This window comes from Lepidochelys kempii, chromosome 8 (assembly GCF_965140265.1).
Source record: "Lepidochelys kempii isolate rLepKem1 chromosome 8, rLepKem1.hap2, whole genome shotgun sequence".
Lineage (NCBI taxonomy): Eukaryota > Metazoa > Chordata > Testudines > Cheloniidae > Lepidochelys > Lepidochelys kempii.
In genome coordinates this window covers 56,048,235-56,336,592 of record NC_133263.1, presented here as the reverse complement: position 1 = coordinate 56,336,592, position 288,358 = coordinate 56,048,235, and the positions used below count along the sequence as shown (strand labels likewise).

Below are 288,358 nucleotides of genomic sequence, written 5' to 3'. Positions count from 1 at the left end.
CACATTTGTGTGTTGTGTGCTTATGAATGTGTTTGTGCTGATATTCTCTGTACTTACCACTTCCTATTTCTCTTGATGTATTTGATCTGCTAAGGGCCCTAAGCATACAGCTAAAAACCAAATACTAGCCAAGCTGTGAATAATCCTGAGAATTCACTACTCTCGAACACATTTGATATGATACTTGCAGGACACACCACAGGTCTGTGCTGATAGGCTGTAAATTTTAGTTCTCAGTGGTATTAGGTGTATTTAATACAAGTCAGACATTGGACCAGAACAACTGTATTGATCTAATACAAATGTTAATGTTTAATTGGAGATGGTGACAGGCTTGGATTTTTCACTAAAGGCAATAGAAAGCCATCCTAATTCACTCCTTTATTACTAGATTTCTATTTTTTTTAAAGGAACTGTTGGTATGGTATGTTAACCTGGAGACACCTTCAAAGCCATGAGTATGGTTCCTATCCCTTGAAGACAACCCATAAAAATCTGCCTATTAACACTATAATATTCCACATGCTATCACAATCACTTGTACTATGACTCAAGACAACATCTTCTATCAACCTGTCTCCCACAGTTAACAGGATTTCAAGGCGGCAGGGCTGGTCCACCTGGATAAGGGTCTAATTTTCTCTTATTCAATTTTTAATTGAATATAACTCCTAAAGTATATATTTGGTAGTTGTATGGTTACAATTTCTTATTCAAGTTAAATCCAGATGTATTCTATATTATGCAAAGCTACAGGCAATCAAATATCATTGCATATGTTTGAGATTCATAATCCTGGCAGTAAACTATTTTTATCACTGTACTTCACAGCATGTTGGCTTACACTGTTACATCTGTTTAGTTTTTCTGCTGCATTCACAAGCACTGGTTAAAGTAGTTCAAATAGGAGGGGCAGTCCAACCTACTACAGCTTATATGTAGTCATGAGTGTTGAAGTGGTAAAGTTGCATCATTGGCTGATAAGACATGGCATAGTGAAGAGAACAGGGACAAGGGAATACATTTATCTGAAAGGAGTCCACATCCCCAGAGGCAGCCAAACTTCTCTCTGATTACTTATGCCTGCAAAGGGAATGGAACATTCCTTGTTCTGCTAGCCACCACTCTGTTTAGACACTGTGCTAGGAGGAGTGAGGGACTTTGCAAGGGCTATTCTATTTTCCCCTGGATTCTGGCTAGTAAAGAAAAAGTGAAGTGCAGGGTCTCTTTGTGTAGTGGTTGGGAGGGAGAGCTGAAGACAACAGCCTTTATCACACTCCCCTCCCTTTGGGAGGAAGGGAAGCCAGCATGAGGACAGAACTTGCTGCAGAGAAAAGGAGGTAGATAGATATTTCAGTGGTGGTGAGGATTGCCCCCTTCTTCCTCCTGACAGGTACTGGTGGTCTTCCACTAACTAGCAGGAACAAGTTTCAGAGTAACAGCCGTGTTAGTCTGTATTCGCAAAAAGAAAAGGAGTACTTGTGGCACCTAGAGACTAACCAATTTATTTGAGCATAAGCTTTCGTGAGCTACAGCTCACTTCATTGGATGCATACTGTGGAAAATACAGAAGATGTTTTTATACACACAAACCATGAAGAAATGGGTGTTTATCACTACAAAAGGTTTTCTCTCCCCCCCACCTCACTCTCCTGCTGGTAATAGCTTATCTAAAGCGATCACTCTCCTTACAATGTGTATGATAATCAAGGTGGGCCATTTCCAGCACAAATCCAGGTTTTCTCCCCACCCTCCCCAACAAACCCACTCTCCTGTTGGTAATAGCTTATCTAGAGTGATCACATTATAAGGAGAGTGATCACTCTTTTGTTGAGTTCTAATTAGGAAAGACTCTTGAAGAGGGTTTTCAGTTTCTTTGACTAAGGCTTCACTGACTTGCAGAGTACTGGAACCAGGGCCTGGCCACAAAGGCAACTGTGCTGTTGGATATACTTCCATTCATCCTAAAGTAATTCTCTGAGCACTTCTTCAACTTCCAATTTAGCTTAATGATGATGACTTGCTTCACTTCTTCTGTTCCGATGAAAAAACTAGTTTGGAAAAGATCCTAAACATCAACCTTCTTCTCAGACTGAATCTAAATGTTGAAGTATTCAGTCAGTTCAAATAAAAACTTTTATTAGGGGGTCAGGAGAGGATTTGTTGGTCAGATAAAGGGAGAAGCTTTCACTTCTGATCCTCAGTCTCTCTCTCAAATGCCTGACCCTTCCCTGCAGAGCCTACCATGTCTCCTTTTAAGAACATGTTCCTCACAAGTTCTGCAGATCTCTCAACCTCTTTCCTGGTTTGGTTATTCTATTTCAGTCTCAGAAGCTTCAGAGATCTCCCTGTGGTTGGATATGCACAGCATACTCCAGAACATCTACGCCCAGGCATACCCCAAAATGTGAAGATCTCAACAAAGCAGCTAGCTGGGCTTAGAGATTGCACACCCAAGAGTCCCTGATAGGAATATTATCATAGTTAAGGAAGTCTGTTGTAGATTGGAGAAAAGTGCTCACAGAAGAATAGGGAAACTAGGGCACTGTTGGACTAGTCATAGAATGGAAAAGGAGTTTGTGAATGACAGGTATCCACAGTCTTTCTAGCAGCACTGGTTAGTCATTAACTTTGGTGCATATAAAGTCATACAAAAATGTATTAGCAAGCAGAAATCAGAGACGCTTGTTAGGGTATGAATACTTACCCTTCCTATCTGAGAAATCACAGCATTTGGGGTAATTAGGAAAAGTGAATTATGTATTTGCCTAATGTATTGAATTACCCTCTTTTTTTAATGTGTATCTAAATATTCCCAGCTCTACCATTGCTTTGTTGTTGGGTAAATTGATAAGCTCCTCGCAGTAAAATTGAGATAACTTTCTAGCCCACCTTAGTGTAGAACTTGGAAGTCCTCTGACAAGAAATTCTATGTAAACCCAAAAGCATAATTGTTCTGAGTCTAGTTACCCAGAAGAGACTCAAATAGGAGATTGCACAAACAGCCTAGCAACATACTGTGTAGTTAACCATGCTAGACTTCAGAATGTATCTCCTACGTGACTATAGCACAAAAGAAAAAACAAGAGCTACTGGTTTCAAAAGAAACATGTTGTTTTTTTTAATTTCACTTCGTGCTTCAGTTTCCTTTTTCCTGAGAAGCCTTGGGTTGCAACACACATTGCACTTTAAAGAGGTCATAGAATCAAAATGCTTTTCCTGAGCATACTTTGAGTTTTCTTGGATGCTCAGTAGAATAGTTGACAAAGCAGAATGTTATGTCTCCTTAATGGATGAATGGGCTGAAATGGCCTACATTTCATGGCCTCCTCTTCTCCCAGAATGCTACTACAGTATTGTCACTCTATATAACCAGTCACCGTACTATAAATCAGTAAGCTACTTCCCCTCACTAGGAAAACAATAGCACTAAGATGATCTCTCCACACTGTATCTAAATGATTTTTATTAGAAATATAGCAACTACTCCACTTTGTTTGTTTTTAAACTATCTGGTTATGAAAACCAAGATAAAATTAGAAATACATAAGATTTTTTCATGTGTCCCAACTTAAATATAAGTTTCTTAAATTGATATTACTATCTAAAGACTGATTTAATCATATTAATTCATTTTAGTTGAATCAGTGAATTGGACGATTGAAATTGTCTATAGTACCACAACACTAATATTAATTATATTTTTGTAGAAGAGTGACTCCCGAGTTGATGTATCATCTCATACCTGGGGCACAGCATTGAAAGACCTTCACCCCAGTCACCTCCTTCTGACAGCTGTTCAGGTGCTGTTATGATCTGACTCCTCTAGTGACTCAGACCTCCAGCCAGGTCATCGTAGTCTCACCCCTTCCCTTCTGAGATATTAATGTGTCAAACAATACTGATCACTACCACATCTTCCATGCCTCCTGGGCTCCTCTTCAATCTCACTCTTACTTCAGAGCAGCAGGTTCCCAGGTTCCTCCAAGGTTTCCCCCAGCAGAACTCCCCTTCCCCCTAAAAAAAACCCCAAACGAAAAACAACTTAAGCCACTTCTGTCCATTCCAGACTTGAATTTATAGTCCCTCTGGGTTCCCCCCAGTGTTCCTCTTCCAGAACACTGACCTACAAGGCTACCTGCTTGGGGCCTAGACCCTACCTCAGGGCCCACATGGGGATAGTTCTACTCCTCTGGTGTCCTTATTATTATTTTCCCAGACAGCAGGAACTCTAGACCTCTTTTCTGCTGGGTCTCTTTTCCTCTCCAGCTGAGTCTGATAAGGAATTGAGTCTGACAGCTCTCAAGGTGCACAAAGTTAATTATGCACATTGAACTAATTGAGCTCTAGGGCTCCTGTTAACTATTTGTCCTGTGGGATTTACATATCCTATTATCAGTCATTTGAACTATGCAGTCCCCTGTGGGCTTCCTTATGTGTTTGCTTCATACTTTACTTCTTTCTTTTATAGACATATGTTTCACATGTTTATTCACTGGTGTAACTTGCTAACTTTCTCTCTCTCAAACACACACACACACCTCAAATCAAATCTTCATGCATTTGAGTAAGTGCTCAGTAAGCTCACAGGCGGAAAAGGATATCATTCTGGTGGCATTATACCACACCTTCAATGGAAAAGTTCTAAGGTGTGGTAACAAGTACTACATATTGTACTTAGAGGGATTCTGTTACTCTGAAACCTGTCATTAGAGGGATAGATAACTCTGTAAATGCCATTACATAGTGCACCCTGTCAGATTTACATTTGTCTAGTAATACATCATAGGTCTTAACATTATTTTGTTGAATAATTTTATTTTCCCCTGAAAAAGTTAAATTAAGAAGTACGTACTCTGAATGTGGGAATCTTGCTTTTAAAACTATCAGAAAAGTTTCAGAGTAGCAGCCGTGTTAGACTGTATTCGCAAAAAGAAAAGGAGTACTTGTGGCACCTTAGAGACTAACCAATTTATTTGAGCATAAGCTTTCGTTAGCTACAGCTCACTTCATCGGATGCATTCCTCTCATCTCAGGTTATATTGTTAAGTAGTATATATTGGCCAAGATACCCTGGGCTGGCTGAGCTACACTCAGCATAGGACTGGAGCACAAGCAATGGTAGCTTTAGTCAAAGCAACCAAAGCAGACCCAAGAATTGAGGTCCATTGTGTCTCTAACCTTAAAAATATTTAAGGCTATTCTTTCTTTCTAAATTTGCTATTTATTTTTTCTTCTGTTTCTTCAATATCACTGTAAAGCCTGAATCATTACATCTCACATTTGTAGACAGCTGACATCCCATATATTGAAATCAACAGAGTTGCACAGGAAGTAAAACAACACAGAATTTGGTCAACAGATGGCTGTGCTAAATTGGATCTTGAAGTTAATGAATGTCAGGGCTGATGCGGCCACAGTGGATTGAACTTTTCTTTAGCATTTGTGTACTAAGTATATAAAATTACTCTTACTTCATAAAAAGAAAAGAAGTACTTGTGGCACCTTAGAGACTAACCAATTTATTTGAGCATAAGCTTTCGTGAGCTACAGCTTACTTCATCGGATGCATACTGTGGAAAGTGTAGAAGATCTTATTATATACACACAAAGCATGAAAAAATACCTCCTCCCACCCCACTGTCCTGCTGGTAATAGCTTATCTAAAGTGATCACTCTCCTTACAATGTGTATGATAATCAAGTTGGGCCATTTCCAGCACAAATCCAGGTTTTCTCACCCCCTCCCCCACAAACTAACTCTGCACACTTTCCACAGTATGCATCCAATGAAGTGAGCTGTAGCTCACGAAAGCTTTTGCTCAAATAAATTGGTTAGTCTCTAAGGTGCCACAAGTACTCCTTTTCTTTTTGCGAATACAGACTAACACGGCTGTTACTCTGAAACCTGTCTTACTTCATATAATATTTTGCTGTTCAACTCCTACATTTTACTTCTGCTGCTCGTGTATTTTGCTATTGACTTTAATACAGTCAGTACCACCTATAAAATCAACTCTTAAAAGAATGCCCAGATTACAGAACAGTAATCTTTCCATGGAACGGAACATAGCCTGTATTTTCCAGTGGTAGTTTTCCCACTCTAAAATATTACAGACATTCATTTTAGTAATTTAACTTCAAACCACTGTGATCTCTGGTTGTTTTAAGAAGGGTACCTTAAAACATGTCACAGATGCTGAACTAGAGCCATCCAGGGAAGTGCAAGATGTTCCCTTCCCTGAAAACATGTTGGTGGAATAAAAATGAACAACAGGCCTTGCAACGTGATCTGCATTCTTCAATACAACTTGCAACTTCACTGTCCGCATATAAGGAAGGGGGGTAGAGGGATCAGTTTTTAAATCTCTTTTTGTAGCCAGAGTTTTCTTGTTAGACCATATATCTAAATTAATCTAATCCCTTCATTATTCAGCCAGATATTCTTACCGTTTTATTCTTTTTTACTTTATCTTCGATGGCATGCTTGCGTACGCTCCTGCCAAACCACAGTAGTGGGTGTTATGATTTATATTGATACATATAATTTGTGTCTTTTCAAGTTCCTAAAATACCTCCTACAATATATTTTCCACATCTTAATTATTCTTAAACCCTTTTCCAGTTTCTCTTGTGTTTTTATTTTTTAGAGTTTGTGTTTCTTAATGGTATCAGATTAATAGCCCTGTACACTGAAATACTCTCTTTATCCACAAAAGAGAGAGAGCACAGGCAGCAACCAAGGAAGCTTCCCAACACAAACCTGTCAGTTTGCCTCAACGTTGAAGAGAAAGGCCCTCTATTAAGGGGGAAGAGTTCAGTCTTCAAACCCATTCGGTCCTTGACCTCTTTGCTGAGACTGTCAACATGGTGCCAGTTACACTATTGCTATGGTCATCTACCCATCAGGTACTCGACTTAAACCAGTGGTTCTCAAAGCCGGACCGCCACTTGTTCAGGGAAAGCCCCTGGTGGGCCGGACCGGTTTGTTTACCTGCCGCATCCGCAAGTGCAGCCGATCGCAGCTCCCACTGGCTGCGGTTTGCCGCTCCAGGCCAATGGGGGCTGCGGGAAGCGGTGCAGGCCAAGGGACCACCAGTTCACTTCATGCAGGCCACCAAACAGCCTTCAGATTGTAACAGTTTCTAGCAATTGCAAACCTGAGTCAGATATGAACTGGTGACCTGTGGAGAAAATAATGGGCAAAAATAATCTATAATCACCGCTATTTGATTTTATTGTTGAATAAATCCATAGTATTGCTTTTTGCAAATGCATGCCCACAGACATCTCAGGTTAAAAATATTTATACTGGTATCTGACTTCAAGGCAGAAATCCCATCTTTGATAATTAAACACTGCTTTGCAGGTCAAAGTAATAGAAGTCTTCCATAAACTTTCCTTTTACATTTCTATATGTCTTTTGTATGCATCAGCACTGTTCATTCTGATTTGCTGTATTTTATGTGACGGCCTCCATATCTGCTGGGTTTTTTTCTTTCCTCTTTCTTTAGAAATAGTATGGCCCTTCATCCATAAAACCAGTCTGCTTAATCTATCTTGTTTTTTAATGCACCTTTCTGTGTCCCATGATGATGTAAATTCCAGACCATATTATCCTAGTTTAACCAAGTTTGGGTTATCCCAATTACATCTTGTTTCCCTATAAACCCAAATAGTCATGCAAAATTGTTTTGTGATACTGGTTGCAACTGCATAGACAAAACTCTGGAAAAACCTTTTCCAATTTGGCTTATTTTAATTTTCTGATAATAAAATTCTCTTTAGTTTTGATCATGACTATACAAAATAGAATCATTGTTGGCTAATCAGATTTCTAAATTGTCAAATTACCTTGATTTCATGTTGTAATTGTGATAACTCTGACTTTGTTAAACCAGGATAACATGGCTTGGCATTTTTAGTATCAGAATACAGAAGTACCTCCAAAAAGTGGCCCTGGTGAGAAGGCAAGAATTATAGGTTCATGGATGAAAGGGGACACATTATTTCTGAGTAAACAAAACACTTAATTGGAATTAACCATGTAGAATATAGTAACACAGACGGAACAAATATATACCTACAGAAATGCATATAGAGTATATTTATCAGGGGGTAAAAGTCTTCCCCACACACCAAAATCCACCAGATAAAAAGATTACATCTACAGTCATTTAGTATACATGGAATGAAGCCATCTTCATAAAACACTATCACAGGATCAATGTCTGAAAGTAAATCGCTACGCTTTACTTCAGGACTTATGTATCCTGTGACTATATACTATTTACCAACATTTCTCTCTTTTAAACCTTTTTCTGGATTGCTTTTGCTCTGCTTTATCATCTACTTCATTTCTTAAACATTTGAGAAAGTTATGTTTCTAGACAATGACTCATTGCTCCTTTCCACGTTAAAATGTTTCTCTTATTTAAGGTATACTACCATACATAGTAAGCCCATATCTGCAAAAAAAATTGACTCATTGTCTAGTTATTATGTGTATCAAAAGGCCCCAGGAGTGAAAATTCCTAAGTGCGAGGATATAGAACACAGTGTTATCTGACCTCTTTGTTTAAAATCTGAACCTTTATGTTGCATAAATGAATTATTTTTTGCATCAAATATATACTGCACATCTTGCCTTGTTATTTTTTCCTTTAAAAATATAGCACAGGATCCTTGGCTTTGTTCAAGGAGTATTCTGTGCAGCTCAGTACAGGGATGGAAATGGGAGGCAAAGGTTGATTTAAGCTACCTTTATTTCCCTGCTGTCCTGGGACCATCCAGATCCTAGTCCAGTCCTTGCTGTAAAAGTAGAGCAGCATCAGGTTTGCTCCACAATGCCAGCAGCCTCAAGTTGCCATTTTGGCCAGCTGGGGAGTAGAGCCTTTATGGTCATGTTCCCTAAATTGGAGGGATGAGATAGGTCAATCAGGCTGTAGCAAGGCAGGGAGGATATTTTGCTACCTGGATCCCCCAGGTGCACACTGGTCTACCAGTGTAAAGCAGCTTCAGCATGGCTAAAATACTGGGCCTTAACCTCTGTAATCTCCACTCTGGGTTAGAATCCAATATCCACTCTGGCATCTGGCCCTTTCAGGTCTTCCTCCATTTGTTTTTTAAGTGGAGTGCACTAAATATTTTAGAACCCTTTATTATTCTGTATTAATGAACATGAAATTTCATGGGCTACCTGTCAGCCTACCTACTGTGAAGATCCAAATGCTGCTCTCTCTCTAAGTCGGTTATTTCACTTTATATCCCAGTAAATCTCTGCCACAAGAAAATATATCTATAGATGAAAAGCAGGTCTGGTCTACAACGAGTACAGACCATGCTGTGAGATCTCATTCTATAATTTAGATTGAAGGGCTGCCCTCTAGTAAGACGGTGAGATCCTCAGCTAGTCTACGTCTCTTCATTGATGTCAACAAAGCTCATGCACTAAACTCCTGAGGTCCCCAGTTCGATCCTGCCCATCAGTGACCGAGGTCTGTCAGTGTTACATAAGCACGACCTTGTGTGGGCCAAACAGATTTAGCCACCTGCACTGATTTATATTTTAAGTTCCGTTTGTTTCGTATGTATTTAGATAGACAATACTGTACATAGAAACAATCTATTTACATGTGTAAACTAAAATGATGTAAACATGATGACAAAACACTAATGAATTGGACTGAAGTCATAGAATATTAGGGTTGAAAGAGACCTCAGGAGGTCAACTAGTCCAATCCTCTGCTCAAAGCAGGACAAAGTAAGTGGAGTTGCATAAGTTTTACAACAACGTAAGTGTTCTCAGAATCAGGCCTGAGATTTTTATTTAAGTGATACATACACATGATGGACATTACCTAATTCAGGTAATGTGTTAGCTCTTTTGTTTTGTGTGCTTTTCTTGGACAACAGGGATTTTATTGCATTTGTAAACAACTTCCTGAGTTTAGTTTAGTATTTCTCATGTTCTTCCTTCTTATTTGCATTTTTTAAATCTTTTATATCAGTTGTGCCACTCCTTTAACTTTGTTTTCTTAGCACCTTCTTTACCTATGAACCTGATACATTCTTTGCATAAGGATGTTCCTGGTGGAACTCTTTAAGCTACTGTGCAAATGAGTGAGAGCATATTTTTAACCTTGTCCAATGCATCATCATCAATCACTAACATATGAAGATGGCCTGTTTTTCTTTAATGGAAGTGCTATAGACTTGAAGGTCTATAAACACTATGGCATCTAGAAATACAGAGTTCCCTGAGAAACTTCCACAGAACTTCCACAGAGATCCTTAAGCCTTTTTTTTTTGTGTGGTCTGGACACAATGCATTGGAGAAGAGAGCAGTGCCTGCTTCCCACTCCCACTGGTTCTCTGGAGCCTCCAGGGAGGAGTCCAGTGCATCAGCTGAGAATCTTGGACCATTCTATCTGCCATCATGTGACTGGATACTTCAGGCTAACAGTAATGAGCTATGAAATCATCCAGGCTGCCAGTCTATGTACAGTGCAGGCCAGAGTGAAGTTGTTACATTTGATGCACATGAAATGAGTATTATCTCACTCCAGTTCCCCATCCCAAAAACCACCGCCAGAACTGGCATTCTTGTCTCAAATTCCTATGTCAATTCCTTGTCAAAGGTATTAACCCAGTAAAGGAGACACAGTTAGGCGATGGTGCCCGCTGCACATGGGACAACTACACTGTAACCATGTTCACTTACTCAATTATGCCTTTACTGTAGGCTATGGCTTAAAATGTGACTAATAATCATGAACAGTGAAGTCTGTTAAAGCTTAAAGTACTCTCATATGCACACATAAAAGAGCAGTCCATTTACTCAGAAATCTGGACTTTTGGGGAAATCATGTTTAAAAACAGGAACATCTGAGTGTTAGCTAACAGGAAAGAAAATGAAGTTGCCAAATCCACAGTTGGGTTATAAGGCTTACTGTAAGTTTTATTGGTGACTAAATTTGATCTGCCTCTGCAAGTGGAAAAAGTGTATTGGCCACCCACTGCCCTGCAGAGCAATTCCTCAGGACTATTAACTAAAAGAGAAAGAAAAGAAAGAAACATTACCTTGTGACTTGAGTTACACTAAGTAAACATATTTGTTCTAACTTTTCCTTTAAATCTTAATACAAAATATCGCGACACACTTGATACCTGGGTCAACACAGATGCAATCTGCCCAACATATCTAGCATGTTGAGCAGCAGTGAAGCAGATAATAATTTTCACAGAATTTTCAGTCCCAGTAAAACTGAGTATTTATGGCCTGATCTATATAACCCAACGAAGTCAGAGTCACAGGCTTTGGTTTGAGCCCTTACGGTATAAAATGTTCCTCATTTGCAAAGCACTATACAATTATGCTCGAATGCAACCCTATTAAAAATATAATCACCCCATTTTGTACATGAGACAATTGAGAAATAGTGCTAAGGTCCTAATGATCTGCTATATCTTAGTATGCCTTGCATGTAGTGGAGAGTGGCAGCAGCAAGGAGCTAATTGTGGTTCCCTGATCTTTGGGAGCCTGGTCCCAGCAAAAGCTAGAGCAGCATGGAGTCTGCTGTGATTGGGGGGGGGGGGGGGTTGCTCCACCTATGCTACACTTCTTCCCCTTATTCTGGGATAAGGAGCATCTGGCACAAAGCCCTGGTGTGCCTCTCTGCAACAGGAACTCTCCACCAGCTAGCTCTAGCCACTTAATGCTGTTAGTTGACTGGCGAATGTGGCCCTAAATGATTTGCCAAAGGCCACAAAGGGAGACAGTGTCAGAGTTAGGATTAGACTATGAGATTTCCGATCTTCCACTCCAGGGCTCAGGCCCTCCCATTTCATAAACTTTGTTGACTGAAAATTATGTGACAGGAAGGTGATCATTGCAATTTATAAAAGTGATTGTATGCACTGTTTCTAAATCTATTCCTATGAAACTCTTTCAGACAAAAAACTGGTAACTGTCTAAACCACAACAGAGTTGGTTAAAACCCAGTACTGGCAAATAAGTGAGTTATTCCTTTCCAGAGGACACTACTCATAAGAATTAAAAAACTATGTCCCTACTTTAATGCATCATTATGTCTGTGCCACCTATTTTCACATGAAAATAAAAATTTAGTACTCAGGTATTACTGAACTAAATACCTCTTCCCCACCCACACACCTAGAGAAAAGATGTTAATGTCAAACAAAATTAACTCACCAGAGAAGAAACAATTAAATTGCTACCCCTATTGATGGACTGTAAAGAAATGAAAAACATTTGTATGGAGATGAAAGGAACATGAGCAAGGGAGTATGTTATCCTCTTGAGGAATGTACATGCAGAGCCCATTATAATACAGGAATAATGTCATTTTTACAGGTTTCAGAGTAACAGCCGTGTTAGTCTGTATTCGCAAAAAGAAAAGGAGGACTTGTGGCACCTTAGAGACTAACCAATTTATTAGAGCATTATAACTAATGCTCTAATAAACTAATTTATTAACTAATAAATTGGTTAGTCTCTAAGGTGCCACAAGTCCTCCTTGTCATTTTTACAGTGCTTTTCAGCTTCAAGCATTTCACAAACTCTATCTAGGCTATGTTGTGACTGCTCTCACATTATGTATAAGAGAAGGCTCAGAGCCCCCTCACTCCCATTGCATACTTATGCATTTGGAAGCAGAATTTAACAAGGGGAGCTTCTTCAAGTAAATTTTTTCCATATATTTGGTATGAAATTAAACAAATTCCACTTTCCGTAGCTCCACAATGGAAGTCTGGTAAATGGCCAAACCACAAAAACAACCCCACCTTGACCCACTTAAATATGTAACTGACTGTGCATATACAGTATCTTGCCGATACAATTGAGCCACTGACAACACAGTATTGTGCTTGCCAATTGTTCAGCCGTTTTGGACATCAAGAAACTCAGGCTTACAAATGGGCAAAGTTTTGAATATTTACTCTTCTAGCATATAATGTACCTAAGACCATGGTTCCTTTTGCAATTCAAAGAAACTAATTGTACATTCTTGGTTTTTAGAGTTTATTTTATTTTTTATTTTTATTATTTTTTATTTTGCAGATACATAATAAACATATCATTTTATGTTGGGGGTGTGATCTAGTGATTAGAGCAGGGGATTGAGTGTAAACATTCACAAGGTTCTCTCTTCCCAGCTCTGGAAATGACTTGCTTGCCAAGTCATTTAACATGTGTGCTGCCACTTCAACATCCATAAAATGAGACTGATAATATTTGTCTAGCTCTCAGAAGGGATGCAGGGCTCAGAAGCTCTTTTTATGGCATGTCAGGTGAAAGGCACCATAGGCTCAATCCTACAAAGTACTGAGCATTCTGACCCAATCTAGCAAAGCACCTAAGTAGGCCCATTGATTTCACTGGAATTACTTGCATAATAGTGTAATCATTCAGATTAAAGGTTATCAGAATCTAGTCCAGGAGTAGTCCCCTTGACTTCACTGGGATAGTCATGTAAAATAAGTAGGATTTGGCCCAGCCTGTACTACTAGGACACTGGTGTCTAGGACACTGGTGCCCAACTTTATTACATAGGAGCTTCTCGGTGTGGTGTTCTGTCCCATCTAGTGGCACCAAGACCACTTAGAGAGAGAGTTAAATGAGTCTGTTCTACAGCCTTAGCTAACAGCCAGTTGGCTTTTAGCTCATGCACTAAACTCCTGAGGTCCCCAGTTCGATCCTGCCCATCAGTGACCGAGGTCTGTCAGTGTTACATAAGCACGACCTTGTGTGGGCCAAACAGATTTAGCCACCTGCACTGATTTATATTTTAAGTTCAGTTTGTTTCGTATGTATTTAGATAGACAATACTGTACATAGAAACAATCTATTTACATGTGTAAACTAAAATGATGTAAACATGATGACAAAACACTAATGAATTGGCCATTAGTATATTGTGTTGAAGCAGGCTGCAGGCCTCATGAAATGCTCTGGTGGGCTGTGTATGGCCCATGGGCCATATGTTGGGCACCCCTGGTCTAGGATGAGTTGGTGGCAGAAGGAATAATAGCACAAAAGCCTATGTGATTTTTAGCCTTTGCCCTGAAGAATGTACTCTTAAGAAGGAGACTGTCTCCCTTCAACTTTTGCCTACCACACTGAGTCTGGCTGTCACAGGCAGCTGTTCTCAGTTCCTGTCAGTAATCCACTCTGCAGAGAGTATCCTGTATAGGACACTGGTGCCACTGCCAGAGAGATCCTGCCAATCTGATTTACAAAAAAAGCTTTATAAGATTTTCTGTTTCTCACCATCTGTGTATTATCAGAAAGTAGTGGTACAAGATCTTATACCTCTCTGTGTTTGTGACAAAAGAGGCGGCCTCCAGTGTCAAAATGTTAAGAGTGTGAGGTTTAAAATCCCATACTAAAAGAATACTAAACATACAAAGTGTCACTTTAATCTTAACACAAATTAAAAGATCACTTTAAGTTTACACTTTCTAAATGTTTTCAACCATCTTTTGTTTTAATGGAACGTTGGCTGCATATTTTAAAGTAATTGTTAACACGTTTTAGCCATTTTAGAGGCTCAAACATAAAATCTTTCCCTGACAGCTTTTGCTCGTCCGTTTAACAAACAGCATCCTCTGTTTTTTCTGTCACCAGTGTTGCAAGAACCAATGCAGCTGCCTTTTAGTTAGTATCTTATGGTCCCAATCCTGCAATTTTTAAATTTATATTTTTATTTACTTTTTCCCCAGAAATAAAGGGAGAAAAAATTAACAAAAAACTAAAGGACTAGAAAGGGAGGGAAAGACAGGAAGGAAGGGGGACAGAGAGGGAAAAGGAGAGTGACATCTTTGTCTCCACCCACGAGAAATTAATAAAAGATTTCTAAAAAGTCTTCTCAAATTTGTCTGAGGTCTCTTTCTACCAAAAACATTAACCACTCTAACTGCCAGGTCAGCCAAGTCCCTGTGCCAAGTCTCTCTCTCTGGAGGAACTCTGCTCTCCCATGATCTAACTAACTAATGAGCACTGCTTGCCCCAAAGTGCAGCATCAATGTGTGAGAAGGGATGGAATTTAAATTTTTTAGCCAAATTAGCCTATATTGTCTGGTAGCTAATATTGTAGAAGAAGCAGCTCTGTGTAAGCTCAAAAGCTTGTCTCTTTCACCAACAGAAGTTGGTCCAATAAAAGATATTACCTCACCCACCCTGTCCCACACAATATTAGAGAGACATTTTACAAACAAAACTGTAAGAGGCTGATGCTGGTATTCCTGCCAATGGGAGGGGATGGACCAACTCCCATTCCACCAGCGGCCAGGAAGTGGTCTGCTTTGCTATGACCTGGAGCTACCAGGTTGCCTGGCTAAACACAAAGTCTATATGATAATGCTGCTAATCGGGCCAATCTTGCATTCTGATGTATGTGAACAAACCCTCCAAAGCCTCTCCACAGGGCAGCAGGTGCAGGGGTTGCGTGCGTGTATTGGATCATGTGCTGCTGCAGCTTCACTATTCCCAGGAACTAAGCTATCTAAATTTAAAGTGAGCTCAGACAGGTGCAGCACAGGCTAGCCCTGTGAGTAATTTCCCAGGGTTCAGGGTGGACTTGTACAATCCCCACACTGAAGAACCCACTACTGTGGCTTTATTGCTCCAGGAACATCTACTCGAGCCACAAACACTCCTTGTAATTAGAAAAGGAGTACTTGTGGCACCTTAGAGACTAACCAATTTATTTGAGCATGAGCTTTCGTGAGCTACAGCTCACTTCGCCGATGAAGTACTTTTCAAAAGTATTTGGGCACCTAAAGATGCTGATAAATGCCTAGTGGGCTTTTTACAAGTGCTTACATTCCATGGGATTTAGGCACCTAACCTGCTTAGTAACCACTTTTTGAAAATCCCACTAAGCACTTACTACATCGTTAGGTGCCAAAATACCTTTGGAAATTTGGCTCTAAAGGACTTGCCCAAAGGTAAATCAATAACAGAACCCAGGAGTACTGAATCTCATGCCCTTGCTGAAATCACTGGACACACCGCCTCTCTTTGTCAAGCTTATGCAGCCAGTCTGGAAAGGTTAATGAAATTTCATTGCATGAAAATGTCTAGCAGAACATGATTACAAATGTTTGAAAGTTAGGATGTCACATTACCTATCCTATTTTTTCCCCTTGAAACGCAGTGTGGAATGCAAGGATATGTACTGTAGCCATTTTTCCTGGAATAAAATGAAAATATTTTCACTTTAACACAGTATACATCAGCTTAAAGATTTCAAATGAATTTATTTTTATCCTTTCAGGATGTCTTTTTCCATGGTGGTTTAAATCTTCCTGTGAGTCAGTGTTTACTTCCTTTATTTAAAGAGGGGGAGAGAGATTCCCATTTTAAATGCTGTGTCCTGTATTCCTGCATCCTCTCCTCCCCCAAACCCTGGATGGAAATTTTTACCATGTTGAAAAAAAGGGTGTATACTGTTGGGGTAGGAGACTTCACTTAATTTAACTCAGACCTCCTAACAGATCAAAATATTTGTTTATGATTTGCAAGGCTTCCAGTTTTACAGACAAAAAACAAAACAAAAACCATCATAAAAAAATTGCATCCGTTTCTTCTAGCATTCTCACTAGCTTTCTGTCAGACTTCAAACGCAGAAGAGAAAAGCTTTGAATTAAATTGTATAGGGAGATTTTTCATGTATGCGGGTGCGTCAGCCTTTGTGTCTTCATGTGTCTGTCACAGCTCTTTACTAAATATTGCTCACTCATTGAAGTTTATGTAAGTGTGTGAAATGCATGAATCTGTAATAGGATTTGGAGGTTTGAGTCATTAAAAGATTCAAAATTAGTTGTGCACTGATTTGCACTTGAATTTGAACATGACAATCAAAAGTATCCATACTGTTTCCACAAATCATAAAGCAGAATGAAAGCCTTTCAGACAATGAATACAAACGTGTGCTAATTTTAGTTATCCAGGTCCTGTGATTATGCAAATGTAAATTGAACTAATGGAAATACCTTTCCCAAACAATACCTAGCACTTAAAGTTTTTAATCTTCAAAGTGCTTTATAAACATTAACTAATTAATCCTCACAATGCTCTTTTGAGGTAGATTAGTAAATGTATGCCCAATTTGCATATGGGAAGCCATGCAAGGCAGTATACTGACTTTCCTGCAGCCACAGAGTTAGCTCTATGAGAAGAGGTCAGAAGTTCTTGGCTCTCAAAAGGAAGAGAAGAATAGCCTTGGAGCTGAGGCTCTGGACTGTAACTAAGGAAACGGATTAATTTCCCAGCTCTGCCACAGACTTCCTGTGTGACCATAGGCAAAAATCACAATCATGCTGAGTCTCAGCTTCCTCAAATGTAAAATGTACCACTTTAATCTATGAATCCATAAATACTTGGAGACACTCAGACAATATGGTGATGGGGCACCATAAAAGTACATAGCTAGTCATGTGCTCTGATCACTAGATCCTCCCTTTTTTTCTATGGCCGTAGGAATTTATGTAGCACATAATTGAGCCAATATTATTAGCCATCAGGGATTCTGACATGTTTAAGTGTAATTTCTGAACATTTAACTACACAAATACAAAAGGACACCATAACATTTAATATCATACCTCTGTCTGAATATCTTTCACTGTTATTGTTATAACTAACACCACAATACCTGAAAGATTAAAGAGGGGAGGGGGGAAATCTCTACAGAATTTGGGTAGCCAGCTATGTCTGCTTTGTGGCTAATTTGCACTGGTGTATAGGTGACACAATGTGGGCCAGAATCTGGGCCCAGTAGTTTCAGACCAGAGTAGAGCAAAGATAATACTGATGGTATACTGACGTATAAGTAGGGGCATAGCGAGCAGATCGAGGGACGTGATCGTCCCCCTCTATTCGACATTGGTGAGGCCTCATCTGGAGTACTGTGTCCAGTTTTGGGCCCCACACTACAAGAAGGATGTGGATACATTGGAGAGAGTCCAGCGAAGGGCAACAAAAATGATTAGGGGTCTGGAACACATGAGTTATGAGGAGAGGCTGAGGGAACTGGGATTGTTTAGTCTGCGGAAGAGAAGAATGAGGGGGGGATTTGATAGCTGCTTTCAACTACCTGAGAGGTAGAGAGGATGGTTCTAGACTATTCTCAGTGGTGGAAGAGGACAGGACAAGGAGTAATGCAGTGGGGGAGGTTTAGATTGGATATTAGGAAAAACTTTTTCACTAGGAGGGTGGTGAAACACTGGAATGTGTTGCCTAGGGAGGTGGTGGAATCTCCTTCCTTAGAAGTTTTTAAGGTCAGGCTTGACAAAGCCCTGGCTGGGATGATTTAATTGGGGATGGGTCCTGCTTTTGAGCAGGGGGTTGGACTAGATGACCTCCTGAGGTCCCTTCCAACCCTGATATTCTATGATTCTATGATTCTATAGATGGTATTCCTTCACTAACTGCACCACTTCCATCACCTTCTCAAATAGGCTCCTTAGTTCAAATTCTGTTTTCAGTTTCACAGCAGCTGTGAATTCCACTGAAGTCAACATGCAGTTCTTCTTAGGGGGCCTTTGTGCATTCCCTCTTGTGGGATAAGGTGCCCTTGGTATCAAGTTGTGGAACTGCCTTGAAAAGCACAGCTGTGTATGAGATTTCACACAAGCGTGGTATCATTGCTCTGTTCTTTATAAGCGAGAACACCCCTAACTGTCTCAGTTCCTTATCACCACTGCAGAGGTTGAACTGAAGTTTCCGCTTCCACCCTCAAGCTAGATTTTTTCCTTCTACTAACTTAGTATTTTCTTGCAAATAGTTTAGAGTGGTAAACCTTCTTTTGTTCCAGGATCCTTTGGTTCCTCACCAGGCCCTGAGCCCCAAAAGGGTTTCAAGAAGTATGCCACATGGGGCAGTCCAAGATCCATGGACAAGGCCTTCTATGTCTGGGCAAGACTCATTCAGTAGCCCAGTGTGTAGTTTGCCATGCCTTTGTTCCCCACAACAGAAAGGAGACACATGAGGTTCCAGGCTCAGCTGGCTTATCAATTCCTACACTCCGATGCTCCAGGAGGTCCATTAAGGGTATTGAGACCAGCCTCCATACCAAGGTACTGTACTCTGACACAGGATTCAAGATGCATTCTACCGTTTAAGCCTCAGTGCTGCATACCCCTGAGATTGGAATCTCTTCTACCTTATACTGGGAGTGAATTCTTTATCTGGCACCACCAGCACCAGCTAAATCAAAAGAATCTGAAAACAAACCAGCAACACCTATTAAGGCCTCAGTGATCATGGCAAAGAACAGGTTGTGCACTGCTTCCTTATCTCCCATAAGTGGAAATGTACAGAGGCCCTTGAAGAAGAAAGAAGTTACTTATCAGTAACTGTCATTCTTCAAGAGTCACTCCTGTTTGTCCACACTCCCTGCCCACCTTCCCCTCTGCCTCTGAGCATCTAGCCTAGACTTCTTTTCCTGATATTTCCCCACTGTTACTACCATTAGTTCACTTCCACCTGTGTTAGTAATGGTGAGAATGTGAAGTAAACCAGCCACGAGTATTTTAACAACTTTGTTGCCTAACTCCGCTCAGCATGTTTGTTACAATAACATCACCTGCCAGTCAGAATTAATCCTTCCACCATTGCTAGCACCCATAGGAGGTGCACCAGTGGAATATTGTAATGGGAAAAACAAGTCTAGACAAGGCCAGTGAGTCGAATGCAGCCCTAGTGTAACTCTATTGAAGTCAATGATGTTACACCACCATTAATTTAAACTAGCCGTCTTTAACTTACCTCCAGAATGGTAGAAATCCTAACTAGTGCTATCAAGAATAAATTACAGCTCACCATGCAGGCTTGACAATGAGTCACCTTTAATGCCTCCATCTAGCCAACCCGAATATTTTTTCTTTGTTCAGCAATCAAAGTGTAGGTTTTGGAGTTTAAAACAATTTGACATACCCTTCTTAGTCTGGAAAATTCAACTCGGCCAATTGCAGTTTCCTGGGCAAACCTTCTATTTCTGTTTTTCTCTCACTAGTGTTTAACAGGAAAAATACTTTAACTTTCCACTTGCTCTTTTAAAATATATATTTTAAAGAGAGAGAACTTGTGTGCTTGACTCATGATCTGGAAAAAGCTGTAATCTTTGTGATGACAACGGGCCATATTTATTCCTGATAAAACTCCATCGAAGTCAATGCAGTTACTTCAGGGATGGATTTGGTCCAAGATGTTAATTCTTCAGGAAAGCAATGCAAGCCACGCCATCTAAAATTTTAAAAATATAATAATTCAGCCTGTCTCCAAATAACTTGCTTTGTCATTTGGAAAGAGAACAATAAAGTGAGATGTGGATGGGATGGAGCTGGTTCCTTAGTAATTGGATATGGTGCCTTCCATGACTAGTTAGGTTCTAAGTTAGTCCTAACAGTCACTTCATGATTGCTATTAGTGAACTATGTGAAATGAGTAGGTCCCCTCAGTAGAGCAGTTTCCATATCACAAGCCTCCACCATGGCAAATTGTTGGTATCTTCATTTGAGAGGTAAAGGACTAAATAGCATTAGAGAGAGAATGTACCTCTTCCACTCCTAATAGTGGTCCCTCAGTTAGAGTTGAGGCCCACTGATGAGGCAGTATGACAAAACTTGCACTGCAGTTACCTATCTTGTGGATTTCAGTCTCCAAAGTTCTTGGTATAATGCCTCTCAGAAGCACCAGTAATTTCTGCTCTTTTAAAGAGCTAGAAAAATCAATATATTATAGTCTTTTCCAGGAAACAAAGTCCAGTTTATACCTATGGTGCTTCGGATTGTGAAACAGGTGCTTTTCTGAAATTGCAGGGGGAATTGAGAGGCCAGAATGTAAATACCTGAAATAGAATTTAGGCAGGAGACTCTTGGAAAAGAGTGTCACGGAATCCTTAATGACAAGCAGAGGTGCCGGTCATTAAAAGCTAATGTGTCTTAGACCCACCAATATTACCACAGAAATCACCTACGTTGTAGACAGTGTGTTCTGTGCCTGATAAACTACAAAGTTCAGTACAACCTACCATCATCAGAGGACTTCTAGGGAACTGAAGTTGCTCCAGGCCCTGGAATCTGGAGTATACCTGGCTACCACTGGAGTCTCTTGACCCTGCTGCTCTTCCAGTGGGGATCATGGTGGGCATAGAAGGAAAGAAGGTGCCATCTGTTCCAGAAAGCCTTTTTAAAAAGCGAAAGGCTTTTGCTGATATAATGGCCAAGTGTCTGAAGAAGCTAGTGGTTCAAAAGACGCTTCATAAAGTGCAAAGAAAACTCATCTATGCAAGAGCTCAGGCCTATCATAAGGAGTACTGGCAAATGTATAGACGTGAGATTCGTATGGCCCGAATGGCATGCAAAGCTGGCAATTACTATGTACCTGCTGAACCAAAACTGGCCTTTGTGATCAAGATCAGAGGTATCAATGGAGTTAACCCGAAGGTCCGTAAGGTATTGCTGCTCCTTCGCCTGCGTCAGATTTTCAATGGCACATTTGTAAAACTCAACAAGGCTTCAATTAACATGCTGCGGATTGTTGAACCCTACGTTGCATGGGGCTACCCCAATCTGAAATCTGTGCATGATGATCTACAAGTGTTGTTACGCCAAGATCAACAGGCAGCGCATTGCTCTGACTGACAATTCTCTGATTCAGCGGTGTCTTGAGAAATAAGGTATCATCTGCATGGAAGATGTGGTCCATGAGATCTATACTGTTGGCAAGAACTTCAAAGTGGTAAACAACTTTCTGTGGCCCTTCAAGTTATCTTCTCCTCGAGGTGGAATGAAAAAGAAAACTATCCACTTTGTGCAAGGTAGAGATGCTGGCAACAGGAAAGATCAAATTAACAGGCTCATAAGGAGAATGAATTAATGGTGCCCAGCAGTGGACTTTCCTACTCTGATCTGTTCATAAAAAAAAAAAATTGTGCAAAAATAAATAGACTACAGGAGGCAGCAAACTCAGGGGAGACAGAGAGCTAAGAATACAGGCTTCTGCAGCTGGGTTTCCAACCGGTCAAGCCATTTCCTCCCTCCCCCCTACACCTGACCTCCTCAAATCCAACTTTCAGATCTTACTTGTTATCATTCATAAGTAGAAAGGATATTACACAGGATTACCAGAAATGTTCAGGCATTAACAACTGTGGGTTACTATCTTCACTATCAAAGAAGCCAGCAGTTTATTGGCTTGTCAACAGACATAAAAGCAGTCTGTGAGAATTACCATAGGGGAGGCATTTTAGAAAACAGCCTATAAATGAGCAAAAATATTCCCATGAGCATGGAATAAATTAAGGGGAATCTGCGGGGGGGCAGAGGGCACAGTGTGGTTCCCTGCCTACTTACATGGGGTGGATCTCAGTCCCAAGAAGCACCCTCTACAGGGCCTCATGAAAAGAAAAAGAGTGCTGCACAGACTGCTAATCTCTGTCTGTGCAGGGCAGAGGGGTCCCATGGGTCAGAGATCCCACCCATCCACAGCTCTCCGGGCATGATCTGGCCCTCTGAGATTTGGATAGTAAACCAGGGTTAACAGCAGTACACATGCAAAAGTCTCAAGCGGTCTTTAATGACCGGGGGCTAGCAGAGTCTCTATTTTATTGTAGAAAGAATGGATTTGTGGCTAAGATGCTCTGGGAATCAGGAGACTTCGGTTCTACCAGTATTGCCAGCTCTTCCACCGACTGCTTGTGTGAGCTTGTGCAAGTCACTTAACCTTTGTACATCTGGGCTACTCATTTGTAAAACAAACAAAATAGGGATAATACACAGTGCCCTCTCATGTAGGCTGGATCTTTGGTTCAAAACTGATTTTTCTTCTTCTTCATTAACACCACTAGCACTCAACCCTCCCAAACTCCAGACTGATTATAGCACCCATCAGTACTCTGGGGGAGGGGAGAGCTATACTACAGAAAATTACTTTCCAAAACTTCAAATAATTATACCCTTTTAAAAGACCCTTTGTGAGAAATCCTGCCATCATTGAAGTCAACGGGAGTATCAAAGTTATTTTTCTTAAACATTGTGATGTGTTATAGTAGGATTCACAGCAATAACATTGTTATAATAAATCTGTGTATGGTGTGTCATACAGAAAGAATACATTAAGAGCTTTTTAAGATTTATTAGTTGCCACTGATCAAGAAACAATATATCCTGCATGTTTTAGATTTATTTCTACAAAGTGGCATGAATTTTATTTGTCACTGTGCTATAACAGTAGAAGTGGGTTGTTTTTACGATCTACAGTCTGGGGAAAGGTTGCTACCCTACCACCTCTGGACACTTTCATCTAACTCATCCCTGTGCATATCTGAAAAAAGCTTGCTAAGCAGCTTTCATATGAAACCTCTAGTTTCCAGAAAGGCTGGAAATATGATGTGAATAGCTTTTCCTCAGAAGATAGAAAGGATCTTCTAATGGATAAGGTACTAGACAGGGAATCAGGAGATCTGGAAGCAATTCTTATCTCAGCCACAAACTTTCTGTGTGACTTTATGCTAAATCTTCCCTTTGCTTCCATTCCCTATCTATAAAATGGCGATGATACTTCCTTACCTCACAAGGGTGTTGCAAGGATAAAATGCATTAATGACTGTGAGGTGTTGAGATACCACAGTGATGAGGGCCATCTATGTTCCTAGATACATTTGGCACTTCTGAAACCAGGAGCTGTGCAAAAATGAAGAATAAGTTAACTAAATAATTTTGAACCCTTGCAAAAAAGGTTAATTCAGTTCTTACTTCATCCACACCTGTTTGCCTGTCCCTTGCTATAAACTTCAGAAATTTAGGCTATGTCTGCAAGAGGGTTTCTTGGCAAAATTCTCTGTGTAGCTAAAGGCTTATCTACATTGGATTAATTTTCCTGAATGCCCCTAATTAACTAGAGTGAATTCCAAAGTGAATGAAACTAATCCAAAGTAAAACCACTTTAATTCAGATTAACAGCATCCACACAGAAATGTAATGAGGTTTAACCACTCCGCTTCAAATTCACATCTTCAGTTAATTTGGATTTAATTTCCTGGATGTCCCTGTGTAGACAAGCCTTCACACATGTACAGGGTCCACTGGTGGTAGTAATGATAGGAGTCCTAGTGGAATAAAAATGTTGGCAAACAGGGAATCAATCGCGTAGTCTAACTGTGCTCAGAGAATCATGTAGCGTAATGGGTCCACTCACTGCTAGGGGGCCCTCCTCTTGGCTGCTCTTTCCAGGTCTAATAACCCCTCTGCTACCCATTTGCACACCCTGCTGCCTCTCTCTCTCTCTGCAACTCAGGGTGCTCTCTCTTCATGGCTTGGCCTTCCAGTTAGGTCACTATAGTCCTCCCCTTCCAGGGTACCAAAGTCCTACTGTCCAACTGTACTAGGCAGTTTTCTGCTCCACTGCCTGGTTTATGCCACTTCCCCAGTGGCTAGTAGGGGAACCCAGGTTCATCCCCTACCTAGTCCAAGTTCCAATACAAGGATGCTACTACCAGCAGCCAAGGTCTGCACTGTCCCAAATCTAGTTGTTGTTACTCTGGGCTGCTCCTACTTTGCCTCTATCAGACTCTTTCTCAACTCTCCTCTGGGTACACTCTTCCCTCAGGGCCAGGATCCAGGCTTTCTATTCTCCCCCTGGTTTTCTCCTTTCCTTCTTTAAGGACTCATCTAAACTTAAAATGCTGCAGCAGTGCAGCTGTAACATTTCAGTGAAGGCACTACCTACACTGACGGGAGGGGTTCTCCTATCCATCCTGGTAATTCACCTCACTTGGAGGCAGTAGCTAGGTTGATGGGAGAATTATCTGGTCAACATAGCACCACCTGCGCTGAGGGTTAGGTCAATTTAATTGCATTGCTCAGGGACAGGGTGGATAAAAATCAAAGATTTTTTTTTAAAAATCAGATTTTTTGATAAAATGCTTTTTGAGGAAAAAACATTTTATCTAAAGATAAAGATACATTATAGCTCAAAGATATCTCATCATGGAATAGGGATTATAAATTCTAATTCTAAAGTATGAGACAATATATTCATGTAATGTTTAAGAAAAGTTTTGTAAATTGAGTTCCAATAGTTCATGGATTAGGGACCCAATCTTACGGGGTTCCACAGGTTTCTGTATAGATTTAGGTTAATCCTTCTATCTACCCAATAGGGCTCAGTGCTCAGTCGAGAAGATACCATCAGAGATGCTTAGTTTTGCAGTTCTCAAACTGTGGGATTTGTGTCTCCAGAGGTAAAATGCTCGTTAACAGCAAAAAATGTTTTAAAATAAAATAAATAAATAAATAAATAAATAAATAAATAGATGTGAGACATAACAGACCTCAACTCTATTGTCCCTCTGCAAATTTGTGTACACACAGTCAATCCTTTACCTCTCTCTAAAAGTGCAAAGTTTCAAAAGTTCAATGAACAGAAGATTGTTGGGGGCGGAATAATCTGGACAAGGAGAAGAAGTCTGAAGATAAATGTGAGAAGCAAGGGACATATGCTTGTTTTGTTAAAACGTTATATGTTTGCTGTTGAAAAAAATCCAGAATACTTAATGTTGTTGTTTTAGTTAAATAAAACAATTTAAATGTCTGTCTGGTGATGTTCTCCTCCTAACACAGCATGACAAGAAAATCTTCCAAATATTAATGATTAACGTGTTGAACTGGAGATCATTCACCTCCCAATGATTTCATAAATGTCTGCTTCAATTACCTTTGGTAAATGAAATAACCAAACAATCATTAATTTTCTGATATAGCTGTAAAACTAATCTGAAAAGTTTTCAAAATAAATCACTGTTTAAAAATGTATAGTGTGTAAAGAGCCCCGGTAGTTAAACAACAAAGTAAAAGAAGCAGTGAGAGGCAAAAAGGCATCCTTTAAAAAGTGGAAGATAAATCCTAATGAGGAAAATAGAAAAGAGCATAAACTCTAGCAAATTAAGTGTAAAAATATAATTAGAAAGACCAAAAAAGAATTTGAAGAACAGCTAGCCAAAGACTCCAAAAGTAATAGCAAATTTTTTTTTAAATACATCAGAAGCAGAAAGCCTGCTAAACAACCCGTGGGGCCATTGGACGACCGAGATGCTAAAGGAGCACTCAAAGATGATAAGGCCATTGGAGGAAAACTAAATGACTTCTTTGCATTGGTCTTCACTGTTGAGGATGTGAGGGAGATTCCCAAGCCTGAGCCATTCTTTCTGGGTGACAGATCTGAGGAACTGTCCCAAATTGAGGTGTCATTAGAGGAGGTTTTAGAACAAATTGATAAACTAAACAGTAATAAGACTCCAGGACCTGATGGTATTCACCCAAGAGTTCTGAAGGAACTCAAATGTGAAACTGCAGGACTACTAACTGTCATCTGTAACCTATCATTTAAATCAGCTTCCGTACCAAAGACTGGAGGATAGCTAATGTGATGCCAATTTTTAAAAGGGCTCCAAAGGTGACCCTGGCAACTACAGGCCAGTAAGCCTCACTTCAGTACTGGGCAAATTGGTGGAAACTATCATAAAGAACAAAATTGTCAGACATATAGATGAACATAATTTGTTGAGAAATAGTCAACATGGTTTTTGTAAAGGGAAATCATGCCTCATCAATCTACTAGAATTCTTTGAGGAGGTCAACAAGCATGTGGACAAAGGAGATCCAGTGGATACATAGTGTATTTAGATTTTCAGAAAGCTTCTGACAAGGTCCCTCACCAAAGGCTCTTAAGCAAAATAAGCAGTCATGGGATAAGAGGGAAGGTTCTCTCATGGATAGGTAACTGGTTAAAAGATAGGAAACAAAGGGTAGGAATAAATGGTCAGTTTTCAGAATGGAGAAAGGTGAATAGTGGTGTCCCCCAGGGATCTGTACTGGGCCCAGTCCTATTGAACATATTCATAAATGATCTGGAAAATAGGGGTAAGCAGTGAGGTGGCAACATTTGCAGATGATACAAAACTACTCAAGATAGTTGAGTCCCAGGCAGACTGCAAAGAGCTACAAAAAAATCTCACAAAACTGTGTGACTGGGCAACAAAATGGCAGATGAAATTTAATGTTGATAAATGCAAAGTAATGCACATTGGAAAACATAATCCTAACTATACATATACAATGATGGGGTCTAAATTAGCTGTTACCACTCAAGAAAGAGATCTTGGAGTCACTGTGGATAGTTCTCTGAAATCATCCACTCAATGTGCAGTGGCAGTCAAAAAAGCAAACAGAATGTTGGGAATCATCAAGAAAGGGATAGATAATAAGACAGAAAATATCATATTGCCGCTATATAAATCCATGGTACGCCCACACCTTGAATACTGCGTGCAGATGTGGTCGCCCCATTTCAAAAAAGATATATTGGAATTGGAAAAGGTTCAGAAAAGGGAAACAAAAATTATTAGGGATATGGAATGGCTTCCGTATGAGGAGAGATTAATAACACTGGGACTTTTCAGCTTGGAAAAGAGGTAACTAAGGGGGGATATGATAGAGGTCTATAAAATCATTACTGGTGTGGAAAAAGTAAATAAGTTAGTGTTATTTACTTCTTCTCATAATACAAGAACAAGGGGCCACCAAATGAAATTAATAGGTAGCAGGTTTAAAACAAACACAAGGAAGTATTTTTTCACGCAACGCACTGTCAACCTCTGGAACTCCTTGCCAGAGGGTGTTGTGAAGGCCAATACTATAATGGGGTTGAAAAGGGAGCTAGATAGATTCATGGAAGAGAGGTCCATCAATGGCTATTAGTCAGGATGGGCAGGAATGGTGTCCCTATCCTCTGTTTGCCAGAAGCAGGGATTGGGTGACAGGGCATGGATCACTTGATGATAACCTGTCTGTTCATTCCCTTTGGGGCACCTGCCATTGGCCACTGTCAGAGGACAGGATACTGGACTTGATGAACCTTTGGTCTGACCCAATATGGCTGTTCTTATGTTCAGTCCAATAACAATCCAGCAGCCTTGTGCCAGGTCTCTAGCCCAACTAGGCCTTATGACTCTGGCCTTTCATTCCCAGGCGCCAACTTTTCTCAGCACCAGTTGGTGCTGGAGCCCCCCGCCCGGCCCCACCCTGACTCCACTCCTGCCCTGCCCCATCCCAACCCCTTCCCCAAAGTCCCCACCCCAACTCCGCCCCCTCCCTGCCCCTATTGGACCCTCCCCAAATCACCGCCCTGGCCCTGCATCTTCCCCGTGCACACTGTGTACCCCCTCCTCCCTCCCAGCCCTTGCCGTGCAAAACAGTTGCTTTGTGGCGCAGGCGCTGGGAGCCAGGGGGAAAAGCGGAGATGCGGTGTGCTCAGGGGAGGAGGCGAAGCGGAGGCAAGCTGAAGCGGGGGGGCGGGGAGCTGCCGGTGGATGCAGAGCACCCACCAATTTTTCCCCGTGGGTGCTCCAGTCCTGGAGCACGCATGGAGTCGGCGCCTATGCTTTCATTGGTGGCCTATAGGGGAACCAAGTCCCTCCTACTACCCTGGTTCCAGCCCAGGGCCACTGCAGGAAGCAATTACGGTCTGCTTCTTCAAACCTCTTGCTTCCTCCACAGCTCTCAAAGGAAAATCATAACACAAAAATAGTCCAAACAGTCCCTGGCCTCTCTCCCTTCAGGCAATAGCTGATAAGCCTTAGCCCAGCTCAATTTCTTCAGAGCTATCATATGATGTTCAGAGGAACCCCCTGCCAGATTCATCCTCCATCATGCTACTTTTTAGGAGCTAGTGAAGAGAAGTGTATTTATTTCCTAGCACTAGACCCTTTTGAACTAAGCCGTTTCCTTTTAAGGCTCCTCCTCTAAGACTGACATGGCATGCAGGTATGGCAGCGCAGCACTGCCTGAGCCCAGTGCTGCTCTTTAGCCCTTTCTTGTCCAGTTTGATGCTTCCTGAAGAGTACTCAGGGTTCTAAGGCATCTTGCTACCACCATAGCTTGAGGAAGCCTTTTTTGTGCCTGACAGGGGTCAGGTCTCCAACTCCAGCGGCTACAGGCAATACAAGCACTCCCCTCTAGGCCTTGCAGAGCCCACTGTCAGTGTACAAGCTAGCGATAGACACATTCCAACCCTCGAGCCCAACCGAGCAATCTCTGGAGTGTCCAGCCCCAATGCACTGCACGCTTGCAGTATTCACACATTCACTGCTTCCAAAGAAACAGCACAACCCAGTTTACCAGTTCCACTCAGATCACTGCTCCTCTTAACACACAGCACTGAGATATATTTACAGAGAAATCAAGTATAAGTTTATTTAACAAACTATAGAGATTCATAGATTTCAAGGCTAGTTGGGACCATTGTGATCATCTAGTTTCATCTCCTGTATACCCATAGAACTTTCCCAAAATAATTCCTAGAGCAGATCTTTTAGAAAATAACCAATCTTGATTTAAAAATTGACAGTGATGGAGGCTCCAAATCAGCAATTGTTCCAATAGTTAATTACATTCACCATTAAAAATTGACATCTTATTTCCAGTCTGAATTTGTCTAGCTTTAAATTCCACTCATTGGATCATGCTATACCTTTTCTCTGCTGATTGAAGAACCTTTTATTAAATATTTGTTCTCCAGATGGGTACTTAGAGACTGTAATCAAGTCTCACCTTAACCTTCTCTTCAATAAGGTGGAAGACCATAGAAAGCTCCCTTGCTCCACTAATGAGTGTCTGTATGTGGGGCTTGTCTGTCCAATCTAAAGACACCTGCAGTTGAAGGAGGTCATAGCGGAGGAAGAGCATTGGTGTGCTGAAACTGAAAGGAATTGCCTCAGAGTTTATGGAAAACAATCCAGCACAGATCAGTACCTCCAATATAGCTCCTATACCCTAGCCACATCATTGCTAAGGAGCCTGGAGCCTAAGCCCTGGTCTACACTAGGACTTTAGGTCGAATTTAGCGGCGTTAAATCGATGTAAACCTGCACCCGTCCACACAATGAAGCCCTTTATTTCGACTTAAAGGGCTCTTAAAATCGATTTCCTTACTCCACCCCTGACAAGTGGATTAGCGCTTAAATCGACGTTGCCGGCTCGAATTTGGGGTACTGTGGACACAATTCGATGGTATTGGCCTCCGGGAGCTATCCCAGAGTGCTCCATTATGACCGCTCTGGACAGCACTCTCAACTCAGATGCACTGGCCAGGTAGACAGGAAAAGAACCGCGAACTTTTGAATCTCATTTCCTGTTTGGCCAGCGTGGCAAGCTGCAGGTGACCATGCAGAGCTCATCAGCACAGGTGACCATGATGGAGTCCTAGAATCGCAAAAGAGCTCCAGCATGGACCGAACGGGAGGTACGGGATCTGATCGCTGTTTGGGGAGAGGAATCCGTGCTATCAGAACTCCGTTCCAGTTTTCGAAATGCCAAAACCTTTGTCAAAATCTCCCAGGGCATGAAGGACAGAGGCCATAACAGGGACCCGAAGCAGTGCCGCGTGAAACTGAAGGAGCTGAGGCAAGCCTACCAGAAAACCAGAGAGGCGAACAGCCGCTCTGGGTCAGAGCCCCAAACATGCCGCTTCTATGATGAGCTGCATGCCATTTTAGGGGGTTCAGCCACCACTACCCCAGCCGTGTTGTTTGACTCCTTCAATGGAGATGGAGGCAATACGGAAGCAGGTTTTGGGGACGAAGAAGATGATGATGAGGAGGAGGAGGTTGTAGATAGCTCACAGCAAGCAAGCGGAGAAACCGGTTTTCCCGACAGCCAGGAACTGTTTCTCACCCTAGACCTGGAGCTAGTACCCCCCGAACCCACCCAAGGCTGCCTCCTGGACCCAGCAGGCGGAGAAGGGACCTCTGGTGAGTGTACCTTTTAAAATACTATACATGGTTTAAAAGCAAGCATGTGAAAGGATTACTTTGCCCTGGCATTTGCGGTTCTCCTAGATGTAGTCCTAAAGCCTTTGCAAAAGGTTTCTGGGGAGGGCAGCCTTATTGCGTCCTTCATGGTAGGACACTTTACCACTCCAGGCCAGTAACACGTACTCGGGAATCATTGTAGAACAAAGCATTGCAGTGTATGTTTGCTGGCATTCAAACAACATCCGTTCTTTATCTCTCTGTGTTATCCTCAGGAGAGTGAGATATAATTCATGGTCACCTGGTTGAAATAGAGTGCTTTTCTTCAGGGGACACTCAGAGGAGCCCATTCCTGCTGGGCTGTTTGCCTATGGCTAAACAGAAATGTTCCCCGCTGTTAGCCACAGGGAGGGGGAAGGTTGAGGGGGTAGTCACGCGGTGGGAGGAGGCAAAATGCGACCTTGTAACGAAAGCACATGTGCTATGTATGTAATGTTAACAGCAAGGTTTACCCTGAAAGAGTGTAGCCACTGTTTTATAAAATGTGTCTTTTTAAATACCCCTGTCCCTTTTTTTTTCTCCACCAGCTGCATGTGTTTCAATGATCACAGGATCTTCTCCTTCCCAGAGGCTAGTGAAGCTTAGAAAGAAAAAAAAACGCACTCGCGATGAAATGTTCTCCGAGCTCATGCTGTCCTCCCACACTGACAGAGCACAGACGAATGCGTGGAGGCAAATAATGTCAGAGTGCAAGAAAGCACAAAATGACCGGGAGGAGAGGTGGCGGGCTGAAGAGAGTAAGTGATGGGCTGAAGAGAGTAAGTGGCGGGCTGAAGAGAGGGCTGAAGCTCAAATGTGGCGGCAGCGTGATGAGAGGAGGCAGGATTCAATGCTGAGGCTGCTGCAGGACCAAACCAGTATGCTCCAGTGTATGGTTGAGCTGCAGCAAAGGCAGCTGGAGCACAGACTGCCACTGCAGCCCCTCTGTAACCAGCCGCCCTCCTCCCCAAGTTCCATAGCCTCCACACCCAGACGCCCAAGAACGCGGTGGGGGGGCCTCCGGCCAACCAGCCACTCCACCACAGAGGATTGCCCAAAAAAAAGAAGGCTGTCATTCAATAAATTTTAAAGTTGTAAACTTTTAAAGTGCTGTGCTTAAAGTGCTGTGTGGCATTTTCCTTCCCTCCTCCACCACCCCTCCTGGGCTACCTTGGTAGTCATCCCCCTATTTGTGTGATGAATGAATAAAGAATGCATGAATGTGAAGCAACAATGACTTTATTGCCTCTGCAAGCGGTGATTGAAGGGAGTAGGGGTGGGTGGTTAGCTTACAGGGAAGCAGAGTGAACCAAGGGGCTGGGGGGTTTCATCAAGGAGAAACAAACAGAACTTTCACACCATAGCCTGGCCAGTCATGAAACTGGTTTTCAAAGCTTCTCTGATGCGTACCGCGCCCTCCTGTGCTCTTCTAACCGCCCTGGTGTCTGGCTGCGCGTAACCAGCAGCCAGGCGATTTGCCTCAACCTCCCACCCCGCCATAAACGTCTCCCCCTTACTCTCACAGATATTGTGGAGCACACAGCAAGCAGTAATAACAGTGGGAATATTGGTTTCGCTGAGGTCTAAGCGAATCAGTAAACTGCGCCAGCGCGCCTTTAAACGTCCAAATGCACATTCTACCACCATTCTGCACTTGCTCAGCCTGTAGTTGAACAGCTCCTGACTACTGTCCAGGCTGCCTGTGTATGGCTTCATGAGCCATGGCATTAAGGGGTAGGCTGGGTCCCCAAGGATACATATAGGCATTTCAACATCCCCAACAGTTATTTTCTGGTCTGGGAATAAAGTCCCTTCCTGCAGCTTTTGAAACAGACCAGAGGTCCTGAAGATGCGAGCATCATGCACCTTTCCCGGCCATCCCACGTTGATGTTGGTGAAACGTCCCTTGTGATCCACCAGAGCTTGCAGCACTATCGAAAAGTACCCCTTGCGGTTTATGTACTCGGCGGCTTGGTGCTCCGGTGCCAAGATAGGGATATGTGTTCCGTCTATAGCCCCACCACAGTTAGGGAATCCCATTGCAGCAAAGCCATCCACTATGACCTGCACATTTCCCAGGGTCACTACCCTTGATATCAGCAGATCTTTGATTGCGTGGGCTACTTGCATCACAGCAGCCCCCACAGTAGATTTGCCCACTCCAAATTGATTCCCAACTGACCGGTAGCTGTCTGGCGTTGCAAGCTTCCACAGGGCTATCGCCACTCGCTTCTCAACTGTGAGGGCTGCTCTCATCTTGGTATTCATGCGCCTCAGGGCAGGGGAAAGCAAGTCACAAAGTTCCATGAAAGTGCCCTTACGCATGCGAAAGTTTCGCAGCCACTGGGAATCGTCCCAGACCTGCAACACTATGCAGTCCCACCAGTCTGTGCTTGTTTCCCGAGCCCAGAATCGGCATTCCACAGCATGAACCTGCCCCATTAGCACCATGATGCATGCATTGGCAGGGCCCGTGCTTTCAGAGAAATCTGTGTCCATGTCCTGATCACTCACGTGACCGCGCTGACGTCGCCTCCTCGCCCGGTATCGCTTTGCCAGGTTCTGGTGCTGCATATACTGCTGGACAATGCGTGTGGTGTTTAATGTGCTCCTAATTGCCAAAGTGAGCTGAGCGGCCTCCATGCTTGCCTTGATATGGCGTCCGCACAGAAAAAAGGCGCGGAACGATTGTCTGCCGTTGCTCTGACGGAGGGAGGGGCGACTGACGACACGGCTTACAGGGTTGGCTTCAGGGAGCTAAAATCAACAAAGGGGGTGCCTGTACATCAAGGAGTACTTCAGGCAGGACTGCACGGAGGGTTCCAATAAGAAATGGTGCACCTAAGTTATCGTTCTTATTGGAACAAGGAGGTTAGCCTGGCCTCTGATTGATACATGGCTAGATTTACCTCGCTGCACCTTCTCTGTGAGTGACTGCAGTGTGATCTAGAGGAATGAGTCCCCTAGACAGGGGAGGAGGCAAATGAGTACAAAACAAATCTGGTCTATTTCTTGTTCTGACCCACTCCATCTATCTTTTACATCTTTGGCTGGCAGCAGACGGTGCAGAAGGACTGCATGCCATCCACATCTCATGGCTGCTCGGCAGAAGATGGTACAGTACGACTGCTAGCCATCTTCATCTCTTGCCTGCCTGGCAGAAGATGGTACAGTACGACTGCTAGCAGCCCGTATCGCCTGCCCGCTCACCATAAGACGGTTCAATAGGACTGACTGCAGGACTAAAGAGAATGACCTGGTCAAGTCACTCCAAATTTAGTCCCTGCGCCCATGTCTGCCCAGGCGCTCCCAGCCGACATGGCCAGGAGCACCTCAGACACGACAAGGACGACTACCAGTCGTATTGCACCGTCTGCTGCCAGAAGGCAATGGGTTGCTGCTACTGTGCAGCAAAGCCGTACTGCGTCTGCCAGCACCCAGGAGACATAGGGTGACGGTTACCTGAGCGGGCTCCATGCTTGCAGTGGTATGGCGTCTGCACAGGTAACTCAGGAAAAAAAGCGCGAAATGATTGTCTGCCCTTGCTTTCACGGAGGGAGGGAGGGAACGGGGGCATGACGATATGTACCCAGAACCACCCGCGACAATGTTTTAGCCCCATCAGGCATTGGGATCTCAACCCAGAATTCCAATGGGCAGCGGAGACTGCGGGAACTGTGGGATAGCTACCCACAGTGCAACGCTCCGGAAGTCGACTCTAGCCTCGGTACTGTGGAAGCGCTCCGCCAAGTTAATGCACTTAATGCACTTAGAGCATTTTCTGTGGGGACACACACACTCGAATATATAAAACCGATTTCTAAAAAAATGACTTCTATAAATTCGACCTTATTCCGTAGTGTAGACATACCCTAAGATAACAAAAAAAAGTGTTCCAGAGAAAAATTTCTGCAACTAACCAAATGTCCAAAGTAACAACTCTAAAATGCAACCAAGAAAAGCTGTGGAACCAAGCAGCTGTCTCAAACAGGGGTCAGTGGACATAGCAGTGATGGGGGAACCTGGTAGTATTTTGAGTTACATGAAAATTATGTAACTGTTTTTGAATTGGGTTTCCTTAAACTTCTTCTAGTTTCATAATATGTTTCTTCATTAATATATCCATTGTGGTTTTTTTAAGGGTAATTTAGTTTAAAAACCTTAGGCCAGACAGTCAGCTGGTGATGTCACAAATTGATTTGTCAATTTACACTAACTGAGGATAGCCCAATGTATTTCTAATTAAATTTAAGCCTCTGCCATATAACCCATAAAGTTGCCTACTTGAAACAGGTTCTTGCTCTTGCTTCTGAGACCACCCAGAGAATAACGTTTTTTTTAAATGCAGCAGTCCAGAATGCATATTTTGCTCCAGCCAAATGGAACCTGAACAATTTTCGAGTGGGTTTTAAATTTAGTAAGATTAATTTTTCCACTCCCGTTAAGTAGCAATCTGCCTGTAAAGGGGCTAGGCCAGGGCTCGACCCTCTCCGGGGCAGTGGAGAGCCACACCGGCTCGCTACACACAGTTGACTGTGGGGGAATTTGTCCGGCCACCATAGTCTCCCTCGGCAGCCCTTGCAGTAAGTGGAACGAGCACCGTAGGCCTGGACCCTGAGTCAGGGTGGGGCACCAAATAGTCAGTAGCTCAGGCCCTCAGGCAGGGACTGAGCAACACAGCATGTGTGAATTAGCCCAGGCCTCCAAGGACCTGGAAGAGGGGGAGACTGCCACCCACGATTTGGGTGGCAGGGGGGACGCAGGCCCACCCACTCCACTACGTCCCAGCCTGGGGCCCTAGCAGCGGCAAACAACCCGCTGCTGGGTCAGTGGGGATCCTGACCGCAACACACTGACATGGGTTCTGGCAGAGTTACAGCCAGACTAGGGTCGGTTGTCCCCAGGCTACTTCCTAACTCCCCTCCTTCTGGTACCTGGATCACCGCGGTGTTCTCCGGGGGGTCCAGCACCATGGGTTCCTCGGGGCAGTGGACAAGCTGCAGGCCTGATAACTCCTCTGGATAGCTGGCACAGGGCAGATCCAGCCAGTCTTGGCTTGGACCTGAGGCTGCACGGTTTTTCCCAGTCGTGGGCTAGGCTGGCTATGTCTGGCCTCCCCGGCAGCTGGTTCTCTAGTGAGCTCTGAGGGCCTGCCTTTTTACTTCCGGGTTGCCACCTGTCCCTCTGAGGGGTGGGCTCAGAGCTTCCTGGCTCCACCCACTCTGGTGTCTGGAAGGGCTCGACCCTCTCCGGGGCAGCAGGGAGCCATACCACCTCACTACACTGCCTGACAAAGCCTTAGAGAAAGCAGCATTTGTGTCATGCATTGTGACATAAGGTGCAACATCAGGCTGCTGTGATGCCCCATATTTGTAAAATCAACCTCTGTTTAAGGACTAGAAAGGGATTGATTAGGACATCACAGAAGCAGACTAGGATCAAGGGAACAAACTTGTAACTACACACATTATCACTACTGGCCACATAATCGTCTCAGAAGCTGACAAACCCAAAGTCAGTGTAAACAGACATTAGAAAAACAAGTAAACGAGTCCCTGATCCCACCCAATGGATCATAGCAGTGAGAACATCTGTTCACAATGGTAAAAAAATCACAAAGAAAAAGTGACAGAGACGAGTTTTCCAGATGTATAGGCAATAGGGAGAATGAAGTTGTCATAAATATAAAGGGAAGGGTAAACCCCTTTAAAATCCCTCCTGGCCAGAGGAAAAATCCTCTCACCTGTAAACGGTTAAGAAGCTAAAGGTAACCTCGCTGGCACCTGACCAAAATGACCAATGAGGAGACAAGATACTTTCAAAAGCTGGGAGGAGGGAGAAAAACAAAGGGTCTGTGTCTGTCTGTGTGATGCTTTTGCCGGGGACAGAACAGGAATGGAGTCTTAGAACTTAGTAAGTAATCTACCTAGGTATGTGTTAGATTATGATTTCTTTAAATGGATGAGAAAATAGCTGTGCTGAATAGAATGAATATTCCTGTCTGTGTGTCTTTTTTGTAACTTAAGGTTTTGCCTAGAGGGATTCTCTATGTTTTGAATCTAATTACCCTGTAAGGTATTTACCATCCTGATTTTACAGAGGTGATTCTTTTTTACTTCGTTTAAAAGTCTTTTTGTAATGCCTTTTCATTGTTCTAAGATCCAAGGGTTTGGGTCTGTGGTCCCCTATGCAAATTGGTGAGGATTTTTACCAAACCTTCACCAAGAAGTGGGGTGCAAGGGTTGGGAGGATTTTGGGGGGAAAGACGTTTCCAAACAACGGTTTCTCAGGAACCCAGATAAAGTTCGGTGGTGGCAGTGGAAGTCCAAGGGAATAGGATAAAATAGTTTGTACCTTGGGGAAGTTTAACCTAAGCTAGTAAAAGTAAACTTAGGAGGTTTTCATGCGGGTCCCCACAGCTGTACCCTAGAGTTCAGAGTGGGGAAGGAACCCTGACAGAAGGTCACAACAGAATGCTGCATAGAAGTGAGAGCTCACAACTACCTAATCATAACCCATTCTCCTCTGCAGCTCAGCAAAGGACATAAGAACAGCTTCTATTAACAATCCTTTCTCATCTACCAGCACAGCCAATGACCTCAGTCTATTTTCCTTTCCCCCGCAAAGGGAAACACAGTGTAACACATAAACTGCTCCTCTAAAATTAAAACATGCAGTGAAAGAGTCAAAAATGGAGGTTGCATATATATACTGTAGCTCACACCAAGTATTGTTGCACTTGCTATTTGTTAAATAACAAAATACAAGGAAACATGGGGTCACATTATGATGTTATTTACACTAATTGTATGCAGTGTTGTAGCCAGATTGGTCGCAGAATATTAGAGAGACAAGATGGGGGAGGTAATATCTTTTATTGGACCAACTTCTGTTGATGAGAGAGACAAGCTAGTGGACAACATAGTGGACAAGATATAAAGAATTACTAGGCAAAATGGTTAATCAAATTTAAGATTATCATAATCCAGGCCTTCAATTAAACATCATGCCAGCCTTCATTTTATTAATTTTAAATGACTGGATCTGGTTCTAACTATTTTGTTTTTGTAAATGTTGCAGTAATACAGAGATGTCAGGCAACAGGTATGTGGAACATCCAGAAACTTCACAACTAGGTTTAAATTTTATGTATTTATTTTACTGAAAATGGAAGGCTGTGTGGAATATAGTAGAACCTTAGAATTACGAACACCAGAATTACAAATTGACTAATCAACCACACACCTCATTTGGAACCAGAAGTACACAATAACGCAGCAACAGAGACACCCCCCAACTACCCAAAAGGCAAATACAGTACAGTACTGTGTTAAATGTAAACTATTGAAAAAATAAAGGGAAAGCATCATTTTTTTCTGCATAGTAAAGTTTAAAAGCTGTATTAAGTCAATACTGAGTTGTAAACTTTTGAAAGAACAACCATAACGTTTTGTTCAGAGTTATGAACATTTCAGAGTTATGAACAACCTCCGTTCTTGAGGTGTTTGTAACTCTGAGGTTCTCCTGTAGCTGTCGTTGTCTAAGGATGAGGGAGTGGCTGAAGAGACCACAGATCACTCTCCATATTCGAAGACAGGCTTCTCGATTGTAGGGGGAGAACTGGCTGGCTGTGTCTGACTGAACCTTATGGGAGGGTCTAATTGCTGTGCTATGTAATATTTAAATTAAAATAATTTACTTGTAAAATAAGCACTCTGTGCCTTATTAAGAACACCACCACAATCAGTACGACATACAATATAAGTAAAATACATATTCTATAAGAAATTACTTATCTATAATGGGGAAAAGTTAAACAAAGTGTTATTCTCTCTCTGTGTCTCTGAAGAGATCTTAGGCATGGAGAAAAGTGCAAGATATAAATTCTCTGTATATTGAGTAGGTACAGGATGAGGAGATGGGTTTCTTTTAGTGACCCTTCTATGGACTTCCTGTGTGATCTTGTGAAATCATTTAATCTCCATACCTCAGTTTCATTATTTGTAAAATATTATTATTATTACTCTTTAATATGAGTGATGTAAAGCTAAAATCAGGTTCCTCGTAGCTGCTTTTTCAAAGTTCCCAAAAAAAAGTTTAAGTGAGAGTTTGAACATTAATCCTTGCTTACATTTTGAGAAAAGGACTAGGAAATGGTGCTGGTGCCCAGGGAATAATGGGAGTTTGAACTATTCTCCTACAATCCCCATCTCTGTGAAGGTTTCCAGAAGGCCATTAAAAATGACCCAGATGCCATAGCTTCAGAGAGCTGTGCTAGGACCTGTGGGATAGGTACCCAGAGGGGAGTGCAACTGCAATGGCGTAGCACACACACAGTGAAAGAAAACATTCTGGATAAAACTGTAACCAAAACAGCATAGCTTCTATAAACACACTGCTCCATTGGTGATTATTCTGGTGCTTTAGATTTCAGCTGAGAATGCTATCTTTGAGCTAGAAGAACAGAACTACATAAAAGCATTAGAACAAAACAGTACATTTCTGCAGCAATAAAATGTTTCCAAAACTTACAAAAGTGATAGAAATTGTGTTATAATGAATGACCCTGAGGATATCACTACATAAACAGTGCAATTTCTATGGTTTATACTCCATTAATTCTTTCGGTATATTGTTTCTTAATCTTTTTCATGTATCAGAAGACCTCCCTGAAGAGTTGCTGTTACAACACTTTGTCATCTATCTGCTCTGGACTGCCAATGCTAGCAACTGTTGGTTTGATTGTTCAGTTAATCATATCATGTAACATTTTTTCCCAAGTGTCTCATTTAGAAGATTGATAGAATGCTCTCCCGTGGAAAATTACCTTGCAAGAGATTCTGCAGGCTAGGACTAACTGGGCTGAATTTGATTGAAGGGGCAGGTTAAGCAAAAATGTCCTCAGTATGTGTAACTTTAATTCTTACAAGTGCTCAGTTTAGTACAAAAGAACAAAACAATTAAGAAGTGAGAAAATCAGAACTCATCTTCGTAGAGATTTCCTGTTTTTTCTAGAACAAAGGTGGCATCTGGGAAGAGTGAGCTCATTTCCTACTCACTGTTGTTGTTTGTCAGAGTAGTAACAACTATGTTACATTTATCATATCTTTCATCCTGAAGGATCCTAAAATGCTTGGCAAATTTAAACAAACTGATTTGCAATGATAAGAATCACTTCACCCTCACAAAAACGCAGCCACTTCTCTGGTAAAACAGGGCAGCTGTTCAAAGGTGCAAAACAACAGTAGGGGGCATGAAGTGAAAAAGAATCCTTTATCCAATTGAAACTACAGGGGCCATTTAAGTACAGTAACTCCTCGCTTAACGTTGTAGTTATGTTCCTGAAAAATTCTACCTGAAGCAACAATGTTAAGTGAATCCAATTTCTGCATAAGAATTCATTTAAATGGGGGGGGAGGGGTGTCGGTTCCAGGGAAATTTTTTTCACCAGACAAAAGACTATATTTTATATATATTGTGACGGGGCAAGGCCACATGGCTATAGAAAAATAGTGGGAGATAGATCTATTAGCTCCAGGCTAAACAAATCCCTGGTACCAGGATAAGTGAAATGGCAGCTGCTCCAGGTCAATTAAGACACCTGGGGCCAATTAAGAACTTTCCAGAAGGCAGGAAGAAGGCTAGGTTGATTGGGATACCTGAAGCCAATCAGGGGCTGGCTGAAACTAGTTAAAAGCCTCCCAGTTAGTCAGGTGGGTGTGCATGTCAGGAGCTGTGGGAGGAAGTTGTGCTGTTGGAGAGACTGAGTAGTACACACCGTATCAGGCACAAGGAAGGAGGCCGTGAGGTAAGGGTGAAGTAGAGCTTGAGGAAGTGAGGGCTGCTGTGGGGGAAGTAGGCCAGGGAATTGTACATGTCATATTTCTAAAAGGTCAGCTACCATAGCGGATACTATTAGGGTCCCTGGGCTGGAGCCTGGAGCAGAGGGTGGGCCCGGGCTCCCCCACACCTTTGCCCCCTGATTAATCACTGAGACTGGGAGACAACAGAGACTGTGCAAGGAAGGATAACTTCTCCTCACCTCCCTTGCTACCTTATGATGAAAATGGCTCAGTAGACTGTGACCCTTGTTTGCAAAGCAAGTAAATGTTCCGTTTACAACTGGGAAGTACTAGAAGAGAACTCAGAAAGCCCAACTCTGGAGCAGCCTTTAAAGTTTGTGCTGTAAGGAGGATGCTGTAGTTGCTCTTTGACATCAACAGTAGCAGCTAGAAATGAAAATGAGCAGTGAACAGACTGCCAGAAAACAACCCAAAAACTTGGTGATGCCTACAGACAATTTCTTTGCCAACTAATGCAATGGTGGAACAAGGTTTGCACAATGCAGAGTTCTCTTTAATCAAGAAACATCCTCAGAAGTGTGTTAACTGACAGCAATGCTCTTCTCTTCACCTCGTCTCCTCTTTTCCCCAACCTTACCTATTCTTTTGTTTGCCTTGGAGACATTTTATTGTTCAAGGACAGTCTTCAGTCAAAAGGAAAGCAAACAGTAGGTGGTTGATGTGTGACGTTGCACTCCACATGTTTCTGGAAATATGCTTATGAGTGTAAATATAATGTAACTTGAATATGCTTTATGCAAAAGGTCTCTTGTAAGGTATCATTACAAAGCTTATAATCTCCTGAGTGTGTTACATTCATGCATATAGGATGATCATTGTATCTGAAGCTAGAAATATGAAGTATTACTCTGAAGTCCTATTGTAACTAACTATGCAAAGTGTGGGCCATTAATGGTGGCTTGGAATCTTGATGGCTCCCATTAAGTAGGACAATTGGTGGTAAATGGCTGTTTACTTGTAAGCCTTCCTGTATACCTGTGTGTCAGCCAGTGGGTAATGAAGTCTCACAGGACATGTGAACATAAGAATGGCCATACTAGGTCAGACCAAAGGTCCATCCAGCCTAGTACCTTGTCTACCGACAGTGGCCAATGCCAGGTGTCCCATAGGGAGTGAACCTAACAGGTAATGATCAAGTGATCTCTCTCCTGCCATCCATCTCCACCCTCTGACAAACAGAGGCTAGGGACACCATTCCTTACCCATCCTGGCTAATAGCCATTAATGGACTTAACCTCCATGAATTTATCCAGTTCTTTTAAACCTTGTTATAGTCCTAGGCTTCACAACCTCCTCAGCCAAGGAGTTCCACAGGTTGACTGTGCGCTGTGTGAAGAAGAACTTCCTATATTTATTTTAAACCTGCTGCCCATGAATTTCATTTGGTGGCCTTATATTATGGGAACAAATAAATAACTTTTCCTTATTCACTTTCTCCACACCACTCATGATTTTATATACCTCTAGCATATCCTCCCTTAATCTCTTTTCCAAGCTGAAAAGTCCTAGCCTCTTTAATCTCTCCTCATATGGGACCCGTTCCAAACCCCTAATCATTTTAGTTGACCTTTTCTGAACCTTTTCTAATGCTAATATTTTTTTTTTTTAGATGAGGAGACTACATCTGTACTCAGTATTCAAGATGTGGGTGCACCATGGATTTATATAAGGGCAATAAGATATTCTCCGTCTTATTCTCTATCCCTTTTTTAGTGATTCCTAACATCCCGTTTGCTTTTTTGACTGATGCTGCACACTGTGTGGACGTCTTCAGAGAACTATCCATGATGACTCCAAGATCTTTCTCCTGATTAGTTGTAGCTAAATTAGCCCCCATCATATTGCATGTATAATTGGGGTTATTTTTTCCAGTGTGCATTACTTTACATTTATCCACATTAAATTTCATTAGCCATTTTGTTGCCCAATCACTTAGTTTTGGGAGATCTTTTTGGAGCTCCTCACAGTCTGCTTTGGTCTTAACTATCTTGAGCAGTGTAGTATCATCAGCAAACTTTGCCACCTCACTGTTTACCTCTTTCTCCAGATCATTTATGAATAAGTTGAATAAGATTGGTTCTGGGGAACACCGCTAGTTACCCCTCTCCATTCTGAAAATTTACCATTTATTCCTACCCTTTGTTCCCTGTCTTTTAACCAGTTCTCAATCCATGAAGAGATCTTCCCTCTTATCCCATGACAACTTAATTTACATAAGAGCCTTTGGTGAGGGACCTTGTGAAAGGCTTTCTGGAAATCTAAATACACTATGTCCACTGGATACCCCTTGTCCACATGTTTGTTGACCCCTTCAAAGAACTCTAACAGATTAGGAAGACCTGATTTCCCTTTACAGAAACCATGTTGACTTTTGCCCAACAATTTATGTTCTTCGTGTCTGACCATTTTATTCTTTACTATTGTTTCAACTAATTTGCCTGGTACTGACGTTAGACTTGCCAGGATCACCTCTAGAGCCCTTTCTAAAAATTGGCGTTACATTAGCTATCTTCCAGTCATTGGGTACAAAAGCTGATTTAAAGGACAGGTTACAAACCATAGTTAATAGTTCTGCAATTTCACATTTGAGTTCTTTCAGAACTCTTGGGTGAATGCCATCTGGTCCCGGTGACTTGTTACTGTTAAGTTTCTCAATTAATTCCAAAACCTCCTCTAGTGACCTCAGATTTGTCACCTACAAAAGACGGCTCAGGTTGGGGAATCTCCCTAACATCCTCAGCCATGAAGACTGAAGCAAAGAATTCATTTAGTCTCTCTGCAATGACTTCATCGTCTTTAAGTGCTGTGACAAAGTTCCAGCTCTACCTTGGGTCTTGCACTTATTGGCAGATTTGCTCGCTTTGGAGCTTCACAGTAGCCCTCAGCTTGGCCGTTTTTCTGAACCCACAGTCCTGGTCGACTCCTCCTGTGTCTGACCAGGAGTTGAGAGGATTTGGGGGGGGAACCCGGGCCCCCCCTCTACTCCGGGTTCCAGCCCAGGGCCCTGTGGAATGCAGCTTTCTAGAGCGCCTCCCAGAACAGCTGTGAGACAGCTACAACTCCCTGGGCTACTTCCCCATGGCCTCCTCCCAACACCTTCTTTATCTTCACCATAGGACCTTCCTCCTGGTGTCTGATAATGTTTGTACACCTCAGTCCTCCAACAGTCTGCATTCTCACTCTCCACTCCTAGTGCTTCTTGCTCCCAGCTCCTCACATGCACACCACAAACTGAAGTGAGCTCCTTTTTAAACCCAGGTGCCCTGATTAGCCTGCCTTAATTGATTCTAGCAGCTTCTTGATTGGCTTCAGGTGTTCTAATCAGCCTGTCTTAATTGTCTCCAGATGGCTCCTGATTGTTCTGGAACCTTCCCTGTTGGAAAACGGAACATCCTTTGCTTGCTCCTCAGCTATCTGCTTTCTATTCTTTCCTAAAGCCCCCTGGCCTGGATTTTTCTTTCTTTTTGAACCTGCCTTAGTCCCCCCCCCCGACCGGGCCAGACACTTTTTTTGCTTTCTTTTGATTTTTTTGGTTTTTTTTCGTCTATGTGCTGGTCGGCACAATCTGGGGAAGCTACAAATCATCGTGAAGGGGGCCGTAAGACTGAGTAATTTTCTGAATTATACTCTCGTGGGGGGGAGTTTGACTGTGGTTACTCGCGTTTGTGGCAGCACAGGGGGTGTGGCGCGGAGCCCTCCCTGATCCATCGGTGCCCACCCCCCCACCATTACTACAAGTGTCACGGCCCCCCCGCCATCTGTCCCTGCTGGCAACCTGCCATCTCCCTTCGGATCCAGCTGTTCGCTTTGAACTTTGCCTTTCGGACCGGACATAACAGCCGACCAACCGAGACTCTTTGGACAAACGTGTGTGGGTCTGCACCCCCCCCCCGGACTGCTTATCCTACAACTTGCCCCTTTTATTGGACCCCGATTTTGTTCCCCCCTTCCTCCCAGCCCCCCTCCCTCGGCATTTTTTTTTCCTTCCCGTCCGCAGCCAGCGGAGGGAGGGGCTATTCTGCCTTCTCCCCTCCCCCTTTCTCCTTCCGGTGTCTCCCTGTCTCTCCCTGCTCACAATGGCGGGGAACGAGAGGGGCGAGACTGCTTTATTAGAATTAGTTGTCCCTTCCCCACCACCACCCCTGCCCAACCCCCAAGGTCCCCCCCCTACTACTATTGTTAAGGTATTTGCCACCCCCCCTGCTGAGGCACCGGTAGCAGGAGGCACCGGGGTGATTGCTGCTGCTGCTGCTGCACCCACCACCCCCCCAGATTCTAGGAAACACCCCCCGGTTCGCAAGAAGGGCCAGGGCGGGTGGAAGGGAAAGGGCCCCGCTAAAACCACTGAGCCCTCCATGACGGGAGCTGCCCCCACCGCTGCGGCCTCGTCATCAACCGTGGCGCCCCTCCCAGCGTTTCCCTCCACCAGCTCTGCGATTGTCCCTCCCCCGGCCCCCAGGACGTATGCCCGGGCGGCAGCGGGCTCCCCGCTGCCTGCCACCTCGTCATCTCGCCCCCCCCCGCCTCCGCCACCATCACCAGCGGCCGAGGCCCTTTCCCCGCCTTGACCAGGAAGCACGGCGTCCGTTGCCTCCTGGTGCCCGCCTCGCCCCACGTGGAGACATACGTGCATGCGTTGGCGAAGGTGGTGGGACCCACGGCTATTGTGGCGGCCTCCAAGATGTATGGGAAGGTCGTTTTCTTCTTAGCCTCGGAGGATGCCACCCAGGAGGCGGTGGAGAGGGGCCTGACGGTAGGGGAGGTGTTTGTCCCCCTAGAACCGTTAGAAGACCTGGGCGTTCGCCTCGTCCTTACCTCCGTTCCTCCCTTCTTACCCAATGCTGCCCTGTTACCCGCTCTTTCCACCCTGGGGAAACTTGTTTCTGTCATCAGCCCTCTCCCGTTGGGCTGCAAGGACCCCACCCTCCGTCACATTTTTTCGTTCCGCCGGCAAGTGCAGCTTCTACCACCGGCAGGGGCGCGTGACGGAGAGGCGCTTGAGGGGTCCTTTGTAGTCCCCTACGAGGGAGCCCGCTATCGGGTCTTTTATTCTACCGGAGAGGCCCGGTGCTACCTCTGCCGCTCAGCGGGGCACGTCCGCAGAGACTGCCCTTTGGCTCGGGGGGGAGGGGCACCCGAAACCCCTGAGACCCGGCAGGACATTGGCCCCGTCGCTGCCGACGCCCCTGGCTGCCCAGTACCAGAAACCAACCCTCCTCCTACTCGACCCATCGCTGCTCCCGTCCGGGCCCAAGAGATACCTTCCCTACAATGCCCGGGCGAGCAAGGGGTTTCCACCCTTGCTAGTACCACCCCAATAGAGCCCATGGAGGAGGGTGTGGCAAGGATATTATCGGGTATAAGAGAGGGCCCTCCCCAAGGAGAAGCCCCCGCCCCTCATGTTGCCCCACCGCTACCTCCCCGAACCCCTAAACCATCGCCTCCGCCCCCCGACACGACCCCTGCTAACCAGCCCCCAGATGATGCTATGGAGGGATGGACCCTAGTCCAGGGGAAGCGAGGCAAGCGGAAGGCTCGAGCTTCGCTGCATCCACCCGACGCGGAAGCCCCCCGGAAGACCAGGAAAGGAGGCACTGCTATCGAGCCTCCCGCCACGGCCGCGAGCGAGATCCATCCGCCGGTGTCGGGAGGGGAAGACGGATTGGCATTGGAGGGCAGAATCCCCCCTCCACGGGAAACCCTCCCCTCCGAGACTCCTGAGGACACCCCTTCTGCCTGGATGCTACCCAAACCCCCCGCGGACCCCGAGGCGGCCGTTGAGGCTGGCCCTAGAGGAGAGGCCCCCGGGGTGGCAGGAGTTGGCCTCTCCTCCGTGTATGCGGAGATTGAGGCCCTAGATTTGACCCCGGTCACCCAGGGAGGGGATGATTTGCTGCCGGCCGGCCTCGAGCTGGGCAGCCTTACCCCAGCCTCCCTTTCCCCATGCTCCCTCCCCCTTTTTGCCTTCCCGGGTGAGCATCCTGCAGAAGGCGGTCCACCACCTGATGCTGTGACCGCTAAAATCACCATGGAGCCAGCACCTAGCATTATTGGGAGCCCCTCCCCTTCCCCCTTAACCCTTGATTCTGCTCAGGAGGCACTTTCCTTTAGTTGCTCGCCTCCTGCACCCCAGAGCCTTACCCCTGCCCCTGCCCCCACCCCTGCCCCTGCCCAAGGTCCCTCCTCCTGCAATGTTAATGCCGCCCCTGGGGTTATTTCCTTTCCGCCTTTTGCAGACTCCCCCCAGGGAGCAGTCTTTGCACTTTCTAGTCGCGACCCGTTAGGAGTGGCAATTTTTCCCCTGCCATCCCCCTCCACCCCAAGGCGTGAAATGAATTTAATAACCCCAGCCTGTCAGACGCCCCGTCGGTGGTCCGCACCCTGTCTACCTGCCTTAGCGGACCACGAGGCTGTATTAAGAGGCCCATTAGGGAATACCTCGGGAATTGTAACCCCACCCCCCCATGAGCTGCGGCATGCGCTACGGAAGTTCCTAGAGCACTCCCGTGGCGCCCGCAATAGGGCACAGCTGGCTCTTCGGCTATGGGGGGACTTTGATCAACTCCTCCAGGCCACAAAGGCCCTTATGAAGGAGGGCAGGGGGCAAGGAAAGCGCGGTGCTGCGGCCTACGAGCGAGCCCGCAGCTTCCGAAGCGATCTACTCACCCACGGGATGGGTCATGGGTTGCTGCGCAACCCGCCGGGGGCCCTGAAACCCCCCGCCAATACAAGACCCCCACCCCCCCAGCCCTCCGTATGATGCCTCTTATTATTGCGACCCTGAATACCAGGGGCTGTAGGATGGCTCTCCGCAGGTCCCAGGTGCTCTCTTACCTTTGGGAGGGGAGGTACTCTGTAGTTTTCCTGCAGGAGACCCATACAGACCCGGCCGCCGAGGACAGGTGGCGGCTGGAGTGGGGGGACGGGGTATACTTTAGCCACTTTGCGACCTGGCAGGCTGGAGTGGCAACCCTATTCTCCCCCAACCTACGGCCTGAGGTGCTAGGGGTCAATGAGGCCGTGCCGGGCCACGTGCTGCACCTTCGAGTCCGTATGGAGGGGCTCGTGGTTAATTTTGTTAACATCTATGCCCCGCAAATGAGCTCCAGGCGGCCACAATTTTATCAGCAGGTGTCCGACTTTCTCGGCACCCTGGATTCACACGAGTGCCTGGTCCTGGGAGGGGACTTTAACACCACCCTCGAGGAACGGGACCGCTCAGGGGCCGAACCGAGTCCGGCCGCTGCGAATATTCTCCAAGGGATAGTTGACCATCATTCCCTAGTGGACGTCTGGCGTGACCATCACCCAGATGACACCTCCACGTTTACCTTTGTCCGGGTGGAGGCCCATCGGTCACACCACTCTCGGTTGGACCGTATTTACTTATCCCGTTTCCACCTTTCACAGGCCCACTCCTCCGCCATTCGGCCGGCCCCATTCTCCGATCATCATTTAGTCGCTGTAACGGTTTCCCTCCGTGCAGAGAGACCGGGGCCGGCCTATTGGCACTTTAATAACAGCCTGTTGGAGGACGAGAGCTTTGTGATGTCCTTCCGGGAGTTTTGGTTGGCCTGGCGAGAGCAGTGGCGTGCCTTTCCCTCGGTGCGGCGATGGTGGGATCTCGGGAAGGTGCGCGCCAAGCTCTTCTGCCGTGACTACACTCGGGGCACCAGCCAACGGCGAAATGCGGCAATAGAGCAGCTGGAACGGGAGGTCTTAGAGATGGAGAGGCGCCTGGCCGCCGATCCCGAGGACCCGTCCCTCTGCGGAGCGTGCCGGGAGAAGCGGGAGGAGCTCCGGGCCCTTGAGGACCACCGGGCCCGAGGTGCCTTCGTTCGATCCCGCATCCGCCTCCTTCGGGAGATGGACCGCGGCTCCCGCTTCTTCTATGCCCTGGAGAAAACGAGGGGGGCCAAGAAACACGTCACCTGCCTTCTTGCGGAAGACGGCACCCCCCTCACGGGTCCGGAGGAGATGTGTGGGAGGGCCCGTGACTTCTACACAAGCCTTTTCTCCCCGGACCCGACCGATCCTGACGCTTGCGAGGTGCTCTGGGAGGAACTCCCCATGGTCAGCGTGGGCGACCGAGACCGACTAGAGCTGCCTCTCACCCTGGCCGAGTTCTCGGAAGCCCTCCGTCGCATGCCCACCAATAAATCTCCGGGCATGGACGGGCTGACCGTGGAGTTTTACCGCGCGTTCTGGGACATTCTCGGCCCAGACCTAGTCACCGTCTGGGCTGAGTCCCTGCAAAGCGGGGTCCTCCCTCTGTCATGCAGGCGAGCGGTGCTCGCTTTGCTGCCGAAGAGGGGGGACCTCCGCGATCTACGAAACTGGCGTCCCGTCTCACTCCTTAGCACGGATTACAAAATCGTAGCGAAAGCAATCTCGCTGCGGCTGGGGTCCGTGATGGCGGACGTGGTCCACCCAGACCAGACCTATACTGTCCCGGGTCGCAGCATTTTCGACAACCTCTTTCTCGTCCGAGACCTTTTGGAACTCGGGCGGAGAGATGGTCTATCTTTCGCCCTCCTGTCTCTTGATCAGGAGAAGGCGTTTGATAGAGTAGACCATGGGTACCTCCTGAGCACTCTGCAGGCGTTTGGATTTGGACCTCAGTTTGTGCGTTTTCTCCGGGTGCTGTATGCCTCCGCGGAGGGTTTGGTTAGGCTCAACTGGACCCTGACTGAACCGGTCAGCTTCGGGCGAGGAGTGCGGCAAGGGTGCCCCCTCTCGGGCCAGTTGTATGCTCTGGCGATCGAGCCTTTCCTCTGTCTCCTCCGTAGGAGGATGACAGGGTTGGTGCTGCGGGAGCCGGAGCTGCGGCTGGTCCTGTCGGCGTACGCCGATGACGTACTTCTCGTGGTCCAGGACCCGGGCGACTTGGCGCGAGTCGAGGCATGCCAAGCCATCTATTCGGCAGCCTCCTCCGCCCGAGTCAACTGGGTCAAGAGCTCTGGCTTGGCGGTGGGGGACTGGCGGCAGGTGAGCTCCCTCCCACCCGCACTTCAGACCATCCCGTGGAGTGCGGGTCCACTGCTCTATCTCGGCGTTTACCTTTCCGCCACGCATCCTTCCCCGCCGGAGAACTGGCAAAATTTAGAGGGCGGGGTGATAGAGCGGATCCGGAGATGGACGAGGCTTCTTCGATGTCTCTCCCTCTGAGGGAGAGCACTGGTGCTTAACCAACTAGTCCTGTCCACGCTCTGGTACCGGCTCAACACCCTAGCCCCGGCCCCGGGTTTCCTGACCCATCTCCGGAGATTGATTCTAGAGTTCTTTTGGTCAGGAATGCACTGGGCCCCTGTTGGAGTTCTTCATCTACCCCTGAAGGAAGGAGGGCAGGGCCTGAAGTGTCTGTACACTCAGGTCCGCGTCTTCCGCCTCCAGGCCCTGCAGAGGCTCTTTTATAGTGCAAGTAGTTCGGCGTGGAGCATACTGGCGCACGCCTTCCTGCGCCGTTTCCAAGGGTTTCGATATGACCGGCAGCTCTTTTATCTTTCTCCGAGGGGTTTTCCGCGAGACCTCTCCGGGCTGCCGGTCTTCTACCAGGACCTCCTCCGGACCTGGAAATTGTTTCTAACAACCAGGTCCGTGGCGGCCACCGTGGGGGCAGATCTCCTCACGGAGCCCCTGCTACACAACCCCCAGCTCCGTGTGCAGGTGGCGGAGTCCCGCTCGGTGCGCCAGAGGTTGGTCCTGGCGGAAGTTACGAGGGTCGGAGACCTCCTGGACTACGACCGGAGAGACTGGCTGGATCCCCTGATGCTCGCTCGGCGCATGGGGCTCTCCAGCCTCCGTACCCCCCGGCGCGTACTTCAGGAGGTGAAGGCCGCCTTGACCCCCGCTGCTCGGGCTTATGTTAGCCGAGCCTTGTGCGAGGGCACACCCCGCCCATCCCTTACCCCAGGCCCGCCGGACCTTTCCATCGGGCCCCCACCCCATAGATCCCAACACACCCCTCACCCTTTCACTGCAAGCCGGCTGCACGAACTGCAGCCGGTTAGCTTTCAAATTGCTTCACGGAAATATTTATATACACTTACGCTTCACACCCTTCACGCCCACACCCTGGTGTCCCGCCCCGATACAAAGTGGCGGGATCTCCTGCCACCTTTGGAGGGTGAGCAACCTCGGTGGGCCAGCCTGTATTCCACCCTGGTCCCAAGGCCCGTCGGGGACATCAGTTGGCGGCTCCTTCACGGAGCTGTGAGCACGGGCGTGTTTTTGACACGGTTTACCCCCATTCCGGACACTTGTCCTTTTTGTAATGTGAGGGAAACCCTGGTGCACGTGTATTTAGAGTGCGCCAGATTGCAGCCCCTTTTCCGGCTCCTCACAAATATTTTATTACGCTTCTGGCTTCATTTTTCCCCCCACCTTTTTATCTATACACTTCCCATTCGTGGCCCCACAAAGTCGCGGGATCTTCTGGTCAACCTCCTCCTAGCTTTGGCTAAAACAGCCATTTACAAAACCAGAGAGAGGAGGTTGGCCCATGAAACGTCCTGCGATTGTGGGGCCGTTTTCCGATCCTCAGTACACTCACGTATCCGAGCGGAGTTCCTCTGGGCGGCGTCCACCGACTCCCTTGAAGCCTTCGAGGAGCGGTGGGCGCTGTCTGGGGTTCTCTGCTCGGTGACCCCGTCCGGTTCCCTCCGTCTGACCCTTTGATTGAGGGGAAGAGCGAGAGACGCCAGCCCCAGCCATTGCCGCTGTGGATACCATCATTCCTGTCATCTAGGAGGGGTCCTATAATACATGGGTGTCTACCCCCCCCTCCCTAAACCGCCCACCCCGCAGCCGTGCCCATCTTACCGGGCACTCTCAGGAGAGGGAGGATCGGTGACACTGGGCGCGGCACTGGGTAACTCGAGGGGGTGGAAGACCACGAGTGTCGAGGAAGCCCCCCCGCTCTAGGCCACCAGGTAACTCAGGAGGGTGGAAGACCACGAGTGTCGAGGAAGCCCCCCCGCTCTGGGCCCAGGCTAGCCTGAACACTTCTCCCTCCTGAAAGCTGCTGTGTTATACCTTCTGATTGCGTTGTTTTGTTGCATAGTTGTTTTGTTTCCTTTGGTAATTCTGTAAGCGTTACCAATAAACTTTTCTTTTGTTTTAAAAAAAAAAAAAAACCTTCCCTGTTGGAAAACGGAACATCCTTTGCTTGCTCCTCAGCTATCTGCTTTCTATTCTTTCCTAAAGCCCCCTGGCCTGGATTTTTCTTTCTTTTTGAACCTGCCTTAGTCCCCCCCCCCCGACCGGGCCAGACACTTTTTTTGCTTTCTTTTGATTTTTTTGTTTTTTTTTCGTCTATGTGCTGGTCGGCACAATCTGGGGAAGCTACAAATCATCGTGAAGGGGGCCGTAAGACTGAGTAATTTTCTGAATTATACTCTCGTGGGGGGGAGTTTGACTGTGGTTACTCGCGTTTGTGGCAGCACAGGGGGTGTGGCGCGGAGCCCTCCCTGATCCATCGGTGCCCACCCCCCCACCATTACTACAAGTGTCACGGCCCCCCCGCCATCTGTCCCTGCTGGCAACCTGCCATCTCCCTTCGGATCCAGCTGTTCGCTTTGAACTTTGCCTTTCGGACCGGACATAACAGCCGACCAACCGAGATGCTTTGAACAAACGTGTGTGGGTCTGCACCCCACCCCGGATTGCTTATTCCACAGCTTGCCCCTATTACTGGACCCCGATTTTGTTTTCCCCCCCCCAGTCCAACCCCCTTGGCATTTCCCCCCCCCCCCCCCGCCTGCAGCCCAGCGGGGAGGAGTGGTTACTTTGCTTCCCCCTCCTCTCCTACTCCTTCCGGTGTCTCCCCGTCTCTCCCTGCTCACAATGGCGGGGAATGAGAGGGGCGAGGCCCCTTCAACAAAATCAGTTGTCCCTCCCCCACCACCACCCCTGCTTGACCCCCAAGGTCCCCCCCCACCACTATTGTTAAGATACTTGCCACCCCCCCCCCGCTGGGGCACCGGCAGCAGGAGGCACCGGGGTGATCACTGCTGCTGCTGCGCCCACCGCCCCCCCAGATTCTAGGAACCCCCCCCCCAGCTGGCCGGAAGGGCCAGGGCGGGATGAAAGGAAAGGGCCCTGCTAAAACCACTAAGCCCTCCATGGCAGGGGCTGCCCCCACCGCTGTGACCTTGTCATCAGCTATGGCGCCCCTCCCTGCATTTCCCTCCACCAGCTCTGCGATTGTCCCTCCCCCGGCCCCCAGGACGTATGCCCGGGTGGTGACGGGCTCCCCCCTGCCTGCCGCCTCGTCATCTCGCCCTCCCCCCGCCTCCGCCACCATCACCAGCGATCGGGGCCCTTTCCCCGCCTTGACCAGGAGGCATGGTGTCCGTTACCTCCTGGTTCCCGCCTCGCCCCACGTGGAGACATACGTGCAGGCGTTGGAGAAGGTGGTAGGACCCACGGCTATTGTGGCGGCCTCCAAGATGTATGGGAAGGTTGTTTTTTTTCTTAGCTTCGGAGGCTGCCGCCCAGGAGGCGGTGGAGAGGGGCCTGGCGGTGGGGGGGGGTGTTTGTCCCCCTGCAGCCGCTAGAAGACCTGGGTGTTCGCCTCGTCCTCACCTCCATTCCTCCCTTCTTACCCAATGCTGCCCTGTTACCCGCTCTTTCCACCCTGGGGAAACTTGTCTCTGTCATCAGCCCTCTCCCGTTGGGCTGCAAGGACCCCACCCTCCGTCACGTCCTTTCGTTCCGCCGGCAAGTGCAGCTTCTACCGCTGGCAGGGGCGCGTGATGGAGAGGTGCTCGAGGGGTCTTTCCTAGTCCCCTACCAGGGAGCCCGCTATCGGGTCTTTTACTCCACCGGAGAGGCCTGGTGCTACCTCTGCCACTCAGCGGGGCATGTCCGCAGAGACTGCCCTTTGGCCCGGGGGGGAGGGGCACCCGAAACCCCCGAGACCCGGCAGGCCATCGGCCCCACCGCTGCCAACGCCCCTGGCTGCCCGGCACCTGAAACCAACCCATCTTGCTGGGCACTCTCAGGAGAGGGATAATCGGTGACACTGGGCGCGGCACTAGGTAACTCGAGGGGGTGGAAGACCACGAGTGTCGAGGAAGCCCCCCCGCTCTAGGCCACCAGGTAACTCAGGAGGGTGGAAGACCACAAGTGTCGAGGAAGCCCCCCTGCTCTGGGCCCAGGCTAGCCTGAACACTTCTCCCTCCTGAAAGCTGCTGTGTTACACCTTCTGTTTGCATTGTTTTGTTTGTTTGGTAACTCTTTGCAAGTGTTACATAATATTCTTTTCTGTTTCAAAAACAAAAAACCTTCCCTGTTACCTTACCCAGGGAAAAGGGACCTACTTAGCCTGGGGCTATTACTCTCCTATAGCCTTCTATTACTCTCCTATAGCCATCTGGCCTAACCCTGTCACAGTGCTCCTTTTTGTATCTCGATCGTCTAGGGGCCCCACTGGTTGTTTAGCAGGCTTCCTGCTTCTGATGTACTTAAAAAACATTTTGTTATTATCTTTTGAGTTTTTGGCTAGCTGTTCTTCAAACTCCTTTTTGGCTTTTCTTATTACATTTTACATGTCACATGATACTGGAATCCATCTTAAACCTGGTGCTTTTCCATTTAGAAGGAAGGGTGGGAACTCAGAGAGAGACAAAGGATTCCCACCTTGTGCCAAAGATATAAGAGGGGGTGGAACAGAACAAAGATGGCTGCCAGTCATCAGAAATCACCTAGTTACCACCTGAGCTGGAACTAACAAGAACTGTACCAGGGGAAAGGATTGTGCCGAGACTAGAAAGGAGTCTAGTCTGTGAAAGAAGCTTACTGAAACATCTCTGAGGGTGAGATTTACCTGTATTCAGTTTCTTAATGTATTAGGCTTAGACTTGCATGTTTTATTTTATTTTGCATGGTACCTTACTTTGTTCTGTCTGTTATTACTTGGAACCACTTAAGTCTTACTTTTTATACTTAATAAAATCACTTTTGTTTATTAATTAACCCAAAGTAAGTAATTAATACCTGGGGGAGCAAACAGCTGTGCACATCTCTCTATCAGTGTTATAGAGGGCAGACAATTTATGAGTTTACTCTGTATAAGCTTTATACAGAGTAAAACGGATTTATTTGAGGTTTGGATCCCATTGGGAGCAGGGTGTCTGGGTGCTGGAGATAAGTGACTTGCTGAACAGTTATTGGTTAAAGTCTACAACTTTGGGGGCATTGACCAGACCCGAGTCTGTGTTGCAGAAGACTAGCATATCTGGCTCAGCGAGGCAGAGTTTTGGAGTCCCAAGCTGGCAATGGAAAACGGGCTCAGAGGTAATTCCAGCACATCAGGTGACATCCTCAAGGGGGTCTCTGTGATCGAACCTGTCACACTTACCTATTCTTTTGTTTGCCCTGGAGACATTTGATTAATATGCTCAATGAGAGTCTTCAGTCAAAAGGAAAGCAAAGAGTAGGTGGCTGACAGAGGAAAGGGAAGTGAAATAGAGGGATCAAGGAAGCTAGCAATTTAAAAGCTAAGAAGAGCAAGGCGTGGAGTTGAGGCACCCATGTTTGCTGTAGGCATAATGATGCAATGTTCTGAAGAAGGGAGCAATCACAGAGCAGGGGTTTGGTTGCTGTACAATTATGGAGAAACAGAAGAAGAGTACAGGCTGGACACTGAGAAATAAGCATATAACTATGGGTTAGTAACTCTACTGCACTCCGATTAACCAAGACAATTTTTTCAGTATAATAAATCACCAATTTAATAAAACATTGTTCTTGTGTGGCCTGATCATGTGTTGCTGGTTACTTTGCAGTATAGAACCACATGATGCTTTTCTTCCGGAAATCTCAAAGCATTTTAGACAGATAGGTATTTATTAACCCCATTGTACAGACTGAACAATTGAAGCATGCACCTGAGTCTACCCTAGTCTTTTGTCCCTAAAATTTCCCACAATTGCTATCACCAGTGGAATTGTACCAGTTATAGCAAAAGTGAAAAGCATAGGGAAACATATAGCGTAGACAATGGTAGGATGCATTCAGTGAGTTACTGGCAAAATTCAGGAAAAGAAACAAGGAGTCTTGATTCTGTCTCCTAATATTATTTTTTTTTATTTCTTTTTTGAGTAGTGGTGGCACCTAGGAGCCCCAGTCCTGGATGAGGAACACACTGTACAAACAAGGAACAAAAAGATGGAATGTCAGGAGCAGGGGTGTCAGAACAGTGAGAGCCAAGGGGCCATGGCTCCCCCGCACCAGCCATAGGCGAGTGACAGGTGGGTAGGGAATGGAGAGGAGCAAGCAGGGGCCAGGATCTTTGGGGGGAAGAGGTGGCACAGGAGTGAGGCCTTGGGGGAAGCAGTAGTGTGAGGGCTTGGTGAGAAGGGATGGTGTGGGGGCGGGGCCTCAGAGAAAGAAGTGGCGTGAGGGCCAGCCCTCAGGGGAAGGGACGGAGGAAAGGGACCACGGTTCGGGCACTGATGGGGGAGGAGGGCCCCCCTCACACTTTTAGGGACCTTCTGCTGCTCAGGAGTCCCTCAGAATCAGCAGTGGCATTTTACAAATATCTTATTTCTACTCAGAATTGGGATTTATGCAGAAGGATGGGGAAGTTTCTTATTCAGCGTGATAAGCTGACTTTACTAGATCAGTTCACAGATTTTAAGGTCAAAGACGGGACCATCATGACCATAGTCTGACCTCCTGCACAATGCAGGCCATACATTTGTGCCAGTAAGTCCTGCATCAAGCCCAATAATTTTTGGCTGAACCGAAGCATATCTTTTAGAAAGACGTCCAATCTTGATTTAAAGACTTGAGTGACGCATGGGAACCAACATTTAGGGAAAAATTTAGCTAGTGTTTTACTGGTTTTGAAAATAATAATAATAATAATAAACTAAAGTAATTTGTGTTTGTGGTTCAGGGACTGGTCAAGAACAAATAATAGCAAAGTTATGGGGCAGTTCTTTATTTTAAACAGATAAGAACAAAACAAAAAATATCCTAAGGGCCTAACAAGACATGTACTTATCATCATCCTGACATCTTTGCTTTATGTTGTATCTCTTTATCCCTCTCTTCATTCTTTTTAGATGGATGTTCCAGGATGGGATTGTCTTCCTCTGTGTTTGAATAGTTCCTAACATATTTTGAGCACTGCTGCAATCAAAATAAAATAACAGATGGGACCACTAACAAGGGGAGCTAATTTTTAGAGTTTACATGTTTGACAACGTCTTTAAGTTCAAATACCAAACTTTATGTCCTGATTCTGAAAACTGACCCATGTAGGGTGACCCTTGCTCCCACATGAAGCCCCACTGAATTTAAATATTCAGATTGTGAAACAGTATCTAATAATGCACGGCTTCCCGAACACTTTGTGTCAGAAGCATAACTGTGTCATGCATCATTAAGCGGACAGCCTGGCTTATAATTTATGAGGAATCTAAAAAGATGACATAAAATACGTTTGTCATTATATTTTTATACATAGCTAAAGACCAATTCTCAGAAATTCTACTGATATACATACATTTTTTTCCTTTTCCTGGCCAATCTTTAAGCATAGGTTGGAGAATTAGGGAGCCAATTGTACAGACTGCAGAGCATTGTAGGGTTTTATGATAGACACTACTGTGTAAATACAGCAAAGAGTCCTGGGACACCTTATAGACTAACAGACGTATTGGAGCATGAGCTTTCGTGGGTGAATACCCACTTCGTCGGATGCATGTAGCGGAAATTTTCAGAGGCAGGTATAAATATGCAAGCAAGAATCAGAGCTAGAGATAATGAGGTTAGTTCAATCAGCGAGGATGAAGCCTTCTTCTAGCAGTTGAGGTGTGTGTAAATACAGGTTATTAAAATCTGCCCTGATACTACAATCAGATCTGTGCAGATAAACCCCTTGTGTCTCTGTCCACAGAACCCCACTGAAGCTAATAGGGCTGTGTTTACATCCATCTGGATAGAACCGATTGCAGGATCCAGGCCTTGGACAGTAAACTCTTCAGAATTCGGACAATGCTTTATTTTTTTATTTGGGAATAAACTGCCATACACTTTTATAGTAATATAGAGAAAAACTTAATGTTTTAGTATAATTATTATTATTTTTCACTCTAGATACCTCTTTTCCCTTCAACACACTATTGTTGTAAGTGCCAGTTGTCCACCTGGCTACCATCCTCCACCTCAGAGGATCAGTAAGCAGGTATTTAGTTGGTGAATCGCTCTGATAACCCTCAAGCTCATAGATGTGAGATTTTCCTAATCCTAGCCCTAGTACTGACTTTCTGGTTTGCTTTCCAGGACATAAGGATTGAACTCCAATAAGAAAGGCCTCGTATACAGCAGAGAGGTGACATACAGTGTACACTTTACTGGTGTATCAACAGGAGAAGCTAAGATGCGAGAGGGGAGGAAGAGGGGCTAAATCACAACGTCTCCCTACTAATAATCCTCAACGTTTAGCTAGCAATCAACCAGGGGTGCTGCTGGAATAATTTTTACAGTGGGGGTGCTCAGAGTCTTTGAACCAAACTGTAAAACCTGTATATGATGGAAACCACTTTAGCATCGGTTCCAGCACCTATGCACGCTACACAATGGGGCATAGTCGTGGTGGCTCTAGGCCCAGTGGGCTTCTTTCTGCAATGCAGCAGGAAGGTTATTGCCATTACCTTTGGGACGTTTGCGAACGCTTATACTTGGCTCTGTAGTTCTAAAGCACGGTGTCCCGTTGCAGCACAACGGCGGCGGCGCAACAAGTATGGGCAGCAAATGCAGCCCAGCCGCCCGCAGCAGGAGGAAACCAGTTCTGGGCGGCGACAGTAGCAGCGCGCGGTAGCTTCCCTTCCCCTCAGCTCAATCACCTTCCGCTGCCCTACTTTGCAACACGAGGGAGGGGGAGATCTTAACGCTGAGCTGTCAGACGGGACTCGTTTCTCGGCGGAATGATTCCAAACCCTACTCGGCTTCCGGGGGCGGAGTGTCTCTGTGAACATCGGCGGCGCCGCGCGCGGACGGGGGCAGTCGCAGGCTCTGGAGCTGGCTGGTGGCGGCAGTTTGGCGCCTTCCCCGCCTGTGCGCGCGCTCACTCCGGTCTGAGTCGCCTCCCGTCCCGATCCCTCTCGCCGCCGCGGACACCCCCGCCGCCGCCTCCGTACTGGGCTGGGTCTGCGTCTCCGAACCGACTTCGTCCACAGCCTGGAAGCTCTCAATATGAACGGTGTCGTCTGCGCTGAAAGACACCAGGTACCTGGCTCCAGGGCTGGGGGCGAGGGAGGAGGCCCGGGGGGCAATGAGGCTGGGCTGGCGGATTCTTCCTCTCGGGCCGCGTAAGGCTGTGTGAGTCTGATGGCCGGGCCGCGCGCGGCGCCATGTTGGAGCACCGCGTGTCGTAGCGCGGGCTGCCCAGCTTCGCCCAGGCTGGCGCCCTTCTTCACCTGTAGCGTGGCGCGCGCGCGCGAATGGCGGATCCCGCCGCCTGGAGCAGGGGCCTGGCGCGCGAGCCTCGTCCGCCGTCCTCCCGCCTGGGGGAGTCCCGGGTCACTGCCGCTCTCGGGGAGACGGGCACATGGTTTTCGCGTGCTAGGGGGTCAGTTTCTGGGGGAGGAAAGAAGGATAGTGACTGTGAGGCTGGGCGATGCCTTCCTCACCATCCTCAGACCCATTCCCCCAGTTCTCCTTGACAAAGGAAACAATGCGGCTAAAGCCACACTAGCTGTGGGGGTTGCAGGGAACGTCGTGTCGCTCCCTCTCTGCAGTGTGGCAGAGGGACGTGGATAGTCTCCCTCCCCGATGTTTCTTTTGTTCCTGTCTCCACGTTGCGGGCTCCTGTTGCCAAGCCCAAGGGATTGAACGGCGGCTGTTCCGAAGGGAGTGGACGTTTTAGCCAATCCAGAGCTGGATGCATAATGCATGTTGAACAAGGAGACGGCTGCAGTTCTTTTGTCGGGTGGAGGTGGGGGCTAGTGATTTAGGTGCCGTGGGCTGTCTTCTGGTTTCGGATAAAAAGATTCACACACCTAAAATTCAGCCGTTTAAAATGTGATGCCTTGTTGCAACTCTTTCATCCCTGTGTCCCATTTCTGAAGGGCTTGCTGGAAGAAGTAGAAGCTGAGTACCATTAGTTCTCTAGAATCTTAGGTTTTGCATTTGAAAAAACAACTTAAGGTTGCAATGATATTAAAAATATGAACAGTGCTGTCTTCATGAAATCTTGTCTAAACTAGGCTTGTGTCTGAAATTTCCCAGAGTTCAGTTCTACTGGTGGTAGCATGGCTAGAGGGCTAATGTGAACCAGTGTGTCAGCTGGTGGGTAGTGACTTACTGGAGGGTGGCATGGCCAGAGAGGCTCATAAGACATTGAAGATCTTATTACAATGTAAAGCAAAGGAAAGCTTGCTCCCCTACTCCCTGCACATACTTTCCCTTCACGGTAAAGTAGTTTGTCAACCTCTGCAAACACACATACCCAAATTTATTATATAGGCTTGATACTTTGACTTGTTTGATGTAAAAATGAGGGAGGTGTTTAAATATTTTTTGACTTCCTATAAGGGGTTGCCAAGCTGGTGGAGAGGATGCATTGCTGTATCTTAATCTCCATGTCCTCCGTAGGTGCTCTGAGAAGTGGTAGATGATGCAGATAAAACAACAGTGGCTAGTCTGCATTCCTGCTTTCTGCAGTTGCTACCATCAGCAGAGTTGCCTCATTAGTAGGAATAGAATGAAATTTTAGAGAAAAGACAAGCATATTCACCTATTGTCTGCAAAGTTCCAGTGTCTCAATTGCCTCTCATAATTTTCCCAAAGTGCAGTAAAGTGAAAACTGACCAGTTTTGTCAGTTTCACTTAGCAGCAATACAAACTTAAAAGAAACAGGGCAATTGTAACTTGATGCTGTGTGGAAAAGCTGAGTGGTAGCAGAGGCAAACACTGGAGTTATTCACTCGGATGGAAGACCCTGAATATAGGCTGTGGAATGGTAGATATATGGAAACACACCATCACCTCAATAATTGCAGTAGCCAGGGGGCTTGTGGATGGGGGAGATAGTGTGGTGTGAGAAAACTGTTCTTTCCAGCAGCTACTAGTGGGGGTGGGCTTCAGATGTCAGACACCTGCTAGCTGGGAGCTACAAAAGATGAAGCCACCAGACACACAGTACTGTGTTGATTATATTAGCTGTCATAAGTTTACATTTTGAAGCACAATATGCATCCTCGATGGAAAATTATGGCATTGGTGAGCTGCTGCAAGCAAGACAAATTTGACTGCTTCTTTTCCCAATAGCTTGAGGGGGGTGTGTGACTTGGCTTTTTATCTGGCCAGTGTTCAGCTTCTTAGTGTTCTGGGAAATTTTACATGTGAAAAAAGGGAGTGAGTATGAATGAGGGAGTAGGTGTATGGTAAGTCAAGGGAGAGTGATTATTGGAATAGAGAGAGAGAAGTGTGAGAGAAGTAGGAGAGGCAGAAAATACAGAAGAGGTTTAGAGGACATGGTATCTAATGTGTACTCCTGAGGGCATTCTGTGCCAAAAACTAAAAATTCTGCACAGAGTATTTTAAAATTCTGCAAATTTTATTTGTCAAATAAATGTGGAGGCTCCAGCCTGGCATTGGAGAGCACAGGCCACTGGCTGCACAGAGGTGGGAGATCACTGTGCAGCTCCATCTCTTCTCCCTCCCAACCCAACCCCGGGGGACACAGACCCGTGGTGAGGCTGCACCCAACCCTGACACAGTGCAAGGACCAGGCCTGCCCCAGAAACACTCCAGGACCCTGCCTCTTCTTGCTAGGTGCACTGGGTATTGGTAGGCAGGCTCAGCAAGGCAGGATCCAAGTGTGGAGGGGCTTAGTGTGGGGAGATCCTGGAGTGAGTTGAAAGAGTTCTGTGTGGGGCAATCTGGGTGTGGGCGGGTCGGTGGGGGATTCAGCTGTGGGGAGGATCTGGATGCATAGGAGCTTGTTGAGGGATTCTGGGTGTAAAGGTAATGGGACTCTGCAGGGGGGTCCAGGTGAAGGTAGTTGGGGCTCAGCAGGGGGTGGGGTGGGGAGGATAGAGCTTGGCGGGGGGGTCCAGATGCTGGGGGAGTGGGGCTCAGTGGAGTGGGGATCCAGGTGCAGCTGGTGGGATCTTGGTAGGATGGGGATACGGTAGGTAGCTTGTTGGGGTGCTTCAGGTGCAGGGGGAGTGGGGCTCGTTGGGGGGGTTCTGGGTGTGCGGGGGTGAGGCTTGGCGGGAGGCTCTGGGTATGAAGGGGTCTGGGTGTGTGCATGGGAAGAGAAAATCCTGTCCTCCCCAGCTCAGCCGGGACTAGCAGCTGAGCCTGGCGCAGGGTAGGAGCCACCATCCAGGTCTTCCCCAGTCCCACACCTTCCGCACAGTGATTTACCTTTCTGCAGGCTGCCCTGGGCTCCCAAAACATACTGCTGGGGAGGGTCGTATGACCACTCTTGTAACTTTCCTTTGCCTCTCCTTTAGAAAGTCATTTTTCTGTGGGGAAGTAAAGAAATCGGTGCGGGACATAAGTTCTGCACATGTGTAGTGGCGCAAAATTCCCCCAGGAGTAAATGTGGAGGGTGGAAAGAGGAAAAAAGAAGCATGCTGAAAGCAAGTGCATCAAGAAGGCGGACATAATGACCTAATCTGGGAAAGAATTAAAACTTTCAGGAAAGAAAAGGTGACACAAAATTTAAAACATATTAAATAGAAATTTGAGATATATTTTCAGCTAACAAATATGTTATAGTAAATTCACTGACCCATTTTTCATTTGGTACTACAACTAAAGATTATGTGGTTATGTCACCACCTTGTTACATTTTGTTGAAGACATTGTAGTCCTTAATGACCATTCCAAGATCTCTCTCTTTAGTAAGTTGCGCTGCATACATAGGACTATACTCTCTGGTCTAGAGTGTGTTGATATATCTTAAATACATTTAGTCCCTTTTTTAAACTATCTTTACCTCAAATACAAATCCAGACATACAAAGGTGGCATTTATTGATCATTATAAAAAAATGTGAGAGAGTTCAGGATAACTCAGGAAGGAAACCTATTCATGAAGACTTCGGGTTTTATATTCTGGTTTCTAAATAATGAATGGACTACAAGTAGACATAAGTGTGACCTAAATATCTTGCAAAATAGAACATGAAAAGCAAGAAAGCCTGCTGCAACTAAAAAGGTTTATTGGGTTAATTAAGTTCCTTTTTATTTGATCATAAAATCAAATTTTTGCTACAGGATTTTATCAAATTTTAAAATTTAGAGTCTTAATCCTACAAACACAAGTATGTGGGCCTGGCACAAAAAAACAATGTTCTTTTGCTTTCCCCACAATATTAAGGGAATGTAGTGTTCAGGGAAAGAGCTGATTGACAGCAGTGAAGATTGGAAGAGTTTATTCCAGAAATAAAATAAAATTAAAAAAAACCCAACAGGCAAATGCAGTCCAGGTTTATTCATATTACCGTGTTGGTGTATCTCATTACTTTTCTACAGGACAAAATAAGTAATGTCTCTTCACCCATTCAGTCTATGGCACCTCTACAACTAATGTCATTTATGATGGTGGTTTATATGCAGTGAACTCCTTTTCAGTAGAAACTGCATTAAGACTCAAATTTGTTTCACATAAGTCACTAGTTACTATAGAATTTGGCAAGATTTGAACCACAGACCTAGAAGCATAACACTATATTTTATTACTGAAGATTACTTATCTATCTCGCAGGAGTGGGGGGGGGTGAGATTCTGTGGCCTGCCTTGTGCAGGAGGTCAGACTAGATGATCATAATGGTCCCTTCTGACCTTAATATCTATGAATCTATTAAGACATCTAGTTCTCCAAATTCCTTTCTATGCCCAACAAATATAATTATTTAAACTGTTTTAAGAACAGTATCAAAATAATTTCAGTATAATATTTTTAAAGCAGTCGAGTGTTTCTTTAAGTCTGATTTTAAATATTAAATTAAAATGAACATTTTGGTTGTGGAAATTCAAAAGTCTATCCTTCTAAATGATACAATGTATATGAGAAATGTTGACTTGCAAATTTAGACATTTACTCTTGTATTTGTATTTAAATTTCAGTTTCATTGTTAAAGGATTCTAAATAAAGAGTTGAGTTTTTTTTATTTAACTATATAGCTTAAAGGGACATTTTGTAGTTGATTATTCAGCATTTCTGTCACTGTCAGAAAGTGGAATGAAGTTCTGGAACAGTCTTCTAATAGGAATCTTGGCGCAAACAACTGAATTAGTTTTGAGAGAGAGCTGGACAAATTTGAGTGTAATTGTATGATGGGGTTGCTTGTGATGGTAACGGCTAGGGCTCAACAGCTGGGGCTCACTTCAGGTTTACATTTTATGTTTCTAAAAGCTCATGCTTCAAGGTTTAGCTAGCTGCCTGCAGGGGTCAGGAAGGTATTTCCCCTTCCCCAAGTGGAGGAGGAGGAGTTGTTGTTTTTAAATCTTCCTCTGAAGCATTGGGGATGGCCACAGCTGAAGATGGGACATTAGATAGGGAGGGCCAGGGCTCTGAGTTAGCACCAAGCATTCCTCCTCTGATGCTTGGCTGACTGGTTTTCTTGCATGATCAAAGGGTCACTGATCGCTATCATGGTGTAGGGAGGGAATTTTCCCCCAGATCAGAAAACAGTGACCTTGGGGGTGGGGAATTGGGGGTGTTTCTTCCTCTGCAGCATGTGTGTATGGTCACTTGCCAGCATTATCTTGTGGGTATATCTCACTTAATCATTTCCCTTCCATTGTGGGCACTTTGGACGTTGGTGAACCTGGGTCCATCCTGTTCTCTTCCTGTGGCACATAATTGTATGCAGTGTAGTTGTAGCTGTGTCAGTCCCAGGATATTAGAGACACGAAGCTCGAAACATGTATCTCTCCAACAGAAGTTGGTCCAATAGAAGATATTACCTCATTCATCTTGTGGCACATAATTGTTACTCTCCTGTGGGCTGTAATGCTGTGGTCTAATTTTGGTTGTTGGAATTAGTGTGTGGGTGCTCCGTGTGGTGGCCAGGAGGTCAGACGAAATGCTCTAGTGGTCCCTTTTGACCTTAAACTTTATGACCATTACTTTTTGCCAGCTGAGAATGTATTGAGTTCGCCATTAAAAAATGTGAGAGAGTACTTGGAACAAAATTTGTGAGGATAGATTATATAGAGAGAAGTTAACTGTACAGTTAAACATTCTAGCCCTGGATTTGAAAGGGATATTAATTGCTTAATCTGAAACATAAAATACTGAAATTATTTTGTTTTATATTTAATTATTAACTTTTGTTTGGTTGTTGCAGATTATGATGCATGATTATCACAGAAGAAATTCATGTCTATAGCTCTTAAGGACTTGATTACATCATTTGCAAGCCTGCTAGTTTTGGAATAGTCATTGCAGCTCACAGGACACAACCCGTCTGCCTGCACTTCAGCAAATTGTCTTCATATAAGAAGATATTAAAGTGACGTGCTCTGATTTAACACGCCATTACTATTGGATTATTTAAGGTTTCCCAGTTATAAATTTACAGCATTATATTTAGCAGGTGAGTTAATGCTGTTAATTAAATGTGTATAAGATAAAACATATATTTGTAGTTAGCAAATTTTTGTTCTGTTACTGTAATAGGCAGACATAACATAGTATTTGACTATAAATGAAAGTGCATGCAAAGGAAGAAGCTTGTAATTAAGTGAAACTTATCATTAGTATGTTTATTTGTGGTAATTTACTCTAGTAAACGACTGAAGTAATTGGATTTACATCTGTGATTTACAGAGTTTTTTTTAATAAGGTTTATCTTCCTTAGTACTAATCTTTACTCTAGTTTCCAGTCTGACCTTAAAATATTTAAAAAAATTAAATCTTATGCTAATTACATGCCTTTAATTGCAAACTAAAAATGCAAATTGTTCTGTAATAATAAATTAGAAATAGCATACTTCATGTTCTTTTCTGAAAAGTTGTTTGGCTAACTTTATAGTATGGGATTTTCAAACGCATGTCTAACATCTTCATTAGGCACTTCTGAAGTTACATCCTCATTTTCCTTGTCAATCCTACAGGCTTCTTTAAATCTGAAGTCTAGTCAAACTCATCAAATAAGTTGTCACTTCAAGTACTATTCTGCCTCTGAGTTTCCCTGTCCTTTTTTGAAATTCTTGCAATCACACTTTTCTGTTTCACCTATATAACTATGTGAATGACCCACACAAACAGAAGTGACTGATTTGACTGAGTCCAGGGAAACTGACAACTCATAAATTGCTGTCAAATGCACAAAGTAAACTTTGAAAAAATAATTTCTCCTGTTATAATAATTTTAGGGTTTCGCTACATGATGCTACAGTGCAAACTACAAGAGTATGAACTGTAGAGCATTATTAACTGCCTGTGTAGACCCTGCTGCCTCAAACTAAAAGTTACCTGACTAGATTAATGTGCACTAGGTGCCTTTTCATTTATATCAGAAGAGTCCACACAGGGCAGTTAGACAGCTCTACAAATTAAATCACTCTCCTCTAGTTTGCACTGTGGTGCTATGTAGATCAGACCATAGGCATTATTTATAAATAGGTAAAACTGCAGGTAGAAAAGACTTCTAACTTGATAGTGATCCTTTAAATATATGTTTGCTAATTGTTCAGGATGTTTCATTCTAATGTTATTACATAAAGCTAAACTTTTTAAAGATTTTTTTTGTACAGTTGAAAACTGTATATAAAGTAGGCCTTAAGAGTAGTTTAAACAGAAGGTTGAAGTCCTGGCACTTTTCAACTATGAATTTGCTTTCTTTGACCTCTGAAATGGTTATATTGTGCAGACCTAATGAACCATGCATGGCATGGAGTCCAGAGAACCAGGGGAAATTAGTTCAGAGGAACATACAGCACGAATCTTAGAATCATAGAAATTAGAGATGGAAAAGAGCTGTTATCCTCCCCCTGCCAGTGCATTTTGTCCAGTCTAGTTTTAAATGGGTCACTGCTCTTTATTTTATTGACATCAAACAAAGCGTCTATATATTTTGAAAGAAGGAGCTGGTAATAAGGAAATAATTTATACACTTTGGTGCTGTGTATGTAAACTTTACAAATTGAAAGAAGCTTACTTTTTTTTTTTTTTTTGGACAGCCAAATCAACAGCAAAATGATTCCTAATGGGTATTTGATGTTTGAAGATGAAAACTTCATAGAGTCATCTGTTGCCAAATTAAATGCCTTGCGTAAAAGTGGTCAGTTCTGTGATGTTCGGCTTCAGGTAGGTTACAAAGTGTCATCTGGGTGCAACATTTAAACAGTGCTCTTTGTTGTCTGTATACATTGATTCTGTGACTCTTAAGACTTTAGAATCTGATTTTCCATGGGATATAAATTCAGAGAAATATAGTTAAAAACCATATATTGATAGTTGAAAATGTAGCCGTTTAATTCATCTGGTGCAAATTGAAAAAAAAGTATATTGATAAAATAATTTTTCTAATATATAGTTATGAACAAGACTGCATAATACTTTGCATTTTTGTAATGTACATTCTTAATTTTTTACTGTCCTCTCATGTATGTTTTTAAAATAAAGGTATGTGGACATGAGATGTTGGCACATAGAGCAGTCCTAGCTTGCTGCAGTCCCTACCTGTTTGAAATCTTCAACAGTGATAGTGATTCTCATGGAGTTTCTCATGTTAAATTTGATGATCTCAATCCACAAGCCGTTGAAGTCTTATTAAATTATGCCTACACCGCTCAGTGAGTATTACTTTGCTAATAAGTAATAAGAGATAAATATTAATATTATTTATTTTAGAATAACACCTAAATTTCTTTAATAGGTTGAAAGCTGATAAAGAGCTAGTAAAAGATGTATACTCTGCAGCAAAGAAGCTGAAGATGGAGAGAGTCAAGCAGGTATAATTTGCAGCTACTACAGCAGTCCCATTATTAACCTTTGAGTGGCAGAGAAAACACTATATTTAAAGTGAACTGGACACTCAAGTGAGATTATACTGTGGAAAAGTGATTAAAATGACTACTTGTCGCTCAGGCAGTCTGTTCTTTGTGTACTCAAAATCATATGTACTGATTTTTAGTGACAGAAAGGTGCTTACGACTTCCACACCTGTTAACGCTGTCGAACCAAGATAACAGGAACGGATTCTGTACTGGTGTTTTATCACTAGAACTGTTGACTTAATTCCAGTCAGTTACATCCGTGCAAGCCCACTGAAGGCACTGAGCTCGCAGAGAAGGCATAGTTTGGCCTGAAAAACTGTAACTCATATATGAATATGAATAATCCCCATTGACTCTCAAATTCCTGGTTGTTGGCAGTCTGTTTGTAAACAACACATTCGATAGGGGAGACAGGCTACAAATTCATTTAAGAATAAACAATATGAACCTTGATAGGTGCTTAGATAATATAATGTGGAGGCCATAAGTACTCAGGTAGATTTTATTTAACAAAACCACTAGAGATTGAAATGTTGCCTTTCTGAAAGAGTTGACCAGAAAATCTGTATCATAACTCTACTGTGCTCCCTTTCTATGGTATCTTTCATATTAAGTGTTTGCCATATGTTGAAAAAGAAATGTATGTATAAAAGTGTAATATGCTACTAGTAAATTTGGGATATTACTCAATTTTTTTTTAAAGGTTTGTGGTGATTACTTGCTCTCTAAGATGGACGTTCAGAGCTGCATCTCTTACCGGAACTTTGCAAGTTGTATGGGAGACTCACGTTTGTTGAACAAGATTGATGGTTACATTCAGGAACATTTGTTGCAGATTTCAGAACAGGAGGAATTTCTCAAGCTTCCACGGTTAAAGGTTAGTAGCAATTTAAAGCTGTTTCTTTAATCTTGTAACGAAATAAACCTAGGTAGTTAAGGTAGGAGGGATAGAACATAAGAACGGCCATACTGGGTCAGACCAAAGGTCCATCTAGCCCAGTATCCTGTCTTTTGATAGTGGCCAATGCCAGATGCCCCAGATGGAATGAACAGAACAGGTGATCATCAAGTGATCCATTCACTGTTCCCACTTCTGGGAAACAGGCTAGGGACACTGCCACTGCACATACTGGCTAATAGCCATAGTAAGGTAAACAGTAAAAATCGCTGGTTCCTTTTTCAATGGTGGAAACATTTCACACATGCTTCAGAGTAACAGCCGTGTGAAACACATCGGATGAAGTGAGCTGTAGCTCACGAAAGCTCATGCTCAAATAAATTAGTTAGTCTCTAAGGTGCCACAAGTACTCCTTTTCTTTTCACACATGCTGAGTTTGCAGAGTAGTTTTCAAATTGTTTAACACCGTATGCTAGCATTTTATATAACATTTTTCTGTTAGAAGTCTTCATTAGATTACGTTCATTGGTGCCATGACACTTGGTTGTGCATGATACATGCGGTCTTCTATTCTGAGAAGACTTTAGATATTAAGTCAAAATTAAAGGATGCAAAATTATCATTTCTGTTGCCAGGGTGTAGGAAAACAGCCAGGGGCTGACCATTGGTGGAATGGTAAAGAGTAGTATATGCATTCATTTTCAGTATGCAGAGCTAGAAAATTCTGTCGTGTTTTAATTTCTTTAGGAATAATTAACTTCAGTAAAATACTGACATGCTGTAAACTTATAACTTGTATGCAGTAGTGTAAGATGGACACTAACTATTCTTATTTTTAACTCAAGCTTGAAGTAATGCTTGAAGACAATGTTGGCTTGCCTAGCAATGGCAAATTATACACAAAGGTAATCAACTGGGTGCAGCGCAGCATCTGGGAAAATGGAGACAGTCTGGAAGATCTAATGGAAGAGGTTAGTCTTTAAGTAAATGGGATTAAATAGTTTTAAAAAAATTAAACTTCTGTGACATGAAAGATGATCCCTTTTTTCTTTTATTTTTTTAACCATGACCCTAAAGAATTTAAATTTTACTATAGGTACCCATAAGCTGAGAAACGGGGGGGGTGTCCAGGTGAGCTGAATGAACTGTTCAGTCTGGTCTTCTGCTTTCCTTTTTTGTTTTTGTTTTCTCACTGTGTGCTGTTTAACAACTTCAAAGTGCATTTAACTTTGCTTTGGAAATGGGGAGGTGGTACTGAAACTTGCTGTAGATTCTTAAATGTTTTCTTCCACAGGTTTTTTTGCTTGTTAGTGAGAAGTAGGTAAAAGCTTCTAATGGTTGTTCCTCCCCATTGATTTATCTCCCCATAGGTTTATTAACAAAACTAGGATACCAAGGCTGAAGAACCAAGAAGAAACCTCAAGTGTATTGACACGTAATGAAGCAGCAGTCCTGCCCCAGTTCTCCTAAGAAAATCCGCTGTGGGCAGAGAACGATGATGATGATTTAATGGTGTTTACTTACTCCTTTACAGGATATCTTATTTTTAATGTTTTGTGTGTTGTTTAATGGCTTTACTCATGAATACCGCTAGAACAGTTACACTGTGGGCAATTTTTTTAATATCTGCATTTTTTGAATTCTAAATTTTTAACTTGCTTGGAAAAATGAAGTTTCACAAAACCTGTTGCTCATCATAAAATCTTTCCAGTTTGTTATTCCAGGCAAGGTAGATAATCAGAATACTTTTGTATAGGCAAAAGTACATGTTTATACTGTCAAATATATTCTCACATGTATGTTTCCCCTTTCAATAGTTATTTTTTAAAATGCTCTGATTTTCCCATTTGCAACTCAGGTGTCCTTGATTAATGTATTGCATTTGGTAACAAATCATGGGCAACATTTTCTCCAGAACTTACATTTTTGATCCCCTCTTCCAATTCCTTACTTTCCTTTTTAGAATCCAATCTTTGGCTTCACATGCCCCCTCCCCCTCCCCTTTTTTTGTGGGGGCCACAGAAAGCATTGTGTTTGCAATTCAGAAAACTTGTTTGCAGGGAATAACGAGTGCTTGCATGAGATTGTGGATTTGTATAATTTATTCTGAAAGATAATGTACATTGTACTTGTGATATATATTAGTTACTGTACTGGTAAATAATAGAAGTCCTTGAAAAATGAAGATTTCTTTCAAGCTGATAAATCAAGGATCGTTCAGCCGATATTTGAAGACTTTCACCATGACGTCTGCTTCCTTTTAATTTTGCCATTCTACTAGATTAAGATGAGACGACATGACAAGCTGTGCTGCAGAGGACCTTCTGGAGTTTGTGTAAATCTGCCTGTTGTTAAGTAGCTATGGAGACAGCAGCCACATGGGTATTCTGTTCCTGTTTTGCAGGTTCAAACGTTGTACTACTCAGCTGATCACAAGCTGCTTGATGGAAATCTACTAGATGGACAGGCTGAGGTGTATGGCAGTGATGATGACCACATTCAGTTTGTGCAGGTACAAAGTGCACATGGTCTGAGGTTTCATCAGGTACAAATTTGGTTAGAGCAATTTATAGCACACCTAAAATCTTGTGTACTATAGTAAAGGGAAGAAGCAGTATCTCGATGATTAATGCAGATAGGAAAACATTTTGCAGAAACAGCTTCTGTGTTGGTATTGGCGGTTCACTTGCTTCATCTTGTTGTTAACCGTACTAATTTCAGTGCTAAATGTGTGTTTTTAAAAACAAAACCCAGATTATCAAAGAACTGAAAAGATACAGAAGAGGGAGGCAAGTACAAGAGATGCTATAATAGAAATATTAGAAAAATCAAATTTAATATTAATAGCTTGAGAAGGGTGTGGGAGTGTCTAATTTACACAGTTCATATGGATTAGAAGATGTGGATGCCATGACTGAAAAAGTTAATTGGATAAAAACAAGAGGGTGCAGACTGAATGCAAGAGGAGCCAGGCATTAAAGGAATTCTAGAGAAATTTCTCTGCGCAAAATCTAACTATGTGTAAGCATGGACTTGCAAAGGAGGCAGTAAATTCTTTTGATTGTAGAGCCAGAAGAGTGATGTAATAGCTATTCAACTTTCATCTGTGTTTAAATTCAGGCATAAGTCACAAGTTAAATTGAATTTGGTGATTTAATCTTAGTTCTTATTTGTTCACATCCTTGAAAAAATAGACAACTTTGCACAATTATTAGTTTGAGCAAGAAGCAGAAGTATGGAATAGTTAGAGAGGTTGAAAGCCAGAGCAGAGGTATATTGGAAGAGTTGCGCAGGAAAGCATGTTCATTTGTCTTCAGCTATTGTGGTTAGTCCTTGATTTTATAAATGCCAAGTTCATGAATCTTCCCACTTCTATCTTCTCACCCGCCAAACTTTTTAACTAGTTCAAGAAAGGAACTTAAAAAGAAATGGATGGGCTGATAGACCCAAATAAGAGTTACTGTGTCCAAATTTGAACTGCCTCTAGTTCTCATATATTGAGTTTAAATGCAATTTTACTTTGATTTCTGAAGTCATAGGAATGAGAATTGCAGACAGAAGCAATCTGGTTTTGGTAAAGTTTTTTTTTAGTAAACTTTAAAAATACATTTATGGTTGCATAGAGCATGGATTTTAAAAATGAAAATCTGTAAAGAGAAGAGTTGAGTAAATAAACCCCGTTTACCTCAGTGGTATTTAATGATTCTATTGGATTAATTTTGTTCCGACTCAGTAGATCAAATATCTATTGGCAGTTCTCATACTTGGAAGCCAAGGACCAAAGTAAACTTAACTCTGATTTTTTTTTTTTCATATTTGCAGAAACTAGGGCAAATATGTTTAAATTGTGTACAGCAATAATTTTTAGATACACTATCATGGAGGATTTAATTCAATCTTTAAATATCCTTTTTTCAAATAATTTAAGGGACATCCATGTATGTATACAAAAAGCTGTAAAAAATGCCTTGGTGGGATTTAATACTTGAAACTGAAATAGTTTCACCATAATGGGGAGGTGGGAAAGAAGACCAGACCCGTTTTAGTTGAGATACAAAAACAAATACATTGTTTGGTCTCCTCAGAAACATATAACTTGTTGGGTAGTTGGTCTGTTATAACGTAAAGTAAAAGAATGTTGGCAGATGACAGAGCCTTGCCATGTGATATATATATGGTTCAGTGCAGAGTATGGGAAATTCTTGGTGGAAAAGCTTATGGATAATCTTAGATTGGGAGCTAGTATTTTACAAATCTGGCTACCTTTTCTTAATATGAAAAACCATACAGTTCAAGGGTCTGCACAGGTGTAAATTTCACCTGTGGGGTTTTAGAACATTGTTACACTGAATTAATAGAATTGATAAATGTTGGACTTTTGCTCTTTACCTGGCTTCTACTTCAAACATTGTCAGTGATGTGATCTGAAATAAGTTTTTTTCCTCCATATCTGTTAAGTCTGAAAAATAAATAGCTTATAAAGTGAAATACTGAATAAACTATACTCGGGATGAGACTCAAGAAAATAACCCTTCCTTGCAAAGTATTAGCATAAGAAAAGTAAGATCAGAGAAATCACTAAACAGGATCATAAAGACAACTGGAAGCCAAATCACAAACACTTAATTTTAGATGAAAACACAAGAATAGCCATATTGGGTCAGACCAGTGGTCCACCTGGTCCAGTATCCTGTCTTCCAACAGTGGCCAATGCCAGATGCTTCAGAAGGAATGAACAGAACAAGCCAGTTATTGAGTGATCCATCCCTGTCGTCCAGTCCCAGCATCTAGCAGCCGGTGCCTTAAGGCCATCCAGAGCATAGGCCTGTGTCCCTGACCATCTTGGCTAATAACCATTGATGAACCTGTCCTCCATTATCTTATCTAATTCTTTTTTGAACCCCATTATAGTTTTGGTCATCGCAACATCCCCAGGCAATGGGTTCCACAGGTTGACTGTGCTGTGTGAAAGGGCCTCTAATCTGAGGAATAGGAATCTATTAAAAACCAATCAGAAATGGGCATTGTAGGCTTAGCCCAAATTCTGAGAGTGTTTGAAAATGCATACTTCCATTTTATTAAGCCTGGCAAAGAATGTGGGTTTGTTTGGGGGTTTTTTGTTTTTTAATCTGGAAGATACAGGAAGTGTGAGAACGCTTTGTCTAGTGAAAGTGCATGCTTGACTTCTAAAAAGGAGTTCAGAGGCATATGATTTATAAGGCTGAGTCTGTGATAGAGGCTCAGGTAGTGGTATGAGATGAAATAAATACTAAGGTGGGAGTAAATCAACTTAGGTGTTTTAATTATGTAAGCAATTCTATTTAAAATTTAGGTGTGCTATAAATGATGCTTTGCAGAGGTGGAAACGATCAAGCATTTTCCTCAGTTGTGTGGATTAGTTTAGAGAAGTAAAGGTAGATCAAGGTGTGGTCTCTGGCTAGGGTTCTGTAGCTGCCTTTTGATTTTGCAGAAAAAGCAACCACGTGAGAACGATCACAAGCAGATAAGTAGCAGTTCCTCTGGAAGCTTTTCTTCTCCAAATGCTACTGTACAGAGTCCTAAACATGAATGGAAAATTGTTGCCTCCGAAAAGACTTCAAGTAAGTGTCTACATTTTTTTTGTTTAGGGTTTTCCCTGTTGCACATAATCATAGCATCTGAGCACCTTCCATACATTAATGAATTTCCTTCAATACCCCTATGGGATAGGGAAGTATTGTCCCCATTTTACAGGTAGAGAAGCAGATAAAGTGAATTGCCCACAGTCACTCAGGTCTGTAGCACAGCTGAGATCAAAGCCCAGATATTTTGAGGCCAAGGATGGAACATTTTGGTGAATTGTGAGGAAGGTGGACAAGTGCATTATTTACGAGTGAACCATGAACAGAAGTTATTTTGTGCTTGGGGGGGGGGGGGAGGGGGAGAGACTTCCGCCTAAAATGTTTTCAGATTGATTTATGGGTTTTTTTAGGTAGAATCTTAATTGAGTTGTCTGATACAGTGCGTCTGTATAACTGGAGTGAATTTGGAGTCTGTAAATCTCAACTGTATTAATATTTTAGAATCTCCAGACTTGTTAGGGTTAAGTATAGGCTTATATTTGGAAGCCACTAGTTATTTTAAATATATAGAAAAGTTTTTAAAAATTGTTTTTCAGGTAATACCTACCTGTGTCTTGCTGTTTTGGATGGTGTGTTCTGTGTGATTTTTCTTCATGGGCGTAACAGCCCTCAGAGCTCTCCAACTAGTACTCCACGACTGCTGAAGAGCATGAGTTTTGAGATTCAACCAGATGACCTTATAGAAAAGCCCCTGTCTCCAATGCAGTATGCTCGATCTGGGTTGGGAACAGCGGAACTTAATGGCAAGCTAATAGCTGCAGGTAAAAATACCATTAAAATAATTAAAGCCCAAACTTGTATGGATTGAACCATGTCTAATATACAGTACCTTCCATAACACAGTGATCTGAACAAGGTTCATAGATTCTATGCTAACTTTAATGAAGCTAGTAAACAATGTTTAAGACTTACTTTGATTCCCAATAAACTCCTTGCATGTGATTTCTTGTGGCTTACTGTTAGGTGGTTATAACAGAGAGGAATGTCTGCGCACGGTAGAGTGCTATGATCCACGAAAGGACCGTTGGACTTTTATCGCACCTATGAGAACACCAAGAGCCCGATTCCAGATGGCAGTTCTAATGGTATGTGCAGATTAAAAAAAAAGCATTTTCTTGTGATGTATAAATGCCCATGTAGATTATTTGGATTTTGTGAGAGAAAGTAAGGATGGGATAAACAGATTTAGATCTAAAATGTCCACAAATCCACTCAAAGGTATTCAGAATTTCTAGGATAGTGTTTCAAAAAGAAATATTGCAGCTATGCAGAGGATATTATGATTTCATGCCCCATCTGCCAAGTGGGACAGTTAGTGTTTCAGTATTCAAAAGCAGCCAATTCTATAGGTTTGGCCAGGAGGGATTTTATTTGCTTGTATGGGAATTAGTGAAGAAAACACTTTCTCGGTTTAACTAATAATTAAATAGAGGGGTTTAAACTGTGTCCATTAGAACATGCTGTGCTGAGGAGAGCTGACCCTAGAGACTTCTGGAAATAGTTCTGTCAAGCATTCACATTTTTCTTCATTTGCAGTGTCCTCCTTGGTAGCTCCAGCCTTTGAGGAGGTTGTTCAGCAATGATAAAGATATTGTTCAATTACAGATGCAGAGATCCCTGACAATGCAGAAAGACCGTTTTTCTTAAAATGTAACTTAAGTTTCAGTAATAAATGCTGATACACTAGTCTTGTTTGGTATCTGGTTACATCTCTGGGGTTGTATCTTGAAAAGCTGGATTTGTCAATCCTTAAAAGAAACATACAGGTTCGTGGTAAACTACGTCATATTTAACTGATAACTTAATTGTTCTTGTACATCGGGACTTCCCCTTGCAATTTCTGTTGCTAGCAGTTGAGTAATTGTAATTAATACCAATTAATTGCTATGGAACAGAATTAATTTCAATTCACATGTGAAATAGTGGTTGTTTTTTCTTCCAATTAGGGACAGCTGTATGTTGTAGGGGGATCAAATGGCCACTCTGATGACTTGAGTTGTGGGGAAATGTATGATCCAGAAATAGATGACTGGACTCCTGTTCCAGAACTGAGAACCAGTCGTTGCAATGCAGGTAATGGCTGTTTTGTTGACTGTGGCTGTTTAGTTCCTTACTAATTTATTAGATGATAATCACTTTTATTTATATACAAACAGGAGTATGTGCTTTGAATGGTAAGCTGTACGTTGTTGGTGGCTCAGATCCTTATGGGCGGAAGGGACTGAAAAATTGTGATGTGTTTGATCCTATAACAAAATCTTGGACAAGCTGTGCTCCACTTAACATTCGTAAGTTTGTTGCGCTATTTTTAAAGGAGAATTTTAATGTTGCTGCCTATGTGCATATTTTATTTCTAATAAAAAAGGTAGCTGCCATGCACTAGCAAGTCTGTGTTGCTAAAGTCTTAGGAGTGATGGGTTTGTGGTTTTTTGGGGTCTGGATATAACTGATGGCTTCTGATTTGTAGGTAGACATCAGTCTGCAGTATGTGAGCTAAATGGATATTTATATATAATTGGAGGAGCAGAGTCCTGGAATTGTCTGAACAGTGTAGAGCGTTACAATTCAGAGAATGACACCTGGACTCTGATTGCACCTATGAATGTGGCTAGGCGTGGAGCTGGAGTGGCTGTTCATGATGGTAAGTTTTGAATCTTTCAGCCAGTTAAGCAAAGGATTGGCGGGCGGGGGGGACACGACGACATTCCACATGCTTCCTGGGCTTGATTTTTATAAAGGACTTCAGACAATGGAAGTTGTATCTAGTGAAATCATCAGCATCCGTTATCTAGATAAACAACATTCGAACACTAATGGGAAACTGTTATGGAAGTAATTCTGAAATAAGTACAGAAAACCGGTGTTGGTAACCAAGAGAGCACAAGTAGTTTGGTGGTATTGGGAGTACACAAAACCCCTTTTCCTAGATTTCAACCTCCCTTCATGTTGACTTAATTTAATAATTTATTTTTCACAAATGTACACAAGTAGAGGCTCATGAAGTAGAGGCTTATGGAACATAAGAGGTTAAACTTTTATCATTCCCTTTTAAATAGGAAAACTCTTTGTTGGTGGAGGCTTTGATGGTTCTCGTGCTGTCAGTTGTGTGGAGATGTATGACCCTGCTAAAAATGAATGGAAGATGATGGGAAACATGACTACTCCAAGAAGCAATGCTGGTATTGCAGCTGTGGCAAACACCATTTATGCAGTTGGAGGATTTGATGGCAATGAATTCCTGAATACAGTTGAAATCTACAACCCAGAGTCAAATGAATGGAGCCCATATACAAAAACTTACAAATTTTAACCACTTTAAGTGCCCCTGGCAAACTAACAGGCTTAGTGATGTAATTGTGTTTTAGTAGAGGTACATGTCAGTAGGGGAGGGGAGGGGAGGGGAGGGTATAGAAGTTGCCAACAGCAACACAAAGCTTTTGCATATTGCATACTATTAATGTGCTGTATATACTTTTTTTGGAAAGATGAAGGGTGTTGTGTATTTTTGGATTTTGTTACTTAAATTTTGGAAACTGATAATATTGCAAGAGAAACTAAGAACTGATTGGGCATATCATTTCAAGAGCTTCCCCCACCCAGTGTTTGTTTTGCCAATTTGCACATTTTTTCCCTTAGAATGTGTGTTTGGGGCAGGAAGAATAGGGTTTTTGGTTATAGACAGTTGGTTTTTCAGGCTCCCCCACACCCCAGTAACTGGAACAGTCTGTAACAAGCAGCCTTATTTAACATATACAATGCTTTTTTTATTAAAGTTGACATGCCTGCCACTACTTAACCTTTTATGATTGTCTTTTTATAACTTTTTATATACTCAGCAGAATATTACCTGTTGAAGTGAAAGTGGCAGATAGTTATTGAGGCAGAGAGACAATCTTGGCGTTCATAGAGATGGAGTGGGATATTTAATTTACCACTGTACATGAGCATCTAAGCTTTTGCCTCTGCTACAGTATTGTACTTTAGTATGCAACACTGATCATTAAATTTGAATGGTGTTTCTGAACATAACTGAATTTTTATTTAAAAATCATTTTAGCTCCCAATATTTTGACACCTGTTGAAGGTGCTTTCTGTACAGCAGTTTTATTACAAGGGTTGAGCTAATATTTATAAAGCCTGAAGTGTTCATGGTTTTAGAATATTACTAGTGGGTGATAAACACTTCTTAAAATGGTATTTATTTTTCTAGTAGTGCAAGCTGACAAATGTGCTATAATATGAATAGTACTTAATTTGTTTCATAAGCACTCAGTATTATGGTTTGATTCATTTTCTCTATTCATATGTAAAAGTGTTGGTTGGGATGACTTGGTGTCTGTCTAATGTGTAGTGCTGCACATCTAACTTTCTTGGTGCCAAACTTAGCACTTAATGCTTGCTGCTGATGGAAACACATTAAAAGGTACCTTTCAGGAAATCCTTGCACCACAGAATTACTATCAATGTTGTAGTTGTGGCTTTGTTCACAGGTCACTAACAAGCTCTTTATTTAAAAGATAAATCATCATGCAACACAAATGGAAGTGAACCTACCCACTAAAAGCAAAAGTTTAGGATTTGCTAGAGCAGTGATATTCAGGCCTCAGCAGCCAAATTAGCCGTCAGCAGTACCCAGAAGTGCCACAGTAGTGAGTTCATTGTTTCATTTATATATTTTTCTCACAGCAAAATGACTGACCAGGTTTTCTACAATTGGTTAATACTGAACTTAATGTGGCTCATTCAGCATTATTCTAAAGCATAGCACTTCCAAATTTAAGTAAAATGTAGTCAGAAAAACTTCAGTTAAAGTTCTGATCCATACAACTAAATTAGCCTAGGCTTAGGTCTAATGTTCCACAGTGAGCACCCCCCAGCTTTTGTCAATCTTACTCCTTTCCAAGTCTGTACAGCAATGATACTCCACACACTAGAACTAACTATGGTGGGATATTTGAGAGGCGGACCCAAATGTCATAATGCCCATGAACTGAACATTGCTTAGGTATTGTTGGCTAATGACAGACCTTCATCCATATTAAATCAGTTTTAGTAACTGGTCAGAAAATTACTGAGAGCTCTCTAACTTTTAGCAGGCCTGGGGAAAAAAAGTATGTATATGTAAAATACATGCTGTGATGCATTCCTGACACACTACTGCTGCTTTGAAGAATGAAATGGTCAGTGTTTGAGGACAACATCATTGACAGTATGTCATGAACAATCCTGAATTTTTTACCCCAAGCATATTGGGTACACATTACAACAATCAGAATAGGGCAGCAAGGTATTTTTAAAAACAATTATTTTTCTGCAACTCAGAGCCTGTACTGTAACAGCTTCTGAGACATTTGTGAATTCAGTGCATAGAATAGTATAAGAATATGAACAAAAGAAACCTTTCCCCCCTAAGGTGGTAGAATTTGCTTGCCAGATTTTATCAAGACCCAAATAAAATCTCATCCTGCTCTTTTCTATAAGTGATTGGACCCATTTGCATCTACATAAAGTGAAGATTGTGCTATTTTGAACAGCCCTATTTATTAAGGAGTTATACTTCCAATAAAGCTGTTAAAAAAATCAGTGAAACAGTTTTACAGATATCTCTGGTCTCTGTACAAGCAAATAGGTAGTGTTAAAGGGCAGAAGTATTGTAACTAGCTGTAGAGAAACTGAATAGCTGTGAACTGTTTCAGGAAACAGTCTGGTTATAATTACATTCCAACAGCAATGTGTGCAACTTGAACAGCAGCAAGGGAAATCATTTGAAGGTGCCCAGCAGTAGAAAAGTTCCCTTATAGATAAAGGTAGGTTGAAAAGGTGTGTGTGTGTGTAAGCAGTTTACTTGTTAGTACCTGTTTAACTCGTACACCTAATAAGAAACACTAAGATCTTACCTACACCTTCTTTGCTTAAGGACAGGAAATTCTCAGCCCTTTGCTGTATGTACTGGTCTGAGTGTTACTAAGTTGATCACTGAACTATCTTTCTAAAGTGGTGAAATCTTTTTTCCTCCATTTTGCCTGTCATGTTTTAGGCAGACCAAAAAAATTTTTCCCTCAGGCTTGTACTTAAAGGTGTTTGAGCACAATAGCTTTTGTAGATTTGGTCTTGAACCTCTGTTTCACACCACACCGTTTTCTTGCTTTGTTTGTGATAGAAGGGAGGTGTTTATAGGGCGGTCTTCTATACTATACAAAAACACGCTTTATTTTTTGCACTTTTAAATTAGTGGTCTAAATAGTTGATGCATGCTAAGTGTTCTTCTCTGGAAGATGAGATTTAACACGAATGCCAACAATTAATGCTGCTGGTGGACTCCTGTTACTAGCTGAGTCGGGGGGGGGGGAACATTTAATTCAGGAAATAGATTCAAGTGTAAATTAAACAGCACAGAGAAAAAAAAGACTAGATTTTGGTTGTTCTAACAGCTTCCATTTTATTTTTAAAAAAGAGTACAATTTAAGGAAGGGGAAGTTCAAGGGGGGAGAGAACACTAACTCAAAACCTGAATTTGATTGTAGTATCATAACCAGCCCCTATTTTTGGCCTCCGTGTGGACAGATGCATTGCATTGTGTAATAGTGTATTCCAGCTGTGCCAGTTGGCAACATCCAACTGTTAACCTCTCTCTAGAAGGAAAAGAAAAGATGTATATTAAACCAACCTGTCAGCAGTCAGTAACTTATAAAATGTCTATTTTGAGAGCAAAGCTGCATATTGTTATTCAAAGTGTTTTAATTTTTAGAAGTAACATGGTATTTTCAGAGAGGCTGTGCACGCAATCTTGACATCTGCTAAAAGTGCCATCCTTTATCTATATATTGTTTTAATCTTTCAAGTAGTAATATTAGTTTCAAAATAAGCTAAATATTCCCATCCCCAGCTGCATGCTGCAAGAACAGAAATCACTATCACCATATTTATGGAATTAACATTTACCTGGACAGTCATGTACATGGAATAAAGTTGCCCAATGTATGCAATTGAAACTACAGATTTGATTTTAAAAGCTCTTTTCCACTGAAGCTGTTTTTGAATTAAAACAATTTATGTAAATTCCACAAGTCACCTTTTCCTTTACTTTTGATTTTGTCTTCAGTTTTTCCTAAGATTGCCTCATAACAGACATTTCCACAAGGAATTTAAAATTAAGGTCTTAAGTATGTGAGCAGTCTCAGACTTCAGTGAGACTACTTGTACGCATGAAGTTAGGCACAGTACCTTGATGAATTAAAGCCTATTTGCTGTGTTTTCTGTTTTCCTACAGTAAACATCTCAGTTTTTATGGTAACCTCATCTGAGATCATTGGAAGGTTTATAAAGGTTGATCATTGTATGGCCCTGATGCTCAACTGCAGCAAAAGAGCATACAGTGGAACTTAGCTACCTAGCCATTAGATATGGGGTTCTCAAACTTCATTGCACCGTGACCCCTCACCCCCTTCTGACAACAAAAATTACTTCACAACCCCAGGAGGGGGGAACTGAAGCCTGAGCCTGATCAAGGCCCACTGCCCTGGGGGTTGGGGTGGCAAAATCTGATCCTCTCCGCTCTGGGGAGCCAAAGCTGAAGCTTGGGAGTTTCAGCCCCAGGCAGGGGGCCTGTAACCTGAGCCCTGTCTTGCAGGACTGAAGCCCTTAGGATTTGGCCCTGGGCAGAAGGCTTGGGCTTCAGCCCCCCAGCAAGTCTAAGCCAGCCCTGACAACCCCATTCAAAGGGGATCATGACCCACTTTGGGGTCCCAACCCACAGTTTGAGAACCGCTGCACTAGAGCTACTGGAGCTAGAAGCTGCCCCGATGCTACAGACAAATCTGTGACCTTCTTTTGCCCTCTCCCTCAGTCTAGAAAATAATAAGTGGAGTGTGTGTATTCTCAAATTAGGCATTTAACTTTCATGGGATTCTGTTAGTACAATCATTAACGTTTAGTTTAGACATGGCTTAATACTGCTCATTCAGAGTATAGGTATTGTATGACTTATACTGTGGTTCTAGTGTTAACCAATGATCGTTCAAAATTTATTTTGTTTCACTTTTGTTTTTTGGTTTGTTTAATTGTAGCTCATGTAGATGAAAGAGGACCCTGTTACAATACCTCCTTAACACAGTACACAAGCAATACATACAATGGGGCAGATAGTCAACTGGTGAAAATTGTAGAAGTTACATTGTCAGTTTACAGCAGTTGAGGATCTGCTCTAAGGGGTATTAAACCCTAGGTACCTGCAGCAATCAGAGTAACTTCTATTGTAAACAACACACTGAGTATGCAGAGTGGCAACTGCTGAGTTAATTTAAAATGGTATCCACTGCAGACACACACACAGGCCTTTCAGACTATGAGTAGACCCCTTGTCTGAGAAAGGTAATAAGTTTTTAGAGGAGAGAATAAATAAAGCCACCTTCCAAATTGCCTGATTTCCAATTTTTGTTAAAAAAAAGTCTGAATACATATTTGGTGTGGCTGTAAAAAAAATAAAGTCAATGAGTTTCATAGTTTTTACTGAGGTAGCCTCTGCTCCCCCTCCCCTGGGGTTTCACAAAACCACACAGAGATGCTCTTTTAAACTTCATTCGAACAGCTAAACCTTTCCTAAGGCAGCTAGCTATTTTGCTAGATCTGACATCTGTATGTCTTTAAGTGTTCTTTCTAACTTGATCTTGTGTTGGATATTAAGTGGTGGATCTCACGCTATTTTAGCTTCACGTCACTAGTAAAACTGGCAAATACTGAAACAAAAAACCCACCGCATATTCAAAATGTATTTTGCTGCACTACTGGAAGAAAATTAAGACTCAAAGCAAATTAAAATATTAATCTCTTAACACGTTTACCAGCACAAATATCCACAAAAATAGCTAACAGTAACAAGCTATTACTGATTCTCACAGATTTTAAATTCATGCTAGTGAGAATATGCCCTGTGCAAGGGATGCTAAGATACTGAGCCAATTGGGAAAAGGAGCACATTATAGGTCCTCTGTATCCAGTCAAAATAGCTCATACTTGTAACAAACCACCACAATTGAGTTACATACCAAGAATTGTTTGAAGTAGTAACTCAGCAAATAATTTTGAGCAGATTGTAACTTTTCTCATCAGAATATGTGAACAGACAAATATATTTGTTGAATAACGTCCCTTATGAATTACTTGCTCCATTCTAATTGGGAATGTCAATGCTCACAGACAACTTATGGAACCAATTTTTGCAAGTCTTAAAATGCATATGGGCAGAGGAAGTTACAATTACCTAGATGGCAGATGCATAATTTAAAGACTAGGCTACAAAGAGAACTAGAGATAATCATAGAATATCAGGATTGGAAGGGACCTCAGGAGGTCATCTAGTCCAACCCCCTGCTCAAAGCAGGACCAATCCCCAACTAAATCATCCCAGCCAGGGCTTTGTCAAGCCTGACCTTAAAAACTTCTAAGGAAGGAGATTCCACCACCTCCCTAGGTAACACATTCCAGTGTTTCACCACCCTCCTAGTGAAAAAGTTTTTCCTAATATCCAACCTAAACCTCCCCCACTGCAACTTGAGACTATTACTCCTTGTTCTGTCATCAGCTACCACTGAACAGTCTAGAGCCATCCTCTTTGGAACCCCTTTCAGGTAGTTGAAAGCAGCTAACAAACCCCCCCTCATTCTTCTGCAGACTAAACAATCACAGTTCCCTCAGCCTCTCCTCATAAGTCATGTGTTCCAGTCCCCTAATCATTTTTGTTGCCCTCCGCTAGACGTTTTCCAATTTTTCCACATCCTTCTTGTAGTGTGGGGCCCAAAACTGGACACAGTACTCCAGATGAGGCCTCACCAATGTCGAATAGAGGGGGACGATCACATCCCTCGATCTGCTGGTAGTGCCCCTACTTATACATCCCAAAATGCTATTGGCCTTCTTGGCAACAAGGGCACACTGCTGACTCATATCCAGCTTCTCGTCCACTGTCACCCCTAGGTCCTTTTCTGCAGAACTGCTGACTAGCCATTAGGTCCCTAGTCTGTAGCGGTGCATGGGATTCTTCCATCCTAAGTGGAGGACTCTGCACTTGTCCTTGTTGAACCTCATCAGATTTCTTTTGGCCCAATCCTCTAATTTGTCTAGGGCCCTCTATATCCTATCCCTACCCTCCAGTGTATTTATTGATTACTATAAATCTTCTAAAATGACAGCCACATAGAAATTCTATACAAATATCTCTGTGGTAACCACCCTGCAACACAGCATACAGTCACCACCCCTACCTTCAAACAAGTCTCAGTCGCTCTGGCTGTTGTCCATGAAGCTATTTTGACTTATTACACTGGCTTTGTCATAGTGTTGAAAAAAAATCTAATAATAATTGGACAAAAGAATTTACAATAGAAGTTTTATCATGAAGTATGTTGCAGTTGGCACTGAATCTCTTAGATCTACATCCATTGCAATTATGTGCAGCATTAAAAATCTAACACCTATTGGCATTACAGTCCCAATACCACCGTCTACCCAGGCAACACTTGATATGAATTTAGTGTGCATTTTGCCCAAGTAAGGATTTCAGCAGTATGTCCTTGATGCCAAGGGGTTCTAATGCAGTTGTCTCCAAACCTTTTGGATCGCGCACCCCCAGGCCAGCTCTAGGGAAGCGCAAAAAAAAAAAAGAAAAAAGGGGAAGAAGAAGAGATGCTGCCAAAGAATCAAAGGTGCAGGAGCGCTGCAGCCGCTGTGCCAACAGCGCTCCTTGGGCAGCGCACCTCCTGCCGTGCACCCCCAGGGATGATCTTGCTCACCCTACTTTCGAGACCACTGTTCTAATGCACAGGTAATGTAATGCCTCTGAAAAGCAGAGTGGAAACAGTCTGGCAAAAAGTCAAACTGTCACAAGATCCACAAGTAATGCTGAGATGGTCCAAAACTATTGCTAGTCCTACCATTCAGTCAAGACCCCATCTGTATTTGAACGGTTAGGTTTTTATTTCCTATCAACACTTTGCTCAGCTATTGAGACTTTTTCTAGCTACAGAAATACATTCCTTTCATCTGTTTGTGAATTGATACGTTACAGCTATTTAAATAATGGTCACTTAGTGTCATGCCAGAAGTGGCTCCACTGCTGTCAGTGGATGAGGTTCTCACTGGTTTATAAATGGAGCCATCAGTTTGGTAATGATGACAGTATATACATTTCCAATATCATTAATGAAGGAAAGATAGCCTTTGGAGACAGTCTAACTAATACTTGTGTATTTCTATTTAGTCACTGCAGTACTTGAATAACTAAACATCCTGAGCATCCATTACTTTGTCACAAGAGAATCTTGGGGGTGGAGATTGTTTCTGCCCCCCCCCCTTTTTTTTAAGAATGCATTTTATTTCACTTTACTATGCAAAGGAGGCTATTGTACGGCACCTTTAACATACAAATTTATTGCATAAATAATTGTTACAAGCTGTCTGCCTAGCCAGAGGTCTAGACATGGCCAAAACTATGGAATTCCACAGCCAACATCCAACTGATTACATAGAAATCACTAAAAGCCCGGATATCACTACCCTGAAAGATTCTTGCTATAGAAATAGCACAAAATTCTAATAGCCCCAATTACTAGCCATTAAATAAATAAATAAAATTACTAGATATAAAACAGAAACAGTAAGAGTCATGCAACAATCAATCAAGTACAAAGGGCTAAAGCATGGTTTTGGTAGAAAAAGTTAATGATAGTGACATCTATGGGGTCCATATTTATATTTTGTTAATGACTCTTGTCCAGGGCAAAGAATCACATGAGTTGGCCCACTGATTTAATTGGGGCTACCTGCATGAGTAAGGATTTAAGGGATTATGGGTTTTACATTCAAGCACCCAAATCTGCTAAAGTACCAGTCAAAACAAGATTGTTCTAACTGCTTTTCAAATCCCAAATACAGTTTTCCAGTGCTGGAGAATACATTTCTACCTCATACCACATAGTTACAATAAAGATTCCAGAAGCAGTACTTGGCTGTTATGTTACCTCTGCATTATCCAAAGTAATAAAACTCAATTTTTTCAGCAGATAAGACACAGAGGAGCGGAGAAGATCAGTAGGAAAAGTTTTGTTTTGTAAACAGTCACTTTCACAATCATTCCCGCACACTTCTATAATACCCAATACATAATCACAGTACATTAAAGGCTGCATAGCAGAAATATACCTTTTTCCATTTTACATCTACACCTGACCATCGTTCTGAAAATGCCAGTGGCTCGTTGCTCTTTCCTACCTCATTGCAAGAGCAGGAAGCATTAACAGAGCATGTTGTCTTTGCCAAGTGCCAAAAATACCTGTCTGCTTGAATTAAGCATTGTGTGTGCAAGGCAGCAACGTAAAAACACTGGAGATCATTAATCTCAGCCCTTTTTAAACACAGGTTATAATTATTCGTTTCGGGACAAATGAGGCAAATGCCTATGCAAATATTACAGTAGGATTAAGTTAATGCCATGCTTGAAACAATGAATGCAGTGGGCATTTGCCTGGGTAAAGAGTAAGAGACAGACCCTCTACATCCTTTGGCTCTTTATCTGTTAAGCTTCTTCATTCACAGCAAGTTTTAAATTAATCAGTGGTATCACACCAGTTTACTTTGTCCACTTCGTAGCTCCTCTTTCTGTGTAGCTAGGAATTTCAGTTACAGCACAAGTTTCCTCCAACACAACCCATATTGTTGATGCTTGCTTGTGCTTTTTAATGAGTGATGTGTGTTGTGTTAGTTTTTGGCTAACTCTGTCGAGATCAAATAGGATCACAGATATTGAACATAGAGCCTGGTCCTATAACCCTTATTCACATGAGTAGTCACACTCACTGGAATCAGTGTGTGCCTGGAAGTAAATAGAAACAATTTGCACAAGTAATGACTACTAGTGCAAGTAAGAGTTGTAGGATCAAGCCTTTACTTTGAGCTGCAAGTTTAAACTAAATGCTTTCATGCAGCCTGAAGAAACAGCAATTGAGTTAGTTGCAGATCCAAGACTAAAATGACTAAATTACTTAAGATAAATTCAGTTATCTGCTCCAGGCAAGGGTGCATTTACACTGTATCTGCAACTATTTTGCATTTAGAGTTTTGTTAGGCAATAACAATCGGAACATTAAGGATCTAAAGCTGGTTAAATGCTATTTCAGTGATTTCCTCACCCGCCCCCCCCTTAGCCATTTTGAACATTTATTTTTTTACCAAGAAACATTTTATCATGGATCTACTAAAATATTTTATCACAGAGGACTTAGGGACATTAAACAGCCTACTCACATAAGCACACGACAGGTCTGTTCCCTTAAATAACACTTCAAACCAGGTGCTGCATAGTTTACACACACATTATTTCTCTTCAACAGGTGAATATTACATGTCAATACAGCCCATCTATGAAAGCGAAATCATTCAAATGTATGACATGACTTCTGGGAATAATTTACAGCAGTGACAGCATATGCATGAAGACATTCTAATTACCAACTATAGTTATGTTTGAACACAACTGTTAGAAACTGTCTGATTATGTCTCTTTGCCCTTCTATACACTTGTGGTGGCAGGTAGTATAAGTGTAGCTACATGCGTGCTTTCCACTGTGGCTATATCCACACTGCAATACATAGCAACATGTGGCAGTGAAGGACTTCTTCAGCAGGGAGAGGCTCTGGCAGTGGAAATCTGCAGGAAAATTTCACTGCAGCAGAGAAATGCTCCAGTAGCAGGGAGCTGCCAGACCCTTTCCCTGCTGCCTTGTCCCACCAGTGCCTTTCCCTGCTACTGGAGCCTCTCTCTGCAGCAGGGAAAGGCTCAGTGGGGAGGCAGCAGGATGCTGCACTGCTAAAAATTCCAGTGTAGATTGGGGAGGCATGGCCTGGGAATTAAAAGACACATATATATACACAAACCCTAAAGTTCTGGCATGTCTTTGTTCACCTAAGCAGTGCGTCACTGTCGTCTTTGCTATTTATACCCATGCTGGGGGGGGCATGCAGTGTACATACTTGACATGATGCTATAAGTGCAGACAGCCTTACAGACATTTTCCTCCACTTATCTAGCCAATAACACAACAACAACATACAAATGACATGGGGCAGGTCTATTTACAAAGTTAGCTAGTGAACAATACAGATACAAATTATGAACTTGGAAAGCAATTAGAATGATTTTGACAATACAGTCTAAGATATTCCTTAGAAACAAGCTCAGGAAAATATCTGCAACTCAAACACAAATATTTAATTTCCTTCCAACTTAATTAAAATCCTGCCTAAGATATTGTAGTGCCAATTGATTAGTAGACAAGATGAACATGAAAGGCAAGATTTAACATCCAGGCTCTCTTACGCTAACAAAGAAATAGTGCAATAGGATATGAGTTCCATCTGGGACTATTGATTTATAGTAGCTATATCCAATTCTCAATGGGCCAACAGGGATTGTTTCTACATCTCCTTACTGCAAGGGGGAGCCTGATAGCATTAGCATTTTTATAGCATGTTGTTTTGCCATCATCACAGCTCAGAATATGCCACTGATGTCACAAAACTCAAATACATCCCTTTTCTACTTGCGAAAAAAGGGGATAGGACAAAGGAGATGCATGGAAGATACTGAAAATAGGCTCTGGGTGTACCAGTTAAAGATCACCATTCTTGACTCAGAAGTGTCTTTGCCTCTCCTGTCATGCATGATTTTATAAATATTATTGCCAGTGGCTCCAAGATTTCTTCAGCTAATTCCTTCCATTACCTCAGGTGAATAGCATTCGGCCCCATTCAAATTGGTCAGAAAAATCTCTGAGATGTTCTTTACTTATCCCGATCTGCATCCCTTCCCCTTTGTCGTCTATGGTAACTTCTCCCACAAAACAATATGTGACCAGATAACTAGCAATCCCTATTTTGCTTCAGTCTTTGAGCAGCTCTGCCTTCCTATCATCTTCCATTACCAACTTACCTTCTCCATTGAGCAATGGACCCACACCATCCTTGATCTTTCTTTTTTGGCTGATGTATTTGAAGAACCCCTTCTTGTTGTTGTCTCTAACATTTCTACACACACACACACACACACACACACACACACACTAAACATTTCCAGTTGCTCAGATCCAAATATAAAGAAACACACTGAGAAAGATGGGAAATTAAGTAATTTGAGGCAATATCTCCATTTGGTTTAAGATCAACAATCAAGCCTCCATTATTTCTGCCTGTGATAGGTCACACCATGGCTCTATTTGTGACAGTTAGAACTATGTTCCCAATTCAGCAACGCATTTACTCATGTACTTACGTTCCACTGACATCAATTTAAAACACATGCTTAAGTCCTTTGCTGAATCAGGGCCTAAGTTCATAAATGGCTGTCAGAGCATGATTCTCAATATGGCTGTGGATAGGGTTTTGTTTTACCAAGTATTCTCCCCCAAAATAATGTGCACATTACCCTAGGTGTGTGCACAAACACTAAGCATGGTAGACTTCTTGTTCTCACCTATATTAGCAGGGTGTTGAGCTTTGTTAGCCCTGTCCACACCAGCAGGACAAAAGTCAGCAACTAGCAGGTGTAGGGGAAGAACAGTGTTTGATGTCCATGCCAAATGCAGCTCAAAATTCTAGTGTAGGTAAAGCTTTAGACACCAGTGACCCTTATCCCCATATGTTTGTACAATTCAACCTCTTTTTTCAATTTAATTTTTAAAAAACAAAACAAACAAAAGCTTCTATATTAAGTGTGTTTACTTCTAAGAACCTACTTCTTTGGACTGAGTTTATTCCAGACTTAGGGCTGGTCTACATGTGCATTAGTCGGTGCTAAAATATGTGAAATTCTAGTGTGCACTAGCATGTCATGCACTCACTGGCCTATATGAACCCTGCTGGCACACTCAAAGTCACTTAGTGTACTTTAGTGTCCAGTTTCTAGGGCCTACATTAATACGCACTAGGAGACATTTAGAGTGTACCAGTGGTGTCCATACGGGCCAGCATGTAGACAAACTCTTAAGAAAACTCAAACATTTAGTGGATCAAAAACAGTAAGTTGGAAGCAAACAGATCAGCTCCCTCAATAAATCTTAAGAACTATTTTGTATAGTAGGGGGATAATGGTTATTTTCTCTCAGAAAAATCTCTAATACCATAAAGTAAAGCTGAACAAAATATAGTGCTACAACTGTTTCAGGAAATCCAGTAGACGTAATCAATAACTGACTTACCTATACACTTCCTGTGAAACACACTCATAGAGTTCCTCAGCAGTAAATTTTATGCTGGTATTTATCTAAGATGAAAGAGGGAGAGTTACTTAGGATCACATACTAATTAAAATCACATGGCTGACATAACATACACTGGACCCAATGTTTACACACTTAACTGGAACGATCTCAAGTCTAGACAATGGGAAAAGAACTGAAGTCAGACTATATAGTACAGATCAAGTACTCCCTATTCAGAATGATAGGGCAAAACAATCTGGAGCTAACAGTGTAAGTATCATCCTGATTTTATTTAATAGCATTTTTATAGCAGCTTCCAGATAACTCTCTAGTACAGAAAGAATCATTCCCCCAGTTCCATAGCAAAAGATTTAAAGAATTCTGAGCTCTGAAATCCATAAACAAATATACTAAGCATACATGGTAGATGTGAAAATAGTAATACATCCTGTAATAAAATGCCTATATTCCACATATGGAATACATATTTTTTGAATCCCCATACTTATATGGACCCATTAGTCTTTTATTTCGAGTACAAGTGTCCAACAGTGTCCCTGATCTGTTATCAACAGAACAATATTTTCTATTTTACAGGTTTAACAGGATAGGAGAGACACTGTTGTCTGCTTTGTAACAGGATTTTTAAGGATGTTGAAGTGGCTCCTAGAGGCAGATTTTTAAAAAAATAAAATAAAAAAAAAGAGACCTATATAAACACAGTTCTGAATTTCAGGTTTCATGTAAACATTCCAAACACTGCAATGCCACATACTAGTTTTTCTGTTTGGGTCCTTAGGTTGCTGTTTTGGATCCACACTTTTAAAGGGAAAAAAATTCAAATAATGGATAGGAGTGACCTAGTTACAATAGGGACAGTTGTCGTTTAGGGGTCATCTTTCTGTAACAACTGACCCATGTGGTTGTGGTGAGGGTTATTATTTATATTCTAGTAGGTCTTAGAGGTTCCAATCAAGACTGGAACTCAACTGTGCTAAGAACTGTACAAAACACACGGGCAAGGCAGCAGCCCTGAAGAGATTACAAATATACCTATAGCACCACCCATTGTATAACCCTGGAGAACTAGCAGCAAAACTGCTAATGTACACTGATTCCTTAAACTTAGTTGCCAATTGGGTGCTGTTATGACAAGTTTAGACTTTAAAAATAACTCATTTTATCTTGAATGTTGGCTCTATTAGAGTGAGCAACACAACCAAAAGTAAGATAACTGGTGATTCCAATGCTAGAATTGAATGTTATCCCTAGAATTAAGTTGTTCAAAGTAACTACATAATTTCATTACAAATCTTACGTAAATTATTTGTACTCTGTGTGAAAATATATTTCTAAGTTTTGATATTTCCACATGTGATGTAATTCAACTTCAAAATAAGGAGTTAAAAGTTATCTAAAAATCGACAATTTAGAAAGTTAGGAACCTAGACCATAAAAAAAAAAAAGTAACACATGCAATACATTACCAGGAAAGTGACTGAAACAAACATAGAAGGTGACTATCATTTTACCGATGGGGAAAATGAGCACACATGTTGAGCCTCACTCAAGGTTACAAAGCCCATTTCTATGGAAGAGTCAGGAACAGAACCCAGATCTCCCAACTTTGCATCCTCAGCTGTAGTCACAACATCCTTTCCAATTTTATACAGACACGTTTTGCTGGATTGTCAATTTGTTCCTGAAATATTTTATTCCTTGCATAGTGTATATATTCATATATATTCTAACAAGATACAGTTTGATTTCTTAGTGTGTTGTGTAAATGCGGTTTTTAGGGATACTGTTGTTCATGTTAACTAGTGTACAAGCCATCACTCATGTGGCAGTGGCTACCCATACAGGCACTCACTTTCAAACACTTTTTAACTGAAGTCCTATAAATACAACTGGTGATCTCAGATTACCTTAATTTCTCTAAATTGAAGGCCGCAGGCCCCATATGACTGCCTAATGGATTAAGTTAGGATTATTTTTGTAAATTATTAGACTGGTGATATTTTGGTGACTGTTAATTTTAAAAACTTCCCTGTAATGAGTTTATAATAAACCAGTGTCCTAAATTTCAAGGCTGCAGCTTGAACAGGGTACCTGAATGGTTGGAGTTCCATTAGAAAGTCTAATGACATCCGATCAAAAGAAACAGTTCACATTTTTCCCCCTTAGACTTTATGACGAATAATGACCAAGAGTACCAAATTTCACAATTCTAGCTCAATTGGACCATGAATGGTAGCTCTACTGGTTAGGCAACTCACTACATTTGCCTGTAGTATGACATTTGGGGATTTTAAGAGGAGGCTGGACAAACACTTGTCAGGGACGGTCCAGATAATACTTAGTCCTGCCTTGAGTGCAGGGGACTGGACTAGATGACCTCTCGAGGTCCCTTCCAGTCCTATGATTCATCTTCATTATACATTTCCATTAAAGATTTTCAAAAAGATAAATTTCATACCTCATTACTGATTAGGAAGTTATAGAGCATCCAAATGTCTTGAAAACTACTGTTTGGGGTCAAAACTCTAAAAAGAAAAAGAAAAAAGTTTAAAAGATGTTTGGTAAAAGAGCAAAAATACCCTGGAATGATATACATCTAAATTAGTAAGATACAGAAACGCCTCACTGTGTAAAAATTCTAATGAGTTCCAGAACAAAACAAAATGAACACTCACAATCATTTCTGACAGCTGATATTTCTCCCCCCCAATTAAAAGAACTAAAAGAGTTTATTCTCTTAGTGGGAAAGTTCTATAGAAGGTTTTTCCCCAATTAAAAATTCTAATGCGGTTTTCACATCAGCCACTTCACTACATAGAAAGGGGGGAAAAGCATATAACTAAAAGCCTTTTGTTTCTCACTAGCAAAGCCTCTCTTGTGTCCAGAGGGCAACAGAAAACGGATACACAATGCAAAGCTTTCCCACACTTCAAAACAACAAACAAAAATGAAGGACTAGGTACAGTTTGAATTTTTCCTGCTTATTTCCCATTGGGTATTTTAGTTTAGGGGGTTTTGTGGGGGAGAAGAGAGGGGAAATGGGACTGGTGAACCAGACTGACATGCCAAGTTACTGATTCTTTTATTCATCCACAGAACACATACAGCACTGTCAACAACACTTCAAGTTTCCCCATAGCGCCTATGCATGTATTTTACACCACAAACAGAGGTACCACCTGTGGGAGCGAGATGGAAGTTCAGTCTATCCATACCCATTCAGTCCTTGGCCCTTCTGCCGAGATTGATAAAGTACCTTCGTTGGCAGTTTTAAGAACTGATCTACACTACACAGTTAGACAGACTTAAGGCAGCTTATGTTGACCTTATTATGTGAGTGTCTACACTACAGCCTTCCTCCCACCGATGTAAGAGCCTTACTACACCAAAATAACAACTCTGCCTCCAGGAGAGGCGCAAGGCTTATGTTGGGGTAGTTAGGGCAACATAGCATCTCTGTAGACACTGCAGTTCCTTACATTGTCTGTTGGCTGTCTTGTCAATTTAATGGCAAGAACTCTGAAGTTGACAAGAAAGCTGGAAAGTTAGAGCCCAGCTGCTCCTCACTCTCTTGGAGTATGCCTCCCCCGGCTTTCCTGGTCAGGAGCCAGGGCAAGAAGCCCGGGCAATGCTCCTCACTCCCTCCTGGGAGCCGGGCAGCTGTGTCAATTTATGACTGGCATATGAAAATGATGGAATGGATGGGACACACTGAAGAGGAGGGAGAGAAAGAAAGAAAGAAGAAAGGATGGATAGGAGCAAGGAAGGCAGGGGGAATGAAGCTAGAAGCAAAGGGACTGTAGGGGGAACATGGGAGGGGAAGTCAGAACTAAACAGCCAGAGAGCTAAGAAAACATCCATACAGTAGCTCAAACTGAAGAAAGCAGAGTCTGGGGTCCTGCTTGAAATGTGGACTAGTGTCCTGCTCTGACTGGCTGTAGGACTGACTGCAGGACTGACTGCATCAAGGAGTGCTGTTCATTCTCCCTCAGCCCATGTGGCTAAGGAAGGGGAAATCATGCTGAGCCTAACCCTGCCCCACTCTTATGCTGCTGACCAAGTTTCTACCAAATGAACGTCCTGTGTATATTACAAGAACTATACTGGGATCTGCGCTACGAGACCTGCCTATAAATCGACACTTAAGTGATGTTTTGACACATCTCTGGAAACTAACTGCTGGCTAGATAAGTGGTACAAGATAAAGGGTTTGGTTTTGTGAAACACTGGCCTTTTTTATGGAGAGAAGGGGCTATACCAGGGTTTCTCAAACTGGTATCCACGGACCTCTGGGGGTCCAAAAGGGTACTCCAGAGGATCTGCGAGTTATGTCCAGGGCCACCGACGCCGTTTATCAACTTCTCCCCCTCCTCTTACTGCCTCCTGCATGCAGCAGAATAGCTGTTTAGTAGCATGCAGGAGGCACTGGGAGAGAGGAGGAGGAGCAGGGAAGGGGCACACTCGGAGGAGGGGGTGGATTGGGGGCAGGGCCTGGGGCTGAGCTTGGGGGTCCATGAAAATTTTAAAATCAAAATGGGGGTCCTTGGGTTGCTAATGTTTGAGAATTACTGGGCTATACAATTTGGAGGAACGCCATCTCAGTAGAAGGGGAACCTATTTTCTAGGTGACAGGCTGGTTAGGCTACTTAGGGGGGCATTAAAATAACAAAAAGAAAAGGTGAAAAGGGGGAACAAATGAACACATTTAGGATAAAATCAAGACATTGACAACAAAATTAATCAAGGGATGTGAAGAGAAGTTCTTTAGTTGCTTATACATAAACGCCAGGAGCCTGGGTAATAAGAGAAATTGATCATTTATGAGCTTAAATTTCACCAAGTTGGTATTACTGAAACCTGGTAGGAAGATTGATATAATTGGAGTGCTAAAAATCAGTGGTTATAAGCTATTTAGGGGGGACGGAGTGGGCAAGAGGGGAAAGGGAGTAGCACTCTGTCAAAAATTATCTTACCTTTTTCTCCTGAGTCACTGACCACTCAGAAGCAAGTGATCTTGGGTGCTTATGGATCAATGTCTTAACAAATAAAAGCACAAAATGGGGATACTAACTAGTGTCTGCTATAGACCACCAAAAAAAAAAAAAAACCACCCCACCCCAAACCTGGATAAGATTAAGTAGGAGAAAAAAAACTGCACTATCATAGGGGACTGCAATCTGAGTGACATTCTGGAGGTCTCGTGCTGCCAGCACTAAAACATTCAGAATTCCTAACAGTTACAGATGACAATTTCCTAACTCCAATCCAATATGGGGAAAGAGAGAGAGTGTGTGTTTGTGTAATTATCTACCTCAAGTATGTACATACATACACATATACATACACCCATTTTAAAAGAGCCAATTTCACAAAGCTGAAAACAATTATGAGCCAAATCAGCTGGGAGAAAGAATTTGAAAAGGAAAATGTGAATAATAATTGGGAACTATTACGTTTTACTAAATGCACAAAAAGCCATGATATCTCAGTCAACAGAGAAGGTGACACCGCTTAAAAAACAAGTTGGCTTAAGGGGGAAGTAGCTATATATTTAAAAAAAAAACCTAAACACATGCAAAAATCAAAAAAGAGGAAATTTTTAAATCAAGATTGGATGTTTTCCAACAGAGATACTGCAGTTTAAATAGGAATTAATTTGAGGAAGTTCTATGGCCTGTGTTAAGCAGGAAGTCAGACTAGATCAGGGGTTCTCAGACTTTTGTACTAGTGACCCCTTTCACACAGAAAGCCTCTGAGCGTGACCTCCCCTTGTACATTAAAAATACTTTTTAATGTATTTAACATCATTATAAATGCTGGAGGCAAAGCAGCATTTGGGGTGGAGGCGGACAGCTTGCGACCCCACATGTAATAACCTCGTGACCCCCCTGAAGCGTCCGAACCCCCAGTTTGAGAACCCCTGGACTAGATGATCACAACGGTCCCTTCTGGCTTTAATCTAGGAATATGAATCTATAAAACAGTCAGTCTGAATAAACTGCTCAAGACAGTACAGTATTTTCAGGTTTACAACCAGTGTCTCTCTCACTGAAAAAAGATTACATGAACTTAAAAAAATGGAGAGAGAAGTTATGCTAGAGATATATTTACAACAATTTCTCCCACATGAATTCTTTAGAAGACAGTTTTCTTCCTAAATGTGCCTAATTATTGTTTCCAACTAAAATTAAAGAAAGAAAAAAAAAAAAGTCTTGGAACAGAATTCTTGCAAAAAATTCTAAATGCATTTCTAGGCTACGGCAGTCATTTTAAAGAATGGCAACTGGAAGATCATAAGCAACCATCTACTGTTTTTTTAAAATATCCCATTTCTTCCCTGCCCTGTAACCACTTTTGTTCTTTAAAACTACATTTTCTGTTTTAGTAGGAGATGTACATGAATCAAACTCCTAGAGATCCAAAAGCCGTCTGAAATCTGGAATGTTTGGATTCAGATCAATCAGAGTTAAATTATTATATCAAACTCATCACTTTGTTCGTAGCTCAGGCTCATCTCTATTTTCAGTGTAAATGTGTATTCTCCTCAGCCATGGAAAGGTATCTAAGAAGCATACTCTAACAATCCCATAAGACATTGAGTGAATGAGTTCTTCGGTTTAAAATTCTAATTGTGAACTAGAACCATTAGTTTTGCGACCAGCTGTAATAGGGATAGCTCAGTGGTTTGGCCTGCTAAACCCAGGGTTGTGAGTTCAATCCTTGAGGGGGCCATTTAGGGATCTGGGGCAAAAAAAATTGGGGATTGGTCCTGCTTTGAGCAGGGGGTTGGACTAGATGACCTCCTGAGGTCCCTTCCAATCCAGATATTCTATGATTCTATGATTAAATTACTTTATCTTTATTCCCAACCTTAGATGGCAAGCACAAAAAAAAAAAAAAGTGAAGTGTGGAAAACCATTGTGTCAACTGTATACTAAGCTATCCGGAAACATAAGGGTTACGTCAAACCAAATAATAAATGGGGACATGCTGCACAATTTAGATCCAGCTCCAAACTTCCCAAAGTTCAGACTGTTGTAGAATACAACTGCTTCATGATAGTGATCATACTCAAAAACCCCATGCATCTGGACATCCCATACCCAGACACCCCCGCCAAGCCTCACCTGTACACCCAGAACCCCATAGCACTCCATACCTGTACCCCTCTGAACGTCCACTCCTGCATCTGGAGCCTCCTGCACCCAGACCACCTCCTAGAGCTCCCTGCACTTAAAACCCCACCCTGACAAGCCACACCCTCCCACACCCCCTGAGCCCCCACATCCAGATCCCCCACACCACTGACCCCAACTAGTTGCACCTGGACCTCCGCCCCACCAAGCCCCACTCCCCCAGCACCCAGACTCCCCCTTTGAGGCCCCCACACCCTCTTCTGAGCCCCAACCACCTTCACCTGGAAACCCCTGCAGAGTCCCACTGCCCTGCACCTGGAACCTCCCCTGCCCACAAGCCTCTGTGATTCCAGATCCCCCTACACTTAGACCCCCAACTGAGCTGCCTGCACCCAGATTGTTCCACACAGAACCCTCTCACCCCACACCTGGATCCCCCCACACTGAGCCCCTTCACATGGCCTGGTTGAGCCTGCCTGCCCCACACCTGGTGTATCTGGTGCAGAGGGGCAGGGCCCCAGGGTATTTCTGGGCTAGGCCCAGGTGTTCGGCTGCATCAGGGTCAGGTGCAGCCTCACCATGGAGTCTGCTTTCCAGGGGGTGCTGCAGGGTGATCTCCCACCTTTGTGCAGTCAGTGGCCTGTGCTCCCAACTGCCATGGTGGAGCCTCTGCATTTATTTATTGACAAATAAAACTTGCCGAATTTTGAAATATTGTGCACAGAATTTTTAATTTTTTGGCACAGAACGCCCTCAGGAGTAAAGACCACTTTAAAGCAAGGAACAGACCAGGAATAATCAATGGCCGATATTAACATATATCCAGGATTCCTGTTTAAGAACTAGAAGCCATCCCAAACTGTTTCATACCAGTTACCCAAACTAAATAAGCTATATCAGCAACAGGACTTTTTGCTAGTATAAACTGTCCACACTAGGAGAGTTTGCTGGTATATCTATATTGGCAAACCCTGGAAGTGTAGACAAGCCTAATTCACTGATTCTCAGTTGAAGCTGGTTTCTAGTTCTTAATTTCTCAGTCTGGTGGAGGAAAGGTTGGATCCAATGTTCTAGTTTGGACCATTTTTAAACTTATAAACTTTTAAATAAGACTTATTCGCTACTAAATTAGGTCTATGTTAGACACCATAATCATACTTAATGACACAATGGTGTGGACTTAACTTTTAAACTTGACATGTGTCTATGCACAAGAATACACATTACATAAAATAAACACACACATACCATTTGAAAAAGAACTTTTGCAGAAGCTTACTTTCACCTCCTCCCGTGACCTCCATGTATTGAACTGACAAATTTATAAAACAAGCAAACAAGTTATATCCAGAAAGAAGCAGAATATACTAGTACTGAAGTTTGATAGCACAGCAAAGGAAACAGAGAGCAACTGTCTTCTAAAAGGTATGAAGAAACCTCGGTTGCAAGATAACTCAAGAAAGGCCATATAGTGCTAAGAACAGTGCTCTTCAAAACTGTATTTACTCTGTATCTGCTAGTGAGAAACTTTTTGTACCAGCCAACTTAGTTGTTTTTCTTCCATTAAGGCATTAAAATAAAGTTAAGAACCACTGTGTATTTTTTAAACACTATGTGCCTGATTTTCAGGTAAGTTCCCACAGGTCCAGCTGAAGTCACTGGAAATTCTAGGAGCTCAAAAGCTCTGAAAAATCAGGTGCCATGTGTTTAAGAAATGAAATTATAATCCTGGACTTCAACTTATTAAAATGTTTCCATCGCTAGATCTGCACTTTTTAGATACAATTCAAAAGCATTAAAAATAAAAATATCCCTTTTCCATTAGATGTTACTAGCATACGGAGAACTAGTTAAGAAAGTCAAGTCATTTAATGCAACCAAACATGCTCCATTATGTTCCACAAATGCACTATCTAGGATTAGAGGTTTAAAACAGGACTATGAATTTTTTTTCCCCGTTATAATGCACTATGATCAGTTAACAGATTCACTGTGAAAGCCTTGTTCGAAATGGTGAACTATTTCAAAATTGGGACAGGAACAAAAAGCCCATTTTTCTTAGAAGTGTACTGAGGGAAAAGGACATTTTAAATTAAAAAAACATGCCTTAGGGTTACTTACTGAAACAAGTTTTAATTATTTTTTTCAAAAAAATCAGTTTAAGAGCGAGAATATGGTACTGAAAACATGCAGGCACTAATAGTTTCTCACATACAAATTCTCAACGGCCCAGATTATGCATAAAAACATTTTTTTCTTTTAAAAACTAGCTCTACTTGCCAAAAGAAGCTGATGGCTTGTACAAACCCCTCTAGGAACCTTAAATGCTTCTCTGGTTTAAGCTTTTTAAAGATTGGCAGATCTATTCATTTTTAGTGCTCCCATCAGCATGGTAACTGGAAGACGAAAAGCAGCTAACAAAATAATAATTAAAAAAACTTTCATAGGATTAAGTTGGTCTGGGCCAACTATAGCTTTTATTACCATTGATATTAATATTTGGCACTTATATAGTGTCTCTCACCATAGCATCTCAAAGTGTTAATTACAACTTTGGGCTAAATTCACTGCTGATGAAGTAGATGCAACTCCAGTATATGATTTTGGACCATTAAATCTAACACTCTTAACATTTACAATTTACTCTTAAAATTCAGTTAAGTTAGGGAGAATTAGTGGTTTCCCCACGATCACGCAGCAAATCAGTGTCAGAGCTGAAAACAAAAGCCATGACTCCTGATGTCTTATTCCAGCGTTTCTCAAACTGGGGTCCCTGGACCCCTGGGGGTCCCCAAGGGTACTCCAGGGGGTCCACGGGCCCTGCTGAGAAATTGCTCCCCCTTCCTCTCAGCATGCCAGGGAACAGGCTTTCTACCTGCCCTGGCTCCGTGCTGCTCCTGGAAACAGCCAGCAAGTCCCTGCATTCCCTTGGGGGGTGGTGAGGCATGGGGTGGCTCAAAGCTGACTCCGCAACTCCCATTGGCTGCGAACTGCTGCCAATGGGAACTGCGGGGGTGGTACACAGAGATCCCCAGTCCTCACCCTCCCGCCTAGGAGCTGCTGTCAGAAGCATGTGCTGGTTGCTTTCAGGAGCCGCCCCAGGTAAAAGCTGCACCCCTCACCCCCTCCCACACCCAAACTTCCTCCCCAGAGCCCGCACCCAAACCCCCTGCCCCAGCCTAGTGAAAGTGAGTGAGGATGGGGGAAGAGTGAACAATGGAGGGAGGGGGGGATGGAGTTAGTGGAGGCAGGGCCTCAGAGAAGAGGTGGGGCAAGGCTGAGCCGGGCAGCTCAGATATCCCCAAAAAATTTTAAATCAAAAAGTGGGGTCGTCGGTTGCTAAAGTTTGAGAACTGCTGTCTTATTCTAATGCAAGACACACACTAAAATATACAAAATTTTGTTCTCTTGTGCTGGATTAAAATGTAGCCTTACTGTGTAGAGTTACTGAAAGACAAACACTTCCTAGATGTAGAAAATATCTAGAGGCAAGTGATAATGTAACTTTACTTCCAATTCAAGCATATTGTTTCTCATAAGTCCAAATCCTGCAAGGTATGCAGCATCTTATGAAATCAGATAATAGAGATGATTTATTTATTTGTTATAAAGCACAATATTTAAACTTTTCTTCTCCTGAAAATCACAAACAGCCCAATCTTACTCCAAGTGAAACCGAAGACAGGCTTTCTATGGACTTCAGTGAGGCACAATCCTGAAAACCATTTATTGTATGAATACATCCACTGACTTCAGGAGGACTATTTGAAGTCTCAGTAAAGATTTACAAGATCAGGCCCTAAGTTAATACATCAAAGTATTTGACTCCAAAATAAACCCTAATACATGCAAAACTCTAACCAACCCTGAAAATTTAACAAATATCATCTATGCAATAACCCTTTAGCATGTATTTTAAGATTACATAAAATTGGCTTTAGAATATGCTTAGGAGAGAGGCTATTAGATTTCCACAGAACAATCAGCCCTTCTCATCCTCCTCAGTCACTGGAATTTTCTCACCACCTGAACAACTGTAGAAACATTCTTGAATTTAAAATATCTTTCATAACCTTCAGCATAAGGAACAGATGAAGCACTGAATGCTGGCAAAGAACAAAGTTTAAGTACATTTGCTTGGCTTTACAATCTGGCTGAGAGTATTAATTTAAGGAGTTTAAAACCTTCTAGAAGAAACATAGTAAAATGTTTTCTTTTGTCAATTTAAAATATGGTTATAGACAGAACAATCCCTGTGGAAAAAAAGTGATTCCATTCTCATTCTTTGGCATGACCAATTTTCATGTATTTACAAATATAGAAATGGCCTTTTGCATTGGGATATATTTCACCCAGAGAATAAAATAGTTAATTTTACCAAACTGTTCTGCCTTGGAATAATCCATGCCTTTGAGTGGCACAAGTTTCCCTTAGCAACTATCTCTGCTTAATATGGAAATGGAAGCAGCACTGTTTCCAATTCATTTTCATTAAGATAGTGATTCTGTGATGTATGTGTTTAGAAATGGACAAAAATAATGACACCACACAGGCCATTGAACTACAATTAGAAAGTAATGGACTTTCATCCCTTACTAATCTGGACCACATTCAAACCCAAAAACTGCAAATGAAAGGTTTCATACCCCACAGCCAGTCAGTCCTGTGTGTGCTAAGGGACAGATTTCCAAGAGTTCAGCTACACCGAAGTAAGAGGCAAGATTTTCAGCAGTGGCAAGCACCCACAACTCCAACTGAAGTCAATGGGAGTTACAGGTGTTCAATATTTCTAAAATTCAAGCACTACAGGACAGATTTTCAAGTGCTCAGCACCAACAAATGGGCCAGCTTTTCAAGAGTGCCCGGCACCCAGCAGCTCCCATTGTGACACTCAGTATGCGGAGTTCTTTTGATAACCTGGCCATTTGTTTTTGGCACATCGGTGAGCGTTGAGCTGAAACTTCTGAAAAAAATCAAAGTTTTACATGACTAAATCCTTAAGACTGATTGTTATAATGTAGACAAACAAATCATTTACATATATGATTGGCACATCATCTTTTCCTCTTAACTGAAGTTTTTTGGAAAATCTAAAATTTTAAATCAATAATAAACTTAAATTCTTAACCAGTAGAACTTTAAACACAAGAAAAGTCATATCTCCTAACCCCATATGACAATGACTTAAAACACAAAACACACATCACAAAAAAACCACTAAGTCCCTCACTCCTCCCAGTCCTAAACTGTGTGTGTGTGTGTGCGCGCGCGCGCGCATTTTGAAATGCAGACCTGGAGGTAATACTACTTAAACAGAAGAAACATGATATACTATGCATTATATTACATAATCAAACTATCTATTCTATATTTTTAGAGTCACAATATAGCAAACATTTCTTAAGGGATATAATGCTTCCTAGCGAGAAAAGTTGCAAGTAACTATCCAAGGTATGGAGCAAGGCACTTAGAAATGTTTCCAGTATTGGTCTTAGATTTCTCTCTCATTCATATGCACACATGTGCGAGCTCACACTTTTCTTCAGAAATTCTTGCTGGGAAATTAAGAGATTTTCTCTTCATATGTATTATTACACAAGCTTTAATTACATGATCACATATATAAATTGCAAGTTCCATTTTTCCCCAAACTTTTTGTTAAGTGAACTTTGTAATTAAAGAAAAAAAAACCTATGCACATGTCACATAAGTAAACATGGTTTTAGTAATCAAGTATTTAATTAACTTTTGGATGGCTACAGTAACCCCACCTGATGTTTATCGAGAACTGAAATTACACCTTCACCCATTTCTCCATAGGAATGGGCTGCTTGATTTTTGGTCTGAAGTTTAGAAGCCAGTTGAGTTTTCAATTTAACTTACTAGTAGACACCCATGTCTTTTTCACAGGATCTAATTTGGGAAATTTCTGTTGTAAATCTCAACAAACAGGCACAGAAAGTTTATTTTACCCTGAGATAGGTTACCGCAAACATTATGAAGAATTAATTCCAGTTTTAATAACTGTCTTTCCCCAGATGTTCTCCTTCCTGTAATCATATAATTATTTTACCAACTAATCCAAAATGTAAACAAGTTTGAACCTACCTTTTAAAAAAATATAAAGGACTAAAGAAAATAATGTTAAGTTAATCTATTTTCTTTAAGTTCACACACACAGCATAACAACCACATACCAAGTGGTATGCATTTTCCCCCACCCCAAGTTCAGACTTTTTGTTTTGATGTTCAATATTGTGATCACTTGGAGTTGATGGGTAAATGGTGTTGGATATGGGGGGGGGGGAAGGAATTCAGAAGCCTCTGACAGATTTAAATACCTGTAATAAAAGGTTAAAAACAGAACAAGCCCTAAATTTACAGGGTATAATTTAATTCTGGTCTGCAACTTTCTATGTCCCTGAATTCTTTTCTCCACAATGCCCCCTACTGCAAGTTTGCAAACAATCAACACAAAGGCTAATCATTTCTAAATAGAACCTTTTATCTGATACTCTGCTTCCTGAAGCTTCTTAGAGGTATAAATATACTTATCACACAATTCTAAAAAAAACTTTCCTCTTTTACACAAGTGAAATTTATAAAGAGGTTTTTAAAAAAAGCCACTCCCTAAAGGCTATTACATACAGAAGTAACCATATGGAAAACTTCTATACATTTGAATATAAAAACAGTAACCCTTTTTTGTCATCTTTTAAAAATCTTACTATATAATTTAGTGGAGAATTTGATTGTTGCTTTAGATTTTAAAAACTTGGAAAATAATCCTGTAACACAGATTTTTACAGTAATTTCTATATAACCCTACTCAATTTCACCCCTATTCTTTTCAAAAGGGCCCTCCCATAAAGGAAAGGCTGAGACAGCTATTCTATTTAAAATGGAAAATAAAAAGCATGTCTGAAATTCAACCTAAAAACTAACCAAAACCCCCCCACAACTTTGGGCATTGTTTTAGTATGAAAATAAACTTGTCATTCTTTAAATGGTCTTATTCTTGTTAAGGATATAGTTCTCAATTAACACTAAACAGATACTACTAGCTCTCTGACAACCATGAAACTGCAAAACAGAAATAAAACCAGTACAGTGGTCTGAGAATAAAACTAATTACATTTTCTTGACTCTACTATTCTTGTATGAGTCCAAATCTCAGCTATGGTCACTAACCCCCCCACCCCCCCCAAAAAAAAACACCCAACATGTCCACATATATTACAGAAATCATCAAAAACAGGAGTTGGCCAAAATCAAACCCCCTTGATCTAAGTTTTATTTCTACATACACTATTATTTATTGACCATCTTTGGAGCAGTTTTCCTTTAAAAAATATTCTATTGTTACAGTATTGTCACATCTATTAAATTTCCTGTACAAAAACCACCACCACACCACATTACTTCGTTTGTTGCAAACATGTCTGGTCAGAGACTCTTTGTGGTGGCTGTACACAGCTTAGCACAATTGCGTCCTGATTTCTGGCCAGGGTTTACAACTACTACTACGACAACATTTTTATTGTAATAAATATTCTATTCAATTAAAATCCTTAATTAAAAATAATTAATTAAAAAAGGCAGACAATGAATATTCCTTGCCCGGCACCTTGTCCACCTCAGAGTTTAAAAGGCAGAAAGGACCAGCAGATCATCTAGTCTGACCTCCTACATATAGGACCCTACCAAATTCACCACTATGAAAAACGCGTCACGGACCATGAAATCTCATCTCCTCCCGTGAAATCTGGTCTTTTGTGTGCTTTTACCGTACACTACACAGATTTCAAGGGGGAAACCAGTGTTTCTCAAATTGGGGGTCCTGACCCAAAAGGGAATTGCTGACAATGCCATACCATGCCATGCCATCCTCACTTCTGCATTGCTGCTGGTGGAATTCAGCAATCATATGATTAGGCCCAAAAGATACCTTAGAAGATTATTTTTCTAGCTGTTTTCATAGGTGAACAATCTTTATTACCTTGTGGAAGTAAAGAGGATACTCCGACAAAGCCATAACATTTCTGAATCTGCATTTTTAGTCATTCTGTGGTCTTAAACAAAGGGCTCGATCCTGCCACCATTAATAATCCATACATAAAGTCCAACTAATTTTATTAGCATCAGGGTCAAACATAGCTGTTTTTGACACCATTATTACAGCAGCATTATAGGTTTGCTAGAGTAGCCAATTGTTATGCTAGTTGTGATGCCAATCATGCCCCAAGTGTTTCTCTAAGGCTTTGTCTGTACTGAAATCAGGGCAGATTTCTAGTAACTGATGTAGCTATATTAGTACAAACTTTAAGGACAGGCAAGCACAGCCACAATTTGTGCACCAGAGCATATCCATGTTTGAAACCAGGGCTCCACCAATGCAGATTTCAGTTTACTTTGTCTACACTTAGGGTTTACACTGGTGTGCCTATCAGTGGCTGGTCAACAATTGCTGGAAGACAAGGCCCAAAATTATAGCGGAGGGGGAAAATTGCTCCAAGAGATCCAAATGGCTAACCATTTAAATGTCTGCAACAACTTCATATTCATTTTTTTACTGACTGAGAAACACTCTTCCAAGTAAGTACAGGTATTAATCTCAGAATTAGTAAAGGAGAGAGATATCTGAGCACACAGTACATTACAGTTTAAAAAAAGTTATGCACTCCGGTCTGCTAAAATACTTACCTACGAATCCCTGCAAGAATATTATTCACAGCTGCCATCAGTTTCTGCAGGCCTAAAAAAGCTTCTTCAAATGAAGAGATCTTTGCAGTGGTGGTAGTGATTATATTGTGATCCAGCTTCTGGAAAATTTCAGTACTAAGATGAGGGCAAAAACAAGAGAAAACATTCTATCAGAAGAAGGTCACTAAAAACAGACTTTTTTTGCCTTGTATCATGGGAAACAAGAAATGCATCACAAATACTATATTTTGATTACCATAGACAAACACATGCACATTGTCTCAAAAGGTCAAATACAAATGTCAGGTACATCAGTGTTGTCCAAAACACACACAGGAGTACAAAGTTTTTATTTTGTTTGCATGCATTTATTTTAGATAAGGTGCTTAAAACAGGTAACAGAAGCCACCAATTGAATTGTTTTGTAAGTTAAAAGGGTAGATTTCTGATCACTTATTGTTACTTTAATAAACAAATGTCACATTGACATAGGATGTTCCAGCTGAGGCTTTCAAAACACTTTACAAAATAATGAAGAGCCACATTCCTGTGAGTATGGAAAAGACCCTGGAGTGGGTATGCAAACTGCTAACTGAAGTGCTAGTCCCAGTTTCTAACCAGGAAGCTATTCTCACTATTTAATTTATAATTATTAGTCAACCACTCTATGGCTGAGACCTTAAATTGTCAAGAATTAGTCTTTAGCACGTTTTGTAAAGTTGAATTATAAGAGAAACTGTAATAGCACTCTACAAAACCCTTCCATAAATAAAAAAAATTTGACAAAATGAAACAATCCTTTTTAATTTTTCTAAAAAATTTAACAGATATCTTTCCTTACAGAGTATCAAACATTTTAGCATAGAAGTAGGACCAGATTTCAGGGTTCATAACATGTTTTTAATGGCTGTGACTTTGGTAGGGCCCTCATATAAGTATAGCCTTGTATCCGTTTCTGAAACTTGGGGTCAAATTTTCACGTGGGTCTCAAAATGCAACTCCAAAATGTGCAGACACACACATTTTTGATTTGTGCAACTGGAGCAGCAACAGACGCCAGATATGGATTTTCAGATATCTTGTTTAAAAATTCAACCATTAATACACTTCTTTATAAACTGCAGAGACCAAGAACTTAGTAAGATTTAAAGAACAGTTGGTCATTTATATAGATAAATTATAATACCTAAGCCAAAAAAAAAAATTGAAAGGGAAAGCCTCATGTCTGAGTTTAAGCCAATCTTTATTAGGGATTAGGAGGAGATCTTCCTGTAGAGCAGACTACCCCACATTTGTCAGGTTCTTGCATCTTACTCTGAAGCATCTAGTGCTGGATAACGTCGAAGACAGTATACTTGGCTGATGGACCATGGCTCTGATTCAATATGGCAATTCCAATGTCATTACTAACACATTCAAAACTAGAATGTATGATTTTTTTTTCCCCCTAACCCATGTACATCACTAATAGGACAGCCTTGTAGGGAAAGGCAGACAGACAGTTTCCATAAATAAGTGTGTGTTTGTGGAAATCACACGAAACAACCAATAGCATGCAAAATCCCCCCAACCCTTTCAGCACTTTGTACCTGTACAGGTTTATTGTATTCCAAATGCTTTCAAGGACAGACCAGATTTCCTGATGTCTTTTATCTTGGGACAGCTGAGTGTTTGACAATGACTTGCCTTCCTCACAGGTTTGCAGATGCAGCCTCACATCTTCCTTTTTTGAACCTGCAGTGTTTTCTGAAAGAGCTGTCAGGGCTTCTGATGATTTTTGTCCACTGTCTGACTGAACCTCATGAAATAGACAACCATACAGTGTTGGAAAACTAAAAAACCTACAAAGGAATTTTTTTTTTTTTAAATAATCAATGTATCTAAGGTACTGGTAGTTGTATGTCCTCCATCACCATAGCATCTGAGATCCTCACAATCTTTAAATGAGAGAACTCAAAATGTCCCTGTGAGGCAGGTCAGTCTTCTTATTCCTATTTTACAAATGGAGAACTGAAGCACAGAGAGGCTAAGTGACTTACCCGAAGTCACACAGGAAGTCTGTGGTGGAGTCTCCCAAGTCCTAGGTTAATGTCCTAACCACTGAACTATCCATGTATAGTCAATCCATAGAAGACTCCAAAGCTGAATTTGCAAATTTTAACCCACACCTTCCCCCCCAAACATAGCTCATTAATGCATAACAGAAGTGTTTCATTCTGTTTAATCTTCACTTAAAGATGTAAAGCACATGATTTTCACAGTAAAAGAATTTCAACACTCATTACAAACCAAGGACATGGAATTTCTGTCACACTAATGCCAGATACTCGACAAGTTATTCTGCAAAGCGAGGATTTGAGGACATTTTACATATAAATTACTACATTAAAAACACCACAACAGGCTGTGGTGTGTACAAATATTGTCTTTGTCTGTAAAAATGGGGATACTGAGAAGAACTGAAATGATTTCAGTAAGGTCATCGTTACAGGGCTTTCCCTTCACCCTCTCCCCTGGTTCTTGTCATGCAGACAGAAAGCAGAAGACCAGAAGTCCGAAGTGCAGGCAATGCAATGTTTATTGGGGTTAGTTCCAAGCAAGCATATCCACAGCTCTACAAGCCAGCAGAGTCTGTTTCTTAGCGTCCTCCTTCCCAAGCCGCAGAGCTTTGCCTGTGTCCCCGTTCCCCATTACCACCTCCTCTTTCTTAGCAGGCCCAAATATACCTGCAAAGCATGCCCTCAGTCTCACCCCTTACAACTTATGTTCCGTTTTGGGGGGTGTCAAGGTTCCTTCCCCACTCTGAACTCTAGGGTACAGATGTGGGGACCTGCATGAAAACCTCCTAAGCTTACTTTTACCAGCTTAGGTTAAAACTTCCCCAAGGTATAAACTATTTTACCTTTTGCCCTTGGACTTTTGCTGCCACCACCGAACATCTAACCGGTATTATTGTTAGGACAGAGTCCGTTTGGAAACATCTTTCCCCCAAAAAAATCCTCCCAAATGTTACCCCGCCCTTTTTGGGGAAGGTTTGATAAAAATCCTCACCAATTTGCATAGGTGACCACAGACCCAAACCCTTGGATCTTAAGAACAATGAAAAAGCATTCCGTTTCTTAAAAGAAGAATTTTAATAGAAGAAAAAGTAAAAAAGAATCACCCCTGTAAAATCAGGATGGTAAATACCTTACAGGGTAATCAGATTCAAAACACAGAGAATCCCTCTAGGCAAAACCTTCAGTTACAAAAAAGACACAAAAAACAGGAATCTACATTCCATTCAGCACAGCTTATTTTTCTCAGCCATTTAAAGAAATCAGAATCTAACGCATATCTAGTTAGTAAGTAATCTAAGTTCTAAGACTCCATTCCTGTTCTATCCCCGGCAAAAGCATCACACAGACAGAGAGAGAGAGAAAGAGACTTTGTTTCTCCCTCCCCCCAGCTTTTGAAAGTATCGTGTCTCCTTATTGGTCATTTTGGTCAGGTACCAGCAAGGTTATCCTAGCTTCTTAACCCTTTCACCTGTAAAGGGTTTTTCCTCTTGCCAGGAGGGATTTTAAAGGTGTTTACCGTTCCCTTTATATTTATGACAAGGGGGTTGTGGTCTGGAGTCTTCATCCCACCTCTTTTGGACCCCATGGGAGGGGTAAGGAGTGAGATTGTGTTCTGGCCAAGGCCAAGCTTTTATTTGGCTGGTAGTGTTTCTTATGCCTCCTCCCATCCCCATCCTAACTGGTTGCTTGACCTTGGCTTGAGAAAGGAGCCAGGCAGCCTTTCAGTGTATGCTCATATATTACACTTCCACCATACCCTGTAACACTTTAGCACTATCCCTCATCTTTTCTCATTGTAGTAAAAGCCCCATCTGGTTGTGGGAAATGCAACACAATGTCTTTGTTAATTGTTCTTCACTCTTATATCTTATACTAATATGTGTATCAAAAAGTCAAACCCAAAATTTTATCTCAGGCTGATAAACAAACCTATATACTAACCAGTCATACTGAACCAGTGGCAAACCTAGGAATAAAAACCCTCTAGTTTTAGAGCAGGGCAATAAAAGTTAAAGATGACAAATTTAGCAGGGGAAAATAAACAAGCAAACAAAAAAACACCCAAGTGATCCATGGTATTGAGTTGTGTAATTCATGCAAGACTACCTTCAGATAACAATTTTGCAGACTGAGAAACGAAAATGAGTTGCTCTAAAAGCAAAGTAAGGTCAGAAAAAACTCTTGCATCTACTCTATTTAATGAGCTTTAAATTTCTATAATGTTAATCATGCCTAACTTGAGTCCAACGATTTATTCATATATAGAGCATACTAGATAAGGGCTCAGGAAAAACTCATTACTGAAGAGAACTTCGGTAATCAATTATGTATTTGACAGGGAAAATAAAACAACTCATGCAGATACTAAGGCACTCCCATTCTGAAGTGTAGGAGACAGCAATTGCTGTTCCAATCAATTAGATTGCCTTTCCTCATTTTATACTGAATAACTAGCAGTGTCAGGCAAAAAACCTTCAGGTAGCAGCTTGATGACTACCTCTCAATAACCCAGTAGCAAAACAGAAATAAGGATCTAAGGAAAAACAGCTCATGTTGTAAAAATATACAAAAAAACAACAGCCTCTTTTTGATCTCCTTGGGACCCTGGCTAGGCTAACTGGCTCAAAGTTACTACTTCCCTATAATAATACGGCTTTTTGTTTTGTTTAAAAAAAACACCTTTCCTCTGCCATGACCTATACATTATTTTTCATCCTTAGCACCAGAATAAGAATTACCAGAGCTTTTAATTGGGCAGTCCAACAACCACCAAGTATAATGTGTCATCTTTCTGCTTTCTTTCACCAATTTTTATACTTGAGTGGAAAGGGGAATTAGACATTCCGGATTTCTGAAGTGCACAAAAGAGAAACTCCACAACTGAATCACAAACTGAGTTGTCAGGAGGAGGAGAGGGGCACCTCAACCTACACAGACATATTCACAAACCAAGTGAATCTTACAAGATCATTGTAATTAGAGAAAAAAAAGATTGGAATTGATGATTTAATAAATCACCTTCAAATGCAGGATAACAGTTATTAATTTGATATGATGTTCAATCTTTATCAAAAAGCAGCAGTATGCACTTGCTTTTCAGTCATTCACTTCCTTTTTGAGAGTTAATAGAAGCAAAATTCTGTCAAGGATATTTTTATAAACAAAAAGCCCTCACTTTTGTTATGGGGGCAGGGTTACATTTGGGAGGCACCACTTATGACAATATCCTGTTAACCCCCACCTAGCACTGTTTACAATAATTTTTTTGTCATTATAACAAAGAACTAGAAAACCCTTAGTAAGTTTGTAGTGTCAATGATTGGTGACACTAAAATTTCAGTTAAGCCATAGTTTTAGTGTAAAAACTACATACATTGACGTGCAGCTTACCTCTGCAAGCATCTGGAGCAGTTTAGTCACATAAGCAAAAGCCTGTGGAAGTACACCATCATAGTCTGACCTTGAGCTGAAAGCATGCAATAGCTTTTTAGATTCCTGGAGCAGGATGTTTGCTGTTATGTGGTCAACTGTCTTACCTGACATAAAAACATTAAGAAGAAACATGGGAAATCAGTTTTAGAGAAGTAGGCTAGTTTGGTGTTAAAATGCACAAACAGTAAAGGAAAAAGCTAACAGTTCTAAACTGAAACCAAGTATAATCACCATCAGTTCTATCATTTCAAAAAGGTATTACAATTATTGTATGAATTAAACATTCTAGAATATCCGTACATATAAAAATAAGTGTGTGTTATTATGTAAGATTATCAAACAAAAAAGGGTCTGAAAATCCTATTGACATAAATGGTATAAGATCAGGTGCTATTGTCTTCTGAGGGTTTAATGCCTGTAGTCAAAGTCCAACAGTAAGCCTAAAAAATAGTTTCAATGTGCTAGCACATCACTAAACTTAAAGTCTTCTCTAGAACACAAACTCTGATGCACTTGACAAACTCTCCTCAATTCAAGGGGCTGAAAGATTGTAAAGTGCTCCCAAGCTCCACTAGATACAGAACTCTGGCTGGAACAGGAAGCTATGTCACACATGCTTGCAATTTTGTTTTTGTGGGTAAAATGAGAGCATGGAGGGAGAGAAGATCATCCTCATCAAATGTTGATCAGGAATAAACCTTGTGTGCCTATGTTAAAAAAAATGTAAGAATAAAAACCTAGAACACTGCTGTTTAATGAAAAACAAAACACATTTAAAGACTCATCTACGTTGTTTATTTCAGTCAGTATATGAAATATCTTGGATACAAACCATGAGCATTAAAAAACAAACAAACAGTTTCAGGAAGTAACATAACAAGCAGTGTGTAAGAATAAGACTTTTCATTTTGGATCAAATCACCCTCCATTCAGGATCTGGCATAGGCTCATTAGACATGTCATTGTGAGATAATCTGCTCATAACCTGTGCTAGCACACCTTCTTGTAGACCATATCCCAGCATAACTATGGTTACAAGTACTGAATGGAAAACTACTGCCAATTCATAAAAGCACTGACACTTTCATAACTAAATGCAAGACTCATGTCTTTGACTTAGCTTTCCATCAGTAAGTTCTTCAGAGACACAGCACACCTACACAAATGCCTATAAACTAAACTAATGAAGCTGTTTTTCTTACAAACCAGGAAGGAAGATTTCAAATAGAAATAACAAATACTTGGAGGTACTTGAGAACTCTGGTAACCAAAGCTATATAAGTTTCTTAGATTTGTTGTTCCACTTTTTGGTAGCACGCACATGAAGATGTAATATTTGAAGCGAATCCTATAAATGATTGATTTCAGTCGTGCCTGTTCAAATTTGTTAAAAACAGGAAAAGAGCAGAAGACTATCAAAATATTTAATTAAGGCTGCCAAACAGTCTCAAGAGACAGTTAGCTTTTTCGTAGCTTCTTCAATAAGTGGTAGTGAATCCTTGCCCCATTTTAAGGCCCATGTCTGGGCAGATTTGAGGGTTATGCAGATTCTTCTTTTTGTTTTACTGACAAAGTGTTGCATCATGGATCTTTGGGCTAAAGTTACAAAACACTTGCAAGCACCAAACTCCAATTTTTGCCACACATCTGGAACAACCATCACATTGTGTGAAAGACAAGAAGGAAGACTACTTCTCCAGGGTATAGTCTCCCTTGAATAATCCACGTAACTCCCATTATTCTTGAATTAAAAAGGAGAAAAAATAAACCCTTTAAATATATACTATATGTATATTTTCATAATGCACACTTAAGACTCCTGTGATTAGAGGGCTTGACCTCAGTGGAGAGAGGTTTATGTTTAGAAGTTTATTACTAAAAAGGAGTCACATAAGATTCTTACCTTTACAAAGATGTTCATGTAGGTATTCAATGGTTGCAAGTAAGCTTCTGGGCACAATATAGCCAAATACGGCCATCCAGTGTTTTTTAAAGCACTGCAGTAAGCTTGCTAGGGTCCATGGGGGCTTCAGATACAGTACCTAAAAGTGAAAAGTTTAAAACTTCACAACCATACAACTTTATCAATGTACATTTCTCAATTGTGCTACTCTTTAATACCAATTGTACATGCTGAAGAAACATCCAAAGCATTCTCAGAAACAAAAGATCAGGTGGATTTTTCCTGGTAAAGCGATTGTATATTACATGACAAATCATAGCCTTGTTCAATTTAGTTTTACTCAGGAGATGCCTCTTACACAGGTACAGACCCTTCTTAAAAGCATTCCAATTAGCATATGTGCACTGCTGTGACTAGGACTACTGAGAGTTTTATGAGGCATTTCTGTGAAGGACATTCTATTTGTACAACACTCAAGATGTACAAGCTCAAACAAGAAGTGTTTGTTCTAGTAACTTGATAGCCCTCAGAGTTCATCTTGTGCAGATGATTATAAAAGTAAAGTAATTAACCATTCCTGCTAGATGAAAATTTTAATTGGAAGACACACAGAGCTAAACAACTGTATTGATAGTCTTCTGGCTATACAGTCAGAATATTTTAGTTCTACTCCCAACTCTGTCACAGACTTCCTGTGTGAAATTTGACAAGACAGATAATCTTGGTGCCTCAGTTTCCCCACCTGAAGGTGAAGGTAGTACTATTTCCCCTTCTCTGGAGGTTTTGGAAAACTTAATGTTTGTGAAGTGCTTTGAGCTCTTGGATACTATGGAACACGGGTACAGCTTGCTCAGGAGGGACAGGCAGAGGAAAAAAGGGAGGAGGAGGTGTTGCCTTACATAATAAATGTATACACTTGGACTGAGGTTGAGATGGAAATAGGAGACAGACTTGTTGGAAGTCTCTGGGTAAGGATAAAAGGGGTAAAAAACAAGGGTGATGCCATAATAGGGATCTACTACAGACCACCTAACCAGGAAGAAGAGGTGGATGAGGCTTTTTTTAAGCAACTAAACAAAATCATCCAAAGCACTGTACTTGGTAGTGATAGGGAACTTCAGCTACCCAGACATCTGTTGGGAAAATAACACAGCAAGGCACAGATTACCCAACAAGTTCTTGGAATGTATTGACACAATTTTTTTATTTCAGAAGGTGGAGACAGCTACAAGGGTAGAGGCTGTTCTAGATTTGATTTTGACAAATAGGGAGGAACAGGTTGAGACTTTGAAAGTGAAAGACAGTATGGGTGACAGTGATCCTGAAATGATACAATTCATGATTATAAGGAATGGTAGGAGGGAGAACAGCAAAATAAAGACAATGGATTTCAAGAAGGCAGACTTTAGCAAACTCAGGGAGGAGGTAGGTAAGATCCCATGGGAAGCAAGTCTAAGGGAAAAAACAACTGAAGACACTTGGCAGTTTTTCAAAGAGACATTATTAAGGGCACAAGAGCAAACTATCCCACTGTGTAGGAAAGATAGGAAGTGGGACAAGAGACCACCTTGGCTTAACCAGGAGATTGTCAATGATCTAATAATCAAAAACATCCTACAGAAAGTGGAAAACTAGGTCAAATTACAAAGGATGAATATCAGAAATTAACACAAGCCTGCAGGGACAAAATTAGAAAGGCCACAGCACAAAACGAGATCAAACTAGCTAGAGACATAAAGGGAAACAAGAAAACAAACATTCTACAAATATATTAAAAGCCAGATGACGACCAAGGACAGGGTAGGCCTGTTATTCAATGAGGGGAGGAAAAACAACAACAGAAAACATGGAAATGGCAGCGGTGCTTAATGACTTCTTTGTTTTTGGTTTTCACCAAGAAGGTTGGTGGTGATTAGACATCTAACATAGTGAATGTCAGTGAAAATGAGGTAGAATCAGAGGCTGAAATAGGAAAAGAACAAAGTTAAAAATTACTTAGACAAGTTAGATATCTTCAAGTCAGCAGGGCCTGATAAAATGCATCCTAGAATACTCAAGGAGCTGACTGAGGCGGTATCTGAGCCATTAGCAATTATCTTTGAAACGTCATGGAAGACGGGAGAGATTCGAGAAGACTGGAAAAGGACAAATATAGTGCCCATCTATAAAAAGCGAAATAAGGACAACCTACAAAATTACAGACCAGTCAGCTTAACTTCTGTACCTGGAAAGATAATGGAGCAAATAATTAATCAATTTGCAAACATCTATATGATAATAAGGTGATAAGTGACAATCAGCATGGATTTGTCAAGAACAAATCATGTCAAACCAACCTGATACTTTCTTTGACAGGGTAACAAGCCTTGTGGGTCGGGGAAAAGCAGTAGATGTGGTATATCTTAACTTTACTGAAGCTTTTGATACGGTCTCTCATGACCATCTCATAAACAAACAAGGTAAATGCAACCCAGATGGAGCTACTATAAGGTGGGTGCAAAACTGGTTGGAAAACCATTCCCAGAGAGTAGTTATCAGTGGTTCAGAGTCATGCTGGAAGGGCATAACGAGTGGGATCCCGTAGGGATCAGTTCTGGGTCCGGTTCTGTTCAATATCTTCATCAATGATTTAGATAATGGTAGAGAGAGTACACTTACAAAGTTTGCAGACGATACCAAGCTGGGCAGGGTTGCAAGTGGTTTAGAGGATAGGATTAAAATTCAGAATGATCTGGACAAAATGGAAAAATGGTCTGAAGTAAATAGGATGACATTCAATAAGGACAAATGCAAAGTACTCTACTGAGAAAGGAACAATCAGTTCCACATACAAAATGGGAAATGACTGCCTAGGAAGGAGTACTGCGGAAAGGGCTCTGGGGGTCATAGTGGACCATAAGCTAAATATGAGCCAACAGTGTGACACTGTTGCAAAAAAAAAAACAAAAAAAAAAAAACACCACACACCACGCAAGCAGACATCATTCTGGGATGTATTAGCAGGTAGCAGGAGTGTTGTAAGCAAGACACTAGAAGTTATTCTTCCGCTCTACTCTGTGCTGATTAGGCCTCAACTGGAGTATTGTGTTCAGTTCTGGGCACCACATTTCAGGAAAGATGTGGACAAATCTGAGAAAGTCCAGAGAAGAGCAACAAAAAAGATTAAAAAGTCTAGAAAACATGACCTATGACGGAAGATTAAACAAACCCAATTTTTTTCAGTCTGGAAGAGAGAGAACTGAGAAAGGACATAACAGTTTTCAAGTACATTAAAAGGTTGTTACAAGGAGGAGGGAGAAAAACTGTTCTTCTTAAATCACGGATGACAGCACAAGAAGCAATGGGTTTAAATTGCAGCAAGGGAGGTTTAGGCTGGACATTAGGAAAAACTTCCTAACTGTCAGGGTGGCTAAGCACTGGAATGAATTGCCTAGGGAGGTTGTGGAATCTCCATCATGGGGGATTTTTAAGAGCAGGTTAGACAAACACCTGTCAGAAATGGTCTAGATAATACTTAGTCCTGCCTTGAGTGCAGGAGACTGGACTAGGTGACCTCTCTAGGTCCCTTCCAGTCCTATAATTCTAAGTTACAGAAGTCCAAAGTTACTGTTAATAAAATATGCATTTTGAAAATTCACATTGAACAACCAGACAGCACATGAATTACTATTAAATGTAATGTTGCACAAACATTACTAGTCAAACAATCATCCCAATATCAAATACATAATGAAATTTAACAATACTCTATGTGAGTGGATGGCTTACAGGATTGGAAATGGGAAGCATGAATCTTCGCTTCTAGGTCATTTGTTCAAATTCCCATCAGGTTAGTAGTGACTAAGTTATCAGATGGCCAGTGTAAAGTGAATTACTGCTCTTAGCCAAATACATATTAGAGAGGTGTCCACATCACAAGAACACCAAAAGGCAAACTCTCAAAAGAGGTGAAGTACAAAATGAGTTTGGAGACTGAATTTCCCTACATTGGACTGAGCTACACTAGCAGAGCAGTTGCAGGAGGTGGCAATGGGAGGGAGAAATGCTTCTATTGATGGTGCCTGTGATGTAACTGTCCTATAATTGTTTTTTTTAAATCAATTAAAAAAAAAAAAAGAGACTTCATCTAAAATGTTATAATGGTCACACTGGCACCTTGCAATTAAACACAGGTTCTACAATGGGTTGTAATTGACAAATGAATCAAGCCCTCGTGGTTTAACACTAGAATCCCTAACCAGAACTGTGGCCTTATTGCAACATTACTTATGAATTTATTCTGTATATTTTAAAGAATGTTTCTCATCACATCTCTTTTCCTATTGGTGCATTTTTACATGAACAGTTATCTAGATCTAGATAGATTTTAAAATCTCTCTCAAACTTTGAAACTCTCCTAAGCACAGAAGCAGGGTCACTGAAGAATCATGACAGAGGGCAGCACAATTGGTCAGTTTTGCAGTTTTCAAACAAAGTCTGTTTAAATTTTCATAAGAAGTTATAACTGAAAATGAGTTCAGGGATCAAGAACTGTAATGCAGTTTGAGACATCTTCCACATCATTGTACTATATCAGCCCTATGTGTCATTAACATTGTAATGTAAAAAGCAGACAGATTGAACTTTGAACTCCAAGACAATCTTTAACTTAACATTTGAAATATCAAGCAAATCACCACAAGTAACCACCTCCATCCACAAGTTTCCAAAAGCAATTTTCATTTCAGTTTCTAATATCGAGGATAAAGCTTCTCCTAAACTTTTCTCAAGGTCAGGAACAATGCTCAGGAGTGGAGTAGTAAGGCTGAGATCTTCCTTCTTGGTTTTCTGGGACCCAGTATCTGCCAAGTAAACAGTTACAGTAAGTGCTTTCTTTAGTGCATTATTCATAGAAATTAGTTAGAAAAACAAGTTGCTAGGTTCTGTAATCCAGTCTTTGGATTGTTGCCTACAACATATTTAATATTTTGTCCGCTAGTTGTAGGTCTCCAGCTACAGAGGATTCCATCACTTTACTTCTACTACTCCATGACCAAATATCTGAGCACCTTCCAAGTATTTTAAAATAGAATCAACAGCGTTCATATTTCTCACTCCTCCCCCTCACCCACCACCACCAGAAGGAGAGATAGCATGATTCTTCTCTAGAGTGTTTAAGTTTGTGACTTGCATGTGTGTTGTGTGAAGAGCCTACTGAACTTAAGGGCTGCCATACAAGGTCAGACCAATGGTCCATCAAGCCCAGTACCCTGTCTGACACTAACCAGTACCAGAGCTTCAGGAGGAGTGTACAGAACAGGGCAATTTGATGGATCAACCCTCATCTTCTCCTCCCAGCTTCTGGCACTCCGCAGTTCAGGGTTGCCCTGAGCATGGGCTTGCATCCCTGACCATCCTGGCTAATAGCTATTGATGGAACTATCTTTTTTTTAAATCCAGTTATACTTTTGGCCATCACAACAGCCCTTGGCAATGAGTTCCATAGGTTAGCTGTGCACTGTGTGAAAAAGTACTTCCTCTTGGTTTGCGTTAAACCTGCTTATTAATTTCATTGGGAGACTTGGGTTTTGTACTGTGGGAAAGGGTAAAAAAATATATGTATATATTTTCTATTCACTTTTTCCACTCCATTCATGATTTTACAGATCTCTATCATATACACCTCAGTCATCTTATTTCAAAGCTGAACAGCCCTAAACTTTTTAGTCTCTTCTCATACGGAAGCTCATCCACACACTTGATCATTGTTCCTCTTCCATGAATCTTTTCCAGTTTCACTATATCCTTTTTGAGATGGGGTGACTAGAACTGGGAATGGTATTCAAGGTATGGGTACAACATGGATTTACAGAGCGGCACTATGAGATTTTGTCTGATTTTCTATTCCTTTCTTAACAGTTTCTAACATTCTGTTAGCCTTTTTGATTGCTGCTGCAAATTGAGTTGAAGTTGTCAGAGAAGTATCCATGGTACCTCCAAGATCTCTTTTAATTGGCTAATTTAGACCCCATCATTTTATATGTATAGTTGGGATTATTTTTTCCAATGTGCACTACTTTTCACTTAACAGGTTGAATTTCATCTGCCATTTTGTTGTCCAATCACCCACTTTTGTGAGAAACCCCTCTCTCTTTTCACAGTCACTTTGGGATTTAACATAATTTTTGGGAAAGCGTCAGCATAGTTTTTGTAAAAGAAACATCATGTCTCGCCAATCTACTAGAATTCTTGCGGGGGGGGGGGGGGAAGGAGGGTGTCAACAAGCATGTGGACAAGGGGGATCCAGTGGCTATAGTATACTGAGATTTTCAGAATGCCTTTGACAAGGTCCTCACCAAAGGCTCTTAAGCAAAGTAAGTGATCATGGGATAAGAGGTAAGGTCCTCTCATGGACTGGTATCTGGTTAAAAGACAGGAAACAAAGGGTAGGAATAAATGGACAGTTTTCAGAGTGGAGAGAGGTAAATAGTGGTGTTCCTCAAGGGTCTGTACTGGGACCAGTACTATTCAACATATTCATAAATTATCTGGAAAAAAGGGGTAAACAGTGAGGTGGCAAAATTTGCAGATGATACAAAACTGCTCAAGACAGTTAAGTGCAAAGCAGACTGTGAAGAGCTGCAAAGGGATCTTGATAAATGCAAAGTAATGCACACTGGAAAACAATCTCAACTATACATATAAAATGATGGGGTCTAAATTAGCTGTTACCACTCAAGAAAGATCTTGGCATCATTGTGGACAGTTCTCTGAAAACACCCACTCAATGTGCAGTGGCAGTCAAAAAAGCTAACCATGTTAGTAATCATTAAGAAAGGGACAGATAATAGGACAGAAAATATATTGCCTCTATATAAATAAAGTGACAACTTAGGGGGATATGATAGAGGTCTATAAAATCGTGACTGGTGTGGAGAAAGTGTTATTTACTCCTTCTCATAACACAAGAACTAGGGGTCACCACGTGAAAATAGGAAGCAGGCTTAAAAACAAAAAAAAGGAAGTATTTCTTCACACAATGCACAGTCAACCTGTGGAACTCTTTGCCAGAGGATGTTGTGAAGGCCAAGATTATAATAGGGTTTAAAAAAGAACTAGATAAATTCATGGAGGATAGGTCCACCAATGACTATTAGTCAGGACAGGCAGGGATGGTGTCCCTAGCCTCTGTTTGCCAGAACCTGGGAATGAGCGACAGGGAATGGATCACTTGATGATTACCTATTCTGTTCATTCCCTCTGGGGCACCTGGCACTGGCCACTGTCAGAAGACAGAAAAGTAGGTTAGATGGACCTTTGGTCTGACCCAGTATGGTCATTCTTATCTTGAATAATTTTTAATCACTGTTCACCCCCTTTTCCAGATCATTAATGTATATGTTGAACAGCACTGGTCCCATCAAGATCCTTGAGAGAAAGATCAGTGAAGAACTGAATTTTGTATTAGTTCTGGAAGTATGCACATCCATCATTCTTTTCTCGTGGCAGACAGTTCTCTAGTTCAGATCCTCTGAAAGTTTAGTCTTGCACACTTCATGAATTTCCTCCTACTAGCAGAGTTTCTTTGTTCGGAACATACCAAATATGGGAAGTCACAATCACACAGCGAGAGGTGATCTCTTTGGTACCTAGAGCCAGTCCTACAGAGGGCTCTTAATATCAGGCAAAAACCTGATCTGGACTCTGTATTTAAAGGGCAGCAAATGCAAAGAGATCAGCACTAATACATGTCCACAGAAAGCTGTGTTACTAAGCACATGGGGTATTTCAGCCTTCTAGATCAGATGAAGTCACTTCCCAGCAGGATTTTCTTACGTTTTCCTCAGTACATCTTATTATGCCAATTTGTATTATGCTTTGTCTTAAGCGACAGACCACTAAGCAAGGGGACCTAATTTCTCAGAATATATTTATTCATGACTCTACTCCACATTCCTGATTTAAGTGACTGTAGAGGGGTGGTTACCCCGCTCCCAGGATAAAAGAAGTGAGCGCAGCTGAGGGAGGCTGGCGAGCTGGCTACAGGTGTGGCCAGCTCAATCAGGGCACAGCTGGCCCCAATAAGAGGGCTGTGAGTAAGGAGCTGTGTGAGTCTCACCCCAGCCCTGAAGTGAGAAGGACCTCGCTGCCTGGGAGAGACAGGGTACCTTTGACAGACCAGTGCTGGGGAAGGGGCAGGCTGAGCTGGGGAGCTCAGGCCTGGCTACCTCCCAGGCTGAGGCCTGGCAGGAAGGCCTAAGGAGATACTGGGGCTACAGGAAGACAGCTAGGGCTAGAAAGGCAGCAGGTCCAACCCCCCTTGCCAATGATAAGTGGCCATTACAGACTGCAGTTTGCCCCAGAGAAAGGGGGCTAGATGATGACTGGCAGTAGCCACTAAGGGAAGGTGGGCATGGGGGAGGGGGTTCCCCTGTGAGGGGAGACCTAGAGTGTGGGGGTGCTGCTGTGGAACAGCACCCCAAGGAAAGGGGGCCTGAAATGCCTGAAGTACAGTGGTGGAGATTGACAAGGAAGCAGGTACCGGTAGGGAGAAACCGGCCAGCAGGAGGCTCTCCGAGGCTGGAAAGAGCTAATTCCCGGACAACCAGCAGGAGGCGCCATGCTGGTGAGTCAGCGGCTTGCTACAGTAACTTAGAAATGAACTTACATTTGTGTGTCCAAGAAATACCTCTCTATAGAATACCAGGGGCCAAATACAGCCAGGATCTAAGTAGGTAAAATTCCACTGATTTCAATAGAATTATACCTGGTATATTACAAGACAACTCCATAATACTGTTTAATATCAACAGCTATCTTGAATCCTGAACAGCCCACTCAAGGCTAAGTTACACCATTATAACCCATTGCTCAGGTACAAGTATAGCTGTTCATATTAAGCAGTATTATTGAGTGAACTTAGATTGATAAGTTAGTTCAGGAATCCAACTAATAGTGGATTCATGACTTAGTATGAAACCTTTTTGAGTTAGAGTTGTGTTGGGGCTAACCTCTATTTAAAGAATAGATTTTTTAAAAGGTGGCTAGAAGTTTTGTTTTAATGCACACCTATACACAGAGCTGGGAAACATACTTAATACTTTCATCATTGGATCAACTGAAACAGTTTTATTCAAGCTCTCAAACTTCACACGCACATGCACGTAGAGACCAAAGATGGAAAATTTCAGCCCTCAAGGTGATTGTTCTAGAAGTTCCGAGTGTATGAAGACAAAGTAACAATGGAAACTTTACTGCACACTTAATTATGCTCCGCATGACTCACAGGGCCACTATAAATATGCGCACACATGCAAACTAACCTGTTTTTGATTGTTGTAGGCCAACACAGTTCTGATGGCTGTTTACATTCAGGTTCTGGAGTGCACTAACCAAATCTGCTTTGCATAGGGCCTTTACATCACTCACCAGGGCTTTGCTGCATAAATTTTTATCATCCCTATGAAAAGAGATTTACTTTTGTTTTGATCTATTAACTGCTCAACAACACTATTATATTCTAAACCATAAAGCTAACCCATTGACAAACTTGTCTTCAGTAAGCCCATATAAATCTTGAAGGGCTTCACTATAAACAACATGTTGCCTGAGAAAGAAAAAAGGTACCTATATAAGAAAGCAGATGAGATGGTTAAATCAAAAATATCTATTCTGAAAAGCAACACTCAAAATATATTTAAGAGGATGATGACAAAAACTTTATAACCACACTTTAGGCCTGACTTCACCAGAAAAGCAACTGCAAACACTGGCATCTTTTAGCTCAACAGATGAAACCATATTTGCTTACTTACTGCCAAAAAACAAAAACACGCCCTCCCCTCCCCCCTTCAAACCACCACCCTATACATGTCTTTACTCTTAGACCTGAAAAGCAGGATATATTTTTTTTTAAAAAATCAAATTGGATTTTTTAAATTAAACCGATTTTAAATTTAAAACTAAAAATACATTTGAATTTGTAACCTATTTTACTTAATCTAATCCATTAAAATTAAATAAAAATATTCAAGCAGGACATGTTTGCTACTAAAATTTTAAAGAAAGTCAAACCACTAAACTGGTAGAAGTCAGTGGCTAAAGCACCTGGAACCAGAGTAAGTTGAAGTGCTAAATCAGCTTTTGACAATAGTAGCGTCTTCTACAGGTGCAGAGATAGTATTTTAGGTCAATGACTAATTCATTCAGAAGGTGAGAAACCAATTGGGAATTTGAAGAAAAGAGAAAAAAGGCAAAGCTTGTTTTTTATTCATAGATTGGAAGAGGAGGAGGAGCTCTACTAGTTCTAAAATCTTAAAGGACTTAATGGCACTGATAGTTTCTAGTCAGTGCCTATCGATAATACCTTCTTTAATAAATCCATTTTAAATGCAAACATTTTTGATACTAATGTATCCAGCACATTTAAGAGATTTTTATTAATTAAATAAAACCAATTTTAAAATGCTGTTTGTGCATTAATTGAATTTCAATTACCATTTAAATGCAGCTTGACACAAATCACAAGTAAAAAAATTAATGCACTAGCAAATAAGAAATGCATTATTCACAATTTTCTAATATCATAAAAATGTAAACTACAAATATGAATAAATGTATATTAAACTATACAATTGCTTAAATGTGTATTGATTCAGTGTATCATCCAAAGTGGCAAAAAAGTACCAAATTTACTGTGATGGCTCTATGTAGTTGCAAATCCATGTGTTTTAAAGTTAATGATTAAGGAGACTCAGCCACTCTTAGGAAGAATAAAAAATAAATAGTTACATGTCTGTTCTGTAACTGTTGCTCAAGACGAGTTGCACATGTACACTTCACTTAGTTGTCTGTGCACCAGAGCACTTTCTCCCATAGCAGTACCCATGGGGCACTCACGCTGCTTGGAGACAGGTTTAAGGGCAGAGCCATCCCAACCTCCCCCTCAGTTCCTTCTCATACCAGAAGCCACCATACATAGTGGCTCCAGGGTAGAGGGGAGAAGAGCAGATTATGAAATGGACATGCATAACATGTTGAACAACAATTCCTGTAGCCCATGAAAGCTTATGCTCTAATAAATCTGTTAGTCTCTAAGGTGCCACAAGTACTCCTGTTCTTTTTCCAGATACAGACAAACACAGCTGCTACTCTGAATTCCTGAACAGGTATCTCTTTTTCCCTTCTTTGAGTGCTTGCACTTGTCCATTCTACTTAGGTAACTCTCAAGCAGATCCTGATGGAGGAGGGTATCACTGTCTACCTAAACAAGGACTACACCACTCTTCTCCCAAACTTAGCATTATCTCTGGAGAGGAGATGGCATAAGGGTCATCATATAAACCAAAGACCACATGACAGCCTAGCAAGTGTCAGTAATAGGAACATGACCCAGGAAAGCTGTTGAAGCCACCTTTTAGTCCTTGCAGAGTGGGCTAACACTTTGTGGGGAAAAGATACATGGGCAATATCGTAACAAGGAAATGCAAGTGGAAGTCCAGGAGCAGATCCTCTGGGAGGTTACTGATTTCTCTTTCATACAATAATAAAATGAAACAAACAGCTGAGGAGATGCCCAAAACTCCTTAATTCTGACAAAGTAAAAAGCTAATGTTCTTTCAATGGCCAAGGTATGTAGCTGCTCTTCATCTTTGTGAGAATGAGAAAGAATGTCAGCAAGTAAACAGTCTGTTTCAAATGAAAGTCAAAAACCACCTTGGCAAGAAATTTGGGGTGAAGATGTAAGGCTACTCTGTCTTTGCTTACCAGCAGCGTCCGCAGGTTCGGCTGACTGCAACTCCCACTGGCCGTGGTTCTCCGTTCCAAGCCAATGGGGGATGTGGGAAGTGGCGACCAGCACATCCCTAGGCCCACGCTGCTTCCCACAGACCCCATTGGCCTGGAACAACTAACCACAGCCAGTGGGAGCTGTGGTCAGCAGAACCTACAGACACTGCTGGTAAACAAACCGTCCTGGCCCACCAGCAGATTTCTCTGACGGGCCACATGCCAAAGGTTGCTTATCCCGGATATAGGGGAAACCATCCTGACCCTGAGTCTGTAAGCTCATAGGATGTGCTCCCCAGCCAAGGATAAAGCATCTGTGACTAGAGGCACTACTGGTAGATTAGAAGTAAAAGGAACCCTTGTGCATACATTGCCTGTGACCATCCACCAATTCAGGGAGAAGAGAACAGTTGCAGGCATTTGAGTCAGCATGCCCAGCAGATGTCGGGAACAATGGTAAACTGACTTCAACCACCTCTGCATGACCCTAAGGTGAAGTCTGGCATGCTGGGTAACATATGTGCAAGTTGCCATAGTGTCCTAAAAGTCTCTTGCAATTCCTCACTGTTATACAGGGATGCACCTGGAATTCTGAGCACAGATTGTGTATTGCTTGAAACAAATATGACCTTGCTGTGGTTGAAGCGAGAACTGCCCCTGCAAATTTTATCTTCTTTGCAGGGGTGAGATCTGGGTGGTCTTTGAGTAGCAGGCCTAAAACTTGAGACACAAGACCTTCTGCACCCCTTCTTCCACCTGGTTCTTGGACTGTCCAAGGAGCAACTAGTTGTTCAAGTACAGATACACCTAATGCCCATCCTTTGATCATGTGCTGCCCCACCACCGCACACATTGTGAAAACTCAGGGCAGGGACAGAGGACAAGCCAAATGGAAAAATGTGAACTGATAATGGACATCTGCCAGAACAAATCTTAGGAACTTCCTGTGACAGGCCAAAAGGAAGTATGCCTCCTTTAAATCACAGGTAGCAAGCCAGTCGTTGAGAGACAGGAATGGGATAATAGTAACCATTAGAATTTTTTTTTTAAATGAATTGCTTGAGATTCTGCAGGTCCAGAATGGGTCTGAGGCCTTCCTTGGACTTCAGAATGAGAAAACACCAAGAATAAAACCCCTTCTCCCGATGTAGGAGGCACTTCTATGGCCTAACAGCAGCAGAGACTGTCCTTCCTGAATTAGTACAGTCTCAAGGGAGTGATCCCTGAAAAGAGACAGAAAAAGTGGATGGGAGAGTGGAATAGACATGATTTGAAGAATATATCCCAGTTCCACTGTGCTTAGAACCCACCTGTCTGACAACATGATTCCAAGCGGTACAACTTGCAGCCAAAAGGAGGGGAACTCTCTTAAGTGGTTTGGTGCTCTCAACTGAGTCAGACAGACTGTTTGGAAATTGACAGCTGTCTCACGGTCACAGATGTAGGTCTCCTCCTCTGGAACTTGTCATGTCTTTTAGAAGTTGTCAAGGTTCCTTCCCCACTCTGAACTCCAGGGTGCAGATGTGGGGACCTGCATAAAAGACCCCCTAAGCTTATTCTTACCAGCCTAGGTTAAAAACTTCCCCAAGGTGTAAACTTTGCCTTGTCCTTGAACCTTATGCTGCCACCACCAAGTGTTTTAAACAAAGAACAGGGAAAGAGCCCACTTGGAGACATCTTCCCCCAAAATATCCCCCCAAGCCCAACACCCCCTTTCCTGGGGAAGGCTTGATAAGAATCCTCAAATTGTACAGGTGAACACAGACCCAAACTCTTGGATCTTAAAGGCAATGAAAAATCAATCAGGTTCTTAAAAGAAGAATTTTAATTAAAGAAAAGGTAAAAGAATCACCTCTGTAAAATCAGGATGGTAAATACCTTACAGGGTAATCAGATTCAAAACAGAGAACCCCTCTAGGCAAAACCTTAAATTACAAAAAGACACAAAAAACAGGAATATACATTCCATCCAGCACAGCTTATTTTACAAGCCATTAACCAAAAGGAAATCTAATGCATTTCTAGCTAGCTTACTTACTTAACTTTACAGGAGTTGTAAGGCTGCATTCCTGATCTGCAAAAACATCACACAGACAGACTAACCCTTTGTGTCGTCGTCGTCCCCCCAGCTTTGAAATTCTTGTCCTCTCATTGGTCATTTTGGGTCAGGTGCCAGCTAGATTACCTTAGCTTCTTAACCCTTTACAGGCGAAAGGGTTTTGCCTCTAACCAGAAGGGATTTTATAGCACTGTATACAGAAAGATGGTTATCCTTCCCTTTATATTTATGACAGAAAAGTTATGCTCCTTCACCAGGTAATACGATGGATACCTCTGATGACCCTGAGGCAGAAACGGTTTTCTCTTTGTAAGGACCCAGGTCTGCGGAGTCTGGGACAGCTATATTTCTCACTGTGCCACTGGGAGGACATCCAGAGGCTCAGCCAGAGAGCACTATGGAGAGTAAACACTGTAGGAAATACCGTCCAAGAGATCCAGAGTGACAGTACCCTACACCCCTCTGATTGGCCAAGTGCACTATTTAACCCCATGGGTTGCCCCAGGAAGTGGTCTAGGCAACCTCACAGACTTCAGCCTGCTGCTACGCCAGACTCTGCTTGATCTCCTGTGTCTGACTCCAGCCTTACTCTCACCCTGATTCCTGACTCTAGCCTGCTACAGACTCTGATCTTCAGCCTCTGACTGCAGCCTGACTCTTGCCTCCTGATTCCAGCCTTATACTACTTCTGAGCTCTGATCCTGGCTTGACTCCAACCCTGGCTCTTGCTTACAGAACTTGTTTTTGGAATTCCTCCAACTCCTGCCTTGTGACTACTGTCCCTGCTGGGCAGACCTCAGCCCAGCTGCGACCACTAGGCAAGACCACTTATGCCACAGTCCTTTTCAGTTTTTATAGCAGGAGTATAAATACCCAAAGATTTCAGGATTGCTGAGGAATCTTTTAAAGAGTGCAGAGTCTCAGCTATTTTGCCAGAGAACAGACCTGAACCTTTGAAGGCAAGTCTTCTATAGCATGCTGCACTTCCAGTGCATGCAGCCATGAAGCACAACGCATAGCAATGGCTGCTGCCGTCAGTGGAGCTGCTGAGTCTGCTTCATCCAGTGAAGCCTGTAGATAGGACTGGGAAACCAAACAACCCTCATTAATAAACACCTTAAATTCCTCTTTGACACTGTTTGGTAACTTGTCTTGAGATTTAGACATTGCATTCCAATTTAAATAATCATATCTGGCAAGGCACACCTGATGATTTGCAATTCTACATTGTCCTGCACAATTGGTACCATGTGGGTTGGTGCCAATGCTGTCGGATCTGGGAGTTATCCTGCCCGAGAGGTGAAGCTGGCATTGACAAGCACAAGAGATCCTGTGCCACCGCATATGCCTAATACATAGTTGGTACTGACAAAATAGCCCGAGGAACAGAAATCAGTGCCACAGATGAAGTAGGCAATGGAGTCTCTCTCGCCAGAGCCTCTGGAGATGCTGGAGTCAACAACTTAACATTGCAGGAATACAGTACAGGAGACCACCTCACCTCCTAACCTCAGAACTATCCTTAAGGGAGTCTGATCATTTAGCCCTCAAAAGGAAAAGACTTCAGTATATCGCAGTACAGAGCAAAGCTCAACAAAAACAATGACAAAATAATAAGTAAATGGAAACCTAAAATGGGTAGAGCTAGCTAGCTAAGTAACTAACACACAGAGAAAACATGAAGAGCTCACACTTGCTCTGACCACCAATCACAGGCAGAGAGAAGAAACTGAGGGGCATCTCTGCCTTTCATGCGCCTGCTAAGCAGCACCAGTGCATGGAGGACACACGTGCTGCCCACATAGGTTCCACTATGGAAAAATGTTCTCTAGCTCTGGTGCACTGGCACAGACATTTAAGTGGAATGGACATGTGCAAGCACCTGAAAAAGAATTAAGCAATACAAATGCAAAAACAAGATTTAAGCCAATGTTTTAAATCAATCCACCCTGCTGCGTACCCAATGAAGATGTGATGGACTAAGCTGAATTCTGTTCTGTCTAATACAACAAAATTAACCAAGTTCCAGCTGGAGAATCTTTATTACTCATGAGGCTGTAAAGAAGCCAAAAAGAGTAGAGTAGAGATGGATTTTAAGAGTATAGATCACAGTCTGAGTTTAATAGAGCCGCATAATAAAAGAGTCATCCCTTAACTCAGATTGTGCTAACTTAACATGGAATCATTAACATGGACAGTCTCTCCATACTCATGTTTGCCTAGGTTTCCATTGAAAACATTAATTTGGCTCCCACACATTAAGTTTGCACAAATTAAACCAGTTTCCATTAGAGAACTCATTTCCACTTTCTGAAATGGTATTGATTTTGTCTGGTATTCACTCGAATAACCTTTTCAGTATCCATTCAAGGAGATCAGTTGCTGAAAATGAAGTTTCAATTCCTAGTGTAGCCAAAGCTAGAATCAAGTCACAAAAATCAGCAGCAGAATTAGAACAAAGTCAATCCCTATCCATACACACTGTAACACACACTACTACCAACTCCACTGTGTATGAAATCCAAACATCTATGTACAACCAGATCTCTGCTCTGTTCCCACCCAAAAAGTAAAAAGAAAAGGAGTACTTGTGGCACCTTAGAGACTAACCAATTTATTTGAGCATGAGCTTTCGTGAGCTACAGCTCACTTCATCGGATGCATACCGTGGAAACTGCAGCAGACTTTATATACACACAGAGATCATGAAACAATACCTCCTCCCACCCCACTGTCCTGCTGGTAATAGCTTATCTAAAGTGATCATCAAGTTGGGCCATTTCCAGCACAAATCCAGGTTTTCTCACTTACCATGCACATTGTACGGAGAGTGGTCACTTTGGATGAGCTATTACCAGCAGGAGAGTGAGTTTGTGTGTGTGGTTTTTGGAGGGGGGTGAGAGAACCTGGATTTGTGCAGGAAATGGCCCACCTTGATTATCATGCACATTGTGTAGAGAGTGGTCACTTTGGATGGGCTATTACCAGCAGGAGAGTGAGTTTGTGTGTGGGGGGGTGGAGGGTGAGAAAACCTGGATTTGTGCTGGAAATGGCCCAATTTGATGATCACTTTAGATAAGCTATTACCAGCAGGACAGTGGGTGGGAGGAGGTATTGTTTCATGATCTCTGTGTGTATATAAAGTCTGCTGCAGTTTCCACGGTATGCATCCGATGAAGTGAGCTGTAGCTCACGAAAGCTCATGCTCAAATAAATTGGTTAGTCTCTAAGGTGCCACAAGTACTCCTTTTCTTTTTGCGAATACAGACTAACACGGCTGTTAATAATCACTTTTTGGGTGGTTTCAGAGTAAGTCTTTGGTTACTTTATGCAGCACCAGTAATATTAGCAATTGTTTTCCAGCAAATTCCAGTTTTAAGAAAATTAAGAACTTGAATTAACTCTAACCATAACACTTTAAGTAGAGTGACTGTTTTTAATTATTCCTTTATACCACAAAGGAGTTATCTCAAGTTATTTTGCGTCCCAAAAAAAAAATTATTTCAAATCACATCTAAAACTGATGGGTGTGTAGTCTCCTCCCCAAACACAGAATTCAGCAATCTCAGACTTGAAAACAGAACATGAGATGCAAATGTAACTCACGTGCACAGTATGACAAAAGCTTGAGGGAAAAGACTCCGATACTGCAAGCAGCATTGTAAAACACGATCATCATTGTTTTCATCACTCAATCCATCTGCAAATTTAGCAAACACAATGGCAATATATTCAGAAATAATCAGGCTTCATAAGCAATATCTTAATATATTTATTAAGATACTGTATTCAAACACTGTATTTGGTCAAGCAAAGGGGAGATGTGTGGTCTAAGTACAGATCTGGGACCCAGGAATTCCCCGAGTTCTACTAGAAACTGCTGCTTTCTTGCTGTGCAACTTCAGACAAATTGCTTACAGAGCTCTGTGATCAACTAGGTCAGTAGTCACCAACTGAAGACGACACGCAATCCATACCTAGCTTGGTAGGATGAAGTAACTCCCCACAGCCTATTTATAAAATGGAGACAGCTAGAATTGAGAATGCTGTAATAAATAAATTTATTGATAACATGGTAGGGAATGAAGTACTAGTTTTGATTATAAACTACCCATGTACTAAATATTAAAAAAATCCTTTACTACTGATTAAGGTATATTTGATGGGTTCATGCTGAAAAAATATAGGTGATGTTGATCTTTCTGAGTTATCAGAAGACCAACACCTACCCATCACAAAAGAGAGAGAAATATATAGGGCCTGATTCTTCACTCCATTACACCAGTTTTATGCCAGCATAACTCTGACATCAATCAACAGTATAAAATTGGTGCGACAGCGTGGAGAATCAGGCCCATAGCGAATAATAGTCAGTTTTAATAGGGAAATTGCAAAGGTAAAAGTGAAGATTATATTAAGCCCAGAAGTAGATGCTGATTCTCACACTAGTAGAGCTGTGAGGACCATTCAACCCAGAAATAAATGTAACTATGTACATAGCTTACATATTTTCTGAGAGGCAAGCTGCATGGATTGCCCCCACAGCTTTGAATCTTGGTTTTTGAGACAAGTATAGATGAACTCAACTGCAGGGACAGCTTTGTGCCGAACATGTTGTAGTACTTTGCCTTTCTTCAAGTTGTCCAGTTCTTGTAGAACCACCCAAGGAATTATCAGTGCAAGTCTGCCCGTGCCTAGAAAAAAAAAATTTTTTTTTTAAATGCCAATTGAACTACAGTAGGTTCCATTTTAATGTGAACATAGCTCCTGAGGTTTGTGTGTATTAGCAGATTTCTGCATTACTGGGCAAGACCCATTTCATTTGTATACAGGAGGATTAATTTTATTTTATTTTTTTAAACAGAAGTTAGCTTTCCTAATGTTAAATTCAATATAAACACTCATTCAATGGGTTATCTTAAAAGTGATGACATGCAAAGTTGAGGAGTAATCAGTAAACAATTTTTATCACATTACTGTACCATATTTTGACATAATTGTTGTGGTAATCCCGTCATGCTGTTTGCCACTCAGTGAATACCATACTGTGTGATGCTTGATGCTAAAATAAAGTCACAGAGCAGTAGAGGAAAAGGGAAGACTGACATGTTCACAGATGATTGTCATTACATATAATCTAATAAATAAAAGGCAACAATGGTTTGCAAAGACCATCATTCAACAACACTATATCAGCGATAAATGCTATGGACACTAGACAAAAGTTTTAACGTCCTACATTTTCAATGAACATGGTTAAAAAAATTCTTTAAAAATATGGACTAAACTTTGTCATTAAAACTGGAATATACTAGACACACAATGAATACATTAGAAAGTGAATGACTATTCTGTCAATGCTATATACGTTGGCCCCATTCTTTATCTCTGGCACTTACATGATCAGAAATACACCACATACATTACAGCATAATGGGGCTAAGTTTCCAATTGGTTTGCATTATAAATCAGTGTTCATTAGCTCAGAATGTCAGAAGCACCCTAACGGACTTCACTGGTGCATGCCAACATGCTGGTATCTGCTGTCTTAGTTCCTCTAGCAGTACAGACTTATAATTCAACAAGATACTAGGAGGCAGTACTGAAAGCACGGGGTTGGACATCAGAACTCCATATGTATTATTTTCAGCTCTGTTATATAACTCAGACCTCAACTTTTTTAATTTGTTCCTGTGCCCTCAGCTTTGTTACGAGGTTTAAACAAAGTGCTTGGAGATCTTTGTATTAAGGTGCAATAGAAGTGCAAAATACTTACTGTTAATAATGGATCCAACACTTAAGTCCCTATTCTGCCCTTACCCCAGGTAAAAAAAAAACCTCTTATTGATTTTCTATAGCATCCAGTATCAGATAGAACCAGACCTGGGGGTTTTTAGAAGGCAAGGTTTCCTAAAATTTATGTATACAGAGGAGTTTAAAATTTGTAAAAAAGTTTACTGCTCTGCTTTCAAATGTCAGTTTCCTTAATAGGAAGCCTACACTCTGAATTTAGACTCTCACAAACAGGCATTTACATGTGAAAATCTAAGTGTCCAAATGTGGGATTTGGATAGCTTGTTAAGGAGCCCAGTGTTTAAGAGTTAGCCTCAATATGTACGAAGTTATTTTCCATTATGTACATTCCAGTACAGTGTGTTAGGCATTGTCCATAGCCTGAAGAGCTTACTATACAAACACACAAACCTGTTGATTGTTCCTCTTCTATAGGGGCTATAAAAGCATTCACATACCTGGTATATCTCTAGTTTTCAAAGAGATGATAAACTGAAGGTGACTAATCATTATGTTGGTGTCAATCACTATCAAGAGGTTCAAACCAGAGGTAGTAGTTGCTGTAGAAGAGAACACATAGCAATTCACTCTTTTGCATTCCTTACTTAGATCACTTATTACTTTTAATATTGTAAGTGTGGAAGCAGAAAGCAGAGGAACCTCCTGACAACCTTACAGATGACATACCAGCCGGAATATCTGCATTCTCTTCTGGGAGATCTATTTCCATACTTGTCAATTCTCCACAAGTCTGTACGACTGGCAAAGCCATCTTTTTGTCAATACGAGCAGCATGCAAGTCTTCTATTATTTGCATCTATTGTAAAACATGAATACATAAAATAAGAGGTGGGTAAGCTCTTTAAAAAAGTGGTCTGACAGGAACAAGCATCTTTGGTATCACTGCTGCTGGTTTTGTGCAGTTCTTAGCCTTAGTCAATTTTCAACTGGTGCAGCAAATTTAAGAGTATGAACATCTGCAGCCTATATCCAAAATATGTGAAGTCTAAGGTCTGGCCTAAAAGTTCCATTTGTGACCACATTTCTATCCAGTAGTTAATAGGCTTGATCTGTTCCTTACTACAGAGACCAAAAGCGCTCTGCTAACAACAGTTCTTTGGGAATATTGCTCTATTTCAGTGGTTCTCAACCCAGAATACACAAACCCCAGGAGTACACAGAGGTCTTCTAGGGGGTACATCCACCCACCTAGATATTTCCCTAGTTTTATAACAGTCTACATAAAAAGCACTAGCCAAGTCAGTACAAACTAAAATTTCATACAGACAATGACTTGTTTATACTGCTTTATATACACTACACCCTGAAAGGTAAGTATAATATTTATATCCCAATTGATTTATTTTATAATTATATGTTAAAAATGAGAAAGTAACCAATTTTTCAGTAATAGTGTGCTGTGACACTTGTCTTTTTTATGTCTGATTTTGTAAGCAAGTAGTTTTAAGTGAGGTGAAACTTAGGGGTACTCAAGACAAATCAGACTCCTGAAAGGGGTACAGTAGTCTGGAAAGGTTGAGTGCCACTGCTCTATATCTTTACAAAAAAAGTAAAGGGATGCTGGGAAATAAAATTGGTGGGATTTGCAACCAAATATTCTGACCCCATTTTCCAACATGGAAGCAAGAAGTCTAAAACTAGGTTGTACCATGTAAACTTGGTTCATAAAGCCCTTGACAGGAGCAACAAACTCTAACTGGATTTTTTTTAGTACTTAAAGAGATACCACGGCCAGTAGGAATGGAAGTGGCATAGCAACAGTGCAAAATGAGGATACAGTTGTTTAAACTGAAATATCACTAACCTCTTGGTCTGTCTCTGTAACCTGAATGGCTTGATGGGAGGCAGAAGGGCATGGGACTTCAGAGCTCTGTTGAGAAATAATGCCAGAAGAAAGACATTTATAAGAATGCAAGCACTTGCTACCTGATGACAAACTTTAATTTTATTGTCAGGTCACAAATAGAACTTGTTTAAATTAATGTTCTATTCAAATACTATCTTTGCAGTAGTATTAGAAAGAGTAAAGAATGCAGAGGGCATATAGAAAAGGAGCAGAGAGTACATATTTAAATTGGCACAATCATAATGATACAAAAAACATGTTAAGATGCTTTAAAAAAGTAGACAAGTGTCTTGTATAAATGAGGTTGGGATCAACAAATTCTTCATAGTTGTGGCCAAACTTAATCCTACGTCTCCATAAGCAGAGAGAAGAAGATATATACGGTCATCTAGAAACTACCATTTTAAAAAATAAAAAACCTAACCCATTTGTCTACTACTAACTTGTCCAGGATTTTATTACTTTACCTGTCTTAAATGTAATGGTACGGCTTCAAAGGTCCTTCCTTCAGTTCTTGAACTACTAACAGTTTTGCTGGAATCAGGAGGCTGTTTTTTCTCTTTAAGATACTGCCATTCCTGAGATGTTGCAGTTGAATAAAATGATGGTATATGTTTAGTATCATGGTGATTTTTGTTAGATAGTTCTTTGGAGTTTTGTAGTTGTTCTTTCTTCTTACAAGTCTTTGATGATGTGTGTGACATATTAGTGGGGAAACTGCAGGAGATGGCAGTCTTTGGAAAGGTGGCTGAGGGCTTTTTCAGAATTCTGAAGTCATCACTCAATTTTTTTGATCCATGCAACTTCTTACTGAGCAAGTCTGTAGGAGTAGCTACCTTGAACTTCTCCAACATAGTTTGTTCAACTCTAGCCTTTAGTTTGCTGAGCTCAGTTTTCTCTTTCTTCTTCCTCAGCTTGTCTTTCTGGATTGCAAAACTATGCCGCACCATTTTCCCTCCTGTTCCATCATTCTCAAAATAGTGGTCTTTTTTACAGCTTTCCCTGGTAGTAGGGACCACACCAGAATCGCTTTGGCTTTTCTCTCTTCCATGTTTAACATCATTATGTTTAAACTGTATAGATATCCTTTTTCGCTTCTCAGTTTGAGTCAAAACAGCACTGATTGTTTTGCTATCGTTTGAAGACTCTCCTTGGAACCCTTCAATAGTGCCTTGTGGAACATAAGAACTTTGCTTTTGTTTCTTCTCTTCAACATATTTATGTCCTTTGAATCTGCAGAAACGTTACATAAATGGAAGTTACATTATAAAGAAAGTTACAATATAACTTAGCGTGATTGAAATCAGCAAACAAAGAGAAGCCTGAACTAGACTGTTATTGTACTTCTTCACCCAGCTAGTTACTGCTAAGTATTTGAAATTTCATTAATTTATTCTGAATTCAGGACAATGTCGATCCCTTAAAAGAGTTTGGGGGCGGGGGGGGGGGGGAAGATATTTTTGCTTCTCATGGACATGCTTTGCTCTCACTGGTTTTACATCTTGCATAATTTTCTTAATTTGCTGACCAATAAAAGGTAACAGTCTACATTGTACCAGCCTGGTACAATGATTACAATACCGCAGTGTCCTCAACATTGTTAAGACACTGTTCAGCCTTATAGCATAGGCAAGATTGGTTAAAATGCTGTTCATATACCTGAGCTGAACTTGCTGAAATTCAAGGATATAGCCCTCAGGTTCTGTCTGCACTGTGGGGAATAACGTAGTAAAGTAGATGAGACCCAAGTCTAGCTACGGCAATGCACTGCAATTTCAGCCTGAACAGAGATTCTTAATCATGGCAAAATGTCTGTAGCAGTCTTTTTATTTTTTATTAAAAAACAAAATGATGCAACATTAGTGTAATAATTTTGAAATATTTATGCCCATAATGCTTTTTGCATCTGTGTTCAACACAGTGACAGTCACCCACCATGCTTCAGTCATGCTAGGGGTAGCCAAAAGCAAAGTTTTGTCTAGCATAAATTGAAAGGGGATGGGGGAGAGAAAAAGATGCCCCTTTTGCAAATGGGGCCCAAGATATGCTAAAATTATTATTTTTGAACACATTGAACTATAAAGTCAGATATTGTTCCACCGGAGACCAATAAAAACCACTGAAAATGTAGTTAATAGAAATCCTAATAGATCTATTAGTTATCATAAGAGTATAAACATTTAGTCAACAATAACTGAGGAATCCACAAGTCAGTCAAAGAGCCCTTTGCCGTTACACGACTTGACTGATTTCTCGGTGCCTGTAACCTTGAAAATTACTTGAAGCATCGAGTTAGGACAACTGGATTGATTTGGAGGCTACCTAGAGCTAACAAAAATGGAAAATGAAAGATATTATACTTAATGCAAAATCCTCCTCTAAATTACACTATGGCTCTCTACTGTACATTTTGCTTTTGTTCCATGCCCAGTACTTCTGCTGACGTCTACAGAACAACATGCAACACAGACATTTCCATTACAAGGCCCACTGTTCAGAATGAGGAGGATAACACTGTCCCTGATCTCCAGCGAGCAGCAGAAGGGTGTCATTCTTCTCTTGTTTAGCACAAATTTATAGTGAATTTAAAAAAAAAAAATCTTAAGGACCTCATTTCTTAATTACCATCACAACCTGACTGACTTAGGCAGAGTCCATTCATGAATGCAAATGGAAATATTTTATCCGTTAAGACCCAATTCTCTATCACCGCACAAGTAAAAAACCCAATATTTTTGCTAAAATACTAAGCACTATTCTGTTGATTTTTTACAAAAATGGTTATATTTAGTGACAAAGCAAGCATTTACCTTTGAAATTCTAGCTGTCCTCTTATGTTACAGATTCCTGTCTCTTCTGATTTCTGAAAAAAGAAAAGAAAAGTTAAAAACTTTAACAGGAACCACTAAATTGCAGTAAAAAAAAAAAAAAAAAAACACTCAGTAAAGAATGTGTTATTGTGACCTATCACTGGATACATTCACATTTTTACTAGCTAAACTCTGAAACAAACTGGCCAGCTGCTTCATTACAATGTATATGCTTCACTGTATTCTGTTGCATTTTAAGAAACCTCAAGGAACAAGTGAGTAACAGCATACAAACAGACCTGGATTACAAAAGAGAAACAAAGTATAACTGATCACAGATCTTTATAATACATGCATATCCTATATTCTACAAAGAAACCAGTAGATAAAGAATATACGTTATCCAAATTGCTTTCTAGAAGCTTCTATCTAGTCTAGAACAGAGTTTTGACACTGTTTGGTCACAATCATATTAGCCAGCATTAGAAAGTTGTTCGGTTTTTTTAAACACAGAGTTTCAACAGTTTCCTGAAATGAGTAAAAGTTCTGAAGTCTTCTCTACATTGGAGGAAGTTTTCCAAGAACTCACCACCATTGAACTGAACTGGAATTAACAAATGGCACTAACATTGGAAGTCCTAATTCAACAGATTGCCAGACATTGCTGGACTTTTTTAAATACGGTGTCATGTAATTTTGCTCAAAAGAGATGTATCCACAGTATTCGGTCTTAAAGTGCTGGTGGTAGCCAGCACCCCATCCAGACTAGGGCTTCCAACACTGCTATCTCCAATGAGCCTGAATAAGTTAGCAACAGCCTAAAAGTTTCCCTAGTGTGGAGGCCTTGTTCAAATGGAGCATCAGACCTCGTCCTTGTGCACAATCAGGTCAACTTAACCTCCAACTGTATATTCCGTCGACCTAGCTACTGCCTCTTGGATTTACTACAGCAATGGAAAAATCCCTTCCATCATTGTAGTAAGTGTCTACACTACAGTAGTACAGCACGACAGCAGCTGTAGTGTTTGTAGGATACACATCCGCTTACAACAGACCTCTCCCCCAGATAATCAATATCTAGCCATCACATCAAGTTCAACATGACTAAAACAGAGCTCTCTCTTAATCCCCAACTCCCTTCTCAATCTCTGTGAACAATACCACCATTCCGCCCATTACTCAGGCCTGTATCTTGGACATCATATTTGGCTGAGAAAGAAAAAACACATTGTTTGCTTGCATCCAGCTTACCAAACAACTAGATTGCGCCAAATCAATGAGCTGTCCGCTTCATTATTTACCACCAATTTGTGTGTCACCTGCAAACTTTCAGTGATGACTGCTTTCTTCCAAGTCAATAAATAAATAAATAAAAAATAATAAAATAAAAAAAAATTATATAGCACAGGCCAAGAACCAATCCCTGTGGTACACTCTAGAAACACACCAGCTCAATGGGGATTCCCCATTTATAGTTACATTTTGAAACCTATCAGTTTTTATTCCATTTAATGTGTGCCATATTAGAAAAAAGCCTAGCACAAACACAAAATATCATGCAGTACTAAGTCAAATGCCTTAGAGAAGCCTAAATACATTACAACACTATTGTCTTTATCAACCAAACTTGTAAACTCGTTTAAAAAAAAAATCAAGTTATCTATTTTCCATAAACTCATGTTGATAGGCATTAATTATATTATACTCCTTTAATTCTTGATCAAATCATATACTCTATTAACAGCTCTATTATCTTGCCAAGGATCGGTGTCAGGCTGACAGGTCTACAATGACCCTGGTCATCCCATTTAAGAACGGCCATACTGGGTCAGACCAAATGTCATCTACAATCAGTATCCTGTCTTTCGACAGTGGCCAATGCCAGATGCCCCAGAGGGGGATGAACAGAACAGGTAATCATCAAGTGATCCATCCCCTGTCGCCCATTCCCAGCTTCTGGCATTTACTCTTCTTAAATGCTGGAACATAAACTTTTTTCAAGTCTTCTGGAACTTTCCCAGTGCTTCAAGATGTATCGAAAAAATTAACATTAATGGTTCGGCGAGCTCCTCAGCCAGCTCTTAACTTGAATGCAAGTTTGGACCTGCTGATTTTAAAATGTCTAACTTTAGCGGCTTTTATTTAACATCTTCCAGAGATAGCAGTGGAATGGAAAGTGTTATCCATATGTTGAAACTATATATCAGTTTTTTCCTTTAAATACAGAACAAATATTTATTGAACACTTCTGCCTTATTATTGATAATTCTACCATTTTCATCTAATAATGGTCCAATACCACTCTAAGGATTCTTTTTGTCCTTATATTTAAAAAATAATAATTAAACACTGTCCTTAGCTCTGCTGGCCATAGATTTCTTCTTGTGTTCCTTTGTAGAAAATTGATAAGGAAAGCAAGTTATATTTATGGCTTATATTAATGACTATCAACTTCCTCTTTATTCCATCTGTTTTTAATACACACACATGCCTTCACTTTTCCTCCAAGCCAGACCATTGTTTTAAACCAGCATGGGCTACTTCCTCAATTGTGGCTTTCTTAAAATGATTCCCCAATTACTCGTATACATTTTTCTGATTAACATCACATGACTAGGGCTCCTATGAGGTTAGTTCTCACGCAATCACTGGGACATCAGAAGCAAATCTGACATATTATGCAGTAGGATGCCTGTGAGGTACAGGTGTCTGTTGAAGCCATCCACCCATCATGTTTTATGTTTTCCAGGAAGTCTTTTCCATTTTCCTTTCATTGGCTAAGTCAAAGATGATTCTTGCAGGGAAGATAGTAGGCATTCAGAGCAGATGACGAAATCACCTTTGAGAGCTTTGGGTGACTGTGAGAGCAAGACCTGTTTAGTTAGAAAACTGATCTCTTCATTTGACTTTAAATTTGTACAATTGGAGGTTTTCAATCATTCAGAGATGCTTCATCTGAATGGAGTCCAATTTCTTTAGTCCTAATAGTTGGGGCCATGTTTCAGTCCCTTAGGTCAAAATACTAACCATTGAAGCACTATATAGCCTCAGCTTCATCTCTCCACTTGCGTTTGGTTTATGAAAAGATGTTCTTGATGAGGTGCCCCACTACCCCACTATACTTTTGCATGAATTCTTTCTTGATACTGCTCAGGTTATCAACAGCAGAGACAAGGTAGATGAAATCACAGACAACCTTGCTGTTGGCCCTAGAAGCTAGGGGGATGACCACTCAGTCATGTTCAAAATCGCCAGTCACAAAAATTAGGGTTTTACCCCAATTAATTCCCAGGCTGACTTTTGCCACTGAACTTTCCAGGGCTTTAAGTGCAGCCACTAGTTTGTCTACTGATTCAGCAACTAGTGCTATGTCATCAGGAAAGTTGACAACGGTGAGGCTCTTATCAAAGCATATGCCTAAATTGCACTGACTTAGACAGCATGCTTGACCAGACATCATGATGGTGGCACTGAAGAGTTCTAGGGCAGCAATGCATCCTTGTCAGATGCCAAACCTAATCTGGAAGAATGTAGTTCTTTTCCCATTTGCAAGAAACAGTCATATTGGAAATGGAACATTCTACATAACTTTTCAGTGAGGCCTGCGAGTTTTAAGATCAGCCAAAGTGACTCCTAGACAGAGTCAAACGTGGTCCTGACATCTAAAAGTGCAACATGAATGGAGTGCTTGAAATCTGATGTCTTCTCAGTAAACTGGTATGCTGTGAAGATTTTCTCCATTGTGGAATGGCTGCAGTTAAGCCAGCTTGCTGTGCTCTTCTCTTGCTCCTTAAGAAATCAGCAGCCTGAGCCAACAAGACAGAAGCAAACAAACACTTTCCCTTGGACAAATGAAAGTAATGCCAAGAAGTCATTTGCTGCCTATAGATATCCAAATCAATAAAATATCTTTTAGCCAGTCAGACAGGACTGACTGTTCCCCAGAGGATATTGAACAGTGTACAGTCACAAAAGAATAGCTGATCCAGCACTTTTTAAACAGTTCTGCAGAAATTCCAGTTTCCTGATGCCATATTTCTGTAGATTTTGACAATAGTACATTGGCAAAGATCATTTTACGCAGAATAGGTCAACTCGGCAGCAGACTTAATGTCAGGGTCCAAAGAAACTGGGGGTGCATTTAACAGCTGGCTGAAGCAGTCATTCCAGCCTGTCATGCACTCCATCTCTGTATTGATTAGCTAAGCAGAACTGGAATAGATTGCACAAAGTGAATGACCTCTCTCATCAATAAGGTCATGCATGTGTTGATAAAAGGAAGCAACACTGCTCCTGGCAGAAGCTTCCTTGAGCATGATGGCTTTGGCTTCCACAAAAACTTTGCAATCAGTACGTATTACTTTATTATAAGTGCTATTTAGCTTATGATACATGACCATATCACCTCTCAGAGAAGTCATAGGACACTGTTCAATGCTGGTTAAGATATGAACAGAGATCCAGGTTTCTTGACTCTTTTTTGGGACCAACAACAGTCATAGCAGCATACGTCACTAGGGCTCTGAAGTTCATCCAGGTGGACTTACTATTAGTCTACTCTGGCAGGGTCTCAAATCAATTCAAGATTTCAATGGTTTCAAATTTTAATCAATTTTTAGGTTAGATAATTTGAATTTTAGTAACCTTTTTATTCTACAAAAGGAAGCCTGCAGAGACTAAGATGTGGTCAGCATTATCAATCTCAGCAGACCAATAAATTCTGCAGTGGCTGATAGGGGTGTGAAACAGATTCCATATGTCTGATTATTTTTAGATATTATTATATCTAAACCTTTTCCAATTCTAATACATCCCTCTTAAGATGAGGCAACCACAACGGCATGCAGTTGTCTTGGGTTCCTACATAGCATAGGGCCGTTATTATTTGTCTTCTTCCTGCTAAGTTGCAGAAGTTTTAAATTTAATAGCATACCAAGTTCACTAGGGAATCACAGAATATACCATATTACCCTCACAAACCCTTAATTTTGGTTATATAGCACTTCTCTCAACGTTTTTTGAAGAAGTGCTCTGTGGGGTGTATTTTTAAGTTAGAAAATGCTAATTTTGCAATTATATAATAAAATTGTAAAAAATTAGTTTAAAATGACCAAAAGTTTGCTTTGGTAAAAAAGCTAGTGTCGTTAAAACTGTAACAATTTTCTGTAGCTCATGAAAGCTCATGCTCAAATAAATTGGTTAGTCTCTAAGGTGCCACAAGTACTCCTTTTCTTTTTGCGAATTTTCCTTAGTACATTATATATAAGCCCCTTTGCTTTTGGTAAAAGTTGGTTTAAACTGAAAAAAATCCCTGGTTTTACAAAAAGTATTATTAGTTTTCTCCACCCCCACCCCTCCAAATTTTTACCCTACTTTTGTATCATTCAAATGTATTAAAAAAAAAAACACAAAAAAGAACTTGTTTTATGAGGAAAATACAATACATAGCATGAGAGATATGTATTATGATAATACATTAGTCTGTATGTATATGCAAAGCTGCCTGTTGAAATAAGGCTATGTATTAGTCTAGAAGATACCTACAACAAACAGGCACACACGTAAGCTCTGAAGTACATGTGCGTTTCAACGTATTGATGAATCTCACGCCCACCAAGTACACATTTCAAGCTGTTAGCAGATACCAGTTTAAAGATTTGACACACTAAAATGTGAGCTGGACCTGCTGACAGCTTCCAGGGTGTAGCACAGTGCCCCAGGACAGGAAGGAAGCCTGCTTTAGCCCCACCCCACTCTGCTGCTGACCAGGAGCTACCAGAGGTAGAGCCCGTGCCCCAACCCCGAGCCCTGAGCTCCACCCAAACCCACAGCCTCCTCCTACACCCCAAACCCCTCATTCTCATTGGCCCCAGCCCAGAGCCCCCTACCATGCCCTGAATCCCTCATCCCTGTCCCCACCCGAGCCCTCACCCCCTCCTGCACCCCAACCCCATGCCTCAACCTGCAGCCCCGCTGCACTCCAAATCCCTCAACCCCACCTCCCCAGCCTGAAGCCCCCTCCTGAACCCCAAAACCCTCATCCCTTGCCCCACCCCAGAGCCAGCACCCCCAGCCCAGAGCCCTCACCCCTCCCAACCCCAACCCCCTGCCTCAACCAACAGCCCCCTCCCACATTCCAAATCCCTCATCCCCATCCCCCAGCCCGGAGCCCCACAGCCCCCTCCTGTACCCCAAACCCCTCATCCCCACCCCCAGCCCAGAGCCCCACAGCCCCCTCCTGTACCCCAAACCCCTCATCCCCACCCCCAACCCTCACTGCCTCCCAACTCCCTGCCCCAGCCCAGAGCCCCCTCCTGCACCCTGAACCCTCATTTCTGGCCACACCCCCATTTAGAGCCTTCACCCTCTCCTGCACCCCAACCCCCTGCCCGAGCGCAGTGAAAATGAGTGAGGGTGGGGGAGAATGAGCCACCGAGGGGGAAATGTAGTGAGCAGGGGACGAGGCCTTGGGGCAGGAGTGGGGCTAGGGTGTTTGGTTTTGTGCCAATAGGAAGTTGGCAACCCTACTCTCTACTGTTGCATGCCTGCACATGCGTGAGACAAGAACATACAAAACAATACCTATTGCTGATAAGAGAGGTCAATAATGGGTACTACTGAATACATCCAAGACACCTAGAGGGACATTTCTACTATGTTTCCATTGTACCTGTATGTAAGGTAATTATTTATTATATTGCAGTAGTGCCTGGAGATCCCTCCTTAGGTCAAAGATCCACCGTGCTAGTCACTATACAAACAGATTATGAGATAGTCCTGTCCTAAAACTCAGTTTATATTGGAAACAAGATAGACAAATGGTTAAGGGGGAAAAGATATTGGACATAATCCTTTTATAAAAGTTTTAGACACTACTCACCCATTTCCTTTTCTCTGAGGAAGGTGTTGAGCTTGCCAAGCTGCATGCCTTTGTTTTATTACTGGTAGTCTTAGAACAAGAAGGTTGAAAGAATATAATTGAGACACAAACAAGGGGGAAATCATCAGGTGATTATAACATTTTTAATTTTATGCTGTATTCATTTTTAAGTACACATTTGCTACACAACTAAAGTCTGAGAAATTTGTTTGTCAAGAATCAAGAGTGATGTACTTATATTCATTTTCTCCTCACACACATCATTCCTTTTTCCAAAAGCCTCCCAGTGCCTATAATCACCTTCAGAGAATGCCATAAACTCTGCTAGCCATATTTCTGCACTTTTCCAAACTACTCCCACTTTGAGGAGCCTGTATAACACCATTTGATGGCTCTCTCCCTCACTTCATCCCTCCTAAATTCTGAGTGAGAAAACTTGCTGGTTTGAAGAAAACTTGTTGCCAAGAAGGCCAATGGCATTTTGGGATGTGTATATATAGGGGCATTGCCAGCAGATCGAGAGATGTGATCATTCCCCTCTATTCGACATTGGTGAGGCCTCATCTGGAGTACCGTGTCCAGTTTTGGGCCCCACACTACAAGAAGGATGTGGAAAAATTGGAGAATGTCCAGTGGAGGGCAACAAAAATTATTAGGGGACTGGAACACATGACTAATGAGGAGAGGCTGATGAGGGAACTGGGGTTGTTTAGTCTGCGGAAGAGAAGAATGAGGGGGGATTTGATAGCTGCTTTCAACTACCTGAAAGGGGGTTCCAAAGAGGATGATCTAGACTGTTCTCAGTGATAGCAGATGACAGAACAAGGAGTAATGGTCTCAAGTTGCAGTGGGGGAGGTTTAGGTTGGATATTAGGAAAAAAAATTTCACTAGGAGGGTGGTGAAACACTGGAATGCGTTACCTAGGGAGGTGGTGGAATCTCCTTCCTTAGATACTGGTTTGTTAGTAGCATAGCACACAGCCACCAACACAAATAAAGTAAAATCCACAAAAGGTTGGGAGATGATTTTGACTGTGTGTGCAAGCGTGGTCAAACAGGGGTTGTGGCCATTAGAATCTACATTTAGCTTGTTGGACTATGATTTTCTTAAGTGATTTGCTGAAAAAAACATCTAAAAATCAATCACTGATTACAGGCATGTTACCATCACTGGGAATCTACTCATAATATTGGTCATTGATAGAGTAAAACAAAAGGTTTTCTCTCCCCCGCCCCACCCCACTCTCCTGCTGGTAATAGCTTATCTAAAGTGATCACTCTCCTTACAATGTGTATGATAATCAAGGTGGGCCATTTCCAGCACAAATCCAGGGTTTAACAAGAACGTGGGGGGGGGGGGGGGGGGGGGGGGGAAGAGGAAAAAACAAGGGGAAATGGGTTACCTTGCATAATGACTTAGCCACTCCCAGTCTTTAGTCAAGCCTAAGTTAATTGTATCCAATTTGTAAATGAATTCCAATTCAACAGTCTCTCGCTGGAGTCTGGTTTTGAAGTTTTTTTGTTGTAATATCGCAACTTTCATGTCTGTAATCGCGTGACCAGAGAGACTGAAGTGTTCTCTGACTGGTTTATGAATGTTATAATTCTTGACATCCGATTTGTGTCCATTTATTCTTTTACATAGAGACTGCCCCTCTGCCATGTACATTGGTCAAACTGGACAGTCTACATAAAATTAACTTAGGCTTGAATAGAGACTGGGAGTGGCTAGGTCATTATGCAAGGTAACCCATTTCCCCTTGTTTTTTCCTCCCCCCCCCGCGCACAGACGTTCTTGTTAAACCCTGGATTTGTGCTGGAAATGGCCCACCTTGATTATCATACACATTGTAAGGAGAGTGATCACTTTAGATAAGCTATTACCAGGAAGAGAGTGGGGTGGGGCGGGGGAGAGAAAACCTTTTGTAGTGGTAAACACCCATTTTTTCATGCTTTGTGTGTATAAAAAGATCTTCTATACTTTCCACAGTATGTATCCGATGAAGTAAGCTGTAGCTCACGAAAGCTTATGCTCAAATAAATTGGTTAGCCTCTAAAGTGCCACAAGTACTCCTTTACTTGTTAAAATATTGGCAGCACATCACTGGCTCCTAATCTAAAAAAAAATGAGGATCACTACTCTGCCTTCGGCTGATCTAGGAGATAAACACTGCTTTCTGATTGACAATTTCTCTAGGAAAAAAATGCATATACCAAGAGGAAAGCCTCTCTGACAAGTTCTATACCTAAACTGCTCACAGCCTTCCTGAAAATCAGGAGTGAAACTTAAAAGAAGCTCACTGAGTCACTCTTGTTACTGCCCTCATGACCCTATCTTTCCTCTCAGCCACTGATTCACTCCTCTGACTATTAAGCATCTGCTAAGCAATTGAAACTCTGCTTTAAAAGTACGTTATTTTCACAAGAGTATTAGTTTTCTTACCTTGTTATCCAAGGCATCCGAACTTCCCTCCTTTTGCTTAGACTTCTTGGATTTCTTTTTGGACATCTCAAATTCCTAAAGAAAGTAATGTTAATCAATATTATTTCAAAATTATCTTTCCACTTCTTGCCAAATACATGTAATTTAATCTTTAGCAGCTGCATCAAATGTGATTGTGGGGAGAAAAATACTTTAGACTTAACTTTCCTCTCCCTGAATTCATCCTCATGAGTTCTCATTTTTTTCCTATTTACACTTAACAGAACAATAAAAGCAGACCTCTAGTAGAGCTGGATTCTAAGATCTCACTTTAACACTAGAGAAATACGGGGGAGGGGGGCAAGAGAAACAAAAAAACACCTATCACAACACACGCTTCTCTCTGGGGGGAGAGAGCGCAAATGACGAGATAACTGGCTCTGAGGATGAGGGGAAAGCGGTGGACGTGTTGTTCCTTGACTTTAGCAAAGCTTTTGACACAGTCTCCCACAGTATTCTTGCCAGCAAGTTAAAGAAGTATGGGCTAGATGGACGGACTATAAGGTGGATAGAAAGATGGCTAGATTGTCGGGTATCAAGTGGAGTGCCCCAAAGGTCGGTCCTCAGGCCAGTTTTGTTCTTTATCTTCATAAATGATCTGGAGGATGGTGTGGATTGCACCCTCAGCAAGTTTGCAAATGACACTAAACTGGGAGGAGTGGTAGATACACTGGAGGGTAGGGATAGGATACAGAGGGCCCTAGACAAATTAGAGGATTGGGCCAAAAGAAATCTGATGAGGTTCAACAAGGACAAGTGCAGAGTCCTGCACTTAGGATGGAAGAAACCCATGCACTGCTACAGACTAGGGACCGAATGGCTCGGCAGCAGTTCTGCAGAAAAGGACCTAGGGGTTACAGTGGATGAGAAGCTGGATATGAGTCAACAGTGTGCCCTTGTTGCCAAGAAGGCCAATGGCATTTTGGGATGTGTATATATAGGGGCATTGCCAGCAGATCGAGGGATGTGATCATTCCCCTCTATTCGACATTGGTGAGGCCTCATCTGGAGTACCGTGTCCAGTTTTGGGCCCCACACTACAAGAAGGATGTGGAAAAATTGGAGAATGTCCGGTGGAGGGCAACAAAAATGATTAGGGGACTGGAACATATGACTAATGAGGAGAGGCTGATGAGGGAACTGGGGTTGTTTAGTCTGCGGAAGAGAAGAATGAGGGGGGATTTGATAGCTGCTTTCAACTACCTGAAAGGGGGTTCCAAAGAGGATGGATCCAGACTGTTCTCAGTGATAGCAGACGACAGAACAAGGAGTAATGGTCTCAAGTTGCAGTGGGGGAGATTTAGGTTGGATATTAGGAAAAAAATTTTCACTAGGAGGGTGGTGAAACACTGGAATGCGTTACCTAGGGAGGTGGTGGAATCTCCTTCCTTAGATATTTTTAAGGTCAGGCTTAACAAAGCCCTGGCTGGGATGATTTAGTTGGGGATTGGTCCTGCTTTGAGCAGGGGGTTGGACTAGATGACCTCCTGAGGTCCCTTCCAACCCTGATATTCTATGAAATGACATGAAAGATGTTAGACAAATTATTAATGCATTATTGGAAGGCACTCTGGTACTATGGTGATGAGCATGGTATAACAAAGTAAAAAAGAGCTTCCATGTCTTCAATTACACAAATACCTTGTTCTTGTGAACATTTCACAAGTTTGTGGAGCTGGTCCTCCATTTTTCTTCTCTCTCCTTTTATCTGTTGCTGCCTTATGAACTTATTGCAAAGAAGAAAATTATCACTGTTGAGCTGTGTAGCTGTGAAATCACTATTTTATTCCCCTCCTAATTTCTTCTCCATTCCACTCTTCCAGTGGAATCTTGTAGGACTGCATTAAAGCTACATCCCTGAAGTATGCACAGAGAGAGGGACCAACTGATCCTAGAAGAGTGATCTTTTTGAATGCAGCAAGCATGAAGCACAGGCTGTGAGAGGTGGCCAAGTTGCCCAGAAAAACCTTTGATCCAGGACCCCATCCCTAAGCATACGGGGGGAGGGGGTTGCTATATTAGGTAGGGGAAGAATGCATGGGAAAATAAAAATCCAGTGGAAGTAGAAGCTCCTTGCACCCAGCAACCCAAACTGCACAATCTGGCATTTAGTTGGAATAGTGGTAAAACTAGTTTCAAAGATCAAGGACTTTTCAGACCCCTCCCCACTAGGAAAAAAAAAAATTAAGAAAAAGGACATTTTCAGGTAAGGTAGGCCTAAAAAGTTTGATTTCAGGATGGGTGGGAAACTTGTTTGTAATGTTAATAAAAACATTTTCATTAATTTTAAAAGAATTTTTGATCATAAAACGTTTTTCGTTTAGATTTAAAGTTCCCCTAAAATATTAGTGAACCAAATATGAGAGAAAGCTTTGATGCACAAGAACTGAAATGTGCAACTGATTTGTGTTAGTTTCAGCATCATATATAACTTAAAAGAAAAATGCAAACCGAAATTAAATCAGAAAAAGCAAATTAAATTTTTAACTCCGATAAACTTAGGTGTTCTTAAAAAGACACATAATGACATTTTTCTAACAAACAGTCTAACTCAATTTATTTATTTGGCCTATGCAATCCAGTCAAGCCAAGCCACAGCATTCTTATCAGCAATGTTCAAGGCACAAAGACCATCAAAAAGTTGAGTTATTTTGTAGTCCTCAACAACGTGTATCATGGTTTGTGGCTGCCCACGCTGATATAGCGGACTGTTTCTAAAACACCACTAAATTCTGCTGCAGCACAAATTCCATGTCCAGTACAAAACCAGCTAAGAAATCTCCACTGCCTTTGTGGTAAATAAAACACAGGTTGATGCTGAGTGGAGTCCGAGACAAGATAATTATTTGTCAGTCTGTCTGTGGACCATGAAGCTTGCCACGTGTCTTTGACTGTAAATCCCTCACCCGGTAAACTTATCCGTAATGGGTGCTGTGAGGGCAGATGATCATGTGGTGGATTAAACAAGTCTTTAATTAATGGTAGATGTGGCATATCACACAATTTTGTTATGAGCTTTGCTACACTTTCCACTCTATGAACAGTGAGTGGAGCAATATTGCAGAGAACTGGTAACTATAGTAGAGGAGTAGATTTAAGTGTGCCTGAAATAATATGCTGTATGTAATGTTGATCATCCTTGTATGAGACAAGTAAGCCCAATAAAGTCATATCAGTAGATCATCTAGTGTCACCTGTCTATCACAGGCCACTAACACCACCCAGCAACCCAAATCACACCAAAGTATTACAATCCTCAGCAGACCAAGCCCCTGGATGCCACAGGTAAAGAACTGCAGGACCAAGGTACACCAATGCCCTGTGATGACAGGGAAATGATTCCAGACGATCGGGGCAAGCAATCTACACCCCATGCTACAGAAGAAGGCAAGCCCCCGCCCCCTACTCCATGGTCATTGCCTATCTGACCTAGAGGAAAATTCCTACTCAGCGCCACATATGGTGCTCAGTTAGACCCCAAGCATGTGGGCAAGAACCAGCCTGTCTAACACTTCCAGGCTTATTATTATTATCACCATAGAGCCTAGGAGCCCTATTCATGGACCAGTACCCATTGTCATAGGCACTGTTCAAACACAGAACAAAAGATGGTCTCTGTCCCAAATAGCATACAATCTAAGTAAGAGACAACAGCTGGAAAAAGGCAGACCGATGGGAGAGTACAAGTAAATAATGAGAAAATATTGGTCAAGTTGTGTTTGTTTTTTTTGTAGGCATCACGGCAAAGAAGTTTTAAGGAGGGTTTTGAAGGAGCATATGGATGTTTACAGGCAGCTCTTCTCAAGCATGAAGCTCAGTACGGGATACAGCACAAAGCTGATTGTTTTAAGAGTGAACAAATGGGCGATGGAGGCTGGCCTTCGAAGAAACGCCACCTGGAATGGGTGCGTCAGGTCCGTCAGTACTTACTATCCAAGAGCTATTCAGTAGGGTGACTAGTCGCCGTCAGGACAGAAACTGAGAACTTACCTAAACCCCTTTGCACCTCGCAGGTCAGTATCCTTGTTCCTAGTGCACCTACGATCGTGGCACCCACGCCAAAGAAGGGGAAGCAGAGAGAACTCCAGCCCGAGAACAGCTCGTTGCCGCCCCCCGCCCGCAGCAGCTCCAGCTGCTCCCCAGCCCCACCCCACCCCCTATGTTTACAGCAGCAGCAGCGGGGGCGGGATACCTCACAGACCCCGCGGGCAGCCTCCCTGCCACCCCCAGGAAATGCCCCATCCAGCCCCAGAGAACCACACGGCCCCTATCCCTCAGAGGAGGGGCAGCCAGCCACTCGCCCCCCGAGCAAGCGAGCGAGCCTCTCTCCCAGCCAGCCCAAGGCAGAGGCTGGGGAACACAGACATCCCCGCAAACACAGCCCGGAGCTCTACTCACTGTGACGCCGTCTAGCCAAGGCCCAACGCAGACCTCATCCCACTGGCATTCTGGGCAGCGTAGTCTTCTCACTGCGCCTTTTGGCCGCTGGAGTCATTTGAACGTCACGCTCCCTGCCACGGGAGGGCAGTTGTTTGCTTTGGTCCCGGTGTATTCTGGGTAGTGTAGTTTTTTGCAGATATGCATCTCAGGAAGCGTAGTTTTTATTGGCGGGGCCCGAACAACGGCAGCCCGCCCCCTTGCGGCGAGTCGGCGCGGCCGTCTGCCCAGTGAGAGGAAGCGAGCAGGGAACAGCGCCCTCTCCCCTTCCCTGCGGTCAGGAGAGGCGTTTGCGGCTTCTGCTCGCGCTCCGCTCGCCAGCCCAGTAGTTCCGTGCTGTGTGTGGGGAAGATGGCGGCTGAGGAGGCTGTAGTGGCAGCGCTGGCCCGGCTGCCCCCCGAACAGGAGGAGCAGCAGCAGGAGGAGGAGGCGGCGGCTGGAGAGATCAGTAAGGGAGCGGCTGTGGGTGGGTGGGTGCGTGGGGAGGGCAGCCTGCGGTCTGGGGACAGAGCTGTGGAAGAAAGACACCCCCCCGGGCCATAGGGGCGGGCGGGGGGCTGGGCGCCGGGGTGCCATAGCAGCAGCATCCCCACCAAGCCCGGGCATGGGAGTCAGGACTCCTGGGTCCTGCTGCTTCCCCGGCTGCCGGGAAGATACTGCCACCTGCGAGCCGGGCCGGCTCCTGGTGGTGAAACGCCTTGAGCGGATGGCGCTAGGGAAACGCAACGCCTCACCCGCCCCTGGTAGGTGGATAACCTGTGTTATTCCTACATTGCCAGTTCTCTCCTGCCTCTGGGACACTACTGGAGCCCATTGATGGAGCTGCCTCCTGCTCACAATCTCAGGGGTGTGATGCCCCGTCCTGGGGCGGAATTTCAGATGGGGGGGCAACTTTAACCATGATTCTGGGGTGAGTTAGGCACCTGAAAACTGTAGGTGTTTTGCAGATAATAACTTAGAAATTAGCTGGCAGGAGCATTGTATCTAATTCCTATGTAAAGAAGGAAAATTAAATAAATATTATACTCATTCAGCTGTAGTAGTAACATGTTCTGACATCTTCTGTCAAGTCACTTAAGAGACACTGGTTAGGTTCAAAATATTAATGTATGGTATATTCTTACTTTATTATTAACTCTTGAATACAACAGTTGAAAGAGTTGTAGAAAAATCTAGATTCCTTTCTGCCATTTAGACTTCTTACTCTTTGCAGTTCACCAAGCTTGAAATAGGTCATTTAACTTTTGAAAACATCCTACTAGGGCAAGGCTCTGTGAGTTTATACTGCAACTGCCTGGGGCTCTAAGGGTGTTACCATACCACAAATAATAGACTAGAAACTTACCTTAAACAAGAGTGAAACTGACACTTTCAGGTCTTTTTCACAGTATTGTCAAACCCTAATGTTCAAAAATTATGAGATTGGCTTAAAAATCATGAGAGTATGTAAAAATAATAGATTTGGTGTTCTTTTTGTTAGTCTTTGGCTTTTGCACCCTCAAGGGTGCACTGGGATCACATTTTGAAGCTATCTCCACAGCCACGAGGGCTAGAAACTTACTTTTTCTTTATGAATGAAGGCTGAAATCATCACATATCCTTTGACTCCAGGAGCTGGGGTTTCAAGGAAAACAAGGACAAAATCATGAGAGCTGGCAACACTGCTTTCACTTCTGTCTAAAGGCTCGTTACTTTTAAAAAGGCTCTTAAACACAACACTACAATGATTGAGTTGCACTTCTCACAGGAGAATTTTTAAAACTAAACACTAAGAAAATTCCACATTTTAAAGTTGAGGGTGGAAAATTAGTCTTCTGAGTTATATCAGGGTCACTGCAGGCAGGAAAGGAAAATAAACAGGCACAGGAGTTCTTTCTCTTGAAAAAATATTGGCGGTTCAAACCTTCCAGTTCTTAATCAGGGAAAACTTCTATTGCCATCAGTGCCTCCACTCACAGATATTAACATTACACAATGAACATGTGATAACATGTGGTCAGTAACTATACACTTCATACCTAAATATCTGAGCCATCTTATCCAGAATTATACATCTTATATGCATTGGCTCAGGGACTACACTTTCTGCCATAGTCTGAGCAGTGCTGAACACAGATAGTGCCCAGTGAATTATACAAGTAATGACAATAATCGTCTACTTTATGGACTCTGTGGCTGCAATTTCTGTGTTCTTTGTCCTGCAGTTGGCCTGAATACAGCTGAAACCCTAAGCATTTGAGGCATAAGCATATCCGATACTCATGTGACACTTACTCTTTCCTTTCCTCAAACTCAGAACAAAAAATGACAAAACAAAATGGTTTTCAGTTAAAATGTAAGATTTCACAGCAGCTATTGCTCTACAACCCAGCCTGGGGCAGAACCTGCCACCCTCTCAGGGTTAAGTGTTCTCCTCTCATCTGAATATAAGAACGGCCATACTGGGTCAGACCAAAGGTCCGTCTAACCTACTTTTCTGTCTTCTGACAGTGGCTGATGCCAGGTGCCCCAGAGGGAATGAACAGAATAGGTAATCATCAAGTGATCCATTCCCTGTCGCTCATTCCCAGGTTCTGGCAAACAGAGGCTAGGGACACCATCCCTGCCTGTCCTGGCTAATAGTCATTGATGAACCTATCCTCCATGAATTTATCTAGTTCTTTTTTAAACCCTGTTATAATCTTGGCCTTCACAACATCCTCTGGCAAAGAGTTCCACAGGTTGTCTGTGCATTGTGTGAAGAAATACTTCCTTTTGTTTGCTTTTAAGCCTGCTTCCTATTAATTTCACGTGGTGACCCCTAGTTCTTGTGTTATGAGAAGGAGTAAATAACACTTCCTTATTTTCTTTCTCCACACCAGTCATGATTTTATAGACCTCTATCATATCCCCCTAAGTTGTCTCTTTTCCAAGCTGAAAAGTCCCAATCTTATTAATCACTCCCCATACGGAAGCTGTTCTATACCCCTAATCATTTTTGTTGGCCTGACTCTTGTTCTCTTTCTTCATCCTTCCTGACCTCTGTGCTGCTTCTGATGCTGTCAACCATGACATCCTTCCCAATAGCCTGGGACCATTTGCTGAACGGTCAGAGAGCTAGCCTTCTTGGTTTTGCTCTCATCTAGCCGACAATCCGAGTCTCTTTTTTTCCCCCCTTCCCAGCATTCAGCAGAGAGAGAGGCTGGTCCAGTGGATAGGGAGCTAGCCCTGAGAGACCTGCGTTCTACTTCCCTGTGGATTTCCTGTCTGACTCAGGCCAGTGCCTTAGGGACAGAGTTTCAAAGGTCTTGAGGCACCCAAAGATGCAGGTTAGGTTTACAAAGCACCACTTTTGAAAATACCACTAGGTGCCTAAATACCTTTGAAAATCTGGCCCTTAATCTCTCTGTGCCTCAATGCCCCATCTGTACAATGGGAATAACAGCACTGCTCTACCTCACAAAGAGTATGTGAGGAGAAATAGGTTAGACATTGTGAGATGCTCAGATCCTATGGTGATGGGGCCACATAATTACCACAGGTAGGGTGGGAACTTCTCTAAATCACTGCTGTCTCTTCGCTTGGTTTTGACCCCTTCTTTTCACCTATCCCCCTCACATCTCCCTCTTTTCTGAATGTAACCTTGGCTCAGACTTCTGAGCCTCCTGTGTTCTCTCTTCAACACCATTCTCCTCCTCTCCTCTCCCCCCCCCCCCCACACACACAGAGGGAATCCTGTTTTCAGGCTCATCTCATGCCTTCCAGATCCTTAATTTAAATTACCAGCACTTTCTTATCTTAATTCCCCCTGCCTCTGTTTATAAACAAAATACGACTCCCTGCCCCAAGGGAACAGACTGGGAGCAGCACTTCTCTTCTGCAGAACTCACATTCCACATTCAGGCTGTGCTGCAGTTAAGAACTCTGCCTGGGGCTAGGATGTGCACTGTGAGCAGCCCTGTACAAAACTCAGGGGCGAGGCAGGAGACCTCCTCCTGCCCTCCCTAAATGGTGCTGTGAATACTGTGTCAGAATATTCCCAACAGACAGGGATGCTTTTGCTGTACTACTCAGTATAAAGCTCTGGAGAGCAAGTTTGAATGGACCCTGCCATTCAGAATAGCCCTGTCCTTTGTGAGGAGGTAACATCCGTCATGTATTTGAGTTCTTTGTCTTTTTACACTGGTCAAAAAGGCATTTAAACTAACTGGAACGCTTTGAGCTTACAACACCAGTTTACCTTGCATCTGTTACACGCACTAACCTTTCCAGTTGCTGGTGGTAGTTGGTTGGAACACGTGTGACAAGAGGCCAAACTTTCTGTTGTCCTGAATCATCGGTTGCAAGGCCAACAGTGTGATCATCTAGTCTGACCTCCAGTACAACATAGGCCATTGGACTTTCCCAAAATAATTTCTAGAGCAGATCTCTTAGACAATCATGCAATCTTCATTTAAAAATCACCAGTAATGGAAAATCCACCAAGACTTCTGTAAATTGTTCCAATAGTTAATTGCCCTCACTGTTAACATTTTACACATGATGTCCAATCTGAATTATTTAACTTCAACTTCCAGCCATTGGATCATGTTATACCTTTCTCTGCTAGACTGAAGAGCTCATTATCAAAGGCCTTGTCTACACTGGCAAGTTTCTGCACAGTAAAGCAGCCTTCTGCGCTGTAACTCCCAAGATGTACACATTGCCAAGCCACTTAGTGCGTAGAAACTGCGCAGTTGTAGCACTTTAAAAAAAAAATCACCCCAAGAAGAGGCATACAGCTTTCTGCGCTGGGGCGCCAGTGTAGACACTGTGGTGGTTACAGCACTGCAGGAGGTGTCCCAAAATGCCTGTTCTCACCTCTTGTCATCAGTTTGAACTCTACTGCCCTGCCCTCTGGTGACCAACCATCATCCCCACCCAAAATTCCTTTGGAAATTTGAAAGTCCCCTTCCTGTTTGCTGGTGATGTGTGCAGTGGTCTCAGCGCATCTTTCCAGGTGGCCATGCCTGCTCCACGCACCAGGCGATCGCACTCTTGGAGCAATGCCGAGCTGCTGGACCTCATCAGCATTTGGGGAGAGGAGGCTCTCCAGTCCCAACTGAGCTCCAGACGTAGGAATTATGACACCTACCGACAGATTTCACAGTGTATGACAGAAAGGGGCCATGACTGGGACACATTGCAGTGCAGGGTCAAAGTGAAGGAGCTGCGGAACGCTTACGAGAAGGCATGAGAGGCAAACCGCCGCTCCGTGGCTGGGCCCACGAGCTGTTGGTTCTACAAAGAGCTGGACGCGATACTTGGCAGCAACCCCATGTTAATTGCAAAGACCACTGTGGATACTTCATTGGCTCGCATGCCAGTCAAGAGTGGACTGAGCCAGGAGGAGGAAATCTTGGATGAGGATGTGGATGGGAAAGGGGACCCAGAGGCAGAGGATGACTCGGAGGCCAGAGATGCATGCAGCCAGGAGCTCTTTTCTACCTCGGAGGAGATTAGCCTGCCACAGCTGTCAGAGATTGGCAAAGTGCAAACAGGAGAGGAGGCCCCTGGTAAGTGGATCTGATTTTGGGAATTGCTGAAGCAAGCTGTTGGGGGAAGGAGGGTTGCAGGAAGCAGGCTTGTCTCCCACCGCATGCCTAGTCTGAGCGGCAGAACAGGCTACTGATTGACTCCCTTACGTCACAGGAATCTCCCTTAGAGATCTCCAGGAAACTCTCGTGGAGATACTGGGCAATCAGCTGCCGCAGGTTCTTCGGCAGAGCTGCTTTGTTTCTTTCCCCATTAACTAAAGTGACTTTCCCACCCCACTCTGCCATCATGGCTGGGGAGGGAAGAGGAACCATTGCTGCATACAGGCAAGCCGCATAGGGGCTAGGGCGGAAGCCGTAGGCTTGGAGAAGATCCTCCCTTGATTCCCTGCTCATCCTAAGCAGCAATATATGATCACATCCTGCGGAAAGTCTGGGGACAGGAATGATTATCAGGCCGCCCCACTACGGTGCTGGCTCTCCCCAAGAGCCACATGCCCAGTGTATAGCAGGGTCAGGGAAGAGTGATTTACCCTGCCCCTGCAGCTACTCACCTTTTTGGGGGTCTTGTGGCTCATGTGTGCTTGCCTGGGGTCAGCCAGTTAGTGACAGAGGTGAGTGTACTGGCTGTGTTTTAAAGCACTGAATCAGTGTTGTCTGTGTTGCAAACCATACAGCTTCTGTAAAATGTTGCATTTAAACTTCACAGAGATGACAATGGGAGCCCGGCCTCCCCCTTAGTTATCAGCGGCTGAAAGGCTGCTCAGAATTAGAAAGCGGCCAAGAAGAACTAAGGAGGACTTTCTGTGTGATGTTATGATGCACTCTGCCACTGAGAAACAGGAACTGAAGGAGTGGCAGGTCAGTGAGAAGAGGGACCGAAAGGAGAACACGGCACGTCAGAATTAAGTCACGGAGCGGCTCTTAAAGGTTATGGAGCACCAAGCAGACATGCTCCAGGTGATACTAGCTTTTCAAACTGTGCAGCTCTGCACCTGCCCTCCCCTGCAGCCCCTGTCGCAAAACTCTTTCTCGTGCGACCCCCAGACACCACCAACACACTCTTATCAACCTCCTGGCTCCACTCTATACCCGCAGCATTCCACTTCTCCCCCTCACAGTCCAGCACTGTGGACTCCCACTATCCACAGCACTCAACACCCATCCCTCTGCAGTTTGGCCTTCCTGAAGTACAGTACCCATTGCATTGTACTCCAGAGGAGAAGGTTGGATATGATCCCTGAACATACACAAATCTTTATCCATCCTGGGACCCCTTCTCCTCCTGGAACCTTCCCTTCCCCCATCCTCCTCACTGCTGATGGGGTTTTTGTTTGACTCTCTCCTCCAGTTGTTGTCTTTTATTAAAAGAATTGGTTTGGTTTGAAAGCAATCTTTATTCTATTAATTGAAAGCAAAAAGAGCACTTCAAGCAACATACAGTTTAAACCCCCTTATTGCATCATGTGCACCAATCACCTCCTAGCATTACAAGCACTGCACTCCCAAGCATAGCAACAAATATTAGTGGCTTTCAGCTTCAAATTGCTGCCTTAAGGCATCCCTGATCCTTGTGGTCCCGTGCTGTGCCCCTCTAATACCCCTGGTCTCTGGCTGCTCAAACTCAGCCTCCAGGCGCTGAGCCTCTGCGGTCCAGCCCTGAGTGAAGCTTTCACCCTTCCCTTTACAAATATGGAGCATACAGCACCCAGCTATAAGCAAAGGAATATGGCCAGGTCCAGCTTCCCATAGAGGCAGTGCCAGCGGGCTTTTAAATGGCACACTCAACAGTCATTCTGCACTTGCTCAGCCTGTTATTGAACCGCTCCTTGTTACTGTTAAGTTGCCCTGTATATGGCTTCATAAGCCATGGCATTAAGGGATAGGCGGGGTCTCCTAGGATCACAATAGGCATTTTGACTTCCCCTACGGTGATGATCTTGTCCGGGAAGAAAGTCCTTGCTTGCAGCTTCCTGAACAGGCCAGTGTTCCAAAAGAAGCCTGCGTTAATGGCTGTGAAACGCCCACGGTGATCCACAAGTGCCTGGAGGACCACTGAGAAATACCCCTTGTAATTAATCTACTTGGTGGTTAGATGGTCTGGTGCCAGAATTGGAATATGCGTGCCATCTATCTTCCCTCCGCAATTAGGGAAGCCCATTTGTGCAAAGCCATCCACTATGTTATGCATGTTGCCCAGAGTTACAGTCTTTCGGATCAGGATGCGATTAATGACCCTGCACACTTCTGTCAACACGAGTCCAATGGTTGACTTTCCCACTCCAAACTGGTTAGCAACCAATTGGTAGCAGTCTGGAGTAGCCAGCTTCCACAGTGCAATTGCCACGCCCTTCTCCAACAATAGGGCAGCTCTCATTCTCATGTCCTTGCGCCGCAGGGCTGGGGCAAGCTTATCACACAGTCCCATGAATGTGGCTTTCCTCATCCAAAAGTTCTGTAGCCACTGCTAGTCATCCCAGACATGCATGACGATGTGATTCCACCACTCAGTGCTTGTTTCCCGAGCCCCAAAGTGGCGTTCCACTGTGGTCTGCACCTCCATGAATGCCACAAGCAATCTCGTGTCGTAGCTACTACGCGTGGTGAGATCAATATCGCACTCCTCTTCCCTTTGTAGTTTAAGGAATAACTCCACTGCCACTCATGACATGTTAGTCAGAGCAAGCAGCATACTGGTCAACAGTTCGGGATCTGTTCTTGCAGCCCCAAAAGGCAGGGCGTGCAGTACACAAACCATTGAAAGATGGCTCCAAATGTGGACGGAAGCACAGGAATTTCTGGGATGCGAAGCAATGCATCACGGGGCATTGGGACAGGACACAGGATGCCCCGCAACCCCCTCCACCTTCCCATAAGTCTTAGCTGCAGAAGAGAAAGAGGTGTTCTGTGGGATAGCTGCCCAGAATGCACCACTCCGAATATTGCCGCAAGTGTGAACACGCTATTGCGCAGGCAGCTGACAGTGTGAACACCCAACAGCGGTTTCATTTCTGCACTCTCTGAGCAGCGCTGTAACCGCCGGCACTGTAACTTTGCCAGAGTAGACGTGCCCAAATATTTTTTCAACATGTAGGTACTAATAGATTAATCAATTCATTTCTTAACCTTCTCTTAGTTAAGCTAAATAGGTTGAGCTTCTTTAATCTTTCACTAAAAGGCACTTTCTATTCCTTTAATTGTTCTCATGGCTCCTCTCTGAACCCTCTCCAATTTATCAACATTCTTCTTGAGGGCACCAGAATTTGACACAGTATTATGCATCCTTGCATTGCATTGGCCGCAGCATCATATTAGGAGCTCATATTCAGGTGATTATCCACCATTCCCAAAATCTTTTTCAGATTCGGTTCTTCCCAGGATAATCCCCCATCTTGTAAGCATGGTCTACTTTCTTTTTCCTAGATGTACACATTTACATTTAGCCATATTAAAACATATATTGTTTGCGTGTGCCCAGTTTCCCAATGATCCAGATCGCTGTAAATCAGTGACTTATCCTCTTTATTATTTACCACTCCCCACAATTTATGTGTCATCTGGAAACTTTATCAATTATGATTTGATATTTTCTTCCAGGTCACTAATAAAAATGTTATATAGTGTAAGGCCAAGAATTGATACCTGCAGGACCCCAGTAAGAGAACCTCCCATTCAATAACTACTTCCTATTAACAGTTACATTTTTAGATCTATCAGTGAGCCAGCTTTTAATCCTTTTAATATGTGCCATGTTAATTTTATGTTCTAGTTTTTTAATCAAAATGGCACATGGTACTTAGTCAAACACTTGACAGAAGTGTAAATATATCAACACCACTACCTTTATCAACCAAACTTGTAATCTCATAAAAAATTATGTCAAGTTATTTTGACAGGATCTATTTTCCATAAACCCATGTTGATAGGCATTAATTATGTTACCGTCTTTTATTTCCTTAGTAATCATGTTGTGTATCAGCCACTCCAGTATTTTGCCTGGGATCAGGCTGACGGGCCTATCTTTACCTGGGTCATCCAATTTACCCTTTTAAAATATTGGCACAACATTAGCTTTCTTCCAGTCTTCTGGGATTTCCCCAGTGCTCCAGAACCTATTGAATATCAAATTAATGATCCAACAAGCTCCTCATCCAGCTCTTTTAGGACCTTTGGATGCAAGGTATCTGGACTTAATGATTTTAAAATGTCTAACGTTAATTGCTGCTGTTTAACCTCCTTCTGAGATATTAGTGCAGGGGTTCTCAAACTGGGGGCCATGACCTGTCGGGGTCTTGAGGTTATTACGTGGGGGGAAGTGAGCTGTCAGCCTCCACCCCAAACCCTGCTTCACCTGCAGCATTTATAATAATGTTAAATATTTTAAAAAGTGTTTTTAATTTGTAAGGGGAGGTTGCACTCAGAGGCTTGCTGTGTGAAAGGGGTCACCAGTACAAAAGTTTGAGAACCACTGTATTAGTGGAAAGGCAAGAGTGTTGTCATGACATTTGATCTGACTAGATCATCTGTTTTCCTTCCTCCCCCCCATGGAAAACAGAAATATTTATTGAACATTTCTTCCCTTTCTTCATTATTATTAATAATTATACCATTTACATCTAACAGGGGCGCCATTTCAGATTTTGGAGGAGTGGCAACTTTAACTGTGATTCCAGGGGCTACTGGGGTACCTGAAAACACTCGTTTTTTTGCTGATAATAACTTAGAAATTATTATTTGACAGGAGCACTGTATCTAATTCCCATAGAAAGAAAGAAAATTAAATAAATACTGACCCAATCAGCTCTAATACTAACATGTTCTGACACTTTGTGTCAATTCACTTAAGGGTCACTGCTTAGCTTTAAAATCTTAATGTATATTCTTACTTCGTTACTAACATTTGAATACAACAATTGCAACAACTGTAGAAAAATCTAGTGGATTACTTTCTATCACTTTTTTTCAGTTCACCAAGCTTGGAATAGATCCTTTAACTTTTGGAAACATCCTACTAGGGCAAGGAGTTTTTAGACTGAGTTTAAACTGCATCTCAGGGTGTTACCTCCACTACAAATAATAGACTAGAATCTGATTTTAAACAAGAGTGAAAATGACACTTCAAGTCACTTTCACAGTGTTGCCAAACCCAAATGTTCCAAAATCATGAGTCAGGCTCACAAAAACCATGAGACTGGCTTTAAAATAATAAGATTACGTAAAATAGTAGATTTGGTGTTCTTTTTATTACTCTTTGGCTTTTTGAGTCTTGAGGGTGTACCGGGTTAACATTTTTAAGCTTTCTCCACAGCCACAAGGGCTAGAAACTCACTTTTTCTTTAAGAATGAAGGCTGAAATCATCACATATTCACTTGACTCCAGGAGCTGGGACTTTAAGAAAAACAAGAATTATCAGAAAAACAACAAGGAGTCCGGTGGCACCTTAAAGACTAACAGATTTATTTGTTTGTTTATTTATTTATTTATTTTATTTATTTTCGTGGGTAAAAAACCCCACTTCTTCAGATGCATGGAGTGAAAATTACGGCTGCAGACATAAATATACTGACACATGAAGGGAGTTACCTCACAAGTGGAGAACCAGTGTTGACAGGGCCAATTCGATCAGGATGGATGTAGTCCACTCCCAATAATAGGACTCATCTATTATTGGGAGTGGACTACATCCATCCTGATCGAATTGGCCCTGTCAACACTGGTTCTCCACTTGTGAGGTAACTCCCTTCATGTGTCAGTATATTTATGTCTGCAGCCGTAATTTTCACTCCATGCATCTGAAGAAGTGGGGTTTTTTACCCACGAAAGCTTATGCTCAAATAAATCTGTTAGTCTTTAAAGTGCCCCTGACTCCTTGTTGTTTTTGTGGATACAGACTAACATGGCTATCCCCTGATACTTGACCCATGCAAAATAATTATCATGACACTCATGACAAACTCATGAGAGTTAGCAACACTGCTTTCATTTTTGTTTAAAAGCTAATTACTTTCCAGAAGGTTTGAACACAACACTACAGTCATTGTGTTGCAGTTTTCACAGGAGAATATTTAAAACCAAACACAAAGAAAATTCCACATTTTAAAGTTGAGAAAAAAATTGAGACTTTTAAGGTATATCAGGGCCTGAAGGCAGGAAAGGAAAATAAACAGACACAGGAGCTCTTGGCAGCTCTTCCTCTTGAAAGAACGTTGGAGGGTCAATCTTCCAGTCCTTAATAAAGTAAAACTTCTATTGCCATCAGCACCTCCATTCATAGACATTAAAATCACAGTGAACATGTGATAACATTTGGTCAATAACTATACACTTCATACCTAAATATCTGAGCCATCTTATCCAGAGTTATACATCTAATACGCATTGGCTCAAGGACTACATTTTCTGGCATCGTCTGAGCAGTGCTGAACAAACAGATAGTGCCCAGTGAATTATACAGATAATGACAGTAATTGTCAACTTTATGGACTCTGTGGATGCAGTTTCTCTTCTTTGTTCTGCAGTTGGCCTGAATATAACTGAAAACCTAAGAATTTGAGGCCTAGACACATCTGATACTCATACAACAATTCCTTCCTCTTCTCTAACTCTGAATAAAAAATGACAAAACAAAATGGTATTTCAGTGAAAATCTAAAATTGCACAGCAAGCATTGCTCTGCAACTCAACCTGGGGTAGGACATGCCACCCCTTGCATCTGATTATTTTCTTTCTTTCTTTTTTTCTACTATGCTGCTTTTCATACTGTCAACCTTGATATCCTTCCCAATCACCTGGGACCAACTGCTGGAGTCTCCGAGAACTAGCCTTCTTGGTTTTGCTCCCATCTATCAGATCCCTCTCTTCTGTAGCATGCAGCAGAGGGATAGGCTGGTACAGTGGATAGGGAGCTAGCCCTGAGAGACCTGAGTTCTATTCCCCCCCCCACCCCCAGACTTCCTGTTTGACCTTAGGGACAGGGTTTCAAAGGTTTTTAGGCACCCAAAGATGCAGCTAGGCATGGGAAGTACAAAGCATCTAACCTTCTAGGGGCTTTAAAAATCCCTCTAAGTGCCTAAATACCTTTGAAAATCTGGCCTTTAGTTTCTCTGTGCCTCAGTGCCCCATCTGCACAATGGGGATAACAGCACTGCTCTACCTCACCGAGGGCCTGTGATGTGAGACACTCAGATACTATGGTGATGTGGCCACATAAGTACTACAGGTAGAGTGGGAACTTCTGTATACCACAGCTATCCCATCCCTGGGTTTTGGGCCCTTCTTTTCACCTACATCCCTCACATCTCCCTCTTTTCTGAATGTAAACTTGGCTTAGAGGGCTTGGCTGTATTTCTTCTGAGTCTCCTACAGACTCAGGGGGTGGGGATTTCTTCAATACCCCCACCCCCTGCAGTGGGATTCCTGTTTTACAGGTTCATCTAATGACTTCCAGATCCTTAATTTAATTACCAGCCTTTTCTTATCTTAATCACCCTGTCTCTGTTCCTAAACAAAATACTGACTCCCTGCTCCAGGGGCACAAGCTGGGAGAAGTTTCAGAGTAACAGCCGTGTTAGTCTGTATTCGCAAAAAGAAAAGGAGTACTTGTGGCACCTTAGAGACTAACCAATTTATTTGAGCATAAGCTTTCGTGAGCTACAGCTCACTTCATCCGATGAAGTGAGCTGTAGCTCACGAAAGCTTATGCTCAAATAAAATTGGTTAGTCTCTAAGGTGCCACAAGCTGGGAGAAGTATCTCTCTGCAGAACTCACAATCCCCACTAATGTTGTGCAGTTAAGAGCGCCCCGCCTGCGAGCACACCTCCTGTACGAAATTCAGGATTCTTATTGTCCTAAACTCTGGGTGCCACAGATTTCTCCATGTGTCCCTTTGCTTTCCTTTTTAATTTTCTACAATTCATAGCTTCTGATTTATATTCATTACTGTCAACTTCCCATTTCTTCATATATTTATATCTGCCTTCACTTCCCCTCTACATCAGGTTATTTACATAAGCACAAAGTTAGTGTGAAATCCTATTTTTCAGAGTTAGTGCTTTACGCTAAAGCCATGGAACTTGACTTGAACCGGATGGGACCCAACTGGAAGTGTCGGATCAGGTGGGAAAACAATTGGACTCTGATGGGTTTAATTGACTCTCTTCCTGCTCGTGACAGGTTTCAGAGAAGCAGCCGTGTTAGTCTGTATTCGCAAAAAGAAAAGGAGTACTTGTGGCACCTTAGAGACTAACCAATTTATTTGAGCATAAGCTTTCGTGTAGCTCATGAAAGCTTATGCTCAGATAAATTTGTTAGTCTCTAAGGTGCCACAAGTACTCCTTTTCTTCCTGCTCGTAGTGTCAGCACAGTGGCAGCTGCGTGCCCTGCTCCAGCCTGCTACCACCACTTCACTGCACTGTGTGTGCCTACTGAGGAGCTGCAGCACCTCTCACTCGGCAACACACATAGGGTGCAGCAACGGGCAGCAGTTGGCAGGAGCAGAGCATACAGCCACTGGTAGTGGCACAGCCAGCTGCTATCATGCTGAGACCATGGGCAATGGTGACTCAAGTTCAGGGAGAACAAACAGGTCAGAAAAACGACATGATGCTCTTGAGGTCAGGCCTAAAAATTAGTCCTGAACAGATCTCTCTACTTTATATTTGCTTTGCCTTGTTGTAAATGACTACTGACAGTGCAAGGTGTTGGAAAACCTGGCCTATGGTCTGCTCACCTCTGGCAGAACCAATGCAGTCTGAACCAGTTTGTCCCCACTCTGGATAGGAAGTTGCACCAGTTCAGATAGTTGTCTTAACTCTGTCTGACAATGCAGTTCCTAACGGTTTACAACAAATTAAATGCTCCGCTTCTAAGCTCACTTTTTATTAAGCTTTTCTTAATAATTTATTTTGGTATATCATATTGTGTAGTTTTTTGAGTGCAGTAACCTGTACTTTTATCCTGAAAGCTCAAACAATTCATCCTCTCAGTTTTGCACTTAAGTTCCAGCATTCAAATACGGCTTCTATTGCTGCATGAACTGACTACACAATTGTACCAGTTGCTAATTATTTTGGTTTTTAGCAATTTAGACATGAAGACTAAATCAGTTTTAGCACATGTAACACATTTAGTCACATCTCATTTGAATTTCGCACATGTATTAATTTTATATATATGATGGAATTTCTCCTCCATTCCCCCTCTGCTTATTTAATTGATAAACAATATAAGAACATATCCCCAAATAGCTAGAATCTTTCCCTTTGCCTGTGTACTTTCCACTTATAAAAGCTGGCTGCTAAATAATAGGACTTTCACGAAGAATTGGAAACTCTTTCAATAACTGGCTCCTACCACTTGCAAACAGTTAACCTTTTTTACATGGGTGGTGGGTGAACACCCGCTTTGGGGAGGCTAGCCCGCCAGCTGCGCCCCTTACACCCGACCCCATCCCTGTAACAGGAGGAGCCTTGGGGGGGGCCCCCCGTGACTGCAGGAGCCCCAGGGCTCCCCACCCCAGCCACGCAGGGCCAAGCCACCCCCTAACCCCACTGAGCGCCTGACCGAGCTGCCCGGCCAAACCAGGCCAACCCTGGCCAAGCCGGGCCGAGACGCCCCCCAGCCGGGCTGCACCCCGGCCCCCCCAAGCTCCAGGCCAGCCCCAGCCACGCCAGGCAGATGCAGCAAGCAATGGCAGGCAGGCAGCAGCAGACGGTGGGGGCTCGGAGAAGGGGCAGAGCCACTGTGGCTTAGCCTTCCCTGGCCTATTATAGCTGCCACCCATGATCATTTATCATTATTAAGCTAACACACTGAGTTTGGACCCTGAGCTTCTCCCATCAAATTCTCTAAATTCATTTCTTGGCCTCCATCTCCAGTGCCCCCCCCCTTTGAATTCCTCTACGTGTTATTTTAAATTATTAAGTACTAATTAGCTATATTTTAAAATAGATTCCTGGAGTTTGGATACCTTATTCTTGTCTACTTTATGGGTTTCTGGCCTGACAGGGGTTTTCTGTCTTTGTTTTCATTCCCTGTGCACTCATCTTAGGCTCTGCCATCTGCCAGAAAGTAAAATTTACTTCATCATCTGTAAAAACAGCAAAGAGTCCTGTGGCACATTATAGACTGACAGACTATTGGAGCATAAGCTTTCGTGGGTGAATATCCACTTCGTCGGATGCATGTTCATCATCTGTATTTTCTCCAAATGCTTCACTGTATTCTTTTGGCCACAGATTCTAAATTCCAAAGGAATGTTTTCTTCTTTTGGATCGTAGAAACTATAAAAATGGTTTTGAAAAATAAACAGCAGTTTAAAAGGGAATCCCCATTTATAGAAGATGTCTCTCCTATCTCTGTAATATCTTGTAGTTCCTATCTTAAAGAAAATGCAATGGAGGGGAGAGAAATTATGTCACGTTACAACATTTTTGCCTAGATTAGAACCATCTAGTTTGAGGGTATGTTTGCACTGCAGATAAAGGTGTGACTGTATCACAGGTAGGCACACCTATGCTTATTTGAGGCTAGCTAACGTGAGTAACAATAGTAGTGTAGACATAGCAGCACAGTTTAACAACCAGAGTACAGACACAAGTCCCCAAAGTGCTTGTACTCTGATTGCTAGACCATGCTGAAGCCCATCCTTCTATATCATTGCTGCTGCTATTACCCATACTATCTAGAATAATGCTAGCACAGGTATGCCTACGCATGCTATGATCACATCTTCACTTGCAGTGTAGACATACCCTGAGTCCTCGATCCAAAGTAATGTTTATCCAAATTTTGTTTAATAACCTATATCAGTTTTGTAAAATTCTACTTGCCCAGGATAGATAAATTTAATTTTTGACAAGCAAGTGAAATAGAAATATTTCATTAACATCAGACTCTCCATGTTCAGGGTGGGTGAGTAGATTTTTCTGTCAGAGGTAATAAATTTTCCTGGCTGTTTTTCAAAAATGAGATGTAGGTACCCTGAGTTACGCTCCTCTCTCCAAAGTCACTGCAATCCTTTTCGTATGTGATATGTAGCGGGAAAGAATGGGAAACTGAAACCATAATTAACACATCATTCAAATGTTATATAAACAAGTTGATTGGTTTCTGTTTTTGTTTTTTTTTTTAAGATGGCGTGGTTGTTTCTGGAAAAATGGATAACAAACTAGATGTGTACATGTCTGAAGCAGAAATGAAAAACAAAGAGGAAAGAACAGAACAAGAGTCTATAAGGGAGTCTGATAGTACTATTTTGGATGCCTCATCTGATTCTCCAAGAGGTTTGCTAATAAACTGCAGGAATCTTTATAGTAGGGGAGGGGGAAAGGATGTGAAATGTCATAGTACAGGTTGTGCTCCAGTTTCTATTTCAGCCACAAATATATACTGATACACAGAAAAGGCTGTACTCCCTCTGACGCCCTGGATTTCAGATGTTTTTCATCTGAGCTGGTATTTTCCCCTGAATCATTTCTAGAAATCTCTTCTAAGGTGCTTACTGACACAGGAGCATAAAACAAGTCATGTTGTGAAAGAGCTGGGGTCTGCATCCATATTGTAACTGAAAGTGCCACCTTTTTCATTCTCTTGGTTCAGATCCGTGACAGGGACTAGAGAAAGGCATTGTATTGAGCACAGAACTGGGAGCTAGAAATTTCTGGGTCGTAATTCCAGTTCCAACACTTACGAGCTCCCTGGCCTTGGGCAAGTAATGTAATCCCTGCTTCAGTTTCCCTACCTCATAAGGTACTGTGAAGTTTAAGGTTTTTAAAAGGTTTTAAAAGTGGAAAACCACTATAAAGTCAAGTATTATAATGAATCTGGGTCTCCTGTGTCAGAGCCGCGCAATACAGTATGTAAAGGCAACAGCCAGACTGGTTATCTGTCAGTAAGGAATGGTGCCGAATTTAGTAAAAGCAAGAGAAGTTGTGAGTATTTGAAAGGTTTCAGAGGAGCAGCCGTGTTAGTCTGTATCCGCAAAAAGAACAGGAGTACTTGGGGCACCTTAGAGACTAACTAATTTATTACAGCATAAGCTTTTGTGGGCTACAGCCCACTTCATCAGATGCATAGAATGGAACATATAGCATGAAGATAGATAAATAGATATGCATACAGAGAAGGTGGAAGTTGCCATACAAACTGTAAGAAGCTAATTAATTAAGATGAGCTATTATCAGCATGAGAAAAAAAACTTTTGTAGTGATAATCAAGATAGCCCATTCAGACAGTTGACAAGAAGGTGTGAGAATACTTAACATGGGAATCCACAAATAAAAGATGTAAACGTGTGAAATTCTTCAGTTTAGCTTTTTGAATATCTTTAAAAAACAAAAACATGGGTTAAGTATCCTCACACCTTCTTGTCAACTGTCTAAATGGGCCATCTTTATTATCACTACAAAAAGTTTTTTTTCTCCTGCTGATAATAGCTCATCTGAATTAATTAGCCTCTTACAGTTTGTATGGCAACTTCACCTTCTCTGTATGTGTGTGCATACAGATATATATATAGATCTTCTTACTATATGTACCATTCTGTGCATCTGATGAAGTGGGCTGTAGCCCACAAAAGCTTATGCTCTAATAAATTTGTTAGTCTCTAAAGTGCCACAATTACTCCTGTTCTTTTTGAGTATCTGAAAGTAATTTTAGAGGGAGTTAATCTCAACCCTGCCAGAAAAACAGCCCAGAATGGATGAGGGATTTGAGGTGTATAATGTGCCATGGTTGTATTAATAATTGTACTTTGTACTAATATAGTAAAGTATATCTGTAATATATTGGGCTTTCCAAACAGCTCATAGGACAGTTTTGCATTTGCATACCACATTTTTCATGATGTGCTCTCAGTCTATGGAATGGCATCAGCAAAGAATCCACAAATATAAGATGTAAACATTGTGTGAAATTCTTCAGTTTAGCTTTTTGAATATCTTTAAAAAACAAAAATAAATAAATCTGGAACATGTAGGAATTCAGATAAGTTACTCCATTCTGTCTATAGCACTTTCATCAGATCTAAGTTTTAAAGGTGAAGAATACAAAATATTATTCCAGCTGGCACAAGACTCCCTCTCAGCTAGCATTAGAATTGAAGTGGCTGACAGAAGAACAATATGAACTGAAAAATAATTGGGATGTGAAAGCAGAAGTGTTTAACTTGAAAATCTCTTTAACTTTTAGAGAAACATATTTCAATTCAAAAACAGCTTGCTGATCTAGAGAAACTAGCTGACCTGAGTGAAAGTGAGTTTACCTCAGCTGTTACCCAGAACACAGATCAACATGTTGCAGGTATTTACATTCTTCTTTTTAATTTATTTTAAAAAAATTTTTGTACTCGAGTGTTTGAGTCTTCAAGTTTGGAAGTTTTGTGTTTTTTTAAATTGCTTACTGTTTTTTCCCCACCATTTAGCTAACGTCAGTTCCCACTTCATGTACCCCATTCTTAATGAAATAGGAAAGGCCCCAGTGGCTCCATTTTTGTTTATTTTTCTCTCAGCATAGTAGCATCAGTACTGTCATGAACATACATAGCTAAGAAAATTGTGTTACCCTGTTGGCCTACAGCTAGAAGTTATGCTCAAACATTGTTTTCTAGTGTCATGCCAGAGGGGTGATCAATATATTCCTTGTTTGAAATTAAAAGAATAGGATTATTATTTGAATAGTTGTCCTCTTTGCAGCTGTTATTTCGCTGTCTGGCTTGCCTCAAAGCATTTTTACTTGTAACTGTTACCTCCCCAGGAAGCATCGTGGCCAGAAAACATTGGAAGGTTAGTCTCAGTATTCTTTTCAGGACCGTAGCTGTTGTCCTGAATTTAAGGGTCGTATATACCCCAGAATATGATCAAACTAATTGCAATCATATTATGTGCACTCACCTACTATAAAGTAATAAAACAAAACACCACATAGTTAAGGGTGAATTGAAAAACAGGATTTCAAAAGCAAGGTCATAATTATTTGGCAGTTTCTGCTATTCAAAATTTTTAAAAAAAAAAAAAAAGAACAAGTCAACGACTAAAACAAACAAAAACAATGGATAAAAAACCTTAAATCTAGTCACCTCTAATATTAAAAGTTTATTAAAAAATTTAAAAAGTAATAATTTAGTAGGCTCACTATAGCCTATACGTTTTATAAAAATTAATTATAAATAAATTAGCTAATAAAATATACTTTAAAACACACCTCTAAAGCCATATTAAAAAATGTATTTTTCCTAATACCTTTTCTCCATGGTGGGTAAGCAACTGGCCACTGTGAACCTGCTGTTAATTACCTAATACAGTTACATGTACGAATCATATGTCAGAGCAGAATAAGACTCTGAAAGCTGGATTTTTATTTGAGGGTGGCATTTGAGTTATTCTGAATACCTTTCAGTGCCAATGGATTCTTATACAAATTAATCATCACATCCCTGACTTTAATGTTTCTAGAATTGTTGCTTTAACATAGACTAGAGAAAATGATTTATTCTAAAGAAGGGATTTAAGAGTCTTGTCTGAAAGTTCGTTTTGGAGATTCGGAGGAGAGAGAGAAAGCAGACTCTAGCACTAAACAAACTAGGGGCACTGCCAGCAGATCGAGGGACGTGATCATTCCCCTCTATTCGACATTGGTGAGGCCTCATCTGGAGTACTAAGTCCAGTTTGGGGCCCCACACTACAAGAAGGATGTGGAAAAATTGAAAAGAGTCCAGTGGAGGGCAACAAAAATGATTATGGGGCTGGAGCACATGACTTATGAGGAGAGGCTGAGGGAACTGGGATTGTTTAGTCTGCAGAAGAGAAGAATGAGGGGGGATTTGATAGCTGCTTTCAACTACCTGAAAGGGGGTTCTAAAGAGGATGGATCTAGACTGTTCTCAATGGTAGCAGATGACAGAACGAGGAGTTATGGTCTCAAGTTGCAGTGGGGGAGGTTTAGGTTGGATATTAGGAAAAACTTTTTCACTAGGAGGGTGGTGAAGCACTGGAATGGGTTTCCTAGGGAGGTGGTGGAATCTCCTTCCTTAGAGGTTTTTAAGACCCGGCTTGACAAAGCCCTGGCTGGGATGATTTAGTTGGTATTGGTCCTGCTTTGAGCTGGGGGTTGGACTAGATGACCTCCTAAGGTCCCTTCCAACCCTGATCTTCTATGATTAATGTGTTTTTTTAAAAGATTTTGCTTGAAGTGTAGTTACTCTGAAATGAGGAAAATGGCACTGTGTGGGGCTCCATGGGTATTGTGTTTCAATGACTTCCTGATGAAATTTACAAGTAAAATTTCCCCCCATCTCCGAGCTTGGTAAACTCAACCTGGAAACTGAAAGTCAAACTGGGTTCTTTCTGCCTTGTGCATCAATAATAGCAAAAGTTGTATAGTTAGAACTGTGTAATTCTCTGATTGATGTCCATGCCAGAAATATCTAACTCATGCTCCTGAATCTGTATTTACATGGCTCATTAGCAATGTTCCCTCTAATTTTTGACAGGCCATGTGTGCAAAAAATTTCTTCTGTACAAATTGTTGTGCTTCTGTGCAAATTTTTGTGCGTGCGGTGTTTCAACATGTGCGTGAGGTTTAGGATCTGTGTGTGCGCACGCGTAAAGCTTAGAGGGAACAGTGCTCATGAGTAAAAAGTAGCAAAAACTTAGTTTGTCAGTAACTAGATATGAATCTGAGTACACAGAGAGAAGATGAGTTGAGTAAGAACATGTCAGAAAAATGACTGTGTAAATGACATTAGCCACACTTTGAAATATTATTTGATGAGCAATTCACTGAGAGTGGATTGGGTTGAAATAATTATTATTTATTTGTATTGTGGTAGTGCTTAGGAAGCTCTACAAACACACAACAAAAAGATGGCCCCTGCCCCAAGGAGCTAACAATCTTAAGTATAAGACAAGAGGCAACAAGTAGATAGAGCATCATGAATAAAACAAAAATTAGAAAATGTTATTGGAGGTTTTAAAGGGCATATGATACCTGCATGAATGGCATTTTGGGATTATAAACTTAAATATGTCTGAATTTACAGAGCATAATCTTTTATTAGACAAAAACACAATTCTACCTATACTAGATGTGGAGGAAAATAATGTTTTGTCTCAAATATGCATTAGTTGAATGTATGGAAATGTATACAACTATATAGCGACATATACAACTCTAATCTGCTTATTAATTGCATACTTGTATCTCCTTGTTTTGTTCTTATACGGATTTTCAGCTGGAAAGAAACCTTGCCCACTGTGTCCTGAAGAGAAATTCAAAGCTTGCTATAGTCATAAGCTCCATCGCCACCTTCAAAATTTGCATTGGAAGGTTTCTGTTGAATTTGAAGGTAAAGTCTTTTATACTTGAATAGATTGCTTATATTTTATGGAACAAAGTACAGCATAAGATTAAGTGGCAACGTAGAGCCCAATTCTGTAGTCCCCGTACATTTAAAATTTCCATTGACATCAGTGGGAGTTTCACTGTCATAAAGACTGCTAGATTTTGACCCTAAATCAGAGCCAATGGTATGTTCCTCTTTAAACTTGGTGTTTATAGCAAAAGTTAGTGTCTGTATTTCATTTTTTTCTGCCAGTTTAAAAATTGCTACATGTATATATTAAATTACTTTTTAATATTAATATCAGGAAATATCTATGGATATTTCACCTTAATGTGAGTTTGTTTATATACACCTAATCAGTGGTGCAAATAAAATCCATTTCTTAGGGCGGGGCGGAGACCAGCAAAGGGGAGCATGTGACCCTCCATGTGACTCCTCACTACCCAGCCCGGGGCCCCGTCTCCTCCCCACATCCATCCCATGTTACCTAGTGGGGAGCTCTGTCATCCTCCTGCTGCACCAGAGACTTCTGGGCAGTAGTCTCCCAGGAACAGCAGCAGGGAAAGGAGCAGAACCCCCAGGCCTGCCCACTGCCCTTCCATGGAGTTGTTTCTCTGTCCTCCCTCTGTGTACCACAGCAGCAGCCCCGCCAGAGGACTGGGCTGGGGGCGGGAGTGAGGCTGGGGGCAGTTCAGCTGCTGGAGAAGCTGCCGGCATTCCGCTCCTTTCCCCGCTGCCCCTCCCAGCGGGAAAAGGAGCAGAACTCCCAGCCCCGCCCCCCAGCCCTCTCCTCCGGTGGGGCTGCTGCTGTGGTACACAGACAGAGACGCAGCTCCTTGGAAGGGCAGGGGAAGGGGCTGGAATTTTTCCAGGGGGCTGGGCGGGGCAGTGGGGAAAGGAGCAGAACCCCCCCAGCCCTGACCTCCAGCTCTCTTCTCCGGCAGGGCTGCTTCTGTGTCTTTTCGGTATGCCATACCAGCTATAAATAGTTTGCTAGTATGGCATACTGGCCTATTTGCACCACTGCACCTAATCCAATTTCAGAGAAGTAAGCCTCTCTATAAAATGCAGAGCTTTATAGTGTATGGACACTTAACTAATACCATAAAGTTTTGTAATGTATAACCAAATGAAAGTCAATTTTGGCCTATCATATAGATGAATATCTCAAACTAAAAGTATGTGATTCTCTGTTTTCTACTGCACACTTTTAAAATAGTTTCAAGCTAAGCATTTTTTAATGGAAAGTAATTGCTTAGCAAGTCATGAAAATAGTGTTCAAACTGTAAATATTTGTGATTTTCGTTTTGTTAGTTAAAAGTTTTCAGTTAGTTTCTCAATATAGTCATTTGTGCATTTACTTTATATAGCTGTACAAGCTGATCAGGAAGATTCTTCAGTTCTGAAGAAATTGTTTCAAATACCAATGTATTTAGTTGTCATGTGTTATATGTAAGCACAATATTGTGATGACTTGTTTACAAAATGCATTGAAGTCCAATAGTAAAAATAGGAATTGGAAGGGAGGGAGCATACACGCTCAAAACAAAGAAAAAGATAGCGTGGTCTGCTATAGAAAAGCAAATGTAGAGTGAAGGCAGGAAGGGGGAACAAGGTGCCAATAAGAAGACACAGTAGGTTACACTTCTAAAGTTTATTATATGGAAAATTGTTTGGCAGTATTATATTTACCTACAGTACACAAAAGTGTTTTATTTGTTTAAATTGCAGTCAAGGCTTTTGTGGTGTTCACAGCACAGGTATTTTCATTGGTTAGTAGGCTGTGAGTTTTATTTGAAGTCTATGGGACTTGGAACCTAAGTGGTTAAAAGTCTCTTTTGAAAATGGAACTTAGGAGCCTAAAAAGTTTAGATGCTTTTGAAGAGGTTACCAGTCAGGTAGATGTTTCAAGTCCTAACAACTACCCAGTACAGTTCTGCGACCTGAGTGCCTGTCAGTGATTTTTTGTTTGTTTTAAAGTTTAACAGCAGAAGCATCTCTATATTGATAGGATATATGTACCAGAATACAAATAAATAATAAGAGTAAATAATAGCATCTACTTATTGTAGAAGCACCTAAGGTGCTCAAGCAAGATCCCATTACAATTGTACTAACAAGTAACAAATAAGATAATCCTTACCCCCAAATTGCTTATGATATATGATAGTTATGTACTATGTATTTACCATACTGTAAGGTGACCAGAACTAGTTTGTTTTCCAGGATACAGAATGTGCATCTGTCACTTACCTTGTCGCCCAGTGAAGCCAAACCTCATTGGAGACCAGGTAACAAATACTAGATCACATATGCTCATTTACTCAATAAAAAAGGGGAAACTAGGAAGAACTTTTGTGAAGTGTTTCAGTGTAGTCTTCAAACATACGTTGTTTTCTGTAATGGGATACAGAACCTTATGATCCCCAATTCAAATTCAGCCAAGATCTTTAGGTGGTGAGAATTAAACCTTTCTGATGTTAGTTGAATGGCCTATGGTATGTGTAATGGATTTGGTGGTCTCAGTCCTGTTCACCATGGAACGTCACATAAAATAGTACCACATTTTGGACTAATCAGCAACCTTGTTTGCAGTCACAGGAGAAGCCAGATACTTAAGACACAGAAAATAAATGTATTCTTTTGACCCCTAGAAGTGATCTTTTTGGGTCAGACAGAGAGAGGGGCAGTCGTATGGAGAAAGCCAGTACTGTCACTTCCCATGCTATGCCTTTTCTGTGCACATACTTTTGTCAGCAGTCTGCAGTCCAGAACCCTGTGGGATATCAATAAATAATTACGATGCATACTTATTGGGAACTAAATCCTGAAACAAATAAGTCCTGAACCCCTTCTTCTGGCCTTCCAACAACCCCCCAGAAGCAAGCTCCCCACAGACCAGGACACGCCAACTCAAAGCGGAAGACCCTTCCATAACAGACGCAAAACCTGTAGACACATTTCCACTGCTGTGATGATCTTAACCCACCCAACACACCCTGCAAAATCCATGGGTCCTACACATGCCTATCACTGCATAGTGTACCTCACCCAGTGCACTAAATGCCCCAAACAAGAACAACTATATGGGTAAAACAAGACAATTTATGTGCTCTCGAATGAACATAAAAGAGAAAAAACACACTATCACCTATGGGTGAATACTTTTCACAAAGCAGTCATTCCATATCCAATCACTCTCAGTCCTCATCCTGAAAGGAAACTTGTATAACACTTTCCAAAAAAATGAGCATGGAAGCTTAAATTCGTAACTTTGCTAGACACTAAAAATCATGGACTGAATAAGGACACTGAATTTACGGTTTACTACAACAATCTGTAACCCACTAACCTCCCGTTTCTGTCTTATGACTGTAGAGGTGTTAACTCACCACTTCACCTTGAGTGTTGTCTTTCAGTGTGTGCTAACTATTTATGCTAAACAATCTGTTCCACCTTGAATTTAGCTGTGACATCAGGTCAGGTCTACACTACAAGCATACATTGGTATAACTACATCACTTGGGTGTGAAAAATCCACACCCCTGAGTGACATAGTTATACCATCCTAATCCCCAATCTAGACAGCTACCATTTCCCACAGAGGTGGATTAACTATGCTGACAGGAGAAGCTCCCATGTGGTAGGGCATCTTCACTAAAACGCTACAGCAGCAAAGCTGCACAGGTGTTACTTCACTCACTTTGTTTCCCTGTATTTTAAAACTACACTGACTCCTTTACAGAGCTCTACGAAAATGGGAGCCCATTATCACTGCATCATCTGTTCTGCAACCATCACGCGAAGGACTGACATGATAGGGCATATTAAGCGCCATGTGAACAAAGGAGAAACTGAGTCCAGGTATATTGCAGGTAAATTATTTAATGTTCCTGCTTTATTTGTAAATGGTTCCTTTACACGGTGCATTGTGTGTTATAGCTGGGCTATATGTTTGAGGGACTGTCAAAAGTAAGCCTGTGCTAAAAGCAAGTTTGCTCAGGGTTAGGAGGAAATAAAAACAAGAGAGATCTATCCTTTATAATATAGGTTGCCAAACTGTTAATCTGACATTTTTTCTTGGATAACCCCAAAAGGCTGGCGTGCTGAGTTTGTAGTGTTTACCCTCTGCTCTGCCCTCCTGCTTTGTAGCCTATACATGTAGGTATTTGCTAGGTAAGGCATCGGCATAAGAAAGCTAGTAAAGCAATGAGCTTACAGGCCTCAGGCCTGAAAGACAATAGGTTAGCTAAACAAGGCACAAGGCCCAAAAGCCTTAGCATACGCAGTTAACCAGGAGTAACCCTAGGTCAGAGGTTCTGAATCTTTTTCTTTCAGAGACTCCTCCCTCCCTCCCTCCCAACAGGCTATAAAAACTCCATGGCCCACTTGTGCCACAATAACTGGTTTTCTGCATATAAAAGCCAGGGCTGGTATTAGAGCATAACAAGCAGGGCAATTGCCTGGGGTCCTATGCCACAGGGCCCCCCCCCACGAAGCTACATAGTTCAGGCTTCAGCTTCAGCCCCTGGTGGTGGGGTTCAGGGACCTGGGCTTCAGCCTCATGCCGTGGAGCTTTGGCTTTCTGCCCTGTGCCCCAGTAAGTAATGCTGGCCCTGCTTGGAGGCCCCCCCTGAAACCTGCTCAAGGCCCCCTAGGGGGCCCTGGAACCTCTGGTTGAAAACTACTGCCCTAGATCATAAGATATCACAAGATGGAACACTGTCATGACTCAACTGCTGACAGATTATAGCAGCTATATGGGATATTTTAAGTTAGGAACATCAGCAGATATCTGACACAAGAGAGCCATGGTACCTAATTGATGTATATGCTAATGAGTTTGAGGTAAAAGGCCTAGTAACCTATGGGAGAAAGGCACCCCAACATTAGTAGGGTGAGGAAACACAAAAGGGGAGAAGCTCTTACTGAATATGCATTAGGCATAGTAGCATCAATGTAATACATTATAGAAGTTATATCCCGGCCTGCGTCCCTTGGGAAAAGCAACTCTTGGGAGATGCCAGGATGACTGTTACTGGTGATGGTGATGATGATGATGGAGAGAATGATACTTCAGGTCCTTTTGAAAGGGATGGTGTGAGTATATGGCTGCTCAGATGCACAGTCTGTATTATCTCTATCTACATTGCTGGGTTTGAAGTGTTTGACTTTACTAATTGTGTTGGTAAAACTATTGCAAATTCAAAGGCTTTTCCTAAGTGAGAGTGTTGCAACCGTGCACGTCAGGGTTCCCATCAGAATAATAATTGTAATACTGGGCCTAATCTTTGGACGAGAACCTACCAAACCTCAGTGTTAATTAGGAATTCTTAAGTGATTGATATAATTAGTACACGATTAATAGATCAGGCAACAGCTCTGTTTTTTGCTCATAAAAAAACATTATTTTGCATTAGCTTGATAATCTTGGAAATGTCAATACCCAACCTTTTCAAAAGAATGGCACAGATAGTGGGAGACAGTACCCGTAAAACAAAACTGGCGTGGCTAATTTCATGCCTCTCTGTTTTGGCAGCATCCATTTATTTTTAAATCAATCCCAAGTATAAATCAAGTTCAGATAAATGCCAAAATGCTGAATTGTTTTTGTTTGAAGTGCATAAACATGGACTATTGAAACCAGCTGACTGTCTTCAGGTCTACAGCATGTTGATAAAAGTGTAGATGGTAGGTTGCTCATATAATTCAGTAAATCAGAATCCTATTGCAAACCCCCATAAATTATATGCACTAATCTTTTGACTGGATCGGAGATAAACTGGAAAAGCTAAATTATATTATTGGAATGACTCACTCATTCAAAAAAAAAAAAAAAAAAGATAGTTTAGCACTAGATTTCAGGTACTTTATTTTTGCAAGTTATTAAAAGAAGAGGTTACCTGTAACTGTAGGTTCTTCAAGATGTCTGGTCCCTATTTGTATGCCAAATGTGGGTGCACAGGTGCTCCATGCACCGGAGCCAGAATTTTTTCAGCAGCAATGCCTGTTGACACACACGGCTGCCTTATGTCGCCATGTGCTCCAGGCGAGGTTAGAAGAGGCCTTGTAGGGTGACGCACCCTCAGTCTCTCTCTTACCACAGAATAGAGAGTTTGCAGCAGAGAGGAAGGTGAGCAGGTATTGGAATATAAATAAAGACTACACATCTCAAAGAACCTCCAGTTACAGGTAAGTAACCTCCTCTTCTCCTTAGAGTGATGGTCCTTATATGTATTCCAAATGCGGTTGAGTATGGAACAGTGATCAGCTCAGAGGTGGGTGCAAGGACGTGATTGGTAAGGCCTGTTGCAGGATGGCACGGCCTATGGTGGCATCAGCAGCTGCCCACTGGTCTGTGGCATAGTACGCTGTGAAGGTGTGGACAGAGCACCATGTTGCCACATGGCAGATCTCATGCTAGGGTACGTCCACCAGGGAGGTGGAGGTGGTCACATGCAGGCCTCATTGCCACTTCTGTGGCCAGGGAGCAGGAGGACATGTCTACTGCACCCACCGCGGCCTGGAGGCTGACTTGGCCTCAGGCAGCCCTCATCCAGCAAGGCCTGGAATCACTGGCCTTTGGTCTGTGTCATGTTCTCCAAGAACTCCACTAGCTTAGTATAATTGTTGAAAGCGTACTTCGCTAGCAGAGCTTGATAGTCAGAAATGTGGAATTGAAGGGCCACGGAGTAGTGTTTGCATGCCAGGAGGTCCAGGTATTTCACCACGTTATCTGGGTGCGTGTGTAAGAGTTGGAGTGCTAGTGTGCCCGTTCCATGGCCACGTGCATGACCAGCGAGGCCAGAGGGAGGTGGGAAAATATCTTCCACCCCTCTTAGCCAGTACGAAGCACCTGCCTTCTACCCTCTTGGGTGTGCAGGTGCAGGATACCGGCATGTGCCACACTGCTCCTGCAGGTTGTAGAACAGTATTGTGAATGGGCAGAGCTACGTGTGTCAGGCCATGGGGCTGAAGAATGTTTAACAACTGGTCCAGTTGGTCTTGGACCTCTTCTAGAGGGATGCCCAAGTCAAAGGCCATGCTCTGTACCAGCTCCTGGTACTGGTGGGGATTGTCAGGAGGCAAGAGGGTCGGAGGGATCAGGGCCTCATCTGGAGAGAAGAGGCTGCTGTCTGGGCTGGCGGTACCGGATCAAACATTGGGTCCTCTTTCGGGTCTGAGACCATTGGAGCCGGCGGAGGGGCTGAGGTGGTTCTGGTATGAGGCCACCGATGGTGGGTCCAAGCAGTGATGGAGTCCCACATGGGCCAGTGATGCCATGAGGCCAGATCTTAATAGTACTGCGGGTCCCATGGATACGAGTACCACACAGGTGAGCCCGGAGCATAGGGAGCCGGAAAAGGCATGTGAGCCTGAGAGTCCGCATTACGCCGAGAGACTGGGAAGAAGGATGTCTCTTCTGCTGAGAAGCCCTCCAAGTCTGAAGAAGGCTCCAGCAGTGGTGGAGCCATCAGTGCGGGTGGTACCACGATCGCCGGGAGTGGGTCGCAGCTGAGGAGGAGTGACTCAGCCGCTGGTGAAGGTGGCCAGGAGGCAGAAAAAAGCAGCGAGGGCGGGTACGACAGCTTGAGATGGGACAAGGAGACCAGCGGATCCATCTGGCCTGGTGTTGAGAACACATCCTATCCTCTGCCACTCTGAGGCGGGGTATGCAGAGCCCAGCCTGGAGACTGCTGCCATGGCTGAGTAGTGCACACGGGCAGGCTGTTGAGACCCTTGGTCCTCGCAGGAGCTGGTGGGTCTCGCTTCTGCTTTTCCTTGCCCTCTGGCTTAGGGGGTGGCAGTGCAGGTCACCATCCGACCAAACCCATCTTGGGGAGGAAACACAGTGTGGCTCAGTGGTCTGCAACGGGGACCTGCTGCAGTGTTCATGAGAGCGCTTGTGACTGTCCTTATGTGCCTTCTTGTGTTTCAGTGGTGCTGATGGGTCCAGGTGTGAAGCCGAGGCCAGGGCGCTTACCGCCAGTCATGGGCAGTGCACCACCAGCACGAATGTTCTGGGATCAAACTCTGCACGAGGCTGGAGCGCTTCCACTATGAAGAACTTACAGAGGCGCTGAAGACAAGCGTTGCGAGTCCTTGATGGGAAGGACTTGCAGATATCACTGCATGTGACAGTGTGTCTTACCCAGGCATTAGAAACAGCGCATGTGCTTGTTGCTCACAGAGAACGAGTGAGGGCACGAGGTGCAGTTCTTGAACCCCAGAACGTGGGGCATATTCCCCCAAATGGGTCAGGATACGCCCTGTGAGGGGCTACTATATAAACTAACGTATTTACAGAAGTATGGAAAGAAAGAATCAGAACTCACTAACTATCTACAATGGACCATCATTCTCATAGAGTGCACGAGCACGAAGAGAGGATTCTGATTCCAACCATGTGGTGAGAGGGAACCGAGGGCGTGTCGCCCCACACAAACCCCTATAACCTCACATGGAGCACATAACAACATAAGGTGGCCGTGCGGGTCAATGGACACTGCTCCTCTGAAACTTCTGGCTCTGGTGCATGGCATGCATGTGCACCTGCATTTGTCATACATATAGGGGACTATTACTCGAAGAAGAACAGTTATTACTCTTCTAGCTGGTAAGTTAGGCAGTTCTGCTCCTCTCTGTCCTCTTCATCCATCTTTTATTGTGTCCTCTCTACCACTGCCATGTGAAGGGCACGTAATATTAAAGGTAGTTCCCATTCTGATGCTGCCATATGAACAGGTCATTGTAGAAAGTGAACCTATCATTGGCCCTCCCACACACACACATATATAGGCACGCATGCGCGCACACACACACATGATCCTCGCTAGAACGCGGGATTCGGGATCCATGCGCGATACCGTGTTAAGGCGGGGACTGCGTTAAAATGAATTGCAATTAAAGTAATTAAATTTGGGATCCATGGTCGCGACCGCGTTATATGCGAATTTGCGCTATATAGAAGCGTGTTCTAGTGAGGGTCCGGTGTACATGCGCGCGTGTGCACACACATGCATGCGCATATATACACACACACACACACACACACACAAACATGCTCTTCTTCATTTAGGGGGAAAAGGTGATCTAATCAACTGAGTATGGGATTGGGAGTTAGGAAATCTGGGTTTTATTCCCAAATCCTCTCACTAATTATTGGACTTGGATCAATCTCTCAACTTTTATGGTTCACTTCCCCCCCCCATCTACAAAATGGAGATAATACTTCCACACCTGTGTAATTCTGAGATTGACAAATGGAAATCACAGTATAAACTGTGAAGTTCTTCATCTTTGCTCCTTCCCCTTTTCATTTCTTCATAATGTAGTCCTGTTGGTTAAAATGCCATAAAAGTCTAATCAATTTGTATTAAAAATGAAATATTTCATTTCAATTTTATGGATGGTTGGGGAGAATTTATATAAATATCTAAGCAATAAATATGTGGGAGGCAGTTATATGTTCCTGATCCCCAGGATATCTAAGTACCTAGACAGAGCTACAAAAAAATCTTATTTGTGAGACACCTCACTTGTCCAGGCTGGATTAAGGCAGTAGAAGGAGTACACAGCACATGGATACATTCTCTCTCCAATTCTCAGTTAGTATGATTCTACTGAAATGGCAGTATTCTATGTTCAAGTATGCAAAATAGAAAACCTGTCTTCAGTGATCCTGCCAGAGAGGGTACATTTGCAAGGTTCAGAGTATATAGCCAATTTTCTGCCTATAGGAGAGTAATGGTTTGTTTCAGAAACTATTCTGAATTTTTCAGGTAAAAATGAAGGTCTCTGAAATCCTGGACTGACTTTAGCCCTTCTGTCTTTTTAGTTATCAAGAAGTGACTGGAGTACTATCAGAAGCTCAGTGGTATTTTTTGTTATGAGAGAATGTATTTCCTGCAGCATCTCATACTATTCAACTTGAACGAGTTCTTGAAGGGGTGTAATTCTGTGAAAGAAATTTGTATGATGAAACTATGGCATTTTATAGGGTGTAAATCAGGGTAGAATTTGGCCCCAAGTCTGCCAATGTCCTGAATATAAACTAGCTGTGATCTCCTTTCCTGGCACCAAACGGTAATAGGCTGGTTTTCATGTGTTAACATTGTTATGTATCAGTGGGATTGGGGCCCTAATTATTTGAAAGATCTTTTTTGAATTTTATAGCTAAAATGTACAAATACAAATTAGTATTAACTCTCTTTCCTCTCCTAAAATATTTTTTTAGCCCCTGCTCCTAAGTCTTCTCATGAAGTGCTGAAAGAGGCAGACACAGATGTACAAGTTCTTCCTAACTACTCCACACCTCAGAAATCAGATTCCTATTTTAATCCCAAAATGAAACTCAACAGGTGAGGGGGTTAGTGGGGAGAGGTTGCAAAGAAAATGCTCTCACTTAAAAGAATTATCCCAGTAAACAGCCCACTATGATGTCTAGAGGAATAACATTTTTCAAGCAGTAAAAATAAGATGCCCAATATAGGAAGGCTCCATTTTGATGCTTTTCTAATTTTGCTCACTGACCTATCTTCCTTATATACTGCTGGGAAGACTTTTCTAAAACAACAGAAATGGTCTTCAGAACAAAATGTGTTCCAGTTTCTAAGGAAATAAAGATGCTAGCTTATGCAGCAGCGTGGGAGTTTGAGGGGGAAAAACCAATATAAACCACACCTGAGAACTCAAAAAACCTATTCAGTGAAATGTTTTCCTTTGAGTTTTTGTGACTAGACACCACTTAAGTGCTCTCCTCCAGCACAGCTAAGGCATGAGCATACTACATACATATCTCATATCCTAGGACTCCTTTTTATAGGTCCCACTTTATTGGAGTAGATTCTTTCCTCTAGCTCAGGGGTGGGCAAACTTTTTGGCCTGAGGGCCACATCAGGGTTCTAAAACTGTATGGAGGGCCGGGTAGGGAAGGCTGTGCCTCCCCTAACCCTATCCACCCCCTCCCACTTCCCGCCCCCTACTTTACCCTTCAGAACCCCCGACCCATCCAACCTCACCTACTCCTTGTCCCCCGACTGCCCCCTCCTGGGGCCCCCCTACCCCTAACTGCCCCCCCGGGATCCCATCCCCTATCCAACCCCCCCTGCCCCCTGACTTCCCCGCCCCCTGTCCCCTGACAGGCCCCTGGGACCCCCCGCATCCAACCCCCTCCCCCCAAGCCCCTTTCAAAATGTGACCCTGCGAACACAGGCAGAGGACATGGGAGGAGCAGGGGCAGAGGCGCAGCCAGAGAGAAGCAGCGGGTTTCCCCTTCAAAGCTCCGCTTTTCTCCAGTCAGCTGCGCGGCTACCCAGTGCTCCTCCTGAGTCCTCCGCCCGCGTTCGCCGCACTCCCACAACCCGCACCGCCCACCTGCTCCCCTGAGACTGTAGATGAGCCTCCCTTCCTGCTCTCCCCTGTCCTCGCTGTGCAGCCTCCCGCACTGGTGGCGCAGTGCACTGAGGCTGCGGGGGAGGGAGTATAGCAGGGGAGAGGCTGGGGGCTAGCCTCCCCGGCCGGGAGCTCAAGAGCCGGGCAGGACGGTCCTGTGGGCTGGAAGTGGCCCACAGGCTGTAGTTTGCCCACCTCTGTTCTAGCTCCTCTTCACATCACTCGTTTTAATGTCAGTAGAGTGGGTAGTCATTTCGTCCTCAGAAAAATCATAACCTCACCCTATTGCTGCAATACCAAAGCCTGTTCCCTGAAACACTGAAGTTCAACTACCCTTCAGTCATTATCAGGGTCCTTCTCCAGAAGGAACACTGCCAAAGATAATTTTGAATCTGTCTGGGGAAATTTCTCAGGTCAGTCTAGGAAGACTGATGGTTATTTCCAGACAGCTGTTATTAGCAGTGAATGGTTTTAAAAAAAAACAAACCCACCACCAGTAATCTCTCTGGTCTGTTCTTTCATAGAGCACATTAACTTCCTATAGAAAGCAGCATAAACCCCAAACAAACAGCATATTCTCTTGAACCCCAGTCAGTGGTGTCTAACCAGCAAGTGGAATCTCAAGTTCTTATCTTTCATACTACTTTTTTGCCACACTGTGAAGGATTCCATTCCACTACAAACTCTTAGGCCAGGTATAAACTACAAATTTATATTGGTATAACTACGTCACTTAGGGGTGTGAAAAATGCACACCCTTGAGTGACAGTTATACCGACCTAACCCCCAATTTAGACACCGCTGTGTCGATGGGACAACTTCTCACATTAACATAGTTAATCCACCACCCTGAGAGGCAATAGCTATGCTGACGGGAGACGCTGTCTTGTTGGCATAGTAGTATCTTCACTAAAGCACTGCAGCGGTACAAGAAGACAAGCCCTTAGGCCAGCAGTTGATACTTTAAATGCCCAAACAATTAGGCTGCATACCAAATTTGCCTGCTACATGGACTCACTAATCATAGTAAGAAACCATGATATAGTGGTGTTTTATATCTCAGTGCTCCATGGATAAGTGTTAAAGTCAGCACTCCTAGAAAGTTATCATTGGAATTAATTTAAGAATATTTGAGTACTCTGAGACCTACAAATGCTGTTTAAGGTAGTAAAAGCTTTAGAAAACCTTCTGGTGGCTGTTAAGCCCAGTTATTGCAAAACCTGTTGCTGGAACAAATTACCCTAAGCCCTGGTCTACCGTGCGGGGGGGAGGAAATCGATCTAAGTTCCGCAACTTCAGCTATGTGAATAATGTAGCTGAAGTCGATGTATTTAGACCTACTCACCGCGGTGTCTTCGCTATGGTGAGTCGACTGCTGCCACTCCCCCGTTGACTCTGCCTGCGCCTCTCACGGTGGTGGAGTACAGGAGTCGACGGGAGAGCGCTCGGGGATCGATTTATCCCATCTAGACTCGACACAGTAAATCGACCCCCGCTGGATTGATCGCTGCCCGCCTATCCGGCGGGTAGTGTAGCCATACCCTAAGATGGAAGAAACAAAAATATGTGAAATACATACTCTAAACTTTATTATACACCTTTTTATCTTCTAGGCAACTGATATTCTGTGCATTAGCTGTTTTGGCTGAAGAACGGAACCCCTTAGAATGTTTGGATGCATTTGGGGCCACCGGTAAATAAACAAACTTTTGGAATCTCATTTTACTTCCTTTAAATCTCGAATTTTATTTTACAATTTGTAGCAAGTCCCTCTCATGAGAAATAGACATTGTATATTTAAGTATTATGTGGTCGTTGCTTAGGCAGACTCCTTTTGACTTCCTTGTGTGTTTCCCCAGTTCAGGATTTGGCTCTAGATGTGTAAAAGGACCATAAATATCTTTGAGATGAAGTTACTGATGCTCAAAAGGAAGAATTTTTACATTTTAAAGTGCATGAAGTACCGTGCATCTTAACTTGATGAGTTATGTCCAAGGTCCCATGTATTCTGATTCGATAGCTGTGGAGTTTGGCTTCAGAATCAACCCCTAGTCGTAGAACAGTGCCACTGAATCCAAACTTTCATTTAAAAAATTGTTTCCAGTCTCTATATTTATAAAGAAGAATCCTGACCATGAAATTAATGTAAACCAATGTGGTGGTGTCTTCCTGAATCTGTAGACAGTGAAACAATAGATTGGAAAGGTGTGAACTGTCCCCATGATCTCAATCAGGTGTTAATTCTAAAACCTGAAGACAAAAATTTAAATGCAACATTTATGCTAAAATGCTCAGCAGTTCATGTCCTGCTAATGTGTTTATTGCACAATTCCAAGCCACACCAAAAGTCTTAACTGCCTCCTATCCAGCTATCAAAACCTCCTGTTTTCCCCCCACAACAATTTTTACAATACAGTCACCTATTGTTGTTACAAATATCTGCAACACATCAAAAATTTAAAATTTAGGGGCAGCATAAAAACAATTTAATATCAGACTAACAAGGACTGCTATATTAGTTAAAATGTTAATTTTCCTGTTTCATTCAGTTAAATTAAACTGAGGGGTTTTTTTAAATCTTGCTCTGCCACAGAAGTTCCAGTCTGCTGCATTAGATTGTTGCACAAGCCCAGGGGACTTGCTACAGATTTGAGGTCCAATTTGTTTCACAGTACAGAGAGCATTTTTATATCTATGGCACTTACCTTGTAATGAGAATTGGGTAGGCAAACCCTTGTACCCATATAGACTTCAGTGAGTCTTCACACAAATGCTGGAGTTTGTCAACAGAGTTCTTGCACGATGAAAGCCTGTGTATGGATCACATTTCTGTATTATGCACATTTAGGGTTTGATTGTGGTTTTATTGAAGTTAAGGGGATCAAGAACCAGGCCTTTATTCTATTGCATGCAACCAACCATAAAATTATGCGCTTGCCTTTCTCCTCAGGTATAATGGGATTACAGTGGGCAAAGCACCTTGGAAATTCTGTGAAGGTTACGATTAATGATTTCAATGAAAATTCCGTGACAATGATTCAGGAAAACTGCCATTTAAACAAGATGAAGGTGATGATGAATACTAAGGAAGAGGACGACTGTGATGAAACTATGGAAGAAGGAGAGGAAAATGTAGGCATTATTGAAGTGACAAAAATGGATGCTAATGTCATAATGCACTTGAGATCCTTCGATTTTATGTAAGTGAAGAGTGTTTGCTAATACAAGTTTGTCTTTACTCGATGCTTTGATCTTGACTGTAATTTAATTTTTGCCCCAGTGGTTATTTAGAGAAGTCTGAATGGATGAGACAACGAACAGCGGCTGGTTATTTGCTTATTAAAAGTTTAATTGTAGCAACTGAAGTGCTACGTAAATAGAGACAATTTTAAATCTTTTAAAAAATAATCACTGGGAAAACATTTAAGTCCTTCTGGCATCCAAAGTGGAAAATAAGCACCCAGGTAATGCGTGTTGGGTGCTGTGTTCTCGGTGGTCAGGCGTGGTGGTTGGAGCCATGGTTGAGAACAGGTACCAAGGTCGAAGTCAGCCATAGAGTCAGGACCAGGATAGCGCTGAAATCAGGGTCCAGGGATAGGCTGTGGGTCAGAACTGATGTCAGAGTCTATAGACAAGCCAAATCAGGATCATAGTTGGAGTCTGGATGCAGGCCAAAGGTTGAAGCTGGATTGGAGTTAGTCCAAAGGTCAGGAGGCAAGGGCAGGGCTAGAGCAAGGACAGAGTAAGGAATGGGCAAGGCTGAAGTGGGCTGGAACAAGGCTGGGGCAGGAACAGGAACTGGATCAAGAGAAGGCTGGAAGCCTAATGACACTAACACTGCAAGGCAGCAGGAGGATTCCTGGCTCAGTAGTGCTGTTGTACAGACTAACTTGCTGCTCAGGCGGGATCAGTGAAATACCTGTGCCTGGGGGTCACCTGACCCAGGCTCTGCCCAGGAATAGGCTGCTGCAGCATGCCTTAGTGCTGAGGCTTTGCTTACGGGATGAATCCCTGCAACTGAGTTGCTGCAACATGCCTGAATGATGAGCAGGGATCCTAGTTTTCCATAATAAAAAACCCTCAAAATTCTCCAATAAAAAAACCCCCATAAAAATGAGTGTTTTTCCCATGATTATAATGAAATGCTGAACTTTAGTTTCCCTAATCACAATAGGAAGCACAGCCACGGGGGGCTGACAACCCAAGCCCCTCCATCCAGGGCTCTGGCTTTAAGTTCTGGTTCGGTTAATACAGAGAGCTGGATAATGGAGGCTCAGATAACATGTACCATAGAACCCAGTTTTTCATTTTTTACAAAATGTAAAAACTAAAGACTATAAAAACACAAATTCTGGATTTTTCCATGGCAAAGGGATTTCTAGGATCCGTGGTGATGAGTCACTGCAGGCTCTGCTGGAGGGGGAAGTCACGGCAGCTGAGTGAGCAGCTCTGGTTTGGCTGCAGGTTTGCCTCACAATGTGTATGAACATTTTAGGCCAGACTTGTGGATTTTTGGTATAACTTTGTCTGTTTGGGGAAAAATGAAATATAAGAATATTTTTTCTGTAATTTTAGCTAATTTGAAATTCATATCTGTGCATGTAGTTTTTAATAAGGCCGCATGTTTATGGATCACTTATTGTAATCCATTCTTAAATAGCATAGCTGATTTAATTAGAATCTGTGGCCAAAATATTCAAATGTTAGTGCCCAAATGCAGGCACTAAATCCATACATAGATATCAAAATAAGTGGTCTGATTCTTAGAGTTGCTGAACATCCACAAACCAGTTGAATTCTGTGGGAGTTAGTTTATTTGTATATTCTCCCGTCTTTCAGAATAAACACCGGTATCTTGGCCAGCATTCTTCTTAGTTCAATTATCCAGTGTACTAGAATGTGAGAGAGATTGTGCTGGATGTGTGATGACTGTTGCATTACTCAATATGTACTGCCTGCCCCCTCTAAATTTGTTGCTTTGTAAATTATTTGGGCATGTTGGAGGTATGGAAGGTGTGTTGTAAAATCAAATTCTATTTTTATTTTACTTCAGATGTTATGGGTGAGGATTTTTTTAAACCATTTTTTTCTCTGATAGCTTGAAAGCTAAGTAGTTATGTACCAGAGATGCTTCTCAGTGTATATTTTGTTTTTAGACACCTGGACCCATTTGGAACAGCTGTGAACTACCTGGATTCTGCATTCAGAAATGTAAGAAATCTTGGAATAGTATCAGTGACATCCACAGACATCTGTTCTCTGTATGCAAAAGCTCAGCATGTGGCCCAGCGTCACTACGGCTGTAACGTTGTCAGAACGGAGTACTTCAAGGAACTGGCAGCTAGAATAGTAGTTGCTGCTGTGGCAAGGTACTATTAAAACATAGAAATCGTGGTCAGCTCTTAAGCTCTGGTAGAAGAGGATTGCTAATGCATGCTTTTGGTGATTGCTAAAGCAAGTTGTGTCTTTGCTTTTCAGAATTCCTTAAGCTCTACAAATTAGGCATTGAAATATCAATTTTGTACTTGATTTCAAGTTCACTACTATAGAACAATTTAAGTATTTTAAACTGAAGTGACTGGCAAGATGGCAAATGGGTACGGAGTGTATTATTAATCTTCAGAAAGAAAAGGTAATCTAATGCAAACTTGAATATCTGAAGATTTTAAGTTCCTTTTTCATTTAGTGGTGATTTAATGCTGCCTAAGCCTTTATAAATACTTCAGAAGCTATTAAAGCAATTAATTATCTGTGGGAAAGAGCATTAAATTAGATTTGTTTAAATGGAAATAAACTCATTAGTGTCAACTTTCACAGTATATTTCATAACTAGCAAACAGATATTCACTCCAAAATCTGGGCCCCCTATCCTCAAGTGTTTACAAACAATAAACACAGTGTGGCTAAATTTTTCACAGGTTAAATATTATGGTTAAGGAAAAAAAATGATCTGGTGCTGTAAATCTACTACCTACAAGTAAATCTACTTACAAAGCAAATATGATATAGTGCCTGTCCTGCAAACCTTGTTCATAATATTAGTCCTTTCTCGTACAAATATTCCCAGTGACTTCATAAGTGTACTCAGAAGTGAAAGTTGGGGGTTTGGACACTAAATCAAGACATACAAACCCAGATCAAGATAATGGAACAATCAGTTCAGGGAAGAGTGAGTGGGAGATTAGGTGTGAAAGATCTTGAGACTATGTAAACGAATCCACTCACTGCGAGGTGCCCCGTTGTAGCCAGGAGTAGCATGGCAGCACACTCCAGCACTGTGGTGGTTTCTCTATCAGAAACTTGGCCTTCTTGCTGGGTCACTATTTTAAATACACCCTTTCTTGGGTCATATTCATCCAAACTAAGAGTCTCCAAAATATTTTTAACACAAACAAAAATTCTTCCCCCTCTGTAGAGTTCTTCCTCACCCTGTTTTCAACAGGACCTGTAGCCCCCTTGCTGGGCTCAATAACCATTGTGGAAGGCTTTATATGCCCCTTTCTTTGGAGCCAGTAGGGGACCCAATCCCACCCTCTATTCTAGGTTCCGGTCCAGGGGTCTTGTACTGAACAGACAGGTCTGCTCCCTTACCTGAGCTACAGTTTTCCATGGGCCACTTCCTACATAGTCTCTTAAGTTCTCCTTTGGGTATGTCCATTTTGTCCCTGCATAAACAGGATCTTTCCCAGGCCTCTCTACAGGGAGAACTTTTCCAGACTCTTCCCTTTTTGGTCTGGGTCTCTCACGGGCCTTCATGCCTGTAGAACTTTTCCTTACTGTCTGAGCTTTCTGCCTCGTTCTTTCTCCAGCCCTTTCCCCAGCTGGGCTTTATCATCACTTAAGCCTCATTCCCCTCAAGTGGGACTCATTCGGTAATCAGACTGGTTTAGTCCTATGCTCTCCAACCCACAGAGCAAGCTACCCTGTTACAGACTCCATAGTCAATTATATTAAATTGGACCTGTTTAGATTGTCTTGTCCAGCTCCTTGCCCATGCTAGCTTATTCCCTATAGCATATTCTCCAGTGCTATATCCCATTTAACTTTTAACTGATTCTAGCACTAGGGGTTTCATCTGTCCCTGTAAAACCACACCGCAGGCTGAGACCTCATATTGGAATAACTTTTCCAGAGTGTCAAGCTAAATTTTCCTTGCTAATTTTCACCTTGCTTCTAATTACACCCCTCCAAAGTACCCTAAAGGATTCCTCTTTTCTTGGTAAAAAGAAAAGGAGTACTTGTGGCACCTTAGATTAACATTAGTCTCTGAGGTGCCACAAGTACTCTTTTTCTTTTTGCGAATACAGACTAACATGGCTGCTACTCTGAAACCTGTCTTTTCTTGGTGTATACCAGTTCAGATACTAGTAGCTAGTGATTTATCTCCCCTTAGTCTTCATTTAACTTAGATCTACTTATTTACTTTCTGTAATCTTTCCTTTGAAGTCTATCCCTCCAAGTCTTCTCGGCATCGAGGAACCCAAGTCATGGACCAGCACCCTATTGTGCTAGGCCAGGGGTGGGCAAACTTTTTGGCCCGAGGGCCACATCGGGGTTGTCAAACGGTATGGAGGGCTGGGTAAGGAAGGCTGTGCCTCCGCAAACAGCCTGGCCCCCGCCCCCTCCCCCTCCCACTTCCTGCCCCCTGACTGCCCCCCTCAGAACCCGACCCATCCAACCCCCCCGTTCCTTGTCCCCTGACTGCCCCCTCTTGGGACCCCCCACTCCTATCTAAACCCCCACTCCTATCCAACCCCCCCGCCCCCTCCGGGACTCCCGACCTATCCAACCCCCCTCCTCCCACTCCTTGTCCCCTGAACGTCCCCTCCCAGGACCCCATGCCCCATCCAACCCTCCCTGTTTCCTAACCGCCTCCCCCATCCCCCCAAACCTCCATCCCATACAACGGCTCCCTGTCCCCTGACTGCCCCCTGGGACCTCCTGCCCCTTATCCAACCCCCGCCGCCCCCTCACCATGCTGTTCAGAGCGGCAGGACAGGCTCATTGGAAAGCCAGGGAGGTGGGTGGGTACAAGCCGCACTGCCCGCGCGGGGAAGCAGGAACAGCAGCGGAGGGGCCGGGGGCTAACCTCTCAGCCAGGAGGTGCTGAGCAGGACAGTCCCGCGGGCCATAATTTGCCCACCTCTGTGCTAGGCTCTATACAAACACAGAACAAAAAGATGACCCCTGCCCTTCAGAGCCAACAGTCTAAGTGGAGGCTGTTTATAGATAGTGTAGGATTTTTCCAAACAATGGATGATCATAAATATATATATTGCACATGGTGGAACAGCTGGGAAAATTAGTCTTTGTTGAATTCCTATGGTAATATGCTATCTTTTTGCTTTTGTAGAGCTGCAGCTCGATGTAACAAAGGCATTGAAGTTTTGCTTGCAGTAGCTCTAGAACACTTTGTCCTAGTAGTGGTGAGAGTTTTGAGGGGACCATCTCCTGCAGATGATTCAGTCAAGAAAATTCGGTATCTTATCCACTGCCAGTGGTGTGAGGAGAGGATTTTTCAGGAGGGTAATATGGTAGAAGGTAAATGGATTTTCCTTGGGTTTCTTTTAAAGGTATAATCCCTGCATGTTTATTGTATGTACCTATGTTAGGCACGTAGTAAATTCCAACATGTCAAAATACTTGCTTTCACTAGAAATATTTCTTATAAAGCATTGTGATAATGGTCATACACATAAAGGGGAGAGTATTTTGATTATAATCCTTTAAGGTTCTTTGAGTAACTGTTATATGAATCCCACTGTAGGTGTGGGTGCACAAGCTTGGAATCTTTTGACGAGCAGTATCCATTAAGGCTACCCATGGCACCCTGCATGCCCTCACCCCACAGCACCAGGGGCTTAAAGAGTAGAGCAGCTTCAACTGCCCCTCATTTCCCTCTTCCCACTTGTGGCAGCGGGATGAAGCAACACTGTGTCTAACTGCTTCCCTGCAGCATTCTTGTTGTAATTAGTTTCTTATATTCTTGTTCTTAAATTTCATTTGGCCTGTTTGCACAGAAAAATAAAAATTCTTCAGTCTCCTCTAGGCCAAGGTATCTCTAATGGCTGAGCCTAGGTCTCCAGGTTTCAAAACCTACCCTGCCTGTGCCTCTGAATGATTGGCACAATAAATGTATCTTTTGTCTAGGGGAGACTCATATCACTGACAATTTACTATTTGTAAACCTTTCTCCAAGTGCACACACAAAGCTGCAAAACTTGTTTGAAGCTGGTTTTGATGGAGAAACCTACGAAGAACATATTGGATTCTGAGATTCCATTGGAAATAGTCCAGGAACATCCCTGTTATTCAATATTCTTCATCTGTTCCCTCAGGGCCATTTAGCAATGCCCATTAATAAGGGTATTCTTGCACTGATCAAGGACCTCTGGTAGACCCCAGCCTCCATTTCAGCCTCATCGAGGAAGTCATTTTGCCCCTAAGGGGTTCAAGTAATGTTTCCATTCATCCTGCTCTGGGATCACTGGTAGTGGCAGTGGCTCATGAAAAATCTAAACAGCATCTTATTGTGAAATCCACCCCTGGTATAAGGAATCAAAACTCTCTTTCGGAAGAAAAATATACTCAGCTAGCCTACAGTTCTGTATAGTCAGTTACCAGGCTCTGTTGGCAGAATATGATACAGTTGGATACAACCTTTCAGTCTGCCAAGAAGTTACCCCTGGACTCCGGAGATGAGTTCAGGGCTGTGATTACAGTAAGTCAACCTAAGATGGCCATTATGTTTTTAACTCAACAATGAACAAGAAATTATCCTTTCTGAATGATTTCAAGTTGATCCTTAGAGCTTTATACCACAGCTCTGAGCAAGAAATAAGGAAGGATTCTACCTTTCCCAAGCCAGAGACCTCCCTTGTCTTACTCGTACCACCAGATGGCTCCAGCCTCTTCTAAGAGACTGTTTCCAGAAGCAGAGATGCCCTACCACTACTGAAAGCACACATTTTTCTTCTGGTCAAGGAGGGAAGGATTCATGCTGCTGTCAAGAGTCTTGGACTGATTTTCAAGGATCTGTACCTCTTCTCCCCTTCTTTGGCAATAGCCTACCCCATCCCGCCTCATGACAATCTGCTGGTTTTTTGCTCCTAGGGAAGATGCATTGCTGATCAGAAAGGGATCCTTTCACCCCTATCCTGTTATTTCCCAGAGTTCTCAGGAAGATGCCAAAGGACAAGCTCCAGCTGATAATGGCCTGGGGATATCAGTTCTGGTACTCCAACTTCTGATGCACTTCTCCCTCCATACCCTTCTACCACTTCCAAGCCATCTTGATGTCATTTCACAGGACCGGGGGCTTGGATCTAGTGTCTCTGCCTCTGACAGCATGGAGATTAGCTGACTAAACTGGAGAAAGGAGCACAAGACATTCTAACCCAGAGCACAAAGGCTTCCACAGGACTGATTTACACAACCTCAGTGAAAGCATTTTTCATTATAGTCTATTCAGAGGTACTTTGAACCCTTGGAGTTTTCTATTCCTACTATCTACTGTCTTTTGAAACAATTGGGGCTATCCATCAGAGTACATTTAGCAGTTGTCTTTGCATATCATCCACCTGTTCAAAGCCATTTGTTTTTTTCCCACCCTACTGTTTCAAAGTATCTAAAACGACTATTAATTCATATGTTCCCTCTAGTCAAGGAGCCTTTTTCTACATGGAACATGAATATGGTACTTTGGTCATTTAGACCTGTCATGATTTAGACAAAAGTCAAAATGTGCATTTGTCTTGAAACTTTCTGGAAAATTACTCTGTTGGAATTTCTCATACTGCTTCTCTACCGCACTGGTGGTGGTTGGTTGTTTCGTTGGAGGGGTAAGGTTACGAAAAAAGGGTGTTAACAAAACATCTGCCATGTTTTTGAGATGTAAAAAAAATATTCACTGAGTATTTTCCCAAAGATCTTTACTACTCAAACTTCAGATAAATCAAATATTTAGTTCTTAATGAAGACACATGCCTTTTGCATATCTGAAATATTTTTAGGAACAGTTTGGTATATACAGATAGTGCACACAAGATTATTCTGCAGTTTGAGAATGTATTGAGTTGTGAAGCTCCAGAGTACATCCAGTGAGTGAGCTGTAGCTCACGAAAGCTTATGCTCAAATAAATTGGTTAGTCTCTAAGGTGCCACAAGTACTCCTCCTTTTCTTTTTGCGAATACAGACTAACACGGCTGTTACTCTGAAACCAGTTGTTTAGCTGTATCTTATTTGAATGTCTAATCCTATCTTATTTCTCATTGTACTTTAAGGGCCCGATGTCTTGGGCTGTTAAGGTATTAACACTTCCTTAAGACAATGATGCATTTTTTGGCTATGTGAGCATTAGACTGCAATAAGTATCACATTTTCTTTCATTCTTAAGAACAGAAATAAAATTGTCACCTGTATAGGTGCAGTGTTATAGCTGAGATTTTAAATGGACAAATTAACAGCATTCAGAGTCCTTCAACCTAGTACATATGCGCAAGGGAGCTGAGCTATGGCTGTCATGAAAATGCTATGAGTCAACTGAATTCTGTGCACATAGGCAACCATAATTTTAACAATTTTTTGCATGATACAATTTTTCTTGAAAAGCTTTTTTAGTTTAAACTTGTTTTTGCAGTGGAAAGTTCTAACCCACTAGCTAGAAGCAGTTATTTAAAACACATACCAAGTAATATGGAGCTCTGGGTTTGTTTTATTTTAATTTAAAAATAACTAAAGTTACAATGCCCCTCATTAGATTCCAGCGGACACCAGTTAGTAACTTGTAACAACATTAATAAAAGTTGGTGTCTCAGGCATTTTTACAGTTGTTTGTGTATTTTGGGTTCTGATGTTGCTCATCCTATTAAATGCCTCTACTTAGGCAGAATCACTTCTTGGTGGGTTCAACATTTCTAGTATCTAAAACATCTTTCATTTTGTTTGTATTTTGAAATAACTTAATCTATAGAACTCACTTTAATTCTGTTTTCTGTAACAGAAAACCCTTACCGGCAACTATCTTGTGACTGCCATGGCAGTATGCCTGGGAAGACAGCAGTAGAGCTTGGTCCTCTGTGGTAGGTACAGCACACAGCCTAACAAAAGTGAAAGCTTGTTCATAAAGCAGTAAGTTTATAGCTAGCAACTGAGATGGCCTTGGCAGCTGGTTATTTAATTGGAGAGCTGAGTAATAAAAAAAAATGAGTTTCCCTAGTCATATTGGTAGACAGCAAGCAGTGAGTTTACTAAATAAACAATAGTGAACTAGTTTTCAGTTTCACATCCTGGACATATTAAAACAATTACACTGCACAGGAGAATCTGGCTGAGTAGCTTGATGTTTTGCGACCAGAGAACTAGTATATATTGAACTGTAATTGATAACTAACTTGGTGTGCCTTTACATAATATCAAATACCTATGCACTTCCAGTAGTATAAAATAACTTGAACTGTTAAATGGTAAACAGCAATGGTGTTTATCCTTGGTTTTTTTGGATTGAAAGAATAGTTAAATTTAAATGTGAGCATTTCAGAACTAGATTATAGAAACAGAACTAATCCTTTGCACTAGCCCTGCTTTTACTGTTTCTAAATACTATTAGTACACCACCCTAATTTTGACAGTGCATCCCTGTGATATGGGTATCATTCCCATTTTACACGTGGGGAAATGAGATGAAGTGACTTTGCCCCAGTTGACACAGTAAGTCAGTGGCAGAACTGGGCTTAACACTCATAAGATCTTAACTTTCAAGCCATGACTCTGAACTGCCACTACCTAAAACAAAAATAATTTTAATAGTATCACAAACTATGTACCCTGTTAATATAAGTATAGTTCAGCAGCTACTCAGTTTGTGGAAACCACTTCTAAAGGAGCAAAGGCCTTTTGCTATAAATCAAAATACTTTGTCATACACCAGTCTCCTTATTTTTACTGGCATTCTATTGCACTGTCCAGGTCAGGGTCCCTCTTTAACACTGGATTCCTCAGAAGAATGCTGTTTGAAGCTGTTCAGCACGGCTTAGATGAGATTCAGCCACTTGTAAAGACACTAATCTGTGAAGCAGAATGTACAACTCTAAAACAGTTTTCAATCCATGGTCCTGCCAGCCAGAACAAACAAGGTGAGATAAAATGGCAAGTTGCTTACAAAAACTCATGGGATTTTTAAATGTCTAAAACCAATTGAAAATTTCTTGAGCAAAAGTAACTATAGCGGTGCATGTTAAAAGAAGATTAGGAACATGTTCCCTATCACAAAGCATGGGACAACAGTCTTGCCATATTATGGGGCTTTTGTCATACTCTTTAAACCTCTGCTGTTAAGGCTTGCTCGACACAGGGTGCTAGACTTGAACCAGTATGGAAAAATCCTACATTAAGTAAACCAGTGCTGACACAAGGTGCCACGCTGACAGTCCTGTAGTCCAATTTATTCACAAAACAGGCAGCAGTAGCAGAAGCTTCCCATATACTAGCCTTCGTACTGCAGCCCTGAGGGGGAAGTTCCTCCCCTTTGAGTGAGATGGGACTCTGCCCTTCATGCTCAGTCAATCCTGGACTTCTCTACAGGGACTGCCAAATGCGGGGGGTGATTGAGATGGCTGTCTACAGTGGGATACTATTCTAATAAGAACAGACTAGAGGCTACCAGTTCACTTCAGATAAATCACCATATAGTAATTTTACTTGAATATTGTCCTGTGCCAGATTCAAACTGATAATGTTTAGTGAAAGTTTCCATAACCTATTACCTATCCTTTTGCCTCTATCATTTTTACACCTTTTACTTTGTCTAGAAAGTTTGGGATTTTGCCCTTTCAAATTTTTGTGGATCCCTTTATAAGGTAGCAAAATAAAATCTATTTAAAATGTTTTGTCACACAACAGATTTAATTTTGACTTCTGTATTCTAGAAGAATGTGGCGTCTTTATTAAAACACCAGATACTGCAGCTGACTACTATGTGGTACAAGGTATGTGGTTCATCCATCACAACTGCATGTACACCCCTTGTGGTTTGTGCTAGCAGATAACCACAATCAATGAAGGAGGGATGGGGTGTTAAAGGTGGGGATAGAATGGTTTTTGTAACCTTGGCTTGTGATGGCCCCAACTTTTAAAGGTTTTTGTTTTTTTTAAATGAATATGCTCAGTGGTTCACCTCCAGTAAAGATTAATGAAACTTTAAAAATATTATATCTTTACCCAAACTAGTATTTGCTGGGAAAGACAAAGAGCCATTATTGCATGAAGTGCACTATGTACTTTTGCAAGTCTAGTTTATCTGTGCAGCCCTTGGCTCCTATGGAAGAAAGTTACAGAAAACTTTAAAATTATCTATTAAACTAGACTAGATTTTAGATCCCCTTCAGCTTTTAAGGAATGAGAGTTTTTTTCCCCCTAGAAGTGGTGTAGTTGTAGCTTTAGTTCAATCAGTCTAAGCCAGGAATGCTACCTAAAGAAAAGCAAGAGAGGCCTAAGGTGAGTTCCCCACAGGGGACTTAAATGTTAAGCATTGCATTGCAACACTTATCATTTCAGTACTCTACTGCTTAGTGAAAGCCACAGCTCAGAGTTGGGCACCAGTGCTCCTTCTACAATGCGGGGGAGAGTTAGGGATCCACAAAATCCAGCTCACAGAGCTGTCTAAGATAGCCACTACAAAATGCCAAGGAGAGGGGCGAGTCCTGAGCCCTGCTCCTCAGAGGGACTTACGTGCCTAACTCGGGACTGGAGGGTAGCACCTCCCTCCACTCAGGATTCACAGCCGTGAACCCTCTCCTGAAGTTTGCGAGAAAGGGCTTATGCACCTTTCTCGTGCACAGACTGGGTGGCATCATCACTAAGTGCTACAATAGCTCTAGTCAAATGTATATAATTTAGCCCTGTGCTAAGAGCACTCACCTACCATATTGGAGACCTAGTTTGATTGTCCCCTCCCACCGATGTCAAGAATAAACTTCAGCTCTGGTCTCCCCCTCCAAGGATAGTACCCTAACCACTGGGCTTTCTATTTCTCCTGTTGAAGCTGTTCCACTATATATAAATAAATATGTACTGGAGCATTCTGGAACATGGGTCTCCCGTGTACCTAGTGGATTACTCTGGCCCAATACATGTTAATTATATACAGTGGAACAGTTTCAACAGAAGAGAGATCTGCCTCAAAATACCCCCTGGCACGCTGGTTATGGTACTCTCCTGGGAGGCAGACCAGAGTTCAAATCTCTTCTTCATATCAGGGGCAAATTCTCCCACATCCCAGGTGAGGGCTCCAGCTATTGGGTTAAAGGTTATAAGTTGGCACCACTATCTTCGGTTTCTTTTGTGGGGCCTGATCCAGTAGGTGGCTTCTGAGAGCACCTGCCAGATAAGCAGGGGAATACTTAGTTAGAGGATCCCACTGGACTTAGACACCCAGCTGCCTGGACTGAAGCAACTGTGTGCATACTCAGTAGTTGATTTTTTGGGTGGCTACAGAGTTAGGCAGAGGTTGAGGAACTACATTTTGAATCTTGCCCCTAATGAGCATTTCTGTGTTTTAGGTAAAAGGAAAAGTAATGAAATGAGTAAAAACATAGCGAAAAGACAGAAGTCCGAAAGCAATGCTGAGCACCCTGCATTTTACTATAATATCCATAGACACAGTATCAAAGGAATGAACATGCCAAAGTAAGGATCACGTTCCAGTTTCTGATTTCCAACAAAATCTGTGTTGAAACCAACTAACCAGTAATAACTTTCTCTCTAATTTTTTCAGGTTAAACAAGTTCTTACAGTATCTGTCCCAAGCTGGGTATAGAGTAAGCCGAACCCATTTTGATCCCATGGGAGTTCGCACAAATGCACCTTTGGCACAGTTTAAATCTATCCTTGTGAAGTACAGCACACCCACGTACACTGGGGGGCAGGCAGAAGGCCCTGTCCAGTCCACTGAAGATGCCCAGGCAGGAGACAATGTCCAAGCTGCTGTAGATGACAAGTCAGGAGACATGGAGTTCACAGAAGATGGTAAATCAGGAAGCACTCTTTATGTTCACAAAAGACAGCTATCACGATAACTTTATTGCTGCTGAATGCAAATAATGTGTTAATTTGAGATTTGCAACTAAGCCCTACTCATGTAAACCAATCTACAGAACTGGTTTTGAAAGCTTGGGTTTCCAGTTATCTAAATGCGTGGGAGACATTTTAGAATTACACAGAAGAACTTGTAATTGATCACAATACATATGGTCAAGTTACAATTAGAGTGGAGAAAGAAACTGTTAGAGGGTATTGACTTTTATGCTCGTCTTTCTTTTAAACACTGGCATTTTGTGACTACCCCCAGCTCTTCGAAAAGCCTTATTCAAACTCCTAGTGCAATTTCCAGTACAGCGGATAAGCGATGGGGCCAAAAGTCTTAAGCATTTCCTTAAGTGTTGCTAGAGCATAACCGAAGTATGAAATCGGCCATCATGCCTGCTGCTTGATTGGTTAGAGTTTAGCAATAGGTCAAGTCTGTAAGACACCAAAAATGTTGCACTATAAAATGTGGTATTACATTTAAGCAAGCCAGAACATTTTAAATAGGTACAAGTATATCCTTAGGTAGCAAACTTAACTTTTACCTAAAAGCAAAGACCTAGAGGCAAGTGGATCAGGAATGAAATTAAACTTTTTGCTATTTGAATTTTTATTTTTAGCTCTACATAGCTATATATTTCAAGTGAATTAACTACTTTGAACAAAACAACAATTACCTGCTGGTAATAAAGGAAAAATCTGGCAAGCTATTGGGGAGAGAGGACTGAGTGGCAAAGAGTTAATTCACCAGGATTTAACTCATCCTGCATTTAAATGGTCACCAATACTATTTGATGATTAAGTCAATACATCTGCACTCTAGTCAGTTATCTAATTTAACCTGCTTGTGAGATTCCTTTTACAAGTCAATGATTAAATTTGTACATAAACAGGTTATTTTCACTATTAGAACCATCTCTTGTGATATAGGTTGAAAAAACACATTTAATAAATAGTCACTCCTTTTTAAAAAGTTAATATGTAATTACTTCAGCCATAAAATCACACAGTTCATTTTTGTGTGGGTTTTTCCAACTGTTAGAACGAAGAGTTTGGTTCAAGACTTCTGTCATTCGCTAGTTCTGATCTAGGAACAACTGTCTTATACTGCTTTTAAAACAGGATCTTCCATACAGCAAGGGTAATAATTTTAGATTCAGGCTTAGTCTATGAAGTTTTGGCAACATAGCTATATATCGGCAAGGAGATTGAGGGGAAAAAAATCAGACCCCCTAAAAACCAACATAAGTGTGCCAAAAGAAACTCCCCCCATGCAGCCAGAAGAGAGTTTCTGACGGCTTAGCTAATGTCATTTCCCTGGTGGCTTAGCTGTACCAGCAGAACTCTTCCTGTCATGTCAGTTTATGCTATATCTCCAATAGGGGGTTCTGCCAGCATAGTTATGCCAGTAAAGCATAAGTAGTATAGATACACTTTCAGATACAGGTTTTAACAGCCGCTACGGCCCCCTCCTCTCACAGAACCACTCTATCACTTCCTTCTCAGCCATTCTGTGCCACTCAATTCTACAAGATAGGGTATTTGTGATACATAGCACTTTCAGGCGTTGCCAAGCTGTAAGACTAGTCATGTAACTCTTTGACTTATAGAAGAAAAATCTTCTTTCAGAAATCCACAAAATAAACACTAGTGGTGTGAGGTTTAGCATAAAGTACATGAACTAGTCTAATAGGACTGGGAACACAGAAGGAGTGAATAATGCATGGCTTACTGCTGCTGGAGAAAAAGCAAGTTCAGTGTAGGCACCAGAGAAATCTTCCACAAAGTACCCACTTACTTCATGCTAAAGTTCACACAAAAATTTTCTTTTTTTATAAGAAAAAGAAAATTCCATTAAAAGTGACATGGGGTCTGTACAGCAGCTGTAGAACCTGGAATTACTTAGCTCAATTTTTTTTTTTAAGTTGACAAGGTTTCAAATTGAGTGTCCTTTTAACTAAATACTGGCCTTATTGGAGCTTTCAGATCTCATTCTTGTTTTTAATCTCTATTGCTGTGGAAGAGTCTCACACCAACAGAGCAACTTGACTATACAGTGAAACTGACAAACCAGGAAGTTGTCAAATGCAAAGCAAACAAACTGGCAAAATAATAAAAGTTTCTAATCTTTCAGTTAAAGAAATCCAACAACACTGAATTGAAACCAATTTCAGACAGAAATATGATTTTAAAGTTGACTAACTAACTGCAAAGATTAGGAGAACAGGTTGTGTATACCTCTATCTTAACACTCAATATCCAAATCTTGTTGGTGAGGCAAATCTGGCATGTAGTCAACTAGCTCCTTAATGCATAAACTTTAGTTTAACTTGCCAAGGTTCAGCAAGTCTCAGAAGTACAAATTAGCTTTCAGTTGTATGTATTCATGGAAAAGTAATACAGCAAAACACAAAATGTCCAGTAAGTTCTTAGAGTGTATTGGGGCAACTTTTTGTTTAAGAAGGTGGATTTTCGACTTGATTCTAACAGGGAGGAACTAGTTGCAAATCTGAAGATCGAAGGCAATGGGGTGAATGTGATCACAAAATGATAGACTTCATGTTTCTAAGGAAAAGAATGAGTGAGAACAGCAGAATATGGGCAATGGACTTCAAAAAAAGCATACTTCGACAATATTTCTCTGTTAGTATGGAACTCTTCCAAATTCAGAGAGCTGGTAAGTAAGAAAATCTAAGGGAAAAAAGTTTTAGAAAGCTGGCAGTTTCTCAAAGAGACAAGATTAAAGGCACAACAGCAAATTATCCTTATGCTATAGGAAAAATAGTAAGAAGTCAATATGGCTCCATCAGAATCAGAAAATCAAAAAGGAATCCTACAAAAAGTGGAAACATGAATGGAAAATGAATACAAAAGACCTGTACAAACATGTAGGACAAAATGAGTTACACCTAGCAAAAAACATAAAAGGCAATAAAAAGAGGTTTTCTACATACATGAGCAAGAGAAAGACCAAGGAAAGTGTGGGTCCTCTACTTAAGGATGGAAAACTAATAACTGACAGCATCAAGAAGGCTGCGGTGTTTAATACATATTTTGCCCCAGTCTTTACTAAAAAGGTAATTTGTGATCCAATACTTAACACAATATTAACATAGGGGAAGAAACCCAAGCCAAACTAGGGAAAGAACAGGTTAAAGAATAAGGTCATGTCTACACTAGTGAGCTTAGAAGCACAGCTGTACCAGTCTTACAGTGGCACAGCTGAGCGACACCCATGAGCAACATAAATTTTGCTGACAGAAGTGATAGTGTAGACTTGGTTTAAGTTAAAATGTATTCAAGTTGGCAAGACCTTATGAAATTCACACCAGAGCATTTGAAGTAGCTGAAGCAATCACAGAACCATTAGCAATTATCTTTGAAAACTTATGGAGGATGTGTGCGGTCCCAGAGGACGAGAGAAGGAGAAACATAGTACCTATCTTTAAACAAGGGAACAAAGAGGACATGGGAAACCATAGACCAGTCAATCTAATGGTGATACCTGGAACAAATTATGAATCAATTTGTAAGCTCCTAGAGAATAACAGGGTTCTAAATATATGCTAATACTGGATTTGTCAAGGACAAATCATACAAAACTAATTTCTTTCTTTGATAAGGTTACTGGTCTAGTAGATGGGGGAAAACTGTAGACAGGATATCTTGATTTTAGTAAGGCATGTGACACAGTCCCACATGACATTCTCTTAAGCAAACTAGGGAAATGTTGTCTACATGAAATTACTATAAGGTGGGTTGTAGCGAGGAGGTGCAACTCCTGATCTGTCAGAAGGGGAAAGACCTGAGATTGCCCCCTGCTGGGCAGAACCAGACCACCTGCAGCCACCTCACCGGAAGCAGAGGGGCAGGACAGGAAGCTGGACTATAAAAGGCCAGCCTCCTAGCTCAGTAGGGGGAGAGTTGCCAGAAGAGCAAGACATCTCTTCCTTGCTGCTAGGGCCTGGAGCTGAAGGAGATGGCTGCCTGACCAGAGGAGTTACCTGAATTACCGGAGACCAGCAACACCTACGAACTGTCGGGGCTGCCACTGGCAGTTTACCCTGGAGAGACTGAGGACAACCCCAGAACCCAGGTGTCCCAAACTGGGGTGGGTAGGAAGGAGTCCAGGAACACCGAATAGGGTTCAGCTGTGGAATTATTGTGAACTGGCCATGATGTTGCAGGAAGATCCCTGCTGACGTAGTGACAAACTACCCCGCCACTAACAGGGCCCTGGGCTGGAACACAGTGGAGTGGGAGGGCCTGCATCTCCATAGCCCGGGTACCCCATCTGTTGAAGGTGGCCACCTCCCCACTAGAGGCCAGGAGGCCTGAATTTGTCTGGCGCCCGCCAAAGCTAGGGCACCAGGCACACTTGCTATCGCTCCCAGATGAGAACTAATTCCCCACCCTGAACTGCTGGACTGTATTGCACAGACTCAGCCTGAGCTATAAACTGAATTGCCCTGAAAGAGAGACTTGGGGGGGAGAGACTAATTAAGGCCTGGGCTGATTGTCAGCCAGGCCTGCTAACTGCCCTGACTAAGGGACTGCACAGAGGGACTAACTGCTACTTGGATTAATCACGAGGTGGACTCACTAGCTAGGAGCTGCACCCTGCTTGAGAAAAATCGAGGCAGCACAGCCTCCCGCCCTGTCAGAAGGGGGGAGATGCACGCCCCTTTTTACATGGAGATGCACAACTAGTTGAAAGATCGTACTCACAAAGTAGTTACCAGTAGTTTGCTGTCATACTGGGGAGGACATATCTAATGGGGTCCCAAAGGGTCTGTCCCTGAGTCTGGTCTCATTGAGTATTTTCATTAATAACTTGGATAAATACGGGGGGAGTATGCTTATAGAATCTGCAGATGACACCAAGCTACAAGGGGTTGCTAGCACTTTGGAGGGCAGGATTAGAATTCAAAATGACCTTGTTAAATTGGAGAACTGGTCTGAAATCAACAAGATGAAATTCAATACACTTTGGAAGGAAAAATCAAGTGCACAAATACAAAATGGAGAATAACCAGATAGGCAGTAGTACTGCAGAAAAGAATCTGGACCATCCCCAATGTGGTCCCAGCACAGATACCTACCAAAAATCAAACTTTTATTGTTCGTATAGATAATTTAAAAACAAACACCTAAACAACATGGAATGTATGTTGGAGGACAGCTGAAAGCACAAAGCATCTGCAAACCATTATATCCCACAAATTGTGACACCTTTCTTCTCATCAAAATAGCCCCAGACATTTCTTGACCCTAAACAGTGGGAGGAAAGAGAAATCCTAATTATGTTTTTCTATGAAGGGCATAAGGAGAGGGAGATATTTTATATTCAGTATAATCATGGCTTGATGTTTGATCCAGCCCTAAGTTGTGTTATAACGAAGGGCTGAGGTTTAGAGTGCACAATATAGTTTCATCTTAGACTTTATCAAATACCACTTTTCTGGTAAGTGAATAAAACTACTTATCTTACAATACATTTATCCTCAAATATAGTTGCAGTTGTAAAACTTAGGAAAACTTGACACTGCATATTTTTATAAAAGTTCAACCCCAATGCTATGATCCTACTCCACATATTCCAAGTCTTCTGTCTCCATTTATGTTGGGAAGGTCATTAGCACACACGTAAATCACCATGCATAAAAACTGATTTTGCTGGGGTTCCCAAGTAGGGCATACCAAACCAAACGTCATCTTTTCATATCACTGTTTGAATGATAATTATTTTGTGTCCCACCCAACAGAATAACTTGTTATACATGCCATGGCAGCTATTGAAAAAGTTTGACATTACCTAGTGTTATCACGCATGTACATCCCATGCTAAGGCCCTGATCCAAAACCCACTGAAGTAAATGGGAATTTTTCAACTGATTTCAATGGACTTTAAATGAGGCCTTACAAGTTTGCGGCGGAAACTGAGGCACCAGATTCCACTGTGTGGTGTTGGCACGTGTATCCCGAAAGCAGATGCATCTCCCAGCCCTCTGTCTAGAAAACTGCACATAATAGTGGTGTTAGACAGTGCTAGATTGTACAATGCAAATGGTTTCTTTTGTAGACTGAAACAGGAAGTGATTGAATTTACAGTATTGTGTTCACAGCATTTTTGCTTTATTATGACAAATGTGAGATGTTAGGTAGGACTTGAATTTCAGATATTATAACTGTTCAATTTACCATACCTAACAAGCACAAGGTACCAAAAATGAAGATCTAGCTAAACAGGAAGGCAGTATGAAAGTTGTTTTGAAAAGTAAAATTGTTTATAGCACTAAAAAGGTCACAGTGCATCAATGGTATAATCAAACACCTACATAATATATATTTTTAAAGAACATAAATATTTAGTAAATTCACTATGACATGAAAATAAGTTTCACATTCTTCCACACTTTTTTAAACTGTGGACAAAAAAAAGACATTCTCTAGACAGAAACAGCTCAGCTTCACAAATACTCCTTTGCTCCTTAAACATTCTTAGATATCACACACAGAATTTGCCATTCTGCTGCAGCTAACCTAGAAGTTTCTCCATAAAATCTAAGTATCACAAAAACAGGATTATATTTAGTGGACATGCACTAGTAATCTATACAATTGAACATTACACCAAGTAATACTGAATAAAACAACATTTGAAAATAAATCCTCGCCCTCCAATATGCTTGGTGACTGGAAATGTCAGTTTCATGGCACAGATTACAAAAAGAGTAGTAAAAACATTTTAGATAACAAAAAGAAATATTAAAAGTTATTCAAGAAGCCTATGAATTTTTCATATAGAGATGAAACTGACCCACAACAGCTGTCAAAATGGACATATATTTACAAATGTTAGACTTGAATGACAAGGAGTAGTGGAAAGCTTGTTCCTTTCCAACAGAAACCTAGGGATTTGAAAGTGTACAAATCGCATATACTTTAGAAACTCATCCATCTTAACTGTGAGCAAGATAAGAAGGGAGAAGACAAAGTGTAATATTCCTCACCTGCTTTAAGGGTCTTTTCACTTTCAGCTTCTAAACTAGAGACAGGAAGGCTGTACTGATAAAACCTTAGAGCAAAGAGAACATCACTGTGCTATTTCCCTAACATTGTGTATTCTCTTTAGCTGCAGCAAAGCATCACCACTAGGTGAAGGCAGGGTTCACCCCAGAAAAAAAAAAACCCACCTGTTTATCATGCACATGAAAGGTAAATGCAAAACGTCACACAGCAGCCAACCGCCAAGTTTAAAAAAAAATAAACCTACTGTAAGACACTAAATGGTAAACCTGTCAAGTACTAACACATTTTCTTCCAAAGTGCTAAGCCATATTTGTTAAAGCTTTGGCTAAAACAGAATACTTAGAAGAGTTTGTAGTTGAAGCAGTTCTTTCCCTCAGTGATGAACTACAGTTATAGCTCACAACTGGTGTGGATAGAGTGCTATAAAATAAGATAGTCTCGCTGCAACACAATGCCATCATGCTGGAATTTTAAAAGGGGATTTTTGTTGCAAAATTGTATTTCCAAGGAAGAGAATCCTTTAGAGCAAAGTCTATGATAATTTCCACGATAAAGTCTGCCATTACACTGGATATACCAGGACTTTAGAATTGTCTGAGAAGATTTTGTACAATAAAATGTTATCTGCCAAGCACATGTGCACAGGATAATTCTGCAACAGGAGTCAAAGACCAGAAATTAGAGAGTGCACAGGGACTGCCCGGGGGGGGGCGGGGAGAGAAGGTTTCCTTTTTTAATATAATTTTTTTCTGATACTGAAATCTAGCAGGTAGCAAGATTTTTTTAAAGTGTCAGAACTTTTTCCCTTAATCCTTCATCTTGGTCTACTGAAAACTTACCTGGACTATTACCAATAATCCAAGTCTTTCAAGGAATCAGATTACTACTGTAAATACCTTGGAGCCAAAATGGTATGCTGTTATCGGAATTGAGTTCTTCAATGTCTTTTACAGTGACAGTAGTTAGCAAATCACCACCATTACCATACCCCCACAACATCTGCTACTATTGACTACTACCATTGACTACTTTAGACCCTCGATATTTCACCTAAGGGCTGGTATAATTGTGTCAAGCATATTAGCAGACCAACAGCTTTTCCTGGACTAAGTTAAGACATTCCATGCTGGAACCTTTGCTTGATCTGATACCAAACTGGGAATAAAAAAAGGCATATCTTTGATAACAATGGAATGCACTGGAGAAGGTTATTCAGTCCCCTGGGGAAAAAATTAAATTAAAAATAAAACCCAGAATACCATCTAATTATAATAAGAAGTATGCTCTGTGAGTAGTCTGAAGACATCCCAAGTACTGTCCATGAAGATGACGGTGGTGTCTCCTTAATATTAAAGAAATCACAGCTATAAAAATTAGAGTCCTCTCTCCAAACCTTCTCGCAAAGCCTATTTATGTTCCTTTGTTGGTGCATAGTAGAGTTCCATGGGTTTGTTCACTTTCCAGTATTTCTCACTGACCAGCTCCAAGGAAAAGGAACCATTTAATACCTAAAGGAGGAGAAAAAACCAACAGTTCCTAAAATATATTTTCCATCATCTCGCTATGAACTTCTGATGCTCCTGTCACTACTATCTGGTCACTGTGAAAACCCTGCAGTAGACTTAGAGAGGAACATTTACAGAACAGAAGCCTCCTGTGGTTCTGGCTGCAGTTAATAGATATTTCCTGTAGTGCCTGTCATTAAATATGTTATCAGTGTTTCTGGTTGCTTATCTGCTCATAATCCAGTGACTAGCACTTCAATTCTAATACTTGCTAGTTCCTAGCAATACAGATTAGATCTTAACTATACTGATCACCACCCTTTCATTTATTATGCTTTGGTGGGGGGGGGCAGGGGCAGTATTTCTATCCCACCCCTACCCAGTAGCATCAACCAATGTGCTAGTTACTTTCCAAACACAAGAAATCATGATCTCTTCTCGTAAGATCTTGCATGTTAACAAGAAAAACAAATAGACAAGGACAGGGGCAAGGAGAATCAACAAGCAGCAAGGTAATCAGCGGATGACTATGTCATCACGATATATCCAAACTGTTACTGGAACAATGAGTTTTTGGTGTGTTGGATGTACGGTGGTGAGTTTTTAGAAGAAGCAGACAAATGATGTGTAGAGGTTGGCATCACTGATGAATAGGGAAGCCTGCATGATGTGCAGAGCAACACAGGTGGATAAGTAAGGAGGGAAAGAACTATGCAGGAACTTGAAAGCAAAGAAATAAGCTCAAAATTTCACTTTAAATTTATGCACCAAGACCTGAGGTCAGGTCTCAGCTTCCCTACCAACAGGAATTTAAAATAGCTAGTGATACTGAGTATTCATCTAGCTAATGACTGTATTGTCCAGTGTCAGATGCCAGTGATTTTGACTGAATTTCTGTGGATTGTGTTCATTTAATATTTGCCTGTCTGAAATACTACTTAGGTGTGAATTTGACTTTATACAAATAGATGTGCCTCCTACTGATAAAAAGGCAGACTGAACTTGCCTAGGAAGTGCTACCACCCTTTGGCAATGAAGGACATTCTCAATAAGCAAGTCCTCAAATCAAAGTACCACTTTTTTCCTCCTAAATTTTTACATGTAAAATAAAGAGCCAGATCTTCAGCTTGCATAAATTAGTAAAATCCCAGTGATGTCAATGGAGCCACACCATTTACCCTAGGTCAGGGGATTGTGCCCAGAGCATCCACACATTTACATGCCACTCCTTTTCTACTATCAATGCTTTTGCTGTATGTAATGGCCACAGAACAGACTTTTGCCTAAACCATCACAGCGAATAACGCTCGTGCTATGCTTGCTTTTAAAAATGGATTATGAATACAATCCATAGACCAATTTATAGAAGGAATCCAAACAGGATAACAAATCCACTGTGCCTTCAAGTTGTAGTATTATTGGGTCTAAACATTTCTAAATTAGACAGAGTATCAACCAGATCAACTACTCACAGTGTACTGGCCATTGGCCGTAGCAATGTAAATTGTATACTGCTTCTCACTGGCTGTGTCAAGATTCATCTGGTTTGACTCTCCTTTGCTCCGAAGTTCCTCCAAAGCCAACCTCACAGCTAGGTACTTAGACAAGTGATCAACTGTGGCATTGCCCGAGGTCTTTATATACCTGCAACAGTATCAACAAAGACAACCAAACATATTTGAATCACTTGTGCAGAAAAAGGCACTAGATAAGCTGCATATGTAAAAGTAAACAAACTTGTATGTAAAGAGTACAGTGTGCCTCAGTGTTTTGACTCAAGATACAAAAGAAGCAATTTACTGAACAAGAAAAGAAGTCCTCACACCTCTCTCAACTTCCTCTTCCACAGGTTCCCACTCTATTTGTGGATAGGAAATACTACTACTTTGTCATCTGCCTGAATTAACTGATCGTGCGACATTTAAAAAAAAAATTCACGACTGCTCAAATCCTCTGAACACAGATGTGTGACATCAACTCAGTGGACAAGAATTGGATACTTGGCATGCTCTGTGACCTCTTTCCTTGCTCTAGCTACTCTTCATTGACTCCTCATTCTCTGGAAATCTAAACCAAAGAGTGAGATTTTCAAAAGTGCCGAATGCCCTAGGATGTTGTACTTCTAGAACCCATGAGAAAGCTCTCGTGCTGAAGAGGAATAAGAAAGAAGGTTCCAGATATTTCAGGAAATTCTAGAAAAAAAATACAAACCTGCATACTGCAGATTTCAGAACTTATGAGCATGGATCTGGACCGGATTACACAGACTTTAGAGTGAGATTCACTTTTAATAGGACTTGTGCGCCTGAGCCACTTTTGAAAAATTTCACTCTTCTTTCCCAATTTCCAAAGACAAAGGAATTCACATGTTGATCCATTCAGTCACACTCTAACACATACATAAGGCTTATTTTTATATACATATTTTCAAAAGGAGTGAGAAGGGACTGGAATCTAAAATCATCTGTGGTCTTAAAATGCAGTCAACCAAGCATACCACACCAAGAATAGTGGTGTGTTCTTAACTTTTAGGAACTTTTTCTACAATCAAAGCGTTAAAACAGACTATAATACTATAAAATATGAACAAAAATAAATGGCTACCCTATTTAGGACGGTGAAAGTGCATTCAGTTCAACAGGACAAGATGTAACTAGAGAAGAAATGTCTACATTTGATTTCAAAAAGCCTCAAGAAACAACAGATTAAGTAAAAAGAAAAGGAGTACTTTTGGCACCTTAGAGACTAACCAATTTATTTGAGCATAAGCTTTCGCGAGTTACAGCTCACTTCATCGGATGCATACTGTGGAAAGTGTAGATTTTTTATATACACACAAAGCATGAAAAAATACCTCCTCCCACCCCACTCTCCTGCTGCTAATAGCTTATCTAAAGTGACCACTCTCCTTACAATGTGTATGATAATCAAGGTGGGCCATTTCCAGCACAAATCCAGGGTTTAACAAGAACGTCTGGAGGGGGGTGGGGTAGGAAAAAACAAGGGGAAATAGGTTACCTTGCGTAATCACTTAGCCACTCCCAGTCTCTATTCAAGCCTAAGTTAATTGTACCAAATTTGCAAATGAATTCCAATTCAACAGTTTCTCGCTGGAGTCTGGATTTGAAGTTTTTTTGTTGTAATATCACAACTTTCATGTCTGTAATCGCATGACCAGAGAGATTGAAGTGTTCTCCGACTGGTTTATGAATGTTATAATTCTTGACATCTGATTTGTGTCCATTTATTCTTTTACGTAGAGACTGTCCAGTTTGACCAATGTACATGGCAGAGGGGCATTGCTGGCACATGATGGCATATATCACATTGGTGGATGTGCAGGTGAACGAGCCTCTGATAGTGTGGCTGATGTTATTAGGCCCTGTGATGGTGTCCCCTGAATAGATATGTTGGCACAGTTGGCAACAGGCTTTGTTGCAAGGATAGGTTCCTGGGTTAGTGGTTCTGTTGTGTGGTATGTGGTTGCTGGTGAGTATTTGCTTCAGTATTTGCTCCTCAGGCCCTACGCTACCAGCACTCCCAGCTACCTTCGAGACACCACTGACTTCCTGAGGAAACGACAATCCTTCGGTGATCTTCCTGATAACACCATCCTGGCCATTATGGATGTAGAAGCCCTCTACACCAACATTCCACACAATGATGGACTACAAGCCGTCAAGAACAGTATCCCCGATAATGTCACGGCTAACCTGGTGGCTGAACTTTGTGACTTTGTCCTTACCCATAACTATTTTACATTTGGGGACAATGTATACCTTCAGATCAGTGGCACTGCTATGGGTACCCGCATGGCCCCACAGTATGCCAACATTTTTATGGCTGACTTAGAACAAAGCTTCCTCAGCTCTCGTCCCCTAACGCCCCTACTCTACTTGCGCTATATTGATGACATCATCATCTGGACCCATGGAAAAGAAGCCCTTGAGGAATTCCACCATGGATTTCAACAATTTCCATCCCACCATCAACCTCAGCCTGGTCCAGTCCACACAAGAGATACGCTTCCTGGACACTACAGTGCTAATAAACGATGGTCACATAAACACCCTATACCGGAAACCTACTGACCGCTATTCCTACCTACATGCCTCCAGCTTTCACCCTGACCACACCACACGATCCATCGTCTACAGCCAAGCTCTGCGATACAACCGCATTTGCTCCAACCCCTCAGACAGAGACAAACACCTACAAGAGCTCTATCAAGCATTCTTACAACTACAATACCCACCTGCGGAAGTGAAGAAACAGATTGATAGAGCCACAAGAGTCCTCAGAAGTCTCCTACTACAGGACAGGCCTAACAAAGAAAATAACAGGACGCCCCCCCCCCCCCCCCAGACGTTCTTGTTAAACCCTGGATTTGTGCTGGAAATGGCCCACCTTGATTATCATACACATTATAAGGAGAGTGGTCACTTTAGATAAGCTATTACCAGCAGGAGAGTGGGTTTGTGTGTGTGCGGGGGGGGTGTGAGAAAATCAAGTTGGGCCATTTCCAGCACAAATCCAGGTTATCATACACATTGTAAGGAGAGTGATCACTTTAGGTAAGCTATTAGCAGCAGGAGAGTGGGGTGGGAGGAGGTATTTTTTCATGCTTTGTGTGTACATAAAAAGATCTTCTACACTTTCCACAGTATGCATCCGATGAAGTGAGCTGTAGCTCACGAAAGCTTATGCTCAAATAAATTGGTTAGTGTCTAAGGTGCCACAAGTACTCCTTTTCTTTTTGCGAATACAGACTAACATGGCTGTTACTCTGAAACAGATTAAGTAGCACTAAGACAATTATTAAAAGATGTTGAAGATACTTACCTGGTCTGTGCACTGTCATCATTCTCCATGAGTGTAGGATGGGGCCTGAAGACTAATTCTATTTCACTAGCACCGTCCATTACTGGGTCTATTGCCACAGTTGTATTGTTATTGTCCAATTCTAGCCCAGAATCATCTGATGTTTTGGTTCTTTTGTTACTAGGCCCTGCTTCCTGATTGCTGTGTGTTGAAGCATTGCTACAGTGTGAACTGTCACCATTATCCTCTGCTCCACTGCCATTCTCAATCTGTTGTTTCTTGCCTCGTTGTAGCCTGTTTAAAGATATATGTAAATAAAAGTGATCTCCGCAGCAGCCAATCAGAATTCAGAATTAATCAAATTTCTTTAAATTTTCCCACGCTGGCTCACACAGTATCTCTCAAACAATTTTTTTTCAATTGTCTATCAATCAATCACACACAAAGGGTGTTATAGTAACCATATTTCTAGACACCAACATTTCATATTGATTATCAGTTATAAGTTCAACAACAATGAATTTTTGTAACGTTCTTTTCCATAGAGCAACTATGCTTAAATATTTTGTTCTGATACTGAAGCTATAAAAAGGATTTTCTTTTCTTTGCACATATATTATACACATGAACAACTTTGTTTTAAAAGGTGTAAACTCTGAAACAGATTCTTATAGAAATATCCCATACAGTTTAATAGCTTATATTTTTCCAACATTTTGTTGTAGCAGAAGGCCTTTGGGAACACAGGTCAATAATTATTTTCACACAAGACTGCAGATTCTTTTCTGAACATTACTGTGTTTCCTGGACACACACACACTCAAGTTGTTATATATCAGAATAGTGTATTTACATCTTCCCATCCAAGACAGATTGGAAAACTGAGCAACCTGAAAAGGACACTGTGTACTATGTTTCCAAACATCACATATTTAATTGTATTAGATTCAACATTGGCAAAATATTAATGAGCTACAATTGATTTATGCCATCCTGTTCTTAATTCTTTTATCTAAATATGATCTCATATGTATGCCACCATATTAGTTACTTTGAGCACTGTGAAAGAGTAATAATCGTACCACCAGTGTGAGTTTCAAGCACATTTTATTCTGTAGTTTATTTATACAAATTGTTTCTCTTTTAGGCTTAAATATAGTGCTCCAGCAAGCTGAGAAATTCTATGTATGCTTTTCAGCCTTGCAAAATAAATTGTCAATAAAATGTCCCAGTCCAGATGCAAGATCTATTTCCCTGTTAACCCCTATCCCCCATGACAAAAGACAACCTAAACCAAAAATCCTTACAAATGATATTTTACTTACCCAACAACAACAAAATCCCTTATACCAGGTCAAGTATTCTAAAACATCTAGATGTTAGGGGTGTTCTCTTCAAACACAAGGTTGCCCAATTGGGGCAATTCTTTGTACAGGTTTCACTGTACTGTATAATTTGAGAATCTGTATGATGATGTAAAAATACTCTGATGCCTCTACTTTTACTGATTTACAACCTGGGTTCTTACTGTGATACTGATGTCCATCTTTTGCACACAGTACAATCACTAGTTTGTGAAGCCTAATATTTGGCTGTCATGGAGAGTTTGGAAAGTGATACAGGAACTCAAATTGCTGCTCAAAAGGAGAAAATTTTACTTTTTTTAAGACTAATAAAAAGTATCTGGAAAAAATGCTTACCTACCTTTCATAACTGTTGTTCTTAGAGATGTGTTTGCTCATGTCCATTCCATTCTAGGTGTGTGCACACCCACATGCGCGGCAGGAGATTTTTGCCTCAGCGATATCTGTAAAGTCAGCTGTAGCACCCTCTTGAGGGCTGTGCCAATGCATCAGTATATTAGGCACTGCCAACCCTACGCCCTCTCAATTCCTTCTTGCCAGCAACTCCGACAGAAGGGAGGGTAATGGAATGAACATGAGCAACACATCTCAAAGAACAACAATTACAAAAAGGTAGTTAACTGTTTTTTCTTCTTCAAGTGCTTGCTCATGTCAATTCCATTACAGGTAACTCACAAGCAGGGTCCCTGGTGGCAGGCTCGGAGTACACAGCTGTGTGGCTTGCAACACAGCTCTGCCAAAGCCAGCATCGTCTCGGGCTTGCTGGGTGAGCACATGAGATGTAAATGTGTGGATAGATGACCAGAAAGCGGCCCTGCAGATATCCTGAATCAGCACCTGGGCCAGGAAGGCTACCAACGAAGCCTGTGCCCAAGTCAAGTGGACAGTCGCAGACACCAGTGGAAGCACCTTTGCCAGGTCATAGCAGTAATGGATAAAGGCTGTAATCCAGGATGAAATACTCTGCACAGACACTAGGCAACCTTTCATCCTGTCTGCCACCACAACGAACAACTGTGTTGACTTACGAAACAGCTTGGTCCTGTCTATATAGAAGGCAAGCGCCCTCCTGATGTTCAGGGCATGCAACTTGTGCTCCTCTTCCAATTTATGAGGCTTCTGAAAGAAGATAGGTAAGTATATGTCTTGACTGGTATGAAACTGTGAAACTACCTTCGGCAGGAACGTTGGATGCAGCTGCAGTTGGACCTCGTCCTTGCAGAATACCATATAGGATTGCTCTGAAGTAAGCACCCGGATCTCAGAGACTTATGGGTGGACATTATTGCAACCAGGAAATAAACTTTCCAGAAGAAGAGGAGAAGGGGGCAGGAGCTAGAGGTTCAAAGGGAGGACCCAGGAGCCTCAACAGCCCGAGATTCAAGTCCCAGGGAGGGACGGGATCCCTGATGTGTGGATGGAGATGCTCCAGACCTTTCAAAAACCTGAACCAACATGTCATGAGCAAAGACCAACCTATCCTGGAGCGGAGGGCGGAAGGCTGAAATAGTGGCCAAGTGAACTTTGATTGATGACAGGGACAATGCCTGGAGCTTGAGGTATAGAAGATAGTCAAGGATCACCTGCAGCGAGGACTGCTCAGCCCAGATCCCTGGTCTGAGGCCCAGAATGCAAACCTCTTCCACTTGGTCAGGTAGGTTGCTCTGGTGGAGGGCTTTCTGCTACCCAACAAGACCTGTTGGACCCAGGCTGAGCATTCCCATTCCTCAGCATTTAGCCATGCAGAAGCCACTGTGTCAAGTGCAGCACCTCTAGGTTCAGATGCAGAAGACTGCCATGGTTCTGGGACAGCCGGTCTGGCTAGAGAGGTAGCTGCAGTGGGGCAGCTACCCAAAGATGCAACAGCATGCCGAACCAGTGTTGCTGAGGCCACGCAGGAGCTATCAGGATCACCTTCGCCTTGTCCTGTTTGATCTTCATAAGGACCTTGTGGATTAGCGGCACCAGTGGACAGACGTACATCAGAGCCCCCAACCATGGGGACAGAAAGGCGTCTGACAGGGAGCCCCTGTCCAATCCCCAGAACAAGCAGAACACGTGACATTTCCTGTTCTGACAAGATGCGAACAGATCCACCTAGGGAATCCCCCACCTCTGGAAGATCACACTGACCACCTCTGGGTGGAGCGACCACTCATGGCAAGAAGAGACAGTCCGGCTGAGGCAATCTGCTACCATGTTCTTGGCCCTGGGCAGATGTGGGGCCACCAGATGGAATGCATGCCGCACACAGAAGCCCTACAGGCAGAAAGCTTCTTGGCAAAGGGCTGATGACCTGGCTCTGCCCTACCTGTTGATATAATACATCACTGCGGTATTGTCTGTCAGGACCTGCACCACCTTGCCCTTCTCTTGGGGCAGGCAGGCCAGGCGAACCGCTTTGAGCTCCCTGACATTTATGTGGAGGGACAGATCATCCCACGACCAGTTGCCTTGCGTGCTGAGCTCACTCAGGTGGGATCCCCAACCAAGGTCTGAGGCATCAGAAACCAGGGTCGGGGATGGGGTCACGAAAGGAACTTCCTCCAACACCGACTCAGGACTCAACCACCAATCCGGGAACGATTGGATGTGAACCGGCACCCTGACCACCTGGTCTAGATCATGTCTATTGGGGATGTAGACCCACGCCAACCACACCTGCATTGGCCGGAGATGGATCCGGGCATGTTGGACCACAAATGTACATGCAGCCATGTGGTCCAACAACCACAGGCAGATGTGAGAAGCGCTGAGTGGGTAGTTTTTCATATGGGAGATCAGGTCCGACATAGCCTGGAAACGTGCTTCTGGAAGGAAGGCTCTGGCTTATGTGGAGTCGAGAACCGTCCCAATGAACTCTATTCATTGCACTAGCCTTAAGGTTGATTTCTTTTTGTTTACCGACGGGCCCAGGTTGCAGCAGGTGGAATTAACCAGATCAAGGCTCCTTTGCCCTGTTCCCAAGATCTGCCCTTGATGAGCAAATCAAGATATGAACCGCTCGGCGCCTGAGGTTAGCAGCCACTGGTGCCATACATTTTGTAAACACCCTTCAGGCAGACAAGAAGCCAAAGGGCAGCATCATGAACTGGAAATGGTGCCTGCCCACCACAAAATGGAGGAATTGTCTGTGACCTTGGAAGATGCAGATATGGAAATAGGCATTCTTCAGATCGAGGGTGGCGTACCTGTCTCCCAGACCCAGGGAGGAGATGATGGAGGCCAGGGAGACCATGCGTAACTTCAACTTTTTGAGCGACTTATTCTGGACCTGCAGCGCCTCAATGCGTCTTAGACCCTCTTTTACTTTCAGAGTAGGAAATAACAGGAGTTAGAACTCTTTTCCCCTCATGTTCCAGGGGACCTCCTCCACTGCCCCCAGCTGCATGAGGTTCTCAACCTCTTGTATGAGGAGTTGTTCATGAGATGGGTCCCTGAAGAGGAACAGGGAAGGTGAGGGGTGGCCGAGAATTGCAGGGTGTAGCCCCGAGATACAATGTCTAGCATCCAACTGTCCGAGGTGACCCGTGACCAGGCCGAACGGTAGGGACAGACAGTTGAGGAAAGAACAAGGCAAATCCAGGGAGTTGACTGGGGCATCGCTCTTAAACGCACCCTCAAAACGAGCATTTCTCATCCAGAGAGGCTTCGATGGGCTGGATTGTGCGGGGAAGCGGGAGGAGGAAGGGCGGCGATGACCAAATCTTGTGTCTCTATCCCTTCTCCTTGTAGGCCCCTGTCAAGGCTGCCAAGGCCTTAGCGGTGGGGGTGGCCGGAATTGCTTCCTCATCAACTGTGGCATATACAGACCCAGCAAGCGAAGGGTGGCCCGAGTGTCCTTCCCATGCAGCCTCAGGTCAGTCTGTTCTGCGAGGAGACCATTCCCATCAAAGAGAAGATCCTGGATCGAGGCCTGCATCTCCTGGGACAGGCCAGAGGTCTGAAGCCAGGAGCTGCTCCTCATGACCACTCCTCCTCCACCAGGGCCCCGAATTCATGGGCCAAGTCCTGGGGCAGTGAATCCTTGAATTTACGGAGAGAGTCCCATAAGTTGAAGTTATATTTCCCCAAGAGAGCCTGGTGGTTGGCACCCAGAACTGAAGGCTGGCCGTCAAATAAATCTTTCTCCCAAAAAGGTCCAGTGTCTTGGCCTCTTTATTCTTGAGGTTCGATTTGGTTTGTCCCTTATCTGTCCCTCTCGTTGGCCACAGAGACGACCAGCGAGCCCGGAGGACAGTGGGTATACAAATATTCAAACCCCTTGGCCGGCAGGAAATACTTTTTCTTGGCATTCTTGGAGGTGGGAGGGATGGAAGAAGGAATTTACTGAAGAGCTTTTGCTATTTTTAGGACCCTATCATGTACTGGTAGCACAACACGGACGGGGGTAGAAACCAAGAGCACACTGAACAGGGTGTCTGCCTGTTCAGCTATCTCCTCCACTTCCAAGCCTAAGTTCTTAGCCACCCTACAAAGCAGGGCATGATGTTCTTTGAAATCGTCTGGCGAACTGACAGGGGAAGGGCTCACCACCACCTCATCCGGGGATGAGGACAACGACTGGGTCCCTGCGGGAGGCCCTGAGAGATCATCCCCCATGGGGAAAGAGGGTTTCGGTGTAAGCGCTTGGTCCTCTACCCCAACCTCCAACTGTGCCTTGCGCACCAAGCTTGGTGCTGCCAGTGCCACTGGTTGTCGCTCAGAGATGGTCGTCGAGGAATGGATGAGCGAGGCATTGGCATCACAGGCATGCTCCACGTGCTCCAGTAGGGTCATTGTGCTGGCCACTGGCCTTGCTGCCACGACGGCATCATAGAGGTTGATGCAGCCTCAGGTGCCCACTCGCGCCAGTGCAGTCGTGGTGAAGGGCTGAATTCCATTTTTGAAACCAGAGGAAATACCTTCCCCTTGATCACAGAGGGGTTGTTGAAGCTTGCGTCTCATGGCTAACCATTGCTGCAGAAAACCGGTGCCTCGAGTAGGAGGATCAGTATCGTGACAAAGACCACTCCCACCATGGAGATCGACGGCTAGGACACAGCTGGTGGGAGGATGATTGGTGCTGGCAATACAGTGACTGGTGCCTTCCTCTAGGCGACCTGCATTGAGAGGGCAGAGACCATGAACATGGTGCTGGCAATGCAGGATGTCCTGCAGAAGACAGACCTGGGGCATGGAGACAGAGAGCGCCATCACATCTCCGGAGACCGGCCTCGTTCGCCCGCCCTGTGACGGGTCTTTACGGCTGGCTTGCCCTCACTGGGAGCCTTTGCCATGACCTATGACACTCATGGTGCTGGAGGCGCTGGTAGAGGCCTCTGCTCTCTAGGTGCCGGGAAGACATAGGCACTGCCACCAGTTTGGGTCCCCTACCCACCTCCTGGAATCGGTGGCAGATCCCTGTGGGAACTAGGGGGCCCCCCCATCAGGGGGATGTCCCCATATGACTCCAGTGTGGGCTGTCAGCCCAAACTGGGTCCTTTGCCCTTCTTGCTTGGTGCCAGGGAGTCACTTCTTTGACCTCTTCTTAGACACGGTGCTGGAGGTGCGCTGAGCACTGAGGCTGAGGTGCTCAGGGCAGAGTCTGACCAGGAAAGCTGGGACACCAGACAGAGAACAGCCTCCATGAGGAGGGCCCTCAAATGGATGTCTTGCTCTTTCTGAGTTCTGGGACGAAAGTTCTTACAGATGCGACACTTTTCCTTCACATGTGATTCCCCCATGCATTTGAGGCAGCTGCTATGCAGGTCACAAACAGGCATGGGCCTGTTACTGTCAGAGCAGGGCTTAAAATCTGGAGATCAGGGCATGCCCCATCTGACACGAAGTCCCTGCTGGGACTCTCTCTCTAACTACACTACTTAACAACTACCTATTAACTAACCACTGTAAACAAAGCTATTAACAAAGATTTAAGGCTCAAAGACTGAAGTAGAAGAACCGCAAGTCCTTGCGAGGCAAGGGAAAGTTGCTGCAACTAACCACTAAGGGCGGTAAGAACGAACTGAGAGGGTGTAGGGCCAGTGGCACTTAATATACTGAAGCATGGGTGTGCACTCCAGAAGGCGCTACAGTCGACCCTACAGGTACTGCTAAGGCAAAAATCTCTGACAGCTGCACATATGGGCGTGCGCACACCTTAGAACGGAATCTACATGAGCAAGCACTCAAAGAAGTTTTTATGGTTTAGTTTGCTTTGAATTTTAAGTTAATGTTACAATAACCACAAACAACCCACCTTCAGAGCCCCATACCTGTTCATTGCTTGAATCTTTAATCCCTCCTCAATGCTGTGGCTCAGAGCTTGCTGGTTATTGTGCTTACTGATCCTTGCTAGAACTCTCTCTTGATGAGCCTCATATTCATCACGACTTGGGTAAATTTTACTGATGAGGGCATCAAAATTTGGATCTGGTCTCAGTGATCTTTTAGAAACAAGCTTTTTACGACACGTGGGACACTCTTTGTTTCTAAACCAACAAAAAAAGAAAGGGGACAACGAATGTTCTTCATGGCTGTAATCCAGAGTTCCCTGTCATGATGCAGTTCATGCTTTCCCTATGACATTGACTGTACAGCCAACGTCCTCTTAGTATTGTCTAGGAATAGATCCCCCTCTGCCTAAGCATTTGACAGTAGTTATTACACTCCCTCCCCTAAGTGAGAGTTAGTTTTTATTCTTACTGAGAAGTCTGCAGTGATCACAGCTTATATTTACATTTAAGGATTCAAGTGTCTAGCTTTTCTTTGCAAACAGGTTCTTTCCCTTAGCCTCTCAAATTGTGTCTTAATTAATAAAAATATCTTTTACACAACTCAAATTAGCATCCTAGTCAAGACAAGACAGTTCAAAGCTTTCACCTGAATTCGTAAATCAAGTTAAAAACTATGAAGAATCCTACTTTTTAGCTTGACCTGCTAAACCATGTGAAAACTACCAACTGTCTTCTCTTCACTAGGATTTTACTTTGACTTGGTTAATTCACATTAAGAACATTTCTTCCCCCCAATGAAAGCAAGAGCTCCATGGTGGCGACCATATTTGTGTCAGACAGTGTTCATTCATTGACATTCTTACTACTCTAACTTCTAATTAAATTACAAAATGGAGACCAATATACCCTTTTCTATTGCATGTTCCAGTTCATTCAATAATGAATGAAAATATCCCTTGACAAATTTTTTGTTTCTATTTCACGACACATAGGAATCATTTTGCTGGACATGAGATTAGAACAATCTATTTAAACATGCATAGTTTTTATTGTCTAAGACAGGAGGGTTAATTTTTGCAGAGTAGTGCAGCACTGCCCATTTTCTATTTTCTCTAGCTCAGCAGTTTTAAACTTGTGGTCCATGGACCCATGGGAATTGCAGACTATGTCTAAGATTTCCAAGAGGGTCCGGACCCCTATTCAAAAAATTTTAGGGGTCCGCAAATGAGAAAAGGTTGAAAAACATGTACCTGGTTTAATCACTGGCATTCTGATTAAACTAAGGCACAAATAAAATAGCAAGGGGATCAGATGTGACATCTCAACACCGGTCATTATGATTATCATACTGTCATTGTTATTTTCATAGGTTTGATATTTGTATAATTGGATTCATTTTAAATACAAAATAAATACATGTTCCATACATTAGGGAATCTTGTACTCTATACATTTACATATTCATTTGGTAAGATTCCACTGAGACAGTTTAGTTAATTCTTGTACTATGATTTGTTGTTACTAGACCTAGCTAGCTTAAGAAAGGAGGATTTTTTTCTGTTCCTTAAACCATGATTTCTTTCTTCTACATTGGTGTATATAAGGAAATGGGCATACTTCCTCCTAATATCTGGACTGCCACAAGAGAACAAACATTTAAACAGTGAAATTACATGGGAGTACACACATTAGGTACTGGATGCAATGTTCTTTGGTTCCTTGCAATCTAGTAGTGGTGTGTTTGCGTATCTCTGAACACATGGGGCTTCAAAGGGGCCTCATTGTATCATTTTGATTCTTGACCACCATCCCCCTCACCCTGCAATAAGGTAGGATTCTTAGGTATACATTATTTCTTACATACCCACTCCTGAGAGCTGTAATGATACAGTCAGCACAGAAACGATGCAAGCATTCCTTTGTTGTCATGGTGTTTTTCAACATATCCAAACAAATGGGACACATCAGTTCACTGTGCAGGCTTCTAGGTGACACCACTATTTCCAGGCCATCAGTTATTGCTTCCTAATAGTCAAATATTAAAGTGAAATCATATTAATGGAGTTATTGACATAGAATTAACGTAATCTTTGTAAGAAAATTATTAGAGAGATACTACACTGTAGAAAACACTTTAAAATAAAAGCAAACTACGGTATATCATTTTATATTTGTAACTGTTGGATTGTTTATTTTGTTTTTCAATGTGTTACGATTTTAAATATGAAATTAGAGATTTTACCAAGCATCTTACAAAAAATACTTAACAAAATTAAACTGTCCTATGATTTATATAAGAAAAGGTATTTTTATGGCAGTGCCTTGCATGAAATTAGCTTCTTAACCTGTATTACCTGAGGTGTTCTCTGTAATTCATATAAACTGAGCTCCCATGTTTTGCTTAAAGGTTGAGTTCCATTGGTCTGCACAGCCTGAGACATGGCTAGGAAAAAAGAGAAGAGGGGAAAAAATTACATAATCATAAAACAAAAGCTTAAGTGTGTTTAACTGAAGCTAGAAGCAGATTCCCCTCTTCTTTAAATGGTAGTGCTGGTTCAGCATTTTCACAGAAACAGCAATCCTCAGATTCCCTGCAGATGCGTTTGCAACTTTTATTCTAAGAAGGAAGAAATGAGAAAAATGGTTCCTATAGGATGAAGCCAGAATAAGCACCAAATGCCACTCTCTAATTGAGACATTTGCAATCCCACTCATGTAACTGCAATAGTACAAGTGACACTAAGGGTGTTATTCAAACACCCACATCATGAAAGTCAGTTAAGGTTGCTAAGGGACAGTAACGTAAAACAAAACCACAAAACCTAGGAAGTACAGCATAAGAGCTGCACACATAACCCTATCAAATACATATCCAAAAGACATTTAAAACACACACTGTGGTTGAGTAGGGTTGACTTGCTAAGGGAATGGGCAGTCGCTAAAGTTACACGTAGACAACCTTAACTCTTCCCTCTGATTGAGTGTTCCTATGGGAACAATCTATATGACCACCTTCTCCTTTCCCCTCAAATCCTTACAGGAGGTTTTCACTCCTAACAAGTTTTAAAAAAATATTGATGCATGAAGTAAGACTAGCTGGGTTTGGGGGCATTTAGAAAGTATGTTTCTAGCTTTTTGTTTCAATTATGAGCCCAATTCTCCTCACACCAGTGTAATTCCATTGGGTTCACCAGAATTATTTCTGATTTACAGTGGTGAAAGCATGAGGAGAATCAGCATCAGAAATGGTAAGTCTCAGATAAGCAATACGCCTAAACCACTACTATCACTACTCTAGTTTCTCTCCTTATTTCTTATATTAATTGGGGGAGGGGTGTTAAGCCAACTCTCTCTCCAACAATGCATACTTGAAAAAAAGTTGAGCATAAAAGATGAATGAAAATAATTTAAGACTTTGCATTTCCATAGCACTATCCACCCAAGGTTTTCAAAATGCTTCACATGGTCATGAGTCCACAGAAAAACAGGTAAAGGGATACCTCCTTTTCACAAAGGGGGAAGCGGCGGGACAGAGACATTTACATGGCTTGCACAACATTGCAGACTGGAGTCAGTGTCAGATTTAGGAGTAGAACTCAAGTCATCTAACTCCCAATCAGTCCCTGAGTTTTTAACCAGTAGACGTGTATACTGCAATTATAGCCACACCGGAGAAAGTCTCACTTTAGCCTTATGCAAACTGTAAAGATCAAAATAATGTAAAAAGGAATGTAAAACGGTTTCTGGACAGAAAATAGTTAATTACGGGGGGCAGGAGGGGAGGAAGGAACACTCTCCAAAAAGAACGTGCAGTAATCTGGAAAGTTATTTTGGGAGAGTGTATGCATGGCTATTTCTGAATTAGGAGAATACAGTATGATGCAAAATTACAATTGCAAATATCTGTACTAGAAGAGGAAAAAATGAAGTTTTTTCAGTTCACTTAAAAAAAAAAAATCTCAATGTGCACTTCCAAACCATCCCAACATGTAGCCAAGTTGCAGATCCTATTTTTGTATGACTACCAAGTGTATAACAGACAGTAATTACCAGATGAGAAATGTCAACTCCTCTGCTCCAAGGGAGGTTGAACAGGCTTAAGTAACTTTTTTGAGGAGGGTAGGGGGGATGGGAAGGAAGAGATAAAAGAAGCAACACAGTTTACTACTATGCCTGTTCATCTTAATCTTGGCCGTGGTGCTTGGAGCACATCTGTTACTACTGAAAAGGAATGGTCAAATGAAGACTAGTTCTCAGCAAGCCAAGTATTACACCTAAATAATAACTTGGGGTTGGAGAGATGGCAGAAGACTTGGGAAAATGATGATAATGGATTTAGGCTGTCAACTCCTATTTTAGTAGCATAAAAAGCTATTTTCTATGGCACAAGGGACATGTTTCTCTGCATGGATCAAAGAAATAAGACATCCATTTAGTGCCCTAACAGACTACTGAAATTGACACGCTGCTAATAGCTAACTACAGACTGTAACCTGCAAAATGAACACAAACTCAGAATCCAACCAACCATAAGACTGTAGCGTCAGGGTCCTGACGATTTATTTAACAGAGCACACACGTGCACACACGCAGCCAGCAGCTTATTCAGACTTCCACCCTCACTACTGATTGTGCTGACAGAGCTGCGCTGATGCTGCAGCAATGGTGCAAGTTACTCACAGGATGGGGAGACCTAATGTAAACAGTAAGCATATTATTAACTTTTATATCACTGTAGTGTCTTGAGACTCAGGCACATCAGGGCTCCGTTGTGCTACACACTGTACAAACACAGGAATAAGAGTTCCTGTCCCGAAATAGCTTTCCATCTTAAACTTCTAGAGTGCTAAACTGAGCTCACAACGGACTTTCATAGGTTCATAGATTTTTATGGCCAGTGTGTTCATTTCTTCTGACCTCCTGTGTAAAACAGGCCACAGAATTTCCTTGAATTAATTCATGCTTCAAGTACAATAGCTGTGGACCACCATACCAAAGCCTAAACAATAGTAATCCTTGCACTGTGACCTGAATGTCATTAAACCTGGGGCTCTCTTGGACCAACAAGGAACGCACAGTCCAGAATCAAGAGCCTTCTATTAGGTATTCCCAGCTGCCTGATATACAAAACTTTAGCTAGGGTCGGTCTGTAAGAGCAATCAAGCTGATCTCAACTGCCAGGGTGGTGAATAAGGAGAGAGGCAATGTCTAGTGTAGCCAGGGCCCAAACCATAAAGGTCTTTGTAGATGATGACCAGCATTTTAAATTGTACCCAAAAATGAAGGTCAATGCAGATTATGGTGCACAGGTGTAACATGCTACATATATGAGACACCACTGAGTAAGCAAGCAGCCATGTTCTGCATAGCTGAGGTGTCTGAGAAGCCTTCATGATTGGATTGCTAGAGAGATTGAGAATGTTTCAATAACTTAGTCTGGAGGTGACAGAGGCCTGGCTAACTGAGAGCCGTGTCTAAAAGGAAATGCTGTTACCTCTTTGCCAAGAAAAGATGGGTTTGGTTGTTGGAGAAAGACGTGGTTTCTGCTGCTACATGGGAATCCAAGAGCACCTGGAGTGCAACTCCATCTACCCAAACAGGAATTGTAGCACCTCTGTGTGGCTTACAGTAGAGGCAACTGCCACAGCTACAATGGATATTTTCCTAACGGTTCTCCATACAGGAGGCCCAGGCAGTTTTTGTTCCCAGTTCTAAAGCCAGACTGAAAAGGGTCAGCTAACGAGAACTTCCTCACACTTGTATCTCTCCTCATACACCAAAAACTAGGGAGAGACAAGGTGGTGATTGTTGAGAATCTCTGTGATAGGATGACATTGACCCCGGGTTTAGGACTAGTAGTTTCCTACTGGAGAGATACTAGCACCTTTCCCACTCCTGAAGAGACGGGTTTTTGATCTTTACCAATTTTGCCTACTCTCAAACATGGCCTTCAAAATCGGTTTGCACCCTTTCTTATTTTGTGTTTTAGTTAAAAAAACAGAGGTGGCCAGCAGGTTTTTTTCCAGCTTGTTTTTTCACTGAAAATATCAAGAACGTTAGCCTGATCTCATCTGTTGTGGTTTTGCTGGAAGACTCCCTGGAAAGCTAGAGAACTTCCTCAGATCTTATTTGAAAGGGCTGAGGTATCCAATCTTTTACAAAGATCCTTCTGCCTTTCCTTTCCACCCCGTCCACCTGAATTAAAAAAAAATATCGTTTTGTTTACACTCTGAATAAAAACCTGTTTCCCTTCTCAGTTTTCACTCTTTTTACTTATGATAAAATCCTACCAAGAAGAGAGAATAAACTAAGGCCTGAATTTCAAGTGCAAAAAACAAAAAATATATATTGGGGGAGTGGCATCGGGGTAGTGGGATGGGGGCAGAAGAGAAGCAGTTTATGAAGTGACAGAAAACTGAAAAGTTCCATTAAAGAAAAAAGAGCACCTCCTTTCCTTTGCAAGTCACCTTTGAACTAGCACCCTCAATAATGTTCCGAGTTTAAATAGCCTCCCACATGCTTGTTACCACTTTTGTTTTGCTTTTTAATAAACTGATATGCAATTCTAAAATACCATCACCACAGTATCTGGGTACCACAGTTTCACATATAGGCAGGATTTTTCAAGCTAAAATTAACAAAAAGCATGTGCTTTTGACAAAATTGTACGAAGGGAAGGCTGTGAGGGGGAGAGAAAGTCAAATTTGAGTAAGCAGATCAATCATCTGAGATTCATAGATAGATAGATAGATATTTAGGTCAGAAGGGACCATTATGATCATCTAGTCTGACCTCCTGCACAACGCAGGCCACAGAATTTCACCCACCCACTCCTGCAACTACTACTACTTTTCAGAGTAACTAACAACAAGGGATATGATTTATACAGATATCCTTCTGACGCCTATCTGCTCATTACTGACGTCAGAGTCACTAGAACACCTCAGACATCAAGAATTATAACATTCATAAACCACTTCAATCTCTCTGGTCACTCGATCTCTGACCTAAAAGTCGCAATATTACAACAAAAAGACTTCAAAAAAAGACTCCAACGAGAGACTGCTGAATTGGAATTAATTTGCAAACTGGATACAATTAACTCAGGCTTGAATAGAGACTGGGAGTGGATGAGTCATTACACAAAGTAAAGCTATTTCCCCATGTTTATTCCCCCCCCCAAACTGTTCCTCAGACGTTCTTGTTAACTGCTGGAAATGGCCCACCTTGATCATCACTACAAAAGGTTTTCTTCCCCCTCGCCCCCGCGCTCTCCTGCTGGTATTAGCTCATCTTAAGTGATCACTCTCCTTACAGTGTGTATGGTAACACCCATTTTTTCATGTTCTCTGTGTATATAAATCTCCTCACTATATTTTCCACTGAATGCATCCAGTGAAGTGAGCTGCAGCTCACGGAAGCTTATGCTCAAATAAATTGGTTAGTCTCTAAGGTGCCACAAGTACTCCTTTTCTTTTTACGGATACAGACTAACACGGCTGCTACTCTGAAAGTTGGAGGAGAAACTATTTGATATAAGAGATGGAATGAATAAGACAGAGTCTGTCTGGGCAAAAATCACACTGGGGAAGAAAGCTACTAAAGCATCCCCTGGGATAGTGCTTGGGGTGTGCTATAGACTGCCAGGATCCAATCTGGATATGGATAGAGACCTCTTTAATGTTTTTAATGAAGTAAATATTAATGGGAATTGTGCGATCATGGGAGACTAACTTCCCAGATATAGACTGGAGGACAAGTGCTAGTAATAATAACAGGGCTCAGATTTTCCTGGATGCCATAGCTGATGAATTCCTTCACCAAGTAGTTGCTGAACCAACAAGAGGGATGCCATTTTAGATTTGGTTTTGGTGAGTAGTGAGGACCTCATAGAAGAAGTGGTTGTAGGAAACAACCTTGGTTCAAGTGATCATGAGCTAATTCAGTTCAAACTAAATGGAAGAATAAACAAAAATAGATCTCTGACTAGGGTTTTTTTATTTCAAAAGAGCTAACTTTAAAAAATTAAGGAAATTAATTAGGGACGTGGATTGGACTGAAGAACTTGTGGATCTAAAGGCAGAGAAGGCCTGGAATTACTTAAAAAGTCAAAGTTGCAGAAACTATCAGAAGCCTGCATCCCAAGAAAGAGGAAAAAATTCATAGGCGGGAGTTGTAGACGAAGCTGGATGAGCAAGCACCTTAGAGAGGTGATTAAGAAAAAGCAGAAAGCCCACAAGGAGTGGAAGATGGGAGAGATTGGCAAGGAAAGCTACCTTATTGAGGTCAGAACATGTAGCAATAAAGTGAGAACGGCCAAAAGTCATGTAGAGTTGGACTTTGCAAAGGGAATTAAAACCAACAGTAAAAGGTTCTATAGCCATATAAAGAAGAAAACAAAAAGAAGAAGTGGGACCGCTAAACACTGAGGATAGAGTGGAGATTAAGGATAATCTAGGCATGGCCCAATATCTAAACAAATACTTGGTCTCAGTGTTTAATGAGGCTAATGAGGAGCTTAGAGATAATGGTAGGACAACAAATGGGAAGGAGGATATGGAGGTAGCTATTACCATATCCAAGGTAGAAGCCAAAACTTGAACAGTTTAATGGGACTAAATCAGGGGGCCCAGATAATCTTCATCCAAGAATATTAAAGGAACCAGCACATGAAATTGCAAGCCCATTAGCAAAACATTTTAATGAATCTGTAAACTCAGGGGTTGTACCATATGACTGGAGAATTGCTAACATAGTTGCTATTTTTAAGAAAGGAAAAAAAGGTGATTTGGGTAACTACAGGCCTGTTAGTTTGACATCCATAGTGTGCAAGGTCTTGGAAAAAATGTTGAAGGAGAAAGTAGTTAAGGACATTGAGGTTAATGGTAATTGGAACAAAATATAACATGGTTTTACAAAAGGTAGATTGGGGGGAGGGACAGCTCAGTGGTTTGAGCATTGGCCTGCTAAACCCAGGGTTGTGAGTGCAATCCTTCAGGGGGCCATTTAGGGACTGGGGGCAAAAACTGGGGATTGGTCCTGCTTTGAGCAGGGGGTTGGACTAGATGACCTCCTGAGGTCCCTTCCAACCCTGATATTCTATGATTCTATGTCAAACCAACATGATCTCCTTCTTTGAGAAGGAAACAGATTTATTAGACAAGGAAACACAGTAGATCTAATTTACCTCGGTTTCAGTAAGGCATTTGATATGGTTCCCATGGGGAATTATTAGCTAAATTGGAAAAGATGGGGATCAATATGAAAATTGAAAGGCGGACAAGGAACTGGTCAAAGGAGAGACTACAATGGGTTACACTGAAAGGTGAACTGTCAGGCTGGAAGGAGGTTACTAGTGGAGGTTCCTCAGGGATTGGTTTTGGGACCAATCTTTTTATTGTTGATGTTGGCACAAAAAGCGGGAATGTGCTAACAAAGTTTGCGAATGACACATAGCTGGGAGGTACTGCCAATAGAGAGAAGGGCTGGGATATCATACAGGAAGATCTGGATGACCCTGTAAATTGGAGTAATAGTAATAGGATGAAATTTAATAGTGGAAAGTGCAAGGTCATGCATTTAGGGATTAAGAACAAGAATTTTTGTTATAAACTGGGGATGCATCACTTGGAAGTAACAGAGGAGGAGAAGGACCTTGGAGTATTGGTTGATCACAGGATGACTATGAGCTGCCAATGTGATATGGCCGTGAAAAAAGCTAATGCAGTCTTGGGATGCATCAGGAGAGGTATTTCCAATAGAGATAAGGACGTGTTAGTACCGTTATTCAAGGCACTGGTGAGACCTCACCTGGAATACTGTGTGCAGTTCTGGTCTCCCATGTTTAAGAAAGATGAATTCAAACTGGAACAGGTACAGAGAAAGGCTACTAGGATGATCCAAGGAATGGAAAACCTGTCTTATGAAAGGAGACTTAAAGAGCTTGACTTGTTTAGCCTAAGCTAAAGAAGCTGAGGGGAGATAGGATTGCTCTCTATAAATATATCAGAGGGATAAATACCACGGAGGGAGAAGAACTATTTAAGCTCAGTACCAATGTGGACACAAGAACAAGTGGATATAAACTGGCCATCAGGAAGTTTAGACTTGAAATTAGATGAAGGTTTTTAACCATTAGAGAGGAGTGAAGTTCTGGAACTGCCTTCCAAGGGAAGCAGTCGGGGCAAAAGATATATCTGGCTTCACGACTAAGCTTCATAAGTTTATAGAAGGGATGATATGATGGGATAGCCTAATTTTGGCAATTAATTGATCTTCAACTATTAGCAGTAGATATGCCCAATGGCCTGTGATGGGATGTCAGATAGCATGGGATCTGAGATACTACAGAGAATTCTTTCCTGGATGTCTGGCTGGTGAGTCTTGCCCACATGCTCAGGGTTTAGCTGATCGCCATATTTGGGGTCAGAAAGGAATTTTCCTCCAGGGCAGTTTGGCAGAGTCCCTGGGGGTTTTTTGCTTTCCTCTGCAGCATGGGGCACGGGTCACTTGCTGGAGGAATCTCTGCACCTTGAAGTCTTTAAACCACGATTTGAGGACTTCAATAGCTCAGAGGTTTGTTAATGGAGTGGGTGGGTGAGATTCTGTGGCATGCGTTGTGCAGGAGGTCAGACTAGAAGATCATAATGGTCCCTTCTGACCTTAAACCCCTATGTTTAAGGTCAGAATTCTATGATTCTAAGAGGCACATTCACTAGAGAAGTAGCTGCTGGTAGACACAGCAACAGAAATTCAGAACTCCATCAGTGTCCAAATATAAAACTTCTGTTGAATACACATTGTGTATGATGTGCAGTATTCCATGTGACAGGTTGGGATTCTATGGTCAGCCATGGTAACCAAACTACACTAGAATGTTTTGACTTCTAACATGTAACTTTAAACCAATACACTTATTCAGCGCTGTGAACAAACCACTCTAAGTGCAATAAATTCTTTGTCATCCTTTACAAATATTCCTCTTAACATAGGAGACCACCTCAGTCCCAGCAGCTTTGTCAACATTAGTAATTTTTTATTTTTTTTTAAAAGCTCTCCTCAGCACACTTCTAGCAGTACAGTTTCACTGTTGGTGGCATTGCTCAGTGTGCTAATGTAGGGAAGGCCACCAAGGTTTATCTTAGGCCTAGTCTACAGTACGCGTTTATTTCGGAATTAGCCGAGTTAATTCAAAATAAAACTGATTCCGTCCACACAACCAAACCATTATTTTCGATTTAAAGGGCTCTTTAATCAGATTTCTGTACTCCACCTCGGCAAGTGGAGTAGCGCTAAAATCGAGATCGCAGTTATGGGTTACAGGTACTGTGGACCCAATTCGACGTTATTGGCCTCCGGGAACTATCCCAGAATGCTCCCTTGTGACCGCTCTGGACAACACTCTCAACTCCGATGCACTAGCCAGGTAGGCAGTAAAAGCCCCAGGAACTTTTAAATTTCATTTCCTGTTTGGTCACCATCAGCACAGTCCACCATCACAGGCGACCATGAAGAGTCCACCATCACAAGAGACCACACAGTCCCAGATTCACAGACAAGTTCCAGCATGGTCTAAACGGGAGGTAACCCGTTGCATGTTGGGAAGACGAATCTGTTATGGCAGAAGTACGTTCCAAGAAAAGAAACGCAAATATGTACGCTAAAGTCTCCAGGGCCATGATGGAAAGAGACTACTTCAGGGACACAGAGCAGTGTTGTACAAAAATCAAGGCGCTCAGGCAAATGTACCAAAAAGCCAGGGAGGCGAAAGGGCGCTCTGGGTCACAGCCCCATACATGCCGCTTCTACCGTGAGCTGCATGCAATTATGGGGGGTGACAACGCCACCACCCCACCACTGTCCGTGCACACCTGCAAGGGGGAAGTTGTACAGAGCGAGGAGGATGAGTTATTGGAAGACGAAGAGGAGGAGGATGACGACAGTGCACAGGCGGCAAGCGGGAAATCCGTTTTCCCCCCTAGCCAGGAACTATTCTTAATGCCGGACCCAATAGCCTCCCTCCACTCCAAATGCAGGCTCCCGGACCATGACGCTGAAGAAGGCACTTCTGGTGAGTGAGAGCCTGATCAGAGCCACACAGTGGGGGGAAACCCAGCCATGCTGGGCTGTTCGCATTTAGTTTAAAGGGCTCATCCCTGCTCAGAGCCTCATCAGAGCCACATGGTGGGTGTGAGGAGGGAGGTGTTGTGTGAAGCGATCACCCCAGAGAGCCTGCAGGCCGTCCTTTTATATGGCAAACCCACCAGGCATTGCGTACTATGGGAAAGGGGGCCTGGCAATTTGAAAGCATTAAAATGAATGCAGAAGCAGCAGAACCCCGTGTGCCCCTAGGGCTTACTATGGCTGCCTGCAAGCTGAATTCTGTTGCCCAGCCGCGTGTGATGGCTTACTCATACCAAAGTGACAGGCACTTCGGTATAAGAAGCAAAATGTGACCTTGTACAGAAATAACATGTGCTGTGTACTATGAATTGCCTGTTTCGCTGAGAAAGTGTCCCCTTTATTCTCTAAAACGTATCGTTCAAAATACTATCCTCCCTTTTTCTCCTACCGCAGGTGCAAATGTTTCAACATGGCCCCATCTACTCCATCCCAGAGGCTGGTCCAGGTTAGAAGGCGGAAAAAACGAACTCGGTACAACATGTTCACCGAGCTCATGCAGTCCTCTTGCACTGATAGGGACCAGCTGAATACATGGAGGCAAACAATTGCGGAGTCCTGTAAAACGTTAAATGAACACGAAGAGAGGAGGGACGCATGCGATGAGAGCAGGCAGGATGCTATGGTCAAGCTCATGGGGGAGCAAACTGACATGCTCTGCTGTATGGTGGATCTAATGCAGGAAAGGCAACAAGATCACAGACTGCCGCTGCAGCCCCTCTAAAACTGCCCTCCTTCCCCCACAAGTTCCATAGCCTCCTCACCCAGACGCCCAAGAACACAGGGATGGGGTGGGGGGGAGAGGCTACAGGGACCCACAGACTCAACCCCAGAGGATTGCACAAGCTAGGAGAAAGCTGGCATATCCGAAATTTTTATTTGGTTTCTGGACTTGTCCTTCTCTCCTCCTCCACCCCCCTCCCCCAATACGCCCCCTCCCCCGATCTACCTTCTGATTTCTCTCAATGTGTTGTGCAACAAATAAAGAACGGGTTTTAAACAATTGTGACTTTATTTCCTTTCATATATATATATATATATATATAGGGGGCGGGTCACTTTAAGAGAAACAAACAACTGTCACACCGTACTCTGGGCAGTCACGAAACTGGCTTTCAAAGCTTATCTGATGCGCAGCGTGCCCTGATGCACTCTTCTAATCGCCCTGTTGTCTGGCTGTGCGAAATTGCCTCAATCTCCCCCTTACTCTCACAGATATTGTGGAGAACACAACAAGCTGCAATTACAATTGGAATATTGGTTGTGCTGAGATCTAACCGAGTTAGTACACTGCGCCAGCGAGCTTTCAAACTTCCAAAAGCACATTCTACCACCATTCTGCACTTGCTCAGCCTACAGTTGAACTGCTCCTTACTACTGTCCAGGGAACCTGTGTATGGCTTCATGAGCCATGGCATTAAGGGGTAGGCTGGGTCCCCGAAGATAACTATAGGCATTTCAACATCCCCAACAGTAATTTTCTGGTCTGGGAATTAAGTTCCTTCCTGCAGCTGTTCAAACAAACCAGAGTTCCTGAAGATGCGAGCGTCATGCACCTTTCCCAGCCATCCCACTCTGATGTCAGTGAAACGTCCCTTGTGATCCACCAGCGCATGCAGCACCATGGAAAATTACCCCTTGCGGTTTATGTACTGGCCGCCCCGGGGTTCCGGGGCCAAGATAGGGGTATGCGTTCCATCTATTGCCCCGCCGGAGCCAGGGAACTCCAGTGCATTTAAGCCATCCACAATGGTCTGCACATTTCCCAAAGTCACTACCCTTGATAGCAGCTGGTCAATGATTGCGTTGGCTACTTGCAGCACAGCAGCCCCCACAGTAGATTTGCCCACTCCAAACTGATTCCCGACTGACTGGTAGCTGTCGGGCGTTGCAAGCTTCCACAGGGCTATGGCTACTCGCTTCTCAACTGTGAGGGCTGCTCTCATTTTGGTGTCTTTGCGCTTCAGGGCAGAGGACAGCAAGTCACAAAGTTCCATGAAAGTGGCCCTATGCATATGAAAGTTTTACAGCCACTGGGACTCATCCCATACCTGAAACACTATGCGGTCCCACCAGTCTGTGCTTGTTTCCCGGGCCCAGAATCGGCGTTCCACAGCATGAACCTGGCCCAACGCCACCATGATCTCCCAATCACCACATGCCGTGCTTCTAGGAACGTCTGTGTCCACGTCCTCATCACTATCGTAATCACGCTATCATCGCTTCCTTGCCTGGTTTGGCAGGTACTGCACATACTGCTGGATAATGCACGAGGTATTTGCAATGGTCAAAACTGCAGCGGAGATCTGAAAGGGCTCCATGCTAGCTGCGCTATGGCGCCTGCATGGGTAATCCTGGAAAAAGGGCACAAAACGTAGGAGAGCAGAGTGACAGCACAAGAGGTGCCGTTCGGTTCACGATAGCCGAAAAAAGGCAGGAAATGGTTGTCTTCTGTAGCTTTCACGGAGGCAGGAGCCCAGGACAGATAACATGGAGAAGCTCGGTAGCGCGGAAAGAGCAGGAGAGCAGAGCGGAGGTGGAAGCTGTGCTGCTCGGTTCATGATGGCCGAGCAGAGTTGGCAGCGGAAGCAGTCGATGAGGAAGAGAAACAGTGGATACTTATAGAGATTACATAGAAAGACTAGAGATAATGCGAGGTGGATTCATAGTAGCAGGAGAGCAGCAGTGCACCGTACTGCACCATCTGCTGAAAGCAGTTTGGTGTCTGCACGCCAAAAAGGCGCAAAACGATGGTCTGCCGTAGCTTTCACAGTAGGAGGAGCGACTGATGACACACACCCAGAAACACTCGCAATAATGTTTTTCCCCATCATGCACTGGGAGCTTAACCAAGAATTCCAATGGGCGGCAGGGACTGCTGGAACTGTGGGATAGCTACGCACAGTGCACCGCTTGGACATTCAATGCTAGCCTTGGTACTATGGATGCACTCAGCCAAATACACACGCTTTCGTGGCGACACACAAGACCAAATGTGTAAAATTGCTTCCGAAAATTCAAATAGAATAATTTCTAAATAATTTCATACTGTAGACGTACCCTAAGACAACATGATTTTAAAAGACTGAATTAATACCATACGACTAATCTCTGGCCATGGCCAGAAAATTTTTAAATGGCTACGGGGTGGCCAACCTGAGCCTGAGAAGGAGCCAGAACTTACCAATGTACATTGCTAGAGAGCCACAGTAATACATCAGCAGCCCCTTATCAGTTCCCCACAAACTACTCCCAGCGCCTCCCACCCACCAGCAGCCCCGCCAATCAGCGCCTCCCTCTCCCTCCCCCACCTCCCGATCAGCTGTTTTGTGGCTTGCAGGAGGCTCGGGGGGAGCGAGGGCAAGGCAAACTCAGGGGAGGAGATGGGAAGGGATGGAGTGGGGGCAGGGCCTGTGGCAGAGCCAGAGGTTGAGCAGTGAGCACCCCCCAGCACATTGGAAAGTTGGTGCCTGTAACTCCAGCCCTTAAGTCGGTGCCTATATTGACTTCTGAAGAGCCACATGTGGCTCCAGAGCTTCAGGTTGGCCACAATAGGCAAAGGGGTTAGCTAGCTATGGATACAACCTGCACTTGGGTGCACTGCCCAAAAAGTGACAAAAAGGTCAAGGGTTTGCAATGGCAACTGATTGCAGCATCTAATAATTGCTTAGTGCCATTCATACAACTCCATTTCCCTAAAAAGTGGTTTGTTAAAAGATGCAGAATCCCTAAAAGGGCATTCTTTCCCCATCCGTCCACATGCATGCACATACAACCCTGGCTACATTAGGAAGTTAGTGCTGAAAATGGTTACCAGTGGGTTTCCTTTAACCAGACAAGACAAAAGAATGTTTTCTGTGCCATTACTAAGAAAGCATTTTGGAGATTAGAGTGATAGCTATCTTTATGACAAAGCGGTCATATAATTCAACCAATGGACTCAGCAGGGACGTGGCATTTGGATCGTAAAGACCAAACAACTTTTCAGAAGTTAAATGTACGCATTGTACATCTCTATAGTCTTTCCCGTCAAATATGTAGTTACACAATGTGTTCAAATAAGACTATATTCTTAGAAAAAGTAATTTGTGGAATTATCAGTTGCGGAGTGATTTACAAAGAGCTAGGTATCTTATTTCTGTCATCAAGTTGTGACATTTATTTTACCACTTTAAACTACACAAATACAACCTATCAAAATATATATTTTTAATAGCACCTTTCCCATTCTCTCTCTCTCTCTCTCACACACACACACACACACACACACACAAACTACTAATTCTTCCATTGGTTTAATAACAAGAGAACAAACAAAAACTTGTTTATGTACATACATACATACACACACACACACACACAGAGCCCCCTTAGGTCATCTCATTAACAACAGCCATCCTAGAAAAGCATATAGGCCAGGGGTGGGCAAACGTTTTGGCCCGAGGGCCACATCAGGGAATAGAAATTGTATAGTGGGCCATGAATGCTCAGAAAATTGGGGTTGGGGTGCGGGAGGGAATGAGGGATCTGGCTGAGGGTGCAGGCTCTGGGGCGGGGCCAGAAATGAGGAGTTCAGGGTGTGGGAGGGGACTCCAGGCTGGGGAGTAGGAGTGCGGGGGGTGAGGGCTCTGGTTGGGGGTGCAGGCTCTGGGGTGGGGCTGGGGATGAGGAATTTGGGGTGTAGTTGAAGACACTAGGCTGGGACCGAAGGGTTCGGGGTCGGGAGGGGGATCAAGGCTGGGGCTGCAGGCTCTGGGATGGGGCTGGGGATGAGGGGTTTGGGGTGCAGGAGGATGCTCCGGGCTGGGATCGAGGGGTTCGGAGGGTGGGAGGGACATCAGGGCTGGGGCAGGGGGTTGGGGCGTGGGGAGAAGCTCAGGGGTGCAGGCTCTGGGAGGCACTTACCTCAAGCAGCTCCCAGAAGCAGCGGCATGTCCCTTCTCCGGCTCCTACACAGAGGTGAGGCCAGACGGCTCTGCCCACTGCCCCATCCACAGGCACTGCTCCTGCAGCTCACATTGGAGCACCAGAGAGGGGCCAGGCCACGGCTTCCGGGAGCCACATGGAACGGCCCTCTACCCTGCTCCCCAGCTGGAGCGCCGGAGCAGGGCAAACCCCAGACCCCACTCCCAGCAGGAGCTTGAGGGCTGGCTTAAAACAGCTGGCAAGCCGGATCCGGCCCATGGGCCACACTTTACCCACCCCTGATATAGGCTATTTTGCCAGTTTTGCAACTGTGTTCCAATACCCTTTAACTTCTACTGTTATTTTACTGTTCAAAAATTCAACAAAGTAGTTACACTTATGAAAGGCACTTCAAGATTACATACAAAGAACATATTTTTACCATAGAAACAGCTTTTAGTCATTATCTCTGCATCAGCAGAACACCTCAAAACTACATCTAGAATATAATTTATGAAGACATTAGAAAGAGAAGACTCCATCATTTAATCATTGTCCTAGTAACAGAAGTATGGTTCTTTATGCATGCTTATGATTCTTGAAGATATGATTAGTAATTAGTAACAGTTATGTAAAGTCATTGTTTAAAATAATTGCGTATAAATTAACTGGTGTGATATGTTCAAGAAGACTAAGATCTGTAAAATGCAATCAAACCTAATTTAAAAAGGCTATTAATGCACCAACTCATTATATAACCTCTGAAGTTGAAACTTCAAATAGAAGTTACATGCCTCAAGAGAAGTCAAACAATGATTGAGCACTTACATATGTTGTCCATTCTCAAAGACCTTTGGAAACAAATTAATCTTTGCATTATCCCTGCAAGGCAGGGTAGATACATGGCTGGCAGCACAATTGGGAATCACCAGACATCTACTAGTTAGATGCCAACATGAAAGGCAAGTGGGGGCTGGCTCGCCAGTATATCCATTAGCAAGGTCATGCTGATGGGCAATGGGAAGGTGGTGGGATTCTTACCGAGGTGCTGTCCCTAGACACTACTTGTGGGCCCTCCATTTTATAGACCAGCCCCCTTGCTAGCAAGTGCTTTGATTAACTTAGTCACCTTCCCCACCCCACCAGAAATACACTATATACAATTATAGAAAAGAAGGAGAAGGTGCTTTCTCTCACTGTTTCCTCCATCCTCACCCCACAGCCTCCTGGCTACTGCAAAGAAAGGTGTCTGCTCATCTTTTATTCCCCAGGCCAAGCCTCCTGGCTGCTCAGGAAGCAGTGGGAGTCCACAGGGAGTGGTTGCTTAAATAACTCTGTTGCTGAGGCCCATATATTTCCTAAGACAGCAGATAGAATGAAAGAGAGATGATCGTTTCTCTGTTGCCCACAGGGGTTTCCATTAGCACCAATGGGACCAGGAATGATACCACAGAGTACCAAGGGGTAGTGGGTGCCTCCCACCACAAAAATATTTCCCACTACCCCACCACATCAGAGAATTGGAATAGAAGCAGAGGCATTTTGTTCCCTTATTATAGTGTGTGAGCTGTGACTTTGATAGTTATTAGTGAAATACAAGCAGTGATTACCTCAGAGAGCAGGGAGATTCCTGCTGAAATGATCAGCATACAGGGGATACACCAGTGTAACCAAGGCCAGGTCTATACTATAAACTGACATTGGTATAACTATGTGGCTCAGAGGGTGTGAAAAATCCACCTCTGAGCAACACAGTTATACTGACATAAACCCCGGTGTTTATATCAGGAGCCAGAGAAGGTTGATCATAACCAGGCCAGACCCCCAGCTGCCGGGCTAGGGCCAGGAGAGCCTTTGTGCAGGGGGGAGGAGCGGGGGGGTCGGGGAGGGGGTCAGTGCATGAATCCTTTCCTTTTCCACGCAATCTCCCCTGCAGGCTTGGACTATGGGCTGGCACTGCTGCCCCCTTTGTCTCCCCTATCCCAACTTTTTCCAGCTGTGTGGACTCAGGCAGGAAGAGGAAGCTAGCCTGGGAAGTCTAGCCCAGACTAGTCTAAAACAGTGGCCTGTAAGAGGGATCCGGCCTGGGCTCCCACCTGTGAGGCCTCCATTTCTGAACAGAAGTAGCTTTAAAAAAAAAAAAAAAGTTTTTTAAATACCAAGCAAATGATCACGGACAATTTCAGAACTTTTCAGCAAACAAAATGCATCAAAGAAAAGCAAGTTCTCTGAAATTTGCCAAGATATACCCTCAACTTCAAGAATAGGCCTAATTCTGGGTAAAGATCGGTAGGAGAGTCCTCTACCAGTATTACCTCCAAACTATGTACCTTAGATAATGACGAAAAAGACTGTATCATAGAAGAATGGAAAGTGGAACATTCAGCATCAGATTCTTCATTAGAATAAAAAGAGGTGGAAGGAAATGACTGAGCAATACAGTACCATGAACGGAAACTGGAAAAGAACCCACATGGTAATAAAGTAAGCCCAGGAAGTAAGATTCCACCGGAACCAAGTGATACTGTGCAAATTGTATCTGAAGGTCCAAAATAACCACAGTTAGATCTTCTCTTCAAATGAAACAAGAATGAGTAGAGAAGTTTCAAAATAGAGGTTCGGTTTATATCCATGGGTCAAATACAGTGAAATAATGAATGCAGCTTACTGCTTCCCATGCAGACTTCTTTCATCACCTATTGCTGTACAAAAATTTGTGTTTATTGGTAATGGCTTCAGAAAATTGGAAAAAAGCTATGGCATAGGATGCAGGTTTCCAACAGCATGAAAACAGAATCACAAGAGCTGTCACATGGTACGGGCTTAATTCAAAATCATTCAGTCAAAAGGTGATGGTCTTTCAGTTCAGTTGAAAATTACTGTTGCATATTTTGCTTCAGTGCAGGAGAACTGTATGTATATTGAAGTTGTGGCAGATGTCCTCCGACTCACTGTAGTCCAGGGGATTGCTTAAAGAGGAAAAGAAGAGAGTGACAGCAGCAGCAACGACAACTTCTTCGTACTACTGACTCTAATAGCCAAATACTTGAGTATTGGTAAGAAAGAAAATTGAAAGTGGGCCATGCAATGCAAAATATACCCATTCATCAATACAAAATTAAATCATTCACATTCTATCAAAAAAAACAAAAAAAACCCATTAATGCATAAGCCAAGAAGTGAAAGAGACTAATGTTTTCTCTGTAATGCTTAATGAAACTAAAGACATTAGCAAAGTTGAACAAGTGTCAGTTATGTTGAGATATTATTTGCATAGCATAGTATATGAAAGATTTTTTGGCTTCCATCTTGTCAAGTCACTTAATGTGTTCTTCACATCGTGAAAGAGAGTGCATCGTCACGGTGTTGTACTGATATGCAGAACCGTATTACAATGGTGTTCATTGTTTCAACCACAAGCTCAATTTAGTTATTGTTTATGTATGCAGAGGAAACAAACATGCACTGGATTTTTTCACTATCTGGAGAAATTGTACACTTTTCTCTTTGGTCAGCTTTACACACTAAATTCACAGCCATTAAGAAAGTACAACCCAAAAATAAAGTCTTGGCATTGAAGAAGCTCTGTGATACTCAATGGGCATACCAAGTTTCTGCTTGTAGTGCTGTGAAAAAAGGCAATTTCATCCATTCTTGTGTCATTTGCTATAATATCTCGAGATATATCAAGAGATGACAGGGCAATGGGTTCACAAGGTCTTTAGTTCAGTATTGGACTGACTTTGCTGTTCTCCTTTGCATGTTAACAAAAATTATTTAACTGCTTAAAGTTCTATCTGACTACCTGCAAGCAGTTGAGTGTGACTTTTCTCAGGCATGCTGATCTGTGGACACCCCAATCAGTGAATTTCTGAACATGAGACATTTGGAAGAGGCATTTGATGAAATATGGAGCTAAGTCATTACCACTGCTTCAGAAATTATTTGAAGCCATCTAAAATGTTGGGAACACACAGCGTAGTGAGGCAGTGTGGCTCCCCGCCACCCCAGAGAGGGTCAAGCCCCTCCAGACACCAGAGTGAGCAGAGCCAGGAAGCTCTGAGCCCACCCCTCAGAGGGACAGGCGGCAACCCGAAAGTAGAAAGGCAGGCCCTCAGAGCTCACTGAAGAGCAGCCACCAGGGAGGCCAGACGCAGCCAGCCTAGCCAGAGACTGCGAAAACCCCGCGGCCCCAGACAGGCCAAGACTGACCTGACCTACGCCCACTATCCAGGGGAGTTGCTGGACCTGCCCTGCGCCTACTATCCAGGGGAGCTGCCGAACCTGCAGCTTGCCCACTACCCCGAGGAACCCATGGTGCTGCACATCCCAGAGAACACCGCGGTGACCCAGGTTCCAGAAGGAGGGGAGTTAGGAAGTAGCCCAGGGACAGCCGACTCTAGTCTGGCTGTAACTCTGCCAGAACCCATGTCAGTGTGTTGCGGTCAGGATCCCCACTGACCCAGCAGCGGGTCATTTGCCGCTGCTAGGGCCCCGGGCTGGGACGCAGTGGAGTGGGGGGACGCAGGCTCGTGGGTGGCAGCCTCCCCCTCTTCCAGGTCCTTGGAGGCCTGGGCTAATTCACATATGCTGTGTTGCTCAGCCTCTGCTTGAGGGCCTAAGCTACTTACTGTTTGTTGCCCCGCCCTGACCCCAGGGCCTGGGCCTGCCTAATCTTGAACTGTTTGTTCTGTCCCAACCTGAGGGCCTGAGCTACTGACTATTTGGTGCCCTGCCCTGACTCAGAGCCCGGGCCTATGGTGCTCATTCCAGTTACCGCAAGGGTTGCCAAGGGAGATTCCGGTGACCAGACAAATTCCCCAAAGTCAACTGTGTGTAACGAGCCGGTGTGGCTCCCCACCACCCCGGAGAGGGTCAAGCCCCGGCTAGCCCCTTTACAACAGTTATGTACAAAAGTTGCTTAAAAAACTTCAGGAATACATTTCAACTGAAGAACAGATAAAGGAGACTTCAGGACAAACTCCTTTTTGTCAGAGATTGATTAAATTACTGGAGAGAACTTCAGATAAGATGTTCTGAAAATAAAATTTGTTCTTGATGGTGTCAATTGCCTTCACCCAAAGTATGTAAAATTAAAACACTAGAATCATAGAACACTATGGATGTGATATAGACATTGTGAAGACAGAGGTAAACCTCTTGCAAAAGTAACTGAATGCTATGAAGAAGAGAAAAAGTCCAAGACTGACAGTTTGCTGCAGCTGCTAATTTCTTTGGATAAATACAAATTTGCCTTCCACAAGCTGCATAAATTCTGTGCAATTGGTACAAGTATTCCTCCATCAAATGCTGCATATGAAAGGGCATTCTCATGTCTTCAATGCGTGAAAGATTAGCTGAGGAACTGCATGACAAGTGACCAGGTAAGGGACTTGGATGTCATGACTATTGAAAAAAAGTTGTCCGAGTCTCTGCAGCTGGAAAGAGTTGTCGACAGATTTACTGCTGCTTTCAACAGGCATATCAAGCTTCAATATGGTAAGTAAATTGTGACCAACATTATTTATCCCCATTTTATAAAGTGTATATGTAGAAAAATCCATGCTCCCTTAATAATAGTCTTTACCATCCCTTTGCCACCCCAAACTAATTATTCTAGCCCTGCCCCTGAATGGGACTGATCAGGGTCTTTTTCATTTCTCTACTGCAGGTTGGGGAATGTACCAACCATGAGGCACCAGAGCAATGTGCCTGCAAATACTGGAGTTTGTCTACAAACAAAAGATGTACCTAATGGTATAACCTCCCTCACATGGACACAGTTATACCAGTGTAAAGGTGCTTAGACCAGTATATCTTATTCTCATACAAGAAGGGGAGTAAGCTATACCAGTATAAGGTATATTCATACTAGTTTAACTGCATCCACAGGTTGTACTAGTTGTACAAGTACTAGTATATATGTTTAAAAAACAAAAACCCAACCTGTAACTGACAGTTGTACAAATAAAAAACTAAAGACCTCTATGTAGACTAGGTCTCATTAACAAAACTTCACTAGAGGACATACGAATGATTATCTTTACAACTATAAAGGCCTGGCCTTTTAAAAAATTATTATTGAAGAAAGTTTAATTCCTGCAGAAATTGTAGGCCCCTTCATTTGCAAGCCCATAGTTTCCCTGCTAACAGGGATGAGAAAGCAAGTTGACCTTTCAAGTCTTGGATAGAAATGTAACAATATCCCAAGACCACTGAGACAAGAATGGTTGATTGACTAAGACTACACGAATTCCTGGATGTCGGCCATAGATGCTAATCATGCCTCCTTTTTCCAAGAGCGGACAGATGCGTATCAGTATGCTTAGGGGACTATTTTAAAAATTGTTAGCATTACAGCATTATTTTATTTCATCTGCTGATAAGAATGTCAGAGAGATGCTACACTGAAGAAGCCACTGTTTGTTCCCACACATTTGTACTCTGTTCCCCACTCTGCTCTCCGCTGACCAACCTAGATCAGTCCAGTACCTTCCTAATCTGAGAGGGAAATCAGGGTGTTTTCTTTCAAGATACATAAAGAAGAAATAGATGGGAATTGATCTGAACAGAGGTGTACTGAGAGAGGCTAGAATAGTACATTACTGAGTTCATATATTGCTAAATATATTATATGTAATATAATATTACTAGGACTCATCATTGCATGTTAATCCAAGTAATATAACACATCACTACAGTACAATGTATATTAAACATGATGAAACAAGTTAAGTTTTAAAGCACGTCTTCTACCCTTTTATTTGTAATTTTAAATCAATCACTTCAGTTTTGGTTACACTTAAAGAATAGTGTAATGCACACTGAAAACTAAACAGGCACAGTGCGATAACTCTTCTAATAATAATCCTGTACTAACATTTACAACTGGTCTTTACCATTCTGTTTTCCAACTTAGAGAAGTGGGTGTTGAAATATCAATTAAAATTTGGGTGTAACTATATACAAAAAAATAATTACAGCAATGAAATTCCACCATGGCAGACAAGAGATTAGTATCTATACAAAAAAAGAAACAATAGTTTGTGAAGCATTTACAGATGATGTTTGATCTCAGATAGGCACACACAGCTCCCACTGATGTGAATGCTAGATGTTCAATTCATATCCAAGGGCACAAGTTATCCAGTACCATTTATGTACAGGTATTAGCTTTATTATGGAGGTGCCAGCTAAACTTCATACTCAAGGCTGAGCTAAGGTTTACACTTAAAGCAGGGATTCAACCTCTTATGAAAAATGATGCATCTTCCCTAAAGTTATAGCAGTTTAATTATAGGATGATTTTTTTCTGAGAATTTACAAGCAAATCTTTTATAAATTAACGGTAATTCTAAAATATTGGTCCTTAAAGATAGACATTTTCCTTTGTTCTTAATGAACTTAACAAAATTCTCTTAACTGCCCATAAAATAAAAAGCCCACTGAAATCTTGTCCATAGGCCACACTTGAGGTGGTTTTTTGTTGTTTTTTAAAAAAAGATTCGTAGTCACTCTCTCTGGTCCCGTCCCATCTCCTCCGATTCCGCCACTACCACCAACACCTATATTCTTCATGCCTGAAAGTTTCTCCTTTAGCAGAGGCTACATTAAGATACAGTCAAGGTTGAGAGTACATCAGTAATTTAGGGTTCAGCACAATACAGCGTTGTTGTGATTATCCCCCAGAATAAGCATAATAAACCCAGAAATTCCAAGTTAAGGTTACTCTGAAAAGAAAACCAAATTTGTTGCGTGGGTGTCATAACTCCATTTTCATATGTGAACCTTAATTCTGCCTTGTAGTGACACCATGAGGGCGAAAACAAATATTTAAAAATCAGTATAATCTAACACAAGACCACAAACACTGAAATGCCTTAACGGTAATTATATGATTAAACACCCAATAAAATTGAGAAGTCCAAAAGGACCGCAAGGCTTTATAGAAGTTTAACAATCTAAGGGCAGACACCCTTAATAGCGGGGAATGTTTTAGAGGAGATTAGTTCTTCAGTATTCTTCTACATTCCTGATCACAATTGTTCTGAATTTTTAAATCTAAATTTTAAATTTAGCCAGCCCCCAAATCCCTGATCATCCACAACCACCTCCAATAAAAAAAAAAAATAGTATTTCTCTTCAACACTATACTTCTGAGAAATCCAGTAGCACATCTGAAACTATTATTAAGAAAGCCCTCCAGATGATGTCGGATAGTGGGGAATACAAAATATTGATCCAGAGATTCAATAGCACAAGATTTCTTTATTATATTCCTTCTCCTGAAGGGGAAAAACGGAAGCTGGCACATTTTGCCTGGTGGATTAAGATCTAGAAACTTCCTGTTAATTTTCACAACTTACTGGCAGTGAAATATACTGATCAGTATTCTCTAGAGTGCAGCAACATTTCCAGTCTGTCTCTTAAACAGCTCATCCCTGCATTAGCAAACATTTGAGTTTGACAGTTATGTTCTTACAGTTGCTTAATTAGCATTTGTGCGCGCACACAAACCCCCCGCCCCGGAATATGCAACGACAAACCAGAGATGGGCAAATTGCTACTGTTAACATTAACCAAAAAGAGGCAATGCTCCTGTTTTAGATGTCAAGAGAACAATTACTGCATTATTTGTTAAAGAATTAAAAATTGTGCCCGTCATTCCTAAGGCTGTTTTATGGCTTCTAAAGGACTTTGACAGTAGCACGTTTTTAAAACCAGGTGATTTCAAGTTTGATATTTCTCTTTTTCTTCTGTGTATTAATAGGCATCAGACTAATTACAATAACATTTCATAAAAAGGGAGAAGTTACACACAACGCCTTTATTAAAACATAATGCCATTCTCACCAACAGAGCTCAAATTTATTCTGATGATCCTGTATGCCCTTTAACATACCCAGGATGCATTAGTATGCAGCCTTTTGGATCCATTCTGTTCTTTTCCATATAAAAAAATCCTTGGTGTCATTACCCTACCCCAAAAATTGTTTTGATCCCTCTTTCCAATATCTTCTCCAACTCACAGACAGAATTATCATCAATTGGCTTACTCCACTTACAATGCGCCTTGACTGTATTATCACCTGCTTTTAAAGTGACCCCAAATTCCTTTAAATTCACAAGGATGCTAATTTTCACTAGTTTTCATATTTCATCATCACGGCAAATCCCAAAGGGACATGGCTTCCTTGCAGATCAAGCACCACCTGGATCAATCTCTGTCTCGGTTCGTAAGGTGGTCTAGCTGTATATTCAATTTACATCCAGCATTGGCAATCTTCTTAGTCCAAAGTTTAGCGCTCACATGATCACTGGCCATGTAGTGAAATTCCTTGGTAAACTCACTTCAGGATTCACTGTTCTTAGCAATTGGGCACGTCTACACTGGCAAAGTTACAGCGCTGGCAGTTACAACGCCACTCAGAGAGCGCAGAAGAAAAACGCTGTGGTGCCTTCACACTGACAGCTGCCTGCAGAATAGCGTGTTCACACTTGTGGCACTTGCAGCGCTATTTGGAACGGTGCACTCTGGTCAGCTATCCCACAGAGCATCTCTTTCTCTTTTGCTACTAAGACTTGGTGGAAGGCGGAGGGGGTCGCAGGGCATCCTGGGTCCAGTCTTAATGCCCTGTGCTGCATTGCTTCACATCCCAGCAATCCCTGTGCTTCCATCCACATTTGGCACCATCTTTCAACCTGTTGTGTATTACACAACCTGCCCCTTTCAGGCTGCAGGAATGGACCCCAAACTGCTGACCAGTATGCTGCTCGTTCTGACCAACACGTCACGAGTGGCAGTGGAGTTATTCCTTAAACTACAAAGGCAAGAGGAGTGAGACGTTGATCTCACCATGCAAAGCAGCTACAACACGAGATTTCTTGTGGCATTCACAGAGGTGCTGACCACAGTGGAATGCTGCTTTTGGGTTCAGGAAACAAGCACTGAGTGGTGGGATCACATCGTGATGCACATCTGAGATGATGAGCAGTGGCTGCACAACCTTTGCATGAAGAAAGCCACATTCATGGGACTGTGTGATGAGCTCACTTCAGCCCTGTAGCACAAGGACACGAGAATGAGAGCTGCCCTGTCGCTGGAGAAGCGGGTGGCGATTGTACTGTGGAAGCTGGCTACTCCAGACTGCTACCGATCAGTTGCTAAACAGTTTGCAGTGGGAAAGTCAACCATTGGAGTAGTGTTCATGGAAGTGTGCAGAGCCATTAATCGCTTCCTCCAAAAGACAGTGACTCTGGGCAATGTGCGTGACATTGTGGATAGCTTGGCACAAATGGGTTTCCCTAACTGCAGAGGGGCGAAAGATGGCACACACATTCCAATTCTGGCACCAGACCACGTAGCCACAGAGTACATTAATCGCAAAGGGTATTTCTCAATGGTCCTCCAGGTGCTTGTGGATCACTGTGGCCATTTCATGGATGTTAACGCAGGGCGGTCTGGAAAGGTGCATGACGCATGCATCTTTCGGAACCCTGGCCTGTTCAAGAAGATGTAAGCAGGGACTTTCTTCCCGGACCAGAAGATCACCGTAGGGGAAGTCAAACTGCCCACTGTGATCCTGGGAGACCCTGCCTACCCCTGAATACTGTGGCTTATGAAGCCATACATGGGGCAACTTGACAGCAGCAAGGAGTGGTTCAACAGGCTGAGCAAGTGCAGAATGACTGTTGAGTGTGTTTTTGGCCATTTAAAAGCCCGCTGGCAATGCTTGTATAGGAAGCTGGACATGGCCGATGACAATATCCATATGCTTATAGCCGTGTGCTGTATGCTCCATAATATTTGTGAAGAGAAGGATGAAAGCTCAGCGGCTGGAGGCTGAGTTTGAACAGCCAGAGACCAGGGCTATTAGAAGGGCACAGCGCGGGCCCATAAGGATCATGGATGCCTCGAGGCTGCAATTCGAAGCTGAAAGCCACTAATATTTGCTGCTATGCTCGGAACTGCAGTGCTTGTAATGCTAAGAGGTGACTGGTGCACATGATGCAATAAGGGGGTTTAACATAATTGCATGTTGCTTTGCAGTGCTCTTTTTGCTTTCAATTAATAGAATAAAGATTGTTTTCAAACCAACACAATTATTTTATTAAAAGACAACAACCGGAGGAGCGAGTCAAATGACAAAAATACATGAACAGGGAGGAGGAGGGGGGAAAAGGAAGGTCTCCAGAGGAGATAGGGTCCTTGGATAGCTACATATTTGTGTATGTCCAGGGATCATACCCAACCTTCTCCTTTGGAGTGCAATGCAGTAGGTGCTGTACTTCAGCAGGGCCAAACTGCAGAGGGATGGGTGTTGAGTGCAGTGGGTAGTGCAAGTCCACACTGCTGGACTGTGAGGAGGGAGGAGTGGAATGCTGAGGGTAGAGAGTGGAGTCAGGAGGTTGAGGTGTGTGTGTGTGTGTGTGTAAGGCATGGGGCGCATGGGAAAGAGTTTTGTGACAGCAGCTGTAGAGGAGGATGGGCGTGGAACTGCTCGGCTTGATGAGCTAGTATTGCCTGGTGCATGTCTGCTCGGCACTCCATGATGTTTACAAGCCGCTCCGTGGCTTCACTGTGGCGTGCCGTGTTCACCTTTCAGTCCCTCTTCTTGCTGTCCCGCCACTCCTTCAATTCCTGTTTCTCAGCAGCAGAGTGCATCATAACCTCACGCAGAAAGTCCTCCTTAGTTCTTCGTGGTCACTTTCTAATTCTGCGCAGCCATTCTGCCACCAGTAAGAGAGGCTGACCTCCCAAGATCATCTCTGTGAAGTCTAAATGCAACACTTTAAAGAAGCAGTATTGTTTGCAACACAGACAACACTGATTCAGTGCTTTAAAACACGGCCAGTACTCACACATCTGTCACTAACTGGCTGACCCCAGGCAAGCACACGAGCCACAAGACCCCCAAAATGGTGAGTAGCCACAGGGGCAGGGTGAATCACTCTTCTCGGACCCTGCTGTACACTGGACACGTGGCTCTTAGGCAGAGCCAGCACTGTAGGGGGCGCTTGATAGTCATTCCTGTCCCTACACTTTCCACAGGATGTGATCATTATGGAAGATATCTCGCTGCTGAGGTTGAGCAGAGAATCAAAGGAGGGTCTTCTCCAAGACTGCGGCTTCTGCCCTGGCCCCATGCGGCTCGCTTGTGTGCAGCAATGGTCATCCATCCCCCTCCCTCCGTGACGGCACAGTGAAGTTACCATTAATGGGCAAAAAACAAAAGCATCTCTGCCAAGAAACCTGTGGCAGCGGATTGCCCAGTATCTTCAAGAGTTTCCTGGAGATCTCCAAGGGAGATTCCCGAGAAGTGAGGGAGTCTATCAACAGCCTGTTCCGCCACTCACATTAGGTATGCGGTGGGAGACAAGCCTGTTTTCTGCAACCCTCCTGCCCCCAACAATTCCCAAAATCAGATCCACTTACCAGGGGCCTCCTCTCCTGTTTGCGTTTTGCCAAGATCAGATTGCTGTGACTGGCTAGTGTCCTCTGGGGTAGAAAAGAGCTCCTGACTGCATGCATCTCTGGCCTCCAAGCCATCCTCTGCCTCTGGGTACCCCTTCCCCTCTTCGTCCAAGATTTCCTCCTCCTGGCTCGGTCCACTCTCAACTGGCACGTGAGCCAAAGAAGTATCCACAGGGGCCTTCGCAGTGGAGGTGGGGTCACCACCTAGTATCGCGTCCAGCTCTTCGTAGAACTGGCAGCTCGTGGCCGCAGCACCGGAATGGCGGTTTACCTCCCGCGCCTTGTGGTAGGCGTTCTGCAGCTCCTTCACTTTTACCCTACACTGCAATGTGTCCCGATCATGGCCCCTTTCTATCATTCATCATGAAATCTGTCCGTAGGTATCATAATTTCTACGGTTAGAGCGCAGCTGGGACTGCACAGCCTCCTCTCCCCAAATGCCGATGAGGTCCAGCAGCTTGGCATTGCTCCAAGTGGGTGATCGCCTGGTGCATCGAGCAGGCATGGCCACCTGGAAAGATGCACTAAGACCACTGCATGCATCACCAAGCAAACAGGAAGAGGACTTTCAAATTTGCAAAAGAATGTATGGGCGGATGACAGTTGGTCACCTGAGGGCAGGTCAGTAAAGTTAAAACTGATAACCAGAGAGGTAAGAACAGGCATTGTGGGACACCTCCCGGAGGCCATTCGCAGCGCTGTAATTGCCACAGTGTCTATACTGGCACCACAGCCCCAGCGCAGAAAGCTGTACGCCTCTCGTCGGGGTGGTTTTTTAAAAGCACTACAGCTGTGCAGTTTCTGCACACTTAGTGGCTTGGCAGTGTGTACACCTCAGGAGTTACAGCGCAGAAAGCCACTTTACTGCGCAGAAACTTGCCAGTTTAGACGGGGCCATCCTAACAACATATCCATACCAAGAAAGCTGCTGAAACCAAACCAGTGCCTATTACTCCAAGGGGTGGGGATTCTGAGTGACTGCACGCCCGCAGAAAACACCCCCCCCCCGCCCCCAGAATTCCTGTGCTTCCCTGCAGGGAAGCAAAGGGAAGCCATGTGTTGGGGCGGGGGAGCGGGAGGGGGCGACCATGGGCGCAGTTTTTGGGGGGGGGGGGGAAATTGCCTACCTCCAGAGGAGAGACATGGGGGGGGGGGAAACGACACACACAGGGTTACATGCCACTGCCCCACTCACCCCCATTTCTGCAAGCACAGAGCTGCCCAGCTGAAGGAGGCTGCATCTCTGCTCCACTGACTCTGCAGCTGAACACCGCCTTCTGGGTCCTAGTGCCAGTCGCGCTCCCCTTCTGTGTGCTGGGAGCCTTCCTGTTTTCTGTGCAACAGTGAGTGGCCGCAGTGGGGCTGGGTAAGGAGGCGTGTGAGGGGAAGAGACAGTCGGGAAGGAAAGGGGTGGAATAGGGTAGGGGGAGGGGAATGGAGAAGAAAAGGGGATAGGGAAATTGCAGGGGGAACCTGGAACCTGGCATGCAGGGTCCCCTCAGCAGCAGCCGGTGCTCCCCTGTTAAGCAGGCCCATTGAACCCTCACCCTGACAAGCCATACCCCCTTACACCTGGATCCCCCCGAGCCAACCACACCCAGACCCCGCCCCCACTGATCCCCAACTAGCTGCACTTGGACCCCCACGCCATCAAGCCCCAGTCTCCCGACACCCGGGCCTCCCCACTCCACCCCCCACACCTAGCCACAACCACCTTCCCCTGGATCCCCTGCAGAGCCCCACTTTCCCTGCATCCGGAACCCCCTACCGAGCCCCTGTGCATCCAGATATTCCACTGAGTCACCCACACCCAGATTGCCCCACACAAAAATCTCTCACCCCATGCCTGGATTCCCCAACACTATGCTCCTCCACACTTGGATCCTGCTGGGCTGAGCCTGCCCACCCACACTGGTGCACCTGGCACAGAGGGGCAGGGCCCTGGGGTGTTTCTGGGGCAGGCCCAGCCCTTACACTGTGTCAGGGTCAGGTGCAGCCTACTGACGAGTCCCTGTATCAGGGGATGTGGGGGCTTCAGAGTGATCTCCCACCTCAATGCAGCCAGTGGCCTGTGCTCCCCACTGGTATGCTGGAGCCACATTTATTTACTGACAAATAAAATTTACAGAATTTTTCAGAATTTTTTTTTAAAAAATGTTCGCATAAGTTTTAATTTTTTGGCATAGTACTTTTAGGTGCAGAATTCCCTCAGGAGAAGCTGATGAAGGAAGTTGCTGGGTTCAGCTTCCAATTTCGTTATTTCTGATATGGAATTTCCATATTTATGCATACTCAAGTTCACTAATTTTTTGACAAGACTATTACTAAAACTAAAGCCACCCCTTCATAGTAAGATGGAGGTTTTAAAAAATTCTAGCACAAACCCAAAAATCTCTCCCTTTTTGTTCCAAAAAATAATAAAAATTCAAATTTCAGCTTTACTAATGCAACAGGTAGTTCAGAAATTTCCTACTATTCAAGCTAAAATGAACTGACATTTATACTTATACGGTGTCTGTATTTTGTCTAAAAGCAGTATTAAGCTGTCACACATGATTAAAGATTTGTGCCAAGACTGAAATGAAGAATCATTACAAAAACAAACTATCTTATCAGTCATCACTGCTGGCCCAGGTTGACAGACGAGACCAGCACTTGAACTCAAAGGCATTAAATGCATATAAAGATTTAGCATACAGCTAATTTAAAAAGACAACAAAAACACACCATGAAGGACCTAAACCTAACTCCATATGAAAGTATTGGCATTCACATCAGTGGGAACTGGATCAACCTTTGTATTACAGTCCAGATTATCCAAAACAGGGCTGTTCATGCCTTTTGTGGCAAGAGCTAAATTACATTTTTAATTATGGTCCATGAGCTAAGGCTACAGAATAAGGATCATATGCTACACACAATCCATAGCAGCTCTCCCAAGGAGGTCAATAGAAGTTCTGCACAAAGATGAAGCAAATAAAACCTTTATGAAATCGCTACCATTTAACATTCTGTCATTTCTGTCCCTTGTTCGCCAATCTGTGTACATGAGTAAGGCATGCTACTATAACTGCATTCTGTGTATGACTGGCACCTAAGTTTTAGAAAATATGGCTCTTAGATTGTCAAGATTAGACTTCAGAGTTAACCCACTGAGGTGAATGGGGGCAGTTTAAGCCACTTTCACAGCCTGAAAAATCAGATTTAGCCAGTGCTACATCAGCTCACATTTGGAAAGATTTAAAAAACCAACCAACCAACCAACCGTCAAAAGGGCTACACATTTTAAAGAAAACACACAAAACAAAGATTTTAGATTGTTGAGAATCTGAATCTATGATGGAGATGGATAAATACATCATACAGGCTAGGGAAGACATCCCTTATCCAACTAACAGACTCATATTTTTACAATAAGCTCTTTCCTATAAAAAAAATAAAAATAAAAAACTATGAAGCATAAGAAAGCAGGTTACAAATAGAGTAAGCCTTAGCCAGAAATGCACCTCATCACTTTTAGAATGGGGCAGTGCTGGGAAACAGTACATACTCAGTCCTTAACTCAGACTGCTGGTAATGCATATGACACAAAGCGCCCCATGTATCCCCCTATTGTGGAATGCACCCCTTGTGGCAGAGCTGTGCTTCAGAATCACAGCTTTCACTTTTAAAGACCATTCTAGCCCTCAGAGTACACTTGGCTCATTTTTTTTTAGTTAACCAAGTTAGTGTTATCTTCCTGAAACAATAGTTCTGGGAGGTATAAATTGCCCATTCAACTCAATAAGGATGTTTTTCTAAGTGATATGCTCTAGTTCAAACAGGAATCAATTCAGGGAAATCCATGGCCTGCATTATGTAAGCGGTCAGACAAGATGATCACGGGCATTTCTGGTTTTATAATCTATGAACTCTGACAGTTTAAATGCCAATATTGTTAACAATTTCGCTGTTAATTATTTTAGCAGAAATACACAGCTAACTTGCTTACACAATAATCCAAACAGTCATCCACACCGCCACAGGCACCAAAAGCCACAACTATCCTCAACCCAGCTGCCAAAGTCTCTGGCTTCCCCCAACTTCTACGATGCAGTTCTCAAACCGTGGGTTCTCAGCAGTTCTCAAACCGTGGGTCGGGACCTGAAAGTGGGTCACAACCCCATTTTAATGGGGTTGTCAGAAGCAGGTTGGGGTGCAATGAAGATTGAGAACTCCTGAATTAGTCTCATATTGACAGTGCCTGTGTGCAATACCAAAAACAGAAGGACAACATAAAAATGAATTTAATATCAAAACAATTTTATCATTTGTATATTTAAGTAAAAGACTCATTTTTAAAAATGTATCTGGAGTTGTGGCAGAATTGCCAAGCTGCTTTATCATAGTACCACAGAATCAAGGAATCTTGCAACAGAATCAAGGCAAGAGTATGTGAGGTCTTGCCCATTATACAGCCTCAGAGTGGTGGCTAAGGGCTTGTCCACATTTGAAAGTTAATTAAGATGGAGTTGGACAAGAACAGCTACATTCACAACCTATTTGTGGACAATATTATTCCAGAACAAGAGTGCCTTGTTCTTGTTTAGCTTAACCAAGTGACTTACCTGAGTAACCCAGGAACATTTCTATGTGTAGCAAACCCTTAGGTACACAGCAATGAGGTGCATCAAGCTGCTCATTTCAAGCAGATTCAGTCAAGCTGTTGAGATTCGGTCACGTGCAACTATCAGGAGAAACACCACTTTCAAATCTGCCTAGTCAGCATGCAATTTATATAATATAACCCACTATTATCAGATCTAACACTCAGTTTGATCATCAGTGATACTAGTTAATAGACTACAGAGAATGTAGTATGTTGTAGTCGTGATGCTCCCAGAATATTAGAAAGAAAAGGTGGATAAGGTAATGTCTTTTATTGGATCAACTTCTGTTGGTGAGACCCACTTTGTTGATCTACAGAAAATTTAATTAACCACAAGAATTAGCAAGTTATTCCTCAAGCACTTATTAGCTACTGTGAGTCAGATCATCTGCAGAAAACCAGAAAGTGATATGACTTTTATTTCATACAAGAAAAAGACATTCCATTGCCTGAATATATAAGAGAAGTTCTGAAAGTCAAATAACTCAACCTTATATATAATTGCTTTACATCTACATTGCTCATACAGAAACATTTTTGTTACATTTAGTAAGTGAAAACTTTGATCTAGTGGTTGGCCAAAACCAACAGTAATTCACCGGATTTCAGGCCTCTCTCTCACCACATATACAAAATATATCTTGGCTAACAATATCTACACCAGGTTTAAACCCAGTAATGATCTGAAATAGTTTAACTTTAACCCCTTGTGGTGGAAGGGAGGAGGATTTTTTTTTTTAAACCTTGTAGAAGAAAAGAATACTGCTGCTCTTGCTCAAACTGCTCACAAGAGGATACTGCAATCCAGAGGTGGAAGTGGGGGGGAGGGGGAGAAATCACAATTCCTTGAATATTTCTACATTGCTACAAGACTATGCACCACGATAACATTGAACTCTATTCATTCTTAATTGAATTACTTTAATTTAAAATAAACTTCTCCAAAGATCAGTTAATCTCCCCCACAAAAAATAAAATAAGATCAGATTTAACAACCCTTCTTCTCCAATCAACCATCTTTGCCCTTGCCCCATAGTCAATCAAAAACAGGCACTTGCAATTCCACCCATGCTTTATGTGAACTATGTGACGCATTAGTGATTCACTTTACATTGATTCCTCTGTTTTTCCTGCATGTTCTTGATTAATTATTATACTGGTGTTCTAGCTAGCCCAGACTGTGCCTGGACTTTTTTTTAAATGAACCACACACACAAAAAAAGCGGCTCGTATGCTGACTTTATCTTCCACATTATATATTTTAGCCTGCCTTTTCGCCTTGCTTTATTTCACATTGATTTTTCATTTGGTTCTTTTAAGTGAGTGTTGCGAGAGAAGAAAATAAGTATTTAATAAAAATAACAGGAGTACTTGTGGCACCTTAGAGACTAACAAATTTATTTGAGCATAAGCTTTCATGGGCTACAGCCCACTTCATCGGATGCATGCAGTATTTAATGGAATTCAAAATAACACAGGTATCAAGACATCTGTGTCTCGTGTTTGATAACTACATTTCTACCTCAATGTATATCAGCCCCTAAAGTTTCAAAACCCTGCTCTAATTACACAAGAGGCACTAGCAAATCTTTGTACACAACACAACATGCCATTGATACAGGGAGAAGAATGCCACATATTTCATTGGGACTCCGCATATTACTTAAGCAGTGAGACAACAGGCAGTGCTTTTCTTGGCAATTACAGCAGAGCTGGTTTGGAGCTAGGATGCTGAAAGTCAAGTCATTTTATCCACCCAAGAAATAAAATAATCACCCTAAAATTCATTGTCTGTGGTAGCCTCCTGCTATTATGAAATTGAATAACTACAGAAAACAAACATTTGTTTGCATTATGAATATCAGTGTCAGATCACAGAGCCATAAACCCCTAATTGAAAGTTCTGAACCTATTTCCATATCACTGAGATATATGTGACATGGCTTTAGATCCAGCCACCAGTGGAGCTCTCCCACAGTCACTTTCACACTAATGTCTATGCCTAGCAAATGCACAGATCTGGCACTTTACTGTCACTTTCACCCCCTCCAAACAAGTAACCCATTCAGGCTAAAGCTCCACACACACATCTTTAAATGTGAAATAATACTTCAAGGTAACTGCTTATATGATTTACACTATATTTTGTGAAAGAAAATATCAGTGTCTTGGCTGACAACTTGTACACCCATTCCGAGTTTGACACGATGTATAAAAAATGACAAATTGTAACATTACAAAAGTAAATTTATAATGAAAACACAGAAGAATTCAGCTGCAGTACTTCTAGCAGGAATTCCTACAATAAATCATATCTTTTTCACAGAATGAATGAGGTATATTTAAAGAGCTTTCCCAAGCTATCCAAAAATAGTTTCACATATGTACTAGCTACATGTTTTCAAACGCAAAGGTTTTCTTTTAATCTTTTTTTAAAAAAACCTGTCCCATCACTAGAGATCTCATGCAGCATTGCATCTCCCCAATACCCAATAGGAATAATGGTATTAGAATTTGATCCCTGTTTGTGTTGGGTATCACATTAGTTCACTTGATCCTCTTGATTTCAATGGGATTATTCATGGACTAAAATCTAGCCCAAATATTTTTATAGAAAAGGAGATACTAAAATCAACTAATGGAGTTTAGTGTGTACCCTAAAAGGACAGAAAGACATTTAAACTAAAAAAAAAAAATATTGCTTAAAATTATTGCTTTATATATTCATTTAGACAATGTTAAAGGTGGGCAAGTGCTCTCAAAAGGCTCTGCCAAACTAAAACACAGAGCAAAAGTTTTAAGCAAAGAGTGCTGTTAAATTGTTACTGGAAACAGTGTAAATCCTAGCATGGACATTAGCCTTCACAATTCCTCGACAAAAGGACTTGCTTCAATCAAGTCTTTTTTTGATACCCTATTGAAAATTATATACATTCTATACCAGCAGTTAAACGTTCAATACCCACCGCTCACAACTGTGAAGGTGTGGACAGGGCTTTAACGAAAAAATAGAGCAAAAAACTGATAATAGCACAGTGGTCGTGTCAGTAGGTGAAAGCAAGACATTTACCACCCCCTTCTCAAAAAATAACTGCCCCGGGCTATGTAAAATAGCATCCTCTTTCATTTCCCCAAATGCATTTACCCATCTTGCCCTCTCTGTGGTTTGCACTGTTCGCGGTTACGACGCAGCGCTATTTACCTCGCACCGCGGCTCTTTGTGTGTATTCTGCCCCTCTGGGATTGCCAGCAATAAATCGAGGGACACGAAGGGGCTGCCACCCCCCTTAGGGATTAATCAACGTTTGCAGAGCGCTCTGGAGGTGCAAAGCGCTGTATAGATGCTTCAGCGAGACCCGTGGTGATGGGGGAGAGGGGGGCGGACATCCCTGACATGTCTGACAGAAACTCACTGCCAGCAAGATAACCACCCCGGGGTCTGCAGCCAGAGCCAATCCCGCCGCCCAGGCTCAGAGGCGTCTGTGCCCCCAGCACAGAGACAGGGGACGCAGAGCGCAGACAGCTCGGGCTGCGGGGAGAAACCCAGACACCGACACCTCCCTGCTCATGAGCAGCGAACACACCCGCCACAAAGGGGGCACGTTTGTGGGGAGCCTCGGGCCCTGGGGCCCCCTCCCCGGAGCATGGACGCCTCACGCGGGAGACCGGGGTTAAACCACTGCTGAGGCGAAGGGACCCACCGTGGGGAGCCGTCAGGACTAACCCCCGGTTGCGGCACGAAGGGGCCCCGCCCGGGGAGCCAACGAAGGATGGGCTGCGATCCCCAGGCAGCTCTGGCCACCCCAGTCCCGGCAGGGGAAGAAACCGAGAACCAGACCCAGCCCTGCCCACCGCCCCCTCGCTCACCGGCTGCGGGCTCTCCCCTCGGCCGAGCCCCTTCTCCGGCGGGCGGAGCCGCCGTAGCCCCAGCAGCACAATATGGCGAGCGGCAGCCTCCGCAATGGAGCTCGGGAAATAGAAGGGAGTTACATATTCATGGCCGGGGCCGGGCAAGGAGAGCGGGGATGGGACCAGGTTTCCTGAAGCCCCCTCCCCCGGCGGGGAGTGGGAGTGCTCAGCTGGCGGGAGCCAGGCCCAGCCCTGCCTCGCCTCGCCTCGCCTCGCCTCCCCTCACTACCGACGGCGCAGCCTTCTTCAGCCTGGCTCCAGCAGCCCCTTAGCGTCTCCGCGGCTGCACGGTCCCGCACCTCAACCAAGTCAAGTGCCAGCCCTTCAGTGCCGCCCCTTCTCGGCTGCACAGCCCCCCTCACCCTAGCTCCAGCCCCTCAGTGTCACTGCCCCCTCTCAGCTGCACAGCCCCCCTCACCCCAGCTCCAGCCCCTCAGTGCTGCCCCCCAGGAGCACAGCCTGCCTTGGCCTAGCTCCAGTCCCTTAGTGCCCTGCTTCATCTTAGCTCCAGCAGCTCAAGCCCAAGTCCTGCACTTCCACACCCAACGTCTTCATCTTCACTCTGTACTAACAGGCTGAAGCTGGGAACTTTGGGAACTGTCCCAAACTGAGGTGTCATTAGAGGAGTTTTTGGAACAAATTGATAAACTAAACATTAATAAGTCTCCAGGACCTGATGGTATTCACCCAAGAGTTCTGAAGGAACTCAAATGTGAAATTGCAGGACTACTAACTGTCATCTGTAACCTATCATTTAAATCAGCTTCTGTACCAAATGACTGGAGGATAGCTAATGTGACGCCAATTTTTTAAAAAGGCTCCAGAGGTGATCCTGGCAATTACAGGCCTGTAAGCCTCACTTCAGTACCGGGCAAATTGGTTGAAACTATCACAAAGAACAAAATTGTCAGACACATAGAGGAAAATAATTTGTTGGGGAAGAGTCAACATGGTTTTTGTGAAGGGAAATCATGCCTCACCAATCTACTAGAATTCTTTGAGGGGGTCAACAAGCATGCGGACAAAGGAGATCCAGTGGATATAGTGTATTTAGATTTTCAGAAAGCCTTTGACAAGGTCCCTCACCAAAGGCTCTTAAGCAAAATAAGCAGTCATGGAATAAGAGGGAAGGTTCTCTCATGGATTGGTAACTGGTTAAAAGATAGGAAACAAAGGGTAGGAATAAATGGTCAGTTTTCAGAATGGAGAGAGGTAAATAGTGGTGTCCCCCAGGGATCTGTACTGGGCCCAGTCCTATTGAACATATTCATAAATGATCTGGAGAAAGGGGTAAACAGTGAGGTGGCAAAATTTGCAGATGATACAAAACTACTCAAGATAGTTAAGTCCCAGGCAGACTGCGAAGAGCTACAAAAGGATCCCACAAAACTGTGTGACTGGGCAACAAAATGGCAGATGAAATTTAATGTTGATAAATGCAAAGTAATGCACGTTGGAAAACATAATCCTAACTATACATATACAATGATGGGGTCTAAATTAGCTGTTACCACTCAAGAAAGAGATCTTGGAGTCATTGTGGATAGTTCTCTGAAATCATCCACTCAATGTGCAGCGACAGTCAAATAAGCAAACAGAATGTTGGGAATCATCAAGAAAGGGATAGAAAAAAGAGAGGAAATATCATATTGCCCCTATATAAAGCCATGGTATGTGCACACCTTGAATACTGCATGCAGATGTGGTCGCCCCATCTCAAAAAAGATATATTGGAATTGGAAAAGGTTCAGAAAAGGGCAACAAAAATTATTAGGGGTATAGAACGGCTTCCGTATGAGGAGAGATTAATAAGACTGGGACTTTTCATCTTGGAAAAGCGGCGACTAAGGGGAGGATATGATAGAGGTCTGTAAAATCATGAGTGGTATGGAGAAAGTAAAATAAGGAAATGTTATTTACTCCTGCTCATAATACAAGAACAAGGGCCACCAAATGAAATTAATAGGAAGCAGGTTTAAAACAAACACAAGAAAGTATTTTTTCACACAACGCACGTGATTCATGTGAATAGATTCATGGAAGATAGGTCCATCCATGGCTATTAGCCCGGATGGGCAGGAATGGTGTCCCTAGCCTGTTTGCCAGAAGCTGGGATTGGGTGACAGGGCATGGATCACTTGATGATAACCTGTCTGTTCATTCCCTTTGGGGCACCTGCCATTGGCCACTGTCAGAGGACAGGATACCGGCCTTGATGGACCTTTGGTCTGACCCAGTATGGCCGTTCTTCTGTTCTAAGCTCTGTGCTCCTTCCCTTCAGGCTCCCCCCCCCCCCGCATCCCTATCTTGGTTCAGCCCATTAGCGCAGAGCCCTATGCTTCCCTCACCCTCTATACCCCATTTTACCTCTAATCCTCTATTACAGAGACCTTTCTTTTCACCCCCACCTAACCTTACCCCTAGGCATTGAACCTTATTCTGAACCCAAGGAATGCTCCCCCTTTATCCTCCCTAGCTGAGCTCCAGGTGTTCAGTGCAGAGCCTGGGCTGCCCCAAATCCCTGGGTGCTAATGCTTGGGCTCCTACCTTATCCTGAAGTTTAGACTTCTATTCCTCCCATCCTAGCACCCCGCAACCTCTGGGCCCCTTAAGCTGAGCTCCAGACATGGAGATGCAGTACCCTCTCTATTCCTCCATCCTATCCCCACTCTACCAACTGAGCTCCAAGTTTCCTTTAGCTGAGTCCAAAAAGTAACTACTAAAGCAGAAACCCTTTTCTACTACTTTGTATTATTCAATACTTTCCAAATGATGAAACTGAACCAAGAAATCGAAAATACTTTTCAATACTCCTCCCTTTCTTTGTTCAACATCACACACTTTCATTAAGAACCAGTGAAGCCCACTGGAAGAGGAAGATGCAATACAATATGAGGATACCAGGAGGGAGAAGTAGTTTTTTATGGTGCTATAATAAGACATGTTGGGCTGCATTTGTGTTTTCACGTTTAGCTACCACTGACTTCAAGAGACAGCTTACATAGGTGCCAACTCCATGGGTGCTCTGGGGCTGGAGCACCCATGGGAAAAAAAATAGAGGGTGCTCAGCACCCACTGGCGGGCCCCACTGATCCCCTCCCCCAGTGCCTCCCGCCCACCGGTGGTCCCAGATCAGCTCCTGCCCCCCAGCGCCTCCTGCCTGCCAAGGATCAGCTGTTCAGCAGCAGGCAGGAAACTCTGTGGGGAGGAGGGGCAGAGGAGTGTGGGCAGGAAAAGGTGGAGTGAGGGCGGGGTGCAGTCGGACTTGGGGAAGGGAGCAGAATGGGGTGGTGGTTGAGCACCCCCTGAGAAATCAGAAAGTTGGCGCCCCTGGCAGCTTATATCTGATTTCCAGATGAGACCTTGAACTGGGGTCTGTAGTACTTGTCATTAGATAGCTCATGGTCTTTCTGGCAATACTTGTCTCGCTGTGTCCCGGTGCCAGTTTAGGTAACAACCTTTTGCCTGCCTACATTTTTCTCCTGCAGTTTCAGTAGGATGCATTCCAGTCTCCTCTCTCCTTAAAAGTTTTCTTGTATTACGTGGACTGCATGTGTGAGGCATGAAATATATCTGTTTGTGAATCACCATGCAAAGCTAAAGGACTATATAAATTCCTAAATACACACACACTCTCACACACACACAAAAGTTAAGATAGAACTAAGGTTGCGACAATGTCCGTAATTTAAGGGGGGGAATTACAAAATTATTGTAGTTACCCCCAAAATGATACAGATTCAGGAAATTCTGATTTCTTGTGAAACCATTATGAGTGCATTTTAGTGTTTGTAGTTCCAGATTGAACCATTTTTTAGAGACATTTGTGTTTATTTCATAGTTTTTCCTCATGGTGTCACTCCAGACATTGAAGTACTAGTATAACTTCTGTTGTTATAAACTCTACTTAAGAGCAGAATTTGGTTAAAGCCACATGAACTGGGTAAAGGATCCTGGAGATGGGGTGGGTAGATTGGTGTTCTTTTAAGAGCCTTTTTGGACCACTGGTTAGGGCTTTTGTGGTCTCTTGGGACTTTATATAAAGGAGCTCAGAGTGGGAGAGAGACTTTATACAAGACAAAGGAAACATCCTTGGTCAATTTAGCAGCCTAGGCTTTAGGTCTCAAGTGAACATCTGCCTTTTTTTTTTTTTTTAAAGGCAAGATCTTGTAAGAAAAGGGGAATGCTCCTCTTCGCCCACACCATGTCCAGCTGGAAACTGAGCAAAGAGCCTCAAGAGGAGTCTGATTTGGACAACTAGAAAGGGGGAAATGAGAAACTGGCTGCATCCAACTGTGGTAATTTAGTCAAGTTTCTCAGAGTTCCCTTTTATGAGGTGATACAAAAATGTTATAACAAACCAGTAAACTTATTAGAAACTTTAACATCCCTTCCACAATTAACAAAATTTCTTTACCAGCATTGTCAACCCAAGAGTATCAGAACTCTCAGGATATTTTGGTGTTTTCATAAAGCCCCACCTTTTGGAATTATGTTTGAGAGAGTCATAGTTTTAATCTAAAAACATGTTTCTAACCCTCATGGTTGCAGAACAGTTAGATAACATGAACCCAAAAGCCACAAAAAGGGAAAGAGAACCCAAATTTATTCTTAAAAACTGATGATTTTTAACCCAATATCATTTAGTGGGATCTGACTCATGGCTTTTAAGCATTCAGGGTTGGTTGTACTTTTAGTCCAAATAAAACTGGTACACTAAATCTACTGTATTATTTTCACAATTCTATATAACATGTTTAAACTTGCATCCTGGTACCTTTTGCCTATTTTAGATAAAGATTTCTGTCAAATAATGTTTAACACAAGTCCTGTTTTCAGAATACTATACTACACCTCAGTCTTCACAGCTCTGATTCTTCAATGACACCTGCTAATCGCCTATGGCTAAGAAGCTATATTAATAAACTTTCAAATTATGATGTACGCATAATGATACTGGCATTAGATGGATCTCTGTGCCCATGCAGAAGTACACTGAAGTCAGGGAAGCTATGTTGGTGCAGCTGTGTTTGCCTGTGGGGGTGTTAAACTTCAGGGCAGAAACCCCAAACTGGTGGTACGTTTTATAATTAGATTTCACCAACCCAGTAACAAATATAAACTTCTGCATCACTGTAACAGTCTTACCATGGAGTCACAGGCAGTACCTCTAAACTCTCCAGTCTATCTTGCCACTCATGCAAGATGGACTTAGTGATAAATGCTCACTTACACTAATATTCATAAAATATTCAGGTTGCTCTAAGGCCCAGGAGACCAGTCACTTACCCCAAATCAATTTGTACCTTAGATATCACACTAAAGACAACCCTGGTAGCCAATCCTATACTTAACTAAGGATTTATTAACTAGGAAAAAGAAATGAAAGAGTTATTTACAGGTTAAAGCAGGCAACATATAAGTACAACTGAGTTACAGTTTATAGTTCCAAAAGGTGGCAGAGATGTAGTAATCTGTCTTTTAGGGCTAATCCAGGTTGACCCTGGGGATCTCTGCTTTTGTTTCTTAGCTCCAGCCCTTGTGATTGTACAAACTGCAAAGAGATAACCATTTCTTCTTCTGAGCATCTTTTTATGTCCTTCCCCCAGAGTTCAAACTGATAGGACGAGTGCTCCTGGATGTAACTTTTTCATAGGTGAATGCAGCAATCAACAAAGTTTTTGTCCTACAATGGTCCATTTAGTCTTGATAGTCCTTCCTGATGGGCAGAGGAACCACTCTTCCTGCCTAGGTTCACTAGTTCAGAGCAAGCATTTTTACAATTATAAAGCCTGGGATACAGTCATGACAAGTTAGATCAATGCATGCAGCACTTACAAGCATTTTATAAACTCTAAACACATCTTTACAAGTCTAACATCTCTCTTGAACAATATTAATATACAAGTGAGATGGTCTGGTTTCCAGCTATGAATTTGTAAGTGCTCAGCTAATGCCTACAGCCTTGGCAAAGAGCTAGCACCTGGTTTACCAGCATCACACTCATTTTAAAATATTTCAGCACTTCAAAGTTGTTAGCGAGATTCAATCCCCTAAAGCAGTGGATCCCAGCATTCCAGACTCCTGTACCCCTTTCAAGAATCTGATTTGTCTTGTATACCCCAAGTTTCACCTCACTTAAAAACTGCTTGCTTTCAAAATCAGACATAAAAATACAGAAGTGTCACAATACACTATTACTGAAAAATTGCTTACTTTCTCATTTTTATCTTATAATTATAAAATAAATTAATTGGAATATAAATATTGTACTTACATTTCAGTGTATAGTATATATAAAGCAGTATAAACAAGTCATTGTCTGTATGGAATTTTAGTTTGTAATGACTTAGCTAGTGCTTTTTATGTAGCCTGTTGTAAAACTAGGCAAATATCTAGATGATATCTGGAAGACCTCTGCATACCCCAAGGAATATGTGTACCCGTGATTCAGAACCACAACCCTGAAGTAAGATGCGCTGGGCATCACAAAATGGGGAAGAGATGGCCAGCCCTCTGTGGAGATAGAGGCGGTTAGGGACTATTTAGAAAAGCTGGACGTGCACAAGTCCATGGGGCCGGACGAGTTGCATCCGAGAGTGCTGAAGGAATTGGCGGCTGTGATTGCAGAGCCGTTGGCCATTATCTTTGAAAACTCGTGGCGAACCGGGAAAGTCCCGGATGACTGGAAAAAGGCTAATGTAGTGCCAATCTTTAAAAAAGGGAAGAAGGAGGATCCTGGGAACTACAGGCCAGTCAGCCTCACTTCAGTCCCTGGAAAAATCATGGAGCAGGTCCTCAAAGAATCAATCCTGAAGCACTTGCATGAGAGGAAAGTGATCAGGAACAGCCAGCATGGATTCACCAAGGGAAGGTCATGCCTGACTAATCTAATTGCCTTTTATGATGAGATTACTGGTTCTGTGGATGAAGGGAAAGCAGTGGATGTATTGTTTCTTGACTTTAGCAAAGCTTTTGACACGGTCTCCCACAGTATTCTTGTCAGCAAGTTAAGGAAGTATGGGCTGGATGAATGCACTACAAGGTGGGTAGAAAGCTGGCTAGATTGTCGGGCTCAACGGGTAGTGATCAATGGCTCCATATCTAGTTGGCAGCCGGTATCAAGTGGAGTACCCCAAGGGTCGGTCCTAGGGCCGGTTTTGTTCAATATCTTCATAAATGATCTGGAGGATGGTGTGGATTGCACTCTCAGCAAATTTGCGGATGATACTAAACTGGGAGGAGTGGTAGATACACTGGAGGGGAGGGATAGGATACAGAAAGACCTAGACAAATTGGAGGATTGGGCCAAAAGAAATCTGATGAGGTTCAATAAGGATAAGTGCAGGGTCCTGCACTTAGGACGGAAGAACCCAATGCACAGCTACAGACTAGGGACCGAATGGCTAGGCAGCAGTTCTGCGGAAAAGGACCTAGGGGTGACAGTGGACGAGAAGCTGGATATGAGTCAGCAGTGTGCCCTTGTTGCCAAGAAGGCCAATGGCATTTTGGGATGTATAAGTAGGGGCATAGCGAGCAGATCGAGGGACGTGATCGTTCCCCTCTATTCGACATTGGTGAGGCCTCATCTGGAGTACTGTGTCCAGTTTTGGGCCCCACACTTCAAGAAGGATGTGGATAAATTGGAGAGAGTCCAGCGAAGGGCAACAAAAATGATTAGGGGACTGGAACACATGAGTTATGAGGAGAGGCTGAGGGAGCTGGGATTGTTTAGCCTGCAGAAGAGAAGAATGAGGGGGGATTTGATAGCTGCTTTCAACTACCTGAAAGGGGGTTCCAAAGAGGATGGCTCTAGACTGTTCTCAATGGTAGCAGATGACAGAACGAGGAGTAATGGTCTCAAGTTGCAGTGGGGGAGGTTTAGATTGGATATTAGGAAAAACTTTTTCACTAAGAGGGTGGTGAAACACTGGAATGCGTTACCTAGGGAGGTGGTAGAATCTCCTTCCTTAGAGGTTTTTAAGGTCAGGCTTGACAAAGCCCTGGCTGGGATGATTTAACTGGGAATTGGTCCTGCTTTGAGCAGGGGGTTGGACTAGATGACCTTCTGGGGTCCCTTCCAACCCTGATATTCTATGATTCTATGACTGCTAAAATGTAGCGCACTTAAATTTTAGCAATGTTAGAGCTTTGACTGTTACATTAATAAGTGGCAATATAAAGGCTTTTGTCTTGTTTTTATTTATTAAGGCCTACTTTATGCCATGCTAATTTTTCATTACACCTAATTTTAAAAAGTTTACCATTCAAGTTCAGGATTCAAGTCATTTTTGTTTGCTCTAAACAACATTTACATAGTACCTTTAATCCAAGGATCTTAAGGCAGTTTAAAAAAATCAAACCTTCAATATCCCTGTGATGTAGCCAAATATTATCCAAATTTTCTAAGGGGGAAATGGAGATACCAAGAGGTCAAATGATTTGCTCTAGGTCACAGTTAGAGGCGGAGTTGGGAACAGAATCCAGCAGTCCCGACACAGAATCCCTGTTCTATTTTGTATAATTACTATAATCAAGATGTGTTGGGTGTTTTCTAAACACAGAAGGTGTAAATACAAAGAGTATATTGTATTTAAAAGAGAGAGAGAAGAGAAGGGGTGGGGTGAAGGAAGGCAACATGAAAGCTAACATGTCAGATAATTTGCACTCAATTTTGAAATCTCTCTTTCCCCTTCCACTTCACTCCATTTACGCTTTGCCTGTGTATAGTCATTACACCTGTGTAAAGCTACACCATTATCTATGAGTTCCTTCCGTACAGGAGGAATTTCCAGGTGGCAGGAGCCAGAATCTAGCCATAAGTGCTATGAAATGCACAAAGCAAACATTTAAAGAAAACATTTTCTTTACTGTAGTGATTTTTGGTATTACTTACAAATAGCAGCTCAATTTTTAAAATAGAAGTGAGTTTTAAGTTCAAAGGTTAAAGTTGGAAGATAGATTCAGATAAAGTGTAAAACTGAATCTCACCACGCTAATCCTGTAGTATGTTTTGCGGGAACAGGTATTAACATCAGTGTCCTAGTCTATTGAAATTCTTGGTAGTTTCATTCTGACTTAAAATTTCCTGTTTCAGTTGGAAAAGAGTATGTCTTTTCCATCTATTATATACCATTACTCTTCACTGGTACAGCTACCACGATTCACTCCAGTGGCTGCAGTACAGTGGTAAGTGAAGCAATTCCTACATTACTGTGCAACAATCTCAAATGCTTTGGAATCTTTCTGGATAAAAGGTGCAGTATAAATATATGTCATTAGGAAAACAAAAGGCAAAGTTAGCAAAAGAAAAACTGGAAGTATATAGTTCTTGGCAAGCCAGAGTTATGCAACTGAGATCTTAGTCAAATATTTACACTAGTTTGCCCAAGTCTGTAGAGTAAGATGTAAATTAAACTTCTAAAACTGTTTCTTTAAATTTCTAAGGGTATGTCTACACTACGAAATTAGGTTGATTTTATAGAAGTCAATTTTTAGAATTCGATTGCGTATGTCCACACTAAGCACATTAAGTTGGCGGAGGGCGTCCTCACTATCATGGCTAGCATCGACTTACGGAGCAGTGCACTGTGGGTAGCTATCCCACAGTTCCCGCAGTCTCCGCCGCCCATTGGAATTCTAGGTTAAGCTCCCAGTGCCTGATGGGGCAAAAACATTGTTGCGGGTGGGTTTGGGTACATGTCGTCAGTCGCCCCTCCCTCTGTGAAAGCAACGGCAGACAATCGTTTTGCGCCTTTTTTCCTGGGTTACCCGTGCAAACACCATACCACGGCAAGCATGGAGCCCGCTCAGCTCACCAACACTGCTGCTGTTGTGGGCAAGTCTACTGTGGGGGCTGCTGTGATCCAAGTAGCCAATGCAACTGAATGCATCCGATGAAGTGAGCTGTAGCTCACGAAAGCTTATGCTCAAATAAATTTATTAGTCTCTAAGGTGCCACAAGTCCTCCTTTTCTTTTTGCGGATACAGACTAACACGGCTGCTACTCTGAAACAATGCAATCACTGACATTCTGTTATCAAGGATAGTGACTCTGGGAAATGTGCGGGCCTTTTTAGATTTTAGGTGCATCATATTCCTGTCCTTTCTCACTGGTGATGAAATCTTGCAGCCATACATTCTGGTCCAGTCAGCGCTGTAACACCCCATAGCCATAGCACTTCTGTGGTTGACACATATAACAGCTCCAGGGCTCTTGCTCTTTTGCCTTGGCCGAGGTACCTTGCCCTACCAGGACCTCCAAGCATTCAACACAAAAGCACCTGCAGCAGCTGGCATTGCTACACAGCAGCAGCTCCTGGGTGCCTTCGCAGCAGACAGCGCAGTAGGACTGCTAGCTGTCCTCGTCCATGGTGTATGGCTCCACTGCTTCCGCTGCAATTCTGCTCTCCTTCTCTCCTGCAACTCTGCAGCAGACGCTGCAGTAGGACTGGTAGCCGTCCTCATTGGACATGTAGCTTGGCCGGGGGTTCTAGGAACGTCTTCCCTGCCCGGCTCCTAGCAACCTCCAGGGCATGGTGTACGGCTCCACCGCTTCTCCTGCAACTCTGCTGTCCTGCTCTCCTGCGACCTGGAGGCTTCTGCCTCAGGCTGCTCTCCCAGTTGGCACACCACATGGTTGCACCTACCCCAGCCTATCCCTTGCTCCAATGGCTCATGAAGCCTGGACAGTAGTAAGGAGCAGTTCAACTATAGGCTGAGCAAGTGCAGAATGGTGGTAGAATGTGCTTTTGGATGTTTAAAAGCTTGCTGGCGCTGTTGGTCAGACCTCAGGGCAACCAACATTCCCATTGTTATTGCTGCTTACTGTGTGCTCCATAATATCTGTGAGAGTAAGGGGGAGATGTTTATGGTGGGGTGAGAGGTTGAGGCAAATTGCCTGGCATCCAATTTTGAGCAGCCAGACACCAGGCCGATTAGAAGAGCACAACAAGGGGTGCTGTGCATCTGAGAGGCTTTGAAAACCAGTTTCATAGCTGGCCAGGCTTCGGTGTGACAGTTGTGTGTGTTTCTCCTTGATGCAAACTCGGCTTCTTTGTTGATTTTAATTCCCTGTAAGCCACCCTCTCCCCTTCAAAATAAAGTAACTATTGTTTTGAAACCATGCATTCTTTCTTTATTTGTTTAAAAAAATGAGATAACGGACAAGGTAGCCAGGGTGGGGTGGGCGAGGAGGGAAGGATAAGGCCACATTGCTTATTGTAGCCATACTAAAAATCAAACTGTTTGAATGATAGCCTTCTGTTGCTTGGGCCATCCTCTGGAGTGGAGTGGCTGGGTGCCCGGAGCCTCCCCCCCACGTTCTTGGGTGTCTGGGTGAGGAGGCTATGGAACATGGGGAGGAGGGTAAGCGGTTATAGAGTGGATGCAGCTGGGGTCTGTGCTCTTGTTGGCTTTCCTGCAGCTCCAACAGATGCTTCATCATGTCCGTTTGCTCCCCCATTAGCCTCAGCATCGCGTCCTCCGCTCTTCGCGCTCACTTAATTCTTTCCTGGCCTCTGCCACTGAATGCTTCCATGCATTAAGCTGTGCCTATCAGTGCCAGAGGACTGCATGAGCTCGAAAAACATGTCATCGCGAGTGCGGTTTTTTTGCCTTCTAATCTGCGATTACCTTAGGGACAGAGATGATAGGGGGAGCATAGAAACATTCTACGTTCTAGGATTCTGGGGGGACTGCATGGTCACCTGTGCTGCTGAGTGCTACTGCGTTCGCCACGCTGACCAAACAAGAAATGAAATTCAAAAGTTCCTGGGGCTTTTCCTGTGTACCTGGCTAGTGCATTGGAGTTCAAAGTGCTGTCCAGAGCTCCCGGAGGCCAATACCATCGATTTGCGTCCGCACTACCCCAAATTCAACCCAGCAAGTTTGATTTTAGTGCTACTCCCCTCATCGGGGAGGAGTACAGAAGTTGATTTTAAGAGCCCTTTAGGTCGACGGAACGGGTTTGGTCGTGTGGGTGCAGTCATTTTTAAATTGACCTAATGCGGCTAAATTCGACCTAACTCCGTAGTGTAGACCACGGCTAATTGATATTGCAACTAAAGTGGAGTAAGGTGATAAATTCAATGCAATTACGTATAAAACATACTGGGATGGAGAATCAAATTCTTCTAAATATGATTAGAGTCATTTCTAACTAGTACTTAACACCTACATATTACTATTCTAGTTACATTAGAAATACTTGGATAGAGATTATAGCAAGTACATATTTCCAATAAGGAGACCCATACAATGGCCTTCCATGAACCATCTGTAGCAAATGCAATGTAATGTTTACAATGCCTTCTCACAATTGGCTAGTCAAAAACCAACCAGCAGGAAGGGATGAGTGAATAACATGTTGAAAGAAAACAAAACAAGATGATGAAATGATGTGACAGAATCACATCAGTCATGGCAGCTGAATTGTAAAAATATCACAGGGATCAAGACTTCCAACTGTGTTTAAACCAGACTCAGGGCTTAAAGGGACATTTAATTTTTGATGTAGGTTTTGGCTCACTTCAATCAGCTTATACTGATTGCAATATGAGTATCTGATGTGTTAGTTGTAGCCCCAGAAAACATCTCAATATGGTGTCACAGATTTAGGAAGGCAAGAAGTGTCCTTGTGCATTTCTCTGGTGCACTCTTAACCACTCAGCAAGTTCAAAAAACACAAAACTGATGGTTCCTGGTCAGAAAAAATAGAACCTAGATAGAAGGATCAGTCAGTCAGAATATAACAGATACCTGTTTGATCTGAGTACCACGGATACTATATAGGGCAAGGTGGAAGGCATGGGGAGTAGGTGAGATTTAGAAGCTCAGACTTATGACACATTTCTTGCTGTCTGCAGGTTTGGCTGTGATAGTTGGAGAAAGCATTCAGTATATTACACAGTCTGAAATAGCTTTAATCAGCTCTGGATTACTAGGATTCCCAGCACAACGCCAAAGCATTCCCCGCTTGTTTCACAGCACCCAAATGGAGGTAAAGAAAACATCATTCCCACCCTGTTCCAATTGCTTGAGATTTGCAAGAGACCCTCCTCTAAATAAAAGTAATTTGCTACCTTTTAAAATGGTGTGAAGGCCATCCATGACATTTTAAAACAAAGGGGTGATGGTGGAGAAGAGGGAAGACAAGGGAAAGAAACACCTCTAGTGTAACTCTTTGAAAGAACAGAAACAACACACAAGTGCGTGCATCAGAACCAGAAAGTGAAACTAGTTTGTGTCCAAATGCAACAAGAAAATAAACAGCATATAAATGTTGAAAAGTAGCAAATTGGGTATTGATGATGGGGGAGGAGGGAGAGAAGAGAATAAATTGGGCTACTTACCTGCCTGAACATCAGAATAAGAGGATGTAAGGCAACCCTTGCTCCCCTGTATTAACTATCTATATCATGGGTAGCAAGGCTGCCGCTGGAACACCATTACTCTCTCTCCCATGCTGGTGGAAAAAAGGTGGGAACTAAGGCTACGTCTACACTATGCATCTTTTAGTGACACAGCTGTGCCGCTACTGTTTGTCAGCTGAAAAGAGCTCTCCTGCCAACAAAATGTTCCACCCCCAATGAGTGGAAGTAGCTTTGTCGGCAGGAGAGCTCTTCTGCCAACAAAGCAATGTTCACACTGGCGCTTTGTGTCGGCAAAACTTTTGTCGTTTGGAGGAGGGGTGTTTTTTTCCCTCCCCTGAACGACAAAAGTTTTGCTGACAAAAGTTCAGTGTGGACAAAGCCTAAGGCTCAATTCTGCACTGCACCTGTCAGCTCAGCTGAGTCTGTGCCAACTTTGTACACTGATTACTTCTCCCTGGGTCATGGAGGGGTGGAAGGAGAAGGACCAGGGACCAGACTGAAATTCTCCAATTCACTGTCTGGTTTTGTTACTCACAGTTTGTGGGAATGCCTTTATAAACTGTATGTATAATTATTAAGTACAATCAAGTAGATTTTGTATTATTTTTATCATAGCAGTGATGCTTACAATATTCAAATTTTTTCTTTGCATTCATAGCTTAATTTTTTATTAAAATAAAATTCCCAAACTGAGATTTGTCATGCTAAATCTTATTCCAGATAAAACTTTGATTACAGGAAAATCCACTAAAAATTTCATATAACATTGGTATACCGTCCATTCCAAATACCAAAAAATGTTACTTGAAATTAGTCTCTGCTATGTCAAGCAAATGTTTATCTGATTAGAGAAAGCTAATCAACTGAGTTTATCGAGTTCTAGCACAGACAGACCAGGATTTCTTCCCTAGAGAAAACAGAGCTGGAAGATAGCTGGAGTTCAATTTGCATGATTTAGCCGCTTGATATGGATATAGAGAAAAAAATAAATACATAAAATCAAGAAATGGAGTAATGTTTGCATAGATGATGTGTGTGTGTGTGTGTCCCCTCCTCCTTAAACCCAATCTATTGGGCAGGCTAAAATCCAGGTAGGATAAATGAGGTTAAAGTAATTTTGCGTTTAGGGTTGGAGAGTATCCTCCACTTCTGTCCCAAGAAAAGACCACTCAAGGAAACCACTTAATGAGCTATTCTTGCTATCATATCTGTGGGTTTCATGTTCATGATGAAGGGACATGTAGGGTGGGAGAACAGGTATTGTATTGTTTTGTATCTAGCATGATGAGGGATACAACACTGTATGCACACATCGAAGCACAGATATTTTGGGTTAGCAACTAGCCAGGGAGCTCCTACACATGCAGCATTTGTAGAAGTCATACATTGCCACTGGGCCAGGTCAGTAATCCAGAGACAGCTTCAGTGGATTATAGGAGAGTCACCAAAGGGAGAACCTCATATCAAGTACTATGGGGACAGTTCAGTTCCAAGGAAGCTCATTGCATGTGGGTTTTTCTACTGTGAAAGGGACAATCTGCCCCTCAAAAGTTATGATAGAGGGGCACATCTAGGATAAGAGAGCCTCAGCCTGCGGAAGTAGCTACATGTTGCTTTGTGTAACATTCAGCTGTTTTATCAATTAAGCACCTTGAAGCTAATTATGGGGAGATTACATATTACATCCTTGGAAGGAGTATCAGAGGTATATTCAATGTCTGGAGGCCAGCCAGTGAAATCTACATTTAAAATTTATTCCAGCAGTGGGCCAAGAATTAGCAAGGCATCTATTTATCCTTGCAAGAGAACAAATGCACATGATAAAAACAATTCACTATGTACCAGAGCCAGTTAGCTCAGCTATAATTGTGATTAATTTCCTGCACTGACAGAGTAAGCATAATACCACAGTAATGTGTTTGTTAAAACCTTTAAAAGAATAATCTTGTTTTTATTTTGAGAACTCTTATGCAAAATGAGTGAGGAGGAGGAGGAAACCATGGCTTGCTAACTCTTCAGAGGGATAGATGTGTGCTGTGACAAAGTTCCTGCTCTACTTTGGTGGGTCTTGCGTTTACTGGCAGATTTGCTCGCCTTGGAGCTTCATGGCAGCCCTCAGCTTGGCCGTTTTTCTGAATTCACAGTCCAGGTCGACTCCTCCTGTGTCTGAACAGGAGTTGGGAGGATCTGGGGGGAACCCAGGCCCGCCCTCTACTCCAGGCTCCAGCCCAGGGCCCTGTGGAATGCAGCTGTCTAGAGTGCCTCCTGGAACAGCTGTGCGACAGCTACAACTCCCTGGGCTACTTCCCCATGGCCTCCTCCCAACACCTTCTTTATCCTCACCATAGGACCTTCCTCCTGGTGTCTGATAATGCTTGTACACCTCACTCCTCCAACAGTCCGCGTTCTCACTCTCAGCTCCTAGTGCCTCTTGCTCCCAGCTCCTCACACGCACACCACAAACTGAAGTGAGCTCCTTTTTAAAACCCAGGTGCCCTGATTAGCCTGCCTTAATTGATTCTAGCAGCTTCTTGATTGGCTGCAGGTGTTCTAATCAGCTGGTCTTAATTGTCTCCAGAAGGTTCCTGATTGTTCTGGAAGCTTCCCTGTTATCTTACCCAGGGAAAAGGGACCTACTTAGCCTGGGGCTTATATATCTGCCTTCTATTACTCTCCTATAGCCATCTGGCCCGACCTTGTCACAGTGCATAAAACAAATGATGATTGTAGCAGTAATTTTCATACCAAAACCAAATAAGCTATAAACCAGGAAGGGTTTGAAATCTGATCCTGCACTCTTTACTCACATTTGTTTCAAAAGGAGTTTTGCAAGAGGAAAAACCAAGATCAGGACATAAGATTCAAGATTGAACCCCATGTTCAGAAGGATCTTGCTATCAGTAGAGTCAATGAACAGCACATTGCTGCCAGCTGACCACTTAACTGCTGATACAGTTAGATACAAGGATAGAAAGATGCACTAGATACTCTTGGGGGAATTCTGTGCCAAAGCATTAAAAATTCTGCGGACAATATTTTAAATTCAGCATAATTCTGCAAATGTTATTTGTCAAAATAACACTATATAATCATGCCAGTTTCAATTATTTTGGTAATTTATTTTAAAATACTTGTCAGCAAGTATGTCTCTAACACAGACCACACACAAAAATTCCTGCAGGAGTAGAGTGTTAAAGAAACCTTACGACAACCCAGTTCCTGTTTCTCTGCCCCCTCCCGCACAGAGCCCAGCTGGGGGGCCAGACACTCACACCTGCTACTGCCCAGAGGCCAGCTGTGGCCCCCTCACCGCGCCCTGACACTCACACCCCCTAACCCCAAGAGACCAGGGATACAGAGGGAGACACAGCCTGATGCTGGGTCCAGGGCTTGCACAGAGTTTCCTGCAAGCTGCTGCCTCCTTCTTTCAGGGTGTGCTGAGAACTGCAGCTACTGGGAACCCTCCAGTTCCCTACCCTTCCCCACTGCCTTGTCTTCTATTTGTGAGCTGGGCTCTGAGGGGTCCAGTGGCACCACATGTCAGCCAATGTCTCTGCAGTCAATTTCTACGGGGAAAAAGGAAATTCTGCACACACAACATTAATTTCTGCAAAATTCTGCACTGTCCAGTGGCGCAGAATTCCCCCAGGAGTAACCTAGGAATCCATAGCAACTCTTGGCTCTTGTCATGAGTGACCCAAGGAAAACAGGAGTGGGAGCAGGAAGTGATATTAAACACTGCTGCTTGTTTGGGGATGGGAAAGAACATTTCTTCCTCCCCAAGCTAGTCTAAATGTTTTTGGATATCCCAGATTAGGTTTAAATAACACCTGGCTGTAAGGACCCTACAATACAGTACAAACTATAAAAATACAAATTCATTCCCAATTAAATCAATGGCAACTCCCACCAACTTTGATGACAGTAGTGTTGGGACAAATTCTTTAGCCCATATAGCTTATAAGAAAGAGTGGAGAGAAGAGAGAAGGTTATCTCAAAGCTAGACAGGTTCCTTAAGAAAGAGGGACAAGTTGATGGCAGTAAGTTATACTAGATGCTTTGGTAGTTATTTCTGAGAATGAGTCATTATGATGTGAATACTATAGAAGACCAGATAAGCCAAGCAGTCATACATCTGTCTGTACTGCTTAGTGTCAGAGTAGCAATACTAAAGGGATATTTAATCTTTTCTATTAGATATTGTCATTACACCAATAAAACATTCACTTCTCAGAGCAAGTCACATCAATGGGGTAAAAACCAGAATAGCAGAAGCTGCCTGAAGACATCAGGACTAGCTGTAAGATTCTGTTGCCTACCTCATCAAGAAGAATTACAGACATCAAAGAAAGTGAGAAAATAATTTGACCTACTTTTAAATATACATGCCAGTATATGCAAACCTATTTTAGTTCAAAAGCCCTATGTGTTACGGCACAGATAAGTGACCAAATAAAAATTAAAAATAAAATAAAATTTAAGAGTTGAATAGATAAAACCCAGGCTCTTAAACAATTAAGATAAAACAATAAAGCCTCAATTTGGTGGCCTTACAAAGTGTACATAAATATGTAAATACACAAAAGCTTAAAACTGAGAAGAAACCTTAGAACTTGTCCCAAAGAATATTAAACATTCTAAACTCAGACACCAATAAAGAACACCCCCAACTTATAGTTTGCAGAGCATTTTTCATACAAACTATTTTTTGTTTGTATTTTATGTATGGTGTGTATTTTATGGAAATAAATGGCATAATAATGAACAAATATATACTCATTTAAATTTTGCTTTTAAGTTGGGCTTTGGAATGGTCAAATGTACAGTAGAAGTAGAAGCCAATTAAGTGTAATATTTGAGATAAGGTATTTATTGGGAAAAAACAACCCTGGCAGTTCAGATTCATGTGACTTATTTAAAAGATGACCATCTCCAAAGGAAGGCAATCTAAGCATTTTCTTTAGCTTCTGAAGTACAGTGTGGGGGATGTGAAGTCATTCAAGTTAACCAAAATAAATTTCTTAGCCACAACTAGTATAATAGTAGTAACTGCTTCTGCTTGCATGTGGTACCAAAGAGCTAGCAGATAGGGGCCCCAATTCTCCTCTGTTGTCTTATATCCGCGGAGTTACTCCTGATGCACACCAGTGTAAGTTTAACACATGAAAGGTGTGCTTTAGCCTAGTGTAGTGCATCTGTAGAAGGTATCTGTTTCAATATAACAATGTAGTCACATCAATGCAAAGTTTGTTTTCTGTAGGCAGTGCCTTATTCCTGCCAACCACATTCCATGTGTGGACTTTTGTAAACCAGCCTGGGGAAGGAGCTTGTCCACTTCCTGTCCTCCCTGGGCCCCAAAGTAATGTTCTCCAGGACTGCATAAGCTTCTTGTCTGACTTAATCCCCAACTGGCTAGAGTTTTCCTGCTGCTTCAGCACTAGGAGCAGAGGCTTTTTCTTGCCCACACTACTCCTAGAACTGAGAGAAGAATTCACTCAACAAGTTTGTCCTATTTTTCTACTCACGGAATGTCACTTTATTGTGACTGGCTGAGTGCAGCTATCTGATAGCAAGATTCAGTCCATAAAGATACATTGCAACTGGGCATCTGTTCATAACTAGACATTTAAGGCCAGGAGATAAGACACAGAACTGGACAAAGCTCTCCAGACAGAATTTATTACAAGTAATCAGGAAGAAGAAAGCTAACGTGTTCTTTCCTTTTGAAGACTAAGTCAAATGAATCCTTCAAACTGGAATACAGACAAGAATGGAAAAGGAACTAAGCTTAGCCTACCTGACTGCTTCAAGGTTTGCTCTGTTTCAAAACTCCCAACCGAAAAAGCATCCTTCTCTTTCCTGGCTGGGCCCCTTCTCTGCTCCCTTTCTGAAGGAGGCTAGACAGTGTCACTGACCCCGCCCTACTTTAACAGACAGTTGTGGTCCTTTTGTAGTGAAGCTGATAAATCCTTTCCTCACTTCAAGGAAGGGGCATAGGCACCCAAATATACACCTCCCCTTAGGAGTGTGATAAAGGGACACCCAATGGAAGCCAACCCCTGCCTCCTGCAAAAAGAAATTCCACACTGGCTTGGTCATTGCTTGCCAGGTGATGCATAGGAAAGGAATGCTCCACCAGCTCGAACACTAAAGGGCAATGAAGATGCACATCCTTCACCATATGCAGCCAACTATGCTATGCATGGTTGAAAACAAGGAGGAAACAGCAGCCTGGCAGGTAATAGCAGAGGAAGTCAGCTTCCCACACCGGGTTAGAGACATTGTAACAGAATCATTTTCCCCAGCCCCCAAACATACTCTAGAGAATGTTTGTGTGAATGTACATGATTGGGTATATTCCCCCTTCTCCCACTCTTGGACAAATGACTCTCAGGCACACCTCCAATTTGTCAATAGGCAGAATACTTGTTTAAGTGAAGTCTGGACTTCATAGGATGGATTGGTTAAAGAGAATCTTCTTGGGATGGGTAAATGCATGACCACAAGCATCAGACCATGGACTGTGGTTGGGGCTTTCAGTGCTTGAGAGGCAGTCCACATGAAAAATTCAGAACAAATTACCAGTAACGTCAACCCACTACAGAGCTGTTTTTGGTGGTTGGGATAGGATGCTGTAATAGGCCTTGCTCACCTGATCATCTCTCCCAGAACCTAACCCAAAGTCCTTGATTTCTGGGTTTTCCCAGGTCACAGTTAGTTTTACTTACTTTGAGACCTCCTGCTCTATGTAGCAGCTTCTGCTGCAGAGCAGGTTGGTTCAAAATAATCGAAAGTGAATACCTAACTGTGCATCTACTTTTAAGTCAGCATCTGTAGACTTAAGATGTTTTCAGCTGGGCATGCACAATATGACAGAATCTAGGCCATATGTCAAGTTTTAGCTGTTTTTGGTGCAGTAATCCTGTTTGTTTTTTTTTAAAGGTGTGGGCAAACTTTACACTGTGTGTGGGGTGGCGTGGGGATGGGGAGGAGCATGTTACTTTCTCACCTCTTCTATAATTCAAAAGAGGTTCAGGAGATTTTACTCAGATTTTCAGAAAAACAGCTAAGTTAGTCTCAAGGCAGAGACCGAGCATAGAATGTTTCAACTCTGTAGAGAGGGTTTGTCGGGGTTCATCCCTGTCTGGGGCAGTGGAGAACCACACCGCCCCCTTCAGTCCTTGCACTGGCCCCTGGGGAATCAGTTGGGCCACAGGAGTCCTGGCTCAAGCCATCTGGCAGGGGGCTGAGCCCACACACAGGTAACACTTAGCAGATAACAAGGCCAGGACCTGGGTCAGGGCGGGGCAGTAAAGAGTCACACCTCAGGCCCTTAGGCAGGCTTGAGCAACAGTTTATATAGTCAATAGGCCCAGGCCCTGGGTCAGGGCGGGGCAGCAATGAGTTCAAGGCTCAGGCCCTCAGGCAGGGGCTGAGCAAACATAAGTAAATAGCACACCCAGGCTTCAGGTTCCGAGTGGCCTAGGAGAAGGGGAGACTGCCATCCATGCATTGGGTGGCAGGGGGAACACAAGCCCTCCCACTCCACTGCGTCCTAGCACGGGACCCTAGCAGCGGCCAAAGGCCCGCTGCAATGTCAGTCGGGATCATGGCCGCAACACACTGGCATGGGTTCCGGCTGTGTTGCAGCCAGACTCAGGTCGGCTGCCCCTCGGCTACTTCCCAATTTCCCCTCTGGAGGTACCTGAGTCAAGGAGGTGTCCCCAGGGAGGTTGATCACCATTGGATCCTCGGGGTAGCTGATGAGGGGTAGGCTCAGCGACTCTTCCGGGTAGCTGGTGAGGGGTAGGCTCAGCGACTCTCCCACACGCTGTTCAGTGTCAAGTATCGGCCAGTCAGGCCAGTCTCCAGGTCCGCCACTGGTTGCTGGAGTCTCTCCAGCGGGAGCTGGGCCAGAGGCGTCTGGCCCCTTCAGCGGCTGCCTCTCGAGTGAGCTCTGGGATTGGGCTCTTATACTTCTTGTCCAGCCTCTGACCCCCTGGGGAATGGGCTTGGAGTGCTCTGGCTCCACAGCTTGTCCCTCTCTGCGGCACTGGGAAACCACACCGCCTCCCTACAAGCTCTAATAGTGAATATTTTATAGTATTAATGGAAACATGGAGTTTAATGGAAAGTGTTCCATTTTAACTAAAAGTTGCTATTTGCAACTACTATATGGTGTAGAATTATATTTGTCAGAGAAGAAGAGACCTGGAGACCTGTTGGATGTAAATTTCATCCCCTCTCAAGAGATGTGCATATACTATTCAACAGAAGCTCTTGTGCTGCCCTCACCACCATAGAAGCCCTAAATAGTGCATTAAGCAGCATGACTACCATTTGTCATGTGCACAGTGTAGTCTTTTTGAATTAGTTTTTATTTTAATAAATATGTACATGCTAGGTGTTTATAATTAGAGAAGACAAGGCCAACATAGTATGCTTTGAGCGGAAGGTAGTGAGATTTGTGGGTTTTGTTCCTCAGTCTCAGACAGGACCACCAGAAAGTGCTGTCTCCTGCACAGAACAGCCTTACCCTTGTGATAGAAAGTTCTTTTATGCCTGAGGAATGGGCCTGACGACCACGTCTTCATCCAAATGTTTTAGGTAAGATACGCTGGGTCTAGCCATGGAGTGTCTTGAAGGACAGAGACCTTGAACTTGGCTCATACCCCACACTGAAGATGTAAGAAGTATTCAACTAATGATTCTGTTGATCTCTAGATATATTAAAAAACAAGGAAACAAAACAAATACTGTAGATATTCATCTAACAAATTCGTTATCCCTGTGACATAGAATTTCTTAGGTAGCTATCTGGTGCCCCCTGGTGGTGTTTTCCACAAACTGAAAAAAGAATCATTTTAGTACTTGAATTCTTCTGATTTTTGTATTCTTCCCTTTCTGGATTTTTTAGATTCCCTCTAAAATGGTGGCAGAGGGAATTATAATGTGGCCACAGATACATTTTTAATTTCATTTTTATCAAGTGGGGAAATCAAGACCTTTTGTTCAAGTCGATCAACCAGATTTAGTCCACAGTAACACTTACTCCTTAAAGATAATTCTCATTAGCTTTCCAGGTGGCAGTTAAAGTTCTACTAGTCTTCCAAACCATGATTTTGTTCACCAGCATGCACACCTATGACATACTGTAACTACAAAAGAGCAATTCCCCTGAAGTCACTGAGGAAGGCTTGCACTGATATTATCCTGCTGTATCTGACAGGCAGATATAAATAGAGGGACTTCTGTCTCCCGATTTGTCAAGTGTGGAATCTTGCTGAGCATTTATATTCACTTTAAAGTGGGGGTGTCAAGGCTGATTCCCCACACTAGCACTTCAAGTGCAGAAGGTGGGGGCCCGCAAGGATTCTAAAAAGTAATATTGGCCAAATATTGGCCATTTAATATTGGTATTAAACTCCCAAGGTTACAGCTTCTCTCAGACCTTGGATGGGTAGATGCTGCCACCACTCAAATGCAAAAAATCCCTTTGAACCCAGGAAGGCACACTTGGGAATTCTTCCCTGTGGGATACCCTCAAGTCCTTTTACCTCCCCCCCAGGGAAGAGCTGAGAAAGAAAACAAAGAAAATCAGCTGTTGCCACCAGCTAATTAAACAACATATGTACAAACTTCATAGGACACAAAAGACCCAATCCTGTTCTTAAAAAAGGTAAATTTTATTAAAAACAAAAAGAAAGAAAATACATCTGGAATGTAGGCTATTGCGAGATTTAAAACGAGCAAATATAATAATTAAGCATCAAGAATGGTTTTATTGCGGTCCAGCTTAAAGGTTACAAGCAAAACAAAAGCACCTGGGGTTAACACAGAGAAGTCCACAAGCCATAAAGAAATAAAAGAGATAAACCTAATCACGTCTTCCTAGACATTCCCCAATCTACTTACATAGCTGGGGTTTCAAATGAGTAGTTCTAGGTATGATCTGATGGTTTTCCATACCTGGCTCAAAGCTTCTTACAGCACACTCCCAGCCCTGTCTCTGCTCTGTCCCCTCTCTCTGGAGAACAACAACAGACAGACAAAGGGAAAGTTTTTTTCCAAATTTAAAAAGTTCTAGCCCTCCCATTGGCTCTTTTGATCAGGTGCCCACTCCCTTCCTTTTACCTATGGGCTTTTTAACCCTTTACAGGTAAAGCAAGTAGAGAACTAACAGGGATTTTATAGCTGGCTGGCTGGGTATCCCTAAAAAGGAGCTACCCTGCCCCTCCTTCATTTATCACAGGGGTATAGTCAGATTAGCAACTATGGTAAAAAGATACCTTTTTGCATACTCTTATATAAACTGTGCCAGTCAAGTAAGTCTGATGCTCTCCCACTCACATAGCTAGCGCCACTTATTGGGAGTGGTTTAATTATGCAGACGGGACAGTTATCTCCTGCCAGCATAGAGCAGCTACACAGGACACCTTACAGCAGCGCAACTGCAGCGGTACAGCTGTGCCGCTGTAAGGTCCATAGTGTAGACATAGCCTAACTCCCTCTGCTTTTTATCCCCCTCTCTTTTCCCCCCTCTAGCTGGAGAGGTGTTAATAGGCCACTACACCTTGAATGGTCCCTTGAAATATGTGTTAACTACTTATGCTAAACATTCTGTTCAACTTTTAGCTGTGACATTCTGAGGGCTCATCTGTGGGCATGGCTACACTTGCAAATATAGAGCGCTTTGAGTTAAACCAGCCTACGTAGAGCGCAGTACGGAAAGTGCTGCAGTCTGTTCACACTGACAGCTGCAAGCGCACAAGCGTGTCCACATTTGCGGCACTTGCAGTGGCATTGGGAGCGGTGCATTGTGGGCAACTATCCCACAGAGCACCTCTTCCCATTCTGTTGCTGTGGCTTGTGGGAAGAGGGCAGAGGGTGGGGGCATTCTGGGTCCTGTCCCAACGCCCTGTGATGCATCGGTTCACATCCCAGCAATCCCTCTGCTTTCATCCACAATTGGCGCCATCTTTCAACATTTTTTGTAGTGCGCGCTCTGTCTTCCCTTTCGATCTGCAGGAACGGAGCTCTAACTGCTGAGGAATATCCTGATGAGTCTCGCCAGCATGTCACGTTTGACAGTTGAGTTACTTCTTAAGATCCAAAGTGACGGCGAGGACTCCAACGATGATATTGATGTGAGTAACGCAAACGACACAAGTTTGCTTGTAGCATTCACGGACATGCTCACCACCATGGAACAGCGCTTTTGGGCTTGGGAAACAAGCACTGAGTGGTGGATCACATCATCATGCAAGTCTGGGATGACGAGCAGTGGCTGCAGAACTTTCGGATGAGAAAAGCCACTTTCATGGGACTGTGTGAGGAGCTCGCCCCTATTCTGCGGTACAAGGACACGAGATTGAGAGCTGCCCTGACAGTGGAGAAGCAGGTGGCTATTGCAATCTGCAAGCTGGCAACTCCAGACAGCTACCGATAGGTCGCTAACCATTTTGGAGAGGGGAAGTCGACCGTTGGAATCGTGTTGATGCAAGTTTGCAAGGCTATTAATCACCTCCTGCTCAGAAGAACTGTGACTCTGGGTAATGTGCATGACATTGTGGATGGCTTTGCACAAATGGGTTTCCCTAACTGCGGAGGGGTGATAGATGGGATGCAGATTCCAATTGTGGCACCAGCCCACCTAGCCTCCAAGTACGTTATTCGGAAGGGCTATTTCTCTATGGTTCTCCAGGCGCTTGTGGATCACCATGGGCGTTTCATTGACATTAACGCAGGCTGGCCCAGAAAGGTGCATGACGCACTCATCTTTCGGAACACTGGCCTGTTCAGGAAGCTGCAAGCCGGGACGTTTTTCCTAGACCAGAAGATCACTGAAATGCCCATTGTCAAAATGCCCATTGTGATCCTTGGAAACCTCACTTACCCTTTAACACTGTGGCTTATGAAACCCTACACAGGGAGCCTTGACAACAGCAAGGAGCGGTTCAACAACGGGCTGAGCTGGTGCAGAATGACTGTGGAGTGTGCTTTTGGCCGTTTAAAGGGCCACTGGTGCTCTCTGTATGGGAAACTGGACCTGACCGATAACAGCATCCCCACAGTTATATCTGCGTGCTGTACCCTCCATAACATTTGTGAAGAGAAGGGTGAAAGATTCACTCAGGCATGGAACTCGGAGGTTCAACACCTGGAGGCTGAATTTGAACAGCCGGAGAGCAGGGCTATTAGAGGGGCCCAGCGTGGGGCTGTAAGGATTAGGGATGCCTTGAAGGAGCAACTTCAGGCTGAAAGCCACCAGTAATGTCTGGTGCCCTGCACAGGAGTGGAGTGCAGTGGTTCCAATGTTAGTAGGAATCTGTGTTTGTTACGTATGATACACTGACTTGCAGTGCCTGTTGCTTTCCTGGGCTAAGGTATCTTTTATGTTATGCAATAATAAAGAATGTTTTCAAAGCAAAAAAATCCAGTTAATGAAAAGAAAATGCATTTATTGAAAAGAAACACAACTACTTGGGAAACACAAAGGGCAAGGGGGTGGGGTGGGGAACGGTACAATCACAGGTTTGCGTATGTCCTGTTATCATACTCAGCCTTCCTGTTGGGAATGCTGTGCAATGAGTGCTGCACTTCAGTATGGCTAAACTGCATGGTGATGGGGGTTTGAGTGCAGTGGGTAAGGGTCATAGTTTTCAGGGCTGGGTGGTGAAGCTACAGGTGTTGGAGGCAGCTGGTGGTGGTAAGAACCCGGATGTTGGGGAAAGTGAGTTGGAGGTGACATGGGGGCACAAGGGAAAGAGTTTGGGGACAAGGGCTGCTGGGGGCGTGGGGCATGGTAGTGCTCCGCCTGCATGGCTATGAGCGCCTGGATCGAGTCCGCTTGGCGCTCCATGATGCTTATCAGCTGCTCTGTGCTTTCATGCCGGCGATCTGCATTCTGCTGGCGGACCCTCCTTTCACTCTCCCGCCACTCCTGCACTTTTTGATTTTCATTAAGGGAGTGCTGCATGACTTCATGCAGCACGTTCTCTTTGCTTCTATGTGGCCTCTTCCTGATTCTTTGCAGCCTCTCGGCCGGTGATAACACAGATGGTTGAGATCTCAAGGTTGCATCTGTAAAGGCAAAATGCAACACTTAATAGAGGCAGCATTGTTGACACCAGATAGAGCAATGATTCCCCCGTACTTAACGAGGGCAAGCACAGTCTACACAATAGCATAATTTGCCCATCCCAAAGCGAGCACACATAACCTCCGGGAGCCCCAAAATGGTGAGTAAGCACAGGGTCAAGGGGGACTGATTTTTTCATGTCTGTACTGTCATAGATTCATAGATTCATAGATATTTAGGCCAGAAGGGACCATTATGATCATCTAGTCTGACCTCCTGCACAACGCAGGCCACAGAATTTCACCCACCACTCCTAAAAAAGACCTCACACCTATATCTGTGCTATTGAAGTCCTCAAATTGTAGTTTGAAGACCTCAAGGAGCAGAGAATCCTCCAGCAAGTGACCCGTGCCCCATGCTACAGAGGAAGGCGAAAAACCTCCAGGGCCTTCCAATCTGCCCTGGAGGAAAATTCCTTCCCGACCCCAAATATGGCGATCAGCTAAACCCTGAGCATATGGGCAAGATTCATCAGCCAGATACTACAGAAAATTCTTTCCCGAGTAACTTGGATCTTACCCCATCTAAAAACCCATCACAGGCCATTGGGCCTATTTACCATGAATATTTAATTACCAAAACCATGTTATCCCATCATACCATCTCCTCCATAAACTTATCGAGTTTAATCTTAAAGCAAGATAGATCTTTTGCCCCCACTACTTCCCTCGGAAGGCTATTCCAAAACTTCACTCCTCTGATGGTTAGAAACCTTCGTCTAATTTCTAATCTAAATTTCCTAGTGGCCAGTTTATATCTATTTGTTCTTGTGTCCACATTGGTACTGAGTTTAAATAATTCCTCTCCCTCTCTGGTATTTATCCCTCTGATATATTTATAGAGAGCAATCATATCTCCCCTCAACCTTCTTTTAGTTAGGCTAAACAAGCCAAGCTCCCTAAGTCTCCTTTCATAAGACAAGTTTTCCATTCCTCGGATCATCCTAGTAGCCCTTCTCTGTACCTGTTCCAGTTTGAATTCATCCTTCTTAAACATGGGAGACCAGAACTGCACACAGTATTCCAGGTGAGGTCTCACCAGTGCCTTATATAACGGTACTAAAACCTCCTTATCCCTACTGGAAATACCTCTCCTGATGCATCCCAAGACGACATTAGCTTTTTTCACAGCCATATCACATTGGCAGCTCATAGTCATCCTATGATCAACCAATACTCCAAGGTCCTTTTCCTCCTCCGTTACTTCTAGTTGATGCGTCCCTAGCTTATAACTAAAATTCTTGTTATTAATCCCTAAATGCATGACCTTACACTTCTCACTATTAAATTTCATCCTATTCCTATTACTCCAGTTTACAAGGTCATCCAGATCCTCCTGTAGGGTATCCCTGTCCTTCTCTAAATTAGCAATACCTCCCAGCTTTGTATCATCTGCAAACTTTATTAGCACACTCCCACTTTTTGTGCCCAGGTCAGTAATAAAAAGATTAAATAAGATTGGTCCCAAAACTGATCCTTGAGGAACTCCACTGGTAACCTCCCTCCAACTTGACAGTTCACCTTTCAGTAGGACCCGTTGTAGTCTCCCCTTTAACCAATTCCCTATCCACCTTTCAATTTTCCTATTGATGCCCATCTTATCCAATTTAACTAATAATTCCCCATGTG

General features: G+C 42.7%; 5 protein-coding genes and 1 pseudogene across 19 annotated transcripts; 4 read left to right on the top strand and 2 right to left on the bottom strand.

Annotated features, from left to right (window-relative positions):
• The first annotated feature begins 21,161 nt into the window (after positions 1-21,161).
• Positions 21,162-21,947, top strand: LOC140916554 (large ribosomal subunit protein uL30 pseudogene; annotated as a pseudogene).
• An 8,399-nt stretch (positions 21,948-30,346) lies between these two features.
• LOC140916553 (uncharacterized) lies at positions 30,347-32,100 on the top strand. Its single transcript, XM_073358213.1, has 2 exons — positions 30,347-30,835; positions 31,423-32,100. The coding sequence occupies exons 1-2, from the start codon at positions 30,427-30,429 to the stop codon at positions 31,638-31,640; spliced, it is 627 nt and encodes a 208-aa protein (XP_073214314.1). The 5' UTR covers positions 30,347-30,426; the 3' UTR covers positions 31,641-32,100.
• A 26,594-nt stretch (positions 32,101-58,694) lies between these two features.
• Positions 58,695-78,694, top strand: IVNS1ABP (influenza virus NS1A binding protein). Its single transcript, XM_073356686.1, has 15 exons — positions 58,695-58,977; positions 65,060-65,308; positions 66,897-67,023; positions 67,342-67,511; positions 67,595-67,670; positions 68,419-68,592; positions 69,459-69,584; positions 71,018-71,125; positions 74,084-74,213; positions 74,771-74,995; positions 75,198-75,319; positions 76,181-76,307; positions 76,391-76,522; positions 76,702-76,875; positions 77,291-78,694. The coding sequence occupies exons 3-15, from the start codon at positions 66,913-66,915 to the stop codon at positions 77,542-77,544; spliced, it is 1,929 nt and encodes a 642-aa protein (XP_073212787.1). The 5' UTR covers positions 58,695-58,977; positions 65,060-65,308; positions 66,897-66,912; the 3' UTR covers positions 77,545-78,694.
• A 1,949-nt stretch (positions 78,695-80,643) lies between these two features.
• SWT1 (SWT1 RNA endoribonuclease homolog) lies at positions 80,644-151,902 on the bottom strand. 7 transcript variants are annotated; one of them, XM_073356681.1, is made up of 20 exons: positions 151,384-151,524; positions 149,035-149,119; positions 147,355-147,429; positions 144,912-144,980; positions 138,032-138,084; positions 135,689-136,454; positions 135,180-135,245; positions 134,042-134,171; positions 133,813-133,914; positions 132,067-132,255; positions 131,168-131,261; positions 123,039-123,175; positions 118,426-118,577; positions 113,737-113,875; positions 111,792-111,937; positions 107,931-108,139; positions 106,342-106,476; positions 92,961-93,027; positions 90,479-90,543; positions 80,644-80,866 (listed from the first exon to the last, which is right to left on the bottom strand). In XM_073356681.1, exons 3-20 carry the CDS (start codon positions 147,418-147,420, stop codon positions 80,761-80,763), a joined length of 2,691 nt encoding a protein of 896 aa, XP_073212782.1. In that variant the 5' UTR covers positions 147,421-147,429; positions 149,035-149,119; positions 151,384-151,524; the 3' UTR covers positions 80,644-80,760. The 7 variants fall into 7 exon arrangements, with proteins under 7 accessions (XP_073212782.1, XP_073212784.1, XP_073212779.1 ...); XM_073356683.1 differs by lacking the exons at positions 149,035-149,119; positions 151,384-151,524 and adding an exon at positions 151,792-151,901 and having other exon boundaries at positions 107,931-108,133; XM_073356678.1 differs by lacking the exons at positions 149,035-149,119; positions 151,384-151,524 and adding an exon at positions 151,792-151,900.
• A 150-nt stretch (positions 151,903-152,052) lies between these two features.
• TRMT1L (tRNA methyltransferase 1L) lies at positions 152,053-216,306 on the top strand. 6 transcript variants are annotated; one of them, XM_073356668.1, is made up of 17 exons: positions 152,053-152,278; positions 168,478-168,627; positions 170,534-170,644; positions 173,574-173,687; positions 175,911-175,975; positions 177,430-177,559; positions 183,922-184,045; positions 186,692-186,771; positions 188,029-188,278; positions 190,235-190,447; positions 193,432-193,619; positions 197,081-197,159; positions 198,046-198,212; positions 199,005-199,064; positions 200,637-200,763; positions 200,852-201,102; positions 212,957-213,030. In XM_073356668.1, exons 1-17 carry the CDS (start codon positions 152,182-152,184, stop codon positions 213,007-213,009), a joined length of 2,259 nt encoding a protein of 752 aa, XP_073212769.1. In that variant the 5' UTR covers positions 152,053-152,181; the 3' UTR covers positions 213,010-213,030. The 6 variants fall into 6 exon arrangements, with proteins under 6 accessions (XP_073212769.1, XP_073212771.1, XP_073212774.1 ...); XM_073356670.1 differs by lacking the exon at positions 212,957-213,030 and adding an exon at positions 211,546-212,629; XM_073356671.1 differs by lacking the exon at positions 212,957-213,030 and adding an exon at positions 214,702-216,306 and having other exon boundaries at positions 152,054-152,278.
• On the bottom strand, positions 207,273-260,525 carry RNF2 (ring finger protein 2). Of its 4 annotated transcripts, none has more exons than XM_073356674.1 (7): positions 260,175-260,525; positions 224,454-224,542; positions 223,964-224,124; positions 222,139-222,354; positions 214,539-214,811; positions 211,169-211,340; positions 207,273-209,699 (listed from the first exon to the last, which is right to left on the bottom strand). In XM_073356674.1, exons 2-7 carry the CDS (start codon positions 224,538-224,540, stop codon positions 209,598-209,600), a joined length of 1,011 nt encoding a protein of 336 aa, XP_073212775.1. In that variant the 5' UTR covers positions 224,541-224,542; positions 260,175-260,525; the 3' UTR covers positions 207,273-209,597. The 4 variants fall into 4 exon arrangements, with proteins under 4 accessions (XP_073212775.1, XP_073212776.1, XP_073212777.1 ...); XM_073356675.1 differs by lacking the exon at positions 260,175-260,525 and adding an exon at positions 260,009-260,111; XM_073356676.1 differs by lacking the exon at positions 260,175-260,525 and adding an exon at positions 259,510-259,765.
• Positions 260,526-288,358: the final 27,833 nt, after the last annotated feature.

Bases quoted from the DNA above. Each gene is read 5' to 3' on its own strand.
- TRMT1L (XM_073356668.1), top strand. From the start codon at position 152,182: ATGGCGGCTGAGGAGGCTGTAGTGGCAGCGCTGGCCCGGCTGCCCCCC. The intron at 173,688-175,910 runs GTAAAGTCTTTT...TTTGTTTTCCAG, and splicing joins GGTTTCTGTTGAATTTGAAG to GATACAGAATGTGCATCTGT. The intron at 200,764-200,851 runs GTAAGGATCACG...TAATTTTTTCAG, and splicing joins AAAGGAATGAACATGCCAAA to GTTAAACAAGTTCTTACAGT.
- IVNS1ABP (XM_073356686.1), top strand. From the start codon at position 66,913: ATGATTCCTAATGGGTATTTGATGTTTGAAGATGAAAACTTCATAGAG. The intron at 71,126-74,083 runs GTACAAAGTGCA...TTGATTTTGCAG, and splicing joins ACCACATTCAGTTTGTGCAG to AAAAAGCAACCACGTGAGAA. The intron at 74,214-74,770 runs GTAAGTGTCTAC...ATTGTTTTTCAG, and splicing joins TGCCTCCGAAAAGACTTCAA to GTAATACCTACCTGTGTCTT.
- RNF2 (XM_073356674.1), bottom strand. From the start codon at position 224,540: ATGTCTCAGGCTGTGCAGACCAATGGAACTCAACCTTTAAGCAAAACA. The intron at 224,125-224,453 runs GTAATACAGGTT...TTTGACTATTAG, and splicing joins AATTACAGAGAACACCTCAG to GAAGCAATAACTGATGGCCT. The intron at 211,341-214,538 runs GTAAGTATCTTC...ATACTGTTGCAG, and splicing joins GATGACAGTGCACAGACCAG to GTATATAAAGACCTCGGGCA.
- LOC140916553 (XM_073358213.1), top strand. From the start codon at position 30,427: ATGAAGGACAGAGGCCATAACAGGGACCCGAAGCAGTGCCGCGTGAAA. The intron at 30,836-31,422 runs GTGAGTGTACCT...TTTCTCCACCAG, and splicing joins AGGCGGAGAAGGGACCTCTG to CTGCATGTGTTTCAATGATC.
- SWT1 (XM_073356678.1), bottom strand. From the start codon at position 147,420: ATGTCCAAAAAGAAATCCAAGAAGTCTAAGCAAAAGGAGGGAAGTTCG. The intron at 134,172-135,179 runs GTTAGTGATATT...GTTTTACAATAG, and splicing joins TTACAGAGACAGACCAAGAG to ATGCAAATAATAGAAGACTT. The intron at 123,176-131,167 runs GTGAGTTACATT...CTCTTTTCATAG, and splicing joins GCTTTTGTCATACTGTGCAC to GGATGATAAAAATTTATGCA.